This window comes from Rhinolophus hipposideros (assembly GCF_964194185.1).
Source record: "Rhinolophus hipposideros genome assembly, chromosome: 12".
Taxonomy (NCBI): domain Eukaryota; kingdom Metazoa; phylum Chordata; class Mammalia; order Chiroptera; family Rhinolophidae; genus Rhinolophus; species Rhinolophus hipposideros.
In genome coordinates this window covers 27,476,781-27,765,138 of record NC_138058.1, presented here as the reverse complement: position 1 = coordinate 27,765,138, position 288,358 = coordinate 27,476,781, and the positions used below count along the sequence as shown (strand labels likewise).

General features: G+C 39.8%; 3 protein-coding genes and 1 pseudogene across 10 annotated transcripts; 1 reads left to right on the top strand and 3 right to left on the bottom strand.

Moving 5' to 3' along the window:
* Positions 1-19,228: 19,228 nt before the first annotated feature.
* GFPT1 (glutamine--fructose-6-phosphate transaminase 1) lies at positions 19,229-74,369 on the bottom strand. 2 transcript variants are annotated; one of them, XM_081068045.1, is made up of 20 exons: positions 74,137-74,329; positions 61,029-61,136; positions 58,749-58,856; positions 53,507-53,632; positions 49,515-49,573; positions 48,653-48,787; positions 47,140-47,201; positions 46,129-46,208; positions 45,882-45,935; positions 42,575-42,680; positions 40,628-40,791; positions 39,595-39,690; positions 34,988-35,085; positions 32,031-32,151; positions 31,497-31,654; positions 24,746-24,860; positions 24,350-24,477; positions 23,607-23,774; positions 22,464-22,625; positions 19,229-21,814 (listed from the first exon to the last, which is right to left on the bottom strand). In XM_081068045.1, the coding sequence occupies exons 1-20, from the start codon at positions 74,141-74,143 to the stop codon at positions 21,770-21,772; spliced, it is 2,100 nt and encodes a 699-aa protein (XP_080924171.1). In that variant the 5' UTR covers positions 74,144-74,329; the 3' UTR covers positions 19,229-21,769. The 2 variants fall into 2 exon arrangements, with proteins under 2 accessions (XP_080924171.1, XP_080924172.1); XM_081068046.1 differs by lacking the exon at positions 45,882-45,935 and having other exon boundaries at positions 74,137-74,369.
* LOC308505943 (large ribosomal subunit protein eL8-like) lies at positions 65,984-66,782 on the top strand (annotated as a pseudogene). Its single transcript has one exon. The product of its transcript is annotated as a large ribosomal subunit protein eL8-like (transcript).
* A 6,662-nt stretch (positions 74,370-81,031) lies between the features above and the next one.
* On the bottom strand, positions 81,032-107,524 carry NFU1 (NFU1 iron-sulfur cluster scaffold). The gene is made up of 8 exons (XM_081068567.1): positions 107,257-107,524; positions 105,095-105,195; positions 100,376-100,511; positions 96,148-96,214; positions 92,764-92,878; positions 89,642-89,702; positions 87,023-87,197; positions 81,032-84,941 (listed from the first exon to the last, which is right to left on the bottom strand). The coding sequence occupies exons 1-8, from the start codon at positions 107,454-107,456 to the stop codon at positions 84,897-84,899; spliced, it is 900 nt and encodes a 299-aa protein (XP_080924693.1). The 5' UTR covers positions 107,457-107,524; the 3' UTR covers positions 81,032-84,896.
* An 8,432-nt stretch (positions 107,525-115,956) lies between these two features.
* AAK1 (AP2 associated kinase 1) lies at positions 115,957-277,423 on the bottom strand. Of its 6 annotated transcripts, none has more exons than XM_081068798.1 (22): positions 277,218-277,423; positions 276,528-276,916; positions 202,995-203,113; positions 187,701-187,809; positions 186,060-186,202; positions 175,336-175,457; positions 173,944-174,025; positions 173,316-173,448; positions 170,547-170,650; positions 168,501-168,580; positions 164,262-164,416; positions 162,992-163,302; positions 161,269-161,541; positions 157,055-157,284; positions 154,693-154,850; positions 153,142-153,246; positions 147,505-147,600; positions 135,687-135,788; positions 134,342-134,443; positions 132,844-132,954; positions 131,121-131,231; positions 115,957-120,953 (listed from the first exon to the last, which is right to left on the bottom strand). In XM_081068798.1, exons 2-22 carry the CDS (start codon positions 276,688-276,690, stop codon positions 119,830-119,832), a joined length of 3,933 nt encoding a protein of 1,310 aa, XP_080924924.1. In that variant the 5' UTR covers positions 276,691-276,916; positions 277,218-277,423; the 3' UTR covers positions 115,957-119,829. The 6 variants fall into 6 exon arrangements, with proteins under 6 accessions (XP_080924924.1, XP_080924925.1, XP_080924926.1 ...); XM_081068803.1 differs by lacking the exon at positions 115,957-120,953 and adding an exon at positions 122,184-123,655; XM_081068801.1 differs by lacking the exon at positions 115,957-120,953 and adding an exon at positions 128,523-130,203 and having other exon boundaries at positions 157,055-157,287.
* Between the last annotated feature and the right edge of the window lie 10,935 nt (positions 277,424-288,358).

Here is a 288,358-nt window from a genome sequence, read left to right as displayed (position 1 = left end):
ACTAGGAATGATGAAGTGAATGCAGAAAACATGAAGTGATGATAGCACCTGAATGAAGGAAAGGGAGCATTCGAGAGAGAATGTTCAGTGTGCTAGAAGCTGAGGAAGCATCCAGTAAGGAAAGCACAGGAAAGCATGAAGTCAACAATAATGAGACCGTGGGTCTCAGAGGAATGTTGGCGGCGAATCATATCGCACCGGTTGAGGAGTGAATAGCAGTGAGGAAGGATGAGGAAGTCTTTCCATATCTCGATTATGTAAATGAATATACAGTTGTTCAGCATTACCAAAATCCTCAAATTTAAAATGGATGAATTATATTGAATGTAAATAACACTATGATAAATAAAATTAAAATGTGCTCCTTCCTTTATAAAAATAATGAGAGTGAAAGTTAGTTGTCATTTTTCAAGACCTATTTTGTAAAATTAAAATGTGGCAACCTTATGTGGATCCACCGATTTTTCCAAAGTTTTCAGGACTGAAAAATGGACAAGTCTCAGAGCTGTTGTATTAGCTATCTATCACTGTGTGATGAATTACTCCAAAATTTAGCAGTTTAAAATAAAAACCATTTCTTACTTCACCATTCCTGTGAGTCAGGAATCTGGATGGACTTAGTGGGGTCTTCTGGCTCAGGGTCTCTCACAAGGCTGCAGTCAAGGTGTTGGCCGGGGCTGCAGGCTCATTTGAAGGCTCGACTGAGAGAGGGCTCACTCCCAAGCTCACTCCCATGATTCTTAGCAGGATTCAGTTCCTCACAGGCTGTGGGACAGAGGAAATCTGTTCCTTGCTGGCTGTTGGCCCAAGGCCTCCCTCAGTTCCTTGCTTCATGGGCCTCTGCATCAGGCAGCTCACAACATGGCAGCTGGCTTCCAGCAGAGTGAAAAAGTGAAGGATCAAGAGAGGGCAAGCATGACAGAACCACAGTCTTTTTAGAGGCTGCCTTCCACAGCCACAAATCTGCATATGGGAGAGCCAGGTATAGCAGGGTGAGAGCCTTCTCCAATGTGACAGGGGGCAAGAAGAAGAGGAGGGAGCCGCCGTACTTGCCTGCGTAATGTTGCTGGAAGCTAGCTGGGAGTAGGGAGGCAAACTGCTGGTTCTATTTTCTCCCCAAATTAGGGCAGCTGTCCAAAATGGGGGCAGGTTGTAGGGTAGGAAGTTTGAGGAAGAAGGAGCTACACATCAAGGCTCCAAGCAGTTCACGTCCATAAGGAGAAGTGGACACTTATATCCACTCCCAAGGCAGATTTGCCCTTTTCTGAGAAAACTCCCTTGAGTGCAGCAAATCCCATGTGTGATCCCCGAGTGGAACTGTGCGGCCACTAGGAACGTGAATGTGTATGTTCTGGGCAGACAAGGGCTTCACTTGATGCTGACGAACTGATGCGTCAGCCTCCATGTATGGATGAGGGCCAAGCTCCCTGGGCTGCCTGTGCAGTAACTCTGTGGTGCCATCCTGCCGCCCAGAGGGCAGCGCTACCCTAACGGTGGGGCTGCTGTCCCTCCTGGGACTCGATGAACAACCCCACAGTCATGTCCTAGAAAGGGCAGATCCTGGCACAGGAAATGAGAGGATCTGAGCCTGGGCTGCGGTGAAAAGGCATTTCCTCTTCTCTCTGGGCCTGGGGACAAAGTAAAGTCTGTCCCAAAGGTGAACTCAAGTCTCTTCCCTCTCTCCTGCTTGAAGGCCTCGGTGTGGGAAAGGCAAATAGAGACCTCTCTTTGACGGAAAGATGATGGCAGTTAGAACTCTGCAGGGGGACGTATGCCCTCTTTGAGGAAGGATGGGCCTGTCTCCCTAAAAGCCACCACATCTGGTAAGTGGATACCTAGGACCCTCTGCAGGTCACTGCCTGTCACTTGTCCAAGCCTCCAGTACGGTCCTGTTCAAAATGTCAGCCTGACCTCAGCAGCATGGAGGGACATTAAGAGAAAAGCTTACCCACCCCTTTGCATGGAAGAGCAGACAGGAGACCAGTGCCCCTTTTCCCAGGCCAAGGCAGCCACATGCTGACGTGACATGGAGGCCACAGCCAAGACCACACATAACTGGCTCTTATACGACAGCACGCTGAGCGAGTTTTGAGACAGTTGAAGCATATTTGGGGTGGGGGTGGAGGTAAGAGTCCTGCTCAGCAGTGGGCTGTGAAGTTGACCAAATGTGGGTTTATACCAGCAGGTAACTGCTGAGAATCACACACACACCACTCAGGCATTTCAGGGGTGGACCCATCGGCACCTACAGTTGGGTGTGTTTAGTACTCCTGACCCCCATCTCCTAGCACAGGTTCTTCCAGACGAGCTCTCAGCCAGACCTCAGACAAGCTGCTCCCTCCAAACCCAATGATGAGCTGGCCACCTTAGGCCATTCTCCACCGGGGCCATTGCTCATGGAGCAAGAAGGAGGCACTAAGTGGGACCTAGGGTTTCAAAGCTACCTCGATACCCAGGAATTAAGACTGGCTTTGAATAACCAGATCCAACTTTCAAATCAAGGCAAAACTCCCACTCACCTTGGACCCTCATTTTAGCCACAACCAGACATAAAATTGCCCTGGTTACACCTCAGCTAGGACTCTGAGGCAGACAGCACGTTTACCTTCAGGACACCAACATGCATTTCTGGTCTCTCCTCTGCTGTGGACTGAGAAATATCCCAGCCTTGCGAACCTCAGCTGTTTTTCTTGCGCCAAAAAAGGGAAGCAGCCAAAGAAAAAAAAGAGGCATAAGAGAAGAAATTTTAAAGAGAAAGGTATTTACAGATAGATTCACTTTCTCGCTTTCAACACCTGAACTACAGAGCCTGGAAAGCTGCAATTTTTAATCAAATGTCAGACACGTAAGCTTCTGGCTTAGGAATGTAATTGTGTCAGCTGCCAGAATTCTCAAAACCAGCTCCGTGGGGATTTAAAATGATGGGTATGAGATGGGCTTTAGCCACCAACGAGTAAGAAAGAGGGCATAAGCCTTTGCAGAACTGTAGGAGGGCTTTTTGCAAGTCCAGCACCTAATTCAACACCTAGGGTGGTCATCCATCAGCCAGGAACCCCACTTCTAGGCTGCTGTTCCCTACACAGGAAGCCAGGACTGCGGGCTCAGCTCTCCCAGGCAACAGCCATTTCCTGGATCCAGTTAAGGAGGCAGACAGAAGCCACAGAAATCTAAAGGACAGAGAGAAACTCAGTTTTCGGTCTAGAGAGGGATGCCCAACAGACACCAGCTCATTTATTCCTGCCCTGACCTTGGATGGGAGACAGATAGCCACTTCTTGCAAGTGAATATTTATTTCCCTGTTCAGAGAACTCTTGGGAATTTTCTGAGCAAGTGGGAGGAGGGAGCTGGTCCAAAGAACTGCCATGCTTGCCCAATCTCTGTGAAGTACTGTGGCCCCAGAGAAATACAGTTTGGTCTCTGGCATCACCGCTCCTTTAGCGTCTACCTACCACTGCCCCCCTGTGGTCACTATGCGCCCCTGCAGCTCCTGTTACTGGGCACCATTCTCCGTTATTCTAGCCACACCCGGGGCTGAAGGAGACAAAAATATATGACAAGGCTGAGGCCCTTTGTCACACGTCCTTTCAAAGGCAGGTCTAGGCTGACTGCAGGATCTTTTGCCTGGCCAGGCGCGTCTGGGGCTCCAGGCACAGGTGGAGGTGGGAGGAGCTGCGGGAGACCTCTGCCCCTCCCCTCCAGAACCTGAGTTCCAGAACGGCAGGTTCACGCAGGGCCTAGAAAAGTGCCTCCAGCACAGTGGCTGCTCACCACGTATTTGTGAAAGAGGAGGGAGAGGAAGCAGAGGTGCGGGAGAGCAGCGGTGAGATGAGGACTTCGCAGGCGGCGCGCGCAGTGCCTCCAGGTCTGCAGCTCGAGATGCTCCCTAGGGTGGCTCTTTGGTTTTGCTCTAGACGCAGCTCTGAACGCACCACCACCCCCAGCCTCCCAGAGCAATCACTCCCCGCAGAGCGGGGGTGGAAGGAGGAAAAGAAAGAAGGATAAAGGTCGTGCCTAGTGGCTATATTTCTTTTCTTCCACCGACTCCCTCGGGATTTTGCCGTTTTGGACCGACAGAGTAGGGCGGCACTGCCCTCTGGTGGCCTCCGCTCGTCACAGCAACTGTTTTAATCCTGGGCACCACTCCGTTTTCGTGAGAGATTTTATTCTGTGACCATTTGGCTGCTCTGTCCATTGAAGGACCCTCTTCCCGGTCACCCCCATCTCGGGTTGGGTACAAGAGGGTCACAATAACAGTACAAAACGGCACTTTTCTGGTTCAGCCCCACCTGCAGAATTGTGGATACCGTGGACTCCACAAGTTGCCACCAGCTAGGTCAACAAATCCCAGAGGATCTGGACCATTCTGTGACATTGACCATATTCTCTTGCTAAGGTGATCCTTTCTCTAGCCATTGCTCTCCCTCTTTTCCCAATACTCTCAGTTCTGAGCTCCATTATGGCCCCTGCCTGAGGCTCCATCCGTCCAACCCCTTAAACTCTGCCTCACTCAAAGTTGCCCTTGTCCTCTGACCGTAAGCCACTGTCTTCAGAGTAAGTCCGCGCTGTCTTCAGATGCGCTCCTTCCTTACAGCCCTGGTGCAATAGACCATCAGTATTATTCTATTGCCCTTCCCCAAAGTTCTCCAATTAGACTCTCAAAACTAAAACCCCTGCTATTTGCAAGGTGCCACTTTTTGTAAAAAAGAACATTTTAAATCAACAGTTCTCTTAGATTGCCTCCGAGCGAGGCAATTCTCTCAGATATCTCAGAGAAATTTTTAATTGGTCATAAAGGGAAAAGCAGAGAATGAGGTCACCTACCAGCTCTGTGACCCTGGAGTTAGTTGTGCCTATTAAAATAGCAAGGGATGAGTAGGAGAAGCCCGGAAAAGTAGGACCTGTGGTATTCATGGTGGGAGAGGGGAACAGAGGGTCTTGAAAGAGAAGAAACTTGAAATGCAGACAGTGGGGCAAAGGATGAGAGAGAGGACATCATGGGGTGTTTTCACAGCCTCACCCACTCCAGGAACTGAGCCCTGTATCTCAAGGATCTGAGATTTGGGGTGACCAGAGAAAGCTTGTGGAAGCCACAGACCTAGCTAAAGACATGAATGGATTTGTTCCCAAAACACAGAGCAAAACTGCTGAGGACTTTCAGAAATGCCTGTCACTCAGGGTGGTGGCAGACAACAAGTTGCAAGGGGCCTTGGTTGTTGGGGTAATGGAGCCAGCGGGTGAACCCCAGATTGGCTGCTCCTGGAGATACCAGGGGACATAATCGGGGTTCGTCTGGATCACTGGAGTCCTGGTGCCCTGGCATACGCATGTGTACGTCACGCACTTTGGGTGTCCTTGGAAAAGAACCAGTTTATTCCTTAGGGAAATGCTGGAAGGGGCATCAGTGGAGAATTCTGGGGCTCACAGCTGGATGCAGACCCTCAGCGCTCCCTGTGGTTTTGGAGACCTCAGATGACAGAGATGAGACAACTAAGAGACCCCCTTAGGCTGCTCTGAGCCTCTGGGCAAGTCTAGAGATTTGTCAGATGACAACTAAGGGAGAGAAGTTAGTTAGTCGGAGTACGAATTTTGTAGGGCGTGTGAATGGAATTAAAATGGCAGTCTATACTTCTGAATGCTCAGTGTAGGCTGCTCCAATAGACTTTCGATTCATGAATAAAGCCTGCTTTACATTTTCATATTGCAGATTAACCTCTCTTCCCATAATTCCGAAACACCTCTGACCTTGCACTTCAAGGTATCAGTACTTAACACTTAATTTTGAAGTGTACTAGGTGCCTGAAAACAACCACACACAATGATAAAATTCTACTCAAGTCCATATGGCATGAACTAGCTACACACAAAGAGAAGAGGCCCCTGTGGATTGAGTATTATTAAATATGAAGTATGTTTGTCAGGAAAAACCTTTGTTTATATAAACAGTAGAAGCGCCACCATGGTAACCCCTGCTTGGTTTGCTCTGCAGACCATAAAGACCTCCCAGCCAAATTCCCTCCTCCTTTTTCACTGCTAGCCTACATTTTTTAAAAACATCTCCAGCCAAAATTCCATGATCTGCCTGCTTGGTTTCCAGGCTCAGAAAATATCATTTTAAAAGTGCTGGGGAACCAGTTGAAACCACTGCCAAAGGTTCTAAATGAAAGCTCATTTCTCACACACAAAGACACATTTTGTTTGCCAACTACAGTATGCTTTTCCTTTTTTTTATGTAACCCAAGTTTCCTTGGGCTCCACCAGCCTGCAGGGCCAATGAAATCACATCCACATATGACCAGCAGTAACCCATATTTGCTCTGGGTTCTCCCACCTGTTCACAAAGGCCTTTAGTCTCCTAGCAAGTGTTCCCAAGTATTGTAGAGGGAGGGTGTACTTAGATGTGCTCCTGAATAAATCCACTGCTAGGCACGGTGCAGCCTGTCCCTTCAGCGGTTTCCACAGGGTCCACCCCCACCCCACCCCCCAAACCTCTGCACTCTCCCTGGAAGTCAGCTCACTTGGTGGCGTGGTGAAGCTATGGAGAACCCCTCACTTCCCTTTATGTTAGGGAAACCGGGCTGCTGTACCCATACTATCTTATTGACATTTTTAGTGGAAGATTCCTCTGCCATCCAAAGAACCCAGCTGCCTATCCAAGGACTGGTCCAACTGGTAGCACCTGGCTCTTCTCAGGATTACCCTCCCACCCAGGAGCTAAGGTCAAAGTCGTCCTTTCTAATCAGCAGGAGGCTGCTCAGGCCCTCATCCTAGGAGACTTCTGGGGGACGCAGCCCACCTGTTCACACACATCCAAACATGCCTGGCCCCACTTACTCCCAAGCAGGGATCCCTGATCCAGCCACAAGAATGCAGCAGTGCCAGCCACCCCCTCCTTCTGCCTGCCTGAGGCAGATGATCTGGGCCCAGCCACTGGGGAAAGGATTGCTCTACTCCAAGAGAAAAGTAAATTGACATCAGATTATTTTCCTACAGCATTTCCCACTTCTTAACATTTGCCACATTGCATCCCGCATTCCAATTTTCAAAAGGACAGGAGTATTAATAATATAAAAGAAAGAAGTAAAATTAACTGGAGTCAAGAACTTTATTACTTCCAAGTATATAAAGCATGAGATTTATGGCATCATGTATGGCTTTTACCTGAAATGTTCTCCTTGAGATACCAGGGAAACCAGACCTGCAGATACAGTGCTGTTGCAATAATTCGAGTTCAAGTTATTTATTCAGTTTTGGTCAAATTTTGGATTTTCCTCTCTTTTTAAAACTTGGCTTGCTATAGTTTTGCTTACCTGTTAAAAGCTTTTAAAATTCTTAATAGAGAATTAGTAATACCTCCTCTCCCCTTTACGTACTTCCTATTCACCATTTCTGATTCACCCATTCTTAGGTGACCTGGGGCTTTCCAAAAGTTGCCTCATTCACATAACAAAAACACCTTTATGAGGCTCACCACTTAGGCAATTCGAAGGGTTTTAGGAGTTCTGCACCAGAAACCAGATAAAGATCAAATATATATTTCTTATTATTATAAATCACATTACCACAATACGCAAAGTACTTTTGCTCTTATGACTTCATTCAGATTTGGATCTACGGGGGCACCGGGTGCTCCCTCCCATTCCAGGGTCCAAACAATAGACTTAAGTAGGTTGGCCCATAAATATAAAAAGGTAAATGATTACTGAACATTGTAATAAGCATTTTCTCCACTAAGGAGGCAGAGCGCATGGCTCACACACAGTCTTGTCTGAGGTTGTACAAGGGACCCAATGAAGCTGTAACATCTAAAGATGATGTTTCTTAACGTGGGGACCTCTGCAATCTATATCCAGATCATCTTTGGTGATTAAAAAGGCAAATTACTGGGCTGCAACTCTACCCAGTGAATCATAGTCTCTGCCGTTGTCCTGAGAATCTGTGCTTTTTAACAGGCTCCTCAGGCACATTACCAGTTGAGAGCTACCTCCCAAGGCCTAAAAGGAGAGATGTCTCTAAGGAAGACATCTGGTCGTCTCTTATAGTAAAATTGCACTCTGGTTGGAAACGAAGATGACCTGGATACCAGTCAGACCCTTTACGAGCTAGAGTTGTGCAGATTCAACTCCTAACTTTGCAGCACCTGATGGCACAAAGTCTCAACCATGAATGTAGACAGCGATTCTGGACTAGCAGAGCCATAGGCACCTAACAGAAATAAATGTGAATCCTCTCTGAAGGAAGGCACTTTCAACCTAGGCCTCAAAGAATTTCCAAAAATAACTCTCTGAGGAACTCAAGGTGGAAATGAACAAAGCATGCAAAGAAACAAGACACTAGGTGAGAACGTTAACAGAAACAAGACAAAACAGATATTGGAAATACCAGGTATCGACTTAGAATAACTCTGTATATCATGTTCAAAAAAGTGAAACACAAGGTTGAAAATAGCTTCAAGGCAAAGAAAATAAATAGTGGCCAAAGTTGAAAAATAACCAGAAGAAACTTCCAAGCCTCTTCTTCCCCCACCCCCCCACCCCCGCTACTCCGTCTCATTGAAATTTGAAAGTCAGTGGATTGACTATAATCGGGCACAAAAGAACTTTCTGGAGAAATGGAAATGTTCTACAACTGGATTGTGGGGATTGTTGCACAACTCTATAAATTCACTAAAATGTACTGAAATGTACACTGAAAATGGATAAAGCTTACGGTACTTAAAGTATTCCTCAATACTTTAACAACTATTGTCAAAAAAAAAAACCCACAAAAAATCTCAAAGAATTGCTTTATCAACAAATTTGACACAGCTAAGGGTAAACTAGTGAACTAGAAATTGCCAGGAATGATGCACAGAGAGACCAAAAAATGAAAAATATGCATGAGAGGTTGAGAGGCATGGAGGAAAAGGCGAGATGGTCTAACACATGTCTAATCGGGCTACCAGGAGAGAGACTAAATGGGAATGTGACAATATGCAAAGAGTTACTAGATGAGAATTTTCCAATGGAATATCCATAAAGTCAAGTTCAGTGAATCCCAAGTAGGGTAAATAAAAGAAACCCACATGGAGAAACAGAGCAAAGCACCAGCATACCAAAAGCCAGGAGGAGATCCTAAAAAGCACCATAGAGAAATGACAGATTGCTTCGAAGGGCAATAGTCTGACATCTCAACAGCCACAATGGAAGCTAGATGATATGCTGAAAGAAAGTAACTGCCAACCTAGAATTCTGTTCTGGGCAAAATACATATTCAGACAAGTAAAATCAGAGAGAGTCTGCCTCCAAAAGCCCATCACCAAAGGAATTGACCCCAGACACAAGGCAAGAATCAGGAAAAATGAGAATAAATTTAAATGAACATTATATAAAACAATAATAATGTATTATTAAAATATTGTTAATAACACAAGACTATATAAGACTTTTATATCAAGGGAAATTGTGACTAAGGAAGAGGAATGAACATCACACAGAAATAGAGAAATAGAGATAAGAGAAACTTATCTCTTTTTGGGAAGAGAGTCTGTATTTCAATAGGGATAGTTGCTGTATGTTGGCCAGAATCATGATACTCTTTTTGTTCTTCTTTGGAAATTTAAATATGGATACAAAGGTGAGTATAGATGCCAGGTATTCCAAAGGGTGAACCATGCTAAACAATGTTTGTTGACTATTCTGTACTATCCACACCCTTCTAAGTACTTATCCACAGAGATCCAATTAGATATCCACCAATGAGAGCCATTTGTACACAATTTGGAAAAGAGAAGTAGAAATAAGTATTCACCAGTGGTAACTGCCAATAGGCTAATGGGTGTTTTACAGCTACTGTGGGGTTTCTCAACAGCTTCCAAGCATCTTTGACAATCACCCACCCTGGTGCTACAGGTAGCTGACATCACCAGCAGCACTTTCCTGCAATTCCTACAACTGGCAGATTTCACAGTGGCCTCCCTGATCTGCATTTCCCCAGACTTCTAATGCCTCTATCAGCCCAAGCCCCCATATTAAATCCTATTCTACTGGAATTGCCAGTGATTTATGATATCTTGACCAAACTCCAACTCAGCAAGTAAAGGCACTGAAAGAAAAAATAAGAAGAGCTATCTGGAGTATAACTTAAGTCAGCAGGCATTTTACTCAGCAACTGCTAAGCCCTTGTGCTCAGGCACTGAGAACCACGCATGTTGTCTAATCAGTCTTTGTCTACAGTCCTCCTCATATGATCTGTGTACCTGAACAGCACAAGAAAAAAAGAGGAAGAACAAGAGTCGCCTATTAAATTCTGTAAAGGGATTATCCATTTCAATAATGACCCAAGTTTTGAGGGATCCTATTTGGGCACAAGCCAAGCCATGACAGATTATTTAACTTTAAAAGTAATTAACACTAAAAATCATCCCTATCTTCTGACTGTCAACATTCTCAGAGCCACCCTTACTTAGTTTCAGCATATTAAACCCAAACAGGTGAGACCCATTACCTTAGGAACACCACTCTTTGGGAAGGTCAAGTCAAGGAGACCAATGTATCTGCAAGTCCGCTAGCTTTTCTCTGTTCCGGGCAACTCGAGTTACTGTCCTTCATTTGTGTGTACTGTCACAGGAAGAACAGATTTGCAAACAAACAAACAAATCCGTCTCTACTGAGAAAACAACTGAAAGCACTTAGTTACTAATGCATCAGTAAAGTCAATTGTGCATTCAGAGGCCAGGATGTTTTCCTACTTCACTTAAAGCATAAAAAAAAAAGACTACGTATATGATGAAGTTTCAAAATTATTTGTTTCTTTCAAAGAAATGTTTTGAATTTTAGTAACAACACATGGGTCCAAGTGTATAACCAAGAACATAAGAAAGAAATCCTACTAATATTTCTGACAGTTCCTAGGTTTCTACATAACAGCAGTAAAAGTAAATTCAATATTGGGTTTACATTTTATTCAGAGGATAAACATGAAATTAAGAAATCAAGAGATAAAATTCAAAGAAAACATGCTCGGTATTTCAAAACACGTCTACCTACAACGTAAACAGAAAGAAAAAAAAAGCCCCCATAAATCAAACCGGCTAGATACATTAATGTCTAAAAGAAACAAATTTAACGCAATTTTGCTTGCCTAGAAACTAAAAAGCCTTTATTGTCTCAGATAATTTCCATCCCGTTAGGGGCATTAATTGAAGACAAGATGTCCTAATGAGCCCATCTCACACTGAACTTGCCATAGTAAAACATCCATGACTGGGGCCACACCGGCTTTTCTTAATGAGGACAACTGTCACCTGAAAGGAGCTGACAGCAGAAACAAACTGTAGTGATCCCGATACATCTAGACCGTTGCAGCCTGGATACTGTGTGACAATCTAACGTGAATGGACATCAGCTTTTAGATCTCACAGATTAAGGATGTATTAGTTAAAATATAAGGGATGGTTGGCCCTGTAGGTATAGTGGATCTAGAATTCTCAATATTACATGCTTTGGAAAATTTTGGCAATTTTCCTTCTATTACTACTGTTTCCCTGAAAATAAGACTGGGTCTTATATTAATTTTTTCTCCAAAAGACGCATTAGGGCATATTTTCAGGGCATGTCTTATTTTTTTCACGTACAACAATCTACATTTATTCAAATACAGTCATGTCATCATCTTCTGGAACATCGTCATACCGTACTAAATGTGTCTGTCTGGTTGACGATCTTAACTAGGGCTTATTTTGGGGGTAGGTTTTAGTTTTGGGGAAACAGTAGACCTCACCATACTTATTTCCATTTCAACATGTACAAAGCTGAGTGACAGAGACAAATATTAACCCCTAAAGATTCCCCAGCATGTGCAATGCCTATGATCATGTTCCATGATATACCTTGTTTGGTGGCTCTGGTTTTTGGATTATTGGATGCTTCTAAATCACTTGTTATACTGAAGAAATCAAAAGCATATAATAACATGTCGATTGCTTTCATTCTAAGAGGCATAATGTCTTTTTAATTTTATATAAACATACAAATAGGCAGACTGATCAATGAGTGGAAATAACTATAATTTTATCCATAGAGTATTTCTCCCACTTTTTACAAGCTCTATTTTTTTATTAAATTTATTGGGGTGACAGTGGTTAATAAAATTATGTTTCAAAATTACGTTACAATTCTATAATACATCATCTATATATCGTATTGTGTGTTCATCACCCAAAGTCAAATCTTTTTCAAATCACCGTATATATGACACCCTTTACCCTTTTCTACCGGCCCCCTCCCCTTTCCCTCTGGTAACCACTAAACTGTTGTCTATAAATGTTTGTCTTGTTTTTTGCTTTGTTCTATATCCCACACACGAGTGAAATCATATGGTTCTCCACTTTTCTTGTCGACCACTTATTTCGCTTAGCATAGTAATCTCAAGATCCATTCATGTTGTCACATATGGCAGTAGTTCATCTTTTTATGGCTGAGTAATGTTCCATTGTATATATGTACCACATCTTCTTTATCCAACCATCAAAAGACACTTCAATTATTTCCATGTCTTAGCCACTGTGCATAATGCTGCAATGAACATAAGGGTACATACATCTTTACAAATGTTTTCAAATTTTAGGGGCAGATACCCAGAAGAGGGATTGCTGGGTCAGACAGTAATTCAATTCTTAATTTTTTGAGGAACCTCCATAATGTTTTCATAGTGACTGCACCAATTTCCATTCCCACCAGCAGTGTATGAGGGTTTCTTTTTCTGCACAACCTCTCCAACACTTATTACTTGTCTTGTTGATAATAGCCATTCTAATAGGTCTGAGGAGGTATCTCATTGTGGTTTTGATTTGCATTTCCCTAATAGCTAGTAAAGTTGAGCACCTTTTCATATATGTTGGCCATTTGTATGTCTTCTTGGGAGAAGTGCCTGTTCAGGTTCTCTGCCCATTTTTTAATTGGATTGTTTTTGTTGTTGAATTGTATGAGTTCTTTATATATTTTGGATATTAGCCCTTTATGAGGGTGTTGTTTGCAAACATCTCCCATTCAGTTGGTTGCCTCTTTGTTTTGTTGATGATTTCTTTTGCTGTGCAGAAGCTTTTTAGTTTGATATAGTCCCATTTATTTATTTTTGTTTTTAACTCCCTTGCCTTTGGGGTCAGTTCATAAAACCCTCTCTGAACCCAAGGTCCGTAAATTTAGTACCTATGTTTTCTTCTATGCATTTTATTTCAGGTCTTACATTTAGGTCTTTGATCCATTTTGAGTTAACTTTTGTGTATGGTAACAAAGAGCTGTCTAGTTTCATTCTTTTGCACGTGGCTTTCCAATTTTCCCAAGACCATTTATTGAAGCTTTTTCTTTCTCCATTGTACATTTTGATTCCTTTGTCAAAAATTATTTACATATATATTTAGGTTTATTTCTGAATTTTCAATTCTGTTCCATTGGTCTGTGTGTCTGCTTTTCTGTCAATACCATGTTGTTTGGATTATTGTTGCTTTGTAGTATTATTTGCAGTTAGGAGTGTGATACCTCTAGCCTTGTTTTTTTCTTAAGATTGCTTTGGCCTTTGGGGTCTTTCTTGATTCCATACAAATCTGTTGATATTTTTGTTCTGTTTCTTTAAAAAAAAATGCAATTGGGATTTTGATGGGGATAGCATTAAATCTGTATATGGCTTTGGGTAATATGGCCATTTTAACTATGTTGCTTCTTCCAATCCATGAACACAAAGTCTTCCCATTTCTTTGTGTCTTCTTCAATTTATTTTAATAATGTCTTATAGTTTTCAGCGTATAGGTTCTCACAATCTTTGTTTATTCCTAGTTATTTTTTCTTTTTGCTGCAATTGCAAAACGAATTTTTTTCCTGAAATTTAATTGTTGGTATATAGGATGCAAGCTCCACTTTTGATTCCACATTTTCAATCACACAGCCACACGTTATGCTTTAAAAAATGTTTTAAAATATAAAAAGAAAAATATGGCTACATAACAGCATTCTCTATGAGAAAATATATAAGTGCAACAAAATCTGAGTCAATGAATCATGTTAATATGAAGTTCATAAACATGACTTTTCAACTTTGGACAATCTCTTATATACATGCTAACCAAAAAAAGAAAATGAATTTATCTCATTACGTATATACAGAGGGTGCCTCAAAAAATGTATACCCATTTTTAAAAAGAAAAAACCTATTAAAATTACACTGATAACCACTTTGAGCACCTCTTGTAATTGCAGAAGTCAAACATGACTTGTATTCATCTTTTGTTATCAGTATATATTATTACAATTTTAATAGTTTTCTTTCTTTCTTAAAATGTGTATACATTTTTTTTTGGCACCGTCTGTTATTTCCTGGGAAGGGGTCTGGTTAAATAACCTATAACCTGGCAAATTCTCTGTATATTACCACAAGATCAGTTTATAGCTCCAGGATGCTTGTAAAGCTAATAAAGCCCTACATCATTTTTAAAAGTAAGGGAGAACTACCTATCTTCAGATTAATGAGAGAAACTTAACAAGGACTTCTTCCCTCATCCAAAAAAAAGAAAAAGAAAAAAAGAAAAAAAATGAAAGAATTTGTTTTTCCTTAAATGTCACTCCAATGAAAAGTGGCCTCTTAACTCTTAGGGAAATTATTTCTTGGCACACAGTTTACTAATAGCCAACTGACAATTTAAAGAAAATTGTTCACTAGGAGTAAAGCTGATTTTTACATAAAAAATGTGGCCTGTGGAAAAAATGATCCCTGCTGGTGTGGCGGCCCCAGGCTTTGCTGCACAGCAATACAGAGTGAAAGAGAGTGGAGAGACTGAGCTCAATTCTCCGGGTAGGCAAAACAGCACATCTATTCATTCAAACCACCCTAGTATTAATTCTGTCTCCTGCAAAACATCGCAAGTGCTGTAAGCACTAAAGACAGAGATTCTAGCTTGCTGTTTATAACAGGATAAAGGAATCTTTGTTCTATAATTAACAAATTGCCAGATACTACAGAAACTTTAAATTTGGAGTATAGTTGACCCTAAAACAACGTGGGGGTTAGGGATGCCAACACCCCACACACAGTCAAAACTCTGCATATAACTTTTAATTCCCCAAAAACCTGAACTACTAATAGCCTACTGTTGACCAGAAGCCTTACTGGTAATAGAAAGTCAATTAACACGTATTTTATATGTTTTATGGATTATATACTGTATTCTTACAATAAAGGAAACTAGAGAAAAGTTATGAAGAAAATAATAAAGGAGAGAAAATGCATTTACAGTATTTATTGAAAAAATCTACATAAAAATGGACCCATGTAGTTCACACCTGTGTTGTTCAAGGTCAATTGTACATGCTGTCTTGCTACTCACCCACCTTAAACATCCTCCTTTGCAACTATCAATTCACTTAAAGTTACTAATCACATGGTGTACCCTGGAAATTTGCTATAAGCAACACATCACTGCAAAAAATTTTAAAAGACTCGAGAAAGTCTATGTATGGAGTATGACATCATAAGAGTAGAGCCTTTATCTAATAATCCTTTGTAAAACAACTTGGAAGTTGGAGTGCAGACATGTGGCTTTTGATTATATTTATGCAAGTATTTCATCTTTTTAAAAGAAACAATAATGAATAAACTTTTAACATCAGAAATTTTTACTAACAACTAAAGTAAACACTGGCTACATTCTTAGTACTATACAATCTTTGACACAACTACAATCATGTATACATTTCAAATATTGGCAAATTGCTTCAAAATGCAATTCTCACCAAGATCTTGGTAATTTATTCACAGTTCAGGATTAGAATTGCTGGACTTACAAAGCATGAGAAAGAAATTATGAAATGGCTCAGTTAACTAAACATTCATTTTAAAGAACAGAAAACTGAAGCAAAGCAAGGACTGTAAAATTTCCAGCTCATGAGAAATACACACAAATAACCAAAAGTTTTATTTAAACAACAACAGAAAATTTTCAATCACAGAACATCTAAAAAGCTAACAGGATCATTTCTGTATTCATTCTGAAAACTAGTGTAGTAAGAAAGGTAATTCAAGATTTTCCTAAAATGTTCTCATTAGCCATTATTTATGGTATATTCCATAACATTGATATCAGGCTATTACAGATCTACAAGCATATATGGCATAACTTTACAGTCTTACTAGTTAACTATGATTTTTTTTTTACCCTGGGTATTATTGGTTTGAAGCTAGCATTATCAGTCCTATTGGTTATTAAGTCACAGATATGAAGAATGTGGTCAAATTAATCAAGCGAGGGAAATACTGATATATTAACAATCCTTAAATATTCGGGAGAAAACTAATTTAAGGGTTAAAACTTTCAAACCTGAGCCTTGAACACTAAAAACAAAGTAATCTGAAATATGCTTTCATGGGTAAAACACTCTGGTATTCTGGTATACAAAATACATGGACGTAAGACTAAAGTACTTTACCAATGCCTTCAATTTCTTTGGCCTTTACAGATTCAATGGAAGCATGAGTTCTTTTTTCAATAAACACTTTTCAATGGCATTGTGCTTTTTAGAAAATTAGCTTAAGTTGTAGGATACCCCAGATAACATTAATATGTCCCTTTTATTGCTATAGTATATTCTAATTTTAAAAAAATGAGAGGCATTCACTATCAGAAGGATAGATTGGGGAGGGGATTATCACTGTGTGAAGGGTGTAAATGTCTATTACATTGTTTTATACAACTGAAACTTAAAAAAAAACAAAGTTAAAGAATAAGAGGGTAGATCCAAGAAGGCAGAGTAGATAAACACTGTGCCTGCTTCCTTCCATGAACAAATTAAATTACAACTAAATTATAGAACAGTCAACCTGGAGAATCACCTGAAGTCTGGCTGAAGTTTTATAACTAAGGATATATAGAAGCCACATCAAGACTGGTAGGAGGGGTGGAGACACACAACTAGCTAACACCAAACCTCCGTGTGGCAATTGAGAACCGGAAGGGATATCTCAGCTGCAGAGGTTTCCCCCAGAGGAACAAGGAACCCCAGCCCCACACCGTCCTCCCCAGCCCTGAGTACTGGTGCTGGGAAGAAGAGCCTCCACAACCCCCACTGTGGAAAAACAGTGGGGATTCTGATCACCCAGGTGGGACGGAAGGCAGCAGGGAAACCCAGACGTCCTCTTAAACGACCCGCACAGACTCACTCGCAGGCACTCACCTTGGGCTCCAGCGGAGAGACAGTAAATCAGGGGGATTCAGAGACATGGGGGGGGAGGGCAAACTGAGTTGTGGTTTCAGAAAGAGGGCTGGAGGACAGTTGGCATATTTCCTGGGAGGGGCTGGCGCCATCTTTCCTGTGTTAAGCCCCTCCCCGATGCTTACAGCCAAATTGAATCTGACTGGTCTGGTGAGCGCCGAAGCTCCACCCTGCTGACCACACCCCCAGCTGGGACCTCACCCCCACTCAACTCCTCCAACACCTGAAGCACTTTCTCCATGAGCAATTAGCACTGCCTGCGTTGCACGCTTTGGAAAACTATCAAGAGTCTAACAGACCCCAGGCAGGCTGCGAGTGGGCTCTGCGTGCTCTGAGACTTCTGAAGAGTAGCTTCAGACTCAGCACCGGCACAAGCCAGAATCTACATTAACCTGGTGACCACAACTCTTCCCACTCTAGTGACTCTGAGACCCTGCCTCACCCAATTTGCATACTGCACAAGGCTTTATCAGTGGCTGAACCTTAAGGGAGCTAGCAGATGGCAGCCAGCCTCGGGGTATCCGGCATTTTGTGGAGCTACCCCAGACCCGATACTGGGGGCAGACATCCTAGGTTTGCAGTCTGGCCTCTCCCACACGCCTCCAAGGTTAGTACAGGCAGTGAAACCATAAATCCCTTTGTAGGAATTAAGAAATACAAATTGGTTGTTACACAGTAGTCATGGGGATGTAGGGTATATCATAAGGAAAATAGATACTGATATTGTAATAACTACATATGGTGTCATATGGTACTAGATTTGTTGGGGGTGATGGATGGGAGGGGTTGGGGCAGGGTGTAAAAGGCGAAGGGATTAAAAAGTACAAATTGGTAGTTACAAAAGTCACGGGGATGTAAAGCACAGCATAGGGAATCTAGTCAGTAATATGGTAATAACTGTGTATAATGCTGGATGGGTACTAGACTAGTCAGGGGATCATTTCTTAAATTAGATAAATGTCTAACTACAATGCTGTACACCTGAAATTAATATAAAATAATATTGAATGTCAACTGTAATTGAAAATTTTAAAAAGGGGGGAAAGGTGAAGGGAAATAAGAGGTTCAAATCTCCAGGTATAAAATAAGTAAGGCATGAGGATATAATGTACAGCACGGGGAATACAGCCAATAATATTGATATAACTGGTACGGTGTCAGATGGTTGCTGGACTTACCATGGTGACCACCACTTCTTTACTTATACAAATGTTGAATAACATGGTGTGCCCCTGAAACTAATATAATATTGTATGTTAGCTATATTTTAATAAAAATCTTTTTTTAAAAAAATGAAATTAGAAAAAAGAAGAAAAAAAACGACCCCAAAGGACTTTTTAAAATGTTCGTTAAAACAAACTTTTCAGCTGGTTTTCCTTCTTTGAAGAGTTAATAGAAGTGTCAAAAGAATATTACCAAGGAGCAAAAACATGGCTCCTTTCCTCCCATCCTCATAACTAACTCAGGCGAAGGGACGGATCTTCAAAAGGATAAGACAATATCACCTCAGAAACAACTTTATAAGAAACTGAAAAGAAAATCTGGATTGGCTCCTTTACCCAACAACCCCATCTGCATATCACCCTGTGTCAGTTCCCTTAGTAGTACTGATGCGTAACTGTTTTTCAGCTTTGCATTTAATGAGTGCCATTCCTTAGAATACCACAGATATATGGAGCTACAGCCTGTGATAACAACTTACTCTACAAAACGTGTCTCACCTTTTATGAACATGGCACATCCCCAAACTTGGACCAATATTTAAGTGAACAACTCCAGTCACAACATTTAACCACCCAACTCAATTTCATTTTTCCACTCTCTCACCCTGTCCCTTTCAATGACCCCAGTCTTCACTAGTGATGAGTCCACCTGGGGAGAAGTGGACTTTGCTTTAGACAACATGTTTTTTAGTTCCTAGCACAGCAACTTGCCCATGATAGGTTGACACAGTTATAACAAACTAAAAACAGTTAACATTAATTTTTTTTCTTACCATTTATTCCTGTGGCATAGGTGATTTTAAAAAGATCGAAAAGCAACTCCAAAGTAATAATCATTTACTGGGCCATGTGTTAAATGCTCCACATGACTCCCAGACTAAAATGGGTTAATGGCCTGAGGTAAGAAACTCTAAGTTATACACAAGTGAATTTAAACTTGAAATGTACAAGAAAGAACTTTTTATATAAAGAAATGCTTTTGTAGAATATCTTTCTTGAAAATCAGCTTTTCTTACCCTACATTACCTTGATTTTAACTGGGCGTGCATACTTATTAGCAATTTGCCTCACTATGGTATCCTTTTTGTGCTCATAATTCATAAAACCATTGAAAAATCACTATATTAAATAAGGTAGGAAGAAAAAGGGACAGGAAGGAGAAACCACGTTTGGACAATATCACCTTTTTTTTTTTTTTTTTTTTTTTACTATTGGCTTTTGATATTTGGTTTTGAACTTAACCTAACTTGAAGAGTGTTAGAGAAAGAGAGAGAAGAGATAAATTGATTGAAAACTGATTTCACGTACTAGTTTTCATTTAGAATGCTAACAAACTTCAGATCATTAAGAAATCCTACAAACACACACAAATCACTGCATAAAATGCTAACAAACAAGAAATGACATTATGCATACACTAAAACTAGCAGGCCTAAACAAAATAATCTTAGAAACAATTAAAATAGATAAATATAGCTATAGTACTATATATGATGCAAACAGTAACCCTATATATTTTTAAACACTGTAAGGTTTCTGGTCTCCATCTATGAGAATCCTTCCAAATTACTTCAAAACGTGCCAATTCTTTCTCTAATACACGAGCAGAATTCTATAATTTTCTTGCAGCCATAGCTATTAGAAAATCTTAACCTCATCAAGAAGTTCACAGAACATGGAAAAGAGTGAGCTTACTTGGTAAACATCTTACCTTCACAATTTAAAAGTAAAAACTTTTCAAAAGACTTGACCAAAACATACACATGCTGTTCTATAACCCTCATGATTCGGCCAAAAAAGCTCAGTGAAGAAATTACAACTTTTTGAGTATCACACTCATAGTCTACTCTAAATATTTTAATCTAAATTGTTAATTTCTATTTCTGACCATCTGGAGGCACCTCAATATCACTTTATATGTTCTTCATTCCTAAATAAGTTTCAGGGGTAGAACACAGAAAATACAGAGAGAAAAAGATCTAGGAAGTAATACAGGCATACCTCGTTTTATTGCACTTCATTTGATTATGCTTCACAGATGTTGCGTTTTTTACACATTGAAGGCAAGACCTTCCACTAGCAAAAAGATTACGACTCACTTTATTGTGATACTCGCTTTATTATGGAGGTCTGGAACCAAACCCGCAATATCCCCAAGGTATGCCTGTACTAAATTTGATGCAATCCTTCATTAATTTCAGTGTAAAGCGTATATAGCTTTTTCTAAGCCTAGCCCACCATATACATTTAGAGTCAAGTGATTAGTCAAAAGACTTACAAAATCTTCCAAACAGTTGCAAAGAACTTCCAAACTGGTACAAAGGTACTAGTTTAATACAAACAAGGCAGTGAAGTTAAAATTAACTACAGGAAATTCTTCTTTGGGACAAAGTTGAAGAGAATTCTGAATATATCAGTATTGATTTGAGATATGTGATAGCAACTATGTGTGGGGATTTCCAAGAACACGATAAAATATGCCATTCAGCACACAGACACACACACACACACACACACACACACAACTGCAGACACACGAAAATAAAAACCACTTTCAGGAGATGAAAACACAAAGAATAGGATTATCCAACATGTATATAACCCATCTTCAAATTTATATCACATTGTCAGTTGTCCAAAACAACTCAAATTTAAAGTCTGTGCTATGAAATTGTACAAATATTTTGTTGAAGGCTGGAGAAAACCAATGCACTAGTATACTATTTACCTTCCTAAGCTACCTTGCCCTACAGATAACAAGCAACAAGTTTGAGAGACTAAGGTTAACCGAACTTAGGAAGAAATCCCACCAAGAAATGTTTTCAGGTTTTAGTACACAAATTTCAAAACAAAGCATAGCATCTTTATACATAACTTAACAAAACCTTAATTAAACGCCCAAGTACATTGCCACTGGCTTTAGATCTTCCAATTAAATGCACTACTCTTTTATTGGTCTGAATGAACAGAATCATGGTAAAACAAATACCAATTACTTTTAAAACATCCAGTCCTCTCAGATTGAAGTGGAGGGTCCAGAAATCCAACACCCAGCATCCCTTAAAGTAAATCAGAGCTAAATCTATTTCTGATACTGACTTGAATATAGATTCATTTTCAAACTCCCCCTCAAATTACTGTAAAAATATGAGGCAATTTCACAAAAATCACAAATTGAGTGGAATAATTATAACTGATATATAAATAAGCATTTACTTTAAAAAAAGGCTTAAAGGAGTGATATTCTAAATCAAAGTTTTAAATACAAAAGGTGTCTTGTGTTGCTTTATTGCCCAGAGTTTCAGATGCTCCTTATTCTACAGTTACAGATTTGGCAAGATTCCGGGGGAAATCAACCTGCAAAAAAAGAGCAAGATTAAAGAGAAAGTATAGACTGGGTGCAGGGGGGGAAAAGGGTTCCTATAAGTAAATTGTTTTTGTTTATAAAAACAGTAAACGTGTTTATTAACCACCTTTGTTATAGACTACAAAGAATTAAATTAGATAATATAGTCACATAACGTGTCTTGAAAAGACTTGAACTCAGTTAGGAAAAAGAATTCTAACGGAGCCAGTTCAGCACACAAAGAGCTCCCATGGTCCTCTACAGAGGTGGCAGTCTTCTGCGGGGACAGTAGAATGTGTAAGAACAGGATGTCGTGGTAGTCATTCTTGGAACTAGAATTCTAAAAGTCCTACACTGTCAAGTCCTGATGTGTGTGACAGTCCCAGTAGCTATCCCATTAGGAAACACAGAAAGAAAACAGGTGGAAATTTCCCAAGGAGGTAATCTCTAATAGTGGAGGTAATCTCCAAGACTTCTTTAAATTCTATGGGTAAGAAAATGTTACAATGTAACCTACAAATTGGGCCATGCAAATATAACAGGTGACAGATATCAGATGGATTTCTCAAATGCTATGTTCAATAGTTAGAAGTACAACTATCAGAGTGTACTCAGGTAAAAAGCCAGCCCAAGATCACAGCAGCAAGGTCCATCACTTACGTCATAGCCTCTCAGCACAGCAAGGTGGAAAGCCAGCAACTGTAAGGGGATCACACTGAGAATGCCCTGCAAGCAGTCCACTGAGTGGGGCACCTTGATTGTTCTTTTTGTGTTCTTAATAGTCTCCGTATCTTCCTTATCACAAATCACCACAGGGCGTCCCTGGAAAAAGCACACACACAGTTACTGGTAAGCAAAAGGCAGGACTGTAGCAAGTGAAATGTGCACATTTTGTACTCCGCAATTTACATGTGGCCTCAGTGACATAGGCTTTATTTAAACTCACAATCCTATGTGGTCAGTCAGACTGATCTCACTTACAGTCAAGGAAACGGAGGCTTTGCGGGAGTCAGTAATTTGTTTCAACTCACACATCTAAGAAATACCAGGCTCAGTACAGCTGCTCTTGAGTTACAATGAGGTTCCGTCCCAATAAACCCATCGTAAGTTGAAAATATCATTAAGCCAGAAGTGCATTTAATCCACCTAATCTACTGAGCGTCATAGTTTAGCCTATCCTATCCTAAACATGCTCAGAACACTCACATTAGCCTACCACTGGGCAAAATCATCTGACACAAAGCCTATTTTATAGCAAAGTGTTGAATATCTCATGTAATTTATTATGCATATTGCTTTCACACCATTGTAAAGTTGAAAAATCTTAAGTCAGGGACCATCTGTACTTGAATCCAGGTCTGCCTGCCTTCAAAGTCCAAGTTCGTAAGTATACATTGTGACTGGAGATTAATATCTTTGGGGATTTATAAATAAGGCCAAATGATATGAAAAAAACTCAATTAAGCACAGCACCCGTAGCATGTATGTAAAATCCAGCTCCTCCTGAAACGCACATTTAAGAACATTAAATTAAAAGGGAGCCAGCATACCCTAATTGAGGAGGACAGGATTTGGAGACCAAGACCTCATTTTGGGTCTTGGTTCTGCCTATTATGAGATCTATGAGCTGGGTCCTATCAAAACCCTTAAGAATTTCAAATTCCTCACATGTAAATTTAAAAATGTCTTATAAGTTACCTCCTGGGCACTGATCTATCCCTTTAAATGTAATTAAATCCAAATAAGCTTTAGCAACCCAACGCTTCGACCGTCAAGGTGTCCTCACAGCAATCTCTGACTTACCTGCCTAGCAACCACCTGCTGAAGAGCATTCTGACACTTGGCATAAGTGTGATCTCTCATGATGATCATGATGACAGGCATCAACTTATCCACCAAAGCCAGAGGGCCGTGTTTCAATTCACCAGCGAGGATGCCTTCAGAGTGCATGTAAGTGATTTCTTTGATTTTCTAATAGGAAAGAACTAGATTAGTAGTCAGTCTGTTTTTCAAAAATCCATTCTTAAGTGAATATTACACAAAACATCTGATGCCTAAAGTCACTATCTATTCACCTAAAAGTATTAAATGACCACTGATCTGTAAATATAACCAACAGGCTAATAGATCATTATTCCTATAATATCAACAAGTGATTAGAAGTTTTAAAACCCCATAAGAACTTTTCAAGATTTTAGAGTATCATGAAGGTACTCATATTTCTTTGTAACTGTTCCCCTACTTGCTTCATGTGTGACCTGAATTAAATCCCACACCTAGAAAACTTAATCTTTATTTTATTCAGCTGGACAACAAATTAACCCAAATTACTTGCTAAACCCAAGTTATCATGCTAAAATGTACTCTTCTTGATTTTCCCTTTTGAATTAATATCAATTAAATGTTACACTTTCTCAAGGTAAACAAATCAGAATGCATAAAAACAAAGGCACTTTTAAAAGTTCCACCTATTTCATTCAATCTAAAAGTACGACTCTGCCAGGTTCACAAGTCAACAGACTGAAATTGTACGTGACAAGACTTACTAGCGCCCCTTCAAGACAAGTGGCATAATGATAGCCACGTCCCATTATCAGGACCGACTTCTGATGATACAGTTCTGTTGCCAGATTCTGAATTTCATCATCCATGCTCAGTACTTCCTTAATCAAATCTGTTAAAAAGTAACATTAACAAAATCGATGAAAAAAATAAACTGAACCGATATAATAACAACATATTGATAACAACTGACAAAAGACTGCTGTTTCTATTCTTCTCTGTGATATCAGTGAGGGATGTTTAAAAACACAGGTGCAAAAGTAGAAAGATTTGTTGACTAAAGTAAACAGCTACAAGCCACAGCTTCAAGGATAAGAAGAGAATTTCACCCATTACCAACTCCCTTGGACAACAAAAGTATAGTACGAGAGTATTTGTACCAGGCAGCCGCTTCAATCCAAGCATGATCTCTTTGCGTCTCTCTTGCATAGAGATCCTGTCATCACACATCATAAGGGCGAACATCACCAGGGAAACAAACTGGCTGGTATAAGCCTGAAACACCACAAACAAGCACAAGAATTAGCTGCAGTTGCATTTTAAGAACTTGGAATTTTTCATTTAAAAAAAAGATGAAAATACACAGAAGATTCCTACTGGTTCTATAAGTATATATCGTCCATTATTTTAGAAAACAGCATTAGAAACAGTGGACTGAACCAGAGCCTCGGCAATCTATCACTATTCTCCTTTTCTGAATTTGAACAAATTCATATTTCCAGATACAAAATAAAAGTTCCTTACAATGCACTGGACACTCATGAAATCCTTAAGACCCTAGAGAAAAGGAAGGAGGAGACAACGCCAAAGAAAGTGAGTAGAGAGTGACTCTGCTTGTGCATAACCAAAGTAAGTTTTTGATGTAAGTCAAAAGCAGGGGTCTGAAGGACTGACTCTCTTTGTCATACTTGCATTTGTTTTGTTGGATTTTTTTTTAAATTGCTCTTCGATTTTTCACCTTTGCCTATTGCCTTTTCCTCACTCCCACCTTTTTTTTTTTTTAAGTTTGGCTAAAATGTTTTGGCTAAAAAGTTCAACTGTATAAGAGTAAATAAAAACAGAAATAATCCTCATTCTTATTCCAGGAATACTTACATTAATAACATGCTATTAATAACATTTGTGAATACTGCCTTCTCTTTACTGTTTTTCTTTTTTTATATTGTTAAGAAAATTAGATTTTATAACTTTTATTCTTAATTAACATAACAAACACTTTCCCAGGATAGAATGCTTTCTTTCTTGCTTATTAGTGTATAAAAATCTCAAGCAGTTTTTTTCATCTCTTTAGACCTCAGATGGCTCATCTGTTAAAGGTACACAATACTTACAAGATAATCATGAGATTTAAATGAAGTAAGCATAAAGCTTTCAGCATAATGCCTGACATATAGGCTAAAAACAAACTTTTTATTGACGAACTGAAAAACTTATGTAGTTCAAAAAACGATTTTCCTGGGGCCGGCCCGGTGGCTCAGGCGGTTGGAGCTCCGTGCTCCTAACTCCGAAGGCTGCAGTTCGATTCCCACATGGGCCAGTGGGCTCTCAACCAGAAGGTTGCCGGTTCAACTCATCGAGGGATGGTGAGCTCCACCCCCTGCAACTAAGATTGAACATGGCACTTTGAGCTGAGCTGCCGCTGAGCTCCAAGATGGCTCAGTTGGTTGAAGCCTGTTCTCTCAACCTCAATGTTCAACTCTGGCAAGGGATGGTGGGCTGAGCCCTCTGCAACTAGCAACGGCAACTGGACCTGGAACTGAGCTGCGCCCTCCACAACTAAGACTGAAAGGACAACTTGAAGCTGAATAGCACCATCCACAACTGAGATTGAAAGGACAACAACTTGACTTGGAAAAAAAGTCCTGGAAGTACACACTGTTCCCCAATAAAGTCCTGTTCCCCTTCCCCAATTAAAAAAAAATAGATTTTCCTAAACTATAGAATTGTGGCTATTTTAAAACTTGCAGTCAAGCTGCCAAGACGTTTTTCATTCCCATTAGCTGTATGTAAATTTAAGATATGACTGTTTTGTCACATTCTCTGCATATTGAGAATTATCCTTTTAACAAATTTTTACCAATTTGACTGCTGGACAATGAACTCTTACTACTACTTTACCATATCCTGAATCTGAAAAATTGAAATTTTTATTCATGCTTGTTAGCCATTTAAGTTTTCTCTTGACAACTTCTCTAAACAATTGTTCTTCACTTGTTTTTCAACTTGGGTTTTGTTTTGTTTTTAAGTTGGTCTTAAAGAAGGCCTTTACTGTTACATTCCCAATGTTTTTTTTCCCAATTTGAGTTAACTTTTTATATTTATTGACACAGAAGTTTCATTTTTTTATCTTTTATTTAGTACTTTTAAGTTTAGACAGTCCTTCCATCCTAACATCAGTTAAGTATTATTAAATTTTCTTAATTATGTTGTTTTCATTATCCCTTATTTGACTTTTTCTTTACATTTTCCTTTTTAGTTCATCTGAAATTTTGGTGCAAGGTGTTAACTTCTGTTTTTTATTTTTATAAATACCCAATTTTCCCTCCATTTCACCCCACCCTGTCTCTACTGGACTGTGACATTTTCTATAGTTTAAGTTCTTTGATGTACCAGAGTTATGTTGTAGGACTATTGAGTCTGTCTCACAAATCTGTCATTTCTTTACAAAACAATCTTCCTATCCAGAAATATGGTATTCCATTAATTTGTGTCAGGAGTTTAAAAGTCTGTGAAGTTATATAATTATCATCTATTCAACAAATACTTATGGAGCACCTTACACATTTCTTGGTAAAGTTATTCTAAGTATTTTTTCATAGCTATTGAAAATAGAATCCCCCTCCAAACACACAAATGCATATCTTTTCTAAGTAGTCCCTGTCAGTTTATAGAGAAAATATTTTTGTATGTATTTCATATAAACCACTTTATATGAATTCTTATTCATTCTAAGAAGTCTTTTAATTGATGTTCTCAAGCTCAATCATATCATTTGCAACCAAGGAGAACTTTGTTTCCTCCTTTCCCATTGTTTTACTTATTTTTTCCTATTAAACTCGATAGAATTTCTAGAGCTGGGACAGCAAACATGTTTCATAGAGTGCCAATCTTAACTCATTTGTAGTCACAGTAAAACATCATGCTGAGAAAGATTCTAAGGCCACCTCTTTTACTTCACAGTAACACAGATAAAAATCTTAGGAAGGTTCCAGAAGAACAGCTAAGGCCCTCCAAGAGGAAGGTCCTAAAGCCTTCTGTTTTGCAGTTCATTCATTCATATTTCTCTGTTATTTGCCTCTTCCTGCTTTACGTTTCCTTTTTCTAACTTTTTGAGTTAAATAATTTTCTTTTTGAAGATAAAGCATTTAATGCTACGAATTTACCTCTAATTTATCACTTTGGCCACACACTCTAAATCTCTAAATTTTTACCCATATTGTTGATGGTCATTATTTTTTCAAAGTCTTTTTTAATAGTAGTTCTGATATCTTTTTAACTCAACAGTTATTTAGAGGAACATTTTTATGTTTCAGGCATTTGAGGTTTTTATTCACATTTTTATTATTAAATCACTAAGATTATTGTGATGTAGTCAGCTACAGTGTAATGTATAATTTTAACATTAGGAAACTTATTCTGGGTTTTGTGTGTGTGTGTGTGTGTGTGTGTGTGTGTGTGTATTATATGCTGACTCTCTATTACTCTTCTCTGGATAAGAGATCACTTTAATAGTGAATATCTTCCTGTCATAATGTAGATAATGAGGCTCCTGTATAATAAAACCACAGGCAGCTAATGCTTCTTACTTTCCCAATAGTTAAATGAGCCTCCCTATTTCCTCTTACTGGACCTCCCAGCTATCAGGTACCCAGACATTCCTCTACAGACGGTACCAGCCCATGTGTTCCACCTGCAGACTGGGATTTTTTTTTTCCCATACCACTGAAGTAGATTTGGAGTCCTTTGCTTCCAGTCTGATAAGCATAAACTCTATTCTAAGTGTACCTATTCCGACTGAAATTTATTTTTCAATAAACCAATTAATCACAAAATATACTATCAGGACATAGGGAGAGACCCAGTATCTTGGACCCCTGAGATACCTAAACTGTTTCCAATCCAAACTGATCAGATAATGAGTATTCCAGTTCCTCCAGCCCATAACTAAAAAAGTTATTCTACAGAGCAATGTTTCTTTGTTTGGACTTAAAAAAATCTCAACACTGGTTTTCAAGTATAGATATTAATCAGAGTAACCTTAATGCACACATTTTTCCATTGCATTCCTATTACAGCTTAATTTCATGTTTTTTATTTCATCAATGCATACCAGGAAACCAATTATGAGAAAAATAAGTTATACCTCCCTTTTCGAATTTACTGAGGTTTGAAAGAATTTGCCAGGAAAATGTTGACTCTGAACTTTTACACTTGGTTTTACTTTTTATTCAGCCAAAAATAAAGTTATATTGGTTTATTTTTTAAAATCAACAAAAGTCAGTACTGTGGTGAAATTCTAAACACCTGCAATAACATACAAAAATTACTGAACTTGCACATTTATACCCATCAATTCCTACAGCAATATCAAATTGTCTATGGTCTGATATTATGAGAAACTTATCTCTCTAACCCTGACACAGTTTTTCAGGCAAAGTTGGGAATTTGTAATCAAGACTGTAGAATTCTTGTGCTAGCTCCATCATGGGGCCCAGAGATCAGGATCAATGATGAACTTCTTTGATCACCTATTAAGATATAAACTTTATTTGCCAGAAATGGTCTATGACTAAACATCCCAAAACTTTTCCAGATTGTCTAAGGCTGTTGAAGAAAACAAAATTACTTTAGAATCCAAGAAAAAGTAAAGACTAAATTACCATACTTACTAAAATTTTTAAGGGAGGCTTTTTTTTTTAAAGAAATTAAAGTATGTACTGTAAGAAGATACTTCTTTCCTTATGCAAGATGTAACCATTAGGGAAAACGGGTGAAGAGTACATGGACTTCTCTCTGCAGTATTTTTGCAACTTCTAAATAAATTTATAGTTATTTCAAAATAAAAAGATTGTTTTTTTAAAAAGGACTTACAAAATAAAGAACTACTAATACAAATAACAACATGAATAAACCTCAAAAACTTTATGTTAAATGGAAGAAGCCAGACACAAAAGACAGGCATACACTTCCATTTATAAGAAATGTCTAGAAAATGATATAACAAGAGGAGGTAATAGTAGCTGGCGGAGAAGTAGAAGTGAGGATTGACTATAAAGGAGCACAAAGAAACTTTTTAAAGTGAATAAGTCTTTTAAAACTGGATTCTACTGCCCTATGATTTCACTGATATGTGGTATATAAACCAAAAACAAGACAAACAAATGAGAAACAAAAACTCATAGACACAGACAATAGTTTAGTGGTTACCAGAGGGTAAGGAGGGTTGGGGGAGGGAGATGAGGGTAAGGGGGATCAAATATATGGTGATGGAAGGAGAACTGACTCTGGGTGGTGAACACACAATGGGATTTATAGATGATGTAATACAGAATTGTACACCTGAAATTATGTAATTTCATTAACAATTGTCACCCCAATAAATAAATTTAAAAAAAAAAACTGGATTCTACTGATAGTTACACAACTAAATTTACTAAGAGTATACACTTGAAAATTGGTGCAAGTTATGGTATAAAATACCTCGATAAAGCTATAGAAGAAAGGTTAACAGTACAATCTAGGCGATGGGTATATGGGTATTCATGTAAAATTCTTTTAACTCTCCTATATGTTTGAAAATTATAATAAAATGTTTTCATAAACTATAGAACTAGAAATCAAAAAAGTTGTATTTCCCCAGCAACTCACAGTTCAAGCAAGGTTTAATAAAAAGGGAAGTCAACAGCATCCACTCAGTTGGTAGGTGTACATATACCACGTTGAAGCCCTTGTTTCACAATGTGTAGTGAATAAAGGGGCCCTGGATTCCAACCCCCAATCAAAGCTGTCTTTCTGGACACTGTTCCAAACATCCACAAGCTGCTGCTTGGGGCAGCTGGTTATTTATTCAGGCACAGAATAGAAACCCAAGCACAAACATCTTACATGTTTTAATTACCACATGGAGAAAATTCAGGTTTTAGCTTTCTGTAAATTACAGTGTTAGCAATATCAAAGTAACCAAGGAACAAAAACCTCACTCAGTTTTTACATAAGAATCACAAACTTTCCACAAAAAAGAAATTCTCCATGAGGTTCTTAAAAAGGAAAAAATATTCAAATGTGGTTATGTACATGTTAACATCATCTTCCACATGCCTTTCATTAGAATCAAATCCACCAATATCTAAGCATCTTATCAGACAATCAGCAAGAAATATTAGACTTAAGCAGAAAAACAGACAACTGAAATTTTGTAATCGTAACGCGTACACATTTGTGGAGAGAGAACATCTTTTCATTTACACAGCTTTCTAAGATTCCTATTTTTATTGCTGTATTTATGCATATCCCAATTTCAAAGCATAAAGTAGTCTCACCAGGCCTTAAATAAAAATGAAGGTGCTTTTAAATCTCCACAGATGTATTATAGTATCTAAAGAGAAACAGATATAGTCCTATAATACACTTTTTTTTCAATTGCCAAATTCTATACCAAAGATGTAATCCTCTTTACAAACTTTCAAAGGTAATATGCATATTTGGGCATATTTATTAGGAACTATGAAAATGTAAATTAAAATGTCAAAAATTATTAGAATTAAACTGCGTGTTTCCAATTTGTTATTTTTCTAATTCCCTACTATAGATAATAAAAGAAGGGAACGTTATGTATCCCACTGTGGCTGGCAGGAGGAATATAAGTGATGAAGGGGAACAGCCAGCAGAGACCTTTTGAAAATGGACTTAGGTATATACGTTTGTCCTTTTTTTCAAATTTTTCAAATGGGGGGTGAGGGAGGGGACAACAAGTGTTTTATCTATTACTGACCCTTAAGTCTTCCAACAACTACAATGATTAGTAAACTATGAGTTCTGTAAGTGCTAACAAATGAAACATAAGATACGGATTAGTCTGTTTCACCAACACTATGATGAAATAATCACATGAGAACTAAGTCAAGAATTCACCTTGGTGCTGGCCACGCCGATCTCGGGCCCCGCATTAATGTGAACTCCACAGTCTGTCTCCCTGGATATGGAACTGCCGACGGTGTTTGTGATCCCCACAGTTAAAGCTCCTCTCTCCTTGCAGTATCGGAGCGCCATCAGGGTATCTGCTGTCTCGCCTGTGTAGAAAGGAAGACCTGGAGCAGTTACCATATGCTGTTTCTTAGATGGGGAAAAAAAAAAAAAAAACCCTTGACTGTACTTTGAACAATACCATTTATTCTAAATATAATTTAAAGCATGCACTTAAAACAATCAGTAAAACTTCAATAGGATCTTACATTATAGGGTTTCCTATCCTTTCTCTGAAAATTCAGTTCTTTGAGTGTAAAACGTTTTAATTTTACTAATTCATAAAGAATTACATGAGATCAAAATACATGCCTATTTGTGAAGTCATCGGCAATACCATTTTATCTTTAAATAGCAGTTTTGCCAAGATAATTATTAGAAAGAATGGCTTTCTTTTCCTTCTCGTCTTTAAAGTTAGCATACCTGACTGACTAATGAAAAAGCAAACATCATCTCGAAAAACTGGCGTGTTTCTATCCAGGAAATCACTGGCTAGCTCCACCATAACAGGCAACTCAGTCAGCTCTTCGAGAACTTGACGTGTCTGCAGAGAAAAGATGACTTGGTCAAAAAGCTTTACTTTAAATATTATTTTTCACTGACTTCTTTGGACTCAATGTATAGTTTTCACTTGTCCTAATTATAAAAAAAAAGGATATATGCACATTGTTAGAAAATATAAATACAGATTAAAGCATAAAAATAATCAAAATCCCCAGGAGATAAGCACTGTTAATGTTTTAGCACAAGTCTCTTTAGACAATTATCAATGCATGTATTCTTATAAGCAAATACACCCATGCATATAAAATGCTTTGAGAAGTGGAAAAAGCACTGTTCTAGGTAAGCTCCTGTGTTACCTCCAACTTCCCAATTCTTAATCTTGAAATGACAATTCATATAATTCCAAGTCACGAGAGATTTCACATAAGATAAAAAGATATAAAAGACCCAGGGGAAAAAACTGAACACTTCAAAAGTACTATGTATTCACAAATACCACTGTTCCAAAAGATAGTCAATACACTTTAGAAATCTTGTTTAAGAAAACTCACTACTTTCAAAGTTTGTAGTATGGAGGGTAAAGTAGGGGGCAGTATGCTTCAGCTCAAAGGGCACCTTAACGATCATTTTACCAAATTTCCATTCTAATGAAATTCCTTCTACTCTAACATCAGAAAATTAAAAACAGTCCAAAATAAACTTTTAGGCAGCAAAAATTTTAAGCCCTATAGTTGCATACATTTAGCTGTTTCAATAATTGTGGAGACCACCTGCTTCATGAGCCACGTGGTCCTGCCCATCTCCTGCCCCCATCTCTGCGACCCTCCTTCACAGAAGTAAAGGACTGCAAAGGTTTCCTTACCTCATATCCCTTTAACCTTTTTGCCACAAATGTAAACCAAATCGTTTTGTTGTGTAACTTTGGCTTGGCACTTTTTAACAATGTTATAACATCATGTACAAAAAGTCTTCAAAGATAAAATGTTCCTATTTTTAACTAACCTTTTGAATTGAGGTATTTTATTTACTAATTACACAAAATAAGTTACTGACACTAAAACACGAAATGTTTTTCCTCAAACAAATGTAAATCATGCCCTTCCCCCCCAAGTTTACAATATAAAAGTTACTGGAATTACATTCTTCAAAATAAAGAGTAATATACATATCTAGCAACTTACCAGATATTTAAAAATAATATACCCCAAAAACATAATCTCAAGATATATCTGTGCTAAGGAATAGTTTGTTCTTTTAGTGGAAGCAATTCTTTATAAATAGACAGAATGACATATTTTCATCGTAAGAGGCTAATTTAATGTTAAATTCCATTGTATGCCACTGTAAAACCCAAAGACAATTAAGAGTTTGAAAAGCAAGCTATGCTTAAAATGATTTCAATTGATTGTTATTGTTCAGGATACAGAATATATACTAAAAAAAAGTAAGTTATGCAAATATGTCATTCACATTTGATCCCACCAAATAAAACCAAAAACTAGATAGAACAAAATTAGTGACACTATTTTATTTTTTTATTTTTTTTTATTTTTTTGTTTTTTGTTGAGAGCCCACTGGCCCATGTGGGAATCGAACCCGCAGCCTTCGGAGTTAGGAGCACGGAGCTCCAACCGCCTGCGCCACCGGGCCGGCCCCTAGTGACACTATTTAATAAGATAAACCACGAGGGGATTTCTAATGTTTGTTAACTATAGTAGCCTTGGCATCCACCAAAAACAAATAAACAAATCGCCTTATATCTTCTCAAATTTCAAAATTAGAAAATTCTAACAGAACATATAACTTCTGCCCCTAAATTCAGACTTAGCATTAGATAAGACATTTAATCATTTTTTTTATTTCTGAATAAAGGCTCATTCAGTAATAGATCTAAACCACCATTAAATTAGCTAATCCTTAATTTACACTAACGTCTTTAATTCATTCTTTTTTCCCATGCTCAAAACCATCACTTTTTTACAACTCTTCCCTACAATACTCACCGACTTCCCCCATAGGACCATGTAATTTTGGGGGGGATTGGGGTTGGGGGTTGGAGGGATGCTTTAGAGAAGAGGAAATCTACTGAGATGCAACAGCTGGGTGACCAGGTAGTTTCACTCACTAGTTAAATGACTGACTCCCACAAGTGTAGATAATATTTATGCCCCAGCGAATAAAAAATTACTATGTCATGAACTTTAGGAATCATCCTAAAAGTAGCAATTGAGTGTGTAAGGGTCTTCTGTACTTATGGGAGTTGACATCAGCAGCACATAAACTGTCTCTTTATGAGGAAACTATACGTGGATCTGATTTATTGGACTAAAAGACCATTATATCCATATGCTTCTGCACTGACAACCAACACACGTCTCTGACACAGAATTTCAACTTCCAAAATAATTTAAAAAACAAAGCCTGGCAAAAAGCAAACTTCCATTCTCTGCAGAAATGTGCCTACCAAGTAAAATCCTGTTAAGGTTCATACATGGTTCCAGCCATCTGTCTGGGGCCAGTGAACAATGAGAAGCAGAACCCAATGACTGCTCTTGTAGGAGGAGGCACATGTCCTGGAAATAACGGTGGGATGGCATGAAAAACTTCCCACTCTTTGCCTTTCATGAAACCAGCTGCAGGCGGTCTACCTGGAGATCTAACGACCTTTCTAAAGCAGATCTTCCACTAATAAATAATTCCACGCAGCTATTAAGATTTCTCCCCGCAACCTTCTTGATTTTTGTCATGGCAACATGAAAAGATAACATGATGTTTTACTAAGGATATTTACATGGTGTGTTACTGAAGTACTATTTGTCTGCAGATATCTTCTAATATCCAACATAACACAATTAAAATTTTAAGAAGCCACTTACTGCTACACCAGCATGATAACTTGTTCCACAAGCAATAAGAATGAGACGTCGGCACCGCTGGATCTCCTTAATGTGATCCTTCAAACCGCCCAAATTCACTGAAAGAAAAGTTCATGCATATAATTATTTAGGAAAGAACCATATGAAATAGGCAGTCACTTTTCATGGGTATCCACCACCAATCTGAAGAAAAACACTGCTGTCTTAAAGAATTCAGATTCCTCTTAGAAAGCAACTTCTCCATAGCTTTGAAAAGTAAACTAAACAAGTTTGGGGAGACTTAACTGTAAGTCCCCAAACTTGTAACTAACCTTACTTAACACCCAACCCCAGTCCCACACAATTACACTATTTATCATACTCTAACTTGTTTGGTTATTTTTTCATTCCTTCCTTTAGATTAAAAGTTATCTTAAAGGCAAAACTATGGGGACATGGACAGCACATCCGTAGATGCCGAAGTCTAGAGGTGGGGAAGGAACCGACGACAAAGGGGCACAGGCGTTTTCAGGGTGATGGAAATGTGCTGCCATCACTGTCGTAGAGGTTAGCATTATGACCCTGCTGTGGACGGTTGTGAAACTCACTGAATTATACATTAAGACTGGTGAATTCTACTGTATCTAATTACATCCCAATAAGCCTGCGTGGGGGAAGAAATGGTCTTAGTTAAGTTCATTTCCCCTCCGGGAGGCACCCAGCACAGAGCTCTCCACACAACAGAAACCCTTTCTCCTCAGTTCTTCCCACCTCAGCACACGCCATCGCCGGTCACCTATCACCTAACGGCGGAGCCCCTTGTTGCTCCCGCCCCTCCTTCACATCCACTCTGCAAGCAAGTCCTGGGGGCTCCACCTTCAATCGCACCGCTACTGCCATCACCAGAGCCCAGCATCTCTCTCCATTGGATGAGACCAACACTCTCCTAACTCTTCCCTCTTCTATCCTCCACCTCCTGGAGCCTGTTCTCCACACACAACCAGAATGATCCTCTAGAGCAATTCTTTAAAAACACAAATCTGATCTCAACATCCTCTGATGAGTTTGACCTCCTTCTTCTGTCTCTATAGCTCAGTATGTTTTGTTCTAAGGGCTCTTAGTCTATGGATCCTTCTACACAGGGCTCTAGTTTCCTACCTGTGAGAAATTTGCATTCTACATTCATTCAATTATTGAACTAATATTTCTGAGCAGCCCCCAAGTGCATATACTGTCCAAGGCACTGTGTGGCTCTCAGGGCTCTGCACGCAGACAGTTCCGAGTGTGGCTGAGGAGATGGATGTGCACACGGGGGCAGCAATCCTCCTACGTCTCGTCTACTTTGCCCCTGCTCTTCATCGCCCCACCCTTTCTTCTACCTGAATTGACTATAATATGGAACCTAGGTTTATGTTTTTGCTTTTTTTATCTTTCTGAATAATTTTATGTTCTTCCTTTCAAATTTCAATACTGAGAGGGCATTTCTCTATTTACAAAAATTAGTAAAGTGGAAAATAAAACAATGAAAAGCTTCACTGACTTCCCAAATAACTTAGAATATGTATCCAAACCCCTTATTATGCATGGCCTTCAAGTCTCCTGCTCCATGCCCTGTCTCCTGCTTCACTCTGACCTAATCTCCTGGCATGTCCCCTCACCCAGGCCGCGCCAGCCAAACTGGCCTTCTGGCTGCTCCTGTGCTACGCCAAGCCTGTCTGTGCACCTCTGCCCACGGTGCTCTTCCGCAGACCTCGGCAGGTACTGAAAAGGTTTGGGAAGAAAGGAAACAATAGTAAGAGGTTTGGTCAGGGTTGTGCAAAGGCAAATCAGTTTGGAGATGAGTCAGTATAAAAGCAGGCAGACTACCAGAGAAACCTGTATTTCAGATGATGACCAAGAATGACAAGGAGGTAAGATGGTGAGGTTAGCTGGTCACTGCTGTTTCCCTAAAATCAGTCCCAGCAAATTCCCTGCTGGCCGAGGTGCGTCTGAGGTAATTCTGGCAGGAGTCACCTAAGGCGGAAACTGAGGATGCTTTGGCGAGAAGCCTAATTCTGATCAGGGGGGCCACAAAAGCGCCCGAGGAGAGCACTCGGACACCACTGAACACAGGAGGCTGCCCACACGTGACAAGCCATGTGACCCTGGCCAGGACACAAACTGACAGAGCCTTTTTGTTGCCTGAACAACAAAAAAAGGTAACAGCTATCCTGTTTATATTACAGAACTTTGATGAGGAACACATAACACAGACAAAAGTGCTTTTTAAACTCGTGACTTCTCAAAGTGGGTCTCATCTTCTTCCCTTCTGTAACACAAATCTTTTCCCTGATCATATTTCCATAAAGACCACAAATGGTGTTTACTGCTCCTCTCCCAGGTCTTCCAGATCATCCGCCTTCAGCACGCCCCCCTCCACACACACACACGCACACACACACTCACAGGCAGAGGCAGGTCCTGGCTCAGACTGCTCCTGCCCCGCTCCTGCCCCCACTGCCCCCCCTTTCCCTGTCTCTTTACCCAGACAGGGCAACATCCTACCTGGGAACTGCGCCTCAGCCACCCGCTCCTCCAGTGCACATTGCAGAGTGGTACCCAGTTCACCTCAGTAAAGTTGTCATCACCCTGACTCCTAAGTCTTCCCTAAGTTTCCTAAAAGCTCTGCAATTTCTAAAAAAAGGAGGTACCCCAAGCACGCCCTCCGTCATCTTAGAATGCATTCATGGCCCTCCTTGACAGCTCCTCTCACCTTCTTTCCTAGACTTACTGTTCTTTTACTCCTCTTCAAGTACTAGACGGGGCAGACAAATGAGGCTACATATTATTCCACAGAGCTTGATGGTGTTCCACTGTATCCCCTTAGCTAATACTGTTCTACCCAACTGCTATGGCTGCATCTCATCTTCACCTATTTAACTCTTCCTTAAACCCACACCTGCCTACTTCATGAAGCCTTCCTAGCCCCAAAGCCCCATCCACAAACAGCTTCATTCTCTTTCTCTACATTCAATATTAACCTTTAAATATTTCAACATTAAATTGTATGTCTAATGCCATTTACCCTATTTCACCTTTGCTTAAATAATTACATATTCACTCCCCTTCTAGATTACAAGAACCTCAAGGAGGAGACATCAGAAAAAACTCTTCCTAAACTCTGCTACAGTCCTGGATACGTTCAGCATGGCACTCTGCACACAGATGCTCAATCCGTAACTCAGCCTTCAACAACTCCCTCCTGCTGGCAGAAATGCTGCTCAGAAAAGAAAAAGGTAGAAAGAGAGCACTTATTCAGAGAAATCATCCTCTATCCATTAGCAGGAACTGACATGAAAGACACTTAATACCATACATATGACACAGATTCAAAAAAAGACTTTTGCATACCTGCAACTATTTCTCAAAACCTAATTCCTAACACTGAGAAGCTTAGCCCAAAACTTATTTGTTAAAATGCTTATTAAACTTGCCATGATAATCGAGTAGTATGCCAAAAACCTTACAGCAATAAATAGTTATGGACACCTTGTGACCACAGAATGTCGATCCTCCTTGGGCATCCCAGCAAGGTGCCCAAATTCCTGTGACACAAGATATTCAATTTCCAGACATAAGATCAGGATTACACTCTCCCCTCTACCTTAAACACACAGAAAGGTACAGGCTAACCCATAAGGCATCAGGCAAACACCTGGAAAACCCTCTGGGGAAGTTCAGACCTTTACTCATTTATAAAGTGAAAGAGAAAACCCAGACTAAGCAGATACGTGTAAGCTTCCCAGCGAGGGGAATGGTCTCATTCTTAAAATTCTCAGTGCCCAGGACAGTCCCTGGGACACAGAGGAGCCCAACCAAGGTTTGTTGAACTGAAAAGAAGTTAAATGTTTTTAATGGTACACCAAAGGACTCTTCTTTCCCCAGGAAAATCACCCTAATACCCCTACAACTCACAATAATTTTCAAATGTGACTTTTTAGCCATTTTTATAACCACTTTATTGAGATATGTATGTCGCAGCCCATTAAGTCACCCTTTTAAAGTGTATGGTTAGTGGTTTTTAGTATATTCAGAGTTGTACAACCATTACCACGATCTAATTTTAGAACATTTTCATCATCCCCCCCCAAAAAAAACCCAAATCCATTAGCAGTCACTCTCCATTTCCCCCCTTCCCTCAGCTCCCGGCAACCATTAGTTATTATTCACTTTTTTAATCATGGTAAAATATACAGAACATAAAATTTACCATTTTAACCATTTTTAAGTGTACAGTTCAGTGGCATTAAGCACCCTCTGTTGTGCAACCATCACCACCATCCATCTCCAGAACTTTTATATCTTCCCAGAATCAAACTCTGTACCCACTAAGTAATAACTCCCCAGCCTCCCTTCTCCCCAGTGCCTGGTAACCACCAATCAACCTTCTGTCTCTGTGAATCTGACTGTTCTAGGTACAACTCATATCAGGAATAATACACTGAGGACTTTTAAAAGATGACTGGGCCCACTGGTGGCTGGCAGCCACAGCTGCTCTATACGGTTATCAAGGACAATGAACTGCCAGGCTGTCAATGTCAACCCCCACAGGAGACGCTGAAATAATAAAATAATGCATATGTCATTACCAGTATAATCATCAAAGTTGACTCTTCCTCTCATTGTGTTCACAACTGACTCTGGCTGCTCAAAAATTTCCTTCTGCATAAATGAACTGAAGTTACCTAAAGTAATATAAATTATATCATTAAAACAGAAATACGCCAAAGAAATTTGTACAAAACTGAAAGTATACCTCCTTTACTATAATCTTAGTAAATAAAATGAAACAAAAGGTTATGCAGGAGAGAATAATATTCATATATGACATTTTACCTTATATGAAAAAAATGAGTAAGGAGGAAACATCACATTTATTAACTTCATACCTAAAATATGCAGTTAGAGAAAAACAGGGGAGTGGGACAAGCTTAAGTTTTGGAGTCAGATTTAGGTTGAAATCAAGGTCCTATCTTTACTAGCTAAGTGGCTCTGAGGAAATTTCTTAAAATAAGAACAGCAGCTACCTCACAGCATTGGAGTGTGGATTCATACAGTAAAGACATGACATATAGCAGTTACATGGTAAATGTTAGCTTTTATTCCCACCACAACTCCACCAGAAAGGAGAAAAACCATCACCACAGTAATCATAATAGTTAATAGCAGCAAACATTATGTAGGGCTCACTACGTGTGTCAGGCACCGTTTTAAGGGCTTTACATATATTAGCTCTCTCCATCCTCAAATGGCCTAACAAAGTAGGTCCTATCATCCCCATTTCATATATATGAGAAAATGCAAGCATAGAGAGAATGAGAGGAATAAAAAGCAGAATACAGACTGTGTTGATAAAGCATCTTAAAAATACCATGTACTATTTAAACAATCAATCTCTTTTTTAATGTTAGAAACAATAAACCGTGAATCAGTTTGAAGGAGAACTACTGTAAAACTAGCAGATCATTTCTCCAAAGAACCATCCCTTTTCCTGGAGTTATCCCTTCACTAATCACGGGAAAGACTTCCTCACACTGCGTTGTCAGGTTCCTACACTAGGACAGGAAGTAGAATGCATCCTTTCCATTTGACACCAAGCCGTAACATGACAAAAGCTCGCACCCTTCATGATCTGCTGGAGTTCCATCTGCAGGGTCTGCACAGCCCTCCCAGGGTGATCCCCCGCAGTGCGTTTAATCCGATGGATGGAAAGCCGGCCGTCCACCACAGCTGCTACGTCATCATCTTCAAGAAAGATGACGCGATTGGTGTGTTCTATGACAGCACTGTACAACATTCAAGAAGATATCACAATCAATAATCAAGGATGACTGTTACAAATAAAACTACCATAAGGACACAAGGACCAAATTTAAGTACAAACTCTATCCTCCTGCACTATCACTGACAGCGTTCTGGTGATCAACGCCATTCCCCACAGGGGAGTAGGGCTGAGGGGCGGTCACCGTGGACAATGAAGAAAAAGATCTCTGTGCAGCAACATACACTGAATTAGATCACATCAGAAAGAAGCATGGTTGTTTCTTCCTCATTCTAGCCATCACTAAGTCCTTCGATTTTAACTCCTAAATATTTCTCACAGCTTCTGTGTCCACCACCACAAGCCAGTGAAAGCTACCATCAGCTCTTGGCTGGACTACAGCAACCTCCTAACTTGTCCACCCACACTCCCTTTAATCTCCGTCCATCCATTCATTCTCCATTTCTGCCAAAACGGTTATCAAAAGGCAACTCTAGTCAGCATTTCTCCCTCACCCAACAAACCACCTGACAGCTTCCCTCTGGCTCTTAGGAAAACAATAAAACGCCTTCCTGTGATCCCCTATCTCCTCCTCTAGCCTTATCTCCCACCAAACTTCCTCTCTGTTCCAGTCATACTCCTGCCCATCCCAAGCTCTCACAGGCTGATCTACCTGCAGAGAATGAATGTTCTTTCCTCCACCTCTTCACTTAATTAACTCCTAATATCTCAACTCTCAATTCAAGCATCATTCCCTTAAAGAAATGTACCCATAGGAGAGTAAGTCACCCTATTCATTAACATTCTGTAGCTCTTGTCATAGCTGGAATTCTACACTTGTGTGACTACTGATTAAGATGTCTCCTACATTAAGGAAGCGCTCCTTAAGGACAAGTAATATTTTTATTTTTATTCACCATGAACTCCTGAGCCCAGCACATGGCTTTGCTGGACTGTTCAATATGAAGGTATGAGTGACTGAAAAATGGCTGAGATGCTCCTGCAACTTCCAGTTTATCTAAGTCCTAACTGTCAACTCTGTAACAAACCTACTTAATGACAGCAATAACATATCTTAGCACTGACTACACACTTTATACATCTGTAAACATTAGAAAACACTAAAGCTTGTTTTCTCACGGAGATATTACATTCCCTGCAGTCCTAAACTGAATCATTTTTCATTTTTAGATCCCCTTAAATAAATGACTCAAATACCTGTTGACAATTTGAGTGATTCCATTTTATCCTCATTACTCTTAGTATTTATAAATACAACTTTTATTTATTATAATACATCATTTATTATTTATAAATACATCTAAGCATCCCACTGCATTTTCTCTCAAAATCTCTTCATCTAGTACTATTGCCTTTGTAAAAGTGATTATGCTGCCAATTACTTCTAAATTGAAAAGATAAGTGTCTACGTTAGACTAAAAGTACAATAATTGGTGAAATACTAGCCATTCTACTCTCCTCCCTCTAAAAGTCTCTCCTCCGTCCAAAACCTGGGAAAACTCCTGAAATAACAGAAAAAGAAATACAAGCGCTCAGAGTAAACACACTGGAACAAGTCTCAAGGACTATTATCTATCTGTATCTACCTTTGTAAACTGACCTATGTGCTTTGAATTGAGAGGAAAAGTGTTTGTCGAATCCCATCTCCAAAAGGTCACCTTCACTTCCTTTAATTAACAAAGTTCTCCTACACAGCATGACTAGATTTATACAAAATGACTTTCTGGTTTCCTGTAGCATGAGAAGTTGTATTAAAAATTCTCTTTGAATCAACTGAAGAAGCTTACCTTGCATCCGAAGCAAAGTAATACTCCACCGCTTTCTCTTCAACAGGGAAAAGGCAAGTTGTGCTGTCCACACGAGAGAGATTGCAGCTTCCTTTCTTATCTTTGCCTAGAGCACAGAGTTAACAAAATTGGCAAACATGTAGAAAACCACGGCCAGTATATAAATACACATAGCTTTCTACAAAAATCAACAGAAAAACATAGCAAGACAAAATAATTTCAGCAACTTTGAAATGCCAGGTAAATCACCTTATTTCCATGCAATAAGCCATCAAAAACAATAGAGAAAAAGTGTAGTGAAATGGCAACTATCAAAGATAGCGTGGCAGATAATAGTGCTACATTATTAATATTTTTAATATAACATTTATTTTCCAAGTAAAAGGCAGATAATTCATTAATATCACTAATGTTTGTTTAATCCAAACTATGTATAATCTAATCACAATTTAACTATATAAAATGGGATGGAATTAATACAAATTTGTGTTTAATATAAGTTTGTATACCTAAACTTATCATAAAAATTACATTTCAAATATCAAAATTGTGCAATGAAAAATAAAATGCAGACTACTGGCATAGCAATTTTTATCATCTCACAACAAAATTTCTCTAGATTTTAACAGTAAATCGGTATAACAAATCAAGATGTAGTCTACACTAGTTATAATTCAAAAATAAAACTAAGATACTTATAACTCTTTAACCATGCTATATCATATGTGGCACCTACCAATTAGGAGTGAAAATATTATAAACCCGTAACCTCTCCTTTCTTAAAATTGAGTTTTCTAACATTTCTTATAAGTCAAGATAAAGTATGGTCCTTTTGCAATGATATCCTTTCAATTGTAGCACTTTAGAATCCCGGCATCTCTACTTAATTCATCAAGTCACTAATGAAGTTTTTTTTTTTCCTTTTTGCTCATTCACAACTAAAGTCAACACTGGAAAGCATACTGAAGTTTGACAAATTAGCCAAATATAGAAAAAAAATCTATTAATTGAAGACAAAAAAGCACCTTTCTCCAAGATTAGGACATAGACCTTATTTATAATCTACGGAAAAAATGGCCAGAGAATACCATCAATACACTTGTAAAAACTCATATTGTGTCAATCCTTTAAAATGCATGTCTATAAAGACTTGGAAATAACTATTCTTAGAAACATACATCTTAGAGTTCTCCACAATCCATTATTATTTGGTGTGGTTTCGGCATGAAAATAAAATAGCTCTTCCCATCCAAATTCAACAGCAAAAAAGGTACCACATTTCAAAATATAAGTATAAGGTAACATCCTAGAAAAGATAATACTCGAGAAAGATAAAATAATCAGTGTTTGCCAGGAGCTCAGAATGGGGACAAGAGTTGACAACAAAGTAGCAGCTGGAGGGAACTTTTTAGGGGATGGAATTTTTCTGAATCTTAATTTCGTGGTGGTTACACAACTGCCTGTGTTTGAAAGAACTCGGTAAGTTGTACATCAAATAAAGTGAACTTTTTTCTGTCCTCTAGTTTTCTTCCTGGAATGTAGATGTGGTGTGTGGAGCTCTGGTTGCCATCTTGGAACATGAGGATAAGCAACACACTCTTGGGATGACAGCGTAATGGATTGGAAGGAGCCTGGATTCCTAAAGGTTTTGTGGAGCTACCATACCAATCCTGGACTGCCTTTGTGACAGAGGAATAAACTTTTGTCTTTAAAAAAAAAAAAAGGAATGAACTTTACTGTGCATAAAAAGTGAATTAAAAACTAGATAAAAGGATAGCCCAGCATCTACATTTTTTAAATCAATACAACCAGCTTTGGTTATAAAATGCCCTAATGGAGTTGCGTTTCACTACATTCTTTCTCCAAATATGTGTTATTTCATTCTTCAAGTGACAAGGTATATTTACTTACAGTATTTATTAGAATATGAGGTATCATTGCCAGTTTAAACAAAAAGAATATTACTACTTGACATTTATAACTCTTACAATCTATAAAATGTCTTCCCATATGTTGATTATCTCATCTGATTTGATTTCAGTGGAATACAGTTACATCATACACTTTATTTGGTCACCTGGAGAAAATACAACAGTAAAAGCCTGAAAGCCAGTCTAGGGTTCTCCCCTCTATATAGCCTCTTCAGTAAGAGGCCAGACTTTTTAAATTAAACTCTGCTGAGCTGCACACACTATGTACCTACCAGGAGCTAGAGAGATAAATGTCATTAAAACACAAACTCTGATCTCAAAGAGATGTCTCATGATAAATTTTTCCTCCAACTTCCTAAGACCTTAATCAATGTTTTTCTATTGTTTCTAAAAGCAGCCTAAAATAATGTACAAAGTAACATATAGGTAATGTATACATGAGCAGAATTATTAACAGAAATCTGGAATTCTGGATCTAAAATCTGTACTCTCACTGGTAGACTTGTTTTTCTCTTGAAAAGGGAGTGAGCGGGGGATGAGAAAGATAAAAAATTCTAACATCTCAGAATTGAAGGTTATTTTAAAAAAGTAACTTTCTGCTACAGATAAAATAGTGAAAGTAGCCACTATCTAAAAATGAATAGGTTTAGAATACTTTGCTAATTTGTTTTTCAAGAAACCAAGAATTATACGTTAATAATACGGGGGTTCCTATTTCCTGAATTTACCACTCCCTGTCTTACATAGAAAGCTTTTAGTAATAAGTAAATGGAAAGAGCATATTGTGGGGTTTTTGTCTAATTATATCCATAAAATGATCCAGAGTTTGCATAGCTGAAAGCTCTATAAAGAAATAAACTTCAAACAAAAAAACAACAATTCCAAATTCAAAAAAAGCCAATCAAGATATTGAATGTAAATCTAAAAGTAAAATACCATGCATAAAATAAAATAAAAACATTTAAACCTATGTCAGTTAAAAGTTAGGCGGAATTATTCAAACTACCACCACTGAGTTCAATCTATCACAGCCTAGCAAACAATGTTCTTTCCCTAATCTTAGCATCTTATTTATAATAATGTATCTTACATGATTTTAATTTAAAGTAAAGGAAAAAAACTTTACAATTTCAATTACTTTTTCAAATCTCAGGGACTTTAAAGAAACAAATTACTAAAAGCAGTTTTCTAAATGCCAAAAGCAGACAGACAAAATACACTCTGCAAATTAGAAAAATGTCAAAATATGTTTCCCCATTAAATAAGCACATTTTTAGAGGCCCAGCACATTCATTCACTCCAAGAACAAAGAATTAGTAAAGAATGAACAAAAGAGGATAAGATTCCTCCCGATCCATGCAGAGTGCATTTCCCACCTCTTTCTCCCTGTGATCCCCACCGTGTGAATTTTGATCCAATCTGAGTCCTAGCTATGGATATACAACAGAAAAAAATTCTGCTCGTCAGAGAAATCACAACACAAATCCTTTTCATATCTAGACAGAACTATATGCAAGAGTGGACCTGACCAGAGGCATTTATTTCAATTTACGGAAAATAATTCTTTGTGTCTACTGCAATTTATACATTTTCCCCATGGTATGATATAGGAAATGTTTTTACCTGTTCTGTAGAGTATTGGAATGTGATCAGTAGACAGTTTGTGTTCACTTCGTACACCAATCAACAGAGGGCTACCTCGTCTATTAGTACCAAATTAAACAGAATTAAACCATTTTTACAAATACTGCATTAATGATATAAAATTTAAATTGGTGACAGAACATTCTTCAAATAAAAGTTCAAATTCTCCCTCCAAGCTCAACTTCAGATATAACAAAATGATATAAACAGAATTTTAAAAAAATATTCAATAACAGAGGTCGGCAAACAATGACCAACAAGGCAGGTTTGTCTATTTTTACTGGAACACAGCCATTCCCTTTCTTTTACATATTTTCCATAGCTTTCACACTAAAAAAGCAAAACTGGGTAGTTGCTCTACAGAGGCCACATGGCCCAGATCGAAAATATTTACAATCTGTCCAGTTACAGAAAAGATTTGCCAATCCCTATTCTACAACAACACATTTGAAATGTTTGTCCCTTTTCATGTTAAATGCAAACTTTCTTTCGTTACATGAACAGAGGAACATTTAGCGCCTTCTACTGAGTCACCCTGCCTTCAGAGGTAACTGTCTTTTATCACATCACGGGGCTCTTCACTGTTCTAAACCAGATAGGCTTAACTATCCTAGGAAAAGCAGTGATGGTACAATTACCTAGGACTCAGTCTAGTATACTTCAAAAAAATATGGATAAAGTTAATGTTTTGGGCCTTAAAGTAGAGAATATGCACTATGCAAATTCACAAAGTAATGGTGGTGCCCCACTACAGACAAAAGGCCAGTTATAAATGCCAACATGTATGATTTATTAAAGGATTCTGTTAAATGGAAAAATGGTAAAACAACTGACAAGAAGGAGCATATAAAAATATGCTCACATGACTATCTCTAAGAAAGGGCAAAGCCTTTATAGTGAAGGGTCATTTATAGTGTACAGAGAATAAAATCATAATTCAAAAATTTCAAAGTACATATAATCATTAGTCATTACTAAATTTATATATACCTTGTGCCAACTGCTTGGCCAGGAAAATGAATACTTTTAAATACAAGGGCAAAGGCACCTTCCTATGGAGGGAAAAAAAAATGCATTAGTAATATATATTATAATCAATTATCAAATGTGAAATGCCTAAAACATACTGCCTTTAGCACAGGAATTTTTTGTTTATACAACTGCTCTTTTGCACTAGTGTATAAACGAGTATAAGTTTTAGATAGACACTTCCTCCTGAGTTTTGGTGTATCCAAGACCGACTTTTTAACCAAGCCTACTCTTGAAATAGGCTCAATAGATAATAGCCCCCAAACAGACCATTTAAAAGTCACCTTTGCACATGGTACCAACCTTTCTCAACAGATACATCATACCTCCAGTTTTATCCATTAGTAAGGGAAGGACAGAATTGGGAAAGGTCCCAAGTCAATATCCAAAACTCATTTTCTGACCCACTAATTTTTTACCAGTTAACTTATACTTTTTTGACCTTGATATTGCAGATAAATATGCACAATTGTAATTATTAACATGCACAACATAGCACCTCCTCAACCCAACCTCCTCAGGTACAGGGACTAAAGAAATAAAGAATGAATAGAGGAGGAACATGAGGTAGGAGAGGGAAGGAACCACCAGAGAACACAAACTGGTTTATACTATGAGTAGAAACAAGAAAAGGCTGGGAAGGCACACTACTCTCCCTTGTGTAAAGGAATGGAACAGGCCTCTATTTTCTTCTCTTCCTTTACTGCAGACATCATACGACTGGGTGGAAGTGGGAGGTGAAGGTCGGACCTTCATAGAAAAGTAAAGGGCTTTTAAATGGGAAAGCTAGAATTATGAGTGGGAAAGGGGGTGGAAATCACTATGCATTTAGACTTTTGTAGATCTTTGATTATCCTTCACTTTTAATTAGGGCAACTGGGATGGAATCAAAAAGAATACCACTTTTCTCTGGGGCTGGGAAATAATTTTCTATAGTGGCACAGAACCAAGGAGAAGTCCCCATAAGGAAAAATATGGAGCTCATTATACGGGCTCAGAGACATGCAGACGTCATCCCAGAATAAAGAATGTGTGTTTCACTGAAGCTACCCTTGTGCTAAATTATTGACTGTGAAGAACACTGGAATAAGTAGGAAGCAAGAAAGTGATGAGTCCTCGACTGTGTGGATTGTGTGCATATTGTGTGTGGCATGTATGGGTGTGGGTGTGCGTGGGTGTGTGTGTGTGTGTGTGTATACATAGTTTTGGGACAAAATGTTTGATTTTTAGATTACTTTTAATTCCCATGACACTAAGCTACAGTGAAAGAAATAAAATGTTTAGTGTGTATGGGAAAGGAAAGGTCAATCAGTCCAACAACACTCTCAAGTATTCAAATTGAATAGTTACATACATGGGAAACAAAAGTCAAAAATATTTAAAAATGAGCACAGTTCCTACTTCTCAATCTTAACTTTAAGAGTTATTGTAATTAATATTGGCAATAATTATCTTTAAAAGTATGATTTAATACCAATTGTTGGATAACTCTCTCCACCAAGGTAGTAAAACTGGTATCTTGACTTTCACGATTATCATACATGTACTTAACGAGCTTGGCAATTGTCTCTGTGTCTGTTTCAGATTCAAAGTCATAGCCTTTGCTTTCCTGTAATTAGAAGGAAAAAAATTGATACATTTGAGGAAGTACACAACATATCCAAATCTCTACATAAGTTTTCCCCCAAATCTCAATAATCAATTTCTAATCTTTTTTTACCACACTACCCCATTACCCACTCTTCAAAATTAAGGTCACCATTTAATTATAGTGAACCCAAAACAGTGAGGTATTCTGTGTAACTGAACATACACTTATAATTACATAAATCTATATATGCCACAAGGAATTAAATACATTTAAAATAATTAAAATATAATGAAATATATAATACTCACAAAACACAAATTCCATAATGAATATAATGATTCTTTATTTAATAATGATATTATACTGTCCAATACAAGTGGCCATTTAAATTTAAATTGATAATGTGAAATACAATTTCAAGTTTAGTTTCTCAGTCATACTAGCTCCATAACCATATATGGAGAGTATGGAGAGTGATTACTACATTGGACAGTACAGCTATAGGGTTCCATCACTGCAGAGAGTTCAATTGGACAAAGGAAGAAAGGGAGGGAAGGAAGGAGGGAGGGAGGGAGAGAGGGAGGGAAGGAGGGAGGAAGGAAGGAAGGAAAGAAGGAAAGAAGAAGGAAAGAAGAAAGGAAGGAAGGAAGGAAGGAAGGAAGGAAGGAAGGAAGGAAGGAAGGAAGGAAGGAAGGAAGGAAGTTAACTGCCAAAGATCGGTGTCTTTTTAGGTCACTTTACTTACCAAAAACTTTTTCAAGTCTTTGTAGTTGGTGATGATTCCATTGTGAATAACAATAAATTCTAAAACAAATAAAGGTATTGATGACAAAATATTACAGGTCTAGTAAACATTATAATCATTACTGTTACAAGATTTTTCTCAAGTCAAAAACGTGTCACATGCTATACTTCAAGGTATAATCGAGTATTACTGACTTTTCGTTATCTGATTATCCTGAGGTAGACCAACAGCACAATTTATGTGCATTAGGGAAGCACGCAGTGCCAGGCAGATGGGTATAGCGGGGAAATACAACAAACTCGTGTCTAGAGACATCAATTTCAGTTGTGGCTAAACTACTAACCCAATGTCACCATGTGAAAGGACCAAGTTCCCTGGGTCTGTTTTCTCATTTGCAAAATGAGAGAGTTGAACTAAATAACTATTATTCTCACTTCTTTGTTCATTCATTTTATGCATAGGACATTCCTAAGTTTAAAGAGAAAAACTTTCAAACTAAAACAACCCGAGTTACACTAAATGCGTTTAAGAACCACAGCTTAAAAAGTTAAAGTTAAGAAGTACAAATTGGCAGGCACAAAATAGTCATGGGGATGTAAAGTACAGCATAGGGAATATAGTCAATAATATAATAATAAAAATGTATGATGTCAAGGGGGTTAGTGGAGGGATTGCTTCATAAATTATACAAACGTCTGACCACTATGCTGTACACCTGAAACTAATATAATATTGAATGTCAACTGTAATTTGGAAAAAAGAGCTAAAGTTAAAGAAGTTAATAAGAAAAACCAGTTATTCAGTTCTATAATTAAATTTATTTACCTGAGGTCCAGACAAATAAATCCTGGAATGTCAGATAAATAAATGTTAAAACAGCATTCCAAGATCAAATATATATGATAGTGGGATGTTTTCATCTTTTTTGATTAAATAATATTGGAAAATGTAAGAATGGATAATCAAAGTTGACAATATTATTTGTAGCTACTAATAGTATACATGAAGACGACTAATATGAATTTATTATTTAAAGTTCATGTAAGTGAGGAGAGAAGTTACCACTAAACTCAATTGTATATTACATTATAAAAATGTTTTTAAAATACTTAACGATCTGACATTTTGTTCTGACATTAAATGAGCTTAGACTGAATGCATTCATTACAAACCAAACAATAAAAATTTTCACTGGATCTTTAAGGAAGAAAAGATGATATCACAAAATAATACTACAAAATTAAATCTTTAAAAAAATATTTGGGTGCAGCTGTTTTGCTTAGTTGGTTAGAGAGCTGTGCTCATAACACCAAGGTCAAGTGGTTCGATTCCCACATGCCAGTGAGCTGCGCCCTCCACAACTAGATTGAAAACAATGACTTGTCTTGGAGCTGATGGGTCCTGGAAAAACACACTGTTCCCCAATATTTCCCAATAGAAAAAAATTATATATATATATGTATATATATATAAAATGTTTAATGCTAGAACATAAGAGGACTATAAATAGCTGATAGCTAACATAAAGCCTTAAATTTAAAGCCAAATTCTCAAAATATAATCTAGCTATAAGTTTTCAGGAATCTTTTATAAAGACCTTGTCAGAATTAAAAGTTTGAGCCATTGTTAGCATTCTAATCCAATTCAACAATAATTCTGTGAAGCTCAGAAACCTAAAAAGGTAATTTCTGAATTAAACTGTAAAATCTTGTCTCAGAAAGGACACACACGTACACACACAAACATATACATATACTATATACTTGTAAGTATTTGCTTATTTTTAAAGTTATTTTTTAAATACAGCTATTTTTTAAATCGTTTTTTAAAAACAGCTTATTTTTAAACACTAAAAAAATGTGTTAAATTATTATCTCCAGGGAGAGATGGTATAAGGAAACTGAGATAGAAAGTAACTTATTTTAATATGCTTTTTTTAAAGGTGTGACCTCAGAACTATGCAAATATTTTAAATAGTTGTAAATAAAATTGATTTTTAAAGAAAAATCAATCCCTAACACTCAAAATAAAGTAAAGCATATTATAATAATGCTGTATCCAACTGGTAGCACAACCACATAGAGAAGGATTATTTATTAATTTGATTATACAGCCCTAGAAAAAGATACCGTAAGGACAAAAAAACTAATAAGAAAACTTAACAAACAACAGTAAATATACTGTTATGCTAGTGTTGGTTATTATTCTGTTTTATGTATATCATGTGACAGACAAATAAGTATGTTGCTAGTGTTAAGACCTATGTTTTTAGGTGTGATTGAAAGGAGATACACAGATCAATGAGGCTAAGTAAAAACCTTATAGCCTTGGACTTGAATTGAAAGTGTTAGTTTAAAATTATGTTGTGTTTTACCTTTAAATTTAAATGTGCGCATGTGCACACAGAGGTACATGTATTGTCTAGCTCTGCCCACTGAAAAGGTCTAAGTGCGATGACGTGGCTTATAGTCTTTAAGTATCATTTCCACTAAAAGGAACTAGGGCTGCCTTAGAGAAATGGTTGATTCCAGATCTGGGGCAGGAGAAGATGAGCATAGGACATCTTGGTCTACCAGAAAATAACGCAGACTTTTGAGCCTATTAGGGTCACATCAAAAGGACTCAGGAACCAACCTGAATAAGATCCCAATGGCCAAAGATGGGAAAAGCTGTGCATCAATATGGATAATTACTTCAGCGTTTTGAAACAGATGAAATATTTTAAATCCTTGAATTTATAATAACAATTTGAAAAGGAACTCATTGTTCATTTTAGAACATTTGAACCACTTCATTTTGGAAGAATGGTAAATAAAGAGGAAATAAATCAAACATTTATCCTGCCTTTCCTATATACCTTTTACTTCAGGGTAACCACACAGTTGATTTAGAGAAGTTTCTTTTTACACAAGTATTTGGGACAATAAATGAAGGAATGATAGCATTAGACTACCACCAGAGGGTGGGAAGAAAAGACACAGAGAGTTCATCCGTTATCAGAGCAGAAACCAAAAAAAGACTGCTCCCATTCCTGAATATATGTTGCAACTTTGACTCAACTTCTAGAGGGTTATTTCAACTCTTATCTAGAGAACAGCCAACCACCAGACACCACGGCATCCTGCTTATGCATGAACTTTCCAGGCTGTTGGCCACAACCAATCCAAAAGCAACAAACATTTCTTCCTTACCATACACACCTATCCCAAAACTAGCGCCGCTTCACTTATTCCCGCCCTCCTTATCTATAGCCAATGTAAATTCTTCCAAATCAACTTACATCTTTTTTCTCCAAACTCACTGTATAAAAGAGCCCCATCAATCTCAGGATGGAGGACATGTTTGTCTTCTCCTAGTCTAGCCCTGCTGCCAGCAGTTTAGACTGTACATTTTAGGACCTGGTCCTTTTTCTGGCTAGCAGATGGCTCAATAAAGCCTTTTTCAGAAAAACTTTCAACCTTGAAGGTTACTGTTTAACAATTGTATACCCCCAGATGTAAACAAACACCATACCAATTTATAATAAATAGAAGGGACAGAGAGACAAGTTAAATGACCCATGTAAGCAATTAACAAGCTCTAGACTGTAGAAAACTCTATAGGATAAACAACAGAGTAAACTGCAAGGAAAAGGAAAGAAAGGGAGAAGTCTCCTAAGAGACTTCAGAGACACATCAATCTACTGAGTCCTTACCTTTCAGAAATACACACTTAATATTTACAAATTAAATGCTACAATAACTAGTTACCTGTCATACAGTTATCTATATGATATCTACTGGTTTCCAAAATAATCTGGAGGGGTATCGATAAACATGACTTATCATGTATTGATGTATGTTGAAGCTGGATTCAACAGGTTCTGTATATTCTCTACTTCCGAACATGTTTGAAATTTTCCACATTAAAACCATGAAAACATAAGTGCTTCCATTCTTCTCCCATTACTGGCCCTCTACAATCATTCCACAGCATGCACCATCTGTCCATACCATTATTTTTATCAGAGCGCTGGGGATGGCTATTGACAGGATTGGGTTCGCCATGTGTTGCCCAACGGGTATGAGCTATTCCAAGATGTACATCAAATTCTATATCCAAATCCATATCCTGTTGTTCTGAAGAAGATAAAATGAAACATTCCAATATTAAATCATGCTGTAGAGATAACGCTATAAGCTACATTTAAATAGAATTATTACAGTGCTGCTCACCTGGAATATACAATTATTGAAACTAAAGGTCAGGCATATTCAAAATAGTAATTAAAAGACTTAGAAGAAAAAATTAGACATATAAAAATAAATTTATTTTCTCAATGACACACAACCTTATGACAACGATTTCTTTCGTCCCCAGTAAATGTATCATACAATATAAACTGCAATTATGGAGAGCATCCAAAGTCAAAGAATAGTTCCCTGTGAAGAGTGCAACGCTATAAAAATATGGGGTTATAGACTAATGCTCCTTGATCTTGTAAAGCAGCTATCCTAATTCCTTTTCCCTATGAGCTATCTCTTCTTTCTTCAAAAAAAAAAAAAAAAAAAAACAGTTCTAGTTATTTAATAGTAATGTCCTCCTTCTAATTTCCTAAATACAGAATTCATCTGGCTAAGATAAAGCTTATCAGATAACAAAGCTTATCAGAATTAGGTCTAAATTAAGAACAAACTTCTGAACAGGAAATTCCAAGCACTTTATCAGTCTTTGTGGTTTTTATACTGGCTAACCAGAGGTTATTCTAAAACACAAATCTGATCAAGAAATAATTAAAATCCTTGGATAGACTTCCATTGCTTAAAAAAGTGGCTTGCATCGGTACCTACAGGAATCATTCTAAACCCAATCACAAGGATGTGCCAAAAGATCCTCAAATTCTAACATACAGCCAGAGAACCATTTTCTCAAGATAAAGCCCTACCACCTTTTCACAGCATACAGGTACTTCACTATCTGTTCCCCATCTACCTTTCCATCCTCATGTCCCACACCTCTCCAATTATTCCTCAAAGATCTCACACCTTTTACCAATACCAGCCAATATTTACTGAGAATTTCATGCTAGGTTCTGAAAGCTCTCACCACTCTACCACTGTGACCCCAGCCACCATCATCGCTCACCTGAACCACTTTACTTCAACAGAATTTTAAAGGGTTTCCTTGAGTCCAATCTCCCATCTGTACAATCTAGTCTTTGCACACCAACCAAAGTGATCCTTTCAAAACGGAAGTTAGATCATGTCACTCCCCTACACAAAATTTTCTAATGGCTTCCCATGACACACACAGTAAAATCCTTCGTCCTTCAGTTCCTACATGACCTAGCTCTCAGCCACCTCTCCAGCTTCATCTCCCGCCACTCTCCCCCTCACTTATGGCACTCTAGCACCACTGACTTTCAGCTGTAAGCAGACCAAGCCCATACAGGGTTTTTGCACTTGGTGTTCCCTCTACCTAGAATTCCCTCATTCAGACAATCACATGGTCTGTGCTCAAATGTCACCTCTACCATACTTTTTCTCCATAGCACTAATTACTACCAAACATTATCCATTTATTATCTGGCCATCTCTAAAACAGTAAGTTCCTCCAGGGCAGGGGGTTTGCCTATCTGGTTCTCTGTTTTGTCCCCATGGCCTAGAACAATGGCTGGTATACAATAGGTACTCAACAAATATTCATTCGGTTATTGAATCCTCACAATATTCTGTGAGATAGGTACTACTGTCTCCATTTTACAGAAAAAGAAACTGAGGTTCAAAGAGGTCACAGAATCTGCCTGCCACAGGTCATAGTGAATAGGAAATAGAGACAGGATCTGAACCCAAATCTGGTTGATTCCAGAGCCTAAGATTAAACCACAATGGTAAACTTTGCTGTACTATTACATTTATGACACGTTGTCAACCTGGTTTCCACCAGAATTTGAATTTTACAAAAGCAAGAGCTTGCCTTATTACCTTTAAACCCTAAGCACTAATGACTACATAGGGCAGATATTCAAATCTTTGTTGGATGGCTCAATCAATGAGTGGAAATAATCATCAATGTATTCTTTCCTAGCTTACCTGTGTTCTGAATAATTAAGGTGACCAAATAAATTACCTCCAGAAAACTAAAGGACAGTTTATCACTGTTTTACAAGCTAATGTAAGCATTGAAAATATCCAACTAGGTTTTTAGGCTGACAAATTATAGCAGTATACCCCCCCACCACATGTGGGCAAGCCACATTGGAGCAAGTAACAAGTATGTAAATTGAGTCCATTCAAGTTCATGGTTAACTACCAAACCTACTTATTTCACTGTTGCCATTTAAGAAACATGTACCCATGTTCCCTATTCATTAAACTGATAGCTCATTCAATTTCCCAACAGTTCACGACATCTTTTCTATTCTCCTTAAGCCTCAATCCTACCTACAGTCCCTCAAATTCCTCTTTACTCAGCTTTTCCCCCTCTGTTTGAGTTGGCGTTTCTTTTATCTTTCACTCCTATGAAGGCTAACTCCCTACCTGGCCCTTCACCCTTCTGAGCTGTAATCCTTCAATAATTTCCTTGTTTGCATCTTCTATCTTCCCACCACCGCACACCCAAGGCTTGTCCTCTGTGTACCTCTTCTCAGAAGTCATCCTTCTCTTTTTTTTTTTTAATAGTTCAAACATTTAAATTTGCTGGCAATGGTAAAGCCTCAAATACCTACATCTAGAGATAACAAATGGCAACATAGAGTCATTTGTGCTTCATATCTTTTTGAAGATAGAAACTGTAAAAAATGCAGTTGATGCCTACTTTATACCCCATTCCTTCCGAGAGGATTCTCAAGTTGATGGAGAACCTTTCCCGCTCTGCCTTCACATTTCTATCACGCTAATAGATGTCCATAAATTATAGTATTCTTCTGTGTTTTGTAAATGGTCCTACACTTTACATATCCTACAGCAGGTTGCTTTTTTCACCCAACATTAAGTTCCCAATAATTATCCATGCCCCTACACGCAAAACCAGATTTAGTGCCTGCCTTTCAAAAGTTACATACGGTCATTCACTATCATTACAATGGTATTCTCCCATTCCCTTACTGGTAAACAAATAGGTTATTTCTAAATTTTGCTGCAATGAATCTTCTTGTCATGTCTCCTTGTCTATCGTGTTTCTTTCAAGTATGTGCCCAAGAGTGGAAGTGCTTGGTCACAGGGTATAGGCACCTCCCACCCAGACATTGCCAGATTGCTCTTCAAAGTGATTTATTAGTTAAGAATTCCCCAGCAATGTCTGTGAGTGACCATTTCTCCACCACTTCCTGACTTTCCAACAGGAAAGGAGGAAATGTTTCAATTTTGACATTCAAAGATGGTGATTCTGGTCACAATCTGCCTCTTGGCCTCCCACATTCATCTACCAATAAAGTAAATAAAAAGGACTACTTACTATTCCATTACAAACTTCCTTCCCTGTTATTATCTTTACCCAAGCTATTTTCCTCAGAAGGTTCTCCCTTCTGACCTTCACTGTCCAGATACAATCAGCAGCCATTCCTTATACATCCCTAGACTCACCAACTTGTGCGAACTCTTCCCTGAATCTTACAGCAATTGGTTTATTCTCTCCTGAAAAACTTATTATACTCAGCCTGGTATACGAGATATTTATACTATAGCTTCTGAAGTGTACTTGTTTAGGTGCCTGCTCTATCCCTAGTTAATTTCACCCATAATACACACAAAATTGGTACTGATGTAATTTTTAAACAGGTACTACAAAGCTAAATGTTTAGTTTATGTGAAAAAACATGACTGAATCCATCATTTTCCTCTTCTACCTGCACTCCTTTTACAAGGATTCTGATGGCATCCTTTTGAGCAGATACATAAAAAAACTGAAGTTTCCTTGGTTTTGCGGAAGATTTTTTAGTTAATGTTTTTTCAGGATTTTTTAGTTAATGTTTTTTCAATCAATCTACTTCAAAGTTTTTATTTTTAAGTTTCCTGTGAAAAACTAAAATGCATAAGCATAATATTATGTGTAATCACACAACAGCCTAGCCAACTGTTCCCTCCTCCCCCCCGCCGTGTCTTTCCTTAAGGAAAGAAGAGTCTGTGAGACTGTGCCTTTCTGGGACTCTGTTCCATCCTTGTGTTTACACCTTATGTCTCTCTATCTGGTCTCCAAAAGATGGTTTGCAGCCAAAGACGGGTAAGATATCTCACGGGAGATACAACCTAAGCTAGGCGGAACCGAGTGGGGACCCCCAATGAGCTGCCTTAGACAAATATGGGACGGGGCCTTGTCTCCCCTTGCCCCTGCCTGGGAAAGTCTGTTACAGGCTCTGGCTTTTCTCTCGCACCTGTTTGTGAGATCGGACCTGTTTGTGAGAGAAGTCGTGAGGACAATAAAGATCAGTTCTCTCCACTTATCTCAACGGAACTGTTACAATATAAAAGACTTGACCCTGAGAAGGTACATACCATAATTAAGACATCATGGGACCTTGTACTTCGGCTGTTGACAGACAAAGGGTGATTGGAATAAACATTTTTCTGCTACAACGTATGAGTCTCACAGACCATGTAAGAAACAATGTTACTTTCTTATATTTGTATACTTACCAATGAAAACCTCCAGCCCGCTTAATTCTGGGCTCCAGTCCTCTGAGACTGTGAGGCCCCCTGGCCTTCGGAGAGATTTAACTACATTAAGTCTCTGTTTCTTTCTTAAAAACTTAACCCAAAGCCGCCCCTTCTCCTTTCCTCATTGGCTGTGATGCGCAGGACACGACAATTATGAACTATATACTGAGAAGTATATCCTCTTTAATGGAGTGTGTATTCCTAGGCAATTACTTTATGACAGGGAAGTAAATAAATCCTGAGGACAAACGTGATACTTACCTGATCATATCAGACCTACTAAAAGGTGCAACATCCAGACTTACTGTACATCAAACGAGGTTTTTAGTCCGAACTAAAGGTTATCACCAAGTGAAAACACATGAATAAGGGCAGCACTAAAAGTATCTAACTCATTTCCTTCCCTAATTAATATGATCATTTTTGAAGCTCAGGTACATTTTAAAACCAATACAGACAATAACAAAACTAGTTTTCTTCCCTCCCTTCAACTTTAAGAATCACTAAATGGACCCCAAAGTACGGGAAGAAAGGTCATTTGCTGGGGAAGTGAGAAGGAAGAGAGGGGACCGGGGGACAGAAAACAAACTAAGTACATTACTGTGAACTTCTTCATCCAGTGCTTTGACTTTCCCTTTCTTCTTAATGAGCTGGATTTTGCAGGCATTGGCTTCCCAATCTTTGTCATTGCCTCCATCAACTCCCACACCTAAAACATCAAGAGGTAGAATAGCAAGATTTAAAAACTAGCTATTACTTAAGATTATCATTGTGAGACAAAATTTTTAATTAAAAACTTTTTCGTCTAATTAATTCATTTATCAACTCAATATTTACTAAACCTCTATTATACATCAAGAACCACGATAGGTACTAGAGACAAAAATGCAAATAACTTAATTCCTGTTCTCAAATTTCTAAAAGTCTATTAAGACAGGCAAGGAAAGCATAATTACAATACAGTGTGGTTTCAGGTTATAATAAAAGTACTATCGGTTGCAACTGGAGGACAGTGGAGAGACACAGAAGATGAGCACTCACCTCAGAAGTAGGATAGAGGGAATAAGGAAATAGCAGGAAATACTCTCTTGAAATTCTACTTAATTTCCCAAGGAATTTGAAAAAGTTACCCTAAAGGTACTGGAAAAACAGTGAGAAGTTTCAAGTAGAAAAATCACATGGCAAAAAGTTTAGAAAACTCTCTTTGGGAACAGTATAGAGGATAAAATGGAGGAAGAGAAACATGAAGAAGAAACCAGCTCTCAGAAGTTACAGCTATAGCAAAGCACAAAGGAAAAGGGCCTGAACTAAACAGTGGTAATGAAGACAGATATGGGTGATATTGGGAAATAGAAACTACTGGATGTAACGTGAGAAAGTGAGAAAAGTCTGGGACACCTCCTTAAGGCTCAAAGGACTTGAATGATTGTTGATAGAAAAGGAACACAGAAAGAACAGAGCGGAAAGTGGGTTGAGAACTCGAGTGTATTCAGTCAAGTCTGAACATGCACAGTTTATACTGTGTTTTATTCAGGAGGCAGTGGAACATACAGGTCTGCAGCTTGCAACAAACATCTGGATTTTAAGTCACCAATATATAGGAGGCTGATGACGTCAGAGCTCACCCATGAAGACAGGAAGTAAGAAGATACAAAGTAAGAAATGTTAACATTTAAGCAATTGGTGAAAGAAAAGGAGCCCCCACAGCAGATGGAAATCATCATCACATAAGGAAGAGAATTAGATGTGTTGTCAGAGAAGCTAAGGAAGGAGAGAATTTTAAGAACAAAGGAATTGACGAACTGACTTTCCATTAACTGAGGAAAAGTCATGGAAGATAAATGTCCATTACAACCGGCAATGCTAAGTGTACAGAAAAGAGTGTACATAGTAGGCCTGACACTACTATCCTCAGAAATGCCTGATTGCACAGTTGCCCTTGGCTGGTACCTGGGAACTTGGATTTCAGGAGGATTCCCACCACCCTAACTGATTAAGAGCTCACTGCACCTAAACTGCTGGTGGTAACAACGTGGCTTATGCTGAACATCCGCTTCCTTTCTAGGAGTCAGAAATTTTGGTACACTATAGACAGAGAGTGTCTATGTGACCAGCCCCCAATGAAAAACTTGGGCACTAGAGGGGTAATGAGCCTCCCGGGGAGACATTTTACACCTGTTGTCACAATTTGCAGGGGCAATTAAGCACATCCTGTTGTGACCCTATTAGGAGAGGACTCTGAGCTTATACCTGTTCTCCTCCAGACTTCACCCCATGTGCCTTTTCCCTTTGCTGATCTTGCTTTGTATTCTTTTGTTGTAATAAATCATAGTCATGAGTACAACTATATGCTGAATCCTTCTAGGAAATCACCAAATCTGAGGGTGGTCTTAGGGAATCCCATTGTAGTTAAGGGAAGGAGCTAGAGTAGAGCATAAAGTTGACAGAAAGTTATTTTTATGTGCTTTGCTATTTATTTATGGTCGAAGACTTTTATGCAAGTTTATATGCCAAAAGCCTGGAATCCATGGAGAAAAAAAATTAAAGTTACAGAAAAGAAAAAAGATACTTTATAGAGTAAGGCCTTTAAGAACTTCGTTCGACCAACCATGAAAATGCCCTAGATGATTTGTTTTTACAGTAACATTCTTTACAAGATACCTATAAGAAGCAATACTGTACATAAATGGTAATACTGTTGAAATTACATGAACAAACCCTTTAAAAAGGCAAAAATTCTTCAGATTTTAGATTGACCCAAAACAAAACAGACATTACTAAGGAATCTAGTCACCTAAGACAAACGAACAAAAAGAAAAACATCTCTATTTAGATGCAAGAATCATGCAAAACCCATTAATATTTTTTTAAAAGTAAATACCAGCAGAATCATATCCTCTGTACTCCAGTCTCTGAAGGCCTTTGATTAGGGTCTCCAAGATTTCCCGTCTTGTGCGAGGGACATGGTAGTTTAAGTAAGCAAATATACCTGCAAATAAACAAATATTTAATAGAAAATTCTGTCTAAAGAATACAAATTAAATAATTATGACAAATTCCTCATTTGAATAATTATGTCTAAGATGTACAAAAATGTGAAGTTCGAGTCCATCTTTAAAAACACAAATAAATCCTTTCTTCAAACTGCCTGAAGGCAGTGAAACTTTTCCAAAGAGGAATTTCTCATCTATAAAAGACAGAAGCAAATATGTCAAAATAAATGTGTTTGGTTTTTTTTCAAAGCAGCCGGTCACTTATCTGCTATTATTGCCATTTTGTCAAGTGAAAGTTGTCAAATTTAATTTTTTAAAAACTAACCAATCAACAAATTTGTGGTCTATGTTCTAAATACTGAACATTGTTTAAAGGACAGCATTTCCTGAAATAAGTTTTTTAAGCAACACATGGGCCCTACAAAACTATACAAATGAAATTATTTTTCTTACTTCCAATGACCATGTTATCAATAACATTTAGGAGTAAATAAATATCAGTGATGTGAAAAATACAACCTGAATAATCTAATAATAGGGGAAAATGGACAAAAATATAGAGTCTTAAAGAAAATGGCTTAAATCACTTGTTCACCAGATACTAGCTAATGACAAATAATTGCAATACGTTTACAAACTCTTATGAATTCATAGAAAAGGAGCAATAATTTGGAAATGCAAAACTAGAAATTAAAGAACTAGTACATGTGAACTGAGTCAGAAAAGCAAAGAGGTAGTAAGCAGAACATAGGTAAAGAAAATCCACTTTTTAGGAATAGCAGGATGGAAATTATCTGCGATCTTCCATGATTGTGCTTTGGCCATGATGGATATAGCTCCAGAAAAACTGAAGTGCAAAATATGAAGAAATGTAAGTTCAAGTTGCTTATTTATGAAAGAACTTTCCTTTTTCTTAACTATATTACCCTATAATGCCACTGTTTCATTAGAGGATTAAATGAATTCTGTGGAGAACTCCAAAATGACTAGTCTTTATTTCTATTTGAACAGATGTCTTTATTTCTCTAAATAGATTGGTCCTATGGAACCATTCTGGCATACAGAAATACCACACTGTTAATATCCAACAACAAAGCCATCATACATGTATGTCGGCACCAGGATCAGTACATTACGACTTTTTTCAAATAAACTATCAAACCCTTCAAAAAAAAAGGAAATCCACATTTTAAAACTAAAATCCAAAATAACCTGAAACAACTGTTTGAACTTTCCCAAAAAAAGTAGTATAAGGCCAAGGACTTATAGAAATCCTGTATTTCATTCACATTAAAAAGGAAAAAAAAACCCTTACAATAGTAAAGAATTTTTTAAGTTACCACGTGTCATACAAGCATCTCACTTTCATAGCACTACAACCTTGTATGAGATCTGGAGCTTTTTCTGTTACTGCTGTTCCTTCATAAAGTATCTTTAATATGAACAAACTAAACCATTTGATTGTAAATCCAACTTTTATGTGTTCTACATTTATTTCCCCCAAAGCACATTGACCTTTGCTAAAAATTAAATTGCACACAGAAAACCGAGTCTCAAGTATTTTTTTCCCCTTTTTCTGCCTCCCCCACCCCACTCCGGTTCAAGCCGCTGTTTCTCAGTCTAGTTGTGTAGGACACAGCTCCCTGGCCCATGCTGGTATTATGAGCCTTGCGCTTCCCCTGGCTGAGGCAGTTTGTCGCCCGACGTTGTTAGGCCGATTACAGCAGCTCTCTCCGGCTGCCACAGGGTAGCCCCTGGCAGCTCACGCCACCCTCTCACTGCTGACTGCAGCCCAGCTCCAGGGAGAACTGTTGTTCACAATCTTAGCTGTAGAGGGCGCTGCTCACTGGCCCATGTGGGAATCGAACTGGCCACCTAACGGTGTTAGGAGGAGCTCGGGGCTTCAACTACCTGAGCCACGTGACCAGCCCCAAATAAGTTTTTTTTACTAAATTATTAAAGAACAATCCATAGACTATAAATCTTTTCCCAAAATGTTACTTAAATATAAACGTACTAAAGAATATTGATTCTCAATTAGTCTATGCTCCATGATTGTGACTAGCATCAGCTAAACAATCTGCTAAAGGAGGATACGACCTAGCTCATCTGAAGGTCATTAATTAATAAAACATAGTACACTGTCAAGACTTGTCTGTAACCTGAGGCACTCTGGAAAGTCCAGTGTTGTCAAATCCCAATAACTCAGCACAACCAGAAAATATCACTACTAAATCATCTTTTTTTTTTTTTTAAATTAATTTTATTGGGGTGACAATTGTTAGTAAATTTACATAGATTTCAGGTGTACAATTCTGTATTACATCGTCTATAAATCCCATTGTGTGTTCACCACCCAGAGTCAGTTCTCCTTCCATCACCACACACTTGATCCCCTCTACCCTCATCACCCACCCCCCACCCCCTTACCCTCTGGTAACCACTAAATGCTAATCTTCTCTGTATCGTTCCAATTTTAGTATATGTGCTGCCGAAGCGAGCACAATCATCTCTTTTTTTAAGAAATGTAATTATGATAGTAAAGTAATGCATCTAGAGAATTAAAGATTACACATAATCAAATACCAATGAAAAAATGTTAAATGTGAATGACATAAAACCGACTGTATTTAATACAAGTTAAATACTCGATACATTTTTTAAAAAAAAATTCAGAGTAATTCACATGTAATATTAAATGCAGTGGGTTCAATATATGTGACTTAACTGCATTCAAATTTGATATTTCTAACTTCAGCCTCCTCGGTTTCCACTGGTTTATTGTGTCAATCTTAAAATCTTGAGTACAATTTCATAGGAAAAGGGATCTTCTCAACCAATACCCATTTCCAAACAAACTTTAAAAATTGTGACTGTTTGGTAAATAAAATTCACACTCAACATTTGTTAGCTCATAAGAAAGCACTCCTGGGGAAAAAAAAGTACTCTTTTGTTAAAGAAACCTGCGAATTCTTTGAACTCATGTATATCCCCAAAAGTTTCCAGTATACCAGCTGCCTCAGCTTCCCCTTCTGCTAAATGAAATAGTTCGGCTGAGATTTGCTAAAATAGTATTCACAGCAAGTGCCCACAAGTTACTAACTGGTAGTGGCTGTGGAAATCACCCACTAAAAACGATTCAGTGGCCTAATTTCCTAAACAGGAAAGAAAGCCACGGATGATTAGCAACATCTATTACCTAGGGAGTGACAGCATATGGGCCACATATTTCTTACCTCTGTCACTTGAGGACCTCTATGGTCCCCTCATACTAGATGGTCTATGATTTCTGAGAATTCTCTGATTGCTTTGGATGTATTTATATTCCTGTATGTATGTATTTATATTGTATGTATTTATATTCCTGATGATTTTGACATTTTTTAGTACCTTTATAGACAGGACTTCTCTCCTGGCCTCATTTGTTTGTTATGACATTTACATGATTTTGTTCTGTGTTCACAGTAGCTACCAAATTAAAACAGGAAACCTGGTGAAGGGCCTTACTACTTTTGGAATCAAGCAGCTCCTCAAATATTGTTTCATTCAACGTCCTTTCGTCTTAACACTGATGAGAAAACATTGTTTCCCAGTTGGGACCATTAACTGTGTGGAGTTCGCACGTTCTCCCCAAGTCTGCGTGGGTTTTCTCCGGGGACTTTGGTTTCCTCCCACACCCCAAAGATATGAGGTAAACTGATGTGTCTACACTGTCCCAGTCTGAGTGAGTATGAGTGTGAGTGGCCCTGTGACAGAACAGCGTCCTGTCCATGGTTGTTTCACACCTTTCTCCCTGAGCTGCCGGGATAGGCTCTGGCCATGAGTGACTTTGAACTGGAATAAGCACGTTGGAAACTTATTCTCTTACTTGTTTTTATTCATCTTTCTTAAGCGTATGTATAGCTCATATTTATTTCAATGTTTAATATTAGAAGTGTTTTGGGTCTTTATTTAGAAGGTTAGCGATGTTTTTGTGATCAAAAATATGCCATAGGATATTAACCCTTGTTTATATCAATTAGCCTACAATAAAATTGGTTTCGTTATTCATCTTTTCACTTAAAGTCGCAGTTTCCAAGAACCTATCCATGATATTAAATGAGGACTTACGGTATATTGTTAAGCATTAAAAGTAAAGCAACATATAAAATATAAGGACATTTTTCTACAAAACCATATTGTTGCACCTAAGAAGAAAAAGCTCTCATATTACCTAATATGTTATTCAAATTTTCCATATTATCAAAAAAGTCTTTTATAGCTGATTTGTTCATTCTAGGATATAATAAAGGATCGTAGCTCACATTTAATTATGTCTTATTAGTCTCTTTGAATCCAGAATGATCCCCCTGAATGCCATGTTTTCTCCGAGACAGTGACTTACTGACAAACCACGGCCAAATTTCTTGCTGAATGTCTCACCTTCTAACTGTGTCTAATTGTTTCTACGTAATGTGGTCTAACCAGTTCCTCTATTCCTTGTATTTCCTGTGAACTGGAAGGTAGACCTAAAGACTCGATTGAGTTAGATTAAAAGTTGGAGACAAGAATTATTCACAAGTATGTATGTATTTTATATTGTCTGTTGGTCCCCTATTAATGATGCTAAGATTCATCACTGGTTTAAGGTAAAGAAAGTCAGATCACTTACCCTATGATATTCTGAAACCATCTGCAAAATATTTTCTAGGTCTTTAGATATTAAGAATTTTAATTTTGATTTTAAGACATTCATATTTTCTTTCTTTGTGGTCCATATAATAATGACGCATTTCCCAATAGGTGGCATCATCATAAGTGAACCACCATATATCAAATTCCAATTCCAGTTCCATTGCCCAAGATGCCAAAAGGGAAGAAGGCTAAGGGGAAGAAGGTGGCACCAGCCCCTGCTGTCGTGAAGAAGGAGGAGGCCAGGAAGGCGGTAAATCCTGATTGAGAAAAGGCCCAAGAATTTTGACGTTGGACAGGACATCCAGCCCAAAAGGGACCTCACCCACTTTGTCAAATGGCCCCAGTACATTCGGCTGCAGCGGCAAAGAGCTATTCTCTATAAGTGTCTGAAAGTGCCTCCTGCCATTAACCAGTTCACCCAGGCCTTGGACATCCAGACAGCTACTCAACTGCTTAAGCTGGCTCATAAGTACAGACCTGAGACAAAGCTAGAGAGGAAGCAGAGGTTGTTGGTTCAGGCTGAGAAAAAAGCTGCTGGCAAGGAGGATGTTCCCACCAAGAGGCCACCTGTCCTTTGAGCCCGGGTTAATACTGTCACCACTTTGGTGGAGAACAGGAAGGCTCAGCTGGTGGTGACTGAACATGACGTGGATCCCATCGAGCTGGTGGTCTTCCTGCCTGCCCTGTGCCGTAAGATGGGGGTTCCCTACTGCATTCTCCAGGGGAAGGCCAGGCTGGGGCATCTGGTCCACAGGAAGACCTGCACCACCGTCGCCTTCACACAGGTTAACTCGGAAGACAAAGGAGCGCTGGCTAAGCTGGTGGAAGCTCTCCGGACCAACTACAACGACAGATACGGTGAGATCCGCTGTCACTGGGGAGGCAGCGTCCTGGGCCCCAAGTCGGTGGCTCGCATTGCCAAGCTGGCAAAGGCAAAGGCTAAAGAACTGGCCACCAAGCTGGGCTGAGTGTACCCTGTTGGCGTTTTCTGTACATAAAAGTAATAAAAAGTCTCCTTTAAAAAAAAAATTCCAATTCCAAACCTACCTCTGTTTTTAAGACGGGAAGCACTACTATTACCAATAATCATTACTATCATTTTTTGGTTCACTACTGAAACGACAAAAAGGAAAAGAGGAGGCATAGAGGAAGAAGTAGGAGCAGTATTTCTCCTTACATAACGGACCAGGAACTGAAAGCAAGAAAAGGATGACAACCATAGAGAAATTTTCTAAGACCAAAGTATGGTAACAGAGCTGGGAGAAGGAAGAAAGGGGATTAACCTAAATCATTCCTGGTTAGGAAAATGGAATATAACGGTGTTGGATCTGCCAGTTTTACATGCCAGCCCCTGGACAGCACTGTTGGCCCAAAACAGTCCACCTGTTAGGGTTAATGGGTTATCTGTAATCTTGAGGTAAACGGGAAAATATAATGGCAAATAACCAGCCTATCAGGCATGCAGAGCATGTGTACAACGGAAGCATTCATAACTCAAAATGGTGCTGAGTAGAGTAGAAATCACTAGATTGACCCCTTTTCCAGGTCTTTGAATTGTCTTATCAAACCTCCCAATAAACAGTTCTGCTTAAGGTAACTAAGCTTAAACATCAACTCTCCACTGCTCTTTGGTAATTGCTCCGATACCACACACAGTAGTTGTATGCAGCAGAGGAGATTTTCTGCTCCTAAAGCATGTGTTGATTTGGGAGACACTTGGAGTAAGTATCTCCCTAAGTGAAGCAGATGCTCGCACCTACAGGCATCATTCTCAGAAAACGGCAGCTTCAATTCAATGACATGAAAGCACTTATGAGTACCTTGCTTAACGAAACGTTCACACACCACCTGATCACAGACTTGAGATACTTGGTTGAAAGCAATTTAGTTGTAAGTCAAGACTATTAAACCTGATTAAAATGAAAACTGAATGCAATTAGCTGATTAATCAAATTATTCAAGTTCCTATGCCTCGTTGAATTTATGTCCCGATGAATAAGAAATTTTATATTTTTTCACTTGACAACTTCAATATTTTCAGACCCTAGACATCAGAATTTATAAGTGTTAAGTGTTCAGATTCATTATCTAAATTTTATACTTTCTGAATTAAAATCCATCTACAATGCCATCTACAACAACTCAGTTTCCTTTAAAAAGTTTTTCTTATATATAACACAAGTTTACTAGTTAATTCATCATCATCATGAAAGATTCAAATTACACAAATGCTACAGAATGAATTTTGAAAATCTCCTCTTTCTACCTCCACACAGGGAAGATAAATAACGACCATTAATTCTATACACATTGTCCCAATCCTTCAGCTATGAATTTGTCTACACATATGAACCTAGAAGTATATAGCTTTAGAGGGCTTTCTTTAGTATATGTGCTGCCGAAGCGAGCACTAGAGGGCTTTCTTTAAAACACATACATTTGATGACATTACATATATACCATTCTGTGCTTTTTTCTCTTAAGATGTTGAGATCGTTCTCTGTCAGCATAACACATCTACTCTACTTTATGCAATGGCTTTATGTTAGTCCATAATAGTCATATTGTATATAACCATTTCCCTATTAACTGAGGTTTTTCTACCTTTTTGTAGCTACAAACAATGCTGCAATTAAAGTTATACACATCAACTAAATATGTGTCATAAAACACAGTGAGTGCTACTATAATTAGGGAGGCACATTCTAGGTAAGATTCCTTTACAAGATGAAACATTACGATTAACATTTTCTACATTCCGAAAAATACAAAGTAAAAATTATATGGAGTGACACAACAAGAAATTTCAATTATTTATGTGTTTTTTAAATTATTTAAAATATTTTTCCCATTTACAAAATGCTGGTTCAAAGTCCCTTACTTTGTTGTAAGTAGATTCTGCCACTAGAAGGAGCTCCACAGCACCCCTCTTGCATGCTAACACCCTGGAAGTCAAAGCGCTGTGTAAACCCTGAATATCTGTAGTTACACACACCCTCCCAGGCTTCCGACATCATCATCTTTCCTGAGAAAAAGCATGCACTTCCTTCTCACAAACCCACTTCTCCAACAGTTCATCTCTCCCACTTCTCTTGGATCAATCACATCAGACCACAATTTTTCATCATCCTCACAAGCCAGTTCTTACTCCTGCATCCCTGAGCAGGGATGCATTTCCAGTAAGGTCTATCTATTTCAGGTCCATTGACCCATTCCAGGTCCACTTTCATAACAGCTCTCCCAACTGATGACCAATCATGTTAACTCATAGTTTGTCTAACTTTCTAACTTTCCCCAGATATTATTCTAAAGTCTAGAGTCTAGACTATTCTCAAATCCCTATTTCTTCCTTTCCAGCTTCTTTCTCATTTTCAGTAGTCTCACTTTATAGAACTGAAGTCTTCATCTTCATCGTAACAGTATAATACCATACATACCTCTTATCCTTATTTATAAGCTCCAAAAAGAGAAACATATTCTACATACTACTCCCTGAACCAGGCTGTCCTACTCATTGGTAAGTTATGAAGAAGAGGCTGGCCAATGACGTGACTGCCATCTGTCCTGCAATCAGGACCCGGGCCAGAACAGAAGTTGCTTTCCACAAACCCCCCTTACTGATCGTAACTGATGTTCATTCTGACATAAATCAGTATCTCTCCCTTGCCTCCTGCCACGTGCTGGTTCCTAGAATGGACTGTTGTCCTGATTTGGTCAATATAATTTCCATACCTGGTAGCATTCACGTACTAGTACCTGTGACTGTCCACCCACTTTTACCCTACATAATTCTCTGGGGCCTGCCAAGTGACACAGAGATCCATTTCGTCCTGGAGTCGCCCAAGATATGCCTTGTATGTATGTTTCCCTTAATAAATTCTATTAATTACCAGATCGGAGTGGCCAACCTCTTTCTTCAGTCTTTCCTTGCCCCTTCCCCACTCAAGGAGGTAGATTTTTCAGTCTTGGGGCCTTTCCCTGGGTCTGTGTCTATTAACATACCTGGTCAGACAATTATGTTCACAAACTCATCCTAGAAAAAGTGCTACAGACCTCAGTGCTAAATATCACTACAGTCACCTTCGAAGTACTCCTCTTGGGAAGCTATGCACTGACACCAGCGCCTAGTCCACCCTTCAAAGCAATTTTGGAACTCTTTTTCTGGAGTGGCCATCAGAGCTGTCATCATATTACCCTTGATGTCGAATGTCATCAAAATGTTTTCCTTTCAATATTTCCTTTATCTTCAGGTAAAGAAAGAAGTCATTGGGGGCCAGATCAGGTGAGTAGGGAAGATGTTCCTATACAGTTATTTGTTTACTGGCTAAAAACTCCCTCACAGACAGTGTTGTGTGAGCTGGTGCACTGTCGTGATACAAGTGTCATGAATTGTTGGTGAAAAGTTCAGGTCATCTGACTTTTTCACGCAGCCTTTTCAGCACTTCCAAATAGTAAACGAGGTTAACTGTTTGTCCAAGTCGGTACAAATTCGTAATGAATAATCCCTCTGATATCAAAAAAGGTTAGCAACATCAGTGCAACAAGTTTGGGAACTTAATTGTCAGACCTTGTAAGTGATTTCTCAACTTTGTAAACATAGAACTTTCTGTTAACATCAAAATATTCTGAGGATCCTACACAATATTGGGTTGAATTTTTATTATCCAATTTTTATTCAATTTAGAGACAATGCTTAGAATATGAATCAATCAATGGATACCCTGTAATAATTTTATAATTCACAGGTCTGGGACCACAGCTCTAGAACTCAACTTTTCAACTCTATCAAGGGCCCTCAGTTCCCCAACTCTCCCTGCTTTGTTGGTATCCTTACCCCGCCTTCTCAACACAAACTCAAGTCCTTCTGCCTTCGTACATGCAGCCTCTCTAAGGACGTCGTTCTAGCCCAATGAAATGAACTTCTCTCGGCGGAATTAAACATGAATGACCTTTTTCTACCTTGGCAGACTCTGTCCAAGGCAATAGACTACGTTGGAACTCTTCTGCCTCTAACACTGTTCCTTGGCCTCATTTCCTGGCACTTCTATTTCTTCTTTCAAACCCGCTGGCAGTACTTCTCAATTAATTTCTGACTCCACTCACTGTTGGGTAACATATGCCATCAATGATATCTTTCACAGGGCACTAGCTCTCTCCCAGCTGGCACTATTCCTCAACATTGAAGTCCTACCCGATCATCCATAATGTTCCTGGCCTAACCAGTTTCTGAACTTCTGTTTATTCCACTTGTGGGCTATAACATGGCAATGAAAAAGGACTGTCTATTATTACCTACACCTGTTACATGTGTATTCACCGTTTCCTCAAATCAGACAGCAATTCCTTAAAGGCAATTCCTTTGCTTTAATCATCTCTCCAGCGGGCAGAGTGCCAAGTATAAAGGCATCACCTCAAATACCTTCTAATACTTTTTAGGTACCTGAAATGTGAAGTCAAAAATTCCCAAACCACAGAAAAAGAACACTATTTACAGAATGCTAAGTAGGGATGAGGTTCCATAATAAAAGATGTAAGAAATACTGGGTTAAACAAAGTTAAAAGGTTTATCTGTAGGTCTTCCTAGAATCTTTAACCTTGCTAACTGCAAATCTCCAAAAGCAGAATTTCCCAGATTTTTGTTAATAAAACTCTTTCCCACTTTCTACTGCTCATTATCAGCACTTATTAACTTCTCCCTTTCCGGGGAACACAGTTGAGAAAATGCTTATTAAGCGATTATTTTCTTTTACAGCTACTTTATATCCAGCATGATCTCTAAGGATATGTTAATAGTACCGTTTTATGACTTATCCTAGCAGCAAGTTTCAGTATCCCTCAATTACTCCCAAAGCCATTAGACTGTATAATTACAAAAAACTTTTTAAGAATTCATTTCAGGATACTTTTAAATTGCAGCTCCCTCACTGCTTTTAAATATAATCTCATTTACAAAAACTCTATTTATATACACTAACATTTATTTAAAAAAAAAAAAAGCAAACTCTGTTTTAAAAAATGTGGGTACCTGAAGCAACTTGACACTCTCTCAACAAAGGCAAAGGTAAAACAATTAAAAAAGAACTAGTGTAATTTCAAAGGATCAAGAATAAGAGGAAGATAAAATAAATTTGGAAAACGGACACACTATTAGTCTCTGGGAGGTTCACAACACTCATCAGCACATTAAATGTTCTATGAAGTCCTCCAATTAAAGAAACCAATTCAACATTGTTTAATCTGTTGCTCCCAAATTTACCTGACCATAGAATCTTTTTTTGTCTGATTAACACTTATTAACATCCCAATTCAACCTGGTAAACATTGTAACAGTTTAATCAGTGTATCAGATTGAAAAAAAAGCAGATCTCAGAACCGGCTAGCCCTCATTATTCTGCTTCAACATTTTGCAATGTTGAAACAAAAAAATCTTTTAGAAAAACCTGAATAGGCAGCAGGTAACCAGAAGATAAATCTCTAAATTTTCCTATCGAATCTCATTCCCCACTCAATTTCTCTGCCTAGAAATTTTAATGATTAAAGATGTGCGAGGAAAACAAAGGCAAATTCTTGTCTTCACAGTTAACCTTCAGAATTTACATTAGTTCAGGATATAAATTAGTTAAGGACCATATTCCTGGAATCATGAAAAACTCCGGTCTGAGTTAAAAGCAAGACCTCAGAAATGCCTCAAATACTAGTTCTTTCTTTATTATTTACAACCTGTCTGTTTTCTCAGCATGGAGATGGGGATGGGGCATGTGGATGGGAATGGCATGGGGACGGTGGCTAAGTGAAAACTCTCAACATCTAGTCTCCATCCTGCAAGCCCCACTCTACTCTGCACCTTTTCCAAACCAGATCAGATATTTTCTTTTATAGTACTTTGACTTCCTTTTTCCTGGAACAAGATGAAGAAATGACCTGTAACCTGAAAGCCAGGTACTTAACCAGGCACACACCTCATGATTCAGGAACAGTTAATTACCAAATGTAGCAAACTGAGGATTAAACAGTTTGCAAATTCACTACTTCACAGCTCCAAATCATATTATGTGTTTTGTAAAACCACTCTACTAACTGCACATAGCAAAAATACAGTATATCTGATTCTAAAGTGAGCAACACTAATAATTTCAGCAAGCTGTTCATAGGTGTTTCTGTTTCTGCTTTTTAACCTACTCTAAATTTAAACCTGCTCCTCCTTTTCAGAAACTGAAATTAGCATAATGTTAAATACAGGAAAAATATACACTAATGAGAACAAGCCAGCTCCAGCTCAGTTCTCTTGCAAAAGGCTACAAAGAATAAGTTTCCCAGATAGTTTAAATTCTATTAAAGTCATTATTTCCCTTTAAAAAGTGTTTTTTATTTTTCCAGGAGTAAGGTCAGTTGTAAATTTCACTAAGGTAAGAACAGAATCCTTTATACTGACAGTGGCCAAGTTAATACCAATTTTAGTATTGAGTATATCAGTCATTCCAAATCTATTTCTGACAATCCGTTTTAGCTAACACTTTTTAGGTAATGTTGAAACAACTAAGTCTCAAAACAAGAGCCTAAACTTTCTGTTTTAACTGCTCTAGGTAAAACATTCATTAAATGTAGACCAGTATTTTTCCTAGGTAAGTCTTTTTAAGTGGGTGCACATGCAACTGATCAATGATGTCTGATCTATCGCCAGGGTCACTTCTGGGCGGCCTTCACAGACGATCAGGTCTAAGCCCATTCACCGAGTTATTGATTGGCAATGGTTTCTGTTGAGACAGGGTGGAAGAAATAAGATCGTGTGTAATGCCATTGTCTTAGCTCTAGTTACAATTCTGTTTTCTATTGGGCCTGACCGGAAGAAACTAAAAACTGAAAATAAATACTTTTTAAAAGGTAAATACTGGAAGAACACAAGGTAAGTCCAAGAGTCCTCACCTGACGTTCCACAGGTTGCCTCACCTGGTAGACTCGTGAAGACACCTCCCTCCACACCTCCATTCCCTCAACCAATACAAACAATCCCCTTTCCCGATACACACATTTCCCTTTTCTCTCGGCTCCCTTCTGGGCGCAAAACCGCCCCTTGCGGCCCCCCAGGTCCTCTATAGGGCCCGCCCTCCGCTCAGGTGCCTTCCTAAATCCACCACCCACCTCCAGCTCGCAGAGACCGGCCCCCACCCCCAGGACCAGCAGCCGCCCCGGGACGCTCCCCGCCCATCATCCAGACTTCGCACCCTCCACACTCCCGCTCGCTCCCGCGCCTCAGGCCTCAGCGGCGCCCGCACCGCACCCCAGCACCACCCGGCAACACGCCCCCCGCCCGCGGCCCCTTACCGCACATGATGCAGGAGGCACAGTCCGCAAGGCGAGTGGCGAACGGCTGGCAAGATCGGGAGCGCACACGAGCCTGTGGGGCGATCGGCGGGGTTGGAGGCCAGCGGGGCGCCGGCGAGATTCCCTCCGGGATGCGGCAGCCTGGGTAACGACTGCCTCCTCGGCCTCCCGGGCTCGCCAGCAACTGCCTCCTGGCCCCGCCCCTCAGCGCGCACCGCGCCGCCGCCGCCGCCGTCCGCAGATCTCATTGGGTCACGTCCGCGCTGCTCACGCGCAGATCCCGCCTCCCTGCACCGCCCCGCCCCGCCCTTCCCCGGAGCCCACGCAGGCGCTGGCCTGCTGGCTGCGAAGACGTGGCAGCGGCTCGTGGCCGCATCCGCTTGGGGTTCCTGGAGCCGCCCAGCCCTTGGGTGAGCAGCGGGAGGGATAGCGCCGCGGGGGAGGAAGAAACAAGGTGGCTGGCAGAGAATGTCGGAAAGATAAGGAAAGAGTAGAAAGGAATTGTTAGCAAAGCAAATAGCATTGGGGCGCGCGCCTAGTGCAGTCCAAGGCCCCAAGGTCCGGCACCCCACGAAGCGGGCAAAGGGGAGGAAGAAAGCAGGAGGCCTGCTAAGAGGATCCTGAGGCACGACAAATCAGAGTGGGAAAGGGGCATAGGCCGAAGGAAAAAAATGCAAAGAATTGAGAGGAGGAGAGAGATCAAAATTCTTGATTGCAAAACTCTATGCAGTTTCGCTCAGTCTTTCTGGTGATAGGCAATTCAGTTCTGGACTTAGGCTCTGTTGTAACATCGTTGGCTTCTAGAATCCCTCGGGCACCCGATCCGCACCCCCATCCATTGCCTGCCTAACCCCCAGTTTTGTTTTTTGCAGAGGGGCAGGAGGGGAGACTTCTGCTCCCCCACCTGAGAGGACCGTAGGAATTGCCTACATTTGACAGCCTGACGTTTTTGACTCATGAAGGATTAATCAATTCTATTAATGTACCATTCCTGCCAAAAGAAACTTAATCAAAGAGACATGATGTTTCTGAGAATTTATTACCTGAGCGTTTGCTTTAGGAAGATTTAAATGGTTTCTTTTGTCAAATATACGTGGTTACTGTAGCTCTATTAACGATTCTAGGATAGAATCAAGTAAAACTTGTATGGCACACAGAACATGGCCTGGACTTCTGACCCCAGATGTCTCATCTTAGCTCACACTAACTGCTCTCTTCCTACCCCAACTTCCATCCCTTTACGCTCCAACAACACTCAACAGATAGTTTGAGAATTGGGCGAACATTCTCAAGTCTTTTCACACATTGGTTACACTTCATGGAATCCTGACCCATCTCTACTTAAATGCTACCTCTTAGGGAAAACTTTTTTTTTTTTTAATCTCCCCCAGACAGACTTAAGGACATGCATTAACTTCTCATTCCTTGAGCTTCCCCCTTTAAAGTAATATGCTTTGATATTATTTTTTGTACATTTCCCCATTAGGCTAAGTTTCTGGAGGCTAGAACAAGTCTTAGCATACCCAACGCCTACTATTAACCCTAGCATAACATAAGGGATCAAAAGTGCTTTTGAGTGAGTGGAGGAAAGTCAAATGTTCTTAGCAGAATTGACTTTCTGTGGCTAGTTATGTGAGCAAACGAGCAAAGGACTTTTCAGTTTTTTCTTAGAGGGAAAAAAATGCCTTTTTACCACTGGCCTCAAAAGGAGGCCAGAAAATGTCACATTTAACTAATAAAAGTATTTCAAAAATTTAAGTCATTTAATATTTCAGGACCTTAAACATGTTCTTAAATCACCCAGAGCAAAGTTTTAAAAAACAAAACAAAACAAAACAAAAAACAGTGAGCTGTTAGATAATGGACAACATGTTTCTTACTTCAAGAGGCAAAGTCTCTGTGGATATACATCTTAACCTCAAAACCCTCATCTAAGAATTTCTGGTAAAACCTCAGTGATAGTGCCAAAGAGTCAAAGTATAAGCCCAATGTTTGAGCAATACCTTTGTGCACTGCCAGAAAACCTGTCAATGCTACAAAGAAAAGGCCAGCAGTACTATCCAAGTTATCAAGCTCAATCTATAATAATCTATTGTATTCCTGGCTTTCCTTCTTCTGCTTGTTACTCCGTCATGACTGTCAGTTTGTCTTGTCCATCTCCATTCTACAGCTATTTTGGAAGGTGCTTATGCACCAGTTGAGAGGGAGAAACTTTGAAGCCTCATATTCCCCAACAATTAGTAGACACAGACGCAGGGAGAAGTCCCAAGACTGAAAATCTACTTCCATAAGCAGAGGGCAGGGAAAGACTGAAGAAAGAGGCTGGCCACTCCAGTCTGGCAATTAATAGAATTTATTAAGGGAAACTTACCTACAAGGCATGTCTTGGGTGGCTGCAAGACAAAATGGATCCCCACGCCCCTTGGCAGGTGCCAGAGAAATATACAGGGTAAAAAGGTGAAATAGTCGTGGGTACTAACTAGTACGTGAATGCTACCAGGTATTGGAAATTACATGCTTGACCAGTCCAGGACAACAACCTGTTCCAGAAACCAACACACAGCAGGAGGCAAGGGAGGGGTGCTGATTTATGTCAGAATGAATATCAATTACAATCAGACAGTCTGTAAGGTGGGTTTGAGGAAAGCAACTCCATTCTGGCCTGGGTCCAGTTTGCGGTACAGTGGCACATTGCACAACAGTCTCTCCTCCACACTCCACCCCTCATGACCAGCTCTTATAATCTCATACGCCTCTCCCCCCATTCCAGGAAGAGCCCTGAGTGGTCAGTGAGGAACTTCGGTAGCAGGGAAGTAGCTCGCTTACTCGCCCATTAACTGCATTGGAGATAGAGTTGGCAGCACATACAAAAAGACAGTAAAAGAAGCAGTCTAGGTATGAGTAACAATTATTTCCAACCCGCCTCCCACCCCCACCCCCACCCCCCAGGGCCCAAACCAGTGGGTTAGTGGGTCCCCTAGGCTTGGGGCCAGATCATTTAACGCATTTACTTGAGTTTTCATATGTGCTAACAAAGAAAAAATATTAACAGATTCATCTAGTAGAAAAACACAACATTTAGTTTGGATGACGACACAGGTTCCCTTCCCCACTCCCAGAACTGGATGCACGGGAATACCAGAAGTCTAAGATCAGGAAGATAAATATTTGGTAGGGACTTAAACTGGGAGATGGTCTCCTACGGTGAGAATTACATTTGCAGCCTGATCCTTAGATGGTAATATGGCCGTGTCTGTGGAACCTGGCCAGGCTGTGTAAACCGCATTTGTTGGCCAGGAGGAAGTGGTGCTCTCTGGCCTAAGGAGGTGAATAGGAAGGGGAGTGTATCAGACTAGGACCACTACCATCCCCTATTCCAATGGTGCATGTACCGGTCCACATATACGAGTATATAGCATGTCTCCATGGGTCCTGACCGCATTAGGCTGACAAGGTCCCCCAGGGACTGAGCAGTTCTTCCCCACCCATGTTGGAACTAATGGACCCATATCAACAGAAAATCCCATTGCAGATTCCAGTAAATGGTCCCTGTTCCAAGGACAACAGGGATTGGTGCCCTCATTATCATAGGTTGGTTCATGGCAAGTGTTGCGACTATTGCTGTCTTTTGTTCTCCATTCTGGGTGCCTCAGCCTGAGTTCCCAGCCTGGCATTGGGAGAAATAGGCCTCATGGGTTGGTCATTGAAATCTATTAACACTGGGAAAGCACCTTCGTCACCTAGTCAAAGTAGGTTTTCCAATCAATACCTTGTCTATTGTTTAAGGACAGCATTTTTCCAATTTCACCAACCCAGCTGCCTGTGGGTTTATATAGGACATGAAAACTCCACTCAGTAACTACATTTACCATATTTTAAAGCCAGCTCTGCCTCCTTAGCTGTGCACCATCCTACTTGGACACTATGGTGCCCACTCTTCCAATGTACCCATTCTGTAGTGCCAACGGATGGGTCAGTTGCTAAAGCACCGATTTTTGCCAGGGCATCTTCTCCCTGGTTACCTGGAGCTGTAGCTGCCTTATGGGCAGAGACATGGAAAACAAGAAGATCAGTCTGGGGCTTTTGTAAGTGAACCCAAATATCTTTCCGCATCTCGTTCCCATAAAGATTTGTTCATAATCAGTCAACTCTTCATGTTCATTGTCGAAGCCATAGTCAATCCCTTTAAAATGGCCCAACTGTCAGTACACAGGACAGTAGCCACGGTTTATGTGATTATAAACCCACTGACCACTGTGATTTGTTCCTGTTCCCATGCAGATGGTATCAGGGGATAATTGGATTACAACTGCCATACAGGTGGGCGATTGCCCCACCTGGCACCATCAGTATACCAAGCTCTAGACAGAACTCCTGTTTCTTCTTGCAGGTTGCAGGGAACGACACAGGGATGGGAGCAGGAGCATTTGGAGGGTCTATATATTCAACAGGGTCTAGTAATTGCCGCATCTCTGAAGACAGGACTCTTTGACAGAGTACTCCTCTGCTGTAAGTAGGCATGCCTCTTAGTTAGCATAGGAGTCTGGGCCATGGCAAAGGCATATTGGTGGAACATGTTGTCTATGCACCCCTTGATGAGAAGGGAAATTCTTACTGTAACTGCCTGCTGTTTGGCAAGACTCCACCTGCAGGAGCACCGCATACGCTACCAATAATTGCTGTTCCGTCGGGGTGTATCTGATATCTGCCCCCTTCCATAATCGGGATCAAAATCTAAGGGGCACTCCTTTTGCTGTTTTTTGCTGTAATACCTAGCCCATGCCTTCCAGGGTTACTGAAACATCTAATTCAAATGGCAACTCCACTTGGGAGATTCCAAGTGCTTTAATCTGTTTATTCTGTCCTCCACATCAACCCAACCTTGAACAACTTCACCAACTAACTGTAACAAAGGAACCCTTTGTAATCATATGCCAGTCAAGACACTGAAACGGAAGAACTTTGGTCTGACCCGCATGTATACAGTGCTTTGTCTTAGCTAGACCTTTGGGAATAGGCCTAGAGGAGAAGAAAATAAATGATCTATGAAGGAAAAGGGACATCTGGGTCTAATTCAAACATCTGAGGAAATGGAAAGGATTTTCTCTCCTGACGAAAAGTTCTGAACTGGGAAAAAAACCAAAAAGCAGTGATGGTTAGGGTGTGTCACTCATCGTCTCTTTCTGCAAGCCCATTTCCCTGTCACGGATTAGTCCTGTCAAATCTACTGGCGCTCATTCTCCTCCTTGCCACGTAGCCTGTGTTTACAATGTAAACACATAATGAATCATCATCTTATACCCCTAAAATTAATATAATGTTTTATGCCAACTATAACTCAATTTTTTATTCTTTTTGGATAACAAGAATATGGGGAAGAGGGGCACATATGTTCTGGTTTTTAGGGAGTTTTGTGGAGAAATATACCCCATGGACAAAGAAGATGGTAGTATCAAAAAAAGAAAAAAGAAAAAAAGCAGGTTGAGCCACTAAGGCCTGTGAGAAGGAAGAAATGAACATAAGAATAAAAGGCACCAGTAAGGGCCTTCACACCAGAATGACCTTTCAAAAACACAAGTCTGATCCTGTTTCTTCCTATTTCCAATTCAGTGGGTACCCTTTACCTATAGGGTTAAGTCCAGACTCCTATGCCTACACATATGGTTAAGGATCTCATTCCTGCCAGTTTTATCAGCATCATCTCCCACCCCCATGTTCAAGCATCTTATGATCTAGCTATACTGACTACTGCCGGGTCCCTAAAAATGAATACCACCTCAAACTTTTGCCAATTTGCACTTGCCCTTTTTTGAAAGGAAGCATTAAAAAGGGAACCAAATGTTAAATAGTTAGGGTCTGACTACAGAGGATTAGTCATCCACAGAAACGGGATTATAAAGGGACCAGAAAGTTCCCTTGTCCCAAATTACCTCTTCTCCTTGCCTATCACATGCCTAAAGTCCACTTGTACGTATATATTTAATGTAGAACATCTCCGTCCCCCATGAGATCTACATTAAATCATTGCCATCTATTAATACTTGAGAGTGAAACTATTTATAGGATTACTTTTCATTTCAGTATCAGGTGTGAAAAGGTCACTCAGAAAATGCAAGTTTTGATCAGGATAAAGTAAAGATAACTCTGAAATTAGAAGGCAGGCAGACCTGGACAGATTATCTTGGTTGATGACACTAGGCAAGAAAGGACCAATATAAAGGCATGTGGAATTGAGTATGATAATGCAGAGAAGGGGCTAAGATATGGAAGACAGAATTAGAAGTTGGTGATGAAAGGAAACTTTATCCACTGCGATGATTAGTTTTGTGTGTCAAATTTGGCTCAGCTACAGTCCTCAGATAACTGGTCAAACATTCTGGATGTGTCTGTGAGGGCGTTTTTGGATAAGATTGACATTTAAATTGGTGAACTTTGAGTAAAGCACATTGCCCTCCATAATGTGGATGGGCCTAATAAAACCAGTTGAAGTCCTGAACAGAACAACAGACTGGCCTCCCCAGAGCGAGGAATGAATGTGCCAGAACTGAAACTGGACCAACATCAGCTCTTCCCTGTGTCTGCATACCGACAGCATACACTGCCGATTTTGGACTTGCCAGCTTCCATGATTGCATGAGTCAATTCCTTAAAATAAATAAATCTCAGTCTCTCTCTCATGTGATATATATCTTATTATATATATATATATATATACACACATATATATATATATATATATATAAAATCTCCCATTAGTTCAGTTTCCCTAGAGAACCCTAAAACATACACCTAATGTTGATCTTACTGATCTCTTCAATGTTGAATATACTTATGTTGTCTTAGATTTCTAGAGAATAAAGCTTTCGATAACGAACCATAGAGAATCACTCAAACTAACTGAAGCAGGGGATTTATTGGCTAATGTAATTGGAAAGGACAGGGATACAAACAGCTTCAGGCACGTCTATATCCAGAGACACAATGTTGTCAGAACTCTCTTTGATTCTCCCTCTCACTGACGTCATGGACAAGGAATGACCCTCAAACAGCTCTGGAATATCTTTATAGCTCTCGGTCCAAGGGGAGAGAGGCTATTCCTCCATCCTCATTTTTTTTTTTTTCCGTCAAGGATTCTGATGGGACCATGTGAGTCACACGCCCACTCCTGTTGCAAAGAGAGCAGGACAGTTCCACAGAGCCACACAGTCAGCAGGAGGTAGTAGTTCTTCAAAGGAAAGTTCAGGAAGGTGTTGCTAAAAGAATGAAAGAGGGACACCAAATAGACAAACAAAAGATGTCCATTGTATCAGGTGAACATGGCCTTGATTTGCCCTACCAGGAAACCTCAGGCTTGGGAACAAAGGGTACTGACTCCAACTTGAATCTATTCCCCAATCCTCCTCTCCAGGATGGCTTCAAATTTTCCCAATAGGCAGAACCTGGGGCAATTTTCTAGCTTTGCTAGAAACTCATTCTACTGCCAAGAAATTGTCAACAAATTGGAAAGCGTGAGATTAACTGGTCCTATCTACTGTTTCTGTCCTGTAGGATGTGATCAGAGCCAGCACGGAGGTGGACCATTCCGGGAGCTGCCTAGAGCTGGAAGATCGCTAGAAATGTCAGGTGACAGAAAAAATATTTTCTTTTAGGGGATATACAAGTCAGTGGTGCACAACCTGCAGGCACCCTGTAGAATTATCATAGATAAGGATAAGGAGTTATAACACTGGCATTTCCCAAACGGATGTCCATTCCCACTGGATTGGAGAACAGCCGGCTGCGTAGTCTTGCATAAAAAATGGCCACACACGCAGTGTTTTGGCCCACTATGGTGTGGAACAAGTGAAAGGCGGAAAAGACTTTTGCCCACTAGAAGGCAGCACCTATGAAGACAAGGAATGCTTCTCTCCTCCAATTCCCTTAGGGCAAACAGGTAGTAGTGATATGTACAGGCTCCGCAGCCAGAATGCCAGGGTTCATGTTCCTGGCTTTTCCATCTTAGTTGTTTGGCAATGGAACATGTACTTCTCTGTGTGCCTCATAGGGACATTCATAATTACCAATCTCATAGAATGAAATGACTCCATAGATGTCAGGTGCTTACAAGAGAGTTTGTCACATAGTGAATGCTCAATAAAGTTTACTGTTTTCATATATGTTGCTCCTTATTGTTTTGGATAGAGCTGCATCCTAATTTTGGTAGTAAAAACTCCTCCAAGTGCTTGGCTTATTCTTGGCCAATAACCTTCATTTCAAATACCTATTAAAATGTCCCCCCCAAAAAAATAAAAAATAAAAAATAAATAAAAAAGGGAAGAAAAGTAAAGAAATGTCCCATATTTATAAAATGTTTTCAATAATACTTCATGTAAAAAGATTTTATATATTTGGGGGGTTAATTTTTATTTTTGTTTTGGCTAAACACAACTAATAGTGAATGATTACTTTCTTTGGGACTATGTAGGAGGAAATTATATATAATTTAAACATTCAAAAATAAAAACCTTATCAAAATATACTTTCTAAATTAATCTTTGATTGAAAAAGTGGTTCAATTAATTTAAAAATGTTAGTTTTCATTTTAAGGTCAACGTTTGGCACTATCCGCTACAAATAAAACCCAGTAAAATTATTTACCAAGTCCTCTATGATTTACGAGGCTCTTTGTTAGCAGGCAATCAGTTTCAGGTGACAGAATATCTAACAGAAGCTATAATAATTAAAAAAAAAAAACCCAAAACCCAAAACCTTTTATCCCATGTGATCCTCTGAAAATGGGTGGTTCCAGGGCTGGCTCAAAGGTCAATAATGTCCTCAAGGATCCAGGCCCTTTTTTTCCTTTCTCTTTGCCATTCTCAGTGGACTAGCTTTTCAATATCACGAGTTCACTGTCAAAGCCTTAGACATCAAGTCTTCAGACTACAGTGTATAGAGCAGTAAGAATAGAAATGGATAGGAAGAGATTTCTTTAATGCAGACTTACTCTCTCAAAGAAGAAAATCTTTCCAGAACTCACCAATAGACTTTCTCTTACAACTCATTGGCCAGAGCTGGGTCATATGTTCACACTTGGACTAATTTCTGGCAAAGAGAGGGGGAAGGAGAGGGGGAAGAAGAGGGGGAGGGGAATAACAAGGGAAGGGGGAGGGGAAAGTAGAGGGTGAGGGAGAGAGAGAGAGGTAAAATGACTGGTTTAGACCAGTTAGAATTTAACCCCTGGGATTGAGGTGGGACCTACCTTCACTGGGCACATCACAACCAAATGATAACGGAGTGGGCTCTTCTCAGTAAGAAGCCAAGGGTGTATGCTGGGTAGGCAACCAAAAGTTTCTCCAGCACTCTCCAAACTGCCCACATTCTGCTTTTGTACCATTTCCAGCTAAGCACTTCCACTTTACACTCAAGCCATTCTTAGTTTCTTACAGTTCCCAAATACATTTCCCAGCTTCCAGATTCTGATTACACTCGTCTATATGACAATGTTCTTCCCCACATTTTCTCCTTGTTCTTCATGGCTGATTCCTTTTGTAGAAAACCTTTTTAATGCCTTGGCCTCTCAGTTCCATGATTTCCTCCCTTCCAATACTCCAATCCATCACCCACCTCAGCCACTTATTACACGGCCAGACCTAAGACTTCTCATTCACTCCATCTCCTCCATAATCTGAAGTTCCTGTAGCTTCATCTGAAGGGCAGGTTACAAAGCAATTCCCAGAGCTTAAGATGAATTCATCTGTAATAGCTCAGAAAACAAATTATCCAATCCTACTATCTGGTTCTGTGAACCAAAGAACAAAAATTAAAACTTCAATTCTTGGCATTCACAACTAGTGCAGTTCTTCCTGTATCCATACCTATCTTAACCTCCATAATTTTGGGGGCTAGCATTCCAGAGATGCAGTGTATCCATCTTTCCTTTCCTGATATTATCTGTGAACTGCTGTCTCTAAATTACTATAGGAAAATGAGAAAGGAGGATAATTTGCTGTCTAGGCTACCTACAAAAGCAGCACCCCTATGGTAAAAAGGGAACTGTCCAAATTTCTGGCATGGCACACATTATAGATCTCTGAGCCAAGAGAAGCCAGTAGAAGAAGGACCAAAGCAATTTCTCATCTTCTTTTAAGAGAGATTCTGCTTCATACGGTAAAACCTAAGCATGCTAAGGCAGTTTTCTTCACTTCAGCCTGCACTCTTATAATTAATGGAAATTTTGTCTACATTCTAGAACCTGGTTCTTTATCAGTTTTCAGCATTATGATTTGTTTTTTTGAGGTGTTTTTTTTTTTTTGCCTCTTAAGGAAAAGTTATATGTTACTACATTTAGGGCTACTAGCTAGATGCCGTTTTTAAAGCAGAATTGTTTAGTTTGTTTGTTTAGTTTCAGCTGTGTTTTGTTAAGGTAAAAATTCAGTAAGAATAGTTTCAAACATCTCATGAAAAGCTAAGCCATTTTAGAATATTTTACAAAGCAATCTCCTAATTTACGTCTGTATAAAATAAATACAAAGAATTAACCATGAGGAATGAAGAACAAAAATAAAAGTATCCCTGGTTAATATCCAAGTGTACAGAAGATAATTCAGGATGTTATAAATAACTCATATGAGGTAAAGCAAACATGCAATATTTATATATCGTTCTATGACGAAAGGGCATATTTTATTAATCCAAAAGTTCCTTAGCAGATTAATAATGAAAGTTTGGTATACATTATCAAGAAATCCGACTGCTGGGCCCAAAGAAAACTCAAAACTACTTTAAGGTGAGTTTGCTTCTTTTTCATCTGATTCATCATCCATAACCTAAAACCAAAAAACAAAGAGAATTTAAGAATTAAGAAAAGAATTAGAAATTGTTTTCCTGATTTAACATTACTTGATTACCTGAAATACTCTATCACAATGCATATCTATCCAATAAGAACAAATCTACCAACAGCTCCAAAGCACAAGGTTTGCATCATAACCTGGTATCCTAACAATATAAAAACAAACTGAATATCAGCAAATTAATTAAAAGCACTGGTCTCTCTTCCTTGTCTCAAAAGAGGCTTCTAATAGCAGAGTCTCAGCTAGACAGAGAAGATTATAATGATTAATTAATTGGTATTTCCTAGCCATAGACTAATGTAATTGAGTCTTTTTTTGTTTTTTAACAAAGCATTTTATTTACTTAAATATATTCCGGGGAGCTATGCCAAACTGTTATTGCAAAAATATATATTAGAAAAAATGAATCCTTAAAAAAAATAAAATATCACATTTGCAACTAATTATTTTGGTCTTAGATAAACATTTGAAACCTTAGAAAAATGTGAAGATTTTCATTTCTAGTAAGTTAATAAAAATACTAATGAATACTTAAAGAAAAAAATGAAAAGATTAATACTCTTTTGAGTTAATATATTATTCAGATAGTGAAGACCAACTCCTTTGGTGAGGAAGAGTTATATAAACCTAAGAATTTTTTTTCTCTTCACCACACCTAAAACAATTAAATGTCAATCCAGGTTTATAATCTGACTGCCAATTCATCACCCCACCCTGGACAAGCGAATAAACATGTTCCTTTGTCAATCTACTAAACTGTCACCTAACGTAATTTTTTTAAAGCATACAGAGAGAGGATAATGGCATAAAAATAAGTTTTAAAAAAAATCTAAAAGAATCTGGATCTGATCTGAGACAATCAATGGAAAAACAACTCTCTTAGTTTCTCCTTTGGATTGAGTAAAACGGATATTTACTTCCAAGATTGGATACTTTATATCCAATCTCAGCAACACCCAATCCAAAGAATTTCATCAATCAACTCCTATTTTAGGCAGAATATTCCTAATTTTGGAATAATATTTCCAAATATTTATTTAATACAAACTACATAAGAATATGTGTAACACACAGGGCTAAGTGTTGCAGAAGAACACAAAGACCTAGATATGACTATAAGTCTCTCAAGGAACTTACCCATAAATATAAAGCTGAAACACACAGAAAGAGACTTTGGAACAAAGTAGAGCTTAATTCCAAGGAGGACTGATAAGGACTTCAAAGAAGAGATGGCATATATCTTTTATGTATATATATATATATATATATATATATATACACACACACATATTTTTATACTACCCAGAGATGAGTGATTCTCAAAGGAGCTAAGAGATGCCCTCTCTTTAAAGGCACAGTTACCTGAAGAATTTTCTCAAATTTCTAATTTACACACATTCTTTTCCCTTCTTGATAATCTCTCTCCATAAGGCCATGCTTCCTGATTGAGAATCACTGCAGTGAGGGTCACTACGTATTACTGCTGTGAAGATGCTGTGCTATATTCCTTAGGTATCTTGGGGCAGGAAAAATGTTGACATCAGGCTATAAATAAAGCTCTATAACTCTACTTAGTACTCCTTTTAACTGTACAACCACGTATGATTTCTCGATGAGTTTCTTGCCTGCACATTTAAGAACAAGAAGTGGATAAATGTTAAGAACACAAAGTGGGTTAAGTATGATGTAGTGGAGCTGTTCCACTAAAGACTTCTAGATCTCATCCATAAAATTCTATGTTTTAAATCCTCTTTTCCTAATTTTTCTGTAACTAGAGCAGCAGTATGCCCTCTGAGTCTCAATTTCCTATGCACAAAATGGAAATGACTCACTTAGCACACTGTATTGTTAGATTAAATGAGGAAATATCTGTAAAAATGCCTGGCACACAGTAGGTATTCATAACACTAAAGTTAATTCTAAACTAAGGAGTCTTCAAGTCTGATAATAATTGTAACACAAAGACCCAGCCCTTGAAGAAAATGTCAGGTCATAAATTTCTTCTCAAATGTTTGTTTATATTAAATCTAAACTGTCACATAATATTGGCATACCTGTTCTACGCCTTCTACTTCTGGAATATAAAACTGCAGCATGTTCTGAATTCCATTTTTCAGAGTAATGATTGAACTGGGGCAGCTGGTACAAGAACCTTGGAGTTTCAGTTGTACGATGCCATCTTCAAAGCCCTTATAGATTACATCTCCTCCATCTTCCTGCACGGTTGGGCTGTGGTTACATATATTTGTAATATATTCAAGAGAATATAAGTTTTCGTCAAAGATTTTCAATACAACTCAAGGCTTAGATTTAATATTGGTAAAATTCACAGTTAGAGCTTCTTTTACAATAGAGAAAATAACTGTGGCTAGTCTCATGTGTAATTTTAATTCTGTCAAAATTCATTCACACAAATATTTGCTGTATTTATTACATTTTAATCTTGCTAATTAATAAACTTTTGTAAGCATTTAAGGTTTCAAATTTCCTAAAAATTATAGTGATTGTCTAAGATATACTCATTCACTTCTTTTGAGTGAACAGAGAGAGACTGACATATACTAGTTTTTTTCTTCAGGTAAACTCTTCATTGAAATATTACATTAATATAGAAAAATGCATATCATGTACAATCAATTAAATTAATTTTCACAAAGTGAGCATACATTTGTCCCAGACCAAGAAACAGAACACTAGCACCCCAGGAGTGCCCCTGGTGCTGGCTTCTAATCACTCCTCCCAACCACATGTAACCATTTTCCTAATTGCTAGCACCATTGCTTAGTTTTGCCTGTTTTTTAACTTTAAAATTTATAAATATAAATATCATTTAGAAAACATATAGTATTTACTCTTTTGTATCTGGCTTCTTTTGCTCTAGTGAGATTCACCCACATTGTTGCATGTAGTAGAAATTCACTCAATCTCACTGCAGCACAGTATCCCACTAAGTAAATATGTCAGATTTTGTCCATTCTACTACTGATAGACATCTATCTGGGTTAATAACAGTTTGGGGCTTTTACAAATGGTGCAGCTATGAAGATTCTTGCAAGTCTTTTAGTACACAGGTATATTACTACTGGGAATATACCTGAGAGTGGAGTTGCTGGATCAAGAATATGCGTATGTTCCGATTTAGTAGATAATGCTAAACAGTTTTCCAAAGTTAGAAAAACTTACATCTCCACCAGCAGTACATGAGAGTTCCTGTTACTCCACATCCTCACCAACAACTGGTGTTGTCAATCTTAAATGCTTTTAACCATTCTAGTGGATTTGCAGTGATAGTTCTTTGTGGTTTTAATTTGAATATTCGTGACTAATGAAGTTGAACACTTTTTCATGTTTAGTGGTCATATGATTAGTGTCTTTTGTGGGTTGCTCCAGTGCTTTTGTGAAGAGGCTGCTCCAGTCTCTATTTGATTTTTTGTCTTTTTCTTAACAAAGTATAGGCGTTTTAAAATATATTCTGTCATATACGTATTATAAATATATTCTACTTTGCTTTGCTTTTCATTGTAAATGGTATCTTTTGATGAAAAGAAAGTCAGAATTTCATTGTAGTCCAATTTGTATGTCTTTTTCTTGATTTTTCTTCTGTCCTGTCGAAAAAAATATTTGCCAACCCAAAGCTCATATAAATATTCTCCTAGTTTATATTGCCTTTGTGATTTCTTTGTTGACCCTGGTCTTCCTCTGGTGTGCCCCCATTTCAAGGGTAAGTCCTCTAGAGATCCCAACAGAGAGTCTGGATGTTTCTTGAGGCCCCACCTGCCTTAACAGTCCCTTAAGTCCAATTTTTGTCATCTTCCCTCAGCCCCCCACTGCCCCAGCACCATCAGACTGCTAAAACTCTGTTTAGCTTTCCAACTGCTTTTTGTTCGACTTCTTAGTCTCTTCCCCTACACAGCTAAAACTAAGCAAGTGCCTTGTCAGGAGAACCTGAATGTTAGGCTTACTTTTTCTTAATCTCTCTCTAGGATCTTGGCCCTTGAAGTCAAAGCTTCGTTGGTAACCCAGAATTTTAACTTTTGTCTTCCCATCTCAATGAATTACTGAAAGCTAACATTTCTCTGATTCTTAGCAGTTGCCCCTGACCAGCTTCTCATACTCTAGCCTCACACCGAAACTCAGCAAATGCCTCAAGGAAAGCCTCCACGTGCTTTCCTTCTCTACAGGATCTTATGTGCTTTGGCAGCTATCTAATGCCTTCACATACAACCTTTTTTTTAATTGTATTTTGTCTAGCTTTTCTGGGACTTTTCACGGGAACCATTGGTCTTCTATAAGCAAAAAGTACAAGCCTGCAGTTCTATTATTCTTTATGGGCAATAGCCTAAAAATAGGTCCTCCTCTCCTCACAATCCTCCCAAATACCATGTCTTTTTTCTTTTTCCTAAGAAATTTAGCATTATAGCAGTAAATAACCTAAATGGCAATGGTGAAAGATAAATTCCTTTACTGACTATTTAGATAGTTTTAAAATTTGGAGTGAATATAGAGAATGTACAGGCTTTACATTCAACTGTCATGGTTACCTACGGTGGTTTACATTAACTTATACCTATTTTGGAACTCCACTACAATCTCACAGACTACCAAAAGTAGATGCTATAAAGAAAATTGGTTCTGCAGTATATCTGATCTCAAGTGGAAAGACAAGCACATACCGTATTCTAGTGTCTAACAATTCTTTAATCATGGCCACAACTTCATCATCTTCTTCAGATCCTAGAAACAATTGCAAATAAAACATTATCAACAGTAGAAATTTCATATCCATGCAAGTACAAGTATTAAAACAGGATGATTTTAACTTAATGCCTCATTAAAAAAATAAAAGCACAGAACATATAACTTGGTATGGTGATAAAGTGATTTGGGGGAAATGGAAAGATTATTCCTTTCATTCTCTGAAGAAAAATTAAGAAGCACTGATCTACTCAATATTTAGTAATAAACATGAGTATACTGAAATAGCTTGATCCACAATACTAATAATGGTGAGGTTTGAATTTTTTGACCAATAAATTTGTAATCTTTCCTCGTTCTCAAGGATTGAAAAGAGGCAGAAAAAAGAGATTGTCTTTTTGGAAACTTTGAGACAAAAAGGCATACTTTTGAAGTTATAGCTTCAATTTCTTAGTTTTGTGGTTTTCAAAATGCAAATCATACTAAATACAGACGTGAAGAGCCTTACGGTAGTTTCCAAAATGTTCTACAACTCTGAACAAAAAAATGTTTTTTAAAATTGCTTCATTTTTGTTTTTCTTTTACTTTTAAGGTTATACTGATTTTTACCAATGCTTTTTTATGGGCTTAAAAATATTTTTTGAGAAATTTATTTACATTCAGGAGAACTGAAAATGCAGATAATTCAAGTTACACTACAACAAACACTAGAGTTCTGGCAACAACATAAATAACTATCGGTATTAAGTTATATTGTCTTTTTTTAAAAAAAAGAAGTAAAATATAATAAAGCTAAAATTCTCTAACATCAGCAAACCTAAGTTGCATTCCCCACCGTCACTTCCATAGGCAACTGCCATCACAAGTTCAGTGTATGCCCTGCTAGTACATGTTTACATACACATGTGTAAATTTACACAGATGAGATCACACTATACACACTGGTCTACACCTTGTTTTTTTTCTATTTACATATCTTAAAGGTCTTTCCATATCAGCATCTACAAATGTACCTCAATTTTTAAAATAGGTACATACAAATTTTTGTATGATTTGTCTTCATTTACCTAATTCTTGATTATTTCAGTTGTTTCTAGTTTGCTATTTCTAATAATCCTGCAGCATACATGCTTGTTAAAGTATGTATCAGTGTACTTTTACAAATATATCTATGAGATAAATTCCTAGTAGTGAGACATTTGGGTCAACAGACTTGTGTATTTTTTAATTTGGTAGATGTGGTCAAATGGCTCTCAAAATTTTGTATCAATTTTATGTAATACCCATCAAGAACACAAATAGCTGTTTCATGTACGTATTATTTAAAATCTGCATAAATGGTACATATGCAAGAGTATGTAAATAAACATACCCTTCACTTTTCCTTTATCACTTAAAATTTTCTTTTATATCTTTTCACATTGATATCTCCCAAACTAATTGCTGATATATTTTTAAAATATTTCAATGAATATGCTTCCACATTGTCTTGTGTACATTTCTAAGACTCATTTATGGTATATATCTAGAAGTGGAACTCTATCATCTAAAGGCCATTGTGTGTGTGTGTGTGTGTGTGTGTGTGTGTGTGTGTGTGTGACACACACACACAATACCTTTATGACACTGGAGAAAGGAAAAACTTCATCAACAACAAATATAACAATCACAGCTAATATTTGAGGTCCATGTGCAGTTCTCTTCTAAGTGTTTTACACAAAATAACTTATTTAAAACAAGGTACAAAAAGCACAAACCACAGAGGAAAAGATGAATACATGTGACTACATTAAAAAAACAAAACTGTGCTTGCTTCGGCAACACAACCACGAAAACTGGAATGATACAGAGATTAGCATGGCCCCAAGCAAAGATGACACACCAATTCATGAAACGTTCCAATTTTAAAAAGAAAAAGAAAAACTTGTGAATGACAAAAGGCATCCTAGACATAGTGAAAAAGTAACACATGGTTAGGGAGAAGGTATCTGCTATGAAAAAACTAACAAAAAATTAACATTCAGAATACTTTTTAAAAACCTGCTAAAATCAATACAAAAAAAAGACATACAATGCAAATTTTTGAAAATGGGCAAAGATCATGAACAGGAAATATACTGATAAGGAAAATAACGACCAGAAAAAATATGAATTCAGTGTCAGTATTATAATATCAAGGAAATGCAACTGAAACAAAATATCATTCTACACTTAACATATTGGTTTAAAAAAAATGTAATAGACACTAAGTGATGATAAAGATATCAGAAAGTCAAAATTCTTATACACTGCTAATTTGCATGTAAATTAGAACAATTTATGATACAGCAATACTGCTTTTAGGAATATACTCTAAAGAAATTCTCCACATATGCATGAAGAGAGTATACCAAAGATGCCCCCTGCAGCAACATTTGTAATAGAAATTAGCACAAACAATTCACTTAAACGTAAGTAAAGGAACAAATTAATTAACTGTAGTTTATTCATATAATGATTATTCAGCTCTTAAAATAAATAAAACAGAACTGCATTTTTTCCCCAAAATGAATGCATCTCAAAATATGCTCAGTGAAAAAAAGGAAAGTTGAAAATAACACAAGTTATTTAAATTTTAAAAACAAAAACCAATGCTATATATTCCCTAGCGAGACTTGTATTTGTAGTAAACATTTAAAAACCAACCAAGTTTACATACATATCTGGAAGTAGAAAGGGAAGAAGGATGGGGGTTGTAGGGCTTTGGCTGTATCTTTAATATTTTATTTATAAATAGGTCTAAAGAAATTATAGCCAAAAATTAACATTTGTTAAATCTGAGAGGAGGGCAAATTGGTGAACTTCCTTTTCTGTATGTTTGAAATTTTTTTATAATTGAAAATTTTAGTTTTGTAAACAGATTCAATTTACACACAAGTTTTCAAAAGCGATGGATAAAACTAGTATATATGAAGTTTTGTTTCCTCTGGAATTGGTTCCAGAGCTAAACATAATACCATGATAAAAATCTATTATTTCTATGACATCTGAAATCAAGACAAATGTGAAGAAAGTAAGACATTTTTTAAAAAAGATAAGTATTAATCACCCAACACTTTACCTGCTTCTCCTGAAGATGTTTCCTCAGTGACTAAGGGTAAGCCAGATGCAAAGAAATCCATGATTGCTGCATAAATATCTGGTTTCAGTATATTCCAGTCTAACTCTTCACTTTCCTGTAAATATTTGAAGGAAAATGCTAATTTTCACCCAAGGGCAGAGACAAATATAAAACAATACTTTGTATCTTTTAAGAATCTTTTCCTATACATATATCCTGTACTATGCAACAGTACCCATTTATGAGAATACATGTCAGTTTCAGTCTTAAAGGATCTGGCTGATAATGACTTTCAGAAGATACAATCTTAGAACATTTCTCATTTATTCATTCATCAAACTTGTATTAAGTGTGATGTATGCACTATGCCCTGTATCAGGGATACCAAGATGCTTAAAAGACATTTTTCTCATGAGGTAAAGAGAGTTAAAATACTGAATGGATTCTCTGTGTTTAAAGATGACAAAGAGATTTCCCATTCTTTTAAATAAAATAGGATATAATTGCTTGATCAAATATATAGGATATCCCACACTATTAAAAAACCTCAACTTACATATATTACTTAAGAGTATTGAAGAAATCCAATGATACAACTGTAGAACCAAAACATATAATGTGTCTTATCTATGGCTACTGGGCTGGAGGACTTGTAAACTGTCAACAAAACTGGTATCTTTAAAAAAGAATCCATAACTCTTTCACCTCTATATCTGGCCAACCAGTTGATTCCACAATTCTTAAATGCTTAAATAGTACCAACATCTCAAAACAACAAGGTAGGATATATTGTTCTAGTTTTCTAAAGGAGAGCTCATTAGGAGAAAAAAACTATTAGATCCAGTCTATTTAGACTCTCAGGAAGCTGTTAGCTAGGGTCAATGCTTAAATACTATTAAAAATTGAGTCTATATGCAAAAAGAAACTATTTTTGTCATGGATTAAGAACCAATTTAAAAACAGTACATAGAAGGGAAGAAAAATGGGCACCGCTATGGATACAAGAGCAAAACAAGTGAGATGCCTTCGTGATTGGGAATGGAAACTAGTTCTAGGTACCATATCTTTTAATTTTTATTTTGTTCAATTAGAGTTGACACTCAATATGATATTAGTGTCAGGTGTACAGCATAGTGATTAGACATTTATATAACTTATGAAATGACCCCCCTGATAAGTCTAGTACCCACCTGGCACCATACATAGTTATTACAATTATTACTGACTATATTCCCTATGTTGTACTTTATATATCTGTGACTATTTTGTAACTACCAATTTGTATTTCTTAATCCCTTCATCTTTTTCGCCCAGCATCCCCATTCTAGGTAACATTTTAATAAATTATTTGGAAGATGGATCAGAGGGCTACCTCAAATCTTCAGTAAATAGTGGGCTCTACTGAGTAGGGAAATATTTGTAATAAAAATAAAAATAAATATTCTGAAGTTGTCTGAATGAGTAAAAAGGGCAGCATATAAGCTGCAAATACACCTACACATTTAGGAAAAACCATAAATGATGCATAAAGAAGCCTCTGAATTATCAATTACAAATCAAAAAGGGAAACAGGCAATTGCCGAAGATACCAGGTAAGTGGGATAGTCCATGATGAGGAAGGTAACTGAAAGAAAACAAATCAAATCTGCTATTCTACCTATTCAATATCAATGTGTACCCTCACTTGGAATATTATTTATTAGTTATGTCATTTCATTAAGAAAAAATAGTGGAGCTGAAGAAATTTTTTAAAGGGTAACTAAATTATGAAGGGAAAGAGAAATAAAAGATGACTTAGCAAAATGAACTTTGAAAAAAAGGAAAAATACCCCTGTAAGATATAATCACGTTTTCATCTAAAAAATGTTTTAATATAACATAGGCTGTATGTAAAAGAACTAAATAAAAATGTTTTAAATACAAAATTTCCTGTTTATAAAATGAAGACAAAAACTGGTTGTAAGAATTAACTTAGACAATATATGTAAAGCAGTAGTGCCATATCAAATATGTTGGATATATCAAACAAAGGCTGCTCCGTTTTTCTCCCTCAAAAAATACCAAAGAAAGAAAATGAAGAATCATAAGGATAGGCCAGATGTCTCTAAGGTGGGAACGACTGGGGGTCACTTAACACACCTCTGCTCACCACGATCCTACATTTGGGGGAAATCACTTGAAGCTTGAAAATTCAATTTAGAAAATTTTATGTCATTGTTTCCTTCTACAAAAGTCTGAGTGCATACTATGTACTAGGCATTGTTCTAGGTGAACTTAACAAGATGAACAATTTTTACCTTCATGGCATTTACATTCTAGGACAGAAATGACAGGTATAAAAGCAAACAAACAAAAAAACAAAATACAATTAAGTGATAAGTGCAATGAAGAAAATAAATAAGGTGAATGAGCTCCTAGAGGAAGTGCCACTTTCACCAATATGGTCAAAAAAGGGCTTTCTGAGAATTTAGAACAAATAACACTTTAAACAACTGGGGAAAACATTTTATAATTGGATATTTGTAAGAACAACCATAGCCACTGGGATTGCCACCAAGGAGGCAAATCATAATTCTCCTCCACACATAAATATCTACAAGAGCACACTGGACTAGATGCAACACGTCACTGACACAGTATGGTCACTTTTATGGTGCACCAAGAACTCAGAGTAATCCTTTCTAATTGCTTAAGAGGAGTTGAATGAATATTTTTTATTTTGATGCAAAACTGGACACGTGACTAAATTCAGTGCATACATGTCAATTAACAGGACATACAATTCAAATTTAAATAGTTCATTTCTCATTAATCGAATAGACTTAAAAAGAAACAGCCTCTTCTAACAGGTATCACCTCAGCTGTTGGAATGGGTAGCATATTTAGCTTGAATTTTTGACATTTAGAGGTTAACCAAGTGCTGAGAACTACACAGTCCACTGCTCTTATCTGTGAAGCTCTGAAGTGTTATTGCAGGATGGTAGAATGGGTCAGATGTGATGTATAAGTGCCCACTTTGAATGGAGATATTTATTCAATCATTCTGTTGGTGATATATATATAGGCTACCACTTGGAAGCCTAAATTCTAGTCCTGCCAAGGTTGAGTCTTGGCCCTCCTATAGGCTGGCTACATAATCTTGGACACTACATTTAACCCCCTGAAGCTTAAATTTATCTCTTTTGAAAAATGAGGGATATGGACTATAGTAAATTTCAACGTGAAAATTCTACTAAATAATTAAGAAATGTGAGAAGTAAACTTAACTTGAGATTTTTAAAATAACGGTATGCATAAAATACATTAAAAATAGAAACTCCGGAGAGGAGCATTTGACTTCAAAAACCTCAAAGTGCTACACATCTTATATCATCTTATATTTACTTTTGTGACAGTGATGAAATCCGGTCCAAAGAAGACACTTTTCACTCCTTCAATCCTAAATAACTGCCTGTGGGGAAAAAGAGAGATAATAAATTGTTTTATTATGAAAAGTTTACAGATAAGCAAAGTAGAGAGAAAAATACAAGAACCTCCATGTACCTACTATCATCAGCTTCAACAACTGTCGACTCATGGACAATCCTGTTTTATCCTCTTATCCTACAATCAAACAATCCCATTCTTCGATATTTACCCAAGAGAAATGAAAACATATGTTCCACAAACATCTGCACATGAATTTTTATAGCAGCTTTATCTATTATAGCCAAAAAATAAAAATCTGGAAATGTCCATCAACCGGGCAATGATAAACAGACTGTGAATATCCATGTAACATAGGACTACTCAGTGACAAAGAGGAACGAACTCCCGATACACGCACACACAAGGATGAGTCTCAAAAGCATTACGCTAAATGAAAGAAGCCAAACACAAGATTATATGGTTCCATTTATGTGAAACTCTAGAAAAGGAAACACAGTAGTGGCATAAAGAAAATCAATAGTTACCAGGGTAACAGATGTGTTAACAAACCTTACTGTTGTAATCATATATACATGTACATTCAAATATATACACATATCAAGTCATCACATCATACACAATATTTTACACAATACATAATTACACAATATTTTATGTCAATTATATCTCAACAAAGGTGGAAAAACATTTTTTAAATAAAAATAAAAAGTCATCGCTATTAAAAAAAGTTACCGGAATGTGAAGGCGAAGCAAGAGGACTGGATACAAAGGGAAATGAAGGATCTTTTGCGGCAATAAAAAAGTTCTATATTTTTATTTTGGTGGTGGGTACACAACTGTATATTTTATCAAAACTCACTGAACTATACACTTAAAATTTGGTGAATTTTATTGTATGTAAATTATACCTCAGTAAAGCTAATTTTTAGAAACCTGTGAGAGAAGGGCAGATTATAATTTGAAAAGCCCTGTAAGACATTTTGAAGTGCACCTGTTTACCCCAATCACTGATGTATGTACTATACCTAGTATATACACTCTAGAGCAGTTTCTTTTTTCACAACCTGAGGAATAAAAGCTGACATACTCCAAAAAAGGTTAGTTTTCCTTTATTTAGTCTACCGTTGCAGGAGTACTATCGGAGTTACTGTTTTGATATTATTTAGGAATTTGCCTGAAACAATGTAATGGGTCCTTTACACAACCCTTCAATATTAAATACACAAGTAATCACAAGGTTCTAGGTTGGAACTTATGGCCCAATAAACCTAAGCACAGACCTTTAATTAGGTCTTACAGACCTTGATTGGCTCTGTACATCTGCACTGTTAGCACAGCCTTTATTTCCAAGTTAAGGGAACATGTGAAGGGGACTGCTTTTGATCTATGGACCATGTCATGGGCACTGCTTTAGGTAAGAGTTCATAGGTTCTGGCCCTAAAAGAAAGAAAAAGCTGAAACAGGAGTTTCAAACATTATTATACATGCTTTGCCATTTAGGTTACTTTCCCTGGGACAACTTCACCTTGACAACGTCCAAAATAAAATATGATACCCAGAATTGAACACAATATCCCAAGTATAGTCTGACTTGTTCAAAGTACAAAGACTATTAACTCTTTTGACCTGGACACTATGACTCTGTTAAAGTTTGATTGACTTTTTTGAGCACTGCATCGTATCCAACATGCATAAACAAAAAGGTCAGATCCTTCTACTCCATGATTGTGCTCCTCATTTAAAAAATTTAAATATGAGGCTTAATATTTGCTCCTGTTACATTTTATCTTATTTGCTTTAACCTACCATTCCAGACTAATGAAACTTCTTGAATTTCTCTGAATTTTGCCATCCAATACATAAGCAAGTCCTCCTATCTGAAAAACTAATAATTATATCTTTATTGTTGCTGATAAAAAAAAAGTATTGAATAAACATGTCAACTACAGAGATACACAGCCTTTTTACATATCACTAGCGACAGATTTATACTCTGCTTATATTTATTTGTCTTGTCCATAAGGACAGGAAGAAGCAAGTCAAATGCCTCCCTGAAGTAAGATATACTACTGTCCACTCATTCATTCAATCAGTTATTCATTCATTCAACAAATATTTGAACACTTGCTGAGCTCCAGACGCTGCTAAGCACTAGAGATATAATGATGAGCAGCACAGATTGGTCTCTGTCCTCATGAAGCTTACATTGCAGCTTACAGCAAAAACATTCTCTGCTACAACAAAAGCATTTTGCTTAACTGAAGATAATATAAATTCTGTGAGTCCACAAAATGGGCGACTTTCAAAAGATTAATTTGAAAAGGGCTTTTGCCAACTGATTATCTGTCAGAAATACTCTCCAATTAATCTGTAACTGAATTGATCAGGGCGATTTTACTTTTACATTTTTTAAAATACAAAATATGTGAACTCATACTTGAGTTGAACACAATATGTATGTAAACATGATGTAAACATTTCATGATGTAAACATGATGTAAAACATGATGTAAAACAAACATGATGTAAAAATATGATGTAAACAAACATTTCAAACTATCAAGCGAAAATGCCTGTTTGAACGTCCCTCCCAAATCTACTGTTATCAGTTTGGTGTGCATTCTTCCAGACCTTTTTTGTCAGTGCATTTTGTTTTTTGGGGTTTTTTTTGTACTTATACACATAATAATCATGTTGTACTCACTGTTCTGAAACTTGCTTTCTTCACTTAACAGTATGTCTTAGAGGTCACTCTATGACAGTAAATATGGGTCCTCCTCATCCTTTTTAGTATCTGCAGACTATGGACGAACGAAGTTTATCTAACTCTTCCTATTGATGGATATTTAGGTTGTTTCTAACTTGTTACCATTACCAACAAGGTGATAATGAACCTCCTTGCACACAACTTGTGTATATATGTGTTCTCTACGGTAGGTTGTTTTTTTCCCAGTAAGTTGTGAAATTGATACGCAGTGATCAGAATTTTATCTAATAAAACAGAACAGAATAAAAGAATAAGGAAATATAAGAATGCATTACACATTGTAAGAGTGAATAATGTCCCATCAAACACTTGTTTCATACACATATGTATGTGTGTATATATACATATATATCAGTGTGTGTATATGTACACAGATGTATGTATATCTGTGCATGTGTGTGTGTGTGTGTGTGTGTTTACTGGGTTGTAATATAAGGCATTTTTTTACTGTGGCTTTTATCAAAAAGTGTCAAAAACACGATGTAATACAGAATTGTACACCTGAAATCTATGTAAATTTACTAACAATTGTCACCCCAATAAATTTAATTTAAAAAAAATGTAAAAAAAAAAAAAAGTGTCAAAAACAAATGCTCTAAGGTATATTCTAAGAAGTGGCATGTTTAGATAAAGGAAATGTACATTTTTATTAATTAGATATTTTTAAAAACCATTCCTGAGATAAGCATATTTCTGGCTCTCCTAATGAAACATAAAAAGGCTGGATATAAAGAAATAGTTATCCAAGCTTTATTTTCCAACTATGCTTGGCAATCAGTATCAGGCTTAGGTGACCAAAATTTCAATTGATAGTGACTGATTCTAATATTTCTTATTACAAATAATTTCTTCAGCTCTCAGTTAAAAAGTTTCATTCTAATAATTTTATTGTCTGTGCTTTATGTTGATACATATTTAACATGTCTCTATCTAGTGAATTTGAAAACTGTCTCCACTAAGCAGTTTTTAAAAAATCATTCCATATCTCATAATTATTATCATTTATAGTTGTAAGTGGAATATTTTGCAATGACTCCATTTTGAAACATCTAGAAATTCAGCTATCCTTAAAAAGGAAATGAGCAAGTTTTCACTGCTTATTAAAAACAGTTTTAAAGATTTAGAATGGAAATTTACCATATTATCATTTTGATGGATTATTTTTTAAGTAAAAATACAAATTTTTATTTAGTCAGGTTACAGAGCTCTCAAATACATCACTTTTCAGGACAAGGGTTTCCTACTGTCAACGCTTAGTTTTCTTTATCTCTTACCCCAAAATAAAATAAAAGAACGTATTCTTTATACTGAAAAAAATGCAATGCTCATAAAAATGCAATAGTGAAATAAAGGTGCCTTAACCCCAAAGTCAGTTATTTACGTCTCGATGAAAGCAAATGAAGAACAATAATATACCTGGCCAGAGGGGAGCGAAATGCTGCGGCTGGGGTGGGAAAATCCATGGTCCTCGTCTCAAGAACTGGTCTTCCTGGAATAAACTTTAAACTGTTGGGATTTGGGGTATCTTGTGTTTGAATAAACATGTATCTCACTAAAAGAGAAAAAAGTAGAAAGAATGTTACTCTAGAAAAAAATAGTACTTAATAATTTATGAACTATAAAGGGCTCACTTTCAGAGAACCAAAATAAGAAAAATTAGAAAAGAGAAAATAAGGATTTATTACCCAAGCTCACACAGTAAGAATTTTTAAAGACAAGAAAGAAATTTATCAATATATTTAGGATAACTATATTGAATCTCATATTAATTCTGATTAGATAGTTTTGTTACTCAACAGATTCTAGGAATATCTTACACTTAAGTAGGAAGACACATAATTTACGAGTCTTATAAATTTATTCTATTTGGCGACTTAGTACCAACGGCTATCATAATCATAAATCATCATCACTGTCATATTATCACAGTAAAATGTTACATTTTCTTCTTTCCAAAGTGCTAATATTCTTTTAAAGACAAATAAATTTATAATAATAACAACAAATATTTATGTGTGCTTACTATTTTACATGCGAGGGACAGGATCAAGTGCTTTAAATGTATTTAAACTTTTAACAACCTTCTGAAGAAGGTACTATTATTCTCACTTTACAAATGAAGAAACTGAGGCTTAGAGATAACTAACTTAAGTTACACAGAGTTAAGTAACTTGCCCAGTGGTATAGAGTTAGTGACATTACATATTATCATGTAAGGGGGAATCAATGTGACTTACTTTCTGGAATATTTTAAAATTATCTTTACAGGTTCTTTCCTTATCTCTTTCTCCTAAGGCCATAATGATTAGATTGAGAATAAATTCATTAAAGCAATGAAGAAAGAACAGAATCTTAAATTTTGTACCTTGTTATTATGACAATAGTTTATAGGACAAAAGGATAGTACTGGGTTTTACTAGCTTTAAAACTATTAAACAGGCTTTTATTATTTATTATGAAAATAAAATTTCTGATTAAAAAAACACCAATTCTGATCTCAGAGCAGTATACTGAAGTAGGTTAATTTATTGGGTGTTTAACATGTGCTGGGCATGGTGCTAAGCACTCCACGTGAATTATATCATTTAATCCTTACATCTTGCCAAGGAGGCACTGTTTTTATCCTATTTTATAAGTGAGGAAACTAAAGCTCAAAGTCATTCAGCTAGTTAAGTGACAGTGAGGCAGGACATGTAGTCTAGGAAATTTGACAACCCCCCTCCAGAGTACAAGGTGAGGTATTTCACTGGTTACACCAGTAAGGAAGTTAAAGTATCCAGTATCTGTAGCTGGAGAAAACAAGAACCAGTTTCTTCCAGCTAGGATGATCCCTGTGACCAGGACCTGACCTTTAGCTAATCATAATGTCATTATAATCTCATTTGCATTGCAACTCCCACACGCATCCGCCACCATGCCAGTTCTGGAGAAACCAAATAAGGAAGAAAAAGCAGGAAACAGAGGGTCCCCCTTAGGGGAGGAGATGAATGAACCACGTCAATGGGGACGTCACCAATTCCTGACACAGGAAGGATGAAAACTCCCGATCATGACTTCTTCAGTATGACTCATTCTCAGAGTTGGCCCACACTTTCCTCTCAAGTGTGTACTTTCTTTTTTTTTTTTTTTTTTCTTAGGGAATATTGGGTAACCGCATTTTTCCAGCACCCATCAGCTCCAAGTCAAGTCACTGTTTTCAATCTAGTTGTGGAGGGCACAGCCTATTGGCCCATGTGGGAATCGAACCGGTGACCTTGGTGTTATGAGCACTGCGCTCTAACCAACTGACTTAACCAGCTGCCATGTACTTTCATTTTCAATAAATCACTTTCACTTTCCTACATCTCTTTCGCTTTTGATTCTTCCTTGGGCGGACACAACAACCCAGTCACCCTAGCTCCAGGTTGAGTCCTCTCTTGTATATCTCGTGAGCCTCTGGTGACGACACAACCAGAATTCAAGCCCTGCCAATTTTCTAGCACTGACTTGCTTAACAACTGTGCACAAGACCACTCCACACTTATTACTGCCAAGCACAACAGGAAAATATAGTTAAAATCACTCATCCTATCTTATAATAATCCTCATACCATGTAGCTTAGGGAAGACAGCAAAATATCAAAAAGCAACAGTTTTATTTTAAATTAGAGATTAAATCTGGCAAAACAAATGGTTGTTATGGAAGTGCTTTTCTTAACCATTAAAAGAGAAGATACTAATTTGACAACTGAGAATTGTTTTTCACCTTGTCATGCAGTCCCAGCTAACTGTGGTTGAGTGATTTCCTTGGTAAAAGAAAATCTAAAAGAAAATTTGGAAATTGAAACTAAACTCCCACTCATTTTCCTTAAATCACTGTCCTATAAAGGTATGGGTGACCAGGTAAATCCTAAAAGAGAAAAATTTTAAATGATAACCTTAATGTCCAAGTACTTGGTTTAAAATATTCATACCTGTAACCAATAAATGCCTCTGGGAATCTGTGTTACAAGAGTATAATTTTTCAGATGGAACATTAAAGAAAGAACGTCACCACTTTCTGTAAATATAAACAAGATTCTTTTAACCCTGGTTCTGACTAATCATTTCTTGTAAACTTTCTTAATAATTTATGGGTAACCAAAATCTCTGCACACATTAGGCATATTACCAATATTTGGAGAATTAAATCTGACTTTTTTCTAATCAATCCATTTGTGTAAAACTATACATGCAAGAAAAAAAATTAGAAATACTTGAAGATAAGAACTATAAGTATAAAATTTTTTTAAGAGAGCATAATCTATATACACTGTCTGAAGTACAATATATGGTATCACTACATAAATTTTCTCTTGACATGAACAAAGATATTGCAAAAGGATAATCTGACCAGGTGTTAACAAAATCATTACATTTATAGTCTAAATTGGATTTAATTTGGTATTTCAAAAAATAACTCCTGGGTCCATCATCCAGAAAGATGCCCCTGAAAGTATCATAAGGGTGATACGAGAATAGAACGACTGATCTAAAATAATTTTTCCTATTATGCTTGGTGTTCATATATAAATAGGTAGTCATAAGTTCCCCCAAACAATACATTAATACTGATTAAAGTACCAGAGACTAAAATGAGCAGCTCTCCAAATTGAAAAGCTTAGATGACCACAATTCCAGTCCTACAAAAATTTAGTCCAATTAAACTAGCTTACCATGCTGAGTTACTCAATATTCATACCTAAATTATTCTGTTATTCAAGAAGACAGGCCAGGCACTCCTGTTCTTGCCCTTGTACACAGGGGAGGTAAGTCTACCCTAATCCTACTTGTGCCATTAACCAGAGTCAGCTAGCTTCCAAAGTACCGCCACAGGAGGTATTCAAGGTAGTGATGGAAATGGAGATGAGCCAAGAGCTGAATCATTAGGCAGAAGGTAGGCATGAACGACAGGAGCGGGTGGGCGATCATGTAACCCCAGAGACCACCCAGTTCCAACCGCAGGGGAATAATTTTGTGGCTACAACATCCTGAAAAGAGGGAAGTAAAATCCATCTAGAATTATCTGGTTTTTGACGCCTGCGCAGAACGTTAAAGCTTATCCTTGGTTTAACCTTAGCCTCATTATATAATAGTTACAATAAATTAGCATTGCGGTTTTAACCCTGACCCCTCCCGCTGGGTTTTTCTATATGCATTATGGGTAAGGGCATGTGCAGAAAGTAATGGGTTATATAACCTACACATGTCAATCAAATGACCCAAGTCTATACATCACACGCAGAGCTGGCCCAAGGCCAACAATATAAAGTTCAAGCCCCAAACCCTTCTGGGCCACTGTCTCTCTTGACTTGGACCATTCTTCCCATAGAAGGTATCCTAATAAACTTTCCTTATTTTATACCTTCATGTTTGCTGATCTGTAATTCTTTACTGCAACCGCAACAGGACCGATCAGTTACTCCGATAACAAATCCAATCTCTTACAGCTCTATAAGCACACATAAATAGGTAATTTATACACTGCCATACACACCCTCCTCCCAAGGTTCCCTAATCACATTACATAATAGTGGTCATATTTCAATACTTTTCAAATCCTATCTTCATACTTATTGCCAATATTAAAGAAAATAAAAGCATGCAACATCAACAAGATTGTCAAAAAACCATAGGGATTCTGACAAAAAAAGATAGAATTACATTCAAAATACTATGTTGTATAGTCTGGATGAAGGCTAGAAATTTATTGATTTTTAGAGGTATTCTTATCAAAATAAGGAGGGCAATAGCTTAAAACATATGATTCTTTGAAACACAAACTCATTGGTGATTTCTTTTCACCATGTTTTCACTTCAGAAACCATTTATTGAGCAACTTTTATATTCCAGAGGATGTGTTATAAAACATCCTGAAATTTCATAGATCTATTATTAGACACTGTACTCAGGAGTCTTGAAATTTAATGCCAATGATATGTGTAAGCAAATAATGACAGTCAAGTGTGATGTTATGATAGAAAAATATGCTATGTTTTTTTATAGGCATCTGAATAGAAAATTGATAAATCTCTTCTTTTATATGACCCACAAAATTTCATTCAAGCAGTTTTATTAGCTTCTGAAACACACTTTCTCTAAGAGGTAAAATTTTACCTGTGTTACATAAGGTTGCAGGTAATGGGAAAAGTGGTCTTTGTACAAACTGATGCAGGGGCTGCTTCTTAACAGTGTATGGATTCATCATATGACAAAATCTGCATATGAAAACAAATAAAATGACATTTTAAGAGAGAATCTTTTAAGCTCAGTTTTTACTTCTCATACATAAAAAAACCATAATGAAAATAACAACAAAGCTCAATTTTCATTTTCCATCCACAACATTATTTCCAATTCCTTAGGCAAGCAATATCTACAAACAATTTAAAAAAGAGTTCAAGGGAAAATTTATAACCTTGATAACTGAGTGTACAGAGGATAGTCAATATCTCGTGTAAAAAACAGAAATGCATCTGTCTGCATTAGTGATTTATAATCTGGAGGCCCACATTCTTAGCTATGCATGAAGGAGGCAAAAAACTACAAACTGTTTCTCCCTTCTTTTGAAAGTTTTAAAAACTAGGTAAAGGAGTCACATGGTTTCAAATTTAAAGGGTGAAAATAAAATACTGTTTCTACCACCATGTTTCCCTGGAAAGAGATAACCTATGCTATCTGGTTTGAAAGGTATTTCAATACTTCAAAAAACATAGTAGAAAGTGTACTATTTTCCAACAAACTGCTAAAGAAGCCAATAATCTATATATGCTTTTTGATTGGAAACATATTAGTATTGTAACTTTGGTTATTTCACTCTGATAGAGGAAGTACTGGTTAGGTATTTTTTCATGCCTTCTACATTAAAAACAAAGGGAAAGGAAATAAACAAGTATTACTGGAAAAGGAAATAAGATTTCTGTAGAGAAAATGTTTAGAAATCTGATGCAAGTTCCTTTGAAATCCAGTTTACTTTAAAATACTATAGTTATCCATTACAATTTTCATTTCACAGGAGTCAGAGGAATTTTAAGCATACATATGATCGCCTTTATTTTTTTAACATTGCTGATTCTTTTCATCTACAAACTAATTAAGGGGATTATCTTCATTTCTATGTCTCTAGCAGGTAGCACAACAGTCTCAGATCCCCATTTCTAAAATGAAGTGAGTATTCATTGCTACCTCATAAAGACTGGATCCAGATAATCCATGTGAAGTGCATAAATCAATGCTAGGCTATGTAGTTAGTGTTCAATATACATTAACTAACACTGTTATGTGATTGGTACCCAATAATTATTTATTGAATGAAGTTCAAGGTTTGGGGTGAAACATTTTTATCTAGAGCCCACTGCCTAAATCCTGAACACCTTGGAATATGGATAGACAGTGGAAAATCAGTATTCTTGTCCCTTAAGCCCAGGGAAAAGGCAGCAAAATGGATAAATATTATGAACAGAGATGGGTTTCAAGTAATAAAATAGTTAAGGCAAGTTAAATCATTCCAGGAAGACATTATTCAAACATAAGAAAGGAAGACAGGCGGTGACTACTAAAAAATCGTTCTACAAACTTAAGAAATGCATTTAAACGTCCAGAGCATCATTAGCATTAAAACTCCTACAATGAAATCAAACCCTGTTAAATCCTTTCCTCTTTTTGTTCCACAAGCAAAATTGGGGTACAATACCTAACCAATATTGACAGATCTCAAAGGCAGGGCGCGTGGAAGGGGGGAAATCACGGGAAAGCAGTAGGTTTACGTGGTGGGGAGCAAACCTAGGGGCCTGGATTCTCATCGGAGTTCCATCATTTCGATGCTGGGTGACCTCAGTCAAGTCACGTCCCCTTTCTGGGCCTCACTGAGAAAATGAAAAACATGAGACGAGGTATTCCTCGTTCGACGTGGCATTCTGATTTTGTGTTTAAAAGGCAGAGAAAATGCACGTGGTCTAAAGGATGGAGGGGACCACTCGATTTAAAATCAGCTCTTCCGCTCAGTCTCTGCGAGCCTCCCCACCGCAGGGACTCAGGCGCAGGGCCTCAGAGCCTGGAGCCAGGCAGGACGCATTGCGCCCGCACAGGGGGCGAGGAGATGCCTGAGTGCTAGACGCCCACCTCGGGGCTCAACCCCCAACTGCGGCGACCCGGGCGGGGCCGGAGGCTCAGTCACACGCACTTCTCCCCCCAGCGTTTGGGGGAGTGGGCGGGGCGGCTACCACGCTGAGGCTAAGCCTAGCGACACCCCTACACGGAGCTCAGAGCTCGTCACCTACCGCCTGCGCAACTCTGCGGCGGCAGCCGCAGCTCCCCGGCCCAGCCTGGCCGCAGCCGCCATCTTAGCCTGAGCCCTGCTGCGTGGGACCCGCCTGCTCCGCCGCCGACCGCGGAAGGGCGCCCCGCGCAAGCGCGGCTGCAGCACAGACCGGCCGGGAGAGATGGACGAGGACCGCGGCGAGCGCACTCTACCGGTCATCGGCGGCGCCGCTGAGGATGCGTTGGGCAGCCTTGCGCCCTGCTGTTTGCAGCCATTGCTTAACTACTGCGTCAGCCTGGACAAGGTGGGGGAAAAAGAATTCCCTTGGTAAGGCACGCAGGACTGTGCACGCATGCGCGGAGCCGTTACATTGCTTTTCCTACTTGCTGGGTGCTGCTTTTGCACCGACAGATCCTGTGGTTGGAATGCTGTTCCCCATCTCTAAAGCTGCTCCATTGCCATTTTGTAGGCTCCAGCTCTCCTCCAGGCTCAGCTCAATGACTGCCTCCAAAGACTCCCCGGAGCATCCCCTCTGAAGGTTCTCGCCTTCCTCCAGCGAGCTGCTTTCCCTTCAATCAATTACCGGGTTGATGTGGACCTCTTTGTCTTACCCTTCCATTAGGCTGGGCTTGTGGACTTGGTCATCTTGGACCAACACACAGACACAGGACTCACCTAGTGCAGGGCTGCCCTTTGCTGCATAAATACGAGTATTGAGTAGTTTCCAAAGTATAAAGCCCATTAAGTATTCTTCCAGGACCTTACAGGGGTATTGGGCTTTCTCTAGGACAGCGGTTCTCAAAGTGTGGACTGGGTGCAGTAACAGCATGGAAACATGTTGGAGATGTAGTTATCAGGCCCCACCTTAGACTACTGAATCACAGTCTCTGAAGGTGTGGTCCAGTAATTGATTTAAGAAGGTCTCCAGGCTAAAGTTTGAGAACCACTGCTCTAGAGGATACACACAGAGTACTGGTTTCTGGGAGAGAAACGACACACCTGTTGTTGGACAGGTTGAGGCCACACCCAAGACTAACCTGGTGGTTTCTATGGCCGGTGAAGCATCAAAGAGGGTGGGTGGATAGGGCTTCAGACTTGCAGCTGGCCTGGGCCTGGACCCTGTGAGCTGGCTCTGCTTCCTCTTAGTGCAGTTTGCATTCTCAAGGGTGCAGTTTGGCTTCCAACCACTGTCTTTCCTCCATGACCCATTTTACCTCAATGCCATCCAACGTTTGTCCTCTTGCTCTCTTCTAGACCCTGAATAAATGTGGCTCTTCTACCCAATAACAGGCCCCAGCCAGGGAACCATCTTTTTGTCTTCAACTTTTCCCTCTTACTGGTTCCTTCCCATGAGAAAAATCCTTTGCTCCAAATCTCCTTCCAACCACCACTCTTTTCTTCCAAGTCAAATGGCATAAAAGACTTGTCTTAGAACTTTAGAGAGTAATTTTAGAGACTGGATTAGTTTCCTATTCCTGCTATAACAAATTATTGCAAACTTAGTGGCTTAAAACAACAAATTTGTCCTCTTATAGTCTGGGTATCAGAAGTTTAAAATCATTTTCACTGGGTTAAAGTCAAGGTGTGAGCAGGCTTTTTTCCTTCTAGAGGCTCTGAAGGAAGAATCTGTTTCCTTTTTTTTCACCTTCTAGTGGCTGCCTATTCCTTGGCTTCCTCCATCTTCAAAGCATCTCTTCAATCTTTGCTTCTGTCATCACATTGCCTTTTTCTCTGACTTCTGCGTCTCTCTTAAAGGATGCTGTGATTATGTTAGGACCTCCTGGATAATCCAGGATAATCTCCCCATGGCAAAATCCTTAATTTAATCACACCTGCTAAATCCCTTTTGCCATATAAGGTATCATTCACAGGTCCTGGTGATTAGGACATGGATATATTAGAAGAGCGGGGAGGCATTATTCAGCCTGTTACAGTGACAATTTCTTGTGTGTGTGTGTTTTTTTAAATTCACTAACACTATAGTGTAATAATTCTCCTTGGGCAGCTGGACGGCTCAGGTGGTTAGAGCACGAGCTCTGAACAACACGGTTGCTGGTTTGACTCCCACATGAGCCAGTGAGCTGTGCCCTCCACAACTAGATTGAAGACAAAGAGCTGCCACTGAGCTTCTGGAGGGGCGGTCAGATGGCTCAGTTGGTTAGAGCGCCAGCTCTCAACAACAAGGTTGCAGGTTCAATTCCCGTATGGGATGGTGGGCTACATCCCCTGCAACTAAAGATTGAAAACAGCATGGAACTGAGCTGCGCCCTCCACAACTAGATTGAAGGACAACTACTTGGAGCTGATGGGCCCTGGAGAAACACACTGTCCCCCAATATTCCCCAATAAAATTTATTTTAAAAAAAATTCTTTTCGTCCTAAGAAATGCCATCTAAACATTTGTTCAGTGATGTTATTAGTAAGAGAACTGGAGGGGGAAAAATTCAAATCAATAATATTAGGATGCAAGTTAGATATAATAAGACTTGGATAAGGCTGTTTATTTAAAAAAGATAAATCTTCCAAGAAAAAAATCACCAGATTAAATCAGCAATTTAGAAGATAACGTAGCAAAAAATACCCAATCAGAACAGCAAAAGGAAAAAAGAATAAAAAATGATGAGGATACTTTAAGGGGCCTCTGGGACAACATCAAGCATACCAATATTCACATCATAGGGGTACCAGAAGGAGAAAAGACAGAACAAGGAATTGAAAACCGATTTGAAGAAATAATGATGGGAAACTTCCCTAACCTGGTGAAGGAAATAGACATACAAGTCCAGGAAGCACAGAGAGTCCCAAACAAGATGAACCCAAAGAGGCCCACACCAAGACACATCATGACTAAAATGCCAAAGGTTAAAGACAGAGAGAATCTTAAAAGCAGCAAGAGAAAAGCAGTTGCCTATAAAGGAACTCCCATAAAACTGTCAGCTGATTTCTCAACAGAAACTTTGCAGGCCAGAAGGGATTCATATGAAATATTCAAAGTGATGAAAAGCAAGGATCTACAACCAAGATTACTCTACCCAGCAAAGCTATCATTTAGAATCAAAGGACAGATAAGAACTTCCCAGACAAGAAAAAGCGAAAGGAGTTCATTGCCACCATTACAAGAAACATTAGAGGGATTTTTTTAAGAAGAAGAAAAAGAAAGGTCAAAAATATGAATTACTAAATGGCAATAATTACATTTCTATCAACAATTACTTTCAATGTAACTGGATTAAGTGCTCCAATCAAAAGATAGTGTGGCTGAATGGATAAAAAAAACTAAGACCCTTACAAACTAAGACTCACTTCCGGTCAAAAGACTAAGACCCTTACAAACTAAGACTCACTTCCGGTCAAAAGACACATACAGACTGAAGATAAAGGGATGGAAAAGATATTTTGTGAAAATGGAAACAAACTAACAAAAAAGGCTGGGGTAGCAATTCTTATACTAGGCAAAATAGACTTTAGAACAAAGGCTATAACAAGAGATAAAGAAGGACCCAGTAATCCCACTTCTGGGTATTTATCCAAAGAAACCCCAAATACTATTTCAAAGGGACATGGGCATCCATATGTTCATTGCAGCATTATTTACAATGGCCAAGATATGGAGGCAGCCTGTATGTTCATCAATGGATGAATGGATAAAGAAGAGATGACACATATATACAATAGAATATTACTCAGCCATAAAAAAGAATGAAAAATGTTTTTATTATTATTAATTTCAGGTGTACAAAACAACATAATGATTAGACATTTACACACCTCAAAGTGATAACCCCAGTAAGTCTTCTACCCATCTGACACCGTACATAGCCATTACAACACCATTGACTATATTCACTATCCTGTACTTTATATCTTGTGAATATATGTAATTATATATAAATAATATATATAAATTATATACATATATATGTATGTGTATATATATATATATATATATATATATATATATATATATATACAGTAAAAAAATGAAATCTGCCATCTGGGACAACATGGGTAGACCTAGATGGTATTGTGCTGAGTGGAGTAAGTCAGACAAAGAAAGACAAATGCCATATGATTTCACTTATATGTGTAATCTAAAGAACAAAATAAACAAACAAAAGAGAAGCAAACTCATAGATACAGAGAACATTTGGATGGTTGCCAGATGGGAGGGAGGCTGGGGGCAGGTGACAAACGGGAAGGAATTAAGAAATACAAATTTGTAGTTGCAAAATAGTCGTGGGGATGTAAAGTAAAGCATAAGGAATATAGTCAATAATATGGTAATAACTATGCATGGTGTCAGACAGGTAGTAGATTTATCAGGGTGATCACTTCATAAGTTATATGAATGTCAAATCACTATGTTGTACACCTAAAACTAATATAATATTGTATGTCAACTGTAATTAAAAAATTATTAAAGAAAAAAAATCTCCATAAAAATGTAACAAAAAATGGGGATGTTTGGTGTTTTGGGGGAAGGATCAGTGCAGCTGTAGTGTGCCCTAAATTGTGGATTACTCAAGGTCCTTGTATACAATGAAATCACCCTGTCCTTTAAAATGTATCCTTTACAGGCTGCTCCCACCCCTTTACTAAAATTGCTCATGCTGAGATCATCAATAGTCTCCTAACTGACAAATCCAATGAACACTTTTCTGTGTCATTTGATCACTCTGTGACATACACTGCTGACCACTGCTCACTCTTGACACTGTTTTTCCTCCCTTAGCTTTGTCGTGCCCCTTCTGTTTTTCTGCCCATGTTTGTGGCTTAGTTTTTTCCGTGGCTTTTTTTCCCTCTATCCATCCATTAAATATTGATGTTTCCAAAGGATTTTTTAAGTCCTTGTCTCCTCACGCTTCATTCTCCTTCATTGATCTTGTGTATCCAGACATTCAGATACCACTCACGGATGATTTCCCTGTGTCAGCAGTCAATACTTCTCTCCTGATCTAGCCAGCTAATGGCCACCTGGACATCACTATGCTAGCCCATGAACAGGCACAGGACATTTTGAACCACTGTGGCTGTTTCACCCAATATTTTTGAATACAGATATTTTAACCGAACTAATATTGATGAATTTTCATGAAGAAATTCCATTAAGCCAATTTAACCTTTGGATCAATTTACTATGCAATGCATTCCTTATTTTTTTGGTAATCATTTTCATTGGGATCCAGTTTTTCTATACATTTACAATAGAGATTTATTCGTCAAATTTTGGTTCATTTCAAATTTCACGAATGGTATCTTTTGCTACTGAGTTCTCTTGTGGCCACTGTACCTACTAAATTCAAATTTCCCAAGCCAAAATTTTGACTTAAATTTTGTCAAGGTTTCAATTTTTAACCATGTGCAGTGTAAGCTGTTTTGAATTTTACTTGAGCTTATTATTTCTACTGTCAATATTCATGATAAACTGAATAAAGGCAGATAGGCTATATTTAATTTTTGGTTAGTCTATGAGAAAACTGTGATCAAGTCCCCTCAGGTAACCTAAGGTTTCTCTAAAGAGTGAAAACAAAAGTACGTCCTTGGGATCAAAAGGTCCTGTTCAAAAACAGGAAGAGACTTCGGATTATCTGGCAAAACTACTAATTTCATAATATCTGACTCTAGGAATTCCGTGTTTAGCGATGATCATGGTCCCAAATCTTCAGCACTGGAGAATTGGGTTGCCTTCTGAAGGAAATACTTTGATTCCTTTTGGGCCTCTAAGGTAAGCTTACATAAAAGCAAGTAGAAGAATTACTTGGGTCTCCTTCCAGGTAAGCTGACATGTCAACTTAAGCCATCTAGATCTTACTACTCCAATAGAAGGAAAGATAAACTCAAGGAAAAATACCTAAGGGGAAAAGATCTTTGTCTCCAAATCCAGAGAAACAGGTCAAAATCATCTGCTCATGGCTATTTTCCTGGTTCTCACTCTGGTTCCTTCCACTGGGTTCTCAATTAGGGGGCAATATAAGGGCACCTCCTCCCTCGCTGGTCTCTTACCAAGCCATCTCAGGGCTGGCAAAAATGAGGGTGCTCCCCTTGTGGGAGCTGGAACTTCCACGTCTGGCTTTCCCTACAAGAAAGGCAGGACCGAGACAGGTGAGCTCTGTCCACTTTTGCAGAAGGTGGACTTCTGCCTCTCAGTGGGAGTGATGCATCGGAAAGGGCTTCCCGGGGGGGGGGGGGCGGGGGGGGGAAGGGGGTGATTCACAGATAAAGACTCTACTTTTGGTTAACGATAACTTGAAGTAGAAAAAGTATAAGAACTTCACATTATAGAACTAGGTGGGCTTATATTTATAAAGAGAGATAGTTCCATCAAATCTTCAATAAATCTTCAGAAAAAGTAGTCAACTTTAGTTTTACTCACGCATATTATACCAGAACTCTTTCGATCCCTAGATCTTCTTTGAATGCCCATCTCTGTGAACTCAGCTCATCACCAATTACCCCTGAATCATGGATGTCAAGTTTATTAAAGTTCAAATATTACTGTTATTTTCTCCAATTTGGAGAGGAAAGAGGCAGGCAGGTTCTTCCTCACAGTATAATTCATTTCCTCCCAAGACTTCTGTCTTTAGTTTTTTATGTTACTTCTGGTCTCTCTCACATATAGTGTGTGTGTGTGTGTGTGTGTGTGTATTCATGTTATATGTTATATATGACATATGTCATATTGATGGAGCTCACATTCAGATTAACAGATCCATTAGAACCTCACAGGAAAGTGCATAGCAGGGAGGTTTGTGGGTTTCCCAGCTGTCTTTATGGCCCCATTATCTTGTATTATTTCATTTATGTCTCCACATAACATCTGGAAGAGAAACTAGGTCTCAGGAAATGACAGCATTGGAAACCGACCAACCCACCCACCCACCACCCACCACCCACCCACCCAACCAAAAGTTGTTCTCTGAAACTTAAAATTCTTAGGATGATCTGACGTAAGAAATAAAACAAAGTGTAAATCATTTATTTTAATTAGGTCCATTTTAATAAAGTGTATAGGAGTTTACAACTCAAACAATTATTCATAAAAACTATCAGATACATAAAATAGATCACACGAAGAGTGCAGTAACATAAATCCAAGTCTGCAAATCAGAGGTATTGCAAAAACTGTTAAGATTGACTTTATAAATGTCCTTTCCCATGTTCACAGCCCTTGAGATTGCATGCACATATTGTTCTTGAAGTCCGATGACCTCAATACTCTTTACAGCTAGGTCGACCTCCTCATTCAATCAACTCAAAAATATAATCAGCAGAGGGAGCTCACCTCTTCTCCATGGAATGAGCATGGTCCTTGGCCTGTATTTTGTTTCTATCCCCTAAAAAATGACATTAAACTTTCCCTCTTTCAAAGCAACATCTCGCAGGCCTTGTGGTATTCTGGTCACTGCTGCCCTCCCAACACTACACGTGAGCCAAGGATTCAGGACAAACCGCAGTGGGTTCCATCCTTGTGGATGAGAAGAGCATACTTACTGTAGAAATGAGGCTAAGGCAATAGCTGATTTCCCCCCAACCTTTATCTATAATAACTTTAGTTTTTACTCAGAGAGCTGTTGGCAAAGGGAACCAAATTTACTCATGCCAAATACCTACTGTCACCTTTGGTATTCTTTGGGTGCCTTTATTAGGAGGTCTTGTTAACATCATTGCAGAAAACATGATACACACACACACACACACACTCCATTCCCACTCCCCAAACAGGAGTTTTTGGTAGACTCAAGAGTACAACTGACTTGCCATTTCAGAGTGAAAAGGCTACATCGTCTTTTACTCCCAAAGTGTCTTTAACTAACATTGGGAAAAACCATTTCTGCAATTCCTTACCAAAATGAATCAAATAGATCCCTTTAAAGTGCATATAAGGTTCTATTATAATGCAATGCAGATTTCATTTACTTGATTTCAAGAAAATATTGTTATTATAAACTCAAAACACTGTCACACATATTGAAATTGCTGGGAAGTAGCTCAGACTAAATTTCTAATGTAATTTACAAGTTATGGGAATACTGGACTAAACCACCAGTATGCTGGTTAACATTGAATCATTTTTATAAGCTATTCTCGAGTCCCTTCACACATAAACTTGCCCTGGGCCCGTGTTACGTCCAGGTGAAGAGATGCCTTTGGGTTGTGTTTCCAGAGTAAGGCTGGGGTTCTGCCACCCTTCCTTCATCCTTTCTTCTAGTCCATAAGAAATGAGGAAGGTGAGCCATTTCATTCTTATTTTGAATTATTCCAGTGGTGAGCTTATCACAGGCTAGGCTAAAATTTTTTATTGTAAACTGTTTACAATAAGAAGAGAGGCAAATAAAAATTAACATGATCATTCACTCATACCTCTCATCATCCACTTACTGGTATGGTCATAATAGGGGCGTGTCGTATGAGGAAATAAAGTGGGAACAAGAACAAGGAAGACGAGCCAGGAAGACTTGCAGGGATAGAGAAAGAGCAGGAAAGAGCTATGTCTGGAAGTGTTTTAATGACAGGATCTGGACACCACACATAGAGGCCTATTTCCTAATAAAATTCAAGATGCAAATGAGGCAAGTAGGACCAGAAGTCTAGAGAGCAAGGTGGCATTCTGGAAATCAAGACACTGCTGGTGTGGATTCCCACATATGAGCTAAGCCAGCTTGTTGTTTTCAGCAACCTCGTGCATTTGTTTTGTAGCAAAAGGACACCAAAACAAGTCCCAATCAGATACTTTTTATTTTCAAGCATTTTGAAATCCCTCAAGTGAACTTCACAAGTGACAAGTATGAAGTGTTCTGGTGGTTAGAAACAAAAAAGAACAACAAAAAAACCCAAACAAGTTGTACTTGACAAAAAAGCATTGAAAAAACTAAGAATTTAAATTACATGATTTCACTTAAAATCTTCATGTTTACTCCATCAGGCAGGATTGGAGGATTAGAACTCAGAGGCGGTTACAGCGTTTACATGTGCACCTGCCTCATTAGAAGCTGTGGTTCTTTCAGTGGCTCTCCTATGTATCTTTCATCAAAGTAATCTGGGTTCCATATTTCTCAGAAATTTTGCAGTTTTCTCAAAAACTGCATCTATGTGACCATCCCACAGTTGACTGGCTTATGTTCTCCAATTTCAATTCCAAAGACATAGCAGAGAATAACATATTTATAAAAGGGATCTAAGTGACTCCATTTTACATTGTATACTTCCTGCTACCTTTCTCTAGTTTCCTATATGATAGTTTCCTATTTGATACAACACATACATAAACCAGGATCTATGTTTTAATGACTTTTCTTTATGGAAGCAAGTAGAGCATAATTCGATTTCTGTTGTCAGATCACTCTGGTGATTACACTTCCTTTAAATAAAACTGAAATCTGCTGGTACTTCATAAGTGAAATGTCACCAAACAGCTAAAAACACTGATACACATGTATTCTAAAACTTAATACGTAATGGGTCAATAAGATACTGGTATTTTTCCTGGAAGTTTAAAAGAAATCTTGGTTGCCAAATGAAACTCGTATCTAATATGGGCATATAAACACATACACTAGCCTACACATATGAAATTTTCAACTCAACAATGAGTGGGCCCAAAATGAAAGAAAGTTTCCCTTAAGCCCTGGCAAGCCTCTGTTTCAGCAACAAACTTTGTTCATTCCATTTTCCAGTCTAACAAGAATTTGGAGCTAAAGGGCTGAATGTGAGCCCAAGAAACAGATGTTAAATATTTTTTCACCACACCTAAGGCAATTCATTAATTCAATAGTGCCTGTTAGTCAATTAATGTGGATTCTTTAAGAGTTCATCGGTGTATGTTGCAATTCAATGCTTTATTCTAAACATATTCTGGCTCATTGTGCTCCACTGAAATGAAAAGTCACAAATTCCTGCATTCTCTATCAAATGTGTAAAGCAAATAACACATAAAACAAATTAAAATAAGAAGTGCAGTATTTTGAATACATATTTTCTTTTTATCTTTAATTTTAACTGATTGTAGTACAGCTGTTGGAAACATGCATTTACTACTAATTCAAAGCACCCTGCACACTCCCGATTCCCTTAAAACTAAATTTTCCAGATTTCCAGATTCAGGATGGCCTCTGGCAAGCACATTTTATCTTTCAATAATACATTTACCCTATATGATCCACAGAAGATCACTGCAGAATTCACTAGTTATTAGCTAATAATTAATGTAATCCAATAGTCAAAAAAATTTCATGTAATCACTAAGAATACAAAAGTAATCTGTGTGTTTATATTCATTTCCTATTCAAAGAAGGTATTTAGAGTCTCCAACGATCGTAACTCTCCAGTGAGAATAAACAAACAGGTTACAAGCCCATGCTTGACAAATGATACAACTACATAATAAAAATCACCATGATTTTATTGATTTTATCTTGAGAACTAAAATGGCGACTTGATTAGGAGGGAGTGATCAAATAACCAAAGGAAAGACATTTTGCAAGGCTGTTATAGAGGTAATCCTGAATATTTGGAAGAGTGAATGAGAATGACCGTCCACTTTTACAGAGTTTATGATTTGGGGTGAGAACTCTCCCTGAATATTCCTATCCTCTTAGCTCCTGCCTTTGAGGGCCTTAATTGATAATGATGAAAGGAAGAGTTTGGGGTGCCATATGCATCAGCTGAAACTATTCATTCAACTGGAAAGATAATTTTGCATACACTGTTACATAGGAAAATCAGAAATGATCATGGAGAGAAAGCAAACTCTTAGAATAAACATTTAGCATTTAATAAAGTGAAAGACATTTGTTTCTGGCACAATGAAACCTCAGTTGGAACACCACTGCTGGTAGCTCTGATCCCGTGCCAATTGTTTATTTTTTAACCTGGACATTCGAAATAGGTGGAGACAAAACAAAACTAGAAAAAGTCTTGAAGCAGCTGCTCATATTTTACTGCCAAGATCCCTGAACTTGAAATTTAAAGACTATCACACCTCATCAACTGCAATAGAGTTTGGCATCCACACTTGATTCTTGGATGAATTTCCAGGAATTCTTAAATCATTAATCTGGTTTGGTAAGCAACGTTCCCAATTTCTCTAGCTAATGGGAAAAAAAATCACTAACAAATCACAGGAAGCTTTCAACTTGAAACATGGGGTAACGACTCTTTCCATTACGTTGAATTTCCTCCAAAGTCTTCCCATTGGGACATAAGTTTCATTTTAAGGCACTAATAATAAAGGGTATGAAAACAGCTAAGAATGAAATGGATATTTCCAGAAAGAGAAGACATTTCAAAAAGACAAGTCAGTCATCTATCTGGCTTACTTTACCTTCTAAAGAGTAGAGAGAATTGAAAGGTTTTCATGGCTAACTGATTCAGCTCTTTTTCATTTCATTTCCCAAATTATTTACAAGTCTCAGATTTCTAGTTCCTCAAGAGGCAGTAGTGAAAGATGGCAAGGATTTGGAACAATCAAACAAGCAAGCAAACCTAGTTTGTAGCCTAGTCTCACGATTAATGAATTCCATAATGACAGCATGGAGTGTTGAGACCTAAGGTCTTTAAAAGACCACACACCCAGTGGTTGAACTGTAACGAGGTGCTCTTTCCTATTGTCCTGAGGGGTAAATGTATAAGGACAATTTTTCATGACCAGGTAAATGGAATCTGTTAACTACAAATAGCAAATTCTGGACAAAAATAAATCTATTCAGAAACCGTAGTTTCAGCAGGTTTGAAACTACACCTTCCAATGAATTCAATTTTGCCATGAGAAAAGAACTAAATAAAATAGGGTTCAAGTCAGTTAGTTCAGGAGACAAATGCCACTAAATGATTGACTGTGGAGGTAGGCATGCTGGGACAGGATTATCCTAAAGGAAGAACGCTTCCTGTACAGACACACGCCACACCCATACCTGTTCACTCATACTAATCTAAAAACTGGCGCGGACGTGGGGAAGACTCAACACTATGAGACATGAGCACAGATATCCCATCTGTTTGCATTTCTAGACAGGAGAAGGTCAGACACACATTAAACAAGCACAGACACGCATGCATGAGGGCCAGCCTGGCTGGCGCAGACTCAAACAGGTGCAGACTCCTTCTAGAGCTGCGGGTTTTACAGGAATGATTCGTATCTGCAGGATGACACTTCCTATGGATGTGCAGGATTTTCCTCTTGCATTTCTTTCCAGAAATATCTTCTTTTCAAGAGTATTAAATCAAGTCCTGGAAGGACTAATCTTGATTCCTCAATGATGCTGAACAGGTCTGCAGGAATTAAAACTAATAATAATAAGGCCCCTTTGGGGTTGGGGTGAAGTATTTCAAAAAAGCAGAGTTCTGGGTAGAGGTGGAGATGCCTGAAAGTCCAGAAAGCGATATAAACAAAAAGAAATAGGCATAACTTAAAGGGGTTTTAACTAAGTATCACTGCTACTGAGTTTGTTGACTGAAGTTCTGCTCTGACCCATAGAGCCGAAAGACAATAACTGACAATAATTGATATATTTCTTCTTAGGAAGGCTCAGCTGGGAGTGGGGTGGTGGGTTATTGAGGGTGGGGTAGACAGAGGCCTAAGGCTCAGGTATTGCTCCTAAGGTTTCTGCTTGCCTGATTTTGAAGGAAAGGGTGCTAAAGCAAAAGGATCAGCAGCTGGCAGCTCCATAGTCCTGGAGGAAAGGGATGTGATGGAAACAGAGCCCGCTATGGACTGCTTGTTGGTTTGCGAAACAATTTTGTAGGCAGCAATGGGCTGGGCTTCTGGACTTGGCTCATCTTCTGGGCTATAGTGACGCGAGTATTTGGATAAAGACTGGGGGCGGAATGGTTTGCCAGCCATGGGGACTGAGACAGCTTCTTTCTGGGGCTGAGGTCCTTTGTTTCTGTCATTAGGATGGCCCCCCGATTCTAGGGAGGATCCCCTGGGTAAGACGCTGTCAAGATGGTCTGCTGCTTGTACGGAATGGGAGGGGAGGGCGGACTGTTGGGCGAAACCAGCCATGGAATACTGAGATGGGACAGAGGCATATACTGCTCTGTCAAGGCCTGAGAGCAGTGCGACATCATCTGTCTGGCTAAGGAGACTGGTCTGCGCAGGCACCTCCTGGGACGTGCTCTGGGCAACTGTTAACTCCTCCACACTTTTCTTCTTGGTAAAAGGAGCTCTCAAGAACACGTCCTCTGGCTGGGAAGGAGCCACACTACCCTTGGAGACAAATGGGGCTTTGGAGAAAATGTCCATTTCATCAGTGGGAACCCTTGAGCTCCTGAAGGGGGCGGTGGCAAAAACATCTGGCTCCCCGAGACCATCAGTGGTTGGTTGTGGGAGGACTTGAAACTGATTCTTTCTTCCACCCTGCGTGGCCTTTGCTTGCTCAGTAGCGACTTCTGGCTGAGTGAATGGAATTGCCCCTCCCAGCTTCCCCTGTGGGGGCTTGCAGCTTTCGTCCTCTTCTTCAGATTCCATGAGGAGAGGTCGAGACCCACTGCAGTCTAGCATGTCACCCTCGAGGTCGGTCCCTTCCTCTTCACTGCTGTGGAACGAGCTGTTGCTTGAGGGGCCATCCCTGGCCAAGTAGTCAGATTCTAAATTGTTCTGAGTTTTCATGTCAGGTATTCTGGAGGGATCTGGATACAGGGGAAGGCCTTTAACACCCGCTGATTCTTTAAAGTGCTCTACAGTTATTACAGGACGGGGGTTGGGCTCTCTCTGGAGACCTAGAAAAGCACAAAATGCAGAATTAATGCGTAGGTCAGTTCAACTCTCCTTGAAACATTTAATGGTCAACCCGCGGCAGAAATATTGTGGGACCAAATAATAGATGTTGGAAATGGAAAAGGAAAAACAGAAAATAAAAGTCAGGCAAGGAAACTGCACACAAACTGGAACACAACCAATCACTGTTTCACATTTTAGAGCATGATAAGCACGATGCGCAGGACAGGAGATGGTGTTAGGCACACAGACATTCAGCATCACTACTCAATGCTCCTCCTCGCGGGGCTACACACTAACTCCTGCTCTGCCTGGCAGTGGCACATGACGGGATGAAAGCAAACCCAGTCACTTATCTCCTCATATAGCATGATGGCTCTGGATTATGCAGAAATACTGTCTGGGGACAAACTCAATTCCGTATTTGACGTGGTCACCTGCTCCACACCGCTGGTATCTAAGGACACCCCCCACTCCCTACTCTGACAAGTAGGACGTGGCTGCTTGATAAATGTAGGTTTACTGGATGACTTACATCACAAGCACTAGTCAAAGAGCATGCCAGTGCTCCAAATACAAGTACTGAAGGCATTTTCTCGTGGGAGGAGACATACTCAAAATCATGTTAAATAAATCACCTTCAGCTGGAGCTGCCCTGGCATTTATTTATTTATTTTTTTGGTCTTCTAAGTTTGGCAAAGATCTCCTCTGCTTAAATGAATCCATTATAAAGTTCTTTAAGGACAAGGAACAAAATGCATGGGAAATCACACAAGTATTTGCAAACTAATATGCTAGTCTATTTCTATCTAGGTAGAAACTGGAAGGGTGCTCTGGCTTTTAAAATCAAATAGACAATTATCAGAATGCAAGACAGCTTACCTTCCAAGAAATATTAGCAGGTTAGAAGTATGTCATTGGGCACATGTTAGCAAGAGGGCAGGAAAAAGGCATATGTAACTAAGCAAGAAGAATCTAGAGAAAGGGTGGTTGGGGGTAAAAAGGTATCATTTCATCATGGGTTTCCCAACCCACCAGGATAAGAACATTTGGTACAATGATTTGGATTCTCTAGATGACTTGGAACCTCTATACAGAGGTAATTCAATCATCCCCTCCCCACATCACCCTCTCCCCTTCTATGCAAACCATTAGCTGTAGAAACTTCTGCTATATAACAATTATCCCGTTAAAGTTTCAGCTTGAATTAAGCACACAGAACACAGCAGAAGCAGCATCAAAATCAGTTTATTGGGAAACCAGTCACTTGGAGACATTACATTGTAAAGAAAAGTAGAGAGCTGAACATTTTAGAAGATACTGTACAAAAATACTATGCTTTTCTGAATCCTACAACTTTTTAGCAGTGCTTCTTTTTAAATACTTGACCTTAAATATTGTTTCCGGAAGCAAAACAGGTGGGTTTCCCCCCATTTTTATTTCCCTAACATTGGAATGCATTTAGTGAATTCCAAATTAGGGTCTTTAAGTTAAATACTGTACTGGTACCACATGGCTTTCTGAACAGTATTTGAATGTGATTTCAAGAGGATAAAATTTTCCTTGTATTACAACTTTAATATATGTACCTGCATGGTGATATGAAAGCATTAGCGGATAGGAAATAAACGAAATACCTTATCCCTTGCAATCTATGTGGGAAGACATAATCCTAACCTCTCAGGCAAGTATATTGATATTAGATCTGTCAGTGATTCCCAGATGATGATTTCCGGGAAGAAATTCAAATGAAAGAGGGAAGAGAAGTTTTCCAAAATAACATTTACCAAGCAGAGTGGTATGAAAGGCCCACAAAACTCCTTGAACTACTTTCTAACATAGCATCAGGTGGACAAAGTTTTCAGTTGCTAAAAGTAAGGCACAATATCTCATCTTCCAGAACTACCAAGTTGATGTCATTGATTCTGTGGATAAGCAAAATATCTCTTTGAAAAAAATGGTAAATTTATTTAAGCCAATGACCAACTCTGGCATTATATAGATTAATAATGGAAATGAACATGAGTTCGACTGGCGCTAGTGTTTGTGGGAAATTTAAATTGATTTCAGTGAAATCATTTTGTGTGCACAGATTGTCAAAAACCAGCTACCTATAGAATCTGGGGCACTTTGGATGCCTGCCGTGTTAGATTACATTTTGAAAATTATAAAGTACCCAGCAGGGGTACCCATATCCAGAGTTGGACAGGATGGAAGAACATGCCTAATTTATCAAAATTACGTCTGTTAAAAAGTGGGTTCTTGGTCAAGTCAACTGGAAGCCTGCCAACTCAGAGCATTCTATGCCCTTCATGGTGAGTAACTTACAACTTTTAAAATTCACACAGTCACAAAAACACTGTAACATCGAGTTTGAAGGGAAAATTAGTCTCTTGTCCTTCAAAACAAAACCAGGCCTATTTCCTATCACTTTCAGCATGAATCTGCTTATAGGCCTGGAAAACATATTTAAAAAATCCTCCTGAGAAGGCCAAGTCTCTCAACCTGTCCATTCCTTTTTAGAAGAGGTACAGTGTGATGGAGGCAGAGTGCAACCACCCTCTGCTAGTCTCCACGCCTGGCATTCTGGAGACCAAAGAAATGCTGGTAGATATGGAAAAGCGCAGATATCCGCATTCCCTCCGGGAATTTTGGTGGTGGCAGCACAAGAAACAAAGTAGTCAGGAGGAGAGATTCTAAATAACTGGAAACAGAAGATAGATATTAAATATTGCAGGGAGTTAGAGGTCTTTTTTGGAACATGAGTGTGTTCTTGTAGGGAAAGCACATGTTTTTAGGGTCAACAGTCCTTGTATGTGAAGATAGCCTGGTATTATCAGGAAAACGTGTTTGAAGTAGTCTGCTGACTAGCAATAAAGGATTTCCAGTCATTTAACCTCATGCTTTGGCCCAGTTCCTTTTGTAACCGATGGTGTGCATAGCAGATGCCCTGTGACCAGAGCTCAATAAATCTAGCCAGCTGCTCCTGTAGGGGAACGAGGGGGCTTAAGCCCAGGACCAGGCCTCACAGTCTGCAAAAGGGTCTTCCTTATCATGAAGCCTAAGGTAGAGCATTTTTCTAATTCCCCCCAATTGGGTCATATCTCCTTTTATTTTGGTTTAGCACATTAAATTAAGCAAGAAGTCAAAACACTTCTTTTCCTTGCTCTGATGTAGAGTGTGTGCCAGGTTAAGGTTAAACACAGTTTTTGACACTTTCACTAGGGATAACTCCAAATTATACACATTTCAGGAAGAGCTCACATGCTTCAGAGAGTAGGGAAGGAGTCCTAGAAAGAGATGACTGGGCAACCTCACTAACTCCCTACTAACTTTCAAAGCAACAAAAAGTGCTGAGTGATTCAGGATTGGTTTACCCTTGGAATTTTACAGGATGGACATAGTGAGGGTCATCAGAGTGCTTTCTAGAACATCAAAATCAGAAGACTTAAATTTCAGGCTGGATATTCCTTAGTGCAATATATCATGTACAACCAGAATTTTCACTCCCCCTATATTAAAAATTGAAATAACCATTACAGGGAGTACCAAAGACATATTTCTTGCCGAAAACTGAAAACGAAGACTTGCAGTATTGAGATACCTTCTCACATAGTTAACAAGTAGAAAGCAAAATAACCTTTCAGAAGAACTTGAGAAATGCAGCACCAACTGAAATTCACACTCTTGGAGCCAAAACAGGGACTCAGGAGATGTACATCAAACTAATAATTGCCATGACCTTTTGGCTTAGACGATAAAATTAAGCCTTTGGTTCTACCATATGCTCTGCAGTTGCATTAAAACCCACGACTGGGGAATAAGGGATCTGCAGGGAGCCAACACTGGCTGGTGCTGTTGAGCCTCTCAAGCCAGTGGAGCAATTAAATGAGAGATTTCTCCCTGGGCATAAAACTGCTGTTGCCAACATAAAATGTTTAATTAAATTGGCCTGGGTATACCAAAAATTAAATTAGAGGAGGATAGCTGCAAATCTGTGCCCCATTTTACAACCCCCGTGTCTGGTCATATCAAATGCAGGCTCACAAGGGTTTTATTCTCCCTGACCACAAGGTGGATGACTCAGTAAAATGTCCTCAGCATGTCTCTCATCTGTCTGCACTTCCCTAGTGCACAGGTACTTATTGTCACTCAACAATGTGTTTAAATCCTTTTTGTAAAAGTGAGTTTTCAGCTCAGGAAAACAGCAGCTATTTTAAGTTTATTTATATCTCTGAACATCAATGTTCCTGTTTGAACAGGTAAAAGTCTTTATTCCCCTGTATGTTTACATAAGAAATTCGTTTACAGATTTGTTTTTTTATACAATATATAATAATACTTGTGTAGCAATGTTCAAATTTCACATTTACTGCATAAGGTAGCTTCATGTACCTCTGTTTGCTTTGTCTTCTTGGGGAGGACAGGATAAAGACCTGTGGTAAACATACATCCACATGACGAGGGCTGTGCAATAGCAGAGTAGAATGTTCGTAGGAAAAGAGTACATTCAGGACACTACCACCAAGTGGGAACCAAGGGAGTGTCTTCCATTCTAGCAACTACCACCATTTGGTAACCTGGCATTACCCAAAGGACCTTTCTCCCCGACCTCAGTGAAAGGAAACCTTGGAGAAACAAAATAGTATCTTGTTACAGACTATTTGAAATGGAAGCCATCCAGGATTCATTGTGACTCAAAAACCCAAGCACATCCGGGAACATTACTAGCACGGAAAAAGAAAAGGCTAACTCTATGTTGGTAAAAATGATAGTCTCTAGAGAGGAATAAAAGATAATAGCTTTGTAATATGTGGAGTGTTTCAGGAAAGATTCTCTTTTAAATATCCATGCGACAGTTTTCTCTGTTAAGCTTGGCAGACTCTAATTTGCTTAATTCCTGTCTTTTTTTTTTTTTTTTAATTGAGGCAATGCTGTCATTTTTATCTCCAAAGTCGAAGTCAGTGGCTACAGGATCCTGATAATCTTATAGACTGAGAAAGTTAAAAACTCCTGCAGATTATAGACAAACTTCATCATGGGAACTTAATTTTGGCCCAAGGAATCTACAGCGTGCATGTATTCAGATCCCTCCATACCTCTGGGCTCAGGTCAGCCCTAAAGGTCTGCTGCTTCCCATAGCACTGCTGAAAGCAAACTGTTCCTGACTCAAGGGAAGGCTGGGCTGGTTTGAATCAAAATGATCAACTCTCTGTCAGGAGAGTGGAAAAAGGTATTACAAACAAAACTAATATTTCATCTTGGGAAAAATAGGTTCCTTTTTTGATTTGTTCCCCTATAATTACTAGCAATCCAAATTCTATAGTTCTAATTCAGGAAAAGCCAAGTTCAATATCAAATGACACAAAGTTGACAACCTGTTTCAAGAGGTATTTTAGAACACTTATCTTTCAATTTCTAAACTATGCTAAAGACATAAAAATCACAGACATTCCCTTAGTCAGAATATTAAGGAAATTACGATCATTGTCACTTTCCATTATAAGTTTCTCTCTGGGAATTTTCTATGGATTATTCTTTTTACTATCTTCAGTAGTAACCACTCCTTCATCATAGGGTGGTAATTTTGCTTTTGGAAATAGTTAAATGCTCCTCAGAACCAAGAGGGGTGGAAAAAGTAGGTCAAGAAAAAACATACTTTCAGATGCTGAAAGCGATACCAATTAGGTAATAGCACAACTGATTTTCTTATACCTTATTACCCTCCTTGACGTTGTTTCTAAGAAGAGGAGTTTCAAAACTTACTTAAATGATGGCAGCATCATTAGAATAAGTATCAGCTTCCCAAGTAAAACCAGTTGCCTTTGAAGGGAACAACACTCAATTAGATGTCAAAATTTTGATATATCTGGTAAAGTAATCATTAATTATAATCATATTTATAAGTGTCCACTTAAATCTTATCGCCTCTGAGGCCCATGTTTTTAAAAACACTGGGACTTGAATTTGGCAATCTAGCTATTTGAATGCTCTAAAGGGAAAAAAAACACAATTTATGATTTTTTTTATAGTTACTACTCTTGCACAGTTGGCATAAAAGCAAATCAGAAACATATGCTTACACTATTTGTCCATTTTTAAATAGCAGATCATTGATTATACATTTTTAAAAGAATTGAAATCTGATATTGTTTTGTTGTATGCTGTGTGTGTGTGTGTATGTGTAATATTAAAAAAAGGAACATCTATATCCAAAACTCTGTGACAATTTAGGTTTCTATTTGGATAACCAAGAAAGAGCAACCCAGGTTAGTAAAAGTCCATAAAGTCCGTTATAATTCTCTAAAATGTCAATACTGCCATATAATAGAACTACACTAGATATTTGAAGAACATCAGGATATATAAATCCTTCATAGTCCTCTCAAAGCATAATAATATATACTTAGAACCCTAGAATCCCATAATCTTAAAGGTCATCTAGTCCAAATCCACCATTATAAAAAGAAGAACAGCAGCTCTGAGAAGTGATGGTGCCTGCTGAAGGTCACGCAGACAGTTGAGTGGCAAAGGTCAGGGTGAGATCCCTATCCTGCCCGCCAAGACCTCTCCTCCCACCACCCTGCCTCAGATCCTACACCTGTCAAATGAACTGGATGGACGAGAGGAGGGTCTCTAAGGTCCTCTTATAGCTCCGTCTACAGTGCCACAGGTCTATCAACTATCAGCACACTACACTCGTCTCAAATAAACGCTTTTAGCTCAGGGATGATGCTTTATACCGAAAGGCCCCATTTACCAACTCACTCACTTGTATTCCTTGATAGAAAAACAGTTCTCCCTTTTGAGGCCCTACTCCTACAGAATTTCATTCATTACTTCCCTCAGGCTTCCTCCATCCAGTCTCTGGCTTCTCGTCTGTTCTTTTCATTAACAGTCTCCAATAAGCTGTACTGAGCCAGATAACTAGATAATATACCTCAGTGTAATTACGAGTAATTACACGAAAGGAACAATTTAGAGACACCTAATTTCTAAACTGTATACTTCAAGGTTTCGAGAAACTGGATATTTAATTATATTTCTAACAGGTATGCATGGAAAAATCAAATTGGAAAACATAGGCATAAAACATTATTCTTATTTAAAAATAAACATTTCCTTCATTAGTTTATACATTCTTTCTATGTCAAGGAAAAAGAATACACTTTTGATCTTCAATAATAATCCTGTCCACAAAGGGGCAAACCAAGTCCCATTTTCATGCTATCCAATCAAGGAGAGCTCTTCAAGGATGTCTTTTTTTATCCTTAGCAGGAAGGCTGTGCCTCTCTCAATTCTGGAAATGATCCATTGTCCTCACAGAGGCCTTTACTTAGCTCATCTAGTTTCAACTGGCACGGGAAGTATTTAAAGGAAGAAGGAAGACTGAAAGATTCAGACTTTTCCTCTGATGCCTTTCAAAGGTGGCTGTCACATTGCTGGGGTCAAAGCTTGACCTCCCAAGTGCAGTGTTTTGCAGACTGTTGTAGCTGTTCAGCTTTTTTCCCCCCTTAAAGTGCAAACATGAGGAAGAAGAAACGAAAGTACTAGATAGAGAAACAAGCAAATGGACTTGGAATTTTATTTGTACAAATCTTATTAACTGTTTCCCTTCCGATCATGGAAAATGGCGCTCAAGGAAGGGAACCACAGTGGGGTTTTCCGTGCCCACCTTTTTTCAAAAGGGCAATTTTCTAAAACTGCTTTCCACGTAAAGAAAAAATATATACTTCAGTGAGTAAGGACATATACAGAGGGTGACATGGGCATGTTGTCATGTCATTGCAGGGCCCTTTATGAACAATAGTCTAAGGTTAGTGAGGAACTATGCTTTGTTTTGTTTTTTTAATCTAGGAAGCCAAGGAAAACCAACTGAACATATTTCATTGGCTGCATCCTTCAATTCAAACATTAGCGAGAAAGAAAGGTAAGTAGCCAGAGTCAAGTTGTGCCCAGCTTGTCAGCATACTTATTTTTGATTATCTGAAAATAAACAACATGCTTAATCTACAAAGACAGAGGACCTGTTGAAAGCTTATAGCAATGCACAAGTCTACTCAAAATGATTCCATATGTTACACTGTAGGACTGCTGTGTAGTTATACAAGGGAAAGAGATCAAAACCCTGTACAGACACCTGATATCAGACTTGAAACGCCAAGTGGAAACAGAACTATTCAGCCTCTTTTATACACAATTTACAATATTTGATTCAAAATAAAAATCACAAGAAAAATACATCTGTTTCTGCTACAATTCCTTCCCCTCCCTCATCCACCCCCCAGTGAAAAGTCTTCTAATAAAAGGTATCATATTACCACCATTGTCTTGTTTTGGTCTAATTCTGAGATCCCGGCTTGGGATAGTTAACATGAAAAGGAATGGCAATACTTGGGATTTATGTAACGTACACATTTTATCCAAGGATCTCAAGCACTTGCAGTCACGTCTCCAGATCTGAGAATCACGGTTCAATGGAAGCCAGAGTGCTGGACGGATGCTGGACAGGTTGCATGGGGTGTAAAATCCCTTGGCTAAGTCAAGGCCAAAGTTGGTTGGCTAGAAGCTGGACTTACTTTCTCTTTTCAAACACATACCATCAGTTAATCAGTTTTACCCTCTCTTAAACCACACACCCATCTCTGGGCTACTACCTAGAGTTAAGACCAACTGAAGAAGCCACGTCTTCATAATGCAGCAGGATAAAAAGCAAAAACAGAGAAACACATTCATCAGCATCTGGCCAAAGGAGACAGGGGCTGGGAGGATTGACTTGGGAGGCCATTCCTAGCGAGAATGAGGCAAAGGTATCAATTCACTAGTTTCAGTTACAGTTAAGCTTTTGGTGGAGTCGATTCCAGCAGAGGTGAAGCTCATGGCATCTAGTGCTTGATTTAAGATAATGCTGTTGAAGAAGGGTAATGAGAAAACACAGCAAACTAAGAGGGAGGAGCTGGCCAAGGAGTATCTGGAGGGCCAAAGTGATTTTCTTTCCTTATCATTTCTATAGGAGGAGGCAAGGGGTAGGAGATAAGGGCTAGGTGGCCCCTTATTTGCAGATTTTTTAAAAAAATCATTTTTCGTATAATTCCGTAAGGAAAATGTGTATTACGGTTATGAAGGTTACAGAACTGCATCTGCTACTGGGTCTCGGCTACAGGTCTATGAGCTGGTCCACCAGCAGTAAAGACCTGGCTAGGTTGGGAAGACTGGACTCAGAGCTCCCACTGCTGTTTCTAGAGTGCCCACCTGGAAGTGGAGAGATAGGAATTCAGTACAAAACACAGAGGGTTAAGGTTTAGATGTGCAGAGCAAGCAAAGGAGAAAAAAACCAAGACAAAACCCTAGAGAAGCAACAATTTACATTTGCAAACTCTTACACGTTGATTCTTAAACACATAAATAGGCATCCACCACCTCCCGCCAAAAATTCAGGCATTGTGTGCACACCATACTATGAGCAGGACACCTTGCAAAGAAGATGGTATTTTCAAAAGAATATATATGCGTATTTTGCCTGAGAACTGCTGGCTGTATGCTAATTTCTTGATAACATTGAGTCATCGCCCTGATAAAGTAAAAAGCAATAATTTTTTTCTTTGGGGAGAAATTAGTTAAGAACACTGCAATAAACACATGCTTTAAACAAATATGTAGATGGCACTATGCAATTCAGTGTTTTGTTAGCATGTTCAAATGATTTTAATCCATCAAAGAGGAAAAAGTATGCTCCACAAATGTCGAAAAGATGCAAATGATATCAAAGCACCATTGTTAATCTCTTTGGGAAGAATATTTATTACAGATGGTTCTAATCATGATTTTTAAAATGGTCAGTACTTTTTGTTTTTGACACATGCCTTCAGGCTTCCACTGATTGAAGATCACTTTATTTTTTGGCTTGAGTTATAAAAACCGGCTTTTAGTCCAACTATTAATTACTTTTCCTCTCCCTAAAGAAACAACGTGGTAAGGCTTTAAGATACTTGCATCAGTATCTCTGTTTGCATCTCTTATCTAAACTGGTCCAGCCCACAATGACTGTCATTACCCCCAATTTCCTTCATTAAACGTTGCTTTTTTTCCCCCTTGTAGATTAGATACACTACTATTTTGTAGAGAGCTGATGTCAAACTCTTCTCTTTTCCCCATGCTCTCTTTCTTACCTTGTGGGTTTTTGGTTATCAATACAGGAATAGGGTCAAACTCATCTTCTGCCACCTTGTCCGAGCCCTCAGGGACATCGAAACCTGAGAGGAGATTACTATCTTCCGCAGCTTAATACAGAACGCAAGTACACAAGCAGAAACAACAGAGGCAGAGATTAGCAAATGAGAGAACATGTCAGAAGCACCAAATTCCCAACTGCACAATCTTTGCAGTTTTTAAAGATGACAATGTTTATTTTCCTGAGTCGAAATAAAAGTAGCAACATCGGAAAACTTAGGGAAATAGAAAAAAATGCTGTAGAGCTGGCCATGTTAAGACTTTCATAAAGGATTAGGAAAACGAATTAAAGGATGAATTCTCTCTACCATTTTAAGACCATTAATTATAGTTATTGTGAGGTATTTCTTCAATGTCAGTAATTCTCAGAGGCACAAGAATTAGTCATTTATCTTACTTATTGAGCAAACAAGAGACCTGACTAACAATTTATTCGAAAAACTCAAAACCAGGGGCAGGGATAGGTCATCAGTCACTCTTCAGGAATCAAATGCTATTATACAACACAAACAAAATGCTTCTGAAAGGACTCACTGCCCTGCAAAAGGGAAAAAAGGCTTTCAAACAACTCTGATGCCTCAGAGAATGTGGGGGCAGAAGATCACACGCACGGAGATTTCAAGCACAAGTCTGTCAGTGTTCTCCCTTCCGAGTAAGGCTAGCCTACCAGCCAAGTGATAGCTGAGCACCTATTTTGCAAGTACTGCTCCTCTGCAATTATACATTGCTGCTGCCATTCTCCTGTCAAACATACTTGGTTAAAAAGATACCTTCTTTTTACATGCTCTATAAAAACATAATCATTTTAATGCTATAAAGGGTAAAAACAAAGGCTCAGCTATTACCACTGCAAATCACAGGCTAATTATTTTTCAGTCATCTTGGGGAGGCTTCGTGAACTTCCTTCAGAAAGGACTTACGCTGTTCCTTTTCTATGTATGTGCTAGTTCCAGGAAACGACTGTCACTACCCAAGCGCAGAAAGAAGCTCGGAAAGAAGTTTAGTGAACGCCTGCATACAATACGCTAGATGTTGTGTCTATCATTTTCACCAACGACTCACTGAATAGGACTCAATTTAAACTACCTCTGTCCAGCAGAAATTCAAACCAGTGTTAACCTAAGACTAAGACGTGAAAATGGTGGATCAGAAAGAGAAATCCAGTAATCAATCATGACTCAAAGGTTCACCAAAATTCAAACCTTTCATAAACTCAACCTCTGAGGACTGACTTTTGAGGAATGATGCCTGCTTATCACTCTCCAAAAACTTTACATCAGATTTGATGAAACAATTTTGAATTCTAAGGCCAATCAGTATCATATCAAAAATTTGAGTCAGTCAGTGGCTAGTAGGTTCAACCATCTCCTTGAGCTGACTGCAGAAGTATGCAGCTTTGTCTTCACCAGATCACACGGATTATCTGTACTCTAGGTAACTTCCAGAAAGCAAAACCTCCACCAATCTGTTGTCTAAGTTTTATTAAATATTCTTATTTAGAGGGACTGTGACACAGTGGCTGAGAATACCAACTCCAGTTTTCCACTTAAGGAGGTGGTTAAAACACTTCACTAGCAAAGACTCGTGGTAAGGAAAAATTTCAGGAGTTGTTCACGACTCCTCTCAGGATACATGTGGGCCCAACAAGAGGAAAGCATTTACCTTTATGGGCTGGAGCAGAGATCGCTATGGGGGCAAACTCTTCCAGAAGGTCAGTTGTAGGGTTAGAAAGTAGAGAGCAATCGATCAGGGAATCTTCCCCAGTGAGAGAATCTGAGTCCAGGTGAACAGCATTCCAGGTCAGTGATGGCATTAAATGGTATATACAACAATATCACGAGATTAGACCTTAGTCTTTAAGTCACTGCATTTACATGTTATACATACAAGCCAAGGCAGGAGAAAGAAAGCCAAAAGAAAAATGTTAAGCACTCTGGATTTCATCTATTGAAACATGTATTTCTAGATTTCTTCATAACACTAGTACATAAATAGTAAAGAATTTTTTTGCTCAGAGGTTGCTGGTTAAGCAAGTATGTGATTTAGATGCCAATAAAACTTTAACAATTCAGTTCTCAGCAAATGCCATTTGAGAAAAAGGACTTCACAACTAAAGAGTTTCACTTAAACTTTCCCTAAACATTCATGGAAAAAAGTTACTATAGGATGAGATATCTAACCTGATTAGAAGGGGTTGTCCCTGGCTTATTATTAGCAGAATATGACATGATGAAACAGCATTTTCTAAAACTCAACCAGATTCCTATTCCAAATAGAACGATCTTGCCTCTTACTAGTGTCTTTAACTTTGAATTGCTCCTTTGAAAACATAATTTTGCATTTAGTCGAAGAGCAGAAAGAAGACAAAATTCAGAGTTCAAGTATTTTAACACATGAATTATTTTCTGGAAAAGTTTTCTAGGAGAAAATAACGAAGTAAGCACAAGGAAAAGAAACCATATTGTCTTCTGTGTGCATTTTCTTTTTACCTGGATGAGTTAATCTTCATACTTCCTAGACTACTAATTGTTTCTGTTCCAAGGTAGGAAATCGGACCCTTTTATCAGGTAATTATGGACTTAACGAAAATGAAGGTTATCAAATCTGTATTTATGGGCACTTAAGGAATTCTACTAAGAGCGAACTTTGATATTAGGGTGAAAGCAATGCTGGAACCAGGGAAGATTTCAACTTTGCCCACAATTTAACAGCAAATCACCTACCTATATATGATTAAAGCACTGTGCTGGCAACAGAATGTCCACATAGAGCATGAGCTCCAGGGATAGCACTGACATTGTTAGATAATCTAGGAACAACTGCTCAGTAACTGGGCATCCTTACAGCTCAGCAGAGTTCTTTAATTAAGGAGGTGGAACTTGCTACCAACGAAAAAATTCTTGAATAAAGACTGTAACCAGAGAAAGCCCAGGGATCCCTCCACAAAGAACATGGCTCCAAAAAGTACTCTGCTTTTTAGCGAAGAAACACATTGCTCAGCATCTGGAATCTGGGGCTGTGACAATTCCAAGCATCCCATCTAGGAGGAACTAACCAGGCTGCAAAAACAAGCCCAGGACCACCAGCAGTGGGTGGCACACTGGCTCTGGGGGCTCCCCACACGGATCAGTGCCCGCAGCTGCACAGACTCCTGACTGACCTGTGCGGTTCGAGGTCACAGAGTCCGTCTGAGATGGCAGGCGCTGGGGCACCGGGGGCTCCAGTCCTGGGATGAGACTCTCAACAGCAACATCAGCTTTTTCTTTTGTAACGGAGCATTAAGAGAGGAGAATAAAGGGTAAGGGAAAGGCAGTCACAGGTTCTGTGGCCAGTTCTGTACAGGCTTTCTTGTACAGGTCTCTAAGATGCCGGTTTCAGGCGAGACGGAAAGTGCAGTAAGTTATTGTATTCTGCAGCTTTGAGTGTCTGGGCTTCCCCGATTGAGCGTGCCTGTGCATTACGGCTTGTCTGGGTGAGTCTCAGTGTTTACAGATGAATGCAGAATGAGAGCCACCCAGGAGATCTCTTCCACGTCAGAAGAGATAGACTAAAAGGCACTTTACTATCTTCTGGTAGTTTTGCTTTTCTTAAAGGATAAACTTAGGGGCCTTTCCCATCCACTGTGCCTTGCAAAACCCATCCCGTGATGTACCTGGGAGGTTTCCTGCAGCTATGACATTCCCCAGCGAGAGGCGCATCTCCCTGTGGTGTCATGGCCTTTCTGAATTCTAGGACTCTGTGCCCCTGGAGTACAGGGGCCCTGGACCTTTGGTAGGTCTCGCCTGCCTTGTGGTTGGAGCACAGGGAAATGTAAGGGCAAGCAGACCAAGCCCTGTCCTAATTCTACTCCTGGTGCTTCCCCACCAAGCATGTGTTTTCTCAGTTACTGACACTCAGCACATAGAGAGGCCTGCTAAAGGTAAGGTCCAGCTCGAAACCAACTTTTTTCATGAAGCTTTGGTAACTAAATGTGAATTTTCCCACAATTCTCTTCATTCATAAGAAATCACTTTAGAAATCTTGGGGTATCAAGAAAGGAAAAATAACTGTTATGCTGTTATTTTTATGAAGTTATAAAGACAGAAAACACTTCATTTGGGGTGATACCGTGTTTCCCCGAAAATAAGACCTATCTGGACCATCGGCTCTCATGTGTCTTTCGGAGCAAAAATTAATGTAAAACTCAGTAGTATAGTATAGTAATAGTATAGTAATAGTATAGTATAGTATAGTATTAGTATAGTATTAGTATAGTATAGTATTAGTATAGTATTAGTATAGTATAGTATAATACAGTACATAAGACCCCGTCTTATATCATAGTAAAGGGAGATTAAATAGCCTTGGCTTCTGGGTGAGCACAAGGCATTGCTCCAACAGCAGGAGGCTTGGTGGCATTTCCTCACTGGGGCTAACCACTAGGGACCTGTTAACTGGTTAGTTATCATTCTTGAAACAGACACACACATCATGCACGACTGAAGAAACAGAGATGATGACTTTACCAATTACAGCATCGGAAGTGCTACCGAAAGGATCTGTCATAGGCAAGAGATCAGGGAGCAGAAGAGAAGTGTCAGGAGATTTGAGTCCCTCAATTAGTTTCTCTAGGTTGGGTAGAGAGGTAAAGAGAAAAACAAAAATGCAATGAGATATTAAAACAAGCTGATCATTTACTGTTTTCTATACAAATACATTCTAGGGATCAAAATTTTATACGGATTCATCATTAAAATGAATGTTAGTATCTTGTTAAAAATAGATTTTCAAAGTTTGCAGTTTAAAAATGATTATTTCCCTAATCGAAGTAGTCACTTTGTGAAACATTCAAGGTGCTGGTCTGGTTTTGTCTTTTTATTTTTATTACTATTATTATTTTAATTTTTATTTAAGAGTTTATTTGAAACAAACTGACATGCTGGGGAGCAAGATCTCAAATGCTCCCGTTTGTTTTTAATTTTGAGGTGTAATTTACACTGAATAAAAGTCACTGATTTTAAGTGTACAATTTGATGTATTTTAACAAATGTCCACATTCTTATAGGCACCAGTGAAATAATGACGGAGAATACTTCCATCGCCCCCCAAAATACCCTTGTACCTCTTTCCAGTCAATCACTTCCTCTCACCCCGAGACCCTGGCAACAACTGATCTGATCTGCTTTCTGTTCGTACAGTTTGCCTGTTCTACGATTTCCTGTAAATGGAACCATACAGTACGCAGTCCTTTCTGTCTGGTGTCAATCATTTACCGTAACGCCTTTGAGATCCCTCCGTGTTGTGGCATGTATCAGTAGTTTGTTCTGTTTTATTGCTGAGTAGAGTTCCACTGTACGAATGTACATTGTATTGATTCATTCACTAGTTGATGGACATTTGGTTGTTTCCAGTTTTTAGCTATTAAAAATAAAGCTGCCATAAACATATGCATATAAGGCTTTGTGTATGAGTTTTGAGTCTCTTTTTTTTTACTTGCATTTAGAAATGGTTTATAACTCACCCAGAGAATATATTAAACCATGCCTAAAGTTAACTTCAACAATCCTTTATTGTGTGCCAACAGAATCTGCGACATGCTGGTACTCTAATTATTCTAAAGTGAAATCTCACAAGTCACTTAGGCCTGCTGATAGATTACTTTTGATATCTTTTAGCTAAGAAACAAAAGGACATCAGAAGCCACCAGATTTGTCACACCTGATAAGGTAATGTGTGATAATGTATACATATTAAGATTCCTTCCGAAACAATTCCTTCAGCCCTGATCCATTAACAACTCTCCATTTACTTTTAACTTATTAAAGATAGTACATTAATTGAAACACAGTAATAAATCCGAGAATCCTATAGAAAGAAGGGAATTAAGAGCTCATACCTCCTTTTACTTACAAGGAGACTGAGACCACGTAAAATTCAATAACTTGCCAAATTAAAGGCCTGTCAACAAACTTTTTTCTATTACAGAAATAAAATGCCATTAAGATAAAACTAAAAGTAAAATGTTTGAGAAAAAGAAGTGACTGAGGTTCAAGTATGTGTAAATATGGAACAATTTTAAAGAATCTGTAGTTTTGTAGGCCATCAGGAATCGAAATAAGTAAAGGCAAAAGTGATAGTGAGGGACAGAAACCAAATTTTAGGTGATCTGTAATTTATAACTACTCAGATGAAACAAAATAATGGATTTTAGTGTTTTGGAAGCATGATTTGCTTTAGTACAATTAACACACTGCAGAAAAAGACATTTTAATATGTGAAACCAATTTATCATCTTTGGAGTATATGGCACGTGTGATACCTTTGAATTTAATGCTACATTTCTCATTTACACCTGATTTATATTGAAGAAAGGAAGAAAACAAGAAGCTTCTCAACAGCTGGGAGAAAAACCCAGTGTACTAGCCAAGTATACAGCGTAATCACACTAGCATTAATCTGGCACTGTAAATATATCTGTGACAATTTTCAGTATAGTGGCAAAAATTTAAATGGTTTTCCCCAAAAGTCTCATTTTTCACTATTCTGAATACTAGTTTTTGTATTAGTCCTTCCAAAAGCTTCTCTCACTTAAAAAAATAATTTGCCTCTTTCACTTTTAGCACTCAGATTTGTAATCTTGTGAAACAATGGATAAAAAGACCCCAAATTACTTGCTTGTCTTTCATACAGCAGTTTATCTTGATGCAAAACCTCAGGCTAACATTCTTCCAGAGTCTGAATCCTAGCCTCTTCTAGTGACTGACTGGGACCCGGGGGAAGTTCCTTAAACTTCTGACAGTATCTCCTCAACTGTCAAATGGAAATACCTCCCCCTACCTTTGGTGTACTTAAGGATCTTCTCCTCGGAGCCTTTCCCTGCCCTCCCTGCCACATCTGGAACTTTCTGGAGCACTCTGTGCTCCATGTGCTTGCAGCTCTTACAGCATGCCTGAAGGTGGGGAAGGTGTCTCAGCCTCAGCTATTGGTTCCCTATCGTACTCTCTGTCACATCTGTGCCTTCTGCCTTCACTGGGGAGGTGGGGGAGAATAGCGGATCAATTGGAAGAAGTCAGATTCTTCAACAAGAATCTAATTATTGTATTAGCTATTAACAAAAAGTATGTGAGAGGGTTAAAAAGTACATGTGTAAATGTGTGTGGTAAGCTGGAATGGGGTGGGAATAGGGTAAAATGCCGAATTTAGGGAGGCTTGTTTGCTAACCAAACCTCAAAGGACTAGGATATTCACATTGATAATTTGTATGCTCACTGATGCTTGGGAGTACTCAAATACTGGAACTGTGGGAGGGAGGACCAGGGGACAGAGTGACACCAGGCAGAAAGCAAGGAGTAAGAGGACAGGGCTACAGCATCTGAAAGTGCAAAACGGGAGTTTTTCACTCCCAGCCCTCTCGAAGTGAGAAAAGGCTCTCCGTTGCTCAGTGCTGGTCCCCAGCTGCCATTGTAAGTTACCACTTATATTTGGAGAGTTCAATGTCAAATACTTTCATTTGTTATTCACAAAAAAACCTGGGTTTGGGAATACTATAAAGTTGAGGAGAATGGAGAATGTGACTTGCACAAAATCATAGATGGGATATGGCAGAGCCTGGACTGGACTTCAAAGCTCCTTCCACATGCTACCTACAGGGTCTGCCCATCTCCACAAACATGCACGGAAGGGTCTGCACACACACTGGTCCCACATATAATGGTCCAGTTGTAAAAGATACGCTGGCACTGGACAGAACCTCAGATCTTATTTAATTAGCCTTCTCGCTTACAGATGAAGAAACCAGCTCCAGAAAGGTGAAGCAACTTGCCGAAGAGCTTACAGCAAGTGAGCCACAGAGCCAGCTAGGGCGAGGACTCAGATCTTCTAAGTACGAGGGATTCACTCCTTTGGTTTAACTAAGGCCTTGATTGCTTTAAGATATAAAGATTCTTAAAAAGGTCACATCTATTATTGGTCATTTTTGGTCAGTGTAAACGAAGCGCTTGTGGACAGGATGTAATGGGAGGTACAAGAAAGGCTACTGGATGCTGACAGTCTCTAAATGACAGCCTGGAGGCACTCCACATACATCAAGAAATGGCCTTCACAACCTTCATTTCATGAATTCTGTCCTGTCTCACAATTTTATGAAGACGCTTTGAGGCCATGTATCATGATAGGGGGTGGGGAAGAGCAGTGTGGAGAAGACGGTGGTGGCTTTAGGAAACTGTGCTGGAAGTGTTCTCGAAGACCAAAACCTCAGTCAAGCTCCCCATCGGAGTATCATGGCTTGTGGATGTCTCGTGAACACAGACATTTAGACACACATTATGGATGCCAAATGAACACATCTAATATTTTACATGACTCGTGGGAAATGACTTATCTGGATACAAAAGCAAAATGGATCTTCTGGGACAATTTACACCTACAATGTAAAGACTCACATTCCGATTTTCAATTATACAAGGTGACAGACCAGTAAAACCCAGATATTCATTCATCGCATTTTGCAATGATTTGATCTTCCTAAGAAATATCTTATAAGAGTTTTCCATCTGCTTTGTGTTTAGAATCACCAGCCCATGACCCCACCACATTCCGTTACGTGAAGAGTAGTGGCCAATTCTGGACAGAAGAAAATGGTCCAGTTCCTAGGCTGACACTAGTATTTTGAGAACTGGCTTCAAAATCTAAATATGTGTGGGGCCAGCCTGGTGGCTCAGGCGGTTGGAGCTCCATGCTCCTAACTTCAAAGGCTGCCAGTTGGCTTCCCACATGGACCAGCGGGCTCTCAACCACAAGGTTGCTGGTTCGACTCCGCAAGGGATGATGGGCTGCACCCCCTGCAACTAGCAACGGCAACTGGACCTGGAGATGAGCTGCGCCCTCCACAACTAAGACTGAAAGGACAACAACTTGAAGCTGAACGGCACCCTCCACAACTAAGATTGACAGGACAATAACTTGACTTGGAAAAAAGTCCTGGAAGTACACACTGTTCCCCAATAAAGTCCTGTTCCCCTTCCACAATAAAATCTTAAAAAAAAAAAATCTAAATACGTGTATGGGTTTGGGGGAATACCTGGATTTAGGGAGGGTATTATTTAATCTTTTATTTTGATGCTGTACATTTTGGGGACTTCAGCTAGTGTCTGCAAAATCCTCCCCCCAAAATAAGCAACACAAAAGAGCAAAACAGCCTGAATTAAGTTGGTTAAGTTACTTAACTTTTCTAAGTATTGTTTTTGTGAATAGAGGGTAAGAACTACTTTAAAGGGCCTTCAGGATTGAATGAGCACATTTATTAGGGTGTGTGTGTGTGTGTGTGTGTGTGTGTGTGTAAATTAAAGTGCTTGGTACATAAAAGGAGATTTTACTTCTCTTGTATGTAAGAGGGATAGTTGAGGGGTCACTAAGCCATTGATGCCTGAGGTTACAGTAGTGAAAAATGGGTGGAATTCCAGATTTTACTCAAATGCCTTGCTATAAGATTAGAATACACAGAATTCCTTGAATATAGTGAAATGCGAGAAGGAGGCAGGACTGTCTGACAGAGACAAAGAAAAAGTACGAAGACAAGAGAGCTGGGTTCTGCACTAGGTTCTGTGGCACTTTGTGCAAATTCCTCTCTTTCTCTGGATCTAAGTTTTCTTACTGACAAAATGAAGATAAACTTAAAGGTTGTATCCACTTCTAGATGTCAATCATCCAACATGAATGGAAAAGTAGGAAGTAGGATCTGGTTACCTAGGTGATGGGCTGTTTAGAGATGAAACTGGAGATCTCAACTGGTAATAACTGCAGGGAAAGACACTTGGAGGGCACCATGGCAATACAGGAAGGAGGAAAGATGACTGGCCCCAAGGTAGCAGATTTGGGAAAATACAGAGCTGACTAAACATGGTGTTCAACAAGCAAACTCAGCCCAGACAGGTACAGCCAGCAGAACAGCTTGCGGAGGTGGGGGAAAAATCTAAACTCGCTCCTCATTTGAAAAAAGAACCAGCTTTTATGGTTTAATCCCTTATTTAAAAAGTAATACATGTTTATTGTGGAAAATTTGGGAAATCCAGATAAGCCAAAGGATAAAAGTAAAAACTACCCATAATCTAATTTCTAGGGATAACTCACTATGAAGAGTTTTTAATGAATGCTCTTCTAATCTTTTCCTATAAATTCTAGTCATTTGATAAATATTTAAGCATACTCATCTTTTCTTAGAATAATTTTGAAGAAAAGAATCGCTAAGTCAAAGAGAAAGTAAACTCTTAAAAGCTTTTGCTATAAACTGTCAAACTATCTTCCCCAAAGTTAGACTAATTGATATTCCCACTAACAGGATCTGAACGTGTCTGTTATACCTTCACCAAGCCTGAGGTGGTGGGTTACTTTTCATCTTTACCAATCTGATAGCAGAAGTTGTAGCACCTCATCGTTTAATAATTGGCTCTTCTTGGATTCATTATGATGATAAGCTTTCTAAAACATGCATTTACTGGTCATTTATATTTCGTCTTTTATGAATTGTTTGCTTATGTTTTTCTGTTGGTGGTGTTTTCTTATCACATTCCCATTAGTATACTCAGTTCTATCTCAAGTCTCTAGGGTTTCCAAGTAAAAATGAGTCAGATTAAGAGTTTGGAGAAGCACTGAAATCATGGTTAAAGCACTGAGAAGGTGGACCCCTGAAGAAAAATACACGCAGAATTAGCCTGCCCAATGGAAGTTGAGAGTGCTTTTAGAGGACAGGATTGTTCGTACTTTAAAATTGAGGGAGGTAAGAGAAAGCACCTTCCCCTCTTCTCTTAAGCGTAAGTGGTGTTGGGGTCTAGGGGAAGAGAGAAAGGAAACAGTTGCTAGAGTTGGAGGTAGGAATGAATCCATTTCAGATTCTTCTTTTATACTTCTCCTCTCAAGACTTAATTATTAAAAATACCAACTACAAGGCAAGAAGATAGTAAGTTCTTCATAAACCAGCCTAAGCTTAGATAATCAAAATCATTTCCTAGCATGACACTGGGATATACTGAAAGTTGGGAGCTTTCTGTCTTTTAAAATGTCAAGAGAGGATGGATATCTACTTATGTAGGCTAATTAAGACTCACAGCTTGCTTAAGGGCCATTCCAAGCCTAATTAGGAATACAGACATGAGGAAGGAAGCAGGATGAACTAACCAATATGGAAGAGCTTGATGCGAGCCCCATCAAAAAGGATGATTTGGCTGCTACAGCGTGGTGGCTTTGGAAATGCGTGTCTTCTCTGACTTGGGGTGTAAGCCCTGAAGTTTTGTGATGACAGAGGCTATTTCTAAAATCTAGTCATTCTAAATAGTTCCTATCACTGAGAAACCAGACCCTAAACCATCTGTGACAGCTGCAAGTTAGAAGCAAAAGTCAACCACCATGCTCCATTCCAAGTCCATTCTAGAGACTTGAATTTGCAGGAAGATAAACTTTCCAGAGTAAAGACACCTATTATGCTCAGCCTCGGACTTTTTAATGTCACAAGACAGAAGTTTAGAACTGAGGAAGACGCCAGGCAAACAGCTGAGAGGAATGCCTATCTTTTTTTTTTTTTTTAACACTTAGTTACATAGATTTCAGGTGTACAATTCTGTCTTACATCATCTATAAATCCCATTGTGTGCTCACCACCCAGAGTCAGTTCTCCTCCCATCACCATATATTTGATCCCCCTTACCCTCATCTCCCACCCCCAGGAATGCCTATCTTGACAACAAACCACTAAGGAAATACAGCTGCTTTTGCTTACTTTTCAAGAGGCACTTTTAAAAACATTTTTATTTCTAGGAAGAGGCACTTATGGGACAACTACACATTCTTGCTTACTCTTGTGGAACACTGATGTTGAGAGGTTAGCATTAGGAGCGGCTGCAAAAATCTTTTCCTCAAACTCTTGCGCACTGCTGATGGGAATGTAAGAAAAGTGAAATCACTATGGAAAACAGTATGGCAGTTCCTCAAAAAATTAAAAACAGAATTACCATAGTATCCAGCAATTATATTTTTGGGTACATACCACAAATAATCTTGGGTCTTGAAGAGACCCAAGGGTCTTGAACACACTCATGTACAATGAAGTATTATTCACAACAGCCAAAAGATGGAAGCAACCCAAGTGTCCACTGACAGATGAATAAACCAAATGTGGTATACATGCATAATGACATATTATTCAGCCTTAAAAAGAAAGGAAATTCTGACACATGCTATAGCGGATGAACCTTGAGGACATTACGTTAAGTGAAATGAGCCAGTCACAAAAAGATAAATACTGTATGATTCCACTTATCTGAGGTACCTAGAGTTGTCAAATTCATAGAAACACAAAGTAGAATGAAGGTTGCTGGGGGGGAGAAACTGGAGAGTTACTGTGTAATAAGTACAGAGTTTCAGTTTTGCAAGATGGAAAAACATTCTGTGGATGGATGGATGGTGGTGATGGTTGCAGAACAATGTGATTGTACTTCACGCCACTGAACTATCCACTTTAAAATGACAAATTTTGTATTATGTGTATTTTACCACAATTAAAAAAATATGAGTAAATCATTCCACCAATTTTCAGAGAAAATGTCTCAATCCTTTCTACCGTATCTTAAAACTTTGGCTCCCCTTATAGCCTATCTGTTCTGTTCCCTAATGCAAATAGAAGGCAAAAGAAACAAACACACAGCATCTGAGCATCTAGTGAAATTCACTAGAGCGAGGCTTCATTTGGCAGCTTTGTGAGCACACAAACGCTCACCGCTGTGATTTTTTTTTTACACCAGATTTTCTAAGAAAATTTGTTTCATGATGCTTTGGAAAATAAAATTCTCCTTTAAAAACCAAGCAAATCCAATTATCCAGTGCCCCTTCATCCAGAGTTTACCAATCATTCTATCACCGAAGTCCACTTGAACGGCTCTCAGTTGTGCAAAGGTCCAAGTTTTAATTTAGAGCAAGTGTAACTTTTATAAGAGAAGAAATAACATTGTCTAAGACTTTATGATAACTAGGACTGCCCCACTGGGAATCAGGATGCAGAACCAAAGTTGTTACAGCATTTCCTATCTTTTTACTGATTTCAAGTTTCCCAAGCAAATTCAAATAAATGACTTCACCTGAACCTCATGAGCTGCTCCATAAGATAGGTTTTCAAATCACCAATTTTAAAGAGGAGGACACAGAGTTAACCAAAATCACCTAGCTACTGAGAGGCTAGAACCCAGGTCTTACAAGCTCAAAAGTCATTTTTATATTTCCCTAAACCTTAATTTTAGCTCTCTAGTCAAAGGCTTTGTTGACCCGGGAACTGACCCAAAGAAAAAGAACCACTCCGTGCTGGGGGTTATGGGCCATGAAAAGGAGTACGTGCAACAGCACAGGGACGACAGCACAAAGACCTCACTCACTCCCTTGCCACCCTGGAAAATGAGGTCTGACTCAACATACCCATCAGTCAGTATCATTTGTGGGATCAAAGGAAATTACATGTAAAAATGTCTTAAAAGCATAAGATACTAAGTCATTAAAAGGCATATGTTCGAAAGGAGACGAAGATTTCATGATTCTTATTATTAGGAAGGCTGGGTGTGGAAGGTAAGCATGTATGCAAAACCAACCAATCAGCCAACAAAAACCCATGACTGGTGCCCATTGTGAGCTGGAGGTAGTGACAAACTGGTTGCTTTGGGCGGGGGAGGGGGAGAGGGGAAGGACGAACTTGCAGTTTGCAGAGGTTACCATAGACCCTAACTCTCAGCCCTTTCCTCGCTCAGGCATTTTAAGATGCTTAGGAAGGATACCGGGACCTTAAAGAAACTTACAACTGAATAGCGCTATTGGCTGAACATTAAAATAAAATAAGCAAAGATACAATGGTAACATGCCAGACTTCTCCCAGAGAGGTACCATGAAGGCTGGAGGTGATGGATCTGCTGAGCCGAGCTACCACACTCATTCCAGGGTTTGGCCGCTTCCTGACATTGTCGGCTGTGCCTTCATTTATACACCCTCAGGCAGTGGGTGGGAGGCCTGGCTAGGGCATGGCAGAGGCACAGATGGAAGGCTATGAAGCCAGTGGTCTGCTGTTTGGGAACTGGGACAGAAAGAGAGAGTAATGGGGTCACCGAAAGCCTGCAGCCTCAGGTTTTACTTGATTCGTTCACTCGATCTGCAAATATCCACTGAGTGCCAACTCTCCCCAGCAGTGTTCTCAACACTGGCGATACACTGGTAATTAAGACAGCATGGTCCCTCCCTCAGGACACCCACATTCTGCTGGAGAGTCAGACAATGAACAAACGGAAATAAACAAGGTCATAATAAATGCTATGAAGAAAAGAGCCAGGGGGTGTGAATGAGAGTGCCTGTGGGACCACCTTGGGCCTTTCTGAGAAGAGGGCATTTAAGCCGAGACCTAAATTTCAAATGACAAGAAGCAACAGCAGCAAGTGCAAAGGCCCTGAGGTGAGAACAAGCTTAGTCTGTTAGAAGAAAGATTGAAGGAAAGAATGCTATGAGCTCAAGTTAGAGGAGTAGCCAAGGGCCAGATTAGGGCCTTCTAGGTCGTGGAAAAAATTCTGGATTTTCTGCTCAGTGATATGGGAATTAACTGGAGTGCAAAGTAGTGACATTTATGTTCAGATCTATGTTTTCAACAGATGAGTCTGGTCTGAGAGATCGGAAAGCAAATAAAAGACACTCCCGGAATTCTCTATTAGAATGTTCCATTTTAATGGATTTTCCATTAAAAGCCAGGATGGGGTCATTACTTAATTGGTATTAAAGTGTATACCAGGTATTAAAGTTTAGCAGGAATCCATAAGCATGAGAGAAATCTGGAGGATCAGGAGATGGGAAAGATGACAGTAAGGAATACAGGATGGCAGCCAGATGGCTCTAGTGGCCCCCAGGTTCATCTTCACTACCCTTCAAAACGCATCTCTACAACCAGGAATCGATATCCGGGGACACGTGGTGCCTGTGCCTGGCCCCTCACCCCTAACCCAGAGGGCTCCTGTGACCGGGCAGAGGATGGCCTGTGGGCCTTCAGCCTCTGGCTGTGCCAAGAGGCCACCCTCTAGCTTCCGCAGCCCATGGGCTATCTAGGTAAGAGCAGCGCAAGACGGGAAGGGGTGTCAAAGGAAGAATACCTCAAGCATCCCTTTTCCCTGCCTAATCTTACGATTGCCACCACTGGGAGGAGAAAGAGGTCAGTGGGCCCCAGCTGAGCTTGCAGCCCACACCTCTCCAGCCTCTTGCTTGAAACTGGCCTGTGTAAGGTCCTGCAGGCATACCTGGAGGATGAAACAGAGAGTTGATGCCTCTCTTCCCTTTTCTGTACCCAACCTATACTGAATCATTCCGCGGTGGGTTTAGGGAGTTTTGACCCACATCCAGGTCCAGCAAGCGATAATGTTACACCATACTACCTTATCAAGGCAAGTTTTGGCTTCCTCTTCAGAAGGGTCAACAAACGGCCTAAAGAAAGAAAAACTGTCTTTGTACCCTAGCTACAGTCTGTCCTAGTAGGGAGAGGGTACGAATACCACAATCATTTTCAATACTGAGGCAGTCGATCAAATACCTTTAACATTTTGGAAAAGAAGAAAACGCAAGCAGAGCCTATCAGTTTAAAACCAAGGAACAGCAGAGGTAAGAATGGCAGAAGGGAAACTATCAGAAGCACAATGACCACCGGATACTTCTAAGGAGCTGGATATATTTCCTTTTTCAAGGAGCCTGATAGAGATGAGAAAGGGCAGCTCCTGTTACTCATGTCAAAAGGATGGGGAAGGGAGCAGGAAGAGAAATCTTTGGCATTCATGAACTCCAAACGGAAAGCTTCCAATTTCGTTTCAAAAGCTGTTTCAGTCAGAACACACTAACCATTTCTTACGTTTTTAGACTGCTTACTTAAAAATCAGGATATGGGAGACCTAACGTGATATTCAAGTTCATGCCGTCCAACTTACGAAGAGTCAAGCCCAGAAGGTTTTCAGGTAGTGGAAGAGCCCAGGAAGGAAACCCAGGTCTCCTGACTCCTATTTCCAATGAACTTTCATTATGTATTTCTATATTATTAAATAACAGCATATTATAGGAAAATAGGAGGTGGATAGTAAGTCACCCATTATCCAATCATCATACCATACCCACTATTAGCATTTTGTCCCTTCTATCACATGATGATCGGTGTCCCCCCCATATTGCTATAATCACATTGGACTAATATGGAATTCAGATCCTTTTTATGGAGTGTCGAAAATAACTCTCAAGAGGCCCTAAGGAACGTTAAGAATCAAGCTGCTTAACCTCAGATCAGTTCTATTTACCTACCTGGTGCATCAGGTACCTGAAGAGGAATGAAAGGATCAGATACGCTTAGAAGTGGGAGGCTAGAATCCACCGTCTGCCCACCCTTCCTTTTTTCAGCTGGAGATGGTTGGAGGGGAAGGAAGAGTCAAGGAAAGAAAAAGAGAAAAGCAGAAAATATCAAGTAAATCTAGATGAATTCACCATCTATTAACCCAACAGCTCACATTATAGAATAAGTCTATACCAGAGGCAGAATAAAGTGGGATGAGTGGATATAATCCAGTGTCACAGCAAAGTACACATGGGACATATAATCTGGCTCTTGCAACATACTCTAAGATGTAATTAATGATAAAACTACAATATTCATACAACTGAAATTCCACTTCTTGCTTAGAAGGTGATCTCCTTCAGAATTCCTCTAGCAATTACTGTCCATATCACACATTTTGGCATGTAAACATTGTCTTTTTTTGTAATCTAGCACATATGGGTTATGTATATATTTCCTATGTACCCATTACCCTCTTGAGATCATTTTATCACCAAATGTCCAATATAATGCTACGAAGACAGACAGGAAGAGACAGAAATAGACTTCTTTCCTCCTGCTTGGTTAGACAAGCCCTAACCTCTGGACTACATCTAATATCCTACTGGCATTTATTCTATATCTGGCAAACTGACGGATTTACACAAATCCATACACCCTATGGGATATCAGAGCCAGAAGGGATCTTAGGATGTTCCAGCACAATGTCCTTATTTTCCTGAAAATAAAGCCCAGGAGTTAAGAGATTAGCCAGCGGTCCATCAGCACACCTAAAATAAGAACCCAGGTCTCCTGGTTCTACTTTACCATTCTTTATGTTGCATTTTAATATTCAGTTTGTTCATTAATTAAAATCACATTCTGCCTTCTATGAAGTGGATTTAAAAAAAATTTATTTTCAAATAATTATGGAAGTAAAGGAATTTACTATACGTAGACTCCTGTGAACTATCCAGACAGCTTCCCTCCACGGCGAGATCGTCTACAGCTGTAGTACAGTAGCATAGACACTGGTATAATACTGTTATCTAGACTTTATTCAGTTTTCACATGCACTCACCTGTGTGTGTGAGTGTATGTGTGTGTACATACAGTTCCTTGCAATTAGATCCTATGTACAGACCAGCACAAGTACCACCACAACCACCACACAGAACCGGTCCATCAAACAAAAGAAAGAGTTCCTAGTTATACTCCTTTAGAGCCACACCCATTCCTTACTCCTGTCCCTGTCCCTTGGAATCCACTAGTCAGATCTTAAGCTCTTAATTTTGTCATTTAGAGAATATTTATTAAAGTGGGTTTTTAGCTAACCTTCTTCAAAAGCAGATGGAGGAAGAGAAAGGTAAAATCACTGCTCTTAAGTCTCTGAAATATTTTTAAATAGGACACAATGAAATACATTCAAAGAAAAGGAAAAAATTATGAAACTGAATATATAGTAAAATTCATTTTTGAAAACAGTATATATGCAGAAATAAAATTATGGACATAAATATAAAATGTCAACAATGCATTCCTCTTGAGGTAGGAGTCATGAGTTCCTTTATCTTGCTTCTTTGTTTCTTTTTGTCATTTTCCCAAAATTTCACAAATAAATGTGTATAATAACTTAGCAACAGAAAACTACTTAAAATAAAGACGCACAAGGTCAAGTTTCAAACATCTGTCTCCAGTGTGTGGATATAATTCATCAACAATTTTGCAGATTTCCTGATTACTTCTTCCTTTGGTTGGTCAGAAGGTTTAAAATTAGTGAACAGTCTCACCTTGATTAGGAGGAAACTTATAGAAAATGGAAACTTATAGAAAATTTTAATCCTGTACAAATGAGGACACATTAATTTATGGGATTTAGATATAACTTTCTTTCATTTGTAAAGCATGAAGGTGTCACACACAAAAAAAATTTACACGTAAATAAAGAAAAATACCAAATGCTCATTAAAAAAGGATGGACAAAATGACAAAAATGTGAAGATGTTTTATGATGGTTGCAAAAGCTTAGTGTCACTGATTTACAAGATTCTTGAGATGCGATTATGACTACAGCTTCTGAGCTGGGTCGCCAGATACAAATCTCTATTCTGTCATTCTCCAGCTGTGGCTTGGGGCAGGTCACTTAACCTCTGTAGACTGTTGTGAGGATCACCTGAGATAATGTTAATGTGCAAAAAGCACTTATCCAGTGTGTTTCGCATGTGCAATGTACCAAATATGTGTTCGCTATTATTACTGCCATAACTTTACTCAAATACGTGTTTTTACAGCTACTATATAAAGCCTTCAAAATAAGCATTAAGGGGAAAAAAGGCAAAAGCAAAAACAAAAAGTAACTCTTTAAAAAACAGTTCATACACATATACAACAAAGCATAATCATGTGTGGTAAGTAAGAATTAGGCATTCAACTGGGAGTGGATGGAAAACAATTAGGGACTTCTGTCATTAACACCAGTGAATCCAAGCTCCTGGCTGTTGGCAAAAAGCAACCTTTTCCATTCATTCACCAAATCTGTGCTGAAGCAAACACAAAACATTGGGGTTCAGCAGCAAACAAGACTCTTCTAGAGCTTATTCTTTGACCCCCGTTCCCTACCGAGTACCATAATTGGTCATCACAGTGATGTTCTATCTCAATGCTTTATACATTTGGTACATTTAGACAATTGTGTGCCATTTCAAATGTTAAGCACTTTAAACCAGACCAAAATATCGAGAAATTTAAAAAATTATATGGACCAGACAACAAAGCTGAAAATGAAAAATAACATACAAAAAGTTCAATGTAATATTAAAAAGCATACCTCTCAAATAACTCCAATGCCTACTCCCAAATAATAACAATGAGAACATCATGTGACGACTTACGGGATATGGTTAAAACATCAGTTTTTTTTTTCTTACAAGGGAAACACACATGTACCAGAAAGCACTCTCAATAAATTATAAGGAAAAGGAGAACAGGGAATACTGGAATGTCTATGAAAAAGTCTTCCTGGAAATTGTACTTAGCCTCCTTCCTCATTCTCACGCTGGTTGAAAATCACTGTTTTATTGGAAGACAAATTCTACATACTTCATTTTTTAAAAAAGAATTCTTAAAAATTTTACTATATGCTCCTCTTGCTATTGACAGAGCAAATCTAAGAAAAACAGGGAACTGCAATAAAAAAGATAAAAGGAAAAAGTAAAGACTTAGAAGACAGAAAAACAATACATTTTAAAAATCTAAGAGTTGTCTTTGAAAGATAATAAAACAGCAAATTTCTAGCTAGTTACCAAGAAAAAGAGAAATACAAATACATACAATTAAAATTGATATATACAAAGAAAATATTAAAATTTTATTTTATTATTATTTATTATTTAATTATAATAAACATTATTTATTATAATATTTTATTTTATATAAATATTATTTTATTATAATATAAAATATTAAAATATAATATAAAATATTATAAAAGATTTAAATGTATTGTTCTATTTTATTTTAAAAACTATAAAACTACATATGATTTTTCTAAGAAAATATTACTAAATTCGCCTCATTTTTTGGCAGACAACCTGAGAGAGGAAGTTCTGGAGCCAGATGGTTGGTGTTCCAGCCCTGCCACTTGACTAGCTACGTGATCCTAGAAAAGAGACTAGTCTGTGTTCCGTTAGCTCAAGTGTAAGTGATGCAGGGATGACGAACCAACCTCAAAGGGCTGTTTGTTGAGAGGGTCAGATAAGACAGTACTCATGAAGGACAAAAGACAAACTGGGGAAAATGTTTGTAATATATGGCATACGAAGAGCTCTTACAAAGTAATAAGAACAAAACGAACACAGAAAAAAGAAAAAAAGTTAAAGGACACAAACAATACAAATTCCGAAAAAACTAAAAATGGCCAGTATCAATGTCTTCTGTCTACAACCTCTGATCTGGGTTGGGAAATGGAAAGAAAATTACTGTCATTCACTATTGATAGAAATAAAAATTGTATAGCATTTTTGGCGGGTAGTATGGAAATAGGTACCGAAAGCCTTAAATACACAAAATCCTTGAATCTCTTTTGATTTAGCAAATAATCGCCTAAAAGTTATCTTAAAGAAACTGTAAAGGATATAAACAAAAATTTAGCTTCGAGAATATTTATATGGTGAAAAATTAGTAACAACCTAAATATTCATCAAAGGAGATGTTAAGCACAATGTTACTATTCCTCTATTAAGAATCATGTTATAGATTAGTATATATTGACATGGAAAACCACTAATTACCATCGAATGTTTATATAATGAATAACAAACTGGATGACAGAAAGTCCCTCCATAATACCCCAAAGCAAACACAGCACAGGCCATATTATTACAAGCAGTTAAAATATATCCAAAGTAACTGTGGGGTAAAGAAGAAATCAAAACTGCAATTTAAAAACATCCATAAAACAATGAGTAAGAGAGCATTACATATCAAATATTATGGAATGAAAGCTAAAGTTTGAATCAGAAGTAAATTTATGACATTAGAAAAACTACCAACACCCAAAGAAAGTAAGAATATATAAGGTTAAAAGCAGAAATTAATATAATTAAAAAGATCAATTTTAGAAGTATATCAAATTCCATATCCTACAAAGAATATATTCAAAATCTCACATCCATTGCTGAGGAATTTATAACAGTAAAATACGGACATCAAATTAATGTTTCAAAAAGGGGTATTTGGTTAAACACATTAGGATATATCCATACAAAGGAATTTAATGCAAGTATTTTAAAAGTTATATTTTAGGAACTTCTGTAATGACGTTGGGGGAGATATGCCAGATTTATTAAGTGAAAAAATAGGTTTTAAAATATGACTATACAGATGTACATTAGAGTCTTAAGCTGAGGTCTAAACCTGTGCACAAAATTATGATCACCTGTATTTTTGTGAGTTGGAAGATCTATAAGTTTCATGAGATTCACAAAGATATCTGTGACTCTGAAAAGGTTAAATGCCATTAATAGACATTAAAATGGTATCCCAGTGCTAATTTCTCAGTGGTGAGTTCATAGGGATTTTAACTTTCTTCTCTATGCTTTTCTGTAAATGACTACCTTTTACATAATAAATATGTATAATTTTTATTAATAAAGAGGAAAATTCATATTTTATTATTGCTTCTATAACCTAAAAAGTCTCATTTAAAAAGCTATGTCCTCTCTCCGTAAGCATGTACACACACACAAAAACACAGCTCAGCAGAGTCTCAGATAGAGAATAGAATATCTAATTCTTAGAAATTTTCAAGTCATTCCAAAGAACCTAAGCAATTACAAGAGACTAACAGAGTAATGTTCCTCAAATTTAGAAATATTTGCTTAAAACATGTCCGTGGACTAGACAGAACAAATCCTGTATATTACTGCCAGATCATCCTGCCATTTCAATTAAAAGTGATTCTAGATCTTTCTTTATCCCTTTTTTTAATTGGAAATCTTTTGGATAAAGGAAAATATAAGTTACCACCAGGATTTGGGTCTCACTGCCATGCTCGAGTTATCTGTGGAGTGGAAAATAGTGAGGGGATAACGACAGTGAGTTGCGTTTCAGGTGTTTGCCATACTTACCAGTTCCAGCAGAAAATGAGGCAGCGGCAAAAGCATCACCTTGGGTTGTTTGAAAGCCTGGGATCAAACTCTCTGCGGAGCCTCCAAGCTTCTCAGGATGTTTGCCTGGAGGGACAAATACCACTCAGTTCATTCCAGCAGAATCCCATGATGCACCCCCAGGGCATTCTCTGAAATGCCTTCTAGACTTGACTCTTTTTTTTTTACTGCATGATGGCCACACCTCAGCCATTCATAGGTCCTTGTCTAGTCAATGCAATAACTGAGAGAACAGCTGAGAATCAAGAGACAGCACATCAGTTCTGCAAGAGGAAGAGTTCTAGAGATTGGCTACCCAACAATGTGAATGGAATTAACACTACTGAACTGTACGCTTAAAATGGTTAAGATGGTGATTTTTATGTTATGTGTATTTTACCACAATTTAAAATAAATAATAGCAAAAGAGACAGCTAGAGCCAAAGCCCAAAGCTGCAGCACATTACTTAGAGCAGAATGCCTCCAGCCCTCACCCAATCTATTTATTTTTACATAATTCTAATGAGTTTGATGATTTGTTTTCCATGTTGGAAGCAGTGCAGGATAGCAAGTGAGAAGAGGGAGAGGTGAAGAAGGCAGTAGTGAGAGGCTGTGAGGGATAGGCACATGGGGAACGCCAAGTGCTGAACAGGAAGAGAGGCAAGAAATGATTCAAAACAGACACAAGAATTTAAAAAACTTGGGAGGGTCACTTAATTGAGTGCAAAAACACTCCAGTTTTCAATAGTCCTAAAAGTACTTCTTTTATATTCTAAAACAGTAATTGGCGCACATAACAGAGAAATAATTTGACGAGTCGAATTAAATCCTATGCTTTACCTTCCATTTAAAAAGGCAAGAAAACAATATGAATTTTTTAAAAATATCTATAAAGTAATAGTAAAAGCTAAAATGTGTGGTCAAAGTTCATACAATTCGCGGTTCTGTGCTCTTGTCTACACTGAGATCCTCTTTTTGAGTATGTTACAGTAACAATTTCCCAGGGTGTATGTTGTTGTTTCCGTGTGTGTGTGTGTGTGTGTGTGTGTGTGTGTGTGTCCTGCCTTCCAAATCAGACTGTAGGTTTGAGGGCAGAAATGACATCTTCTTTTGATTTTTTTTTTTTTTTGTAATTTTTTTTGGAATATTTTTGTAATATAGAATTCGGATCACAGCGTCCATGTGAGGGCACACTCCCATGGTGAGCAGTTACAACTTTCTGGGACAGTGAACCCACTTAGGATGAGGGAATCATCAGAGCCCTCCAAGAAGTGACCATGCTTGATATTATCATCCCCATCTATGCTAACCAACCTGCCCTAAAAGTTTCCCATTCTCCTTGCCACCATCCACAACAGATTTGACTTCCTGAGGATGAAAAGACTCAGTGCTCTGGTAAAAATACAAATCGATTTGGCATTCATACTTCAAAGTCAAGTCTTTGAGGGAAAGACAGACCCAAGCCAACATTTTCATATGCATACCCCACTAGAATTAATGTTCAAGAATTACAAAAAGACAGCAATTACTCACCTTCCCCCAGCTTGGCAAAATCCTTGTTTAGCAGTTCTTCAGCTGTGAGTTTGGAGAAATTGTCATCATCGAAGGGATTCCACGTAGAACCTTCAGAAGGATTATAAACGTTTTGCTGGGAGGTGCGAGGAGAGCCTGACGGAGTGGTAGTTGCAGACCTAGGTAGGTTCCCATCCCCATGAAATAAAAAGACATAAAAGTTAGAAAGGGTCAACCTATTTTCTCTTCGTTTCAAGATCAAATTCTTTTCTCAATCACACCATTATTTTCCACAGTGATTTTCTACAAGGGTTTTCCAGAAAGCAATCAGACAGTTTCCACAGATACCCTTTCCACTGTTTGAAATAAATGTCTTCCTTTTCTTCATGATTCACTATCTCCCACTACTTCTTTAATCCCTTACTTAGATTTTTGGTCTCATCTGCAAGTCCTTTCAATTCAGGATCCCAAGGCAACTAGTTCTTAGGCCTGTGGATCCTGAGGTGTCCACCGGGACATCCATCACTAACCCTGGAGGGGCTGGGACTGATGCCCATGCAGGCTGCCTGGCATCTGTCGGGATCTAACATGCGTAGAACTAAGAGCCACCATCAATGGTCACCACCACAGTTACGGAAATAAAGATGGTTACCACGATTGTGTGCTTCTAGGTATCATTACCTAATTTTATTCTACCGTTTCTCTCTCTCTCTCTCTTTTTTTAAAGACTTTATTGAGAAAGGGGAATAGGACTTTATTGGGGAACAGTGTATATTTATCCAGGATTTTTTCCAAGTTGTTGTCATTTCAATCTTAGTTGTGGAGGGCGCAGCTCAGCTCCAGGTCCAGTTGCCATTGCTAGTTGTAGGGGATGCAGCCCACTATCCCTTGCGGGAAATCAAACTGGCAACCTTGTGGTTGAGAGCCCGCGCTCCAACCAACTGAGCCATCCGGGAGTTCAGTGGCAGCTCAGCTCAAGGTGCCGTGTTCAATCATTAGTTGCAGGGGGTACTGCCCACCATCCCTTGTGGGAAATCGAACCTGGCAACCTTGTGGTTGAGAGCCCACTGGCCTATGTGGGAATCGAACCAGCAGCCTTCAGAGTTGGGAGCACGGAGCTCGACTGCCTGAGCCACCAGGCTGGCCCCCTCTCTTTTTTTTTTTTATAAGGGAACAGGACTTTATTGGGGAACAGTGTGTACTTCCAGGACTTTTTTCCAAGTCAAGTTGTCCTTTCAGTCTTAGTTGTGGAGGGCGCAGCTCAGCTCCAGGTCCAGTTGCCGTTGCTAGTTGCAGGGGGCACAGCCCACTATCCCTTGCGGGACTCGAGGAATTGAACTGGCAACCTTGTGGTTGAGAGCCCACTGGCCCATGTGGGAATTGAACCAGCAGCCTTCGGAGTTAGGAGCATGGAGCTCTAACCGCCTGAGCCACCGGGCCAGCCCTCTTTTTTTTTTAATTAAAGTTTATTGGGGGTGACAATTGTTAGTAAAGTTATATAGATTTCAGGTGTACAATTCTGTAATACATTATCCATACCTCATACTGTGTGTTTACCACCCAGAGTCAGTTCTCTTTCTATCACCATATATTAGACTCTAAAGTTTCTCTTGATGCCCTTTGCACTTAATTAATGACTTGAAGATTTTTGATGTTAGAGTGCATGGTTCCAAGAAAGCTGAGCACTCATTGCAACCTACTTTATATCAGGCACAGAGCTGTCAACGGATTTAAAAGGGTTGATTAAGAATGATCCTTGTCTTGGAGGAAGTCTCAGGCTGGGTCAGCTATACATACTCACACAGACTCACACATTATCATCATCTAAATAATGATAATGCAATGTGATACACGCTCAAAGAAACGTTCAGGGAAAAGTGCATATGATACCAGAGAAAGGGTCAAAGAAAAGGTAACCTCTGACATGGGTCTCAATGAATAAATAAGCACTTCCTTGGTGGATACGGAGGGACAGTGCAGTTAAGGGAGATGAACAAAGTGCTTGTGAAGATGGAGAATGGCACGTCCATCAATGCGATACAACAGGCCTTGGTCTGTTAGCCAGTGAGTTCAGATATCATCCCACAGGCAATGGGAAGCCAATGAAAGATTTTCAGCATGGAGACTTGGTTGGATCAAGAGTTTAGAAAATACTCTGTAGAGCATGCAATGGAGGAGAGAATGGAAACAGTGAGGCCAAGGAGGAAATTATTTCTGAAGATCAGTATGGTTTATGCACTACAGGCAAATTTGGTTTCTTATTAAACACAGACACACAATGCTACATACACATCTACACACATATGCAAAGACTCACACAGTTAACAGCCCACGGCACACTGTGCCCACGAAGTAAGAAGGATAAAGGGGAAGCATGACATACTTGGATTTATTGAGACTGGCCTCAGCTGCAGCTGCCTGGAGCAGCTGGGTTGATTTGCTGGCAGGGACCCCAAAGACTGCACTGTGGGTTACATCACTGAGAATCCGCCTGTGCCCGGCACGTTGGGTCTTGGGGGATGATGGAGGAGTGAGAGATCCGAGTTTCTGCCCCTGGGTGGCAGGAGGTGGGGTTGTCTGAACCTTTGGCTGTTGTCTTACTGGGGCCTGAATCTGCTAGGAAGAGAGATGAAAAATATTCCAAAAAAAAAGGAAAAACAGATAAGCATAACTAAAAATGCCACATGAGAGATAAGATGGAACTCAAATAGCTGAGTTTATCAGTAACACCCAGAAAGGAAAAAAAACTAGGCTTTGACCATCTGAACTATAACTTTGGGACTGATACCAACATGGTATTTATCTGGTACTTATACATAAATTTCAATTTTCATCAACAACAAGATACAGGGTAACCATATGCAATTCAGTCCAGAGCATAAGACTACAGAAGCTATTCCTAGCTCTAAAGATCTAGAACATATCCTTAAGGATCACTTTCTGCTTCACATAGAACCTTACCCAGCGTGCCTCCAAATGGCAGGCGTTAAGCATTCTACAACCACAGTCAGAAGCCAACGAAAGCATACCTCCAGCTAAAACACATTTGAGCTAAATGAGTTCTGCTAAGAGAAAACTGACTAATATAGTTCAGACTATTAGTTAGGAATAAGTTAAACAGAATTCCACTGTGATTATAAATGGTAGTGCTTTTTTTTGTTCTGTTGTTAACACTCTCTATGTCATTGATAGGATGGATCTACAAGACTATTTCTGTGGCAACCCTTGAGAAAATGTATAGCAGCATTGGGGCAGTGGGATTTTGTTCCGATCGTCAGTTTAGAAATGGCATTAAAGAAAGAGAGAGAGAATATAGTAAGAAGAAAGAAAAAAAATGTAAAAGCCCTTGATGATTACTGAATGTCAACTGTAATTGAAAAATTTTTTAAAAAGAAAGTAAAATAAAAGAAGAGCCCTTGATGATAACTGAGCTAAGAACACTGTGGACCATTTTCAGAAGGCAGGACAAAATGTCACCACAGAAAAACAAACAGTTGGGAATACCCTTGTGACCATATGGTTAGCCTTTTAGCATAACTCACGATCTACAAAGTGCTATGTTAAGAAAATGAACAAAAAACAATGTTCAAAAGGCCATCTAACACTTTTCCTTAATTCTATCAATCCAGAGATAAAAGGACTTAGAACATGAAATGCCTCGGGTATGTACCCCTTCCCTCCAGTCTCTGATCTCAGATTAGAGCTGCCCCTCCGTGCTGCAGCTCAGTTCCCACATTCTGTGTCATCAAGGCGCTCAGAGAAATTAGGGAAACCGGAGTGTCCAGCTACTTAGGCCAGGATGCTGACAGCCTGCGATTTCCTGTCCTTCTATTTACTCAGACTGAATTTTGCTGAGACAGGCTATGTGCATGTGTGAGTACAGTCATTTCACCAATGGGCTGAATGATACACTATAAGGTTCTAGTATCGATCAAACCATGCTCAGAGCATAAGGCGGCTGACAGCATCTCTGAGGGAGAGGCAGAGTGCTCCACGAAGGAGACCAGAGCTCCAGCTCTACATCTTCCTTCAGGGGTCAGGGTTCCAAGGCCAGCCTAAAGCAAAGACCTACAGGGACCAGAGAAGCTTAAAGGACAGAACTAAAGTTGCTTACTTCTTGGAGTTGAAGACATTCATTCCTTTGAAAAGGGTACTTCACTCTTGAGTCATTTAATTTCAAGAGTCCAGACTACCTGGAGAACATTTCCCATCCTCTTACCTAGAAGAGGCACCTGTGCGTGGCACCCTGAGGAACAGATGCTTCCATCATGAGGACACCTTACCCTGTCACAGCAATCGACTAAAACAAGCGGCTCCAACATGTTCACTACTCCTCACAACATGTCGGGCAGAGAGTTTCTTTCTATTTAGAATCTAAGATCGTGAGAGCTGAAAGGGACCTTAGTGAACTTGGATTCCACTCGCTCTCTTTAGAGGAGACAGACCAAGGCCCCCTGAAGCTAAGTGCCCACTCAAGGTCACAGGGTCAATTGGGGACCGAATTCATGTTTCTTGAAGGCAGTTTAGGACTCTCTTTTCTGCCTCCTCATCCAAAGGTGGAATTAGGAAGGGGGAGGAGGGAGATAGACCACAGGGGAAGGAGAAGCTAGGCAGACACAGATGTTTTGTCTTGCTGAAGATTTGTTCCCAAAATAAAATACATAATTGTAAAAGGAGTATAATCACATCAAGGAATGTAAGGATATAGACAAGAGGGGAAAAAACTACCCAGACTTCCATTCCACCACTCTAATACAACTGGTCTTACCTTTTTGGTATCTTATATGTAAGTCTCTTTTCAAGTACCTATTTTTCCCATAATTTCACATCTCTTTTAACATTATCTCATGAGTGTTCTCATTCTGTTGTACTGACTTTATAACCATGATTTTTAATGGCTGCAGTTGGGTTCTCCCATGGTTTAGGTTGCTTCCATTCTTTTGGCTATTACTAATAAGGTGACATCTGTGGCATGCGGCCATTTTCCTTTACAGATTATTGCTTTAAGATGGCAATGGATACTTTACATTCATCCCCTTGCTTCTCTAGGTAAGTCCTGCCAAGGGTCACTAAACAAAAGGCTAGTCAAAGGTGGGAGGCTCTTGGGCTCCTGGCACAAGCACGGTCTGCTCCTGTTCCCTGACTGTTCTCTCAACCAACTACCCTTGAGCAAAGTGCTCAAAGTATTTTTTTTCATCCAAGGAACATGGAGAAGGTTCCTAATTCATTCCCAACAGTGGGAAAGCAGAGAACTTTGTAAGTATGAAGTGTAGTCAGCGGCAGTTGATCATTTCATTCCCCAGGATGAGCATTTGTTACGAACCTTGAACCCAGACCGGGACTCTCTGTTCTTGTCCCAGCTCTGCTCCTATCAGTCTGTGCGTCCCGGGTAATGACTTTCTTGCCTGGGCCTTAGTTTCCAATTCCATTAAATGAGGGGACTGGACTAGATAATTAGTATCTCAACTAGCACCAATAATTTTTTTAAAAATCCATTTTCCCTTAACAAGAGGAACTTAATCTCTTGCTAAAAATAGAGTAGCTATCTATCACACGCCTGCAGGAAGGTTGAGCTGTTTCGGAAAGGAAGGTGTGAAGACACTGTACACACACTTAGCTGAGACTTAAAGAAGGCAATCTATTTACGGCACTGCTTCCTTTTGAAGGGATGTAGGTTTTCTGGTTTAAGATGGGCGACAAAACTCTATTAGATATCAGTCCTCAGAAAGATGGTTTCTTACCTTTCCTTCATTCGTCTAGTAGTTGGACTTCCCTGGGAATAAGAGAGTAGCTGTAATACTCCATTGGCTGGGTAGGTAAAATGTCTTTTTCTATCACCATAAACTGATCAATCACTACCACTCAGAAATCAATGAGTACAGAATTAGGGGCATTTATTAAAGCCAAAACACGGTGTGCATGAGGATGCTGAAACAAGAGGGATCCATCAGGAGAGGATGTTGGGCTTCTGATGCTGTACTCAGCCAACACTTAAAAGTGGACATGCCCAACTTCTAAACTGACAAGATGACTCAAAAGTACTCAGATACTCTGGTGTCCAGAGGGATCAGGCCACAGCAAATGGTCCCCGGCAAGCAGACCCTTGAAGGGTGCTGTGTGGCAGACATATGAGGAACTGAGGTCCAAGACAGAATAAACACAATACTGTCAGTACTCGGGGTAAACGTGGGAGCTCACATGAACTTCCAGAGACTGAAAGGGCCACAGTGGTCAAACTGCCCCTTGAAGAAGGGAAATTAATTAACTCTCAATCTACTAAGGTCCTTCACTTTTCAACACAAGAGACAATAAACAGCTCTTTCCACCAGCCTACTGTCAAAGTGATAAAGAAGAACGTTCATCTTCATCGGTGGCCTAGAATCATGTTTCATGATCAGCAATGGCTCTCCCACCTACAGAATACCTCATGCCACTGTAGGGTACATCAAGAAAAAGGCAAATATTTTAACCGCGGGATGGGGAAGCCACGTGGCCCCAGTCCAGAGGCCACCACACCATTTGCTACCGCCTCTTTCCCACGGCCTCGCTGTGTGCTCGTCTCCTGCTTCTGCGCTCTGAGCCCTGGCTGGTCCTTACCGCTGGTTCCTGGGCAGGGGGCGGCTGCGCGGATGCGGCCGGCTGTGCCTGGGGCTGCTGTACTGCCGCCACAGCCGGCTTCTGCTGCAAGGCGGCCTGCTGCGTTAACAGCTGCTGCTGGTGCAGGGCTGTGGCCGGCGGCGGCTGCTGCGGCTGCTGTTGTGACGGCTGCTGGTAGAAGTTCTGTATCAGCTGCTGTTGGGAGCCTCCTTGGGACACCACAGGGAACTGGGCAACTGCTGGTTGCTGGGGTGCTGGGTGTACTGCCGGAAACTGAGCAGAACAAAGTGACAAGAAATAACTAACCCATTAGCAAATGATATCACTAGCACCAAGACTGTGGTCTCCAAATATCACTTCCATGAGAAGGAAACGGAGTTCCTTAGAGAAATGGCTAATTTCAGGTCAAGGACAGCCCGAGCCTGGAATCCCCCGTTACACCAAATAGCAAGGAAACCATAAAGACTACTGGAGTCACAGCCAAAGGACCCAGGAGTCAATCTGAAGAGACCTCCACTGGCCAAAGTTGGGACAATTTGAGCATCAAAATAAACAAAAATTTTAAAACTACAATGTATGGAAACATGTCAAATATGCTAAGATCTATGAGTTCATAATAATACTAAAATAAAACAAAAACCTCACCGTCTACCTTTGGAGGGTAACTAGGAACAAATTCATTCTTAAAACTGGTAAACGTGGAGAAAGAATCACGCATTTTTCTTGCCGTTTCTGTATAAACAGTACCTCGTGATAATCAAATACTTGATGGAAAAAGTTCCTCATAAAAAAATTCTAGCCCCTAAATGAAGAGGGAATGCTAGAATATCACCATTTTCCCATTGCTAATGAATTAATGGACTTAGGAAATGATCAGCAATGGCTGCTAAGCTGATGGGGAACATTGATGGATCTTACTATTATTAAAAGAGAGAACAACAGACGTTATACATGCCTCTGGTGTGATATAACCAGAAAAACAAAGAACAATCAAACTGAACTGAATACTGAGCAAGCCTCAGGAAATTACCAGTTTACACAGGGGATGGAGAAACATATTAAAGAGAACCACAGGGATGCCGTAAGCCAGATCCAGAATATGGAAAATTCTATGGACAAGTGACCCAGTTTCTTAAAAAAAAAAAAAAAAAAAAAATGATAAAGGGGGGAAAAGAGAGGAAGAGGCCGCCTATGGTTAGAAGGGGACTTAAAAGATATATTAATCATTATAAAATGAGTATGTTCATAGTAAAAAATATGAAAAAAATATCAAGATAATGAGAGGAAAAAAGTATATCACAACTAAATACAATATGTGGACCTTGTTTGGATGTTGATTCAAGGAAGTAAACTTCAATTTATGACACGAGAAAGAGTCAAACACTAGTAGACATTTGATGATAAGAAATTGTTTTTTTCCTCCAGTATATGATAATGGCATTGTAATTATGTTAGAAAAAGAAAAACAAGGAGTCCTTAAAACTAAGCTCCCTCCCTGAGGTTCCTCAGTGAGGTAAAGAATTCCCATGGCCTGAGAAGAAAGGTGAAAGGGAAGTGATCCAGATTGCTCCATCACGCAATGCTTCATGGTACCTACATGTGGGAGAAGCACTGATGTGATGGTTAATGGCTGTCTTCCTCAGGTAGGCTCCTGTACCTCGTGGGCCTTTCCACAGTGACGGCTCTGATATGCAAAGCGTGGGTCAGACTCTGACAACCTTACCTGTGGAGCCGGGGCCTGCTGTGGCGGCTGGTACAACGTGCCTGCTGGCGGCTGTGGCTGTGGCTGTGGTTGTGGCTGTGCTGGCTGCTGTGGCTGCGGCTGCGGCTGCTGCTTGAGGAAGAGCTGCTGCTGGTGCTGGGGTGTGGCCTGGGCCTGAGTGGGCAGGCCCTGGGCTGGAGTGGAAGGTGTCTGCTGTGGAGTGGGCGGAGCCTGTGGCTGCTTGGGCTGAGATTGTGGTAGAGGTTGGCTGGCTGGGGGCTGGGTTTTTGGTTGGGGAACAGTAGCTAAAAGGCCAGGCTGATTGCTGGATCCTGCAAGGAGAATGAACTCTATATAAGGGCTCAGAAATCTTCTGGACAAAACTGGCTTTCTTTCTTGCCAAAGCAAGAAACCCGGTGATAAGTGGACGGATCATCTTACAATCCATGTGCTCCTCACTGTCTTTGTACCTGGAAGGTCTTTCCTTCTTGCTAATCTATGTGCTTCATGTTTTTCAAAACAAGATTCAATACTTGCCTCCTTCAGAAAGTCTTCCCTTATTCACCATCCTATTTAGTCAATTACTCCTTTAGTCAGCATCCTGAGTATCTACAAATTCAGTTGGCCTTTGATGCTATTGTATATAAACACAGTCTTTGCACTTGCTGGCATGCTGCAGAACAAAAGCATCCTTTGATGTTTTGCATGCAGGTTACAAAACCTCAGTCTGGATGCCTGGCTATAAGTACACGGCCACCAAATTCACCAAAAGCAGTGAATAGGGGTAGTGATGTCTGAGTTCAGTTACTTGATACTTTGGATCAATCCGCTTTATGAAATTATACTCTGTCACCTCATTAGAAACAGAATACCAAAACATCGAGCGGTGACAGGTAATTCAAGAAACAGCATCACAGAAATAATTCTTCCATGTCAAAAAGAGGTGAGTCTTGCTTCTTTAAAGGCAAAGAGAAGTATATGAAATAAATAGGTAGGTATGGGATAAGTGGACCAAACCACAAAATCAGGGCCAAGACTAGAAAAAAAAATAGAGACAGCAGGCTTCAGTGGTCTTGGAGATCCCCCACCGATTTCAATGACAGGCCTCCCCTTTTGCTGGCCTCTTGCTGTACAATTTCAATGGCAGCTCATCTTTGTTCCTCAAGGAAAACTGTTATACTTTATGTGCCTCTCTGCATCTTACCCCTGAAACAAAACCAGGCTTTCTAAGACTTCTCTATTGTCCAGGATAACAAGGAGGTATACCAAATTTCAAACTACCCGAACTGACCTCCAGCCTGAGGTGGGGGCTGAACCGTGGCCCTCTTTCGAGGTGTCAGGGCTGGCTGGATGGGAAGGATTCCTGGGTTCGGCTGAGTCTGCCCGGCTTTAGGCCTCTGGCGGGGCGCAATAGAAGTCTCTGTGGTGGGAATGGGATCTGTCAGTCTAGACAAGGAAAAGAAAAAAAAAGATTGTGTTAAAGTGTGGGAAAATGGGGGAGGGGCAGAAAGAGTAGAAGATTAGCTTTCCTGTCCACACTCATCCAAATCTTCCAGGTCTGCTTAATCAACATTTCCCAGAGGGTGCTATGTGTTATTAGACGTTACGAATACAGACTTCATGGGTAAATAACTTGTAACATACTGATAAAAATATTGAGCAGATTTCTTTCCAGCAGAACTTTTCCTGTGTGAATATGTATGGAAAACCTCAAAGAGGACACTGTATAAAATACAGTGTTTCTCAAACTTATTTGACCTTGGGACCCTTTTACCTAGTACTTTCTAGGATTTCCCAGAATACACTCCGGTGATGATACAAAAAGGATGGTTTTCAGATGTAGAGGGAACTCAAACATGATTAGAACTAGCTGTCAAAATGGTCTCTCTACAATAAAAAGTATGTAAATGAGCTAATCCAACAAGACAACCAGAAGGAATAATAATTCAAGATAATGGCTTTGGGGAGTGTGACAAATATTCACATTTGCGTTTTTCCATGGTAATGTAATATTTAGCTGGGCATAGGGTCAACCAGAGTAAAAATCCTACTGCCCAGTCTCCAGTCTCTCCTGCTATCAAGTGCAGCCATGTGTCTAAGTTCTAGCCTTACATGGGATATAAGCAGATTCTTCTGTGGCAGTTTCTGCAAACCTTAAGAAATACCTGGTGCATGTCCTTTATTTCTCTTCTCCTTTGGCCATTCCTTGATCCTGCTGCTTGGAGCAGCATGCTACCATATTGGTTCATGGGGTCATGGCCACAACCGTAGGGATGGTAGACTGGTGGGCGCCTGAGGGCTTCGGGGGAGCAGAACTGCCCTACCAGCACTGGACTCCTTACCTCCAGACTTTGTTTACTTGAGAGAAAAAAAATAACCATCTATCTTATATAAGCCATTGTCGTTTTGGGCTTTCTGTGACTCACAGCCAAATCTAATCCAAGTGAGTACAGGGAGGAATGCTGTGTGCTCTGCTTGCTCCTCGTGATGCTGCTAAAGCCTGGGTGGTGATTCCCATTCATCTAGAGCAGTCTAGGCAGCTGGCCACTACCTAACACAGATCAGCATGGTCATCCTTTGAAAATGCACTTTAGGGAGTACAGCTGAGGTTACGGCCAAAACAAACCAGCTTCAGGAAAATTTCCAAAATATGTCAGACACAGCCTCCATGAAATGCAAAACAGGAAGCAGAGCAACTGGCCGCATGTCCTTCCCTGTGACATACCTTCAAGGTATATCCACTCTGGACCCTGAGGCTTTGTTTTCACTGGCATCCTGCTAGATGGGTGCTCCTATTATGGGTGAAGGACTGATAATATAAAAGCTACCACATCTGGGGAGGCTGCAACCTGGGGAAGGGAGGCGGGAAGGGAAATGGGACAGATGCTGAGAAAGGTGTTAGAAAGATAAAGCCAAGGGTGAGAGAGGTGAACAGACTTCTGTAGAAAACCCAAAGCTAAAAACCTCCACACTGGACTTCTTCTAAAGGTAACATCATAAAGATATTTGGATTTGGAGCCAGAGAAAACTCTATTTGAACTCTAGCTCCCTACCTACTAACGGTGTGATAATGGGCTTGTCATGTAATCTCTTTTAGCCTTGGTCCCTTATGTGTAAAATGGAGAAAATAATACCTACATCATGGGGTGGACGTGAACATCAAATACGTCAATGACTATGAAACACTTATAAAATGAAGAGTGGTCGAATGTTCGTTTGCATGGGCATCAACATGCTGTAAGGAAATAGTTGAGGCCAGGATATCTGGTTCTAAGTTGTCCTATCTGTGTGATCTGGGGTGAATCACTTAACGTACAGAGTAGAAAGCGTGGGTGCTGTGAGTTTGGTTCTTTCACTAAGTGCACATCAACGAACTACCTTGGGCAACTTAGAATTCTGAGTCTGTTTCCTCATCTGTAAAATGAAAATAACAATCTCATAAAAGTTTTGTTTTAAGGGGAAAACAGTCATTTATGTAAAGGATCTAGTATGGTATCTGATATATGCGATACCTCAGTGAATAGTGGCTACTTAAAGAATAGAGTGAAAAGGGCCGGCTCAGTGGCTCAGGCGGTTGGAGCTCTGTGCTCCTAACTCCGAAGGCTGCCAGTTCGATTCCCACATGGGCCAGTGGGCTCTCAACCACAAGGTTGCCAGTTCGATTCCTCGAGTCCTGTAAGGGATGGTGGGCTGTGCCCCCGGCAACTAGACCTGGAAGCTGAGCTGCGCCCTCCACAACTAAGACTGAAAGAAAAACAACTTGAAGCTGAACGGCACCCTCCACAACTAAGATTGAAAGGACAACAACTTGACTTGGAAAAAAGGCCTGGAAGTACACACTGTTCCCCAATTAAAAAAAAAAAAAGAAAGAAAGAAAAGAGTGAAAAAGAAAAACCCACCTGTGTGTGTGGATTGGGGAGCAAATATGATAATGCAAATGAATCATTGTAAATTATAGATAGGACGACTTAGATCCAAATCTCTTGGCTGTAAGGTCTGTGTATTCTGGCAGCATTACTGAAGTCCATACAAACTAACACTTTGGACACTCGACAGTTTATAAAAAAGTTTCAGTCATTAATGCATTTGGTATTCACACCTATCTTATGATGTGGGTATTATTTTCTCCATTTTACACAATAGAGGACCAAATGTTACCTGTTACTATGATTTTTATAAATGTGTGTGCTTTGTGGGAATGGATCCTTGCTTAGCCTCCAGTATATACCATGTTTAGGCCTAGTACAAACGGCCATAAACCCCAAATACCGAGCTATTAAATCAGCCCCAAAAGCCATTCCCAGAGGTGAGCATGGCAGACTTATATAAGAAATAAACAGCTTACAAAGTAACAACGTGGATATAGTTTGCTAAATTTGTTAAAAACCAAAGTCTCATTACTTTCGAGTCACATAACCATGCATTGTATAAATATTCAAGTGGGTTTTTTTGTGTGTTTTTTTAAATGTAGAAGTTACTTTACTATTCTATTAAAATTCACATATTCCCATCTAGGGTATATTGTTGACAGTTTGCTGCTAACGTTTCCTTGCCATGGGAGTGTGGAGAGGAGAGAGGTATACACGTTTCCAGGATTACCCTCAGAATCTGCCATTTGGAAGGCGTGGCAGCCATGAGGATGTGTCCTGAAGAACTTCAATTGTAAAGAGTGTAAAAGACCAAGTGACCCAGGGGCTGCACTCCTGAAATCCAGTGCTGTGCTTGCCACGCTTCCCGTGGGTGCTCCCAGCCTTACCATCCTAGCCACAGGGATCATAAGGCAGGTCGGGTCCTGGGAGACACGGGACTCTGCTAGCTGACTTTGGCTCGAGGACTCCCTGACACCTTTGGAGAACCTTCCTAAATTGTATGGCAATTCCTAGGTTATTTCCACCCAACTTTCTCCTTCCTCTCTTTGGGTCAGACTTGCGTTGCCTCCTGATGGCTCTCCCAGTTCTTCCAGGCTCCCTCCCTATTTTCTCTCCATATTTACAGGTGCATTTCCCCAAGTAAAATCCCAGCTTCTTTAATCCTCTTAGCATCTGCTTCTTGGAAGACCTTATGTTACACAGAATGTGATCAGCTCAGATCCACAGGCTCTTGTGCTGTTCATGGACTCAGAGCTTTGACCTTACATTCCTAACGTGGCCAGGGCCACAGAAAGTGAGAAGGAAAAGGAGGTGGAGGCTTAGGGTGCTAAAGGAGGCAAACAAAGGCCAGGACGCCTGTGTAGGACACTCCTGTGTTAGTGATATCTAAAGTCTGCTGTCGCCTCCTCTGAATGCCCTGCGCCTACTCCCAAGCAAAGGAAACAGCTGCGGAGTGCTTGATGCTCTTTCACACGTAGGTCACTGTATTTCATCACATTCCGCCTTATACTGCCAAAGAACAGCTTTTGCCTAGAGGGGACGGAGCTTGCTTTCCAGTTCTGCGCAGCCTCTGACCGCGGTGTTAGAAGACCTGGGAGATACAAGGCACGCCCCCCTCTCCCCCACCTGCTACCGAGCATGAGCACTGAGGCATTTCCTACCTGGCCTTTGGCTGGGTCTTCTTTGCAGCTGCCTCACTGGCTTTCACGGGTTCAGGAAGCTTTGCAGGAATAGGAGAGTTCTGTAGAATTGAAAGGGGAAATTTTTAAAAAGGACATCACAGATTTCTTTGTGAAAGAATAACCAGCATAACTGGGCTGATGGAAAAATGTGTCGGGGTCTTCTGGAGTGGTTTCCTGACCCTGATCTCTGGTAGAGGGGAGGGAAGTTAACCAAAAGCATATCCCACGGGACTCAGTCCCAGTGAGGGAGGCAAGTCTCTGAGAAGAGGACAGATCAGCCTGACAGAACAGCACACTCTTCCGCCATCATTCTCAACCTTCTGTACCGGCTAAGGTCACTGGGGCTTGTTCTCAGTTCCCTTTTCTTTCTACTGCCCAGCTTAGAAGTCATGCTATAAAAGGAATGGAAAGAAACGTCTATAACCTATATTACTATTTAAGTTCTCAGCTAGATCGTAGAGAAGTCAGAGCTGACTAGTGTGTCAAATCAGGGTGTGTTCAGTCTTCCAGGTAGAGTGCTGGGAGCACCACAGCCACCGGGTGTGTCATTGCTGAGCCAGCACCTCTTCCCAGCACGGGAGGCACTATTCAATCCACAAGCCAAGCAGAATTCCTCTAGCAAGGGTTTGCACCCATCCATCTAACAACACCTCTCGAGGGAGCACCGCCGTCCCTAACCACGGGAAAACCGTTTACCACTGCTGAGCAAGTACCAAATGACTTGAGACTTGTGAGCTGACTTTTTAAAAAGCAGTTACCAAGCTGAATACTTCCCATTATGTTTCATGTTACTTAACTTTATGAATGGGAAAGAGGGTCAGCAAAAGAAAACATGGTCACATAGGTTACTGTACAATATCCCTGATTTACTATGGGAAACCTGACAAACGGAATACCAGTACTAATAAAACGGTTCTTAACAGGGATGTCCCCTTTCCTTCATGCTTTCCAGGTGGGAATGATTTCTGCAGAAAATATCTCCAAGCTTCTCTTCCACCCTCCAAGTGTTCCTCTCCCAAGGGAGGAGGTGTAACTTGTTTGACTGACAGATTGGGAGGAAAAGGTGAGCATGTCTGGCTGGCCCTTGCCCTCGCTCCTTTAGGGAAGAGCTTGTCTCTATGGAATCAGGCGCTCACTGCTTAGTCACGTGGCTCTAATACCAGGGAGCCTGACTGGTCAAGCTACTGCTCTGACTCAGTCTTATTAGTATTAAAATCAATATCCTGAGCTCCACCTGAATGATTCCCACATCTGACCTAAATGTGGGAGTGAAAGTGGCATGTTATTTATCAGCACCCTCAGTCCCCAATAACGACTTCAGAAGTTCATTACTGGACAAACAGGAAGATAAGTTCAGAGGAGCACTCATTTATCATGGCATCCATTAGTAAAATATTCGAGAGTTGGATCATACTAAAACATGAAAAATACGCCAAAACTGTAAAAAGGGTGTTTGCAAGAATTGTACTCTGAAAATGGTACGCGTAGAGTTTAGGATTACTAAGTGTAGAAAACATTCCTGTGGCCTGATGTGTGGGGGGCGGGTAGAGGAAAGGAGGGTGAGTCATAGGTGGCCAGCAGCAGAAGCACAAGCAAGAAAGCTCTGCTGCAATGCAGGAGAAAAGGGACAAGGGGCGCATGTTCCAGCCGGCAGGGGACAAGTCCAGGGCCTTGTCTCAGGCTGCCTAACCACCTCTACGGGAACACCCCAGTCACCTGGCTCTCAGTGAACTGGGAAAGTGGACAACAGTTTGGTCAATCTTTCAATCTTCACCCAAAATGCTCAACTCAATCCCGAGGGCATTTTTTTTCTTCAGTGTAACTGCCTCAGTTTTGTCATTAAATTCTATGGGAAAATTGGATTCTCTTTGTAGCAAATGCTTCATAGTTAGTTTTGCCTGAATGTCCCCTACTAGACAAGCGAGGGACATCTACATTCTTTTAAACAGCTGATTAACACCCTAAGAATTTCTAAATGACAAGTCAATTATGTTTACTTCCCCTAAAAAAGCACCTTTCACATACCTGTACATTTGGAATTGGGCATTCTTTCTTGAGTAATTTAAATGAGAAGTAGGAGACCTGGTAAATATCCGGCCTTTTGTCAGGGTCTGGTTCCAACATATACCCTAAAACAAACATGTGAACTTTTTAAATAATACCCTAACAGTTAGTACATGAGCTAGGAAGCATCATTTCTCTATTACCAAAATTTTGTTGTTTTAAAATTTTTATTTCTCTTTTATTTCTATAAAAGTCAGACAGTGCAATTAGCCCTTTTCCCCCCTACTCAGAAAGGGAAGCTCTTCTATGCTAAAATTTTTAAGAGCCACAAGGAAATAACAAAGTTTTTGAATTGTAACAAAGATACTTGAAGTTCACACTCTGTGCCTGGCAACAGGTACTCAAGCTCTCAATACGAAAATTCTGGTACCTAGGAAGTTACATGGTCTTTTGCTTCTGGCATCCTTAGCTCATGTGATCTTGCTAAACAATGATTATTCTTGATAATTATAACCCAAATTCAAATTTCAAAATTTTATTTATTATTCTTCTGTTGGAGACATAAGCTGTTTTCCAGTCTAGAAGGAATCCAAAAAGTAACAAATATATCTCTGCTTTTACCATGATCTATATAGATCACTTGTCTGTTTCCAGCTGCCCTTTCTGAAGCTGGAAAAATCCTCAAGAAAAAAAGTCTTTAAGAAGACACACACACACACACATACACACACAACAATGCAAGGCAACTCATTACTCAAGGAATCAAATGAACTCATTACTCAAGGAATCAAAGACACCAAGTTCAGAAAAAAATTGATGAGGCTGCAGTCTTGTGACGGCCTTGCAGAACAGGCAGGATTTGAGCTGGTCCTTGAAGGTAGGACAGAATTTAGTCAGTCAGGGGAAAGCAGAGAAAAAGACGTTCTAGGTGAGAGAACAGTCTGAGCAAAGATGGACTTGGAGAAAGGCAAAAGAATGCCTTGTTATAAGGAGCCAGAAGGCAGAGCAGAGATTTCCCTGTCAGAGAGAACAGGGAAATAAGGCTGGCGGGGAGGGATGGAGCTAGAATACAAAGGCTCTTCAATGCCTCTAAGAATCTGGGCCCTGCTGTGGCCATGAAGCTTACTGCATAGGGACATGATAGGGTGGCATTTTACAAAATTAATCTTGTGATGAAGGTGTGTTGGATAAACTGCAGAGGGAAGGGAGAGGCTACAGCCAATTACCAGTACAGGCAACTTGACAGACTTGACAGAGTCTGTGTATAGTACCGTGACAGTGATGAGAATAGAGAGAATGTAATGAAAACAGGAAATGCCAAAGAAAGAACTAATGTCACCTAGGAAATACTCTTTCATCTCTCTTGAAAGGCATATCCAAAGAAAACCTTAAATTTCAGTCATCCAGGCTTTAGTGATGACACCACTGATAGAAACTGAAACCAGGACAGGAGAACCTTGAATTGGGAGTAAAAGGACGTGCGGTGGGGTGACAATAAATTTAATTTTAGACCTGTGAGTTTAGGGTGACAGAAGAATCTTCAAATAGTATGTAAATTGAAATAGATCAGAGTTTAGAAAAGATGTCGTGTTACAGACATTCATAGCTGTTTTGCCTAACATGAATTTGCTGCACAAATGCTAAAAAGAAAAGAAATTATTACCAAAAATCCAATCATTCTAGCATTAAATTTGGCCATTTTCCCATATTTCCTTCCAATCTCATTTGCAATTCTAGACTAGATATATGCTTTATCTCTGAAAACAATCCAAAACCATTAAATCCCATTCTCCATTCTTTAAATACCCTCACACCCCTCTCTCTCTTTTTTAATAAATGAAAGAGGCAGATTGATAAAATTGGCACGCTGGAGTGGGGAGTCACTTAAAAGTTATCACTGTGTTAACTTGGGTAAATTTACTTATACTTTCTCAGCTTCAGTTTCCTCATTTGTACAGTGGGGATAATTATATTTACTACATAAGGTGTTAAGAATGAAATGAGGTACAGGTAGGCCCTCAAAAATGTCAGATGCTCCGACCTACACTGGCTTCTATTTTCTCTAGTGCATCCCCACCCAGAACACAAATTGGGTTGCTCAGAATTTCTAATCTGTATGGTTAAAATTTAGATGCTACATGTCTTGACCGATGTAAAAGGTGATTAAAAAAATCTCTGTTTCTTCAGCATTTTACTCAGGGGCTTATGCAAAGATTGCTTATTCTGCCATCTGGTTAAGGAACATTAGCACATATGCTTGCTATGACAACGCAAAAGAGTGGGGAATTTTAAAATCCAGTGATTAACCTAAATGAGAGGAAAAACCTAGTTCTATAGAGTTCTACAGTCTTAATTATGTATTCAGCCAATGCATTGCAATCATTTTAATTTGAATTGCTTCTAGTTTTGCAAAAATGAATTTCTTATTACGTGATATGAGTCAGCTGGACTCCTTTGGTACCAGAGCTTTCATACAGACTGCAAGAGAACAGAGCAGGACTGTACTGCTCAAAGCACAGTTAGGGTTTCTGCGTGGGTGGCTGACTCAGGTATAAAACAGAGTCTCGATTTCTAGCAAAAAAAAAAACCCACCACTCTACCGTCACTAGACATCTTTGAGTGACCCACCATTTAAACTGACCCACCAAATCAGTTTAAAAATCTGATTTCTTTGTCTTTGCATCTAACCCACCACTCCTAGGATCTAATACCTTTATCCTCCAATTCATTCCTAGAGACTGAATATGATTTAGAGATAAAAATATGAAACTACAAACTTGAAATACTTACTAATTAAGCAGTGCATGTCTTGAGAATATCGAGAGTTATCAGGAATTGTGAAGTTTCCATCACATATTGCCACCTGACTCTCCCCAAATGGCAAAGTGAAGTAGCATAATTTATACAATAAACATCCAAGAGCCTAAAAAATAAAGACAGCAGATTACTACTGGTGGTTTATTTACCATAACTATAAATTGGGTCTACTGACAGAGTGGCACAGTCCAAATTTACTAGCAGATATAAAAACTATGTATTATTAACCTATTAGTAACTTGAATTTAGAACCCAATGCCACTATTAAGCTGCTGAGTTACACTATTTACATCATTACCAAATTGTGCTCCAATAAAGAACAAGTATTTCAACTGTTTTGCTCTTAAGAACTAGTTAACGTATATGTGACAACCACCTGAAAATGGGCAGGTCACCTGAATAATGTTCATAGAGCTCTAAAGTAATTTTCTTTGCCCTGCTTCAAACAGTAGCAGGTCATCTCAAGAATAATCCTGAGGGATAAGCAGACAACAATATGGTATAGTGGCCACTCTTGCGGTGGCACTGTCTGGATTGAACTTGGGAGTTTACAGTCAAGACTGCTGAGATCTGAGATGTGGACAGGTTACTTCACACCTACCCAAATGTCTGCCTTCGTAGTGATGATTTTGCCACTGTACAGGTTGACCATTTCTGGTGCTCGATAGGACAACGTTGTGTATCTACAATAAAGAGATTCATTTTTTGTTAAATATGTCAATGACATAATTAAAAACCAGGGGTAGCAGAAATACAATTTATATATACATAGAGTTCTCTGGGAGCAATCTGTAGAACAGAGCATGAAATGTTAGTGCAGATAAAATAAACAGCTGTCCTTGGTAAAGACCGGTGGCCCTCTAGCAGCAGTCCTAATCTAAGAGCATGAGGGGACCTAGACAGTAAGGCATAAAATAAACTCTAAAAAACAACTTTTCTTGGGTCCTCAAATAACAAAATCTCCTGAAAATCCTTGTTTTATGATACTATATTTGCTGATATGTTTTTAAAAATAGTAATCCCCTTTAATGTGGCTTGACACCTAGAGGTAATACTGGCGAGGACACTGGAGAACAGCAGAAAGTGGGCCATGGCCGGGTGGGGAGATGGATGGCTCTTCGCTGCTGGAATAGGGCTGAAACAAGTTTTCCTCTTATCTCTGGCTCAAGAAGAGAGGAGTCTGAGCTCATCTTCAAAGTGAGTATGTTTTGCTGATACCAAGCACGTCACTTGTGCTGCAGTCTCTAGAGCCCAGAGGTAGTATGGTTTAGGTCCACTAGGGCCTTGGATCCGAAGTTTTCATGCCCTAATCGTGGCTGCCAGGGGTGATGCGGAAAGGAGAGAGGATCAAGGTATGAGTGGGCACGTGACACTGGTGATTTACTAGTAGTAGGAGTGAGTGCTGTTGCCCGTGCAAGTCCAACACTCTGCACAACTGGGGAAAACAGTCAGGTTCTCACTGGAGTCACCTATCTAAAGAAGCTTTTCCTCATGGAAGCCAGTGATTCAGTATCTTTGGAGATTTCAGTAGCCCTACTCACCATTAATGCCACTATCTCGCAGGTGAGCTCCTTATGAGCAGAAGGAATAGCCAGCAATTCAGGGTTCAGTAGGAAGCACATCCAACTTATCAACAATGTCGCAGTTGCTGTGATACCACTTAAACACATCACAGTATTTCTGCAGTGTGTGCACCATTCAGTTTTTTAAGGGCTCTGTGACGTAAATCATAATACGTACAGACAATGACCGCGGACACACGCCTCAAGTGCTGTAAGGTACGTTCGTTTTCCTCTGCTGCTCAGTGGTTATGAACCCGCTCCACAGCCTCACTTAAAATCAAACAACCCAACTGCTAGCATGACGCTCTGAGAAGAAGAGCCATGAACTAGCACCGCTGTCTTCTCACCCTGGCCGTCTCCTCCATATGCTGAAAGGAAAGTTGCTGATATAAAATAATAGACAAAACTCCAAGAAAGGAGGAAAAGCTTACTTCTTAATCTCATCTTCTACTGCATTGACTCCCTCATTTTGTGGATTCTGGAATTTGTTGGTGGCGCTTCCGAAGTCACACAGGACGTAGTGGCCTCGGTCATGCAAGAGGATATTTTCAACCTGGAAAACATTCCCCAACCATCCATTCCAAGATATCATGTAATAACGGGTGTGAAGTTTTGGTTCTCATTCACATAAACAAAACATTTCTGACAATCCCATTCATGTGCACAAGAAAGTTATTCTCTTCCAAGTATCTCAACAGGGGTCACCCCAAGAACAAAAAAGCACAATAACGGGAAAATGAGAGTGGAGGCAGCAAAAAGAGGCAACTCCACAATGGGAAAGCAAGAGTCCCATATTTTTAGATTTCCAGCCACATTTCCCACCTCTGCAGAAACAGTCCTTATACTTTCAAGCCTCTGAATCTTTCCACATGCCCTTCTTTCAATATAGAATGCTCTCTATGATTCCCGCCTCCTTCCCCAAGTATCAAAATCCCATTGCTCTTTCAAATCCAGTTTAAAAGCAACCTCTTCTTTGAAATGTTTCTCAGTCCCCGATTCAAACAAATGGAGCTCCTTCTCTGTGTTCCTTTAATGCTTCGCTCTTCCTGATGTCAGTTATTTCACTCGGGTCTTATAAATACATGCATCAACTTCTTTACTACAAGAGGTTAGGATTTTCACAATTAAGAAATATTGCGTTTTAGTTACCTCGCAAAGTAAGTAAAGGCCTGTTTTTACTGAGCCATTTTAATGAGCCGTTTGCCTTTTTATGGTTATAGATGCATTCTTTAGGCAGTGAGTTAGGAGCTCAGGGGAGAAGGGAGCTTACAAAGACCAGAACCTAGAAAAATCCCTGGTATCAAAGGACTCTGCCAATGAAATAACAAATCCAAGACAGCAAGCACTACTGTACTCAAGATGTATTGATTAATTTTTGTTATAGGTCAATTGGGCTGACTAGTACGCAGGAGGACAGACTTGGCTGTGTGTGGGCAGTAAAATGGCAGCCAAACATCATGTTAGACCAGTAAGTCTGTAGTCTCCTGGTTTTTTGTCTTCAGGCTTCCAAAGACTGAGCACCAAAGACTGATCACAAAGTCAAGAGTAGACCGGAAGTACCTTAAGGACAAGCACAGTTATCCAGTCTTCTCTACCAGTGCCTAACATGGTGTTTGGTACGGAAAGTGTTGGTTGGTTGGAATTAACTAAAAAACAGAAACACATACAACAAATGTGTGTGTGCGCATCTGTGTGTGTGTGTGTGTGAGAGAGAGAGAGAGAGAGAGACAGAGAGAGAGAGAGAGAGAGAGAGAGAGAGAGAGAGAGAAAGAAAAAGGGACTGTCAGAAACAGGACAGGAGCCACCAAATACCAGGCCTTATTATTACTACCAGTTCTTTTAAAAATATCTGGCCAATGGTAACAATCTCTTGTTTCTACACTTTAATTTTTATAAAATTACATATTGTATAATGTTTATTTTATATTTTATGGTCTGTATACGCAAATGCAATACCTAAAGTTTTTGCTGCAAACTGATTCTATATAGTTGACTTTCTTATTCCTACTGAGACTCACTCATGGCAGTGTTGTAAGAGGGTTTTGTCATTGTTGTTAACTCTCGTTCCTTGGAATTCATCTGAGGAAAGCTTTTGAGGCCTGAGTTTCAAGTCCATTGTCCGTGCAGAGAGGATTTAGCTTCTGAACCTGGGGCACTAATAACCTATAATCACTTTAGTCTAGAATTCTGACCTTGAGTTTTTTAGCCACACAGGCAGTGTGAACCATGGCCATCAACTTGCGTGATTAAGAATTCTCAGGGGAGACTTGTCCCCCACAGACAAAGCTGAGGCAGGCAAAGATGTCTACCATCTACAGCTTTTTTTATAAAGCTCATCAGTTTAATCCAGGCACACAAAATGAAACAATCAAGCCATTCTGAACATACACTCACTTTGAGAACCTACAATAATTCCAATAAAACAGCTTAGTATTTCCAGTCTAATTTAGAGGTTACAAAAACAACAGCTACCATTACTGAGCTTTTCCTATTATGAGTACTAGGCACTTTACATGGATTATCTTAATCCTCATAACAGTATAATAATATCCCCATGTTCCAGATGGGGAAGTGAGGCTCGCAGTGATTAAGCCAGGAAGTGAACTTCAGCAATCTAACACTGCAAGTGACAGGCCGAAAGCAGGTTAGAAGCAGAGCAATTACCCAAGGCCCCCAGCCCCACCCTCGAACCTTGGTAGGGGAGACGACTAGACTCACCAGAGTACTGGATACCAGCTTAAGGATAGGGCTACCTTAGTTTTTTAGGTTCAGAAGTGTCCCTATAATAGGCATCTAGTCAATGAGGAACCAAGTATCTAAATATTGGCCCTAAGCATTCCCTATATTGCCCAGTTTGTCCTTGTGTTCAATTGCTCACTCTCCGCTAGTCAAATCCTGGCCATTCTTCAAATCCTTGCTCAAGTCCTAACTCCTCAGTAAAACCTTCCATGGCCACCCTACCAATTCTACAGTACTTACTGTCACTAGGCGGGGTCGACAAAGTAAACCCTTTAGGCAAAACCAAACCATTTCCTATCCTCTGCTTTCTAGCTCCCACAGCAGAGATGAGCAGTTGAGACAGAGACTGTATGGCAGACAAGCCTAAAATTATACTATCTGGCCCTTTGCGGAAAAGTTTGCCAATTGATGGTCTGTAATTACATCTTACCCAGACCAGTATTTTACACACATAGGTGTCGGAAGCCATAGAAATCCCCAGGCCTTGCCTAGGCAGAACTTCCTGGTCACAAAACCCAAAGCCCGCGCGCGCCAAACCCAGAGCCCGCGCGCGCCAAACCCAGAGCCCGCGCGCGCCAAACCCAGAGCCTGCCCATTTCCTTGTACCTCATATGGCATCGCCCTGTCCTAGCCTATCAGCCCGCGACAAGTACCTCGCCACCCTATGACATAGCATATCCCACCCCCATCTGACATAGCTATATATATAACCCGCCATCGTAATAAAATTTTGAGGCTTGATCAGATCCCTGTCTTGCCTCCATTCTTCGCGTCTCCTGTCTCCCCTTTTTTTTTCATCCTCAACAGGTTTCTTCCCCTCGTCCCACGTTGCATTGTCCTGCCGGTCGGGACACATAGGGACCCCTAGATCCCTTATACAGCATTATTCAGCAACAATCCTCCTTTCTGGACTCATGTATCTTACAGGACTCATGTGAAACCTCACTTCTCCTATTATACGTGTGCAGTTCCTTCCTAAATCAGTTTCTATATTTCTAATGCTAGAACGTACAACTTAGAAAACAGAAAAGTTAATTCACATCAAGATACAAGCAAGGTAGCTCTGGAGACCAAAATCACTGGGGCAGGGAGGAAAACTAACTGGACAAAGGACAGAATAAAGATAAGGGGCACTGGGGTTTCTTCCCCCTACCTTAAAAACTAGCTTGGCCTTTCTGGTTCGTTTCAGAGTGGCAGCCGTCAGGAGTCACACTATATCCAACCTGGTCCCCACCTCAGTTTGCCTCCCTCCCTCCCACAAAGATCACATTGTATAAAACTATATTTAAAGGAAAACCAGTTAAACATTAAGGGTGTGTACAAAAGTAGACAAGAGAGCCAGAACTATCAATGCAGGCAAAGCTTATCAATATCAAAGAAATATCAATGCAGGTAAAAACAATAACACCTGCTCTGGCTACTTTGCAAGTTTGTTGGGAGGATCAAAAGAAATTACAAAGGTACAATCTCTTGGCAGCAGCTGCTTCAGCACTTGCTGCATGCTTCGCTCCCTCTCAGTCTGTCCCTGGGACTTGTTACACCTGTGAAAACCTTCAAGATCAAGTTGGCCGCTGCCCTCGGTCATCAGCGCCACCATCATCGACCAAACACTTGACAGAGAGCACGGTGTGTGGCAACCACATTGGACTTGGAGTTCAGAAGACCTAAGAGCCTATGATAGATGTTCTGACCTTGGATGAATCTCTGAAGCTCTTTGGGCTTGTTTCTCGTCAGCAAAGTAAAGCTGATAATATTTATGAAGCAAGTAAGAGAATGCACATGAAAGCAAACTGTCAATATCTCTATGCAAACATAATTTGTTACTACCATTCATTTATTAATGAAACACATTTGAAGTCCTACTACATATCAAGTACTTTTCTAGGTTCTGGGGATAAGGCTGAGAACAAATCAAAATTTATACTGTCGTGGAGCTTAGTGTCCAGTTGAGGATTATAAGAAAGTAAGTATAATTGTCCAGCAGCGATCGATGTTATGAAAACATCCCAGCAGGTTACCTATATGTAAGTTTAAGAGGAATGCTACCGAAAACAGCTGGCTGGGGAGGACCGTTCCCAGCAGAGAACAGGCAGCATAAAGCTGCTGAGATGGAAGCGTGCTTGTGGTGTCTGAGGCAGAGGCAGGCCACTAGTGCTGGAACTGCATTGGGCTGGGCACTGGTACCGCAAAGAAAGGGGAAAACGTGGCACTGGACATCATGTGGGCTAGTGCTCTTATGAATGGGGAGATAAGGCTGGGCCTTGGACAAAAAGAAGACCTTAGATAAGCAAAACTAGTAGTAGGAACAAAGGCACAGAGGCAGGAGTGATACAGCAATGGTATCAGCAAATAATAGCACTTACTAGTACTAGATACTGCCTCAGGCACTTTTACTTACAGTATTTCATGCAATTCTGACAAAGCCTCATTGTCCCCACTTAACAGATGGGAAAACGGAGTCCAGGTGTTGAATGTGCCTTAGGTCACAGGACTGGCAGAGCAGGATTTGGGTTCAGACTGCCTGACTGCTGAGACTACACCCTCACCCACTGCACTGATGTGCGTTATGTAGTTAAGGAACATGGACAGTTCAGAATAGAGAAAGAGATGGGAGCAGAAGGAGAGAGGACCAGAGAAGCAGACAGAGGGTAAACTGAAGAAGGCTACTAGGAAACCACTCAACATTTTTAAAGGTCAGCGGCAGATGAAAAGAGGTGTTTTAGGGAGGTTAGCATGGTGACAGATGAGGGAGAACAAGAAAGAAGATAATGAGGACAGGTGCAATCGTCCAGGTGTGAGGTGATTAGGGCCAGGTCTAGAATGGGACCGATGGGAATTAAATGAGATTAGGAAGAACGGGATATAATCTGACACCATCTTCTGAAACCTTCAGATAACGTGCATAGTGATTTTGTTTTTGGCAACGTCCCTTTTAGCGTGTAAGCCTAACATCGGTTACTAGTGCTTACAATCCTCAGATCGATCTGCTCTGTGAGAGTTTAATTACGGCTGACCTTACTTCCCAACCTATTGGCTTAAGCATATTATTAAAGTTGTCATTCCCAAATTCTGCTTAGAGCTTTAGCTAAAAGGTCTGGAAAGCCACCTCCCACTGACCTCTACATCTTGACATTATTTCAAACAGATATGGCATTCAGGCATTTGTGTCACAGAATTTATTCCCACTGGAAATTCTGGAGGATTAGATGAATGCAGGTTTTCAAACCCATGATTCTAAAAATAATCTCCATCCTATTGTATACTTCATGAGATCAAAAATCTCTTTCTGACAAAAGAGACATCATGACTTTTTCAATTATTAAGTCTTAACCCTTTATCCCATTTATTAAGTGCCGTGACAAACAGGATGGTACAATACAGCAAAATCAAGCAAACCAAAACCAAAATGGAAGTGAAAAACTTCAGCCTTTGTTGTGGGTTGATCACTGCATGAGCTGTGCAGGTCACAGCCTTTCTGGACAGAGGTCAAAGGAGAGGGCTAGCTAAGATAACCTTCCCAGTCTGTGACACATGATCTGTAATAAAAACAATTTCTTATCTTCCCTCAGAGAAAAAAACATTTTTAAATGGGAGAAATAATCAAAATGTTAAAATAATGTATTTGAGGAAGGCCCTTCCTGACCTGAAAGAACAGCATTTCCGTTATGGTTATTTTTAGAACATGAGCTGCTTAAGGACCAGGACCGCTTACATACATATTTCCTGTATGTAATTTGAAGGAAAGACCATACATACAGTGGGCAGGGCAAGAGGGGTTTTTCTCAGTGTTGCATGTGAACAAGCAGACTCCAGAGAGGGTGGCACCGCCTCAACAAGGGAGTGCACAGCTGGTCTGGCCTGTGATTTCCCGTGTCCCACCAGCTTTTATTCCCAGTGGTGCCTCCTCACCCAAAGGAAATCCTGCTCGTGGAGAAGCAACCAGGAGACCAGTGACAGGAGCATCAAGAACATCTTGGCTCTGGTTACCACGAGGACTGCGGTGGCTGGTTCCAGTAGTGACACAGCTCAGAGTGGCCCAGGCTATGTGATACAGCAACATGGCAGGGCAAACAGGAGGTATGTGGGGACTTTTCGCTCCTGCCTCAGGCAGCTGGCGGTGCGGCAGGTAAATGTGACTACCCACCGTGCACATACTAGTAGGAATCAACAGAATCTAACATGCTAAGAAAAAGCATCTAGATGGCACAGAGTGTAAGATCTGGGGAGTTGTGGAAGGCTTCATCAAAACAACCAGGAGTTAACAACTAAAATCAACAGCGACAGGAGTCCTCTGGAACAATCACAATCGAGGCCTCCTCCCAGGGACCCGTTTACGGTCACTCCTTCCAAGGTAGAGGGGAAAGGGAACCACTACTAGTGCTCCGCAGACTAACTAATGGCCTTCAGTATCTATTAAAACACAACTACAGAGCCCGACACCGTGCTCAGCGCCGTGCTACCTCCTGGGACCACTGAGCAGAGGCAGGGGACAGGGCCAGAGGCAGGCTGGAGATCGGAACGTGGCAGCCTTTTGCTCATGCCGCTGCCTTATCCTCAGACTCCAGTTTGCTCCACATCCCTCTGCTGAGACATCTCACAGGCTGTTCAGTGCAGTGAACGGAGAGGTGGGCCTCCTGCTGCCTGAGCCCAAGCGCGGACCTACTGTGTCCCCAGGCAAGACACTGGGCTCTGTACCTCAGGTTCCCATCACTGGTGACGCTTACCCACCACCTCTCAGGAGCACTGTGAACACCACAGGGCAATAATATGCCGGGAATATGGAAACTGGGTAGGTACTACTTACAGATATGACATGATTATCATTTTGACCTCACTTAATCCAACAGATATTGAAAAAAGATAAAATAAAGGAAGATTTTCTTTAAGAACATAGGAATAGCACTCCGTAAAGGATATTTGAGGGCCTCTGCCTCTTCCCTTTGCTCTCACCTCCAACACTCTCAGGACGTACTGTGGCCGGGATATGCCTGACAGGACGTGCACACTCTCATTTAACTCTATCTGAACCCTAACAAAGCTGGCACTGTGTTTCCAGTTCACAGATGAGGAAACTGAGGCTCAGAGGCTGATTAGAGGAGCAACCAAGGAACCTGAGGAGGAGCCAGGGAGAGCACAGTGCCACTGAAGTCAAGGGAGGCGCCGGTCACGAAGGAGTCCGAGGCCACAGAAGGAGAGTCAGACAGGGACTGAAAAGTGTCCTCTGCATCCAGCAATGCGAACCGCACTGCGTGTTCATCTCTCATGGCGCTTACAATTCTGTAGGTACAAGTCATACGGCGAGTGCTGCCACATCAAGAGGTCCAATATGAACTGAACTCCATCTGACATGTGTGTGGGGGGGGATGGGGCTCCAGAGAGGCCAGCGCTGACACAGTTCACAGAAACAGTGCCTGCACTCACAGACCAGTGCTGGGGCTGCCCAGCCATGCTCCCCACCTATTTTTCTGCCCCCCACAGACTCTTTTCCAAGGCTGGCAGCAAGGAGGGAGATCAGCTCCATTGAGTATTTTGAAATACTCAATGTATTTCAAAATATGCCTGCTAACAGGCCCAAGAATGTCACTCATCATTAAAGGCAACAACTGAATAAAAAGCGCATACTCAGAGCCAGGGCCTGTGCCACCGGCGCCAGCTCTGCACCCTGCCCTGCACTGGCCCTTCCTTCCCTACCTCCTCATCCTCAAAGGCCTTGTCGGTCCCTTCTGTAGGCATCCACGGGCTCTGCTCTCGGCCTGAAATGTCCTTCATCCTCTCCGTGACCACCCATAGCCGACAAGTACTTCGAAATCCCACTTTTCCAGAAGATTCTAACCACTCCTGTCTGATCTCACTATCTGATCATACATGAAGCAACTTGGTTTTCATTTTTCATTATTTTGTTCTATAAAGTTTAGTATTTCACCTATTTCTGTTTCAAGTCTAAATAGTTCATTTACATCCTCTCACCAATACTCGAAACACCTTGAAAGTAAGACCAAAGAATTATGTACTTATGAAGTTGGACAATTAAGTTCGGGAATTTGTTGCAAGGATGTTGCTAATCTTTTTTGATATCAGAGGGATTATCCATTACGAATTTGTACTAAACAGTTAACGAAGCTTACTATTTGGAAGTGCTGAAAGACTGCATGAAAAAGTTAGATGACCTGAACTTTTCGCCAACAATTCATGGCTCTTGCATCACGACAATGCACCAGCTCACACAGCACTGTCTGTGAGGGAGTTTTTAGCCATTAAACAAATAATTGTTTGTTTATTCCCTCCCTACGTACCTGATCTGGCCCTCAATGACTTCTTTCTTTACCCGAAGATAAAGAAAATAGTGAAAGGAAGACATTTTGATGACATTCATGACATCAAGAGTAATATGATGACAGCTCTGATGGCCATTCCAGAAAATGAGTTCCAAAACTGCTTTAAAGGGTGGACTAGGCACTGGCGTCACTGCACAGCTTTCTATTGGAAGTACTTAGAAGGTGACGGTAGTGATATTCAGCAATGAGGTATATGGCACTTTTTCTAGCATGAGTTCGTGAACTTAATTGTCCAACCTCGTATACTACGCTACGCTCCTATCTACTGAGATGTATTCTCCTTTTTCTACTCAGAAAAAGGGCTGACTATGGGCAGAGATACACTGGAAAAAAATGTCTAAGGCTTTTGGAGGTATGTACCTAAATTCCTGAAAGATAACTGCTTTAGCATGGAAATGCCAGTATATATGTTCCACTTCACACCCACTAAGGATGGCTAAAATAAAAAAAGACTAACAAATATTGGTAAGGATGTGGAGAAATTGGAACCCTTCTATACTGCTGGTGGGATATAAAATGGTGCATCCAATTTAGAAGACAGTTTGACAATTCCTTAAAAAGTTAAACATAGTTACCATATGACACAGCAATTCCATGCCTAGATATATACCCAAGAGAACTGAAAACATGTGCCTACATAAAAATTAGTATATGGGTGTTCTCAATAGCCTTATTTGTAATAGCCAAAGTAGAAACAACTCAAATGTCCATCAACTGATGAATGGATAAACAAAATGTGGTATATCCACACATCGGAATATTCTGCCACAAAAAGGAATGAAGTACTGATACATGTTACAACATAGATGAACCTTGAAAACATTATTCGAGGTGAAAGAAATCAGATACAAGAGGCTGTATATGATATGAGCCCACTTTACATGAAATGTACAGAGCAGGCAATAGAAATTAGATTAGTGGTTGGAGAGGGGGAATAAGGAGTGATTGCTAATGGATACAGGGTTTCTTTGGGGGATGATGAAGTGTTCGGGAATTAGACAGTGATGATGGTTGCAGAGCCTTGTAAATATACTAAAAGCCACCAAATTATACTTTTAAAGGGTGAATTTTATGGTATGTGATTTATATCTCAATTTTTTTTAAATAAAGCAATTTTTTATAAAAACAAAACAAAAACACCAAAACTCAAAACAGAAATGCCAGTGTGCTGCTGTGATGCTCAAACTTTAGAATATACAAAACCCACTTAGGGTGCTTATTAAGATATAAATTCCTGGGCCTCCCTGGCACCACCACCAAAATTATAGCCCAACAGATTCGGTGTGGAACCCAGCAGCCTGCATTTAACAAACATACCAGGAGGTGCTGATACAAGTTATTAGCCCTGAAGCACATTTCGCAGAACACAGGTGTAATGGAAAGAAATTGTAATTTAGAATCAGAATTCTGGGATTGCTTCTTCCTAGTCATACGACCTCAGGCAAGTCATGTAACGTCTCTGCTCCTGAGTTTCCTCAATGATAAAATGTAAAGAAGAATGTCGCCCTCCAAAGAGGACAGGTACATAAAAGTGTCCAGTACAGTACACGGCACACAGTCGATGCTCCATAAACTGGCGCCCAGTTAGCTAGCGAATCCTAACTGGGTGCCAATTCCATTCTACAAACATTGTCAAGTGACTGTAATATGAAAGCCCCAGTGCAAGGGGATGGTAATTAGTTGAATAAATATTAAAAATAATCAATGGGTTTTGGAAAGTATGAAATAGACTTTAAAGACCAAGCATCAATGTTTACAAACTATCTAAATTAGCACATTACTTTTCATGACCCTGGAAAAGTGAATTTGGGAGTATATCAGGAAAAAAGAATGTGTTCAAGCATTTGATGATTATAAAGAATTTCAGAAGGCTACTTACTTACGTCATGAAATTGATACCTGTACCATACTGTTATCTCTTTTTTTTCCCTTTGTATTTTCTCCCTTCTAGCAGAATGTAAGCTTAGAATTTGGGACCATGCCTCAAACTTCTCTCACATCCTCACAGCCTTCGCCGATCCCTGGGGCAGGTAGAAAATACTCTGTAAGAAGACACTTAATGAGACAGTATAGTCTGTTACCTTCAGGTCACGGTGGATAATAGGAGTCTTGCACTGATGCAGGCGGGCAACAGCTTCACAGGTGTCACAAAATATCTGGAGCACTTCATTCTCTGTAAAACCTGTTTGCAGGCGTTGGTTCATCAGGTTGACCACCTGGCCTCCTGAAAGAGGTACAGAGTGAAGGAGAGGGTGTAACATTCAGACTCATCGCTTACCCAAGAGAGTGAATGGCTGTCCACAGAGTATCCTGGACCAAGCTAACAGAGCTCAGTGATCACTCACTGAGCCAGGGATAAAAACCAGGTGTCTTGATTCCCAGCCTGGGATTCGTTTTCTTACAATCCAGTGCTTCCTCTAATGCGTCAAAAACACAGTGGCCATATTTTATAAAGCAGCCCAGATGTGAGCTGCCCTCATTATGTCTTCAAGATCAGTTATAGAAATGACAGTGGTCCCGCTCTTAGCTGCCTGGTTAAACTGTCCCCACTGTATATGAGACAAGGCCACAGCTTCAACTTCCCATATGTGTTAGTAAATATCCAGTTGCGCAACAGACCCCAGGAGAAGGAAGAAGACAGCTTTATAGTGTCTGCTTTAGGAAAAACCTGGTCTCTCTGGCTTCACTACTTGCTGACTGGTCTGGAGAAATGCTACACCAACATTTAATCTCTAGGACCAAAGACGGATGGCCTCACTTACAAAATTTGCCAGATCCCTGGATACACTGCCTCGTCTCTAAAAATTTTACTGCTCAAAAAGAAATAGGCAGGAGGACACAAACTGTCAAGTTCAAATCTGGTAGTATTATATTTTACAAAATCAGGTTAACAGTTATTACCGTAAAGGCTGAAATTACTGGTAACATCACATTTTTGTGATCAGCGACATATTTAATTTATGAACAGGTATCTTTAAAGGCAAGGAAAATTGGTGGACGTTAGGGTGACTACAAAATAGTGAGTCAGTGACCCAAACTTCTAAGTGGCAGCTGCTTAGGCTAAAAAAGCCAAACCTCTAAACAATGGTTGTATGAAATGCAGTCAACTGTGAATAAATTAAGCCACAGTCTGGATTGCCCAAGATAAGTACTGCTTGAAACTCCATGCTTTTAACTACTTAACTCCACTGTTAAGAGCAGCATGTTTTGAATGTAACCTTACTGGCAATTACAGCTCTCGAGCAAGGGGAGGAAGGTCACTCCCATTAAATGAAAATAATTCTTTTACCCTGTAACACAAGGATAGTGGTGTGGGTGGAGAAGAGAACACATGAGTGGGGGAGTGGGGAAGCCGAATTGTTTCTTTAGTCTGTCTGGAGTTGGGTCTTTATTCTGTGCCTTCATCATTTGTTTTCAAGCATCACAAAGAACACATTCATTCTCATTCTCATACATGCTCATTCATATACAAGGACCAAACCTTCCTGAAGCTAACAAACATGGAGTTTTGTATTATCCACCACTTTGAACTGTTTGTTCAAATAATAATCAAGAGGCGATAGATAGCAGGCTCTGTGTCTTTTAGCCGTGTAGTTTTCCAATCTTTAAAACCAGAAAAACATACATTCGGGTACAGTGCAAATTCACTGAGATGACCACCATGCCCGTGACAATCAAAGCATTAGTGAAATGAGACCTCAGGGAACGGTTCATATACTTACCCCGACAGAAGTCCATCAGAATGAGCACTTCCCATACGTCACCGCTACTCACATTGTTGATGCTGGAGTCGATGTAACCCACAATGTTCTTGTGTCCTGACAGGTCCCTCTGTGAAGACGAGTTGAGAAACACATTATTAGTTACAGACACCGATAGAGACAGAAGGAGCCAGTCGGTTCTGTGAGCATAGATAATGTACACACACAGAAACAACACTAACAGTGGTGGGAGGGAAGGCTAAGGAACGGGGTCAACAGCAGTTTACCAGCCATCTCTGAGATTCCTGGCCAGATCTTCGATAGCAATTCTGCAACCCTACTAAACCAGAGCACTCTCCTAAAGCCAGCTCTAGAACCCAGTGTAACACAGGGTGCTGACCTGCTCGCTGCATCAGTGCTCCATGTAAACCAGAAGCAAAGATCCCCATTTCCAGACACTGTCGAGGGGATTCAAGAGGACAGAGCCAGTATGAACTATTTAAATATGTAAATGTTTAATTCAGAAAAGTGAATATTTTTTTCCTGGTTGCAAGGACTCGTGTGAATTCAATTTGGCCTTAAACTGAGTTCACGCTGTTTTACTAACTTTAGGAAATATATGTAAAGAACAACTGCTTTACAAAGTTTTGAAGGGACTACAATGGCGTCTAGACCTAAGCATTTTACTTGTAATTAAGACTTTCAAGCCAACCAGCTGGGATATAAATAAGATGGGTCATGTTTCCAGCTCTCTGGTTGGAATTGCATATGATCTCTCAGGGGTGCTTTTAGAATTAATTTTGTTTCAGGACCCAGAGAGGCCCTGGAAGTTGCCTTACACCCTGGCGTACTTATTTCAACATCCACAGAGGTTAATCTTTGCAATGACGATGTTCAAAATCCAAGGTCATCAATGAGCAAAAAGTGAGCTAGCTGGGTTATTAGGATTTTTGCACACATACAAAATAAGGTTTTATTTTTTGAACTAATCCTGAAAAATTATTTTACTTTTGTTTAATAAAAAGTGGGAGGGAGGGTGTGGAAAATATGTGTTTCTGTAAGAGTCGGCTTACATATTTAACATTTTGGACCACAGAATAGTAACTACCGCTGCACTGACTGGAGATTTCGCTGTTTACAGTAATGAATAAAGTCTCTTTTAATCTGAAATTACATACCAAAACAAGAGGAAGCATCTCATTATCAAAGGAATACAACTGAACCCTGTGCATCAAAGTTAAAACTCATTTTTTTAAAAGCTAAAACTCATTAGAACTTTCCTTTGAGCGAAGGATGAAGAATGGCTATTGCCTCAGAAAGGTAGACCAAAGATAGAAATGTGCAATTGGCAATGGGGAAGTCGCTGGAGATCTATGTAAAGACAGTTTCAGAGAAAGGATGGAATGGAGGTAAGAATGCAATTGGACTTACAAAGAATGGGAGTTGAATATGTATAGCCAGCGACTATACATTACTCTTTCAGAACATTTTGTGCTTAAGAGAGGAACAGCACTGAGGGAAAGAATTTTTAGTATGGAAAAGAATTAGGCACCGGACAGTGGAAGGAGCCAGGAGAAGAAAGCTTTAAGATACAGGAGAGAGAGGCTGAGGATAACTGATGAAAAAAAGTTCTATAGATAGAAGAGGTAGGCATTCAAAGCACTGTTAAAGGGACTGGTCTTGGAAAGATACTTCTTTCCTGGCAAGAAGGAAATAAAAACAGATATGCATATTGGTTTAGGATTGGGAAAAAAGGGAATTTGAGTGAGTTCAGATCTACTGTTCTGTTTTTGGTAGAGGGCAAAACCATCAAGTGTAAAGGAATAAGAAAGTAGCTTGATGAGAGAAATAGAAGTCTTAGAACAACTACTTTGGATATAACAGACAAGAGAGATAATGAGACAGAAAAGCAGTCTCTGGAGTTCAAGTTTCTGTAAGGGAAAGTGATTTCCGGGCTCATGTGTTAGAGGACTAGCATTCTCTCTGCTTTTCAGTCTTATTGTCAACTCTTCTAGAATTTGTTTCCACTTACACAGTCCGGGACGTAGGCAGAATTAGCGAGAAGTTCTTTGAAACCAAAACGGAGGGGGATCATGTCCTCCAAATGCCCGCAAGGAGGAATGAAGACTAATGCTTCTACATTTAGCTACAAAAAAGAATCAGCAATGTTGCCTAAGTTTGTCTCACCCCAAGAGAAATAATAAAGAATCAAGAAGAAAAATAAAAGGCATTTGGTGGAGCCAAGAGGAGGCCAAGATATTAGAGCACCCGATCTGGACAGTTAACATCTGCAGATGGCATCCTAGGACAGTTTGCCAAGTTGTCTGCAATGAATTCAAGCCCAGATTCCTGTTCATTTTGTCTTCCGCAGAAATCCCGAGATATATCCATGCAGAAAAGATCACCTCTTTGCAGGGAGTCTATGACTTTTAACGACTTGCCGACGCAGCAACATCTCAGATTTTAGAATAAAACATCACTGGTTTATAACTGATGAACCAGATGGAGCAGATCTGTTTGAATGGCTGTGAAACGCAGAAAAGGTCGAGAGAAAATCTTACTGCAAATCGAGACTGACTTGCATTTACTACAGTGGCATCAGTTCTCAGCAGCAATAGGCAAGAGGATGTCCCACCTTTCCCTGGTTTTAGTTAAACACCCAGCTCCAGGCTTATAGAAAGACTGACCGTGAAGTGACAGAACCCACAGGAGGGACATCTCAGTTACCATCTGTTAACTCAGAAAAAGGCAGGACGTGAGGATAATGCTTTGATGCCCTTGGCTACAACTAGTATTTGGAATATTGACTATATGGTGAGTCTAAGTCAAAACCTGAGCTTTGACTTTGAGGTCAAATATACGGTGTTGAGGGGTGAACACAATGCAATATATAGATGATGTATTATAGAATTGTATACATATCTAATTTTATTAACCCATGTCACCCCCAATAAATTTAAAAAGTAAAAATAAACAACTATGCTTTAAAAAAAGAACCCTGAGTTTTAGGGGAGTGGGGAATGTTCAGTTAAACTATAGGTCAGATCAGTTTATAGCATATGATTTAAACAGTGATAAACCTAAAGAGACTGTGTTATCATTTTAAACTTTATTTTTAAATTAACATTAAACAAGATTAATAAGGTGCTGACAACATGTTATTAGAAGACCTGCTTTACTAAATAGACATTTAAAGTGGTTTATAGATAGCTTACTAACTTTCATATTTAACTGCTTAAAGTACTGAAAACCTTTCTTTCAAACACACCATTTGAAAATCAGCAAAAGCTACCATTTGAAAATCAGGCCTTCCACCCAGATTATTAGGTTGGTGCAAAAGTAATTGTGGTTTAAAAGATGAAAAGTAATTGCAAAAACCACAATTACTTTTGCACCAACCTAATACAAATTTCAAGTTTATCTGGGGTCCTAGTTAATGATGCTTGCAGCACAAAACAGTATTCTATCCCTAGCTTCAAAATCCCTGTGGAAGGAAAATTCCTATGTAAGAATCTTAAGGCCTTATAAGGAAGCAGAGGACTCAAGTCCTAAGTATATCTCTAAAAAGCTGTATGTTCAAGAAAACAAAGAAGATAGCATTCTAAATAGCATATCAATAATATCACCTCAAAATAGTAAAAATGAGTACTGCATATAACTAATTTACCTATATATCATTCTCTCAGGCCACCCCTCCTTGCAATGTCAGCATAATACCTGCAAATTCCCAACTCTCATTGTGCTTTCATTTGCATGCATATAGTAAGTTCTCAAAGAGGTGTATTAACTTGTTTTGACCCTCCATTCAAGTACTCAATGTTTTCTGATTTTATGACTCAGCACTATTGCTGCCTACTTCTAGAATCACGCTATAGTTCCACAGACCCTTTTAACCAAATGTCAGCTTCTTCTTAATTTAAAGATGCAGTTCTAAGGCCTGGAATTAGCTTATCCCTCCCAAAGTTGCTTTGTAAAAAAAGTCTTCTGCCTTGCTATTCCTGACCGCTTTTTTCTCCATTACTCTAAATTTCCTTTATAACTCTCTTCAAGGAGTTATTCACAGGCAAACAAAAACTATCAAGACCAGTGCAGTAGTGAAAAGAAACAGTCTGAGATGTGGGCTGACCCTGGAGTTCTACTGAATGGCCAAGGTACCTGGCATCCGTGTGGGTTTCTGCTACATAAGAAGTTCCAGGTATTCTCTTGCTTATCCTCACTTTTACTCTCCCTTCCCCAGGTCTTACTCATCAATTACTCCTGTACTTACTTGAATAGATCTTTAAGAGTCATTTAAAATCTGATTCTAGAGCAGTGCTGTGAAACTTTAATACGCACATGAACCACCTGGGGATTGTTTAAAAATAAATTCTAATCCCGTGGCTCTGGGATAGGGCCTTGCATGCTCCCGTCAGACCAGTGCCACGGAAGGCAGCAAAGATCTAGGGCAGTGCTGCTGAGACTGTGGTCGACGAACATTTGCTGGTTAGTACACTGTTACCAGACCACAGGGAGATGAGGAGCTTGTTCCACGACATACATCAGTCAAGTCACTGAGCTGTTTTCTTTTCCTAGTGAGACTTGACCTATGAGAAGAATTGTTCATTGATTTACATTCTGGCACAAGATTCTTTGAGTAGCACCCATACATTTATATGGACAATTGATTTCTGATAAGGGTGCTAAGACAATTTAATGTGGAAAAAAAATGGTCTTCAAAAAATGGCGGTGGGACAACTGGATATCTACATGCAAAAGAATGAAGTTGGATCAATACCTTATAACATACACAAAAATTAACTCAAAATGGACCAAAGATCTAAAAACTCCAAGAAAACATGTGCAAATCTTCATGATGTTGGATGCTCAACACCATTAATCATTAGGGAAATGCAAATCAAAACCAGAATGAGATGGCTATAATCAAATGCAAATCAAAACCACTAGAATGGCTATAATTATAAACAGAAACAATACAAAAATGTCAACAAGGACATGAAGATTGGAACCTTGGTACATTGCTGGTAGGAATATAAAATAGTACAGCTTCTATGAAAAACAGTTTGACATTTTCTAAAAAGTAGAGTTGCCACATGACCTAGCACTTTAGACAGTATGTATATACCGAAGAGAAATGAAACATTATGTCCATAAAAACTTGTACACAAACGTCCATAGAAGCATTAGTTATAATACCCAAAAAGTGGAAACAACCCAGATAGCCATTAAGATTCAAAAATATGGCATTTCCATATAAGGGAGTATTATGCAACCATGAAAGTGAACAAAGTATTGATACATGCTACAACATAGATAAACCTTGAGATGTTATGCTCAATGAAAGAAGTCAGGCATGGAAGGCCATATATTATGTGAGCCCTTTTATAAGAAATGTCCAGAATAGGCAACAGAAAGTAGATTATGGTTGTCAGGGACTGAGGGGTGGGGAAATGGGGAGTGACTGCTAAAGGGTACGGGGTTTCCTTTGGGGTGATGAAAAAATGTTCTAGAATTAGATAAATGGTGATAGGTGAATGATTTTGTGAATATAATACAAATCAATTACATTTAAAGGGGTGATTTTGTCTCAATTTACAACTTTTAGTTGTAATATGAACAGTTGGGGGAAACATAAAATAAAACGAACACACAAGGGGGAAAAGAAAAAGGAAACAAGATGCTTTGAGTAACACTGTTTCAGAGCAACCAGACAGCCCGTATCTGAAGCCCTGCTATCGCCTTTTGACAAGCACTTTTCTTAGAATAATGTCAATTCCTTGGGCCATCGGCCCATCTTCAGAAAGCCCTCACTGTTGGTCAGTTCTTCCTTACATCCAGCTGGAAACTCTACCTCCTGATTCGAGACTGTCCTCTTCAGAGCAAAAAGAACAAGTCTAGACTATTTTTTCACTTTCTAAGCAACTGAAATATGACTATTTAGATCCTTAAGTTTCTTAAACATACCCACTTTCTTTGACAGAATTTTTACTCCCATCATCATTCTGGCTGTGTCCACGTTTAAACGCTTTGCTTTGTCCACATTCTTTTTATAAGAATGGCCCCAGGAAACGAATGAAACCAGGCTTGGTCTGACTCATGCAGAGTAGACCTGCACTACCACCTTCTATTAATTTTATTAATGTAGCTAAACATTACATTCTTTCGGCAGCCACATCATACTACACAGTCATGGCGACTTGACTAACCACTAAGATACTTAAATCTTTCCCCACGCATGCTGTTTTTTTCATCTTTGCCTTCCCAGAACTGTGCTTAGAAATCTGGTCAAAATAAAATGAAAACCCAAGTAGTATATAATCTTACCTTGTCATTTCATCTCATCAGGATCAGAACATTGCTCCAATTTGTAAGGATCATCTTGGATCCTGATTCTATCACCCAATGTAGCTGTTATATCTTTGAATTTTATATTAGGTACATGATTGATAAGTGTGTCTTCTATTTATTTAACCAAGTTATTCGTTAAATGTATATATAACATAAAGCTAATGGTGAGCTGCAGTGCTTTTTTACTTAGAAGGTTTTGTCCAGATTAATATGAAACCATTATAAATAGTAGCAATTACACCCAGCATCCAACTACACTCTCCAGCTTGCGCACAGACCTCTGGCGAGTGTCCTTACCCAGAGGACACAATACAGACACTGGGCCTGCTGCACTGCCCTCAGCTCCCTGTCTAGAATCCTCTAGACAGGAGGATGTGATGTTGACATGACGTGGCTTCTTCTGACTCAACCTGAAGGCACTTTGGATCCCTGCTTATTCGTCCAAGTAACCATAACACTGCTTAAAATTTAATTTAATCTTTACAAATAAGTAATATATTAGCACTCAGAGAGTAAAAAATAGTAGACAATTATTTTCTACCTCAGTGCTCGTTCCCCGTAGGGAACACTGCCCCTCTCTGTCCTTTCCTCCTTTCTCCCTTCTCCTCTCTCTCTCTCTCTCTCTCTCTCTCTCTCTCTCTCTCTCTCTCTCTCTCGCATCCTTCCAGTGTTTTCTCAGGCCAAGTCAAACAACATGTATTATGTACATGTACACAATTCTTACATTCTCTGAGAGAGGTAGGGCTGGGGTTACGGTCTCTATCTGACAGAAATCTGAGTGTCAGGGACCTGAAATCATCACAAAGGGCTTTGATTAAAAATGTCAGGAATTTGTTTTTAAAGGTAGTTGAATACATGCACTTATCTCTGCATCCTTCTATAGCCTCACTAGGTGATGTAAAAGGGTTTGCGTTTTAAAAGACATAAACTGAAGACTTCTGCTTCCGGGAAGATGAAGGAAGATGGTTTTTCCCCTACTGCCGCTAGGTACAACCAAATACTTTCGACATTATATATAAAACAAACATAATAAGAAGAGTCTTAAATGTGAGAGGAAGGCAGACTGGCTAGGAATTTTGTGACCCAAGGAATGGGATGGTTGTGAGTTGCCTGGGTTTTCTTTTTGCCTCCTGTATCCCAGACTGGAAACTAAAGAAGCCAACAAGCTGAAAGCACCAATGAGCACAGACAGAAAGCCCCAATGAGAGTCTGCTCTCTCTTGAGCCAAACCTAGCAGTGTGGCAATGTAGTAAGAAAGAAACTCATAGATACTAACCTTTCTACTCCAGTCAAAAACCACAGAAAACAACGGCAGCCCTCCCCCAGCCAGGCCAACAGAAGCCAAGAGGGAGCCACGATTTCCATCCTCATGGGGCTACAGCAGATCGCCCCAACCCACCCACTGGGTTGTGGGAGAGAAGGCTGAGTAGGGAATCTGGCCCTTCATCTCTGTAGGCAGTAAGGGGATGGTGTCAGAGGAGGCAAAGCGGAAAGTCAGGACCTCACAACCACCAAGTTGTACATAGGCCAACTCCCACCCCCATGGTGCCAGTGGAGGCCACAAGAGGAGCAAGAACAAGGCTCTCCTGCCTTCCCACCCAGGAAGTATCAGTGGAAGCCTACTGAGGAACCAGAACTTCCACCCCAATCCTAGTAATGAAGAGCACCCCCTAGGGTGTCAACAGAGGCCCAGTGGGAAACCTGAAGTTCTATCCCCACCTAGTAATAACAAGGGAGCAGCCCCTGAGCCCCCCTCAAGCCCCTGCCGGAACAGAAACCAGTTAAACAGGTTTATCATACCAAGAACCAGCAAGATCTCAAACTAAACGGGAAAAAAATCAGCAGATGCCAATATTGAGATAACAGAGATGACAGAATTATCAAGCTCTGATTTTAAAGCAGTTATAACAACAAAAAAATGTGTAAATCAGCAATTACAAACATGCTTAAAATGAACAAATAGAAAACCTCAGCATAAAAACTAGGAAGTTTCATCAAAGAAACAGAAAACCTAAAGAACCAAACAGAAAGAGACAGAAGGAAAAAAATCAGGGGGGAGGGGGTGGGAGATGAGGGTAAAGGGAATCAAATGTATGGTAATGGAAGGAGAACTGACTCTGGGTGGTGAACACACAATGTGACATATAGATGATGTAATACAGAATTGTACACCTGAAATCTATGTAACTTTACAAACAATTGTCACCCCAATAAACTTTAATTAAAAAAAAGAACCCAGTGCTGACTCATAATAAAAAAAATCAGTGAACTAAAAGATAAAGCAATAGCAATTACCCAATATGAACAAAAGACCAAACAGATTTTACAAAACGAACAAAATCAATATGCATGAGTCCATACTGATATAGATAAATGACTGAGTAAATAAATAAATGTGGGAGAAGAGACAAATCTCTTTTGCAGAAGAATTCCAAATAATTCGTGGTGAAACTCCACCCTAAAGGAGGGAAAACACAAATCCCTACTCCTTAAGTTGGGCTGCACATAATGACTTTCTTTCAAAGAGTACAGTACAGAAAGGGGGCGGGGTGGGGCGGGGGGGGGGGGGGAGTAACTTCGCAGTGGTGAAACCTGATAAACACTACCTGGGCCCCGTGATCAACATCAGCGTCCACAGGGAAAATCATGATTACACTATATAACCATGACATGATGTGATTAAAATGGCACTTCAGCTCTGTTATTTTCCTCCAAAAGGACAACCCAGTCTAATCATGTGAAAAACATCCAAATTCCAACAGAGGCCACCCTACAAAATATCTGACCAGTATACCCCAAAACTGTCAGAGTTATCAATAATAAGGAAAGTTTGAGAAACTGTTACAACCAAGGAGCTAAAGGACACGAAAATTACTAGGATGTGGTATTATGGACGGAATCCTGAACAGAAAAAGATATTAGTTAAAAACAAAGGAAATGTGAGTGAACTATTCACGTTAGTTAATAATAATGTATCAATACTGGTTCATTGATTGGCAAATGTACCATATTAACACAAGATGCTAATAACGGGAAGCTGGTTGAGGGAGTATATGGAACTCTCTGCACTATCGTCTCAATTTTTTTGTAAATCTAAAACTTCTAAAAAATAAAGTCTTAAAAAATAAAAAAGAACAGAACCTCAGGGAAATGTACAACTATAGCAAAAGATCTAACATTCGTGTGATCAGAGTTTCCAGAAGGAAAACAGAAAAGGGGAGTGACTGAAAAAGTACTTGAAGATATAGTGGCTGAAAATCTTCCCAAATTTTGCAGAAAAACATACACCTATAAACTCAAACAGCTGAGCAAATCCCAAACAGAATGAACCTAAAGAAATCCACACCAAGATACATCATAACCAAACTTCTGAAAATAAAGACAAACAAAAATACAGAAAGCAGTCAGAGAAAAATGACACATTACCTATAAGGAGAAAAACAATTTGAATTGGTTGGTATCTCATCAGAAATCACAGCGGCCAGAAAACAGTGGCACATTTTGAAAGAAAAGAATTGTTGTCTAGAATCCCACACCCAGCAAAAATATCCCTTAGGAATGAAGGGGAAATTAAGACATTCTCAGATAAAAGGAAACCAATGGAATTTGTCACCAGCAGACCTACCCTAAAAGAATGGCTGAAAAAAGTTCTCTAAACAAAAAGGAAATGATAATAAAAGGAAATCTTGGCACGTCACGAAGGAAGAACACAGTAAGAAAAAATGTGGGTAAATAAAACAGACTTTCTTTCTCCTACTGAAAGTTCCAAAGTAAGTTTTACAGTGGAAGCAAAAATTACAGCTCTGTCTGATGTGGCCCTAAATGTATGTATAAGAAATATTTAAAATAATTATAAATGGGGAGGGTTAGGGAGGCAAAGGTGGGTAAGATTTCTATACTTCATTTGATTTGGTAAAATAACACCACCAATAAATTATACACATACACTATGTATGCCAATCATATTAATTAGAATAATACTTAAAAGTTATACAAAAAAATGGCCAACAAGCATATGAAAAGATCCCCAATATCACTAATCATCAGGGAAATGCAAATTAAAACTACAATGAGATACCAACTCATACCTGTTAGGATGGCCACTATTAGAAAAAATAAAACAGAAAATAAGTGCTGGTGAGGATGCAGAGATACTGGCACTCCTGTGCACTGCTGGTAGGGATGTAACATGGTACAGTCACTACGGAAAACAATATGGAGGTTCCTCAAAAAATTAAACAGAATTAAAATGTTATCCAGCAATCCCATTACTTGGTATCTACCTAAAAGCATCAAAAACAGGATCTCAAAGAGGCAGTCGCACACCCATGTTCACAGCAAGAGGTAGTTCACCCATGTTCACAGGTGGTAGAAGCATCCGAAATGTCCATCAATGGATGAATGGCTAAAGAAAATGTGGTATATACACACAATGGTATATGACTTAACTTTAAAAAAGAAAGAATCTTGTCATATTTTCTGACATAAATGAACGCTGAAGACATACATAAAAAGTGAAATAAACCAGTCATAGAAGGACAAATATGGTATGATTCCACTTACATGAGGTATAAAAAAATAGCCAAACTCATAGAAGCAGAGAGTAGAATGGTGGTTGCCAGGAGCTGAAAGGAGGGGAAAATGGGGAGTTATTCTAGACGAATAAGTCCTAGAGATCTGCTGTACAACATTGTATAACACTAGAGATCTGCTGTACAACACTACGCCTAGAGTTCACAATACTGCACACTTAGAAATGGCTAAGATGGTAAATTTTAAGTTACAAATTTTTAACAACAAAAAATTATTTTTAAAATTTACGGTAAAATTAAAATGAAATTTAAAAAGTGAAATCAAACATTAAATATTGACTTAGAAACATAAAAAGAAATCTTCAAAATTGAAATAATATTTGCTTAGTTGAGGATCTATGAAACATAGCCAAATGAGTTAAAAAATGCCCACACAAAACCTGCACACAGATGTTTACAGCTGCTTTACTAATAATTGCTAAAACTTGGAAGCAACCAAGATATCCTTCAGTAGATTAATGGATAAACTGTGATACATCCTTACAAAGAAATATTATTCAGCTCTAAAAAGAAATGAGCTATCAAGCCATGAAAAGACATCAAAGAATCTTAGAGCCATATTATTAAGTGAAAGAAGCCAATCTGAAAAGGCTACATACTGAATGGCTCCAACTATATGACATTTTGGAAAAGGCAAAACTATGGCGACAGTAAAAAAAAAAAAAAGAAAAGAAAAAACATCTGTGGTTGTTAGTGGTTGGGGTTAGGGAGGGCTGAATAGGTAGAGCACCAGGGATATTTAAGGCAGTAAAATGATTCCTTGTAATACTATAATGGTTATTTGTTAAAACTACATTTGTCAAAATACTACATTTGTCCAAACCCAAAGAATGCACAATGCCAAAGTGAACGCTAATGCAAACTGTGGACTCTACGCGATAACGATTTGTCAGTGTAAGTTCAGTGTTGTAACAAATGGACCACTCTGGTGCTACATGCTGACAGTAGGAGAGACTGGGCATGTGGGGGGCCTGGGGTACACCGGGACTCTGTACTTTGTGTTTAATTTTGCTGTGAACTTAAAACCGCTCTAATAATTTAAGTCTTTTTTTAAAAAAACCATACATACGACTTCCAATACGACTGACATAGAAAAAAGAGAAGATACAAATTACCAACATCAGGAATAAAACAGGCTACACACAAACCTTGCACAGATCAAAGGATAATAAGAGCATTATTATTAGAGTCACTAACAATTAACTCCACATGCATAAATTCGGCAACTTAAAGAAATGGACCAACGCCTCAAAAAAAAAAAAATCACAACTCACCCAACATGAAACAGATAATCTGAATAGCCTTATAATTATTAAGAAAACCGAAATTGTAACTTAGTAACTTCCAAAAAAGGAAGAGCCAGGCCCAGATGGTTTTATTGGAAAATTCTACCAAATGCTTAAAAAATAAATACCTATTCTACAAAATCTCTTCCAGAAAACAGACGAGGAGGGAACATATCCCAACTCATGTTATGAAGCCAGAATTACGCTGATACCAAAACCAGAAAAGACAGTTAAAAAACAAAACTATAGACCATTATCTCTCATAATTATAAATGCAAAAATCTTTACCAAAATATTAGCGAATAAAATTCAATAATATATGAAAATACTTATAGACCATGACCAAGTGGGAATTATTATTGCTGGCATGCAAAACTGGTTCTCTATTTGAAAAGCAGTCAATATAATCTAACATAGTAAGGCTAACAAAGAAAAATCTCACAATCATATCAATCGATGCAGAAAAATAAGGAAGTCAAACAAGAGGAGTCAACAAATCTAAGGAAGGGAGGCAAAGGGAAATTCCAAGATAAGACTGTAAATTAAGATTAGAGAGCAACCAACACAGATTCCATCATGTCAGAAGACTGACAGAGATTTCTTCAAGATGATAAAATAGATGGAATACTAAATGTGCTTCAAAGTAGTAAAATAATGATTTCTACAACTTGGGAAGAGTTTGGGATTAAATTGCTGAAAAGTACACAGAAAACTAAAACAAAACAAAACTCCCCAAAACAAAAAAAAATCAGACAATTATTAATTCCAGTGAAAAGAGAGTTATGTAAGAAAGGAACAGTAATTATAGTCCACTAGGAGATTCAGCAGAAATAATGTTTTCTTACATAATAATGTAAAAACTAATACTAAGATAACTAATATAACTGCCAAAACTTACCGCTACTTTGGAAGAATGAGAGACGAGAATAATGAGAGAATTTGGGGAAAAGGACATGCAGGAGGTGACAGAGCTACATTTTTACTTTCTACATAACATAATGCCTAAAATGGAAAAAAAAATTAGCATTATCAGCATGTTATTTAGAAATACATCAAATCAATCAACTAAAAGTTGTCGCCTTGGGACCTTGAAATGGCATAGGAGGACCCCTTGGGGAATGCTTGATGTTTTTATAACAAGCTTAGTTCATCTATTTGAGTATTTAAGTTTTGAAAAATTATAAACTAAATTAAAAACAAAACAAAACCCTGGCAGCTAATACATGCCTGGGCCAGAACTTGAACCCATGTAATTTAATTCCTAATCGGGTCCATTAACTTGCGAGCTCCTAAGGGGCCTGTGTCTTCTATTTCCTCTACTCCAACGCCCGCCTCGCACAAAGTAAGCCCTCCAACATGTGTCTGAATGAGTGGGAGAAAGTTCAAGAATGGAATTACTTTCCTAACACTGGAAAATGAATGAGAAGGGCATTCCAGGCAGAGGAAATAGCAGAAGCAAAGATAGGAAATGGAGTGTGAAAAGATGGGCAAGGAAAGGACAAGGTGGGAAGAATCAGAAGAAGCATCCGGAAAATACACAGAGTGAATGAAGGGAAACAGGGCGAGCGCAGTCATTTAGAGCTGTGTGGCAGGAGAGTGGGAGGACACTGGCGCTGTGAGGACAGATCCTCGGGCCCTGACTAGACGTATATGAGCCTCAGGGTTGGGATTTGTTTTGCAATGATGACAGCAACTTATTTCCATCAACAGTTCCTCCCAATTATTTTCAACTTTCTCAAATCCAAAGTTCTATCAGGCTCCTCAATTCTGAGTTCTTCTTTCAGTAGCTCAACTACTTACTCTTAAGGAGCCATAGAAAGGGCAAACCCACAAGAGGCGGGCAGAGGCAAGGAATCTCTACAGTGCCACAGTCACCCACTTTTTAGACCCCTTTCTGCTCTTTACAAAGGAATCATCACCTCCTGATGAACACAGACATGTTATTACCATTATTCATATATTCATTTCATCCAAAGTTTATTAAGTGTTTATGTCAAGCAAGGCGCTGGAATACAAAGTTTCTGATTTTAACTTACTTTCTGATAGCAGAATTACTTATAAAATAACAAGATAAGCAATACAATTGGCATAAAGAAAGGCACTGCGGAAACACAATGGATGAAAAGACTATTTGAATTTTTTTATGTGAGGTGAGGGTAAGAAGCAACTCTACCAAACTCATGCATCACCCTTGACGCATGATGCTTGAGTCAGCATAGTTGTTTCTCTTGTAAATCTACTCATGAACTTCAAGACATCGTATTATCTAATCCATAAATAGTTTAGCACATATCTCTAAGAGATAGGGACCCTTTCTTTAATTACAGTACGAATCTGAATCTTGAAAACTGAGTAAGTTCTTAAAATGTGAGGTATAATTAACATAATGAAACGCACAGGTCTTAAGGTGTTCAACTGAATTCTGACAAATTGTGTAGCCCTGTGTAACCACCACGCAAAACAGAACGTTTGTATGGCCCAGAAGTTTCCCACATGCCTCTTTCTTTTTAATTTCCCACACCCAGATAAACACTTCTGATTTCTATTATCAAAGTTATTTTTGCTTGTTCTTGGACTCTTATAAATGGAATCACAAAGTATACATCAGTAAGAGATTTCTAGACCAAAAAAAGGGAAAAACATTTCAGGTGGAAAAAAAACCTGTATGAACAACAAAATAAAAACATGTGGAAAGATGTTCACAGAATGCTGAAGAGCTCAAGAGGGTTGAAAACTGGGAGTGGTAGACAGCATCAGAAGAGGCTCGTGGGAAACCTAGGGTTTCTGGATCAAATTCCATAGTTAATTCTGGGAATCAAGTTGTGAAATAAACTATTCCGAATGCCCCAAACGATTTCTCTGACCTAAAAATTGGTCAGTCCTTGCAAGATGCTCCCTTCTTCTCAACACTCCATCTGAGAGTGAGCAAGGCAGAAGCAGAGTCTTACACCCCATGTTCACCGCATCTTGTGCAGAGGCCATCCGGCCATCTCAGGGGAGGGAACAAGCCCCCTTTGGTTTTCTTATGAGGGCACAGTCTCTCCCCTGGCCCATTTTAAATACGCAGTCTCCAGACTGAGGAGCAGCCTTACCATTATCTGGATTTCTCTCTTGCACACCTGGAGATCATGCTCATTGTTGACAAACATGCGTTTCAAGGCACATTTCACTCCATTGCTTGTCCTCACCAGAAACACGATAGCAAATCCACCTGTGAGAAAAACAAATATACAAGCTATTTTGAGGCATCTTCAAAATGTCAGTCAGACGCTATGGTGGCTACAGGTTGCTGTGGTTACTGTTGATGGCACTGATGCCATCGGCAGCTAGTTCTGGCGCTGCTCTGACTTAGAAGGCGCTCTCAGATTCTCGGGACTCAGAGGTGTGCTTGGTGTGACTGGGTGGCAAGAATCAGAGAAATTTCTCCTAAACACCTATCTCAGGAAAAAGCAACAGTAATTATCTTCCAAAGAACCTACAAATAAACAGAAGAACAAACAGACAAGAGAAAAAAATACTACATTCCAACCACTGTGCTCCCGTTTAATTCTAACTACCATGTTTTCCCGAAAATAAGAGCTAGCCAGACCATCAGCTCTAATGCATCTTTTGGAGCAAAAATTAATATAAAACCAGGTATATTACCTTACATTACATTATATATTATATCATACCTGGTCTTATATTACATTAAAATAAGACAGGGTCTTATATTAATTTTTGCTCCAAAAGACGCATTAGAGCTGATGGTCCAGCTAGGTCTTATTTTCAGGGAAACACGGTACCATCCTGTGAGGCTAGGTGTTATTTTTCCCTTTAAGGCAATAACTACTAGCTGGAGCATTCTTAAATGCTTTGCATTTGTTACACCTTAGCGTTCCCCAAATCCTTAGAACCCCTAGCCTTGACCTCATTCCCTAAACCTTGCATGAGGTGTTCGGTGTGACGGTTAGTACGAGTTACAGATATAGGTAAGGTGCTGCAAAGCTGTCAAAATTGAAGGTTTGGGGATAAGCAGCAGTTATACTGGACACTTAGTCCATCTGCCTCCTTCATAATTTAGCTTGAACTATCCTGTGCATTGACACTGCATAGCAAAAAAAGGAAGTTACTGGGTTACTCTTTGCACAAAGGTGATCACTACCGGGCGGAAAGTGAACGCCGAGGGAAGCCATCAGTACGGGAGCTGGAGTTGAGATTACGGCACAGTGACGGGGCTGGCAGCCACATGCAAAATTGACAGAGAGCAATGCAGTGATTATAGAGACCAGGCCTGAGCTACAACCTGGGTCCTGACGGCCCCTCTAGTTCCTCTGAGACCCAGTGGCACTTCCGTACCTGTCTGTCGATGTTCCTGGCATTTCCTACTGCATCTTTACAACAATTATTCCTTTTCAAGTCAGTTTGAGTAACTTTCTGTTCCTTACAAACAAAGAGAGCTTTAATCATAAAGCACTGTTGCATGTTTTCATAAAATACACACATAAGTCTGTATTAAAAAAATTTTAATGGACTCAAATGTTCCACTATGTATTTTGATAACAATTTATCAGAGCTTGCATGTTTCTACATTTCCGATCACTATGTTGTTGTTCTTCAGTATTTAGATAAACACTAAAATGTACCATATAATCTTTCATTTCAATGGTCATCTCTCTAATCTTTGTACTTCAATAACATTTTCCACTTTCTTGTAATACTTTAAAGTACACTTACACTGCTCAACTGCCCATTATAATTCTAGAATTTTGAGTATTTACCAAAGGAAATTTTTTAAACCTTAGCGTGCATTCACAAATAGAGGTCTTATTGGCAAAAAGAAAAAAAAATGAATTCCAAGATGCACATTTTTTACATTTTAATTTTTAGGATATCTGAAATTCTCTTGTAATAAATATATATACACTGAATGAAGTACTATTTGTCTTCCCTTTTTCCCCCAAAAAGCTATTAAATTCATGATGTGTCTTATACTCAAGTAGAACTGGGGAAAATGATAGTATAAATTATAAAATTTCTATGTATGTTTATAACTGTTTTGTAAACAGTCCAAGTGGGTATTCATTTTATAGATCCTTTGAATTTTAAAAATCACAGAACTACAGACTTTGCACCAACAGTGCTTCTAGAGAGCTTTTAGTCCAAGCACTTTGCTTTATGGGTGGAGGAACCTAGTGAGGCGTAGGAGTCCATGGCTAGTTATGGGCAGAACCCAGAACAGTGTCACTCTCCTGATGGCCTAAAAAATGTTCTTTCCATTTCATTTATCTTGGAGAAAACTGTGCAATGCCTCTGACAGTGCTGATAATGTTTCAGAACAAAAGCTGGGAGAACAAAAGTTGGGAATGGCTATTTCCTACAGTTCTGTGATTCATGGCACCGCTCAAGGAGAAGGCTGTGCTTTCAGAAGCAGGTCGATGATGCAGCAATCTGAGGTAACTGCCACCAGATGGGAGCAGTATAGTTTTCTTTACCAGGGAACAAGATGACCCTTGGAGCCAGAACTGAAGAAATGATGCCTCCCGCACAATCTAGGCAAGCACACCTGTTTGAGCCAGCCCGATTCTCCAAGTCTATGACCATCATAAATCTAAAGACAAAGCAATGAACCATGATGTTTAATGCCGACAGAACCACGTTATTAAGCATCTATGCACAGACAGGGCTTGTTTGCAGGTGAAGAGCATTTAAATCAGTGTTCCTTGAACATGAGATCAAAATCAAAGCCTGATATAATTTGTCAGTTTAAAAATGTTGGCCACGGGAGGCTGGTTCGCTCAGTTCGTTAGAGAGTAGTGCTCATAACATCCAGGTTGCTGGTTCAATTCCCACATGGGCCAGTGAGCTGCGTCCTCCACAACTAGATTGAAAAAAAAAAGACGACTTGACTTGGAGCTGATGGATCCTGGAAAAACACACTGTTCCCCAATATTCCCCAATAAAAATTTAAAAAATAACAATTGTCACCCCAATAAATTAAAAAAGGAAAGTTGTCCACTATCACTACGGAGTTGACCAAATGGAGATGCAAATTACTAGGTTAGAAGGTAGACGGGAGATAGCACCACTCAAGATATCTTCTCCAGCACAGGTTCACCACGTGGATCAGGGTAAAAGGATTCTCAGCCACAGCTAAACAGAGTCCAGGCTATTACAGAAGAAGGCAGCTGTAAGACTGTCAAGAGAGACGCTCATTTCCTATTGAGTTACATACCAAGAACTTGATTAAACGTAGAAATCTAAAGCTGAGTTGGGGATGGTTTGGACATAGGTAAGAAAAACTAACATTCGGTAGACCTTTGCTAGTCTCTCTGCCTACAGTCATTTTTTGAAACATTGAGCTAATCTCTATGATTTTACTGGAATGCACTTTTTTGGGCAATCCATGATTTATTGAATCACAAAGGGAAAAGGATCTGATCCATTATGTGAGGTAAGCAAGTGAAATCGGCAAGATAACTGTTGGCCTATTAAATATGTAGGAATGCTTTTTTTTTACTTCCACAAAGAAACATGTTTTCTTCCACTTTCCCTAAAATATATAGTACTCTTGGTCTAACTTTCTCCTCTTAATTCTTGATGATGTGGATGGGTACTTATCACTCACTATGAGTTTAGAGATTTCGTTCGTTTGGTTGCTCTCTGTATAGTCATGCCCTAGAGTAGTGCCTAACATATCATGGGCACTTGACAATCAATTAACTTTCCTCTTAATGTTACTACAGAGAATACAAAGGCTACGGAGAATGGTGAAGACTGTGGGAAAGTAAAGCATATGGCCCACATAAAAGAACAGCTACCACACAACTCCAGATCACTGTTGCTTTGTAGGAATATGAGCCCAGTTTTGCCAGATCTGCTAATTTCTAAAGATAAACTGGAAACCCAAAACTTTAGGTGAAATCTCCAGATTTGAACACTGGCAGCCAGTCACATTTTTAAATTAACCCTGGTCAGATTGCCACTGCAGAGGCTAAAGAAAACACACCTGAGAGGCTTTAGAGAGTCTCTGAGCCTATAGCTTTCTACCTCTGATCTAGTCTAACTCTGTCATTTTATTGATGGCCAGAGAGGGGAAGCAATACAACACAGCCAGTGTCACACAAAGTTAAAAGATGACTTCAAATAAAATCATACACACACACACACACACACACACACACAGAGGGTGCCCAAAAAATGTATGCACATTTTAAGAAAGGGAAAAAAAGTATTAAAAATTGTAATAATACCTACTGATAACAAAAGATGAATGCGAATCACGTGTACACAATGTTTTGGCACCCCCGGTATACACAGTATATATAAGCTCATACATTACTTATCACAGTTCTTTCCTTTCTTCACTGAAGAGGAGTTTATGGAATATTCCCCTCCCACTCCCAACCAGCATTTGTACGTGACTTTATACTTCTTTAAAGGCATTTCAAAATAAATGATTTCATTTATAGTTCCACAGTAACTGAATGAGGTAGGTGAGCTACCTACTGTCCCCTTTTCCCAATAGGAAAAGAGATGTAGAGAGATTAGGGTCCTTTCACAAGAATCCATAGAGCTAGTTAGTGGTAGAGCTCAGACCAGGTCCCTCATCATTTCTTTTTCTTTTTTTTTTTTTTTTGGGTTGTCCATGGTTTATTGAAACTATTATAGCACAGCAGGAAGATTCAAACAGTTTCACACGGTGTTTCGAAATTCATCCCAACTGGAGGCTGAGCGACCTGCAGGTTGGACAGACTGCCGAAGTCTAAGAGCGTCAGCATTTCCTCAGTGTCCAGCATCTACCTCACTGATCTCCTGATCCCCGGCTGAGACCTCAGCAACAGAATTCTCTCTCCTTTCTCTCTCCTCTTCCTGCAGCTTGACAGAAATAGCTCTCGCGGGGCCGCTCTGAATCCGCTTCATCAGATGTGTGACACAGCCTGTATCTTGTTGCAGAGCTTCTTGCTGGGAATAATGGTGATCTCCTCACACATGCGCTTGTCAGTGTGAAGCCTTGATGATGACCCGGACCGCCTTCTTCACGGTCTTAGTGCAAATGAGACCCTACTTGGCGGGTCCCCAGTGAAAGAGCAAGGTCCCCCATCTTTTAAAATTGACTTTATATAAAATACAGTGCATCTTTTTTAAGTGTACAGTTTGGTGCATTTTCAGTCTTGTAACCATCACCACCATCAATCCATCGCTGCAAACAGTTCCTCATGCCTCCCACTCCTTCTCTCACCATCTCATGTAACTTCTGACCTGCTTTCCATCCTATAGATTAATTTTGCTTGCTCTAGAATAAATGGAATCATACAGTCTGTACTGCTGCATCAAGCTTCCTTCATTCAGAGAAGCACATTTTTAAGATTCACCTTCAGTGATACAGGTATTAGTAGTTTGGGTTTTTTTTAAATGGCAGACTAGCATTCCATTGTATAGATTTTCCACAATTAGTTTATCCATTTACCCGTTGAAGGACATTTGAATTGTTTCAAGTTTTTGGCTATTATTATAAATATAATGTTCATATAGAAGTCCTCTTTTGTAGACGTAAGTATTTATTTCTCTTAGGTAAACAGGAATGGAATTGCTGGGCCATATCGCTAAGGGTATATTTGGCGTATAAGAAACTGCTAACCAGTTCCCACAGTGGTTGTACCATTTCACACTCCCAACAGCCACATATGACAGTTCTGGTTGTTCCATATCCTCACCTACACTCAGTATGTTGGTCTTTTTACTGTAGCCATTGTAGTTGAGTGTGCAGTGATAGTTCATGGTGGTTTTAATTTGCATTTCCCTATAGATCTTTCATCATTTAATCTCCTAGGATTAGCTGCTTCCCACCACTGTCACGATCAAAGGCTTTAATCAGCATAGGATCAAAGAGTCACCCACGAAATTACTGAGATACCTTGAAGTTCTACCTCTCAAGTAAAGATGACAGAATGCCTACTTTTCTCCTGGGAGAAGGCAAGTGAGAATCTGTAATACACTGTTATATACTCTCTAAAATCTCTTTCACCTCTGCTGTCAACGAGAGATTATCAACATCATTATCATGACTAAAAACTTTTTCAACAAAACCTTCTCAGAAGCCTGATCATGATATTCAACATCAGCAACAAGGCTTTGGAAGAACTAAGGGTAGTGCCTCTCCTGGGTTGGTCTCGGAATCATGCTAGATGGCACCAGACCCCCGAGACTGTACCGAATGAATCAGGACATCAGTGACTTCCTTCCACTTGGCAAGGAAAGTGAGGAATGGAGGAGGTAAGGTGAGTGGGAAGGAAGAAAAACACCAAACTGATGATCTGAGCAGTAATGTGCAGAGATGGGAGACAGATGGGCAGACAAATGAGGACGATTAGACCATGCAACAAAGAAGCCCATCGTGGCGCTGAGGCAGGGCTTCTGGATTTGCTGCCAAAGAGATTTGGGTGGATATTTTAAAATCAAGCCTAGATTGTACGCACTAAAATCTGCTGCCTACTTATTTCTTGTGGGTTAAAGGAGACTTCATTTGCTAACATCAGTCCCATCTACACTTTTAGGAATAGCTTCCGCTTGTCTGAGATGAAATAAGGTTTAACCCAATGAATGCTGTTTACTTCATGCAGTTTCCTTTTGAATTATCCAAGAAGAAGAAATGAGCATAAAATACAATTGCATTCTGAGGCTTTTCTAAAAAATCAGACAGAGAATCTAGTTCAAGTAGAATTTTTCTGGAAGATGGAAAAGAAAGGAAAATACCGGTCAAGTTACTGGATCCCTTTGGCCTCCATTTCCTCAATTGCAGAAATTAAGACTAGATTAGTGGTTTTAAAACTGGGTTCCTCGAAGCCCTAGCATTACAGGAGGTATTTCAGTGACCCCATGAGCAAAAAATGACTCCATTTAAGGGGAGGACTCTGCACACAGCTTCCTTTATCTATTTAATATTAATTCTGAAAAAGATGCTCGGAAAAGGGGGGAGGAAGGGCAACTCTGCGTTAAAGGAGAAGAAAAAAGTGCCCAAAGAATATTTTGTAGCTCTATGTAAAAGTATTTTATAAAGAAAACAGGACTATACCACTGCAAGTCACGCAAATAGCCCTCACCTGCACGCCTCTTGTAGATATAAATGTGCACAAAGCTTCTGGGAAGGGGGGCTGCGCACCATAACCATGTGCCACCATAACCACTTTGAGACCACATAGCATCCCTTTGGAGTCCAACCGGTTAGGTTTAAACCCTGGCTCAGGTGAGCCGCAATCTCCCTGCGGCCTGTCCTCTCAGCCAAGAGCGGCGGAGATCTACTTCATGGCTTTTTGGAGGATTACATGATGAGCAAAGCACTTAGCACAGAGGAGCTATGTGTTGAATACAGGTGTTCGTTTCCTCCTCGTCTCCCCTCCCACACACACAAAAAACCCAACTCCTTTGTATTTGTATGATACCTGACTTATAAGGTTCTAAATCTGGAATATCTTGAGATCAAAGTCACAAACCCAAATGCCTAGAGGGGCCAGATCGATCACCTAAATGAGAGAAAGCAACCAGGTATAACAAAACGCACGCAGCGAAGCTGATGACACAGACTCACTGCCCGGGAACCCACTCATGGGGAGCGGTGGGGCAGTGCACACCTGAAAGTGAGCGCCCCACTCGTGGGGAGCCATTTCTCAACCTCAGTCGGTGTTGCCATGGAGGAACGTAGGCTGAGGGTTGCCAAGTTTTTTTATTTCCAAGAGAAGCTAGATTTTTAGGTAAAATTTCTTGATTTTTAAATCCAGGCAACAAACTTTGAAAAAAAAAAAAAATCTCTTAAACGCTGTGAAAGTTCATGAAAACCTATTTCCAGGCTAGGACGGTAGAAGACAGCTCTGGTCCAATCTTTATGGGAACCCTGTGAAGTTAGCAAAGCATGTATTACAATCTCCACTTGACTGGCTGGAAAAGGAAGGCACAGAGGACAGCCTGAGTGGCCTCCTCACATTGTCCCTGGGTGCCAGGGCTAGAATCCAGGCATGCCAATTTCTCACCTCGTTGCCATCCCCTCCCTGCAGCAGCTCACTATGCAGGAACACCAAGGAAGGTAAGAGAAAGACACAGGGGACGGCAAGGAGGCTGACCAAAGCTTTGCCTCCAGCTGACCACATGGAAGAGTCCTCTGTACAGTGAGAACTTGGCCACATAGTCAGCAGTGTCTGTGCGCTCCCATCGGGAGTGACATCCAAGAGGCTTGCAAACACCCACCTACAATTTATTCAGATCGAAGACAATTTTGCCAAAAGTTTCAGCACGAACACAAATTTTCAAAACTTTACAACAGATGGCAAGGAGCAAAGCAAAGATTTCACAGGAGAAAAGGTCAATTTGAAGCATTTTGTCAACACTGATTTCAGTGGGGACTTGGGGTTTGTTTTTTTAACGTCAATCTCTCCTCACTTGCCTCAAATTAAAAATCACCATGTGCCAGCTCCTTCTGGGGAACATGTCAAAGCAGTCCTTTTCCTAGGCAGAAAGCACACCCAGATGGGATGGCTTGAAGTACTCAACTTCCTCTCTCCCCATCGGGAGCTGTGGGCACAAGTCGGAGACTGGCAAACCTGGCAGCAGAACAGAAACATCAATGGAACCCAATCAAGGCTACAGCCTAGGTGGAACGTGTGATGGCGAGCAATGGTTCTTCCTTTCCCAAAAAACGGCAACAATTGGAGAGCAGCTCCAGTTGAGGGGGCCCTCTTTAGGGGTCTGGCAAAAATCTCCAGGAAAAACAAAAAAGACATTTCCAGGGAAGGTACCTGCTTGCCGACAATAAAAGGTACCTGCTTGCCGACAATAAAAGGTTCGAATTTTAAGAAATCAACTTGGCTCACACACACCAGAGGCTGGTGAATTACTGCCCATAGAACCAGAGCATACTGGGCTTGGCCTGTCAACAGCTAAGACCGACCGAAAGAGGACCTTTCCCAGAGCTACCTGGCCCATTGTCACTGCACTGTTACCATGGGGTTAACTAGCTGACAAATGTCTGTTACCATGGGGTTAACTATATGGCAAACTGGTGAGAAATATCAGTAGGGCCATATTCTTTGTTCACTGAAACCCACTGAGCAGCTTCCTCATGTCAGACTAAGCCATTTTCTATTCTTTGTATTACTAGGGTGATCTTTTAAAAAGAGAACCTGAGTATCATTTACCTGTTTGAAACTCCTCAGTGGCTTCTCATGCCTCTTAGACTAAAATACCAAATTGCTGACCACGGCCTGCAAGACCCTATGTGATAGGACGTGATCTCTCTCCAGCATCATTCAAATACCACAGCCTTTCACTGCTTGCTCTGTTCCAGCCACAATTGTTCTTTCTTCCTCAACGTTGCTTATATTCCACCCTGCCTCAGAATTTCTGTGCACGCTTCTCCCTTTGCCCTGTTCACCTCACTCCTGGCCTGACCATCTCCTACTCCTTCAGTTTTCAGGCTGAATGTTACTTCCTTTGACGAGCCTTCCCTGACTGCCCCCGGCCACCGCCCTCTTTTTCTGATGAAGTATGTCCCTTGTTATACACACCACCCTCTAACGTTTCCTTCGAGGCATATCTGGAGTATAATTACTCAGGTGGGTAATTCCTGATTTGATGCTTTCTTTCCCTGAACCCTGTAAACTGCACAAGGGCAAGGACAATGACTGACTCACTGTAGCCTCTGTCACCCAGCACAGTGCCAACTACAGAAAAGGTACTCAAGTGTTTGTTACACAATGTGTTTGCCCCTGTAAAAAACTACCAAAAAAAAACACAAAAAAAAACCACACACACAAAAACACAACTAAACCAAAAAACCCACAACAACTAAAAAGCTTCTGCACAGCAAAAGAAACCATCGACAAAATAAAGAGGCAACCAACTGAATGGGAGAAAATATTTGCAAACAATGCCTCTGATAAGGGGCTAATATCCAAAATATATAAGGAATTCATACAACTCAACAACAACAAATCCAATTAAAAAATGGGCACACCCGAACAGACATTTCTCCAAAGAGTCACTAATCATCAGAGAAATGCAAATAAAAACCACAATGAGGTATCACTTCACCCCAGTTAGAATGACTATCATCAATAAGACAAATAATAACAAGTGCTGGAGAGGTTGTGGTAAAAAAGGAACCCTCATACACTGTTGGTGGGAATGCAGACTGGTGCAGCCGCTTTGGAAGGCAGTGTGAAGGTTCCTCAAAAAATTAAGAATAGAAGTACCACATGACCCAGCAATCCCTCTCCTGGGTTATCTACCCAAAAAACCTGAAAACATTTATCCGTAAAGATAAATGTTTATGGATATGTGCTCTGATGTTCATTGCAGCTTTGTTTACGGTGGCCAAGACGTCAAAACAACCAAAGAGTCCTTCGATAGGTGAATGGATAAAGAAGTTGTGGTATATATACACAATGGAATACTATTCCGCGGTAAGAAAAGATGAAATAGTGCCTCTTGCGACCACAGGGATGGATCTTGAGATTATTATGGTAAGTGAAATAAGTCAGACAGAAAAGGTCAAGAACCATATAATTTTACTAATAATGTGGTATATAAAACTGAAGACAACAAAAGAACAAGACAAACAAATGAAGAAACAAAAACTCATAGACACAGACAATAGTTCAGTGGTTACCAGAAAGTAAGAGGGGAGGAGGGTGGTAGATGAAGGTAAAGGGGATCAAACATACGGTGACGGAAGCAGAACTGACTCTGGGTGGTGATATATAGACGATGTAATACAGAATTGTACACCTGAAACCTATGTAACTTTACTAACCATTGTCACCCCAATAAACTAACCCCAGTCTCAGCCTTTCAGAAGGTCAGAATCTAGTTTGGGACACATTTTGAGAGAAGGCACCTTGGTGATAAGGTAATCAAGCCCTCCAGAGAAAAACCCTGAACACTCAGCCTGGCCTAACTGAGAGCTTCATGAGACTGGAGCTTACTGGACAATAGCCTGGGGCAATATGCTCATGGTGCAGCTTTATGGAGAGATTTACAGAAATCTCTGTGCTGTCACAGAGTGACACTTGTCCTATGTACGATCCCTTCTTTCAAATACAACACTTGAGCTGGAAATGAAAACACTCTTCAGTTGAGAAGGGAAAGAAATCAAACACCCCATGCACAACCCTGCATCATCCCTCACCTGAAGGAGTCGAGAGTCTCTTGGGCATGACTGTCTCAGCCCCTAAGCCACTGGTGCCAGCATTCTTCTAATAAGTGGTGTGCACACAAATAGAGCAGCTGAGGTCAGCCAGAGGCCCCGGTATCCATGCCCAGATTTGTCTGCCCCCCACCACAGACACCCGCGCTCTGGCTCTAATCATTCCCACCAAGACTTGATGTGTGTTCCTTGTCCACATTCTCCAAAGGAGAACTGGGCTTTTAAAAAAGCCAAAGTTTGGCTGATATTCTCTCAGCTTCCAAATGTTAACTCCAGAGCATTCCACTTTAACTTCATGCTTCAAAAGCTTAGTTCGTTTTCTGCTTTTGTAGTAAGATCAGGTTCACTAGCTCTGTTCCAGAAAGAGCGTTTACTAGGGTGGTGATTTGAGCTTAGCAGCCAGGCTGGAAGCTGTGTTTTCTGTTCTACTAAGATATCGGTATGCAATGACTTCAAAAATACACAGTATAAAAGTTTTCTACTGTTTAGGTTTCATTAGAACTGGTCTCCGGACACAACTGCTTTTTCCAGGTCATCCTAACCTGCGTCAACCCTCCTAGTTGTGAGAGGAGATGAGTTCTCATCCTGGAAAAAGGATGAAATTTTCTCAGCTCCCAACTATTAATTCCAGAGCATTCCAATTTAACTTCATGATACACGAAGGCCTTTCCTCTGAGGTTCAGGACACCTGACTGTACCGCCCGTGACCCTTAGGTGGTGGCCCCTCACCCAGGACTTGTGCACGAGGTCAGTCGTCTCCCCGTCCCCGCTCTGGCCATCACCCAAGCTGATTTCACCGAGCCTTAGCAAGCCCATCCCTGCAACTGCCCAGAGTCCATCCCTTCCACTCCATCCCTGACGCTCCTTTACACTCTCCTTTTCTTACCAGAAGAACTAAAATTGAGTCCTAACTTTCTGCACCTTGGATCGCTTTCTCTTCTAAAATTCGTATTTAATATCTCCTCTTAAAAGCTTTCCTTAGTCCCCTAAAGCCAGAATAAAGACCAAATTCCTTAACGCCACAGCACATAAGAACCTTTATACTTTTCCCCACTTTGTTATGAAAAATTTCAAACACAGTAAAGTTGAAAAGATCGTACTGCAAACATCCGTATACCCACCAGCTAGAGTTTACAACTGTTAGTATTTGCCAAATTTGTTTTATCACACATTTATCATCCATCTATTAACATCAACTCATCCTATTTTTGATGCATTTCCAAGGAAGTTATAGACCTGGCTCAGTGCACTCTACCCTAAATACTTCTGCATGTTTTGTCTTTAACTAGTGTCCAGAGTTCATGGTTCGTTGGGGGGTAGGGTAGAAGTAAAATCTATTTGTCGTGAAATGTATAAATCTTAAGTGTATTACTGGATGAGTTCTGATACATGCATACTCATGTAATCCAAACCCTATAAAGATATAAGGCCCTTCCATCACATACAAAGTTCCCACGTGCTCCTTTCCAGACAATCACTGTGTTGATGTTTTTCATCAACTACTAGTTTTGCCAGCTTGAGAACTTCATATAAAAGGAATCATACGATACATGCTTTTTCGTGTAAGGGTCTTTTACTTATGATAATAGTTTATACTGTTAAGCGTACAGGGTAGTTTATTACTTTTATTGCCGACTAGAATTTCATTATTTGAATAAACCTGTTTATCCTTTCTCTTCAAGACAGACATTTGGGTTATTTCCAACTTGGAGCTATTATGAAGAAAGCTCTGCATGCACTGTTGTACAAGTCTTTTTGTGTCATGTTTTTATTTCTCTTGGGTAAATACCTAATACCCAAGAGTAGATATAAGTGCTGGGCTACTAGGTAGGTGTATATTTAGTTTTATAAGAAACTGCCAGACCTTTCTCCAAAGTGGCTGTATTATTTTATACTCCCATCAACAATATTGCCCGGGTCTGGTCGAAATCCATCTCCCAATGCTCTCTCCTCCCCTACCACCAAGGTTTCAGAACTTGAACTTTTTTGCTGCTTTATGCCCAGGACACTTACGCATGCTATTCCCTCTGGCTGGAATATCTTGTCCCAATCTTCTGCTTGATAAAAGGAGTTAAAGATGGTTAAAATAATACCTTTTTTATTTCTTTCTTTATTTAGCTTCAGTAAAGTCTTCCCTTTCCCTGACAATGACCCCAGGCTTCGTATTCCTGTCCACATAGGGCTGGTACCCCTATTGCTGCACTTAGCACAATGTATCATGATGACCTACGATATGCTAATCTCTCCACCAGACAGGCTAAGGCAAAGAAGGGGCCACTCTTTTCTGCCCTGGTAGAAATGATACTTGTTATGTTATCGTCATACTTTATATTACATGATACTTTATAAAGTATTTTTTACATGAAGTATACTATATATACTTTAGGATACTTTAATGTTATCATTAAATACCAGTTTAAGGACTTTGAATACTGTAAAACCAAAAAGACAACATTCTACATTGTTCTCTAGGTGGGGGCACTTGGAAAATGAGTCATCAAGGAAAATTTAAATGGCAAGAAGTGCTTCTTATTTCTCTCCGAATCCTTAGGGCTAGCATAGTACCTGGTACATGGCAGATGATTAATAGATGTTTCATAAGTTAATAGCATATGTAATAATGTCGTTTCCCTGCTTATAATTCTTCTCTAGCTCTCAACCACCTACAAGATAAAATCCCCACCTTACTGTGGCGTACAAGGCCCACTGAACTGGGCTCCTGTACTCGGTGTTGTTGCTTGTATTCTCTATCTGGATTGTCTGTCTTCTCTTTAATTAGTAAACTTGTAACTGTGAAGTCCAGGCTCACACCAGGGCTCCTATGTGAACTTTCATCTAACAGAATGCCCATCTCCATATTCCTGTCTTACCCTGATGATATCTCACTCGGCTGCATGTCAGTCTTTCTCACTAGGACTATATTTTCTCAGAGGGCAAAGATTTTACTTTATTTTTATTCACTGCAGGGCACACATTGGTCTAGCTTACCATACCCTCCACCCCATGCTGAAATAATTGTTAGAAATGTTATATCAAGTGACCCCCTTCTCCTAGCCACTGCTAACTGGACCAGGAGTGGGCAGCTGGCACACATTCTCCATTGAGAACCCGAGTGACAACCTCAGGAACTATAATCAGATGGTGCTAGACTAGACTGGTGGCTCCTGTCAGTCACGCGCGTGCTCACAAATAAGCAGAGAAGGGTGTTCTCCAAAAAGGCAACCGAATGGAACAGACACTGGAAGAAGGTGCCGTCCAAGACTATGAGTCTCCAAGGGGAGATGGACCGTGAGAAGAGCCACCTGATAACTTTCCAACACTCACAAAATCCAGCTTTACATCCTGCTGTTGGGTTCTGAAACGGTCCCCTGTACTTATCCAATAAATTCTATTATTCACTTACTCTAATTTGAATTAAACTTCTGTTCCTGGCACCCGATGACCCTAAGATACTTTCCAATAATAGTATATGTTTACAGACTACACAAGCTCTGATACAATCGAAGTTCTAACAATTTCAACCATTACAGGCTGTTTTAACAAAAAGTATCCCTAATAGTGTGTTAAAACAGAGCACTAGCAACTGCAATGAAAGAATGAGCACTTTTAAGCGAAGGACTAGATTTACAGCAAAACAGAACCTGCATTACTACACAAAGATCAAAGGAAGAAAAGAAAGTGGTCCAAAATCTACTGGGGAAAGGACAGTGACAAAGTCCTTGACAGGGAAGCCAGTCTGCACTGTAACCTTTCTCGGGCTCCCAGATCAGGGACAGGGAGTAGGGAACACAAGATCCCTCATACTCAGAGCACTCTTTATCTGGGGATGGCGTGGACAGGGTTTTTACCTGGAGTTACCAGAAAGTAATCATAGAGAAGAGGATTTGGCCCTCTGAAGGGAGGAAACAGACAGGGTGAAGTCTTTCATATCAACCGAAAAAAGAACTCAGCCACGGACACACCTGGAGAGGCCTGCCAAGGAGGTAAGTCTCCAAACGGACCAGGAGCATACAACCAGTGGCCAGTGCACTCAGTTACTTGTGGGGGAAACTCCCTCTGCCTTTGGTGTAAAACCAGGGTCAGGACGAGCGGGGGTGAGCAGAGTGAGGCACTTGCCATGGGCACAAAAAGACAAAGTCAGTAGTAAGGGTCTTTCCTTTTGACTCAGGCTGCAGTATGGCTGGCACAGCACTGTTAAGCTGATCCTGTCTTTGTTTTAATTTCTCGTATTTTGTTCATCACGGTTTCTTGCATTCATTTTTATTTATAAATATTGCATTAAAATATTATGTATGTTGATTTCTGAGGTTTTGGGTGCCCCTTTAAATTCTGCACTTGAAGTTTCTTCCTCTAGTCCTGGCTCTATGGGGAACTGTTCTCGTCACGGCACAGAAACCTGCCCAGGGATCGATGTTCATGCCGTCTTTCCACTCTGCTCCATGGGAGGCCTAAGAGGTCAAGACAGGGGAGGCGAAGGAACTCACCTGAGGGCCTCCAATGGATGCAGGGGTGGGAACCAGGAAGAGACACAGAGCTGTGCAGTGAGTTCCTGGCTCTCAGTCGGAAGTAGCGACGTGGGAAAGCTCCAAGGATGGCCTATTCCTAAGCACCCGTGGGCACAGATGAGATCAGACTTGACTCAGGCACCAAACAAACATAAAGAAACTAAGCTTCACTGACACAGAGACCAAGTGTTAACAGCCTAGATACCAAATGAGTATAAGCTCATCAATTACATTGATAATAAATCAGTACCAACCAAAATAAAACAGAGAAATATGGGTTAGGAAGAAAGGTAGGTCTTCCAATAACCAGTCTTGGAGGCTTCTGGGTCAGGGCAGAAAAGCCAGGAGCCTAGGGAAAAATATCTGAAGCTTAATTAGGAAAAGTGCTTACTTACTCAGGAGCCAGTACAAGGAACCAAGAGAAGCCAAGATGTCACAAGGTTCTAAGAGATTCATGCCAAACAAGGAAGGGAAGTAGATCTGAAGAGCAGAGGATCCCACCTGACCTGGGAGTAAGCGTATAATTCTACCCAAGTATCCAGTACCACTGGGAGGGCTACACCTCAATAAAGTTGAGGGAAGGGAAAGGAATGAGAGGTGAATATTCCCTAAGCTGAATGAGCAAGCAGTCTGAGTTAGGCAGGCTTACCTTCTGGTAGGGCTGTCAGCAGGCTTGTGCCTCAAAAGCAACACAGAAATATACATAAAAAGCCCAACAGATCTTTTGACTCAAAAATTTCATTTCTGGAAGTCTATCTTAAGGAAATAATCCGAAATATTCATAAGATGTACAAAATAATGCTCAAAACAAAAAAATTACAAGTATAAGAAATGGAAATTACTTAAAAACCCAGTAAGAAAAGATTTGGATTTAATGCAATCCCATCAAAATCCCAATGGCATTTTTAAAAAGAAATAGAACAAAAAGATCATCAGATTTGTATGAAACCACAATAGGCTCTGAATAGCCAAAGCAATCCTAAGAAAAAAGAACAAAGCCGGAGGTTATCACACTCCTTGACTTGAAATTATACTACAGAATGACAATAATCAAAACAGCATGGTATTGGCAGAAAACCACACAAAGACCAATGGAACAGAATTGAGAACTCAGAAATAAACCCACATATATGGGCAAATAACTTTTGACAATGGAGCCAAAAACATACAATAGAGAAAAGAAAGCCTCTTCAATAAGTGTGCTGGGAAAATTGGAAAGCCACAGTTAAAAGAATGAAACCAGACTGCAATTTGTCACCATACACAGAAATTAACTTAAAATGGATCAAAAAAATAATAAAATACATAGAAGAAAACACAGGTACTTATGGACCTTGGTCTTTGAGAGGATTTTATGAATTTGACCACAACGACCAGGGAAGTAAAAGCAAAAATAAATGAATGGGACTATATCAAAATAAAAAGCTTCTGTATAGCAAAAAACCCATCAACATAACAAAGAGGCAACCAACCAAATGGGAGAAGATATGTGCAAATAACTCCAATAAGAAGCTAATATCCAAATATATAAGGAACTCATACAACCCAACAACAAAAAAACTCCAAACAATCCAATTAAAAAATGGACAGAGGACCTGAACAGATACTTCTCCCAAGACATACAAACAGCCAACAGATATATGAAAACATGTCCAACTTCACTCGCTATTAGAGAAATGCAAATTAAAACCACCTCAGACCTTTCAGAATGGTGATTATCAACAAGACAAGTACTGTCTTTCCCCGAAAATAAAACCTCGCTGGACAATCAGCTCTAATGCGTCTTTTGGAGCAAAAATATAAGACCCAGTCTTATCTTACTATAATATTTATGTAATATAAGACTGGGTCTTATATCAATTTTTGCTCCAAAAGACGCATTAGAGCTGATTGTCATGCTAGGTCTTATTTTCAGGGAAACAGGGTAATAACAAGTGTTGGAGAGGATGTGGAAAAAAAGGAACCCTCATACACTACTGGTGGGAATGTAAATTGGTGTAACTGCTATGGAAAACAGTATGGCGGTTCCTCAAGAAATTAAGAATAGAATTACCATATGACACAGCAATCCCTCTTCTGGGTATCAACCCCTAAAACTTGAAAACATTTACCCGTAAAGATATATGCAACCTATGTTCACTACCGTTATTCACGGTGGGCAAGACATGGAAACAACTGAAATGCCTTCTATAGATGATTGGATAAAGAATATGTGGTACATATGTGTATACACAATGTAACATTACTTGGCAATAAGATGAAATACTGCCATTTGTGACACGATCAATGGGTCTTGAGATTATCACGCTAAGAGAAATACGTCAGACAGAAAAAAAACAAGAACCTTATGATTTCACTCATATGTGGAATATAAAACAGACAGCAACAAACAAACAAAACTCATAGACATAGACGACAGTTTAGTGGTTGCCAGATGGGAAGAGGAGTGAAGTGAAGGCAGAAGAGGGTAAAGGGAGTCAAACATACGAGTATAGGTACTTTACTTTGGGTGATAAACCCACAAGGCAATGCACAGATGATGTATTATAGAATTGTACACTTGAAACCCATATAATCTTATTAACCAATGTCACCCCAATAAATTTAATAAAATTTAAAAATTTTTTAAAAAGACAAAATCCTCTAAACCAAGGAGACAGAGACTTGAAGTAACATTAAGAATGAAAATTATTTAGTGGTATTGAGAGGCGCAGGAGGAAAGTACTAATTTGAAATGAAGGAAAAGCTCTGCCCTGAAAAGAAATACCTAATACTTTAGAGTTAATTCAAGTCTCTTTATTGTTGATGTTTGGTAAGGAGAAATTTGGTGTATCAGAGCTGTTCTTTAAAGAATAAGATAACAGTATTCATTGATAAATTATCACCATATCCATCATGACTGACCATTTTGACCTAATTTTCTTGTCTATCATCCAATCCCTGCACATTTGTGCAGGTATTTCTCCCTAACAATTTCCACTATACCCTACATCACATTGTCTATTTGGGAATATGAGCCATATTTGGAGTGCGCATTCGCCACTGATATCGGACAAATAAACCAGAAGCAAAATCATTGTTTTGACTTTAGGATACTAAAATGAAACAAATTGCTTAGAAATAACAAAATGAGGCTTAAAAGGCTAGGATAAATATTCCCTGCATTTTATGAAAAATACCAATATTAGCCATCAAGGACATAGGCCATCTAGTTGCTTTAGCATCACTGTATGAGCCATAGTTTCCTTATAATAAGTAGTTTTATTTTTGCCAATTACATATGCTTCTGCCACTAAACTATTATTCAAAATTAATATCCAATTGTGCTTATAGGTATGTACAATACATGAATTAATAAACGTTAATACAAAAGAAAAAGAGAAGATTTGGTTAAAAAATTAAAGTTTGTTCATACAAAAGAACATTATGTAGCCATTAAATTTTAACATTTTAATGTTAAAATGCAAACAATATATTCAATAATAAGAAGAAGATAACAAAGCTCTACATTTATTAAGAACACAACTATGTAAAAATGCACATGGTAGCAAAACAACTAGAAGTCAATACAACAAAATGCTGTAACTGAAACAATCAAAAGAATTTTCTAAGACTGAGATACCTGTGGATGATGGGATTATAGATGATAATTTTCTTCTGTATTCGTTTCTCTATTTTACAAATTTTCTATAATAAGCATATATTATCTTTCTTATATATATATTTTTAAAAAAACCTCTTAGTTGTTTGTTTTTAAATAAAAACCTGCCCTCCAAACCTGGGAAGGCGTTTTAAGAAAGCAAGTCTCCAAAAAGGACCAGGAACACACCTGCACCAACCAATGAACTAAATTAAATGCAGAGAAAAAGTCCTCTGCCTTTTGGTGTAAACCAGGGCTGGCACTAACACGAGGGGAGCGAGGCACTTGCCTAGGGCACAAAATTTAAGGGAAGACCAAAAACTCAGTGATGAAGATCAGTAATATTTTAATGTATGTTAAGTGAAAATTAATGCAAAAAAATCCACAGTGACAAATTCCACATTTTTAAATAAAGTCAAGGTCAATATTGATTTTTTTCCCCTTTGCCTTAGGCTCCAATCTGGCTGGGCATAGCGCTGTTACTGATCCTGTCTTTATTTCAAATTCTGACATTTTGTCCCTTGTAGTGTTTTGCATTACTTTGCTTCTGTGCTTACTGTAATCCTGACTAGCTAATTTCCTGGAGAGTTTTTCCACCCCTGCAATCACAGTCAGGCATGAGGTGGACCAATGCCTGTCTGATCTGATGGCAGCTCTAAGCAGGAACAAAAGAAGGATGATGATGGCCTAGAGAGGGAGGAATCCGGTCTAGAGAGCCCCAGGGACTGTCCCGGTTCCCCTAGACCACAATGCTAGCCCAACCTCTCCCGTGTGACTTGCTGGGATTAAAATAGGAAAACTTCTTTCCATTCAGAAAATATGTAATATACAATGACTGACATTCCCACCATAAAAAGGAGCATTAATTCTTAACGGAATACTATTTGTAAATATTTACATGTTAACAATCATGCTTGCGTTTAATGGTGGTATGAACACATATGCACACATAAACATTCAAAAAGCAAGTGAAGGAAAGTGAATTATAATAATCAGCTCAATTAACCATGCTGATGAGAAGTTCACCAAGGCCTGAGTCTGGCTACCTAGGGACAGGCATTGGCACAAATGCTCAGAAAAAAATTTGTCTCTAGAGCTCAAGTCCATGATCACAGAAGCACCACCACCCAGGACAGCAGTCTGAAAAATTGGTCTGGTAATAACACAAACATAATCTGAATATAAGGAGAAAGAAACGTAACACACCCTATAACGCTCCATGGCGTGAAGGCCCCATGGCCTATTGTCAGTCAGACCTTCACATCTTCCAGCTACTTTATGGCCTATCCGTTTAGGACACATCCAAAAATAGCACCACTGAGCTTGAGCTCTGTGCCAAGCACTTTCACATGCATCATCTAATTGCATCCTCATGACAATCCTGTGAGGCAAGTATTATTATATCCGACTACTCGATGGGGAACCACAGGGTCACTCTGTAAGCAGCAGCACCCCCAGAACCTGGGCGTGTGCCCAGTGCCCTGGATCTGTGCCTGGCAGGCTCATTTCCTGAAGCCCACCTCCAAAACAGGCTTCCCAAGGCTCCTCCAGCATATTCTACTGTGATCGTCTTATCCAATTACCCCTCATCCATCAGAGACTCAAGTCCCATTTTACCAACAAGGAAAGTGAGACACAGCAAAGCAAAGAATTCACTGAACTTTCCATTGTCTGACCTCTGGCACCGCACACTGCAGAGTGGGCCACTGGACCGTCCTGAGGAACCAGGCTATTCTGGAGAATTTACTCCCCCACCGTGAGGGGAAAATGATGCCCTCACACTCTTATCAGGTTCCAGTCTAGGGAGAAACCCCGTGACGAGGAGAGGAGAGCTGACGGACAATCCAGGAGAGTGCCAGGTAACGACCAGCGCGCCAGCTTCCAGCACATCTTCTAGCTTCCAGCACAGTGGAGATCATTTCCCAGACCTGCCAGCAGAACGGGACTGTGGGAGGGATTTCAGCTACAAGGTCTGAGTTACATTCCTTCCTTTCAGGCCCTAAACCCCTCTTCTCTTGTCCTTTGTATTCACCCTAACAGTAGGAGGCAGGGTGCAATCTATACTCTGGCCAAAGGAAAGGAGCCAGGTACTGGCAAGAGCGCTTTCCGTATCCCCACCACACTGGCTTCCACCAGAGGCATGAGGGCCCCAGACCAAGCAGAAGCACATTTCAGTGGGGGCTGCCAGATTAGATGGGGGAGGCAGGGAGGAGGCTGGAGATGGGATTCTGATTCCTAAATGTGAATTCTTTTCACCATCCTTGCATCTCTTTCACCTTCATCTTCACTCAGGCACCCTGGGGAGTTCGGGCTCTGGTGCAATGTGGTCTCCGCGGGAGGGGAAGGCCTGTGTTAAGGAGGAAGGAGTAGAATTCACTGCACTTCGCTCCCACTCCCAGGGCTGTAAAATGGAACACAGAGCCTTACCTCTCAGCTTTCAGGGAGTAATTAACTAAGGCAAGCCCAGCATTTTTGGATGAAGTGAAAAATGGTTCGCACTGGACAAACAAAATCAGACCATACGCAGATCCTAACAGAGCTATAGAGTATGTGATGGGGTTGTGGGAACTGTTTTCAGTGAACTTTCGAACAGAATGATGCCTTTGGGCTTTAATCTGAATGATGAACATTAAGAGATGCCGACTGGGGGCCGGCCCGGTGGCTCAGGTGGTTGGAGCTCCGTGCTCCTAACTCCGAAGGCTGCCGGTTCGATTCCCACATGGGCCAGCGGGCTCTCAACAACAAAAAAAAAAAGGCAAAAAAAAAAAAAAAAGAGAGATGCCGACTGGTCCGAGCCTGCTTCATTGCAATTAGTGATTCAATCCTAAGGAAACCTGAGCGTCCATGCCGAGCACATCTACAACCTGGCTCAGACAAGAGTTCAAATGCAACGAGATCCTGTTTCCGGGTGCACTGCCTTCCCCCAGCTCCCACTGACTATACAGCACAGCTGTCCTCTTTTGTTTGTTAAATTATTCCCAGGGTCAAGAGCGTCATTTAAAAAGGAATCTCAACACTGAAAGGGGACTCAACTCCTGCCTTTCCACCACGCCTACCTTCCAACAGCTCTCAAGTCCTAACAACTCCAGAATCCACTCAGTGCCCTCAACTTTTGCACCCCTTCCTCTTCTAAGTTCCCTATATTAGCCCTTGCCCTGCCTCCCCCCCATCTCTGGAGCCCATCAGTACCCCTTTAAGGACTTCACTCCAGAATTATCCCTCCTCTCTTGTAGTTTCAATTGCTCCTCTCTACTGACTTCTCCCACCAGGATTAAAACATGCTCCAAGTCTCTCTGATCTTAAAAAGAAAAAAAATGAGGAGGAAAAAACATCTCTTCACTCCTTTCTTGATCTAACTACCGTTTCCCCGAAAATAAGACCTGACCGGAAAATAAGCCCTAGCATGATTTTTCAGGATGACATCCCCTGAACATAAGCCCTAATGCGTCTTTTGGAGCAAAAATCAATATGAGACCATGTCTTATTTTTGGGGAGACATGGTAGCAACCACCTCTTTCTTCTCTTTCACAACCATACATTTTTAATTGCCTATACTCCTCTCTCTCTCCACCTACCTCCCATCATGCAGAAACCTCTTATAATCTGGTTTCTGCCCTCTCTAAGGCCCTCTCTGTGGTTCCATCCAGTGCACTACTTTCCAGATGTTATCTCATGTGACAGTCACGCAGCACTGCTCACTGTGACACCCTGCAATCAAGCACTCTTTCCACTGGGCTTTCAAAGGCAAGGGCATTACATGCTCAGTTCTTCTCCTATGTTTCTGCGTACTTCTTGATCTCCTTTAGAGTCATTCATCCGCTTCCTGTTCCTCAAATGCTACTGTTTTTTAAAGATTCAGTCCTGAGTCATCTGTGTTTGGCTCGATACATGCTCTGTAGGTGAGTTTATCCATTGAGCAGTTAAACATACTGTTGTGCGGGAAACCCTGCTCGCTGCACCATGTGTCATGCAGGGACTCATGCGGGGTGTCACGCGGGGTCTCTGCTCCCTCTCCCCACATAAGAACGCAGGATACGGTGAGGCCAAAAAGGAACACCCACGGAGCCATAGATAGGGGAGTCACACCACTATATTCTCGCTGGCGGCTGGGTTGGAGACACAGGAAGCAGGAGCCACACTATCCGCAACCCTCACTGCTCCGCTTGCTAACTGCAATCCACGCTTGCTATCTCAGTCACCATCTTCTTGCTAGCCCCCATTTTCTGCTGGCGTAGCCACAGAAGTTATATTAGTGGCCAATGGCTCCCTGGTTACAGCTGACGGCCAACTAGCCACAGCTGATGGCCATCCAATCACAGTTGATGGCCATTTACTACCTGAGCCAGCACCTTTCTATGTGAGGCCGAGAGCCTGGAAACTGCACTCCTGGCTCTGTCCCCACACATACTTTAATTACATTCATAATATTGACAACTCTCCCCATCAGTCCAGACTCACATCCTGGACTTTCTCAATTAACCTGACAGACATTGTCATTTATAATTTTCATAGACACTCCAAATTGAACGTTCGAAACTGAAATCAAGCCCTCTATGCCCCCATACACACTTTCGAAACCTTCTTTCCTGGGTTCCCTATTATCGTGAATGTGACTACCCCATTTCCTATTTCAGCAACCCCCTCTCCCCAATATCTAACTCATTATCTGAGCTTATTGATTTTTCTCCGTCTCTGTCAAATCTACTTACTCTTCCCATACCCACTGCCACTGCCTTATTTCAGATCCTCCTCATTTTTCTCCTGGAATTACAATTTCTTAGTGCATTTTCAGAATAGAAGGCTTTGGTGTATATGTCCAACTCAGTGATTTACCTTCCTCTGGACATTCCCTTTCCCCCACCAGTCACATCTGACTGAATAATACTCTCACCCCATCTTTGCCAGAGTTGATGGGACGAGTACATCTGACTCAAGCTTGGGCCAATCAGAGTCTCTCTTCCTGAAAAGTGGAGTTTGGTATTAAGACCACGCAGGCAACTTAAATTGTTAACAAGTGAAAGTGGGAGCTATACAGTAACCATATTAAGGCACGAGAATGAATGAGCAGACAAAGTCCACCTGCAGAGAAAAAGGGAAGACCAAAGCAGGAGCAGGAAAAAATTTAAATTAAAAAACCAGCCATAAGAGAGCCAGAGATTCCTGAGAGGCTTCTTGTTCCTAACTCAGACCCTTCTCAAGGGTCCGCAGCACCCTTGCTCCCAGGTTCCATGACACACGTTATCTTTTGAATATTTTCCCTTTTGTATTTCAGCTAACTTAAGTGCATAACTATTATGTGCCTATAAAAAGTCTTGATTAACACATTTGGATCAACTCACTTCTCCTCACTGGGTCTCAGCTTCCCATCTGTAACACTAGAAGACTGCATCAGATAAACTCTATGAAGGCAGGAACAACATGCTACCGTTTTCAGGCAGAGACCTTGTTATTTCTTCCTTCAGTCTATGCTCAAAATGATGGTCACTGCCTACCCAAGGACAGCCAAATGTATATTTTAGGATTGTTTTTTAATAATCAAGTTTTTAAAAGATTCTGAGTTTAAAAACAAACTAATAAAAGAATCTATTTTTAACTCAAAGACAGTATTTTGTTCATGTCAATTTTCAACCCATTTACCATAAATGTACGTTTTTAAATTACTTCCTTTTTACTTCCTACATTACTTCCCTGAATGAAAACATTTCTCTGCGATTTCGTAGCTCTCATATGGCACTCTACAGGTAGGCCACTCTACTTTCAAATGGGCCCTTTCTGAACAAATTTAGAGAATGCTTTTCACTATTCATTCCTACATTATTGCAGAAAAAATAGATTCACTTTACAATGCGACATTGTATGCAGTGCACTAAGTGTTTTTTAAAAAAAACAAAACCTTTTGTCCTCTCAACTGTCTCTAGATAAATTAATAGCCACTGATTAAGTATCCAATACACAAAGTACATATTACATCACTGATGAAGTACTTGGTAAATAGCTAAGTGCTGATAAGGAGGCTGATTCAGCAGACCTGGGTGGAGCCCTGAGATCTATTTTTTTAAAAGCCTCTCAGACAGGACAGATCATCTGCCAGTTTGGGGACCACTGCCTCAGGATCAGGGGCATTTCAGATCGTTCTGAAGTAAAAAGGAAAAGCTGCAGTATACTGAGAATACTTAGAATAGAATAGGAGTTTCTATATTAAAAACCTTTGTGTGTGACTAAATTAAAATAATCGCTACCAGTGGTTTAGGGGTGAGAGAGGCGATAAGGAAGTTTGACCACACTGGCTAACTGTGTCTAAGGAAGGAAGCCAATGACTGCAAATTCCTGTTCTCCTGAAAATATCTACCACTGGGGAAAGCAAAGCATACCATAATCCACACTCTAAATGGCTATTCAAGAGCTTACTGAGAAACTTCTTTCCCAGACGTTTGCTCAAGCTCAGGTGTGAACGCTAGGCAAGTTGGGGAAAAAGAGAAAGGATATCCCAAGGTTGTTAAAGAATCAGGGCTCAACAAGAAGTTGCGATCAAAGCGAAAGAGGAGGCAAGCTCAGTGTGGAAATAAATCTTTCTGCTCCAAAGCCTTTGCAAACTCACAGAAAAAAATGCTGATGTCGAGCACCTGAAAACTATTCCCTGCTGCTGAGGACTCTGCTGAAAGTGAAGACAGCAGTGAGTAGCCCCACTTGACGTCCAAAGGGTCATGTCCCTGGACTGTGTGGTTTTGTCACTGCCACTGCCACAGAACTCCTGGCAACATTTCAAATAAATCTCCACGTGAGATACCAAGGGGTAACAGAAAGAATAACAGGCCACGAGTCAGGAGACTTAGTTCTGGTCCAAGTTCCACAAATGACAAGCTATGACCTTGAGCAAGTCACTACACTTCTCTGGGCCTCCATTTCCTTATCTGAAAAACAAGTGTGGCACTGAATTAAAGGGACAAAAAAAAAATAAAATAAAATCTCTGACCTTTTGGAGCTGGGTATTTGCCATATTTTGGTGATTCTTTAGGGATATGAAACACCCTAAACCACCTCGTAAATTCTGTGCAGGAATATGAACGATCAATTCTTTAAGAGACAACACTGCTTTCAGACTGGAGGGTAAGGAGAGGGCACTAGAAGGAAATTAAACGCAGCTCTCTGATAGGTGAGAATTAAGGGACGTCATTGGCAAAACATGACTTCCTTTGGGATGTTCACTCTTTACCACTCGAATCACTTGGCTGGTTTTCCTGATACAGGCAAATCTCGGAGCTATTGCAGGTTTGGTTCCAGACCACCATGTGAACAAGGCAAGTCATAGTCCTTTTGCTGGTGGAAGGTCCTGCCTTCCATTTGTAAAAAACCTAACAGCCGTGAAGCACAATAAAATGAGGGATGCCTGTAACAGGCAAATTTTCAAAAATTGAAGGCAGAAGAGATTTCCTGTTACAGATTCTCCTAAAGCGTGTTTGGAAAGTTGGATATTTTCCTTGATAGTCACTCACGGTATGTCTGATGTCCAAGCAGCGTATCAGAATCCCCGTGGGTCTCAGCCTCATGGCTCACGGTCCAAAGACTCCTTTCCAGCTGAGTACAATACCCACAGCACATCCAAAGTCACACTCCCTCACCTGCCACTTTCCCGAGAGCCACATAACGTTTTCATCTGATTCTTGGCCCAAAGTCCCTTCAGAGGCAACTCATCACGTGCCCTGAGCATAGTGGCTTGTGTTTCAATTCTACGCCGACTTAGGCCCATGTTTTTCAGGAACCTGGATTTAATGGTTTCATCCATAGTACAAACTACCCTTTAAAAAAAACAAAGTGGATTTTTCCCTCTTTCTCTGAATGGAGAAAAATGTCTCAGTTGGTTCTCCACGTAGACCTGGGGTTTCTGGCCATATTCTGACAGCCACCTTCACCTAACTGCTCCTGTCCTGATATGTGGAGTCGTTCCTACAGAATAATTAAACTTCTACCACTGCTGTGCATGCTAATGGGTCCCATCTGCTCAGGAGCCCTCCAGAGCTACTTCATCTCTCTCTCCCCATGTCCTACCAACCTCCTTCAAGAAAGGCACTACTGTTTCTAGTGTTATTTATCACACACACACACACACACACACACACACACTCCCGTAACAATCTAGCATCCTCCTTGAAAAATGCAATCAGGGAATCCTAACCAGGCAAGCGTGACTCCTAAGCAGATGGCAGGCCTCATAATTAGGTCATTACATAATACCTCTTCTCTAACCAGCTTCTCTAAACTTCACCCGGAGACCCTACTACGTTGATGAGCTTTACACTGTGGTTACTTTAATTATAATTCACTCTTGAGAACACAGTAATACCATGTTTTGATTAAAAAAAAAAAAAACAACGAAAAGGATAAAAGAATGTGGGAGAAGTGAAAGATAGATGTTGCTTTTGGCTTCAGTTTTGAGTAGTCTATGCTTGTAAACTTTCTGCCTTGGTTTCCCAACCTGTCACAGACTCATGCCAATCCCCAGTTGCACTGGGGCTCACATGAACGTTATAGCACGTGATGTGATTCCTATGGGATGCTCTGTAACATTTAGCTGCCGGGTCAGGCTGGCACCAAGTCATCACAGAACTAAAGATTCCTCAGATGGTGTCCACCTGCCCACGGCAACTGCTGCCCTCAGTAAGACCCCAGGTCAGCATCCAATCAGGTTCAATCTCTGATCTCCCTCAATCTCCAACTCCAAGCATTCACAGGTCTCATTTATATCCCCACCCCTCCCAAGAAATCTAAAGCCTTCCAACGCACTCCCAAGGCAGCTTCCCCACTCTTGCCTTGCTTCTCCTGGAGTTATCCATGCTCCCTTCACCCTACATCAAAACTGTCATTCTTGCCAATCTGTTAGTTTTTAGGAAGCTGGGGCCTATTATTTGTATGCCGGTCTAAGTTAGCAAGTCATTCCCGTACATGTTCTCATTCCCTCATTACAATAAGTTGTAGTTATCACTTTGTAGATTCAAAAACTGAGGCCCAGATAGATAAGTGTTACCAAGAAAGGGTACACAAAAATTCAAGCTATAATTTAAGATTTACAGAAAAGACTATTCTATTAAAAGGAGAGATCAGTGATCTCCAATTGGCATAATGTGTAATGGGAGATATTTCTGAGCTGAAGGGCCACCTTCCCATACCACTTCTGGCTCCCCAAGAACCTGGCTTAGCATTTATGCTTGGAAAACCCTAAGTTTTCCAAGTTCTGACACTGGCCTGTGACAGTGGCTGTGTGGCCCCTGGTTCCAGCGGGCTGGCTCGGCGCCCACTGTCATTACAATTCTCAAAATGTGATGCCTATGTGACCCTCTCTAGAGTCCTGTCCCAAGTCCTACATCTCTCCTGGACTGTTAATCCAAGCCTTGATTTCTAAAACCCATTGGGAATATTAAAAACCAAATTTAAGAGTCACTTATCCAAAAAGTAGGCCTGAACTAGATCAAAAGCTTTACAGATAACACAGCATGTAGTAGTCATGGGCCACAGAATGACATTTCAGTCAACGACGGACCACACGTCCGACAGTGGTCCCATGAAATTACAATGGAGCTGAAAATGTCCTACTGCCTAGTGACGTCAGAGCCACTGTAAAGTCACCACATAAGGCATTACTCACATGTCTGTGGTGAGGCTGATGTAAACAAACCTATTGTGTGGCCAGTCATATAAAAGTATAGCACATACAATTACAGTAGCCGGCTATACCATCTGGGTTTGTTTAAGAATACTCCATGATGTTCACACAACCATGAAATCACCTAATGACGCATTTCTCAGAATGTATCCCAATCCTCAAGCGGCACGTAACTGTATGAGGAAAAGAACGTGACCTTTTAGATGGGAACCAGAAGGTTCTACGGCTGGATTTCTAGCAACAAAATCTACTTGTTTATGTAACCTCGAGAAAGTTACTTAACTTCTATAAGCCTCAGTTATTATCCATGTTTTGCAGACATGGAAACTTTCTCCTCCAGGGCTACTGAGAAGCATTAAAGAAAAAAAATACATAAAAGGGCCTAGCAGTACGGGAGCAGGGCTGGGCGCACATAGCCCTCGTCCTTCCTTCCCTCCCCGGTGACTGCCCTCTGCTGCGTTCACTGCAGTCCCTGAGGGGTCTGGAGAACCTGAAAAGGCCGCAGCCCACAGAAACAGATGAGTCATAGGGCTGTGAACTAATCCAAAAACACAGCAAAGAGATCGGGATGACCACCAGCAGGGCAGGTTTTGTCCAGGCACTGAATTTCTAAAATAATCGTTGTGCAGTTTTTCAGGACTTTTCCAGGTGAGATGCTTCAAAATGAACTTAGAACAAAGCAGTGAACTGAAAAGCTGTGGGCCTGTGGATCTAAGGCAGAATGGGTGGTTGAATACCAGGCTGGTAATGATGCAGAAAGGCAGGCAGGAAACTTCTAGGCCTAGGAAGCCAGAGGCTTTGGAGGCCACTTACCACCACAGTGTTAACAGGAACCATTTACACCACTTGGGGGTGTAAGGAGGGTCTGGGATGATAATTTTCAAAAGCTTTTGTAACATCAATGAAGTCTGGAAGTCTGGGTTCCCAGTGCTCTTCGCTTGGACTATGTGGCCCTTAGCTAAAAAGTCTTCAAAGGCAGGGAAAGTACTTTCTTTGAATTTTCTCAATCACCTAGAATAACAAACAATCAACGCTGGGTAAATGTTGGACTGAATGAAGAAGGAAGATCTGATTTCTGAGCTCTCTATCGCTTCTCGGCCTTTTGGCTAAGATCAAGTGTGATTTCTGAGCTCTAAGGACCTGTTTCCTCTCACAAGAGGGTTGGGAATATCTCCAGGGCTCCTACCCATTGCTCTCCCTACACAGACAGTTTTGCAATCCTAACAGCACATCACAATCAAATTGGAAGTCCCAGCCCCACATCCAGATCCCGCCTAAATCCAGAGTCTTTGGGGCGGTGGGTTTTTCCTTTTTTAAATCTTTACAGGTGATCCTAACAGCTTGTGTTGAGAACGAATGCACCACGCCTTCAAATGCAGCAGTCTTAGTGCAACAAGGCAATTGAGGCTGTCTCCGTATCTCCTGCCTTTCTGCCCAAATCAGCAACTTTCATTTTCTAAAGTAAGCCTGCCTCATTCTAAGGAGCAAGGCTTTGGAGTGAGATCTGGGTTCAAATCCCACTGCAAGCACTCTGCAGTAATGTGACCTCAGCGCATTTATAATATGAGGAAGCATCAGCTACTCCAGAGAGGTGTTAGGAAGATTATATGAGACAGCATCATAAAGTACCTGGCACACGTCCAGCAGGAGCAGCCGACAAGTGTTCGTTTCCATCTCCCTTCACCCCCTCCGTCCTTAGTAATTCCATTAGGTGGTGTCTGACCACCTGCAGCCTTGCACAAGCTAAACCCTGGTTACAGGAATTTTGGATGACATAAAGTTTGCTCCATTTTCAGTATTTGTCAGGAGCATCAGTTTCTCCGTCCCTTACGTTAAGAGGGAAAACTAAGCCTATCCTCTTAACCACCGTGTTTCCTGGAAATAAGACCTAGCCGGACCATCAGCTCTAATGCGTCTTTTGGAGAAAAAATTAATATAAGACCTGGACTTATTTTACTATATATAAGACCAGGTATAACATAACATAATACCAGATACAATATAATACCAGGTATAATATAATACCAGGTCTTATATTAATTTTTGCTCCAAAAGACGCATTAGAGCTGATGGTCCAGCTAGGTCTTATTTTTGGGAAACACGGTAACGACTCTCTCTGTGTTACAATGGCTTGTTGTCAACAACAGAGGGCTTCAGATAATGCAAGTATCCAGAAGTCCTACCTCTGAATGGTCAAAGCGAGGCCCAGTCCTGGGTGCCTGTGGCATCGGAGTATATATGAAACCATCCCTGGTAATTCTGACCTTTGTTTTATAGTTGCTCCCATAACTACATGCTTTTTTTTTTTTTCCCACGCAGGTTTTTATGATGCTTCCATTAAACAGGCTGGTTTTATTGAGTTCTTCCACATTACTTATTTTTATCAAATGGCACATTTGATATGTAGATCGAGGTTTACTGTTATTAGGACTATCCCAGTACATAACGTGGGAGAATATTTTATAAAGAGCTCAATCTGGATCCTCCAACAAAATAAATGAAAGAACTGCTATCAAAAAGTCAACCTCTGATTTTCAAAAGCACTTCGTTGCTTTTTAGATACTTTTTAGAAAAGGTGGAATCCGTCTGGAGGGACATATAAACAATATGCTCACATAGTACGTAGGAAGTCAGTCTTCTTTGGTAACCTAATCGCAAAGTCATCACCAATGTCATCTGGGGTTAAAGGTCTGAGTACAGATGAAAAACCAGGATTTTCACTGAATGCCTTGGTGGGGGGGAGGGAGCACAGATGTGTCAGATTGGACAGGAGTTGAATAACCCTTAGACCAGGCAACAAGTTAACAGTAGGCGCAGATTTGTCAAAATCAGGAAATAGAGCCCAGACAAGCAGCAGACTACATGCTGGACAGAGTAGAGAATACAATCAATGGACTCTGAAACTGGCTAGGGGTTGAGCACTGAAGTACAGAATCAAGACTTAGAAAGATCAGCAGGAAAAGGAGACCTAGGGAATGTGACCAGAATACACACACTATTCCAACTAAAAGAAGGTAGAGGAGCATTGGGTCTGAGAAGCTGACACAAGTGTCCTTTACAGCAGAGAGCAATTGCTAGGCATGACCTGACCCAAGCGCTCAGGTACAGACACAGAGCACCTGGACCAGGTATTTCAAGCACAGAGAAGTTAGCAGCTCCTACTTTGTTTCAAGGTAGCTTCCGTTTTATCTGTACAGAACAAAGTCAAGTGATGTGATTAAAAGAAAACATGGTCCAACTGGTTCTGATTTAAAAAGTCTACAGAAGCTAACTTTGCCAGGCCAGGGGAGTAAGTCGAAACCCCTGTAACGACTCTGCTCAATGCGTGGGACAACCAACAACGGAGGCCAGACACGCACACTAGCTGGGAGCTTTATTCCCCATTCTACAAGCTTAATATACACTAGCAGTCATTCTCTGTAGTTTCCACGCTGAATGAGACATATCAACTTCCTGGCCACTTAAGTGCACTCAAGAGTCTGTCCCTAAAACACCCAGTTTTAGCTGGTATCATCACAAAGCTCCATCAGTAGTAGCAGAAGGATTAAAGCAAAGACATTGGGGACTTTGGTCAGCAAAGGTGCCTGAGAACAGGAAACAGCACACATTCCCAGAAGGCTGTATAGAGAAACTGTTGTCTGATCAGAATCTGTATACCCATCCCCAGATTGCTATTCCGCAGTGCCTATCCTTGGAGGACAGAGCCAGGCAGGAGTGATTCAGCATAAGCCATCCCCACTAACCTTGTACACTGCCTACTTAATATAGCAGGCTTAGATATCTCAATACTTTAACTGGCAATTCTGCACATCGCAAGTATAATAATAAATGAGAGATAGTTTTTAGGTTTGCAATTTCCCTAGTTAGGAATCCCAATACATAACGGGTGCTATTCTTGTCTTAACCACCTATTAACTAGATATCGCTGGAAAGACTTCTCTAAGGCTCCATTTTCAGCTGCAAAATGGAAATAATTATATCTATCCCAATAATCTTAAAGTTAGTAGGAAGATCAAATGAGATAAAAGCATAGAAAGGACCTAATGCAGTATAAAAATGTGATGTCCCATCAAATCTCCACTCCTACCTCCCCAAGAAAACACAGTTTGTTGGAGAGATAAGACATGAAACAATGAGAGGGGAAAAAGTAAGCCTATGGAAAGACAAATGCTATCTGGAATTGGGGGGAAAGTTTCTTGGGACATATGGAATTTTGGATGGATTCTGAAGGTAATATTTGGAAAGGCAAATCCATTGTGTATGTCCAGATTTTATAGAGCATTTACTTTAACTGCAGTTAAAATACTTATAGTTAGGAAGTTAACACTGTAACTATCACTGCAATTTTATTATTCTCAATGACTTTGAGAAATAGGTAGATTTAAGATGTAAGGTAGGTAAAGGACTCAATTCAAAAGATCACAGCAGCAAAGCAAAAAATGAAGTACAGTTCAGCAACCTATGTTACCTGGCTCAATTAGAGCATGAAATAATCGGAAATCAATCAAAACTAGTCAGGTCTACTGATGCCACTTAAATCTCCCAGAGGACATTTTGCCCTGTGTCACCAAGGTATAGAAGTGGCATTCCTACAACTCACAGTGAACCAGGGCAGGAGAAATAAGACCATGTTAAATAACTTACAAACCACTTTATTCTGGAACCAGGAAGATTGGCATTGGTTCTGCATTTCAAACCACAACAACTACAGGCAGTCTAATGGAGCTTAAATAGGAAAGTTGGGGCACGAGATGTCATCAAGGGATCCGCCAACAATTTACCTAACATTTTAGTAATAACGTCCAGCTGCCCTTTCCCAGTTCTTCTACCCTACAGAGGGGTCATAAGAGAAGACTGGGAAGTGAAGCAGAGGAACCAAGTGACTTGCAGAATCCACAAACTACAACAAAAGGAAGACTACTTCAAATTGCGAGTTTCTCCCATCTCTAGACTATAATACAATTCTCGAGAAAAAGTCCACCAGGGTATTTCACCAGCCAATAAATGGTCTGCTGTCCTGCCCGTGTTTCTTACTGAGGAGTGCCTACATCCCCTTCAAGATCTGTCACACCACTGTTGCTCAAAAGAGGGCAACTGTGTCCCCCAGAAGTGACATTTGATGATATCTGGAGACATTTTGATTGTCACACCTTGGGGGGTGCAGGAGTACCTACTGCCATCAAGTGGGTAGAGGCCAGGGATACTGCTAATATCCTACAATGCACAGGACAGCCCCCACAACAGAAAATTATCCAGTCCTAAATGTCAATAGTGTCGAGTTTGAAAAACCGTGCTCTAGGCAATGATCTATCACATATACAAAAAGGGTGCCAAAAAATGTACACACACTTTAAGAAAGGAAAAAACAGTATTAATTGTAATAATATATATCGATAACAAAAGGTGAATACAAGTCACGTTTGACTTCTGCAATTACAAGAGGTGCTCAAAGTGGTTACCATCAGAAGCGTCCAGACACTTCTGATTATGGCGAACTACTGCTTGAGCATAGATAACACCTCTTAAAATGTGTACACATTTTTTTGGCACCCCTGGTATATCCTAAGGTTACATGAAACCGTATCTGTTAACTCATAAGAGTTGTTAACTATTTATAACAACTGAACATACACCTTTTTAAAAAATCCATCACAGAATTTCTGCAACCTGTAACAGAAATAGGTGCATTTAAGTACTTTTAAGGATTGTAGGCCTTCTGAACCCGTTATGGGGACAGATGACAAAATTCACTTATCCTTCAAAAATCTGTATTTATTCATGGATAGCCTATGTATTGCTCTCTCTCAAGAGCTGGAACACTGAATTCATTAAGTGGTGTGTAGGAAAACAAAACTGTGAACTGTTTATAATGAAAAACATGAATAAATTGTGACATTATTTGATTAATAATAAGCAATTACAGATACTTAATTCAGTTATGGCTCCTTCACACCACATCACTGAAGAATAAGTTGTTTTGAGGTTTTCAGCTGACCCTTTCAAAGAATGTCAACATATTTTAATCATTTCGATGAAATTCTTTTTCAAATGTACTAAACCTATTTGGGAAGTTTAAGCCAATGAAGTTCAGCCAGAAGAAAAAATATAGAAATACTGAAAATGTTCAGACTAAATTTTTATTACTTACAGATGATGTGATTGTCTACTTAGAAAACTCAAGATAATTAGCTAAAAAATAACTATCAAAGTTCAGTGAGAAAGGTAATTATAAAATGAATACACAAAAATCTATAGCTTTCCAAAATTAAAAGGCAGACAATCCAAGGGCTTGCTGAGAATGTAGAGCAACAAAAACTTTCATACATTGCTGGCAGGAATGTAAAATTGCACAACTTTATAAGAAACTATTTTTCCAAATTTAAGCATATATTTACCATATGAACCAGCAATTCCACTCTTGGAAAAGTGAAACAACTACCTACACACAGACTTGCACAAGCATGTTAACAGCCAAAACTGGAAAAATTCAATTATCCTGCAAAAGACGAATGAATAAACAAATTAAGACATATCTATAAAATGGAACACGATGTAGAAATAACAAGGTACGAACTACCTTCATACTGATAACGACCAACATGGATGAATCTCAAAAGCATAATGTTGTGTAAAGCAGCCAGAGAGAAAGAAAGGCACACACAATACACCCTAATTAAAATGTAGAGACTATCACGCTGCATAAAAAATAAAGATCCAATTATATGCTGCCTGTAAGAAACACACTTTAAGTAGAAACATACAAATAGGTTACAGTAAAAGGATGGAAAAAAAGGTACACCATGCTAACACTAATCAAAGAAAGCTGCAGTGACTATATTAACATGACACAAAGTAGATTTCAGAGCAAAGAATATTATTACAGGGTCATTTCATAATGATAATGGGGTCAGTTTGTCAAGAGGACATAACACTTTTAAATGTCTACATACCTAATAATAGAGCTTCAAAATACATGAAGCAAAAACTGCTAGACATGCAAGGAGAAATGGACAACTCCATAATAGTTGAATATTTTAATACCCCTTTCTCAATAATTGATAGAACAAGCAAGTAGAAAATCAATAAGGATCTAGGAGACTTGAACAACACTACCAAGCAATGTGACCTAATTGACATTTATAGAATATTCCACTTAACAACAGCAGAATGCACATTCTTTTCAAGTGCCCACAAAAGACCAAGATATGCCATATTCTAAGCCATAAAACAATTCTCAATAAACTTAAAAGGATTTACATCAAAGTATATTCTCTGACTATAATAGTCTTAAATGGAACTCAATTAGAAATCAATAACAGAAAGATCTCTGGGGAAATGCACAAGCATTTGGAAACTAAATTCTGCTAAATAACCCTTGGGTCAAATGCAAAATCAAAAGGGAAATTAGAAATTTCGAGCTGAACGAAAACTTCAATAGGTTGCTTTGTTTTTAGATAAAATTATTCTAAGTTGCATCTAGGATGCACTAGACTACTGTAGTAGTCAAGATTGGGGGGACAGGGGGTAATGAGAGGATAAGGGGGAAGCTGGTCCTATCAGGCATTAAAATTTAAAAACATATAATTTAGACATAAAATTATAAAACATTGTTGTAAGAATAGACAAAAAATACATAGACCTCAAGAACATGTAAGAATTTAATACATATTGAAGTTATCCAAAAAAATTTTTAGTACTGCTAACTAGTACTAAAAAAAAAAAAAAAAAAAAATGGTCAAGTCAATTCCCTCTATCACTCAAATACCAAAACAAATTCTAGATTGACTAATTAGGGGTCTCAAACTCAAATGTCCACAAGGACCATGTAGATAAAATAAAATGTTCAAGTTTAAGTATGCAAGGTGTAAGACAAATTAGACGATACCTGCCTTTTCTAACAGGCATTTAAACGCCAACTTTTAAAAACTATAATGGGGAAAAACCCCACCTCTTCCAGCAAGTCGAATGCAGCCTATTAAAAATATTTCTAACTTCTGATTTAAATGGAAAAACTAGAATTATAAAACTACTAAAAAATGTTACGGTAATACTATAACCTTGAAGTAGGAAAGGTTTTCTGTAAATATAATATGAAAGAAGTAACCAAAAATTGTATTGATTTTTGCTCATTTAAAATGTGAAACTTCTTTGTGGCAAACAAAACGCATAAAAATAGTTAAAAACAACTACAAAAAAGTTTTACCATAAAAAAATTACACAGACATCACCACAGTTCTATCCTGAGATTCACCCATTTGGGTTCTGAGAATTAGAATCATTTAAACACCTGTGCTTCAAATTATGAGGCATTTCTTCTCATTCATGAAAACTGATTTGGATTTTGTATACTTCATGAAGAGATGTCTTAAGATGAGAGTTATCACGCTTATACGCTGAATAGTTATGTGTTAAGTTTTTCTCCTAAAGAACCAATAGTTTGCTAGTTTATAAACCATAATAATCTCATACATCACATTCCCTAAGATGTATTTTTTTCTCATTGACATCTTTAGCTTTTACTGATGTGTGCACTTTTTTTGCATTAAAGATTGATTCACATAAACATTGATTTAAAATAATTACAAAATCAAATATTGGAAGGAATACAGCGAAAGGGACACTTACATATGGTGATAGAAGTACAATTTGACAATATACATTGGAAGCCCTTAGAAAGTACACGTCCTTTAATCCAACAATTCTCCTGGAACTTTATTCTGATGAAATATGGAGGTATGTATATTTAAAGAAGCTTTATGCAATGTTAATAACGAAAACTGAAAACCTACATACCTAACAACAGGGGGACTGATTAACTAGATTGTGGTATATCCACACACCCTCAGAAATGAACATCTATACTCATATGTGGGAAAATGTTCATGCTATATTGTGTAAAAAAAAGCCGGCTTCACAATGTGGATATAGTTAATGCTACTGAACAGTACATTAAAACAAGAGGGTAAATTTTATGTGTTTTTTACCATAATTTAGAATTAAGAAAAGAAAAATTCAGGTTTCAAGTTCTCACACAAATTTGGCATACATATATATCACGTAGAAATACATATCGATGTAGAAATATATTATGTACTAATTATATATACCTCGTTTTATAAATAGAGAGCTAAGTACTAATGTGCTAAGAGTAGTTAAATCTATGGATGATAAGATATTAGCTGTTTTTTTATATTTTTCCTTTATGTTTCTGGATATTTACAATTAATATGAATTAGTTGTAAAAGTTTTCAAGATAAGCTCTTATTCACATCTTGATGTTCCCAAATTGTATACTAGATAAAAATGTCACCTTTTCTGGTTAACTGGCGAAATCATTAGAAATATTAATGACCTGTTCTGTACTCAACATTGGGATGCCCTCAGAAGCTACTGGAGTGTGGAATGCTACTTCCCTCACTCATTAAACAGCTCCAGACGGCAATGCTTTTAACTATTCTGCCAGCTTTTATGCTTTTGTATGTTACTCAGTGGCTCCTGTCATTTCTCACTACTATCAGGCTGGTATCTCTCTCCACTTTAATTTATTGCTTTTAATTCAATAGTAAACCAAAAGTGTAAAAATTCATTAATAAAAAAGAGAAGGAATAAAAAAGACAGGGAGGACAGAGCATCTCTCGTAAGGTACAAATTACAGTGAGCTTTTTTGAGAGACTTCTGCCACCCAAATATTTTCTTTGGGAAAGGGAGGTGAAGCAGTGGTGTATTTCTAAATTCGAATCTGTTTTAGCACAGATAGTCAACTATCGTCTACCATGTACCCACACCCAATGACATTCACAAATAAGACATGCAGCCGTGGATAGCCGGGCTCGGCGAGGGCTGGTTCTAGTAGGAGCCTCCTGAGGGTGGTCGCTCCTCAGGGTAAGAGCTGTACCGCCACACCATTCCTTGGCACTCAAGAAAAGTCAAAATTTGAGGGAGTTAGGTTATTGCGGGGATAACCTTGAACTTATTCATGTGTTTATATATGAATGTATCTCAAAATAAATGATTCAAGTTCAGTGTTTTACATTTAAGAACACGACGGAGGCGTGTGGTGACATCATGGCAGAGAGCTGTTTTCAGGGTTACAACTCTCAGGAATGTGAGTGCTGAATAAGTGGGACATTACCATGTCCAATTAATATCATATCTCACCTCATTGATATCTCATGAATAGGAGTTACCAGCTTTCCCCAAAAGGACCCTGGTGAGGTCAGAAACAGAAATGCTGAGAAACTGTGCTCTAAAAAACGCTCCAAGTAACTCCTGAAGGGAGGTAAGGGGAGGCGGGCAGCTTCCCTATACCAATATTGACCCAGAGACCAATTGTCTGTGTTTCAACTTGCCATCTAACCTCTAGTTCAACTAAAAAGCTAGAAGGCAAGTGTAACCAGAGACTGGAAGCAGACACATAGCTACTATGAAGACGTGCAAATTAACATTGAGACAGCAAGCATGTGGCGTACCTAGTGTTCCTGGTGCTTGAAGTCGGCCAAAGGGAAGTGCCACCAATACATTTCCACCCTACTCTGAGGTTCTGGTTGAGCCATTCCGTAGAAAGGCTGCGTCCTCACCCTTGTGGAGCACACGCACACAACCGTGTGAGTGCCTCCAGCACCCCTATCGATCTGTCACTCCAGGCTCCTTCCCCAACAAGTCTTTGACTTTTTTTTGCTTCACTCATCTCTCCTTTCTTTAACTTCTATAGCATCTAATTGTAAGAACTGGCAATTGATTATATACTGTATTTCCCCGAAAATGAGACCTAACCGGAAAATAAGCCCCAGCATGATTTTTCAGGATGACATCCCCTGAACATAAGCCCTAATGCGTCTTTCGGAGTAAAAATTAATATGAAACCCGGTCTCATTTTCAGGGAAACATGGTATCATTTGGTATGTTAAAGATTTCTCCATATTATGCATAGAAAAAACCGGCTCCTGTGACTCGTCTAACAATCGGAGCCTTAGCACAGCACAGGATATGTAACTGTGACTCAGTAGACAGCTGATCGACTAGATGGACCTGGTAGCCAGAGCAATGCTTGCTCACAAGTGATTCAACACAGAGGCAGTTTACTCTGGCCTCCAGCGTCTTAATCAGAAGCAAAGATAAGTGGCCAAAAGGTCAAAGACAGAACACAACCATAGGCCAAAGACCCAAAGGGCACTTGTGTGACCAGAACAAACTAGTTGGATGATCTTGGGCCCTGGGTGACCACACTAGGAGCTCAAAGGTTACAGGACATAGCACAATCAGTATTCTTAAGATTGTGACTAAAGGGAAATTAACCTATGTAAAGACCAAACTCAAAGACCACATGCAAGGGCTAAAAACGTGTGGCTGATCTGCCCAATGGGATGAATGCCTCACGTTCTTTTGGCTTCGCTTTAGCACCAAGGGAAGAAAAAGCCTGTATTCACTTTGAGCATCCTTCCTTGCTGCCTCAAAAGCTACGGTGCATGCTAAAATTAGTGAGTCACAGTTTGATGAAGAACAGGATATTTATACAGTATTATCCCACAAAATGCTTATGACAAAGTAAAAAACAGTAACTTCACAATGGAGAAGCCTGGCAGAAACCGTCTAACCCGGTGATTAAAGTGAATCACCAGTGATAGGACAAATAAAATCACATGTCTCTTGATATGCTGCACTGAGGTATTCCAGCCAAAAACACAGAACCTGTATCTAATCATAGGGAACATCAGACTCACCAAATTAAGGGACATCCTACAAAAAGGAACTAGCCTGTACTCTTTAAAAATGTCAAGGTCGTGAAAGACAAAGATTATGGAGCGATTCCAGATTAAAGGAGATTTAAGAGACGTGACAACTAAATACAATGTTTGATCCTGGCTTAATCCTGGACTGGGGGAGAATATTTTTCTTTTGCTATAAAGGACACTGGTGGGACAACTGGTAAAATTTAAATAATGACATAACAGTATGATATCAAAGTGAATTCCCCTTGTTTTGACAACTGTACAGTGGTTTTGTTCTTTTTTTAGGGAAATACATATTGAAGTACTTAGGGGAAAGGGGACATTTTTATCTGTAACTATCAAATGGTTCAGGGAAAATTATATGTATATAGATAGAATGAAAAGCTAACACAGCAAGATGTTAGCCTTTGGTGAATTGGTATATGGGAATTTTTGTGCTATTTTTGAACCGTTTCTATAACTGAATTATTTCAAAATTTAAAGTGTAATCTTACAAAAATGACAAGATGAGTTAAACACTGGGCCTTCTGACCCCAAAGACCCAGGGTTCCAAGACCGGTTTCTCGCGTGACGGGGGTTACAATGATGAGCTGGAGGAACACAGACTTGGGAGCTACGCAGATCTGCGTTCTAATCACTGCGCCTTGCACAAACTCAGCTCACAATAAATGATGATATTTAGTATCTCAAATTTTTAAACCTCCAAAAAATATGGAAGGCTTCCACATTTATATTACAGGAACAAGTAATTTTTATGGAACAAGTACAGCCCCAATACCCAAACTCTGACATTCGATACAGGAAAAAAGAAAACTACAGATTATCCCATTTATAAATAAGGATGCAGACAGACTCAATAGAATACTAGAAAATGGAATCTGGCAGTAGATTAAAAGAATAGTTCACCATGGCAACCTCAAGTTAGTTCAGAAAGGTAAGGATAAATGGATATACGAATATCAAGAAATCCATTAAAATAATTCATCAGTTACGGAAGTCAAAAACGAAAAAGACTTGTAAGTTCAATAGAGACATTTTTAATATTTAAACTTATCTTTTCCTGATTTTTAAGTGTTTTATTTTTTCAGTGGAAATATTTGTAACTTTTCTGATTATAAAAAATAATTATGATTATTGTGAAATTTTTCAAGTAATGGAAAAAATGTGTAGAGTAGAAAGTCTCCTGAATGGTCCATGATAATGTGGAGTAATAAATCTTTCCAGTTTGTGAAAGCATATTTATAAGTAGATAGATAGCAAGCCAACGAGCAAGAAAAAGAGGAAAGAGAAACCCCATTCTGAGAACAAAAGGTTAAGCTCTGCTCCTCTCCCATTACTCTATTAGAATTGAGGGCTCTCAGAAAGCATACCACTGATAAAAGGGAGTCCATATGTATTCTCCCTTCCCATCACCTGCCCCCTTCTGGCCTAACCAGTCACCACCGATGCAGAAGGTAGCAAATCTACCTGTGAGTCACTTCAGAGAAGCTCTTATCACATACAGGTCCTCTCCCCTCAGATACTACCCATCCGCAGTTACCAAGGGGTTCTGTGTAGGAAGATAGGAGGATAAAAAAATAAATGAAAGATTTTTAAAAGAGAGAACATTTCAGTATAAAATTTTAGGGTAAAGATGGAGACAATAAAAGAATTAAAGAGACCTTATGCAGAAGAACCCAAGCTAAAAATCTTCATCATCCTCACCATCACCATCATCCTCACCACCATCACCATCACCTTCACCTTCACCTTCACCATCATCTGCTTTGGGGACTACACAGTGTAAAAAACATTATTCAGATAACACGTGTGTTGAAATTCTCTGGTGTTTCAGGGGTTGGCAGGAGTTTTTCAGAACTTAAGTAACAGACAACATCATTCAAGTAACGGACAGAAGAGGAAGCAGCCAAGAAGTGGGAGCCCCCTTTAGTGATGCTATTCTCTAGCTTTGGCCAAAAAATAAGGCATTTTCCAATAACAAAGGGGCACAGAATCTAACAGGAAGCAGATCCACTTCCAATTCCAAATAACCTGCCCCTGAAAAAGGTAAAGCGCCGTCTGAAACCAGGGAAGTGAAAGAGTCTGATCTCATCCCTTCAGAACAACCAGGGCTCAAGGTTACAGTAACCCTACTCCCCAGTATTATTTTGACTAACTTCAGAAAAACAAAAGCTGCCTTTGATGCACTTCAATGCTCAGCCACTTCACCAGAGAATCAGATATTAAAAATTAATCAGGCTGGCAAGGCAACATTCGATGTCAGACAGCTCTCTACATATGAGATGGGCGCTGGGTGCACTTTGACTGAATGCTGATCTTTTGTTGTCATGAACGTCTGCAGTTTAGATAGTGGCCTATTTCTTCTCTTCGTATGTGTAATTCCATTTGGTCACCTCTGCTGTGACTGAGCAATCAAACTTCCACTTGGCCTCATTATTTAATAGTTCTCCTACTCTCCAACTGCTCATCTCCTTCCGCTGCTCTCGCCACCTCCAAATTCAGGTTGTTTACTCACCTTCTTCTCTTCCGTGGGCAAAATCTGCATGCTGGCAAAGTTCCAGGCATCACCTCTAATCTGACGTAGGCATTTGCAGGAGAGGAGCAGGGAGAGAGGGAGCTTCCAGGCCAAAGCACAGACTTAAAAAACATGCTGAGGATAGATGATTAAGGAAGTGGCAAGTGGTCCAGTGTGGATGCAACTTAAGTTCCAATACCTCTCTACCTCTAGGCTCTGCTTCTCCTAAGTTTCACACACTAACCGCACACCAGGCTCTCCGCACGGGATTCTTCAGTTCCCTCAAACCTAACACATTCTGGCCAAAACCTTTCTCCTCTTATACTTGAAATGTTGGCCACCCTGCATTCTGTCAAGCTCAAAACCTCTGTCCAAACACACTGTATATCACCAATTTGCATCAAATGGTTCCAAAATGGTCCTGAATCCGCTCCCTACTCTCAGTTCCTACTCCCACTACTTGTAGCTGCTCCTTCACCAAGACGACCGCAGAACCCCAAGGTAGGTTACCCAAACGCCCGCTCTTCCCTCAATCTGCCCAGTCATCACATCGGTATGAAGCCTTCCCCACCCCCAGCAGTTTGTCCCCCCTTTTTCCTGCTCTCACAGTGCTCTGTAGCTCTCTTTACCAGTACAAAACCAGCACATAGTATGAACGCTATTTAAAACATGTCTGACTCAACACAACAATTCCTCAAGGGCAGGCACCATGTTTTATAACTTTCCAAGCATCTTACATACATCGTATCTGAGCACTGCATTTCACAATAGAGAGATACTCTCATCATCTCCCTGTTCCAGCTTCCCCTTTGCCAAGTTTTCCTCCTTATGCTGTTTTCTAACTTTTTATTTTGAAATAATTACAGATTCATGGGAAGTTGGAAAAATAGTAGAGCGGACCCATGTACCCTCCATCCAATTTCCCCCAGTGGTAACATCTTACATAACTTTAGGATAGTATCAAAACCAGGAAAGGGACACTGGCATAATCTTCACACTTTATTCAGATTTTGCCGATTTTACATGCAAGTTTATGTATGTGTATGTGTACGTGATGTCTATGCAAACGTCACATGTAGAGATTCGTGTAACCACCACCATAGACTTGTTCCACACCACACAGACCCCTCGCATTGGGCCTTTGTAGTCCAACTCCTCCTTCCTGCCTACCATTTCCCCACTCCCCACCATCCCTAACTCCTGGCAACAACTAACTTGTCCTCCGTCTCTGAAGCAGATACTTTGAACAGTGTTCCACTGAGGGCTGACTAACAGTCACAGATCTCGGTATGGCACCCGGGCCTTCACAGTGAGGTCTGGATGTGCTGCTCCAGCCTATTCCTTACCTTCACCCCCAGACAGCAATACAAGACAACTTACTGCTGTAGGAACATGCTTTGTACTTTCCTGCTTTTGTATCTTTGCTTGTAATGTTCCTATGCCTATTACATTCCCTCCCTGGTTTTTCTACTCCAAAGATGGTAGGACCATCTTTAAAGGCTCAGCTCAAATGTCATATTGATAAAAGGCCATTCCTGACTTCCAACATCCCCAAGATTGATTTTTCCCTTCTCTGTGATCCCTCTCTTCCAGCAATCAGGTCACAGAATTGTCATGTGTCCATGTCCTCCCCAATTTACCATGATCCAACCAAAAGGGTATGTTTTACTCACTTTTGTCTTCACAAGACCCCGTGTTTTGGTTCCACAGACTTTCACAAATCCTTCCTTTATGCTACCTGTCACCCGCTGCACTTAGCACTAGAGATGCAAAAATAAATATACTCCTAAGGGGCTTACAAGCTGGGACTTCAGTGCCTGGCTTACTGAGGATACACAACAAAAGTTTCTTAAATGAGTGAATGAATGAATGAACCCTGAAGATCTGCCTATCACTTGAAAACATTTTTAAGACTCACTGACATTATCACCCGTGAGCCTGACGCTACTGAGCGACACCGGAAGCCGGCAATCACTGACTGTTCAATAAATGCTTGCTGAGTGACACTTCACGTCAGGTACTGGGGACACAGCAGTCAACAAAACTGACAAGAATCCCTGCCCTCGTGGAAATTTCATTCATGTGCAAGGAAACAGGAAATAAAATACATACATCAATTTAAAAGTAGATTAGACTATGATATGTGCTACGGAGAAAAATAAAGCAAGAAGGATGACAGGGAGTTACATATGTTATGGGGAGGGTGGACAGTTTTAAATTAAAGGTCAGGGAAGGACTTCCTGAGACGGTGACATTGGAATAAAATCATGAAGGAAGTGAGGGAGCATGCCAAGGGGCTCTATGGAGGAAAACTGTCCCAGACAAAGGGAAAAGCAGGCAGGAGCACATCCGGCGTAGTCACGAACTAGCTAGCAGCCTGGTGAGTGTTAGGAAATTAACTCGGAAGGTAGAGGATTGTGTGTAGGGGGTGGGGTGGGGTGGGGTGGAGGAGGTGAGAGCCCATAGGTCCTTGTAGGACCCAAGGACTTTCCCTTGATTGTTAATGACACTTTAACTCTATCCTTTCCATCTGTCTTTCCCATGTTATTTGGCCACTCTTTCCCACTCCCACAAGCCCCCAAAATAGCACTCAGGGATAAAATAATTTATCAAGTACAGTTAATGACTGCTACTAGCTACCAGAATATAAAACCTATCGGACATGGCCATCAAAAGCTGGGAATATAACTTCTAAGCCTTCTATATTAGACTTATACTAAACCAACCCATTTCTAAACTCAGTAATTCTTTTTTAAAAATCTGATTTTTCCTTGCATCATAACAGTAATACAGGAGAAGCTCTCTCTTCTCCAACTCAATCAATCAGGCCAGTGGTCGGAATCACTGAGGGTGTCGGAACAGCTATGACCACTCAGCTTACTAAGAGCAGTGTTTCACAGAAGGAGCGAGAACAGCCTGTTCATCTCATCAGGTGGAGCATAGGGAACTTCTATCTCACAGAACACGTGGCTAAAGCTGTAACAGGAGGACAGGTGTCCCCTGCCCCAGTTTCCTTTAAAATAAAGTAACATAAAAATAGAGGAAAACCTGCCTCTGAGCTAGAAACCAGGAAGGATGCCATCCAACCTGCCCAGAACTTGGAGGAATGCTAGATACTGTGTTTCCCCGAAAATAAGACCTACCCGGAAAATAAGCCCTCACATGATTTTTCAGGATGACATCCCCTGAACATTAGCCCTAATGCGTCTTTTGGAGCAAAAATTAATATAAGGCCCAGTCTGACGTTCGGGGAAACACGGTATAGTCAAGATGAAGCAGGACCACAGAGGCCTAGCAAGCTTTCTGTGGAGAAGCAATGTGTTCCAGCAATCAACGCAGAACACACCAGAGGGTGAGGGCAGCACACACACAACTGCTGCCACACAGGCCAATGCCCACACCAAAGGGCTTCCTTCAGAGCCGTGGGCAGGCATTATCCCGCCCAACGCCACGCCCAGGCCCACATGCCTGGCAGACGGAATGGCACTCAAGGTTTGGGCCCTGGTGTGGGCATCTCAGTATCAACTCAGTCAACCTAAAATGTCCCCTTGTTCCTTCACTTGGATTTGAAAAAGTCAGACAGACACAGTTATCTGTGTAATGACCCATCTTTCAAGAGATTCTGGTGATGGTTGAAAAACTCTGTTCAGATTAAAGGAATCAATGTGACTATGATACTCAAGTAGACTGTTATTTAAGAGAGTTCTAAACCAGAAAAAAACTGAGTGGAAATTAAAACTGTGAATGCCAATTTAAATAGGAATGGAGGAAAGGAACACCAAATTGAGGGCTATAGAAAATCCAATTGGTAAAGTAAAACAAATTCCTCAAAAACTCAGAGGAGAAGTTAAAGAAGATAAAAATGAGGCAGGGATTTATTTTAAAAGTACAGGATAAAAAGCACAACAAGTGAAATGCTTGGCTTAACAAAGAACTGTTAGAACTAATAAATTCAGCAAAGTCGCAGGATATAAAATCAACACACAAAAATCAGTTGTCTTTCTATGCACTAATAATGAACAATCCAAAAAGTACATAAAGAAAACAATGCAATTTATGGCAGCATCAAAAAGAATAAAATATTTAGGAATAAACTAAACTAAACCAAACCAAGGAGGTGAATGACCTGCACACTGAAAACTACAAAACAATCCTGAAAAGAAAATTACAGAAGACAGAAATGGAAAGACATCCCATGTACATGGATTGGAAGGCTAATATTGTTTAGATGTCAATACTACCCAAAGCAAGCTACAGATTCAATGCAATCCCTATCGAAATCCCAATAGAACAGAAAAATGCATCCTAAAATTCATAGGAAATCTCAAGAGACCCTGAATAGCCAAAACGATCTTCAAACAGAACAAAGTTGAGGCTCTCACACTTGCTCATTTCAAATTTACTACAAAACGATAATCAAAACAGTGTGGTACTGGCAAAAAGACAGATATACAGACTAATGGAACAGAATAGAGAACGCAGAAATAAACCCTTACATATATGGTCAAACAATTTTTCAACAAGGGTGTCAAGACAATTCAAGGGGGAAAGGATAGTCTTTTCAACAAATGGTACTGGGGAAACTGGTACCCATGCAAAAAAAGAAGAAAAAAAGAGAGTACCCTTACCTTAAAACATATTAACTCGAAAGGGAACAAAGATCTGAACATAAGAGTTAAAACTATAAAACTCTTAGAAAAAATCACAGGGGAAAAGCTTCATGACAACGGATTTGACAGTTATTTTTTAGATATGACACCAAAGGCACAAAAGGAAAAAAAGACAAATGAGACTACATCAAAACCAAAGGCATTTTTGCATCAAAGACGCTATCAACAGAATAAAAAGGCAACCCACAGAATGGGAGAAAATATTTATAAATCACATATCTGATAAGCAATTAATATCCAGAATATATAAAGTACTCCTGCAACTAACTCAACAATAAAAAAAACACAACCCTACTAAAAATGGACAAAGGACTTGAATAGACATCTCTCCAAAGATTTACAAATGGCGAATAAGCACATGAGAAGATGTTCGACATCACAGGTCATTTGGGAAATATAAATCAAAACCACAGTGAGAAACCACTTCACACCCATTAGGATGGCTATTATATCAGAGAAAAAAGAGGAGAAGAGGAGAGGGAAGGGAAAGGGAGGGGAGAGGAGGGGAAGGGAGAGGAGGGAAGAGGAGGGTCACTATTGGATAACTTTGTGGCCTTGGGCAAAGTGCTTAGCCTCTCTCAGAAGTAAAATGAGGTAATAACAGTATCTACTTCATAGGGTTATGGATAATTCTAGTAAAGCACTAAAGGAAAGCTCTTATTATCATGAAGATGACTCCTCGTATCAAGAAGGCACAGCTGACGCCGGTAAAGGACTGCTACTGTATTTTTTAGTTACTACCCAGGGAAGGATGCTTCCATGTTTGTACTGTATTTGATTGATAAATGTCCTTTCTATGATCTCCCTGAAAGGCCCTGCCCCCTTCACCATTCAGTCCTGCTAGGACTAAACGATGCGCTGTGCAATTTTTACCCAGCGAGTCTCCTCCATGCTGCTGAAGGAGTCAGGACACTCCGTGGAAACATTAAGAACTGGCACATACCTACCAAGGTGGCGGATACGACCCAGTTATACAAATCATCTCACTGATGAGATTTCAGAGCCTTTGTGTCCACTCTGCCATGACGTGAACTTCCCAGATCTGCCAATGTTTTTGTCAGTCTTAAAGTGCCACTTGGAGTAGGGCTGACTAGGCTTCTGGATCTTCAGAAGTATTATTATCCTCAGGGGAGATTTGCATTTTAACAAAGTAATTTAACCAGAGGATGGCCCACGCTCTACATCTGGGGGGAGACCAGGAACACTCAATGGAAGTGGGTGAATCAAGGTCTCAGGAGCCCCCTCTCTCCCCAGGTCAAATGGTCCCCTGTAATACAGGCACATCATCCAGGAAAACAAGATGCACGCATTTGAAGGCACATGCGTGGTGCAGTCCCTACAGCTCCTAGAAGCCCATCCCAAATCACGTGGCCAAAGATCAAGAATCCAGGAGGGGGGGGGGGGGGCGGTCACTGCTAGGCTCCATCGTCTGAGTCAGCTCAGAAGACAAGCAACAAAGAATTAGTAAACATTAAAATTACTACAATGCATACTTCTGTTTGATTTATCGTTCATGATGCAGACAGAAAAATATCAAAGACAAGCAAAGTACCGCAGAAAAAAAATCTGACAAGGAAGGAGAGAGGGAAGAGGAAGGGCTCGTGGAAGGAAGACAGACGCGGGGTCACACAGGAACAGGTTCAATAGGTGTGAGCTTACTTTCTGGTCAAGCCAGGCCTGGTGAGGCCACTGCCAGCATTCCCTGTGGAGCTGGCATTTTAAGCTAAGAGCTTCCACGGAGGGCGACAGCATATTGCTGGTGCCCAGGTGAGGGTTCCAGCCGTGTCACTCTCTACAGCACCTTGTCTCCTTCCTCTCAATCATGAAAAAAAGGCTTTCCTGTACTCCTGGCACCGTGTCTCCTTCACCCATGGAGTGGGCTGAGTGGTGGTCCACGTCCTAACCCCAGAAACCTGTAAATGTGACTATATTTGGCAAATGGCTCTCTGCAGATGTAAGTAAGTTAAGGATCTCAAAATGAGATCATCCTGGATTATACTGGGAGACCCAAGGTCCGATGCCAAGTGTCCTTTGACCAACTGAGAGGAGAGACACAAACAGAAGGGAAGACGGATGCAGGCGGGGGTGATACAGCCGCAGCAAAGGAAGCCCTGGATCCAGCAAGGCCAGGAAGGGTTCTCCCCGAGGCCTCTGGGGAGAGCATGGCCCTGCCGGCACCTCCACTTCAGACTCCTGGCCCCCAGAACTGTGAGAAGGTAAATCTCTGCAGTTGGAAGCCACCCAGTTTGTGGTCATTTGTCACAGCAGCCCCAAGACCCCAACCATGGGAGCAAAAAACAAACAAACAAGAAAACACTTTCCTGCACTCCCTCTTCACGGGAACTACCACCAAAATACTTCCTTCTGGAAAATCTTCACTTCCATAGTCCACCAAGGAAACTTCATATCCGCTGGTATTGTGCTTCCCACGTGGATTTGGACCTCAGGGACTTCACAGACAGCGGGGCTCTGCAGGCCAGACGTTTAGTCCTGCCTGTACCCAGCCCGACCCATCTCACCTGGGCTGATTCTTACAGAAGACACTGATGGGTGGTAGCGTATGCAATTTTGCTTCTTAACCAATTCAAAAGGAAATATAACCGTCCCATCTATATGGCTCAAAACAGATGGACAGACCACAATGGAAGATGTTTTAAGAGCCGGCTTGGGGAGTTTCTAAAAGAACCAAAAACACAGGATTTCCCCAGTGGACACAGGACAGGGACAAATGCCACAGGACCAGTCCTCCCGCCGCCTCACTGCTGAATCTTGTATTTATCTTCATGTAAGTTTTTCCCTGTTTTTTAAACTACGGAGTTGCCCTTCTATGAAAAGAACCAGGCACACACCGAATTGAAGTGGAAGCCAAGAAACTGTAACAGTCAACCCTGCTGTAATAGTTACACCCTTATTCTGCCACATCACTTCCAAGACTTGACAACCTAGTGGTGGGACTTGAATAATGTCTGCCTTCTGGGCCTATGCTTGTCCTGCTTATCATACTTTACACAGTGCTTTCAACAGTGCCCTCATGATATATTGGTGCCCTCAAAATATATTTATTGAATGACCAGTCTGTATCAAAAGGAAAAGTACTAAAATAGTAAATTTTCTTACGTATATTTACCATGATAAAAATTAAAAAAAAAAAAAAAAAGCCATAAGGAGATACTACTTCACATCTACTAGGACAGCTATCATTAAAACAAAACAAATCAAGAGTTTGCAAGGATATGGAGAAACTGGAACCCTCAGACCCTGCTGGTGGGATGTAAAATGGTTCAGGCCTCCATGGAAAATAGTTTGGCAGTTGCTCAAAAGGCTAAACATATAATTACCATATGACCCAGCAATTCCACTCCTGGGTATCTACCTGAAAACACAGAAAAAGAATTTTGTTTTTCAAACAAAAACTTGTACACAAATGTTCACAGCTGCCTTACTCACAATAGCCAATGATGGAAAACAACCCAAATATCCATCAATGGATAAATGAATAAATTGTGGTGCATCTACACGATGGAGTACTATTCAGCCATAAAAATGGATGGAGCGCTGATACATGCTACAAGAATGAACTTGAAAAGCATTATGCTCAGTGAAAGAAGCCAAACACAAAGACAATCATGATTCCACTTATACGCAATGTCCATAACAGATAAATCCATAGAGACAGAAAGCAGACTGGTGGTTTTCAGGGGCTCTGGAAGGAGGCCATGGGGAATAACTGCTTAAAGGGTACAGCTTTTTAACCTTCTGGGCTGATGAAAGTATTTTGAAACTAGACAGAAGTGGTGGTGGTTGCACAGCATTGTGAATATACTATTAATAAATGCAACTGAACTGTTCACTCTAAAATCATTGCGTATATAAATTTCACCTCAATTGAAAAAGAATGAAAAGGGTGAAATAAATCCAATTTTGCCATTTAACCACAGAATGTAAAAAATACATATAAAACATGTGTTTCAATGACTTAACTTCACCAGGGTCTAAATTAGGGTTTCCCAACCTGAGTAAAACTGACTTTGGGCTGGATGGCTGGATATAATTCATTCCCCCTGTGAGGGGCTGTCGGATGTTCAGCAGCGTCCCTGGCGTTTACCACTTGATGCCAGTAAAACACACACACACACACACACACACACACACACACACACACACCTTGCCAAGTTGTGACAACCAAAAATGTCTCCAGCCATTGCCAAATCTCCTTTGGCAGGCAAAAGAACCCCCAATTTAGAACCACTGTTCTAAATGAAAAAAGGACTTTCCAAGCAGCTACTGAGAATTTGTTTTTTTCAATCCCATCAACCTGTCAATGTGACTCACTATTTCCTGCCAACCCTACCAGCCACAAATGACTTATCTATGAATTTCCAGCACCTGATGATAAGGTCCTTTCTTCTAATCCCAAATTCCCCCAACCACTCACAAGTACCCCAGATATGCTGCTCTCTGCCGGCCAAGGCAGAGATTCCCCAGTGCCCTTCACCCTGTCCCCAGGGTCTGGCTCCATCTTCATTAGCACTCATGACAGAGATGTCCTGAAGGTACAGGTCAAGGCACAAGCAAACCTAGCAGTTTTACAAATAGGATAGAGCCTTACTGTGCCTGGGCCCTCATTCCCCAATCTCAGTGGGTAATTACAGAACAACAAATGTCCCACCTACCATTCCAAACTGAACAGGGTGACAGGTGAAATGAGAGGTTGAAAGCCCCTATCCCTAGAAGAGATGATAAAATTTTCGAGTTCAAGAGTCTCTAACTTTGGGGGACACAATCAATTCAAGCCTAGTTGTTCTGACATCAATCTTTCCGAAAGCTCCAAAAACTTGAGAGGAGAAATGGATTCTAATCCCATCTGAACCTATATAGCCTGGAACAGGTCATTTAATCCTCTGGGCACAGTTTACTCCTTTGCAAGATGTGTGTTAGGCTGCTTGAATTCTAAGTGCAATGCATTAACTCAATACCTACTTCCTAAGTACACATCTACTAATTAAGAGCATATAAAAAATAACGGAAAACCTAATCGTACTCTTAAGAAGATCAAGTTGGGTCAGAGGTAGGTAAAGAGTAGCTTAGAAGACAGAGAGAGAGAGAGAGAGAGAGAGAGAGAGAGAGAGAGTTAGAGAGAGAGAGAGAGATCAGTAAATCAATCAATACCGTGAGATGGAACAAAAATGAAAGAAGTATGTGCCAAGTGCCCTTGAGTGTATGAGAGAAGAAACATCAGAAACAACAATCACACGTAAAGTAAGTCCACAGGTCCTCTCAGCAGCACCCCGTATCTGTGTGGGGGGTGAAGTGAGGAGCTTATAAAGTATTAGGAGTATGGCGGAGAGACCTCCCAGCTATTCTGGTTCTTGAATAACTGAAAATATGCAAGATACCATTTCTAACTCACAGTCAGCACTTTTGCTGACACAGTCAGACCTTTTCATTTTACTAGAGGCCGAAGAGCAAAGACTCAGGGCAAGTGGTTCTTAAGGGCTTCCCTAAGAGTTCATTATGTCCAACGTAACCAAAGAGAATCCAAAAAGGCAACCCACCTGAGCAGGAGGGCCTAAAAGTTAAAGGTGAGCAAATACTCTCAACAGAACACAAAAGGCAAATTCAAAACCACGTACTAAGGATGTCTCTACAGTGACCATGCAAGGTTTTTCTTCTCAAAGCAAAGACCCAAGGGAAAATGTTTCTAAATATACATACATATATATATATGTAAATATAATACATAATATGTACTTGTAAATATGAGTAATTGTAAGTAAAAGGAAACTTTCTTCAAATAACTACCATAAATTATATTTGCATAACAATAACAACTTAGCTCCAGAATCTGGCCAACCGACAAATGGCCCACACTGCTCCTCCACCAGCCAGCAAAACGTGCCTCACCAGCCAGATTCTCCTACCTCAAGAACCTCGGGGAGGAGGTCAGAATGTTCCTTGTCCTCCTAAATTGGTTTCGGACTGATTGTAACTCCTCGCCATGTCCCACCCTGATGTAAACACCGCTGCCCCTCCAAGCTCAGGCCACCGGGCTCCCGTGGCTTCCACCCGCCTTGCCTTTCACCTCCACCCTCCTACTCATTTCCCAACCTTCACTGAAGCCTCTGTCATCCTGGCATCCTTTCCGCCAAAACTCCTGCCGTGGTCCTGGGTGGTTTCAAAATCCATGAGGGTGATTTATTCCTATACTTCAGCCTCTAAGTCTCTTCACTACAATGACCTATGGTCCCCTCAACCACCTACATCCATGGCCACACCCTACACTTGTCAACACAAACCTTAAATGTCAATCGTTCGCTTTCTGACACACCTCTGAGCCTTCCGAGTCTCTCCTGCCCTCACTCTGGCCTCCTGTGTATAAGCTCATCCTTCCTCCAGGCTCCGACTCTTGCCATTTTCTCCCAAACACTCAACCTGTTCCTTAGACGGTCTTCCTCCCCATTCTGGCCCCATAGCTGACGACGTGGACGACTCCTTTGAGTCCTGGGCCCTCCTGGCTTCGCATCACATCTGCCCAACCCTGGCTCAATGTTAAATCTACCTATTCGGCTCCCAACCCCAGGCTCCTGCATTCTCCCTGAGAAAAATCACACAGCGTACAAAAACTGCATCGTCATCCACTCCCGGTCTTCACCCTGGCCGGGGTGCTGTAGTTGTCCTTGGACAGCTCCCTCTCGTACACCTCTCGATGACGAACCCAAACCCTGAGGAGTCTCGTCAAGCCCCATACTCTCCACCACCCTCCGCAGACAACCTTGCCTCCTTATTCCAGAAAGCTGGGGAATCTGCCACGACTAATCAAATTCCTAGCTCCCTACACACCCCGAGCCTTCCCAGTATGAACTTATCTATATTCGTACTGATTCATTTATCTCCTCCTGTCTCAGAGGGTGAAATTTCCTCCTTTCTTTCCAAGGACCAGCCTTGATCCCATTCATTCATTCACCCATTTAATCAACAAATAGTTACTGAGTGCTACACTGCGGCAGCCATGGTTCTAGGGCTGTGAACAAAACAGACAAGCTCATGAAGCTTACAATCTAAATAAGGGAGACAATAAAAAAATAAGTAAACAGGGTGGCCGGATGGCTCAGTTGGTTAGAGCACCAGCTCTGAACAACAAGGTTGCCGGTTCAATTCCCACATGGGATGGTGGGCTGTGCCCCCTGAAACTAAGATTGAAAACGGCGACTGGACTTGGTGCTGAGCTGTGCCCTCCACAACTAGACTGAAGGACAACGACTTGGAGCTGATGGGTCCTGGAGAAACACACTGTTCCCCAATATTCACCAATAAAAAATTAAAATAAAATTAAAAAAGATAAGTATCCTATTTTTAAAAAAGTAAGTAAATTACAGAGCATATTAGAAGCAGGGAAGAGAAATAGGGAGAGCTGGGGAAAGGCGGGAGTTGCAATTTTTTGTGTGTGTGATTCTTTTTTTTAAAATATATTGGGGTGACAATTGTTAGTGAAATTACATAGATTTCAGGTGTACAATTCTGTATTACATCATCTATAAATCCCATTGTGTGTTCACCACCCAGAGTCAGTTCTCCTTCCATCACCATATATTTGATCCCCCTTATCCTCATCTCCCACCCCCCAGCCCCCTTACCCTTTGGTAACCACTAAACTATTGTCTGTGTCTATGAGTTTTTGTTTCTCATTTGTTTGTCTTGTTCTTTTGCTGTTTTTGGTTTATATACCACATATCAATGAAATCATAGGGTTCTCTGCTTTTTCTGTCTGACTTATTTCGCTTACCATTATACTCTCAAGATCCATCTATGTTGTCACAAATGTTCCTATATCATCTTTCCTTACTGCCGAATAGTATTCCAAGGAGTTGCAATTTTTAACACAATGGTCAAAGAAGGTCTAACAAAGAAGGTGACACTTAAGCAAAACAGATGAAGGAGAGTAAGCTTTGTGCTACCTAAAGGAAGAGTACTGCGGGCCCAGGAAACAATAAATACAAAACCGAGGGGGAGGCCTGCACCTACTGTGCTTTAAGGAACAGCAAGGCGGCCAGTATGGACAGAGTGTAATTACCAAAGAGGAGAAGAGTGAAATGCATAGGAGAGGAAAGAACTAGGAAAGGAAAGAAAAGCAGAGCACTTTCTAGGCCCACATCAGGATTTGCAGCTTTCGTTTCAGTAAAATGGGGAGTCACTGGATGGCTCTGAGCAGAGGAGTAACATGCAATGACGTGCATTGTAAACATCACTCTGGCTGCTGTATTCACAGTAGACTGATGAGGCTCAGGCAGAAGAACGAGGCAGTATATTCCTGGTCAACAACTTGACCTGGGCAGAGAGCAGTGGAGGAAGTTAGAAGGATTGTGAATGGAGAGCCTCAGGATTTTCTGACAACCTGGATGAGAGGTGAGAAGTCTTGGGACCTGAGAATACAGATGGACCCAATTGGGCGACTGGAGGAAAGGTTTTTGACATGAGTAACAGAAAGAACGGAGCTGCTATTCAAAAAAATGAAGACTCCTCCAGTCTCCTCTGGAACCTCAATTAAGGAAACTGCATTCACCCTTGTTCTAATGTCTCTCTTTCCCCCTCTCTGTCTGTCTCCTGGTGCCTTCCCATCAGCCTGTTAGGATGGTCAAGCACCTGCTGATCTAGCCACCACACTCTCTCTCCTTTTCTCCTTTTCTTACTCTCACTTCTGGAAGATAGTCTAGACTTGCTGCTGTCACTCATCAACTCAACATCACTCTCCTCAGACTGCTCCGGTGGAGGCCAATGCCATCCCACTGTCCAATCCAGAGAACGTGTTCCACCCACTATGCTACCTGAGCCCTCTGGAGCGTCAGGTCCTCTGCTTTAACCCAGCTCGGGGACTCTGTTAGGGCCCACCTGTGCCACACACCGCAGTCTACTGACTCCTCACATCTCTGGACAGTCTTTCTCCGTATCCTTTAAGGGCTCTCCTTACAAGCTCTCCCTTAAACGTTGCTAAATCTCAATTCCATTCTCAGCCCATTTCTCTTCTTACTCGCGACTTTCCAAACTTGAATACAAGTATCTCTGCATGGACAGCTCCACACAAACCAATTTCATAATATTTAACTTCCCTAAGTCCTCTTTCCTAAAAATGGTCTTTCCACATTCTTCAAAGCCCTTATCCCACTTAGCATGACTATGTAAGTACATTTTTTAAAAGGCATACCCTTCACCTAATTCTCACTGCAGTACAGAGTGTGAAAAACAGCAGAGTTCAGTGTATAAACCCATAGGACTTCCTGTTTTTCTCTGACACATACATTTCTGTAAGGAGGAAACATGGTGTTCTACTCCTCATCCTCATCACAGAAATGTGATGTTTTGGCTCATGCTGGGATGCTCTGAATTCAGGTATATAGTAGAACAGGGTGGAAGGAAGGAGTAAAGACCATTTTAACAGACCCCAAAAGAGATGAGCAGAAGCCCTAGCTGAAGTCCAGCTGAGCCCCCAGTCGACCTACAGAATATGAGAAATAATTAACTGTTGTTGGTCTGAGAGACGGGGTTCCAGGGCAGTTTGTCACACAGCAATAGGTAACCCAAACATACCCCAAACCCACTACAAACAGATTATATCAAACTCGTTATCTTCCCTCATGATACCTGTCTTCCCTCTTCCACTCTTTCCTCTCCTCCTGAATAACACAGCTCAGTTAGCGCCACGTGTCTCATGTACCAGGGCACTCACACTGGAATCACTCTTGATTCCATACCTCTCCTTCAACCTCCAAATCCTGACGATGACCTCCGAAACCTTCACCTGCACCCTTCTCTGTTCCCATTACCTCTGTCACTCAGAGCCTCACTGCCTTTTAACGTGGATTGTGGCAACAACCTCCTAAAACACTCGACACTCACCTCCCTCATGTCACCTCCAAAAATCAATCTTTACTGCAAATCTGAATGCTGTCTCCCTCTCAATGGCTTCCCTATTGCTAAAGATAAACCCCAGACTCATAGGGTCTCTGTAATCTAGCCTCTATCTTTCTTCTCAGGCCTTTCCAAGTATGACAGCAGACAAAAACCATAAAGGAAAAGGCTGACATACTTAACTACATAAAAATTAAAAATATCTGCAAAGACCCCAACTTAATGTAAACGACAAAATAGAAAAAAACCTGCAATGTATATATAAAACAAAGAATTAATATCTTATATTGGTAAAGAACTTCTATATCATTAAGGAAGATGAGTGCCCAAACAGGAACATGAGCAGAGAAACATAAAGAATTCATCACAGGGGAGAGAGAGGAGAGAGAGGAAAGGGACGAGAGAGAGAGAGAGAGAGAGAGAGAGAGAGAGAGAGAGAGAGAGAGAGAGAAAGAAAGGAGGAGAGGGAGGGAGGGAGGAAGGGAGTCCAACCTCATAAACAAGATACACTTCTGGCAGAAGTATATATCGGTTTAATCCTTCTGGAGGCTATTTTGTAATATGTATCAAAAGATCAAATATACATATGCCTTGATCCAGACATTTTGCATTTAGAAATTTATTCTAAGGAACAAAACAAGTACTGAAAGACTTAAAAAATACTCATTGTGGTTGTTTCATAATAGCTATAAATAGGAGATTGGTTAAATAATGTAAATTACAATACATCATCATATAATGGATTAAAACTGATGATGCAGACATTTGACACAGAAAGATAGGCTATATTGCGAAGCGAGAAAGCAGATTATAGAAAACGATGTAAAATACATTCTTATTTTTATAAAAATACGCAAGTCTGGGAGATACACATCAAAATGTTAACAATGGTAATCTACGGGATTATGAGTAATATTTTCTCTTTTTGTCTGGCTTTATCTACTATTACTAGGGATTAATTTGCATTAAAATAAACTTTTTTATAAGAGTTCTTGGTTGCTTTCTTCCATATCACCCGAAGATTACATATGGAACTAGCATTCATTTCATTTTTTCAAGTCTTCCAGCCCCCAACCCAAATACCATTTGCGAGTCTCCAGCAGGATGGGAGATAGAAACACTTGAGATATAAACATACACAGAATTAAACAGTGGATTATAATCCCGGTAACTTCTCTGTGGTTTCAAATAAATAGAAATTAAACGACTACAATAATATTCTAATGGTGCCGAGAACACTGCCTTACATTCAGTGTGGAGAAGGGACTGAGGGCAGGTTGGGAGAGTGAGGGAAGAGCTAGTGAGCGAAAAGGAAAATGGAAACAGGTTAAGTCCCTATGGTACTGATACTCAACTTTTCACACAAATGGTTATAAACACATTCAATTAATAATAAATATCTACGGCAACCCGTGATCTCTTCAGAACTTAACCTTTCTAGAACATGAGTCATAGAAAACTGCTTTCTGTGCCAAGAGGCAGAGCCCATGCTCAGCAGCTCATGTACTGTAGTCAGAGACGAGACCCTCAAGCTCTCACTAAGAGCACACACGGTTCTGCCAAGATCAGTCTGGCCTAGTTTCCAAGGCCAGAGAGTCAAAGTGGCAGAGACTCACTAAGTCAGGAAGGTACACAGAAGAGGTGACAGCTGATAGTTTCTTAAGAAAGGAACCAGAAGACACTATTGAGCACAAACATGAAATTCAAAATGCACAGCAACCCAGGGCCGTTTTATTCAGGAGCAAACTGTCTTCCCCCTATCAAGCAAAGAGCCCAGTAGATCCATAACAAAACAACAATATTCTCACAACAATGCATTTGAGAAATAAAGGAACAGTAAGATGTTCGAGTTTGGAAAGCAAACTCACCATCATCTAGTCCTCATTTTACAGACAAGGAACCCGATGGGCAGAGTTGGGAGGCAGTGTCTTGAGGACAGGGCATGGTGGCCACCAGACAGGCTCAGGCCGGGAGTACTCTGCACCCACATTATGCTGCCTCCGGGCCGTATCATCCAGAAGACAGGAAATATATCATGTATTTCAGAAAAAGTACGATCCTAAATAGCACATTTTTCAAAAGTGATAAACCCTCAGGGTTCAGGAAAACCTGTCTTTCCACGCTGAGCCTTCTCGAATGGGTTCTCCCTATGACCAAACCATTCTTATCTGCCCTTTGTCAGCCCTTCTCTCCTAAACCTAAGGAACTCCTCCACATTCTTCCCTACTGTCTTTAAACCGCCAATTCAACTGCCAGCCAGACACATTCAATAAAAAACAAAAGCCATGAAGTGGGAACTCCCTCAACGAGCCAAATCTCACCACCTTCTTCTTCTCCAGCCCGTTCTGTCTCCTCTTCCTTCCAGGCCAGTGAACAAAGCACGCTTTCTCCTGTCCAGTCACCTCTTCCACTTGAGCTCCTGATTCCATCCCTGACCTGCCATCACCTCTCAGCCCCATTCCTCCACTGTGCTGTGTTTCCAAGCTCTGCATCCACCTTCACTCATTTCACTGCCACCTGGACCCCACTCCATTGCTCCATTTAAACTGCTGTGACACAGTTCAGGAATGATTTCCTTTTCCAAATTCAGTAACCCTTCCTGATTTTTAACACTCCAAAGTATCCACACCCTCCTCCTTTTTTTTTCTGTTTTAAAGTTGTTTCTAGTTCTTTGCTGTTATGAAATATGATTTTTGCATATTAACCATGTATCCATTGACAATGCTAAATTCATTGATTAGTTCTAAGAGTTGGGTTTTTTTTTTTACGATTTTATTGGGGAAGGGGAACAGGACTTTATTGGGGAACAGTGTGTACTTCCAGGACTTTTTCCAAGTCAAGTTGTTGTCCTTCCAATCTTAGTTGTGGAGGGCACAGCTCAGCTCCAGGTCCAGCTGCCATTGTTAGTTGCAGGGGGCGCAGCCCACCATCCCTTGTGGGACTCGAGGTATTGAACTGGCAACCCAGAATCCAACCAACAGAGCCATTCTGGAGCTCAGCGGCTTAGTTGCAGGGGGCGGGCCCACCATCCCTTGCGGGAGGAAAGGAATCGAAGCGGCAACCCTGTGGTTGAGAGCCCACTGGCCCATGAGGGAATCGAACTGGCAGCCTTCGGAGTTAGGAGCACGGAGCTCCAACCGCCTGAGCCACCGGGCCAGTCCCCCACATCCTCCTGCTTTTAACTCAGTGTTCATTTTCATCACTCACTCTCCTGATTCTACCTCTTTACCTTCGATTATTCTTTCAGCCTCCTCATGTCTTACTTATTCACTCAACTGGTTTTCACGGAGCTCGCCCGATGTGCCAGGCACAACATGAGGCACTGGGAATATGGCAATAAATAAGTCAGTCAAGGTCTTGGCTTTCATGGAGGTGAAATTCTAGTGGGAGGAGATAAACGATAAACAAGAAAATCAGTTGATACACGCTACCTGGCAAAATAAAACATGATGGTTTCCTTATATGGGATGGTCAAGGAAGGCCTTTCTGAGGTGAGATTTAAGTGAGATCTGCGTGGCAAGAAGAAGCCAGCCATGGAAAGGGCAACAGGAAGAACATTCCAGACAAAGTCCTGCCAAGCCTAAGACACTAAAGAGGAAATAATGCTAAATGCTCACATAAGCTAACAGGAACTGTGGCCACCAAGCACACTGGTTGAGGTGAAGAGAAATACACGCTCTTACAGGGCTTCATAGGTCAGTTTGGACTTTATTCCTGGTGTGCTCCTCTTCCTCTACCTGCCCCGTACACACTAATGCCCCCAAGGAATCTGCCCACCGCCCACTTCCATAGTCTCCTTGTGAGACTGCATTCCATTTCAGTTTTCATTAATATCATGAGGTTATAAGACAACTCCCAAGAAACTTTTCTCTAAAATCCGGCCAGTCTTATCCACCAGTGTCCTGTATCCACACTGGATTTCTATCGGTGCTTCATGCTAAAAAGTCCCAAACAGAAGTCATTCTCTTTCCCTCATACATTGTTCTTTCTTCTTTTTATTGACACCACTGTCTACCCAGTCACTGAAGCCAGAGGCCCAAGATTCATCCTAGCTTCCTCTCACCTCCAACATCTAATTATTAACAGTAGCTTTTCTAGTTTAAGAGAAAGATATTGAAGAAAGTGAGAAGAAAAGGAATGGAATCTTCCATCTCCACTAACAATGACACCTCCCAGTATGGCTCATACACAGGCCAAGGTTAACAATCCACTTCAGGAATGGTGGAGAGCTTGTCCTTTCAGCTACACAAGTCTAACACTTCAACCTAATCAACCCCGTCCCAATCTCCCTCCCAAATGGTCTCAATAGAAACTACACAACTTAAAAACCATGCCTGAGCTAAAAGAGATCTTCAAGATACCCAGTGATCTCCTTCTTTAAGGAAAAACATCCTGAGAGAAGGGAAGTGATGTATCCAGATCATTGAGAAGATACACGGAAGAAATGATGATCTACTTCCCTTTCCTCATATATTATAGTTTGTTCACATTCTATGAGCTAACCCTAGAACCATTAAGTAAATATATAGACTTGGACATTATTCCATCATATTACCTTAAACTCACTCCAAAACTGCTGAGTGGGTACACAGGTACCTAACCCATTTTGTTATTAATATGTTAATATTCTAAAACTATGATTTTAAAAAGAGAAATACTTCACCTTCTAGGAAAGTCTGTATTACCTAAGAGTAACTTTTTCCAAGTGAAATAACACCACTGGTCAGGGTGCCACTGAGAAGTGACCTTTCAACAAGGTCATGGAGCTCCCAGGGCAAACCGCCAGGCACGATTTACTGATGATTCCTCTTTTTACTTCTCTTTGAAAGTGGCAAGAACGGGGAGAAACTGGTGTCTCCCTACAGTCTAAGAGCTACACACAGTGATCAATTTCAGACACCACCTCTCTAGACTCCATTTATAATTGAGCTGCAAGTGCCATATTTATCAACCTTTTTTTTTTTATCAACCTTTTAAAAACCATATCCTCCTTGATAAATATAGAAGTATCATGTGCTCTCTCTACCCCAATCCCCTAAATCTACAATATATGCCTCTTAAGAGGGAATACAACTCCCATCCTCTTTGAGGTTCCCTCCTTTCCTGGCTGGACCTGGGGTCAGCCTGTGCTTTTTCAAATTATACATTCCCCTCCTATCTATCTGTCCTCTGCCCCCACACTCACTATTCCAAATATAGGTTGAGAATCACTGTCCTAATTTACTGTGGGCCAACAACCACCACAAGCTAGAAAATATGAGTTTTTCATACTTGACCTAATCTCCATCTTTTTTTTTTTTTTAAGATTTTATAGGGGAAGCGATCTTTTTTTAAAATTAAAGTTCATTGGGGTGACAATTGTTAGTAAAGTTACATAGGTTTCAGGTGTAGAATTCCATAATACATCAATATGTCACATTGTGTGTTCACCACCCAGAGTCAGTTCTTTCCATCACCATATATTTGATCCCCTTTAAGTAGATGAGGATAAAGGGGACCGACCTTCTTCGTCTTCACAATACAGCATTTAAATAGTTTTAGAGTTTCTTTATATAGTTAAAGTACTTATACCTTATATCTCTACTTTTGAGATTGACAATATTAGATACCCATAATTGAATCCAATCAATAAAGACAGATTTACATGGTTTTCTGGAAGGTGTTTTACTTTGCTTTGAGTTTTTTCAACTTTACCAAAAGCTTAGAAGATGCAATAGTTCTTATCATTGTAATAAAGGTCCCAAACATAAATCTACTATATTATTGGAATAGGGATGAGAGGTCTGTATATCTCAGATCTGTCTGGTCTCTAGTGCCTGTTCAGTGAATGTGAATTAGTACTGATTTACTGTATTATTCATTCAGTTAATTTATTCTCCAGTACCCACTGTTGCACTGTTCAAATTTAAGAGTGCTGAATTGGATACAAAATAAACCTAAGGTTTACACCCTGCCCAGGAGACACAAATGAAGTAGATAAATAAACATTGAGATTATGGGCCCAGAGTCAGCACAGCCAGCAAGAGCCACAGGCATCCAGAGGACAGAGGGACGATGACATGGGGAGGTGTGGTGAGTGCTGAGCTTAGGCAGGACAAAGGCCAGGTGGGATGAAGAGGGTGAGTGAGGAAGAGGAGGATATCCCAGGCATGGAGCAAAGCAGTGGAAAGAACTAAATTTGTGGTACACGGGAGATGAGGGCACAGGCCTGAATGAAACAGAAGATCTGTGTGAGAGCACAGGAGTTTGAAAGTTGGATAGGCAGCTGGTGTCAGGAGTTCCTCAAGGGCAGAAGGGCCCATCATACTACCGTATTTCCCCAAAAATAAGACCTAGCCGGACAATCAGCTCTAATGCGTCTTTTGGAGCAACAATTAATATGTTTTTGCTCCAAAAGACGCATTAGAGCTGATTGTCCGGCTAGGTCTTATTTTCGGGGAAACACGGAAATAGCACACTATCTATCTGAGATTCTCTCTCTTCTCCTTATTCCTTATCCGGGACTTTGGATACTCCGATATGTAGCTGTATCTGTATAGCTATATATCTATCTCTAGAGATCACCAACACTCTAGCTCCATTAATTTATATGCACAGCAAAACAAATATTACCTGATAACAACAAAATTCATGTACCCAAATGTTAAGAGTTACGTTAGTTCATCTAATTCTTACAACCACCCACAGTATTAGCTGCACTTTGTAAATGAGAAGCCTGGATCTTAGCAAGTTGCCCAACATCACACGGACAGATCCAGGATATAAGCCGAGGGCTGCCTCCCTCCAATTCCCATGCTTTTAAATCATCCCACACGATGCTCACCTTGAAAGTCGTCTCCTAAGGAGACCACCATAGTGTACTTATTCCAGGGGGACAGGGAAAGACAGACAGCACTGAATATCAGGTTTCCCCCCAATCATTACTGAGTTACACCTTCTGGTCAAACCAAGATTTTTTCCATATCCAAAAGACCAGGTGGAATTATTTCTTCCAACACTGTCCACACCCCCACCACCAAGACTCCCAGGCTTCTAAAAATAGTGGAGGACAAAGGTCTAAGGACTAGAAAGACTACCTTCAGGGAAAATGAAACAAGTCTAACAAAGCTGTAAAATAATCCGAACTTCCTGACCCGACAAGATTCACTCACCAAGGAAAATGATGAGTCAAGGTACTAGCGGGAGTCCTGCCACCTCTGTAAATGCAGCGCAGGCCCCAATCCTCCAGGAAGGGCCACCTGATGAGGCCTGAGCCCTCTTCTTTCTTCCTGCCTCCAAAGGGTAATAAAGTCTCCATTTTGTTCTCCAATTTATATGCTTAGAACCAGAGGGACAATGATCTTTCTTTCATACTAAAGGACCCAGCACAATAGCTATAAATATCCTTAAAAGTAGGCAACAAACAAACTGAATGGCATTATATACTTTTTCCAAGATTCATGTCCTAGATGAAAGACATTATTATTTAAGATCCTTGTAATTACAAATGATAATCTAACATTAATGCTATGCTTGGCCTTCTATTATAATAATATAGGGATGCCATAAACTCTTTCATCCAATTTCCTCGGCTTTTCAGAAGTCATAAATAACAAAGCTTCAATTGGCATTGCCATCCATCGTCTGCCAAGGTTAACTCAGAGCCCAAGGAGAAAACTGACCAGCTCAATCTGATTCACTCACAGCAGACATCAAATGAAACTCCAGATTTTTACTCTTTCAACTGTTCCAATGTGAGAAACTCACCCTCTAACAATTGTCTGTTACTGAGTAGAAGAACTGAGGTTGTTGCAAGTATACATAATAAGCTAAATAATAATAAAGATAACAGACTAATCATAATAAAGATAATGGAGGGAGAAAGGAGGCACAAAATGCTGCAGCCAGTGTTGCCATAATGTGCTAATATTCATTATTCCTGAGCGATTCAAAAATCACACAGAATGAAAAGACTTTTTTGCTTTGGGTATAAACACAGAATGTATGATGTATCGATGTAGGCAATTTTGTTCCTCAAAAGAGACCAACAATGTTGCAATACTTACTTCAACTTTACTAAAAATATAACATATGCAAACGTGCTGAACTAGATAAGTTCCCTAAAACACAGTTCCTCGAAGAAGGGGTTCTGGAGAAAAGACTTTTAGGAGTCTTAAGATTGATTGTTAAGAACAATCCATCTTCACAAAATCTTTCCTAATCATTTCCGTCCTCACTGTTCTCCTTCCCTTCAGCTCCTCCATAATTTGAGACTACACCATACACCCCACCATTTCAATAGCTATTACTGTGTGGGGTGCACTGTTTTATTGTACGTCGGTCATATCCTGTCAACGAGGAGGCAGAAGCCATGTCTTCTATTACTTCTCTATTTGCCATGGCATCTCAGACTGAGAATATCCTAGCTGCTCAAGACACCGTGCCACCCCTGGCTAGCAGGTCAAGCTGTCTCTGTCGCACTCCGCATTCTACCTCCATCCTCTCATGGTCACAACATCCCTGCCGAGGTAGGAAGGGATGAAGAAGCAGTGGCTCGCATTGGTTAAATGACTTTCCCAAAGCCATACTGACTAGTAGAAGTGAAAGAACTTGAACCCGAGACCCCTAACTGCAAGTGTTAGACTCTTCCTGAAAATTCTTCCCTGCACAAAGGATTATCAGTATCTTCTCTCATAACATTCTGCTCTTTAATAACCTTGCCCACTGAACCTCCCTATGAGCAATTCAAGTCAGAAAATGCTTCTGTGACATTTTGGGATTGCTTAGCTATGGGAATATGGGGAGAATTTTTTAAAGCTCATAATCCGTATCAGTTAGTGGTAAAGCTCATAATACGTATCAATAATCAGTTATTGTTATAACTCCCCTCAGCCAGAGCCCGCAAAGACAAAGGCATGCCATTCTACCTCCTTTGGTTTACTGGTTTACTTCTGGAAGTAGCTATGTCATACAGAAAATGATGTAAAGATTCCCCCACTCCGGTTCAAGCTGTTGTTTCTCAGTCTAGTTGTGTAGGACACAGCGCCCTGGCCCATGCTGGGATTATGAGCATGGGCCATAATACCCATTATGGTATTATGGGTATACCCCTATAATACCCCCGGCTGGGGCAGTTGGTCGCTGGTCGTTGGTCAGCCACTCATGGCAGCTCACAGCAGCTCTCACCGGCTGCCGGCCACTCACGCCAACCTCCGGCTGCTCACAGCAGCCCAGCTCCAGGGAGAGCCATTGTTCACAATCTTAGCTGTAGAACAATGTAGAACATAGGCTCACTGACCCATGTGGGAATCGAACCGGCCACCTTGGTGGTAGGAGCTGGCACTCCAACCACCTGAGCCACCTGGCCGGCCCAATATAAAGACTTTTAACCACAACACGTTAAGAAAGATGGCTGGCTCATTGAGTCTGAGAAAATTAACTTAAAAATTAAGTAATTTGCCTGAAGTCACACGACAAATTAGACCCTTCTGAGACATCCCTAACTCCTCTCTCTCTCTCCACATTGGCCAACCCATCATGTTGTGCCACCTTGGCACTTCTGATATTTTAGGCTGGATGCTTCTTTGCACAGGGACACTCAGCAGTATCCTTGGCCTATACCAACTAGATGTCAGTATTACCCCCTCCTTGTGACAATCAAAAATGTCTCCAGACATTACTAAATGTCACCTGGGGATAACCACCGCAGGCTGAGAACCACTGCTCTAGACCAGTGATCTCCAAACAGAAGTACACAAAACAATCTCCTTGGATATAGAAAGAAAATGAGACTCTCTATATTAATTTTTATCTTAAAAAATATTTTATCTTTATTAATATTTAATATATGGCACAACACTAGTGCTCCCATTCAGTCCTTATGTCAATCACGTGTCTCATACAAATATGATGGAATCCTGAGGAAAGAATGGAAGCTCCATAGCCCAGGCTGAGATGTACTGCAGTTCATGGGCTGGCTTAAGTGGATTAACTAATTACATTTGTTTTAAATTAATTAACCCTCATAAAACAAACAAGGGGTTTATAAAAATATTCCTGCAATGAAATCTTAGATTAAGGATAACACAAGCATAAATGAACAAGAGAATGGCAGTGCCTCATTTCTATTACTGGTACATTCTTCATCAGTCATATTATTAATACAATGTAGAAACAATCACAATCTAATAAGATATGACAAGAAGTTCACCAAAACCTTAGCGAGATTATTTAAAATACAGATTTGTATCCACTACCATAAATGATGACCTACATTTTAAGTATATATTGTGCTTTCAATAGCAGACACAGCTAATGACAGGACATAGATATAACTTATAAATAAATAAGCATACACGTATGAAGGGACTGCATGTCTTCTAATTGATAGTGCTATTCTATCCAAAAGTTTAGAGACTATTGCTCAAACCATCTATTGCCCAACACAACTTCCTGTGATGATGAATTATTCTCTATCTATGCTGTCCAAAACTAGGCACTAGCCACATGTGGCTGTTAAGCAACTGAAATGTGGCTACTACGTCCAAAGAATTTTTATTTTATTCTCTCTGCCAAGAATGTTCTCTCGACCTTGACCATCTAATAAGTTCTTATTTTTGAAGACATCCCTCAAATATCACCTTTCTTTAGCTTTCCCTAATTACTCCTCACTCTGTAAAATTAACTGCTTCCTCATGTCTGTTCGTCTAGCCCTTTCACATCCTTAGAGCTATTTGCTCATGTGTCTCAAGTTCTATAACCGTGAGCTCAAGGCAGAGCCATGTCTTATCACTGCATGATGCCCAGCACATAGTGAGCGCTCAATAACAATTACTGAATATGGCAATGAATGAACCAACAAACCTTGATCTCCCAATTTATTATACTACAGGGCTCCTTCCACTGCACCAAAAGATGGCTCCAGAAAAGCAGACTGAAGGCTACTCTTAGCCACTTCAAAGTGTTAGATGCTACTGCAGCAGACAATACCATTCTATTATTATTATTGTTTGGCTCTTTCAGATGCAGATGTCTATTATTCCTTAAGCAGGGACAGGCTCCAAAAGCACATATTCTTTGAAGAGTACAAGATGAAGATAGATGGTGTTAGTCCCCTTTCTGAAGTGTCAACTTTCAAATACTGGAAGTTAAAATGACTGCTCTGATGCAGTAATATCTTTTCATGTGCACTTTATTAATATTTATCAAGCTTTTCCTGCGTACTCTACATGCAGTTTATGCTACTGAGGTACAAGTGTACGACTGCCCCATACCCTCCCACTCAAAGCCCATGTAAAACTGTTTCTCTTCTCTTATCAAATGAGCATGACTTAGAAAGACTAAAGGAAAGGCTCTGACCATGCAATTGGATTTCGTTTCTGAATTCTAGATTTGGCTATATTTAGCAAAGCTATAACCGTCATCATGCCCGAAGCCAGGAAGAAGACACCATTCACAAACCACCCCCTGAAAATCTGCAGTTGCCACTAAAAAAACCAGACTTCGCAGCAGGCAAAGACATCTGAAGTGGCAGGGATCAAATTGGTGTTTGCGTCAAGAGAAGACCTCAGGTGCTTATAACTAACCTCTCTGCCTGGCACTAAAGCTCTCCATAATCTTTTTTCCTTTTCTTTTTTCTCCAACATACCTTCTGCTCTGATCAAATATTCTCATTTCTTCCCGGACTCCTTTCTGTAACACTGGTCATCTCACTGCTCCACCTCCTTCTGCTTCAAGCTTCTTGCTTCTCTTTGAACCTTCAGGACCACTCCTTCCCCAGACACTAGCCACTCCCTTGCCCCACAAAGAGGTGAGGCCCAGAGGGGAGCAGTACATAGTGGATACCTATTCAATAGTTACTCAGATGGCCCAGGGCCACTGAACAAAACAAGCAGCAAGCAGAGCCAGGGAGCAAATTGTAAAAGAATTTCCTTCTACCATTCCACGTCCGTGTCCGTCTTTCCTTGATTCCGGAAGGGAAACTTGTACTAACCAAAATAACACTGAACTACTCAGTATTCTCGGAACTCATTCTTTTTCACCACTCTGTGCTTTTGCTATTCTCTCTGTTTAGAAGACCTTGGGTAACCCTCATCTGGAACATCTGCTGGGCAATTTCCATTCCTGTTCAAAGCACACTTCATCTGCAAACCCTCACCCCCAGGCCCTTTCTCTTCACCATCTCTTAACATAATTTGACCACCATCTTTTATCCACCAAACGTCATGCTAAGTGATGGACACTTATCTTTGGGTCATTTGTTGGTCTATGAGCTCCATAAGAGCAAGACCTAAGTCCCATCCATCTGGTAGCTTTGGAACCTTAATACAGTGCCTGCCACAAAGAAGGTACCAGCAAACTTACACTAAATGAATACATGCATGCATCATATCGGTCATACTGGTACCACCAACACGTTAGAATTATATGTCACATATGTATATTGTGTGTGTGTGTGTGTGTGTGTGTGTGTGTGTTTTTAGGTGGTTTCACACACATTTTTAAGTCTTGCTACCTAGGTAGTAGGTAGGAGAAATTGTTAAAGTTTACTGATTTGGAGACTTAGCTTTCATTACCTCTAGACCTGGATTCCTTTACTGTAGGTGAGAAATTGTTCAGAAGGGCCACCTGGTCCACCTTACATAGAACTTAAGCAGTTCTGGAATGTTGTCTTCTACACGGCAGGTATTCAACAAACATTTATTTATTGTTTAAAGGTTAGATGTAAGGCCTCATGTAGCTAAGGAGGTATGGTAAAAGCATAGCTTCAGTCCTTCTTTAAGCATTGCTCCAATTTTCCCATTGAGCTCATTCTGGAAGCTTAAATCAAATCATTCCTTGACATTACATGCCCATTACATCAGACATGATCTAGCATCTCATTGTGGCATCTTGCTGAGAAAGCTAGAGAGAAAATATCCTCCCCTGTACCGAGCCTAGATGTAGCCACATCCCTCTGAACTCATGACTTATGCTCCTCACTTCCAGCAAACAAATCCCTGCTAAACTACCGTGTTTCCCCGAAAATAAGACCTAGCCGGACAATCAGCTCTAATGCGTCTTTTGGAGCAAACATTAATATAAGACCCGGTCTTATTTTATTATAATAAAATAATAATAAAATATAATAAAATAGGACCGGGTCTTTACATAGTATAATAATATAAGACCAAATCTCATATTAATTTTTGCTCCAAAAGACACATTAGAGCTGATTGTCCGGCTAGGTCTTATTTTCGGGGAAACACGGTAGTTAGTGAAACTAGGCGAGCAGGACTGACGCTGCAGATGGAGAGCTGGCAGTCCAGCATTCTCCTATCTTACCCCAGCACCTCCTCCTTGAGATTCATACCATTCCGCACTATAATGCATAGACAAATCCCACGTTAGGGAAAAAGGGATGATCAGTGGGATTTGGTGGTAATAAGAGTCTGTGTTTAAAACCCTCAGCTAATATACTTAATGGTAAAAAACTGAAAGCCTTTCTTCTTAGATCAGAAACAAACAAGGATGCCTGCTCTCACCACCGTTATTCAACACAGTATTTGGAAGGCCAGCCAGAGCAATCAGGCAAGAGAAAGAAATAAAAGGCAACTAAATTGGGAATGAAGAAGTCAAATTGTCACTTCCTGCTACATAAATACTTGGTACACTGGCTCCTACATAGCCACAGACTTCTAATAGCCACAAATTCAAACTCAATTCTAGTCAGAGAACATAAAGAGGGCAACATTGCCATCCCCAGCTTTCCATGAGACTGTCTGATTACTGAGTCTTTCTCCATGACGTCATCACACCTGGTGGATAACTCCCATCCATTCTTCAGTCAGTCACTTCCGGCACAAAGCAATTCTTGGCTCTCGAAAATTGGGGGCCACCCTAAATGTATCTCCAAGATGGCACATATCACTCTATCCTAAGTGGCTATTTTCCATCTCTCAAACTAGTTTGTAAACTCCAGCTTCTAGTCTTGTATCACATTCCCAGAGCCTAGTGCAGTGCCTGGCTCATCACAGACACGCCATAACTGTCTGTCCAATGTACGAATGAAGGAATGCAGAGCTGCAAGCCCTACATCCTCTAAAAATATAGCGCATGATGTACAGTTCTCAGGGATGAATTCTGGGGAAAAGGAGGGCAACCTAAATAACAAAGACCAACTTTGCCTTTTCTCTTTCCCATCACTCAGACTCTGAGGACAGGCACTGCTTAGGGTAGTACCATCTACAATGAGAGAATATCCTAGCTGAACAAAATGCTCTTGGGCTCTAAGGTCAGCAGAGGCCATGAAGAGAGAAGGAAAGAGCTCTGTGCCCCCAGCATTCCTCATGATTTCTCTCACACACACTCCTTCATGTCTCCATCCCACTGCAGTCAAGGGTTTTGGCACAGGGATGAAACAGACACATCAGACTCAAGGGTGCAGATCTGGCAGCAGGCACAGAAGCATCTCCCATCCTGCACCAAAGCCCACGAGGAAAGATCCAAAGGGACAGTGACTCAGGCCCCACATTAAGTCTAGCTAGAGCAGTACTGAGGATAGAAAAGAGCAACAATTTCACAAAGGCATCGTGAGACCTTTTTAAAAACAGTGTTTTTAAAGTAGAGGCTTTAACCCTAACCCCAGAAAACTGGGCCCAGCTGAATCCACTGTTTAGACAAGCTGAGAGCCAAACACAGCTTTTTCCTCTTCCCAACTGATCTGCCTGCAAGACTCACTATGACAGGCATTTCCCAGGCCCAGGTTGAAAAAATCTTGTTTCAACCTTAGCTTGCAAAAAGGCTCCTTCCCCAGCTAATAAACTCTTCCCCCACCACCACCACCATATTGCAGTAATAGAGGCCTCCCCCTTCCCCCATCCCCTCTCGGCTGATAACACAACCTACAGCAGGCTGGCCCCATCCAATTAGTTTGAATAGCTTCATGCCAAGAAAATTGCTGCTTTTATTAAAAATAAAAGCACACTAGGCAGGCAATGGGCTGTGAAAAGTATGAGTCTGGCATAATTATGAAGGTCGAGGTTAAGGTTACGAAGAGACATGCGAAGATTTCCAGAAAGCCTGGGGAATAAAGATATAGATTTAGATATAGATATGAAATTTACAGAGCAGATCTAAATAACACCTTCTCCACCAGAAGAAAAGCAAAAATCATGATGCCACTCTCAAGTAATTCTTCCTGGGGAGGGCGGGGGTGAGGAGGGGTGACTAAAACAGGAGGAAGAGGGGCCTACTAGACTGATTTCAAAATAACCACATTCATTTCATGTAATTTCTGTTATCTTAGCTACATCCTGGGGACCTGATTACAGCTGGGTCAGGAAACAAACCCAGTCAAATCCAAGAGCCATGGCTCTTAGAAAAAACATTCCCATTTTCTGAAAATCCTGTCTTCCTTCCAATGCCTGCTCTTGGCAGTGGGAAAGTTGGGTAGGAGAAAGAGAAGGAGAAACCCTCCTCTCTTCAGCCCTCACATCAATTATTTCAAGTTTTAGGATGACAAGCCCACTACCCTACCTTTGATGTGAAGCTCTGCACTTTCACATATAGGTTTTCTCATCTGCTCCTCGTAATTCAGGGAGGCACACAAGATTCGGCTTGTCAATGTTTTTTAAAACATAAAAAGCCATTGAGGTAAACAATTTGGGGCAACCTTCCCCCACCCCATAAACCCTGTCACTTTCACGTCTGGTTTAAATTTCTCAAGGGCAGTGATTCACCGGGCAAGGAAAGAGGGAAGGGAGGGTCAACTGGTCAAAACCCATTCATACGTTCAACAACCAGAAACCAGAATCTTGCTGCATCAGCCCAACAGTTCCATTTAGGGCGCACTGCAAGAGTCCTACCGTACCTTCCGCCAACACCTCGTCCACAGTGACCTGCTGTCGCCCAATGCCAAAGACCCTTCCGATGTAGCCACTGCCCAGGCCCGAGGTGCTGCCCCCTCCTCCGCTGGAGCCGGAGCCCAGGCCAGAGCCGCCCTGCTCTCGCCGGGAGTCGAAAAACTTCTTCATCTTGCGAATAGGAAGCAGTAAAGCAAAATACCGACAGCGTCTAGATTTTTTTTTTTTAAAAGAAAACAAGAGATCCAAGGATTTCTTCTCGGATTTCAGCTCGGAAAGGAGCCACCCGAATCCGGCCGTGGGGGTGGGGGCTGAGGGAGGATGCCTACAGCAATCTGCGTGTCAATCGCGCAGCGGTCCCCTCCTCCTCCAGAGAGCGATTCGTGTAAGTTTAAACCTGTGATGACAGAGGGAGAGAGAGAGGATGAATCAGTAACACACTTGAAAATTCAACTGCTGAGTCCTAGAGGAAGCAAAAGCCATCATCCTGGGGAAACGCTCCATGCATTTCCTTAACGAGAAAAATTCTTGGAGCTGAAAACACGTCCCCGACCCCAAAACCCAGGATCCCGTGCCCGGGGCTCAGAAAAAGGAGGGATTCGGGCCGCCTTGGGCAATGCCGACCCAGCCGAGCACTGCCGCCCCCTCTTCCCTGGTCTCCCTGCCGCCCCGCGAGGCAGCATCCCGGTAGCACCCACTTGCGATGGCTCGGCGGCCGGCGCCCAGCTACCAGCCCCGCAACATTGTCACGGCCGCCGGGCCGGCCTGCGACACGGAGATGAGGCGGCGCTGCAGCGAGAGCCGGGGCCGCGATCGGCACCCGCCCGCCCGCCAGCTGATCCCCGGAGCGCCCGGCGGAGACTGACCCGCCGCCCCTCCCCCGCGCGCGCTCCCGCCCGGCTCCATCCACCCAACCAGGAAGTGAACCGCCGCCGGAAGTGCCTCTAGGGGCGGTGCGGCGACGGCTGGGGCCCTCCTGCGGCCCGCCGCCTTGTCGCGACACACGGGAAGGGGTCGTCGGAGAGAAGGGGACCGGGAAAAGGGGGTGTCAGTGCAGAGACAGTTTTAGAAAAGAACGTTGAAATCGCCCGACCCGCAGGGCACCATGGAAAAGGTAGTTCGGCGCTGCCCAGTGGGGAACTACAACTCCCAGGATGCCCCAGCGAGGCGGAGGCGATGGCAGTGGCCTCTTCGGCCTCGAAGGTTGTTAGTGGGGTGGTGCATTTGTGAGGATTCGGTTATTTAAACACATCCGGTAAAGAAACTGCCAGGGACTAGGGTTTCCACCCTGCTGCATGTTCCACCCTTCTGGAGCCATCTTATTTGCGGCTTGATCTCCCTGCACAAGGAATTCTGGGGTTTGTGGTTTCCAAACGGATCGAGGCTGACACCTGAAGGACGCAGCTTAATAGTTTAGCCCCTAGCCGGTCCTGCGGGACTTACCGACGTCACCTAGGCAGAAGGTGGAAGACAGAGGGTGATCGGGAAAATTTTGCTAGCAGTTGATACGGGGCCACACCCTAACATAAATAAAACCAGTGCCCTTCCGCCCCCAACCTCAAAAGACGCTTTTGCTCCCAGATGTTATTGAGAACCGGTTCAGCCATCAGCTCTGAGCTAGGCGCTGTGAGAGCGCTTCATAATACAGTATCTCGTCTGAGGATCTACAGGCGAGACTCAAACCGAGAAATTTAAAGGGTGTGTGCAGCACAAATCCTGGGGTACCAAGAGATCGAACTCCTTGGCTCTGACCCCTAAATTTGGGGCTCGTCTGCCGATGGTGACCCTTAATTTTTCCACCTTTGCTGGTGCTGTGGGTGGGCCTCACCTTCACTAATCCTCTCTCCCACAAGAGCCCTAGGCTGACCTTCGATTGCTTCTTCACTTCAAGATTTCCCTTCTTTGATTATTACTTTACCCTGATAACGCCTGAATGCTGAGGGTGGGAGTGGACAGTGATTTGCATCTAGCAAATGCAGATTTGGAAGGCCGGGTGGTACCCTTCTCCATTCCCAGATTTCCTGATAGATAATGCTGAATGTAATGCCAAATTCCTGCCCAACCTCCCACCCCAAATCCGTGATTTTTCTAACTCCTGAATCTAGGTTATTTTTCACCTCTACCCGCTCTCCTTGGTCCCTAGTTTTGCGACAGCCCTCCTAGCTTGTGATTCGTCCCAGGATTTTTTTTTTTCTCCCGCAGGCATTTGAGAAGAGTAGAGAAGTGTGCTCCAGGAAAAAATGGTGCTTGCTTTCTCTAATCTGAATATTGAACTGAGCTGTGTGTGACTGGGCTGGCAGCAGCGACTTTGCTACTTCTCCTTCCTCCTCCTCTTTTCCTCTTCCCTCTTTTCCTTCTCCCTCCTCTCCTCCTCCTTTTTGTTTCAAGTAGTGCCATTCTAGTTAAACTTCCTGTGTAGAGACAGCATCGTTTCTTCAGAAGGGAGTCAACGTTGTCACCTCAGTTCACAAATGCATGCAGCCACCTCCAGGGCAGAACGCAGAACCTGCTAAAACAGTCCCTCAAAGCAAGCCCAGGGAGGAATGTTCTCTACACTTCCCTTAAAAGGCTAGAATTTTGTCTAAGGAAGTTTGGAATAGGTCTTAAAATAGATAGGCAAGCTCATTTAGAATTAGATTCACTGACCTCCATCTTTCTCTGCATCTATTGATCTTGACTGACTTTTTTTAAAGAAGCTCTGTTGGGTCTTAGAATCTGTTGCTATCTCAGTTTTTACTTTTCTAGACTGTCTTGTTATCAGACTAGGCCAGACTTAACCAGATCACAAATCTCACTTCTGAGATACAAAAACTTATTTTTATCCAATAGTATTAAGGTACTTAGTGAACACCCATCTGCATGCTTTGCTCAGAATCTGAGGGAGGAGGTTATAAAGAAGAAGAAGAAAAAATTAAAAGACTATAGCCTTTTGCCTTCCCTTCTCTCAGAGACTAATAATAATTATAAAGACAAAATCGCAGTTTTTAATGCTTTACATATATTGTTATTTAATCCTTACAACAACCCTATGAAATAAGGTACTATTATTCTACTCATTTAATAAATTGGGGAACTGAAGCATAGAGATAAGCGACTTGCTCAAAGTCACAGCGATAGTAACTGGCAAAGCCAGAATTCCAACCCATTTTGGCTTCAGAACCCAGTGCTTAACTAGCTACACGAAACTGCCTATGGAGAAAGAGCAAATGTAAACTGATTAAAATACTTGAAAATAGTCAGAAACATCTACCAGCAGGATGGGACCAGGAGCCAGAAAACCTCTACCACTCCAGAGCTGTGCTCCTAAAACACTTACATCTCTGGACTGTTTTCGCAGCCATAAAAGCAGATCTCTCTTGTAACTCTTAGTAATTCTCTAGTTCCTGAATATGATATATTCACAGATCAGCCGTTATAATCTCACAACTCCTACCACACTTACTTTCTGTATAATTTGTTCCCCCTGCCTTTCACTCCTGTTCAACTTTTTATGTATATTATCACCTCAACCAAGCACCTGAAGGTCAGGGAACAATCTTCTATTTATCTCCTTGAACATCCAATAAAATAGAGTGTATCCTTACCAGTACTTAAATAAACCAAATAATTGACTTCAAATTTGTGACACAAAGGGAACAATCTGATTAAGGTGGAAAGATTGATTTGAGGTATTCTAGACCACGTGAGCTTTTGAACTAGGTTATAGGAGATACTATGGTTAAATACCCAGTTGAAGGGAAGAGGGCAGGAAACTGTCGTTCACTGTATATCTTCCATATGCCAGTTACTATATTAAGCGTTTCACATATCATCCTGTTTAATCCTCATGCATGCATCTGTGCAAAGCAGATACTATTATCCATTATATTAGAGTAGATACTATTATACTATTATCCCAATTTTATGGATGAACAATAAAGATTTTGTGAGTGGGAGGGTTTATTAGGTTTGGAGGAAATGATTTGACCCATGGATGGCTAAATTCTGTCATTGTAAACCCAAGGGTGGCAAATGTGTGGTACATCCTTAGAGGAAATCAAAGGGAAGAGGATCAACATTTTTAAAGACCTTAACGAAGGCCTCCACTGTGTTAGATATTTAATCATATCATTCAGCCTTCACAATATACTTAGGAGGTGTGCATTGCTTTTATTTTATCAATGTGGAAATAGGATGAGCAGGATTAAAGTAAGTCAACTATTGCTACACAATTCCTGCGAAGGGCAGAGCCAGAATCAGATCTTGACTGACCTCAAAACCAACGTCATTTTCACTATACCAAGTAGCCATTCTATGTTGCCATCTCTTAGTCCAGTGGAATTTACTAGAAGTGTAATTATCAGGCCCCACCCAGATCTACCAAAAGGAAGCAGGGGGCACAGAGGCAACATTCTCTTCACCATTTTCTGCATTTTAGTTTCCTTACAGACGCCCCTTAGCTTATCTACTTTGTTTTGATTGTTTTTGTTGCAAATATAAAGTAGATGTGTTTTACAGAAATTGTCTTTGGTAAACCTTGTTCCTGTGCATCTTGAGCACTGAGTTTTCCTTTTATATGCTGTAGAATTTTTCATAAACCTATGAGGTTTTCTTTTCCTGTTTAATCATCCTTAGATACACAGTGTTGTTATGAGTCGTAATCTTTTTCTGAGTCATTTAAAGAATTTGAATTCATTGCTGGGAGAAGCTAATGCATATCTAGCCAGATGCTTTCTTAAGTTGGGGCTCAGCCTTTTCATTTTAGAAAAGTCTGTTGTATTGACTGAATTGGGCACATTAAATAATTGAACTAAGATGTACTTGTTATAATTGACATAAAACATAAATTGAAGTTCCTGAAATGGTCAGGCAGAGCAGCATGAATGTCCCAGGCTCATCCTTAGTGAGGCACGTTTTCTTGAGATCTTCTTGCCATCTGTCCATGTCTTCTTAGTTGAATTTTGACCTTAGGTGTATGGTCTGTGCCTAGGGAACAACAGGAAGCTAAACATCCTCTACACAGACATTAAATGTAAGACTGTGATCTCAATTTTTCAGTACCCTTTGCTTGAGCAAACACTCATTAAACACCTACAGTGAGGGTGTCCTCTTAGAGGTATTATTCTGCTTTCTTAATAATAGTGATACTCAAGAAAGTGTGGGGTATAGACTAGTGCCAGTCTTTTAACTGTTTATAACTGTTTATAACAGTCCATGATGACATAAGTACAAAAATTGAGAATAGACATTTAAAGTATATAAATTACATATATGATTCTGCACAACCAATTCCAATGTGTGGGTTTTCAACAGTAGCTGGGTATCCTACAGTTTTACTCAATTCTGACACTATCTACCTGAAGATAGTGTCAAACCCCACAGCTTTAGGACTCAGTCCTGTAAGACTAACCCCCCACCCCATTTCAGATGCCAATTGCCAGACCAAGTTGTCACCTGTGCTTCTGACCAACTGGCTATAGAGTAGAGGTTCCAACGACCCCTTCCTTGAGTTCCATTAATTTGCCAAAGCAGCTCACAGAATCCAAAGAAAGATTTTAGTTACTAGCTCACCAGTTTATTGTAAAAGAATAGAATTCAGGAACAGTCAGATGGAAGCGATACATAGGGCAAGGTACGTGAGAAGGGGCTTGGAACTTCTTCCATGCCTTCTCAGAGAATACCGCTCTCATGGAATATTCACATGTTCACCAATCCGGAAGCTCTCCCAAACCCATCCTTTTGGGGTTTTATGGCAGCTTTATTACCTTTGGCACGATTGACTAAATCCTTGGCCACTGGCGATCATTCAACCTTCAACCCTGATCCCCCTCAGAGGTCAGCGTGGGGTGGGACTGAAAGTTCTAGTCCTCCAATTACATGGTTGGTTCCCCTAGCAAAGAGCCCCTTCAGTGCTTTCTAAAAGTGACCTCATTAACATAAACACAGATACAGTTAAAAGAGGTTTGTTAGATTGTCAAGACACCTTTATTGCTCTTATCACGTAGGAAATTCCGAGTTTTAGGAGCTCTGTGCCAAAAGCACAGATAAAGACCAATATATATTTCTTGTTATAAATCACAATATCACAGGGGACTATTAATAATTATGCCAGGACAACAAACATTAATTGGACTATCCAGATAATCTGGAACATGGTCACCTCATCCTTAGACTTCGTTAGTGATGGAGCTCTGTGGACACACCCATCAAAAAAACTTTCTGAACCTTTGTTTTTCTGAATGTAATACACACTAACTCCTAAATCCCTGGCCCCATACACTTGATAGGACAGCCCAGCAATTACACTTGGACCCCTTGTGTTCACTGTTCTTGGAAATTGACATGATTTGACACTGTGTCTTGGCCACTTACAATTGGACACTGCAAATATTTTCCAGTAGTTCTTTTCGCTGATGGACTTGGTTTAACAAGGGGGGCAGAGATTAGACCACAGTTGAAATCTACAGGCTTTCAGCTGGGCCTCTGCTAGTAACGTCTTGGGATGCTTTACTTGGAAATTATTACAGTGGTCTTCCAAAGTTTTCATTGACATAACACTAAGTTCATTTTTAATACCCCATGTTCTCTCATATGTTTGAAAGTTGACCTATACAAATTTTCACAAATCTAAATAATTGCAAAGGATATAATTTATGGCTTCTTATAAATACTACCATTTAAAAATAAAACTGTTCCATCACTCTTTTCAATTTATGCAATGGAGACTAAGTACCATATATTCAATGGAATATAAATACTATCATCCATTTTAAAATATTTAAATTCTTCTTCAACACCTAGGAATTTCACATTATTCTTTTCTCTTCTAGAACACATACTAGGTCTGATAATTAAGTTCACAAAACTTGTTGCAACGATGTCGCTAACCTTTATTTGAGATTAGAGGGATTATTCATTATGAATTTGCAGCAGCTGGACAAACAGTTAACCAAGTTTACTATTTGGAAATGCTAAAAAGTCTGTGTGAAAAAGTTAGACAACCTGAACTTTTCGCCAACAATTCATGACTCTTTCATCACAACAAGGCACCAGCTCACACGGCACTGTCTGTGAGGGAGTTTTTAGCCAGTAAACAAATAACTGTATTGGAACACCCTCCCTACTCACCTGATCTGGCCCCCTTCTTTACTTGAAGATAAAGGAAATATTGAAAGGAAGACATTTTGATGACATTCAGGACATCAAGGGTAATATGACGACAGCTCTGATGGCCATTCCAGAAAAAGAATTCCAAAATTGCTTTAAAGGTGGACTAGGTGCTGGCTAGTGGGTGCATAGCTTCCCAAGGGGAGTACTTTGAAGGTAACCATAGTGGTATTCAGCAGGGAGATATGTAGTACTTTTTCAGGGATGAGTTCTGAACTTAATTGTCAAACCCCATATTTCTAATTCCCCCACAGAATTTTATCCTAAAATAATATAACTATGTGCTGGAAATGTTTTCATTGATTGCATCATTATATTTCTCTACAGCAAAATAAACTTAAGTTTTTTATTCCCTGTAAGTATAAGTCTCTAACTGTTAAAAAAAAATTTCTTCTGGTTATCATGACAATTATTAGCTTTATATAATTGATTAACACAACATAAATATAATACAAATTTTTATAAATTGACAAAAAGTAAAAATATTTTGGGAATGTATTTCTTCACAAGATGAGTGGGGCTTTTAAAATTTTAGTTTATTAATTCCATCAGTAGTATGCTGATTTTTAATTTTTATATATGTAACCACTGGGAAAACTTGTTAAATATATAAGTGGATGGAACTTGAAAAAGTTTTCTTTTAGCAGCACCGCTTATTTCGTTGCACTCCTGAGATATAAGAAGAAGAAAATTCAAAGGGATCTAGTCTCAAAAATTACTTTTAATAATATATAAACTTTAACTTGATTGATCTTTTTATAATTCTATCAAAGGCAAAAAAAGAAAACTGCTGGTTGCAGTTATGCAGTTATTGGAGCTATTCACCTCCTCAGTTTCTGGAAAATATATTAAAAAGGTTTTAGCAAGATTTAACACATGACTGCTATTCTTTCTCTTAGAGGCCCAAAACGGGTTCTCAAAAAGGGTTGAGAAAATAAAAGCAATGATAATTTCAAAGCACTCTTGCCAATATAATATTTCTTAATAAAATGCTATTTTTATAATGTGATTTAAACACATTTTTGTCAAAACTGTGGAGATGGATTTTAATTTCATTTATGGAAATGTATGTTATGTAATCTAATTAGAAGTGTTTGCTAGCACCTGTTGCGTTTCCTTCCTGTGCTAGAACTCTAGCTAAAATTCTCTGGAAAAGCCTGGCCATTTGCAGGTGGCTGAAAACAGGTATTCATGTTGGCTTAATTTCAGATACAAGCTGGACACTACTTGAATGAGAAATGGATTCTGCTGTCTTTCCCTGCCTTTTTAACATTTCAAGTTAAGTTCTTACACCCCTCCATCCATATACAACTTTCTTGTTCAGAACATCATCTGAGCACCATCTCAGAGTTTTCTATTTTCATTCCTGTGTGTAATCAATGGGAACACACTGGGTCAGAAATGGAGAATTATAAATTGATAAGAGCAAACTAGTGACATTTACTTTTTTTCCTGAGTAAGCTAACAAAGAAAAATGTCCCTAATGTATAGACAAGTATAATGGACATTTTATTGGTCAGCCTCTCTATCCAGTGAGAGGGTAGAATACTCAGTGTGAACTGTACTCAGTGCCACTGAACTGTACACTTAAAAGTAATTAAAAGTACCCAGTGATTTCTGTGTCTATTTTCAGGGAGGAAAAAAATATATTGCTTCTAAATTTTAAATTGTTAGGTTTTGGATAAGTTTTCATAGGAACTGATTTTCTGAAAACATTGAGGTACGTGATACCATCAACCCTTACTCCTGTAAATTATTAATCTGAACTCACTATTTATTTTCTGCTATCCTTTTATAATAAAAAACAATCTGTCCTCCAACTTGATAACACTATTGATAAGTTTTTTAAAATCTCATTTCAAACATTGCACCACTCTAAAAATAAGCCACTTTTATTTTCTACAGTCTTTCTTCCCAGTCTTGCTCCATAAAAAGGTATTCTTTTTAATATAGTGGGATCATAGCATAGTTTTGCATGCTGTTACTTCTTTTAGGTGGATGATGTAGGACTTCAAAATAAATTGGCACATGAGTCTCATGACTTTATAGTCATGCTGATAATATGCTATCACATATACATTCCCATTATGATACATAAAAATTTTTATTTCTGTGTGTATTTTACTGCATGTAAATGTCACCTCAATTTAAAGACCATTTGAATTTTTTTTAAATTGGTCTTTCAAACTAGCAGAGTTTTCAACCAAAATAGAGAAGAGATTTATTTAGGGCTTTGAAACTAAACAAAATTGAGGCACCTAGAATAGTCAAATCATAGAGATAGAAAGTAGAATGGTGGTGACCAGGAGCTGGGAGTAAGGGGAAATGGGGAGTTATTGTTTAATGGGAGTTTCAGTTAGGGAAGATGAAAGTCGTTCCGGAGATGGATAGTGGTGATGGTTGCATACGATGTGAACATACTCAGTGCCACAGAACTGTACACATAAAAATAATTAAAATGGTAAATTTTATGTTAGGTAAATTTTACCACAATAAAAAAGTTTTTAAAAAAACTAAACAAAATTAATTACTAAGTAATAATAACATTTTCTGCCTCAAATTTATTTTTAAATGTGACAATATGTAAATAATGCATTAAAGTTAAAATGCATTAAGTTTCAGAATCGTAGGTTCAGAAATAAGTGAATAAGAAATTTCCCCTTAAAAGTAAATTAAAAATTAAACTTAACACATGTAGTTTGTAGACTTACAGGAAATGAAGAAGACTTTAAAATTGTGGATGGCCCAGAATTGGTAATTAGTTAATTTGTTCAAAGTAAGTCTCGGTCCTTTCAGGCTGCTATAACAAAATACCAGAGACTGGGTGGCTTATAAACAACAGAAATTTATTTCTTATAGTTTTTGAGGCTGAAACTCCAAGATCAAGGTGCCACTATGGTCAGGTGAAAACTCTCTTCTAGCTCACAGGCTTCTTGTATCCTCACATGGTGGAAGCAGTTAGGGAGCTCTGTGGTATCTCTTTTATAAAGGGCACCAGTCCCTTTCATGAGGGCTCCACTGTCACCTCCTAATCACCTCCCAAAGACCCCACCTCCAAATACCATCACATTGGGGGTTAGGATATCAACATACGGATTTTGGGGGGACATAAACATTCAGTCTATAGCAAAGTTTCACAACTACAGTGAATGACAAAGACATGAAAACCCAGGCAATTTTTACTACACAGTAAAAAATGATTTAGAATTTTCAATTCTTTTATGGATTTGTATTTTTTTAAGGTTAGGTTTTAAATATTACATTGTGTTTGAACTTATTTTAAATTCAGTAAGTATAATCTTCAATTTTTTAAATTATTATTCTGGTTATAAAAGTATATGTGCTCTTTGTAGAAAATTTGGAAAATAAAGCATACAAAAATTTTAATTTGCCCATACTCCAACAAATAGATACATACTAATATTTTGGTGTAATTTCTTCCAGTCTATTTGTTATACACATAGTTGAAATTACTATACATAAAATTTTGTATCCTTTTTTAAAACTTAATATTATATGTCTTTAACTAGTTATTAAAGATTCTTCAGAAATATAATTATAAATGTCTTTAGGGTCTTTTACTTATGACTGCATCATAATTTGCTTAATCATTCCTTTATTGTTGGATGTTTAGGACATTCACAGTTTTTGTTATAAATAATGCCGTGATCTGCTTATATATGTATAAAGGTTTTGTCTGCATTTCAAATTATTATTTAGAAAGGAGTTCTAGAAGTAGAATTCCTAAGTGAAGATTATAAATATATATATATATATATATATATATACACTATTATTTTACCTTGTGTTTTCCACTTTCTAGTATTAATGAAATACTAAAAGTCATAATCAAAAAATATTTAGTAGCTGAAACAGTAATTTGAAATAAATGTTTCCCAAAAATGGAAAGATGCAATATAGTAACATTAATTTATATTAATTTTGAGTTGATAATTTTACATCTTGATCAATTCCTATGAGAAAACATATTAAGTAATTTTGTAACACCTAAGATTAAGCCAATGTATTACTGTTAAGTGATGTAAATGTAAATTCTAGGAAGGTATTAAAATCCATAAAGGGTTACCAAAAGGCATACACCCTGTTTCCCATTGTTGCTATGAATCACTTTTACAATCTTTGTGTAATTTTACTGGAAGTGTTGTTCCAACTTTCAAGTACCCATTTGTATAACTTTAGTATAATTCTGCTTTTGTGTTCTTTGTCCATCTTAGGTGCTCAATGAATATTGATACTGCTGTTATTGTTATTGTTTTATAACATTATAGTCGTGCTCTCTACAATTTAACCACTTAATGTGTATTATTTTCACATTTTTTTATTAGTTTCAGGTGTACAAAACAACATAGTGATTAGACATTTAAACACCTCACAAAGTGATAGCCCCAACAAGTCTACTACCCATCTGACATCGTATATAGCAATTATAGTGCCATTGTCTATGGCGATACCACCCTGAACGCACCTGACCTTGGAAGCTAAGCAGGGTGGGGCCTAGTTAGTACTTGGATGGGAGATTATAAATGTTTTTTAAGATTCTTGGTTTATGTTGCCAAATTGCTTTTGAAAAAGATATTACAAATTTATACTTTTAACAGAAAGATGTCATCACCACTGAGTAGGAATAAGACCTAATATTCATTAGGCACTAGTTTTTATTAGATACTGAGCT

Coding starts and splice junctions, on each gene's coding strand:
- GFPT1 (XM_081068045.1), bottom strand. Junction 48,788..49,514: donor AAGACTTGAAAAAGTTTTTG/GTAAGTAAAGTG, acceptor TTCTAATTACAG/GAAAGCAAAGGCTATGACTT. Junction 24,478..24,745: donor TGGATTGAAGCGGCTGCCTG/GTACAAATACTC, acceptor ACTTTTTAACAG/ATTTGATTAAGGAAGTACTG.
- NFU1 (XM_081068567.1), bottom strand. CDS start 107,456: ATGACCGGTAGAGTGCGCTCGCCGCGGTCCTCGTCCATCTCTCCCGGC. Junction 96,215..100,375: donor TTTCGCTCCCCTCTGGCCAG/GTATATTATTGT, acceptor TTTTCCCCACAG/GCAGTTATTTAGGATTGAAG. Junction 87,198..89,641: donor TTGTTAGACACTAGAATACG/GTATGTGCTTGT, acceptor ATGTAACCACAG/CCCAACCGTGCAGGAAGATG.
- AAK1 (XM_081068798.1), bottom strand. CDS start 276,690: ATGAAGAAGTTTTTCGACTCCCGGCGAGAGCAGGGCGGCTCTGGCCTG. Junction 157,285..161,268: donor CCCCTGCCCAGGAACCAGCG/GTAAGGACCAGC, acceptor TCTTCCTAGCAG/ATTCAGGCCCCAGTAAGACA. Junction 132,955..134,341: donor TGTGACCTCGAACCGCACAG/GTCAGTCAGGAG, acceptor ACCTGGACTCAG/ATTCTCTCACTGGGGAAGAT.